This window comes from Lissotriton vulgaris, chromosome 12 (assembly GCF_964263255.1).
Source record: "Lissotriton vulgaris chromosome 12, aLisVul1.2, whole genome shotgun sequence".
In the NCBI taxonomy this organism is placed as follows: domain Eukaryota; kingdom Metazoa; phylum Chordata; class Amphibia; order Caudata; family Salamandridae; genus Lissotriton; species Lissotriton vulgaris.
This window is the reverse complement of record NC_141700.1, coordinates 523,446,099-523,734,456: the sequence shown is the minus strand read 5'-3', so window position 1 is coordinate 523,734,456 and position 288,358 is coordinate 523,446,099. Positions and strand designations below refer to the sequence as shown.

General features: G+C 45.8%; 1 protein-coding gene and 1 pseudogene across 1 annotated transcript; both read right to left on the bottom strand.

Moving 5' to 3' along the window:
- Nucleotides 1-102,857: 102,857 nt before the first annotated feature.
- On the bottom strand, nucleotides 102,858-255,325 carry CALB2 (calbindin 2). The gene is made up of 11 exons (XM_086945298.1): nucleotides 255,080-255,325; nucleotides 158,892-158,968; nucleotides 158,130-158,219; nucleotides 157,079-157,159; nucleotides 151,834-151,890; nucleotides 146,254-146,331; nucleotides 138,285-138,340; nucleotides 132,938-132,977; nucleotides 126,676-126,729; nucleotides 117,841-117,912; nucleotides 102,858-103,468 (listed from the first exon to the last, which is right to left on the bottom strand). The coding sequence occupies exons 1-11, from the start codon at nucleotides 255,174-255,176 to the stop codon at nucleotides 103,346-103,348; spliced, it is 825 nt and encodes a 274-aa protein (XP_086801424.1). The 5' UTR covers nucleotides 255,177-255,325; the 3' UTR covers nucleotides 102,858-103,345.
- On the bottom strand, nucleotides 218,340-219,061 carry LOC147677662 (small nuclear ribonucleoprotein-associated protein B' pseudogene; annotated as a pseudogene).
- Nucleotides 255,326-288,358: the final 33,033 nt, after the last annotated feature.

The following is a 288,358-nucleotide window of genomic DNA, read 5'->3' as shown; positions in this document are numbered from 1 at the left end:
CCCAGTCCTTCAGCACCACTACAACATTACTAAGCAGCACCACTGAACACCAGTCAGCACCACCACATTACCACTCAGTAACACTACATTATCACTCAGTACCACCACAGCAACACTCTGCACCACAACAGCATCATTCAGTACAACAACAGCACCACATAGCACCATCACAGCAACACTCAGCACTACCACAGCAACACTCAGTACCACCACAGCAACACCACAACACCACCACACTATCTGTCAACACCACCACTGCACCAACACAACACCACTCTGCACCAACACTGGACCACCTCAGCACCATCACAGTACTACCACAGTACCAACACAGCACCACCACAACACGACTAATCATCATTACAATACCACTCAGCACCACCACAGCACCACTCAGCACAACTACAACATCACTCAGCACCACAACATCATCACTAGTTCAAATATATTGCCTCAATGTTACAAAAAGCTACATTACAAATGCTATAAGTGTAACATTTGCCAAAATTATAACTATTGCAGTTGCAAATGACGAAGCTATTAACTTACCTATTTCTGAACAACAAAAACATAGATAGAAATATTGTTATTTACAAGACCAATAGCTCAAAACTTCCTAATGCGAGACCTATTGCATTGCAAATGCTTGGTATGTCTGCATATGGAATCACACCTTGGAGGGTAGCGGATTGATTTGCTGCCTGTAAATCTCCTGATAGGAGAGGGCCTAAATATTGGCCCATTTATCTGCGGGCCATGACGCTGCGGTTGCCATTCTTTCAAAGTTATTGAAGAAATAATCGGGATCCTCCCTACTCACGTATCGCTGTAACACTACAGAAGGTAGGGTTATGGGACCTCTTTGGTGTCCAAGAGCTTCACTGATTTTGTCCATTGCTGCCCCAAGCGTTTGACCCTGTCCAGTGAGTACTTGTTGTAGCTTGCCCCGGTCTTCTTCAACGACAGTGAGAAAGCGCTCCATCACCTTTCCCAGAGGCTCCTGGTTTTCGGCCATTTTCGCCAAAGGCAGCCTCCATTTTGCCTTTCAATCCCACTTCTGACACCACATGATGCACTGGGCCAGGGTCAGACTAATTTGCATATAGCCAAGTTCTGAGCTGGGATGGTGCAGTGAGCTGAAAAACTGTGATGGATCAAGCCCTGATCTTTGGACTGGGTAAGAGTGGTCTGCTTAATTCAGACACTCTGTTCATCACCACCCCCTTTTCTGAATAGTTTTTGTCCACCATAAGCGTGGAAGGGTATACTCAGATGTGAGTCCCTAGCTCATTGCACCATCAGGATTCAAGCAAGCCGGGCCGCAGATGGCTGAAATGCCAGAAACCGGTCCCTGGTAGCTTGTTTCCTTCCCAGTATAAGAATTGGCTTGGTAGTTTGGTCTGCCCTGTTCCCACGATGCACTGGGCCAGGGTCAGACTAATTTGCATATATCCAAGTTCTGAGCTGGGATGGTGCAGTGAGCTGAAAAACGGTGATGGATCAAGCCCTGATCTTTGGACTGGGTAAGAGTGGTCTGCTTAATTCAGACACTCTGTTCATCACCACCCCCTTTTCTGAATACCACTTGTGGGAGGGCAGGTTTGATAAACAGGCGAGGAGGCTGTATGTATTTTCGAAAAGGAAGATTTTTATTATCAGCAGTAGAGAGAGGGTGTTTCAGACAGTCTTTCCTCTTGGTCTTCTCCTTCTGAGCCTTGAGATGAACTTAAACTTGAGGGGGATCCTACAGGGGATGTTTCCGGTTCCTCTTCCTTGGTGGCAAGGGGGTCTCCCCGGAGGCTCATTATTCATAGGAGGAAAAGAGGAAACTGTCAGATAGGGATTTTATCATGGTTTGTTGGTTTTCTACCCGTCACCACACCCTTTGGTGTTGTAGAATACTCTTCTTCTGTGCACATATTTTCAGAGTAGGGGAGGGGTTTTTATTTAGTGCTTAGGGTAGTTACATGTAGTGAGGGAGGGATGTATTAAGTGCCTAGGGTAGTTTAATGCGGTGAGGGTGGGTTTCAATTTCACACACGTAATTATCGAGGTGGCAAGGAAAGAACCGCATTGACAAGGATTCCCTAATTAGCTTGGTTCTTACAGGGTCTCATCTCTTTTTCATGCCACAAGAAAAACAAACAGCAACAACAAAAACCACTAAGGAGACTGTTCCCCTACCCGTAGCCCACCCAGTTCACACCACCCGCTTTCCACCCCCCTCCTTTCAACTCCCTCGAGCCACTTTCACTCACCGGCTCCGCCGCAACTCTCCAGAGTTGTGGCTGGTCCCCAGCATCCTCCGGAGGACACCACCAGTCCTCACACCAGTCCTCTTCCAGCTCTCCGGATTCTCCAGAGGGTCTCGCCTCCTTGGTCTTGGGTCCCGCGTCTTCAGTCTCGGGTCCTGCTTCTTCAGTCTCAGGTCCCGCGTCTTCCACTGCGCCAGTTCCAAGGTGCTAACCTCAGTGCTGACCTCATGCTGGGAACACTATTCCAGCATGGGAGCAGCACTGGGATTGGTCTAAGGGCCCTGGTGTGGTTCTCAGGCAGTGCCTGGGAGCCTATGTTGGTTCTCCACCCGGCTGTACTACACAGCTCGGGAGAAGAAAGGCTAAGTGTGCATGATGGTTTGACCGGCCCCAGAGGGCCAGCCAAACAGTCATGCGCACTTAGCAGTGCCCACCTCTGCCCCATCCTCCCTGGTGCTGCAGCTACAGCATCAGTGTGGATGGCCCGGCCCCTCGCTTAGCTCGCAGTCTGCAGGAGGAAAATAAAATTATAATAAAATGCTTTATTATCATTTTATTTTTGTTGGTTGCCTCTGCTGGTTTTCAGCGCGGGAGGGTGAGGCTCCTCCACCATAAGAGGGGAGCCGCCCCTGCAGAGATGAAACCCTAATATACACAAGTGACTGTTATTTATGTATACATTTTATATGGCGCTAGCATAAAATAGGTTGGGACGTTATACTTTCCCCCATCTTTTATTATCTATTCATAATGTTGCTAAAAAGGGTTTGTTTGGCTTGATATACTTTCTTATTAGTAGATCCAACCTTTACCAGTGCTTTAAAACAAAATAAATGTATGTAAGAGAGGGGCTATGGAGAGATGAGGGGCACTTTTGTACGGTGGCAGTGAGGGAATCAGAGGATGAGGTCATAGGGGAGGGGGGGGGGGGCGCAAAAATGATTTTCGCACTGGGTGCCACCAGCGCTAAAGCTAGCCCTGTGTACGATTAAAATGTTCACATCGGTTGACTCAGCTGGATCACTTACCTAAGAGGAGCCGACTCCCTAGCAATAAGATACTCACCCTGGAAAACCTCCTCCAGGAGCCTTTAGGAATCACTGGACAAGAACTTGCCCCCTTTCGACCTACCTTAAATACTTTAACAGTTGAACGAACTATAAACCAATAAAATATATGCCACAGCCACTACACTGGCTGAAGCTGTCGGACCTACAGGGTATTCTCTCTCTCTCTCGGTACTTTTTCACACTTTCCTCTTCTTCCATACTATTTCTAGCCTACCATTACTGTATAACCAGCAAAGCGGTGCCATCCGAATAATATCTGCTATGTACCATGTACCTTGCACCGCACAGGATGGTTACCCATATAAAGATATCCCCGTGCACTGTATGTATATGTATAAATACCATCAATAAAAAATTTAAAACAATCTTCACATCTCAAAACCTTTGTGGACATTTGTCTAGATCAAGTTATAACTGCGTGCATGTTTATTTCATACCAGTAGGTGGCAGGATGACTCCAACTAAAAGTAGGAAAAAAATTATCTCCAAATTCAAATAATGAAAAAATGTAATCTTGTTTTCTTAAGAGATAGGGACGCACACATTTTCACTAATGTTTTGTTATGATACATTTTTGAGTGCCTTTTTGTATTTTAACACATCTAATGTTGTTATTGTGTAAAAAACTATATATATATATATATATATATATATATATATTCCAGCTCCGTTGCACCAGAGGTCTGGGTCACTCGCAGGCGGGTGCCTCTCGTGGTGGTGCCCCACGTCAAAATATCAGCTCTGTCTCTCTCCTTGATTTTCCGAATGAAAGAGAAACGGCACTCGCAGGGAAAGTGTTCAATAGGTTTTAATCAACACACTCGGCAGACAAACGCGTTTCGGTTCTCCTTCGTCAGTGTCTACCATTGACACGGAAGGAAGCAAGTTTTAAAGCTCTGCAGCGTCTTATTGTATCTGCATAGAAAGAGGACTGACGTTTACCACCGTGATAAACAATTACATTTAGTGCATTACTCTTCATTTTTACATTTAAAAAGAAAAACACATTCACGAAAGGCATTGTAAAATACATTTCAACCTATCATTCCAAATGTTTACATTTATGAAGGTAATCACATTTAATGTGAATTAAATTCCTCTTTCGTGTGTGGTATAAGTTATTCAGCCGTGGATCGGCATGGCTCACGGGGTGAACTTATTACAGAATTTAGGCTTTTCCTAAATGGGAAGCTAATTCTTCATTCCTGTTCAATCCCAGGGGGGCCTTAGTCTGGAGGTCAATTATGTAGCGGGATTCAAGTCTTCTTAATTTCCGCAACCTATCTCCACCCCTGGGGTCCACTGGTACTTGATCAAGCGCAAAAAATTGCAGCAGTTCCCTGTTGCTATTGTGTCTTGATGCAAAATGTTTTGCTACTGGATAGTTGAAATCCTTGTTCATAATGGCACGTTGGTGCTCTAATATGCGTAGCTTGACATTTTTCACTGTGCTGCCAATGTATTTCAAGCCGCATGGGCACATTAGGCAGTAGACAACATGGGTGGTATTACAAGTGAGAAACTTTGATATTTTCTTACTCTGTCCTGACCCTGGTATTTCGTATGTGGTTCTTTTCTTGCTTCTCTCACAGGCCTTGCATTTGCCGCAGGGGTAGAATCCTGGCATGTCTTTAATTCTGCCTGTCATTGTAATTCTGTCTGGCAGGTGGCTATGTACAATTTTATCCCTGATGGACCTGCCTTTTCTGAAGGTGATTAACGGAAAAGCTGGAATCTCTTTTCCAATGACCTGGTCCGTTTTCAGGATATGCCAACTTCTCTTTAAAGACAGAATTACAATGACAGGCAGAATTAAAGACATGCCAGGATTCTACCCCTGCGGCAAATGCAAGGCCTGTGAGAGAAGCAAGAAAAGAACCACATACGAAATACCAGGGTCAGGACAGAGTAAGAAAATATCAAAGTTTCTCACTTGTAATACCACCCATGTTGTCTACTGCCTAATGTGCCCATGCGGCTTGAAATACATTGGCAGCACAGTGAAAAATGTCAAGCTACGCATATTAGAGCACCAACGTGCCATTATGAACAAGGATTTCAACTATCCAGTAGCAAAACATTTTGCATCAAGACACAATAGCAACAGGGAACTGCTGCAATTTTTTGCGCTTGATCAAGTACCAGTGGACCCCAGGGGTGGAGATAGGTTGCGGAAATTAAGAAGACTTGAATCCCGCTACATAATTGACCTCCAGACTAAGGCCCCCCTGGGATTGAACAGGAATGAAGAATTAGCTTCCCATTTAGGAAAAGCCTAAATTCTGTAATAAGTTCACCCCGTGAGCCATGCCGATCCACGGCTGAATAACTTATACCACACACGAAAGAGGAATTTAATTCACATTAAATGTGATTACCTTCATAAATGTAAACATTTGGAATGATAGGTTGAAATGTATTTTACAATGCCTTTCGTGAATGTGTTTTTCTTTTTAAATGTAAAAATGAAGAGTAATGCACTAAATGTAATTGTTTATCACGGTGGTAAACGTCAGTCCTCTTTCTATGCAGATACAATAAGACGCTGCAGAGCTTTAAAACTTGCTTCCTTCCGTGTCAATGGTAGACACTGACGAAGGAGAACCGAAACGCGTTTGTCTGCCGAGTGTGTTGATTAAAACCTATTGAACACTTTCCCTGCGAGTGCCGTTTCTCTTTCATTCGGAAAATCAAGGAGAGAGACAGAGCTGATATATATATATATATATATATATATATATATATATATATATATATATATATATATATATATATATATATATATATATATATATATATATATATATATATTCTTAAATTGACTTTTTGGTTTGAGAACCCATGCAATTCACAAATGACAACACAAGAAGTGATGTCATGTCCTTGAAATAATCACTACTTAAAAGGTCAAAGGCCTATTTTACAGAAACAAGAAATAAACATAATCAAAAAAGATAATATAAGAAAAAATGTTGGTTTTACTTTTTACATATCACATGTATTCTTTCCATATAAAAAATGTTACAGAGCTCGGAAATGTCTGAAAGTGCCAATATGTTTCTGAACATACATGTAGAAACTTGTAAATGTTAAACTGCTTTTAGTGATTAAACAAAATGTGCTGAATATATTTTTCAAACATTAAACTTGGTGTTTATTCAAGTTAGTTTTCTGCTGCTGTTCGATATCCAGCTCCAAAGCCCAAAAGTGCTTTACATTTGCAGTTTGTTTAATAATAGAAGGTTTAATGCTGTCGGGTTCTATCTTCCTCAGATAAGAGCTTAAAACATAAACCCCTACTGGGCCTTTCCCACAAACGCTGGAGATGCTGCAGCTGGGATGTAGGTTTACAAACATCCCTAAACCAAATGATTCGCTTACAGTGTTTGCAAATACAAGCAGCTGCAGCGCTGGGGCACAAAGTGACATCTTTCAGCTTTGGGCTAAGGGGAACGGAGTTCCCTTTCTGAAAATAGTGGGGGAACTCTATCCACCCGCGTCCACCGCTGACTTGTGCACTGCTTGTAATGTCGTCCATGATACTTTGGCCTCATCTGGTAATGTTTGGTCTGGCCTTGAGTCAGGTAATGGTCTCTCGCAAGCCTCATGTTTTCCAGAAAAATCATAACAAAAATACGTAATCTATACATACATAAGGGGCTTTCAGTCAGCCCTCTTTATCCATGTGTTTGTTCAGGTATACAAATAGTGACTTTATAGAGACTGTTGGCTAATATAGCCTTTTCTCCACTATAACTAGTGAGCTTAATAAGACAAAAGCACTTCACTATGTTTTTATACGGTCAAGTAGTACTACGTAGGTAGTAGGTACTAAACCCGTGAACATGCCGGATGGCTGCCCGATAGGTGGGGCATTTAAATAAACGCACAAATCAAGTGTTATGCCAACTTTACGAGCTCATGTAAATAGCGTCAGCACATACCCGCCAGAATAGAACTGTGATACATACATTAAATAGCACGAGCGTGTTAAAAGGCATAGGGTATTAAGGGGGTGCTCATCACTTTGTGAGCTTATATTTAACAAATGATAACCTATATAGGGTTATTATCACAATCAATGTTGTAATGGGGCCATGCATTATAATTCTCATATCCAACGAATTCTATAAAGAAGAAATGGTAGGCTTACCAATGAGTCTTATCAACATTAATTAAAACCGATAGACTAATATGAAAGTTGGTAATTTATATATGAATTTTCTTGGCTACTTTTTGGCCTTTCTTGATAATAAAAGGCTACAGTAAAAAACCTCAAACATTTTCCAGTTCACAGATCGCCTTTAAAACGGAGGTCACCCCCGGAGTTTAAGAGTGCCGTGGAACACAGCATTACAGGCCCGGCCACTGCGATTCTTGACTATACAGGAAATAGGTGGTGAGTGCCATCATACCAGTCGAGGTAATTGGTAGAACTATAGGACACCAAAGTACTAAATGAATTGTGTGTGTTCTTTGTAGTTATCAAGCACCTGAATTAAGATCGGTGTCTCCCCCAGGCAGGGTGGATTTCTTTGAAAATTTGAACAGGTATTTTTGACATCTTTACAAGAAAGAGCCTCTGAGAACTTAGATAAATGCCAATCAGTAGCATTAATACCTGTGTTTATTCGTTTAGGAACTGCATGAATAGTACTACGTAGAAGTATTGGTACGAGTACTTTAGCAGTGTCGCAACGCCATATGAGGACGCGACTTTGGAAGTTGACTCTGAGTAATTCCAGAGCATTTTTTATTTAAGGTAAGACACGTAGCAACCTTTTGTTACTTTGTCTCTGTAAGGTATAGAAAGTAGGACTCACTGAGAACTCGATACATTTGATAACCACAAACAACCATAGCATTAATTAATAGGAGTGAGATACATTTCAGCTTTTTTAGATATGTGAAATGTGTAAATGTAATATCAGTTCATTGATCCCTTCATAAAGAAAGGATTTTTACAAAATGGAACAATGGACCACTAGTCTGACAGAACATTTTTAAGTTTGTTTTACTGTGAAAGTTTTGAATTGTTATGTTTTCTGTATGGTAATTATGTATCTCTTTGTAGAGAAACAGTCCTGAAGAAGGTGCCTATTATCAACACCGAAATGCTGCGTCGACATTTGTTCTCTTGAACAATTTAAAAATGTTGATGTGTAAAAAAAAATTCTTATGAATTTTATGATGTACTGATTTTGTATTGATATATGTAAATGTTTTTGTGTGTATATATATATATATATATATATATATATATATATATATATATATATACACACATATATATATATATATATATATATATATATATATATATATATATATATATATATATATATATATATATATATATATATATATATATATACTATGCAGAATAAACATGTATATGTTTTAACTATAAACTTGTCAAGCTAGTAACTTGTGGCACAGTTCATGTTCTGTCTAATTGTGTGGATATATTACCAAGACTATTGAATGAATGAATGGGAAGACCACCTTAAATTGCTAATTGTAATTAGCGATTCGCAAATTGAGATTGCAATTTCAAGGGTGCAGGGGTGTCCAAAGGACACCCTGTTGCACCCCTGAAATTGATGTGTGCACTTATGTTGCGCACACACATGCCCTTAGGGCATGTTTGTGCGTAACATGAAACTTTGAAAAATGCACTTTATGTATGTATGTATGTATTGCGATTTATATAGCGCACGTATCACCCGAAGGCATCAAGGCGCTTGCCTTGGGAACCCGTCCTGGTATTCCCCTGTGAGATAACCCCAGCAGGGTATCCACAAGGTGAATGCCAGGCATCCCGCCGCACTTTAGTGCATTTTTCAAAGTTTTTGCTATTTACCACATAGTTAGACTTCACGGTAAATAGCGGCCCCAGATTGCGAATTCGCAATTTTAAAATGGTTCATGAATTGCATTTAAGGAATCTCAAATTGAGATTCCTTAAATGCAATTAATCGCAATTTAGCGATTTCTAGAATTGCGATTTTTGAATTTGGGATGATGAATCCCAAATGCAAAAATAGCGCTCGCAAAGGGCCAGATTCTCAGAATCTGGTCCTTTGCGAGCCGATTTTAGTTTGATGAATCTGGCTGCTAGATACTACCTAAGTGTTTCTGTTCAGATGAAGTCAAATATAGACAGTTTTTGCACTTTTCCAAGCTGCAGATGTTCCTTCATTTTCTTTGTACCAAAAACATGTCAGAATTCTTTCTTTTTTCCACCTGATCTCTGTCCCTGGTTTCCTACATATATCACCTATGGTGAGGTGGTCAACACGTTGCCATAGCAACAGCCGGATATGGTCTAGGGGGCAAATGCACAAAGGATGTTGCGGTGTCCTTGTTTCTGGCTTTCATTTGGTCAGAATCGCCTGTCACACGGCTGACACTCCCAGTGTGCCTTGAATTGGTCCTTACACTGTGTATCCATTGATAGTTGTATGATGTCTTTCCTCCTGTGTGTCTCTTGCGCATGAATGGCCCTTGCTTTTCTGCCCATACATGAACACCGTTTCCTGATTGGCAGCTTCCTGACACAATTACTCTTTAAGGTTTGTGAGTCATATCCTGCAGCTTGCCTTGTTTTGTTGGTGTTGATAGAGACACGAAATTGATTGAGGAGAGGAAGGACTCTTCTTTTTGAGGATAAAGTGGCGATGGCCATGTTGGTAGAGGTTTACCAGCAGCTGGTACTGATGGTCCTTAGTGACGCTGGTGTGCGCCTTTTAGGTTGGTGAATGTGTAATCAAACCAGAGCTGGTGGCAGTGGCGACCCTAAACCAATGCCCTGAACTGCATGGTCATTCTGTGGTCCAGGCCAATTCATGCCTCTACCTCAGCAGCCTTGGTCTGTGATGTCAATAGACTACTCTGTCAATGAGCTACCTCAAACACTACACAATCCTAAGATTGTGTGTGCAAGGAGGCAGGCACAAATATGCTGGCAGTCATATGTGGCTTCAGGGGGGGGATCTGGAGTGGGCTGCCAGAGATGGGAATCCTAACATCATGTGTGCTTTCAAGGCTTGCTCATTCAAGAAGTGCCGGCCCTTTCTTTCAGCTTTCTGTAGAAACTCCTGTTTGCGAAGGTGGCGTAATTCTGAGTTGTGCGTTATAGACTACACCCCCTGAAAATGTAAACATTTACACTGGCGAAGTTTGGGGGCAGATCAGACCTGCTGAAATTTACCAAGGGACTAATTCTCAGTACGTCCTGACTCCTGCAAGTAATCCTTAATTTCACGAGTAACATCCGAACTGGAGGTATTTACCACACCTGGTTAATACGTCACCACTCGGTATCTGTATCTAGCAAGTGTTTTAAATCCCTCCCACTGACCCGGACCACATGTAACTGGCCTAAATGCCGTTGTCGACTAACAACAGTGGCTTCAACTCTGTTGCTAGACCCGTTGTGCGCACACATTCAGATGATCACAGGCGCCTCAAATAACTAAGCAATGCTACTGCAAAAGCACTCCAGTGTGAACCAAGGACATCCTCTGCATCTAAGTTCAGTTTAACACCAGGAGGCCGTAGGGACAAAACAGCATATGTTGCTCTTAAGACGTGTCCTCTGTGGACATGCAGAAAGGAGCAACCATCAATAATACATGTAAAAAAGAAATTAGTCTGCACTTCACGCCACTTTCATTAATAAATCAAGTGTAGTCATTTTGAACTACTGCCATAAAGGCCAGACTTCCACTATTATGATGCATCTTTACGCGTTAAAAGAGTCGCTTTTTTTGCATCTTCCACATATTTAAAGGGTGCACCAATATGAGTGCATCTATGGGCAATCGCCTATCAACTATTGTATGCATTTTTCCCTGATACGATAATTATCCCTGGTGACGCAGGGATAATATATATATATATTTATATTACCTACTGGCGGTCGCCAGTAGGTATATATAGTTAGGACCTAGTTACCATAGGAAATTCTGAACATTCTATTGGGAATAACGTTGGCGCCGATTGAGGGATCTGCCTGTAATTTTCCTTAAATTTGCCTCGCTGCACTCCACTCCTTCCCTGAAAGTTTGGGGGGGATTTGTCAAGCGGGGGCCGAGAAAAAAGGGGGGTCCCAAAACGGGTTTTCCCCATGTTAATTTCCATAGGGACATTCTGACAAGGCTACAGCTCGAACGGCTGAACGGAATTACGCCAGATTTGGCAAAATGCTAGGGACTGGTATGCAGCAGTGCCTTTTGTATGTTTGGTGTAAATCCCTCCAGAAGTTCTCGAGAAAATTGAATTTGAAATTTTTCAAATGGCATTTTCTATGGGACCTTTAGACACGGCTACAGCCCGAACGGCTGAACGGAATTACACTAAACTTGGCAAAATGGTAGGGACAGGTATGCAGTAGTGCCTTTTCTATATTTGGTGAAAATACCTCCAGTAGTTGTTGAGAAAATTGATTTGAGCAAATGATATATCTATATGCGCTCAACATTCTATTGGGAATAACTTTGGCGCTGATTGAGGAATCTGTGTGTAATTTTCCAGAATTTTGGCCAGCTCCACTGCGCTCCTTCCCTGAAAGTTTCGGGGGGATTTGTCAAGTGGGGGCCGAAAGGGGGGTCCAAAACGTGTTTTCCCCATGTTAATTTCCATAGGGACATTCTGACAAGGCTACAGCTCGAACGGCTGAACAGAATTACACCAGATTTGGCAAAATGGTAGGGATTGGTATGCAGCAGTGCCTTTTGTATGTTTGGTGTAAATCCCTCCAGTAGTTCTTGGGAAAATTGAATTTGAAAATTTTCAAATGGCATTTTCTATGGGACCTTTAGACACGGCTACAGCTTGAACGGCTGAACGGAATTACACCAAACTTGGCAAAATGGTAGGGACAGGTATGCAACAGTGCCTTTTCTATATTTGGTGAAAATCCCTCCAGTAGTTGTTGAGAAAATTGATTTGAGCAAATTATATATCTATATTAGGGGTGGGCGGAAAATCCGTTCCGCTCGCGGATTTTGCGGATTTTCGGGAAATCCGCAATCCGCGAGATTTGCGAATCTCCCGCAAAATCCGCAAATCCGCGAGCAGCGGATTTTGCTCGCACTGCTCGCAATGTTCGCGTGAGTTCGCGCCCCGCGAATAAGTGCAAAATTGCAGAAATACGATCTTAGCAAAACTGAAAGTAACTACTTACCAGGTTCAAAAGTTCAGGCTCATCATTAGTAGCCATTTCCTGTAGTGCTTCCTGAGGGGCCCCTCCAGAGTTCAGTTGCCAGTTGAAACTATTATGTGACCCTCCTCTGAACCTCAGAATAGTTACACATATGCCACAAAGGTCCTGAATTACAGCTAAGGGAGACAAGCAGGAGCCAGGCTGGAAGTTAAAATCCATTAATCAGCCCCTAATTCATTATTGTCAGTTGGGGCAGGGCAGGTGTTGTAACTAATTTTGCAACAATGAAAGCACTTAGCAAGTGCAAAAGATCACTAATCAGGGCGCACTAAGGAAGCAGGTGCCAGCTAAAAAAATATTCTGTGACACATTAATCAGCCCCAAATTAATTCAGGTCACTTGAGGCAGGGAAGGTGTGCTTTGCTTTGCCGAAAATAATGTACACTGGACAACCAGAGGGTGTGGTGATGAAACAGAGGGTGGCATGGGTGGGCCAGAGGGTGGCATGAGTAGTCAGAGAGTGGCAGTGGTGACAGAGAGTGGCAGTGATGAAGAAGAGTGTCCCAAACAGGCTGGACACGTAGAAACAACAAGTTCGCGAAACTTGCGACCCGACAGGTAAGTTCGCAATTTGCGAAAGTGTACAAAACCCTCGCGAACTGGCAGAAACACGGGCGAACACAAAAAAAAAAAAAATCCGCAAATTCGTGGGAATTCGCGGATTTTGCAGATTGCGAATCCGCAAATCCGCAAAATTCGCGAACGCGAGATCCGCAAAATTCGCTCATGCCTAATCTATATGCGCTCAACATTCTATTGGGAATAACTTTGGCGCTGATTGAGGAATCTGTGTGTAATTTTCCAGAATTTTGGCCAGCTCCACTCCGCTCCTTCCCTGAAAGTTTCGGGGGGATTCGTCAAGCGGGGGCCGAAAAGGGGGTCCCAAAACGTGTTTTCCCCATGTTAATTTCCATAGGGACCTTTAGACACGGCTACAGCCCGAACGCTGAATGGAATTACACCAAACTTGGCAAAATGGTAGGGCCTGGTATGCAGATGTGCCTTTCCTATGTTTGGTGAAAATCCCTCCAGTAGTTCTTGAGAAAATTGAATTTGAAATTTTTCAAATGGCATTTTCTATGGGACCTTTAGACACGGCTACAGCCCGAACGGCTGAACGGAATTACACCAAAATTGGCAAAATGGTAGGGACAGGTATGCAGTAGTGCCTTTTCTATATTTGGTGAAAATCCCTCCAGTAGTTGTTGAGAAAATTGAATTTGAGCAAATTATATATCTATATGCGCTCACCATACGCGCACCGTACGCGTACGTGCGCGTACCCTTACGTGCGCGAGCGAGTTTCTGATTGGCTGGCAGTCGACTGTCAACATTCCAAACTGTCCAAACCAGGAAGTGTTGGCCACCATCTTGTTTTTCAAGAGAACTGAGGCACAAGAGAGCCCAAAACAAGAGTGGAAAACACGAAAAGGGGGCAGGGTAAAGACCCCCCAACCCTCTAGCCCTTCTCACGGGGTCCCAAAAGGACCCCCAAGGGCAAAAAAAAAAAGATTTTTTTTTTTAAATCGCGGGGTATGCACACCGTAAGCGTACGGTGCGCGTACCGTGAGCGTACCCCGCAATTTTTTTTTTTTGCACTTGGTGGTCCTTCTGGGACCCCTGAGAAGGGCTAGGGGGTCAGTGGTCTCAACCCTGCCCCCTTTTCGCGTTTTCCACTCTTGTTTTGTGCTCTCTTGTGCCTCACTTCTCCTGAGAAACAAGATGGCTGCTCAGGTGGTCCCAGAAGGATAATAACATATATAAACGTTATCCGCTAATAGAATTAGCATTTACAAAACCTTTGAAATTTATTGAAAAAAAATATAGGTTTCATGCCTGATATAGTTAGGAATTAGCATTTAAAAAACCTTGCAAATTCACTGAAAGAACCATAGGTTTCAAGCCTTATATAGTTAGGAATTAGCATTTAAAAAACCTTGCAAATTCACTTAAAAAACCATAGGTTTCAGGCCTTATATAGTTAGGAATTAGCATTTAAAAAACCTTGCAAAGTCACTTAAAAAAACATAGGTTTCAGGCCTTATATAGCTAGAAATTAGCATTTTAAAAACCTTGCAAATTCACTTAAAAAAACATAGGTTTCAGGCCTTATATAGTTAGGAATTAGCATTTAAAAAACCATTGAAATTGCTCCTATATAGTTAGTTGTACTAACTATATTTCGCACACCCGCAATCCACTGCTGATGATGTCACATATTACATCATTCATGACATGGTCAGTGACATCACTGATGACATCACTGATGACATCTCAAATGACATCACTGATGACATCACTGATGACATCTCATTTGACATCACTGATCACATCACTGATGATATCATTCATGTGATAATACAATGCACCTCCTCACACTCTAATATAACCTTTGATACACCCAGTGTAAAATACAGATTACCATTCTTGAAACCATTGACACACCAATACCAGTTACTACATTTGCACTCACTGATTCCTAGGTCTACACACACATTCACTCATTCACCCATATAATCACTCATACATACAGTCACTCATCAATACAACACTATGATATGCACTCATACACCAATACAGACACTCACACACTGCCACTCATCCATGGAGTTACTCACACACCTAGTCAGTCATGCAAAGAATCAATCACACTTCCATTTCCTCAACTATACAGTTATACACACAACACCTTACTTATTCAAACATATACTAACACATACTTACTCTCTTATACAATCACTGGTACAAGTACACAATGATCCATACAGCCACTTGCACATTCACTGGCTCTCATGTATAGTCATTTATATATGCCAACTCTCACATGCACTTTGTTTTACATATGTACTTACTTGGACATGTAGCACTGAGATATCCATTCACTCACCAACATACCCATGCACACAGTCAACCGCCCATATAGCTGTTTCCACATGCACTCTTGAACTCATACACCTAGTGAATCAACTGCTCACACATCTATGCACAGAGTCACACACCTCCCAGCCACCCACACACACACTCAGTCTCTCATTCAAATACTTGGGCAACCAATCAATAACCCATATAGCCACTCATATAGCTACTGATCAACACATGCAGCAGCTTACATAACAACAGACATAATGATGCACACATTCAGACAGTTTAGTCACTAACCCATGCATTTAGTAAGACACATTTAATCACTCACTCATACAGTCAGTCACGCACCTACTAAATCCTTCATCCAGACAATTATACATCCACTCATTCTTCAATATGCTAAACATATTTAAACTTTACAGAAACACACAGTCACTGGATGATGTCATCAGTGATGTCAAATGAGATGTCATCAGTGATGTCATTTGAGATGTCATCAGTGATGTCACTGACCATGTCATGAATGATGTAATATGTGACATCATCAGCAGTGGATTGCGGGTGCGCGAAATATAGTTAGTACAACTAACTATATAGGAGCAATTTCAATCTTTTTTTAAATGCTAATTCCTAACTATATAAGGCCTGAAACCTATGGTTTTTTAAGTGAATTTGCAAGGTTTTTAAAGTACTAATTCCAAACTATATAAGGCCTGAAACCTATGGTTTTTTAAGTGAATTTACAAGGTTTTTTAAATGCCTATTCCTAACTATATAAGGTCTGAAACCTATGGTTTTTTAAGTGAATCTGCAAGGTTTTTTAAATGCTAATTCCTAACTTTAACTGGTGTGAAACCTATGGTTTTTTCAGTGAATTTCATAGTTTTTTGAAATGTTAATTCCTAACTATAACTGATGTGAAACCTATGGTTTTTTCAGTGAATTTCATAGGTTTTTTAATAGCAAATTTCTATAGCTATGAAATATAATATTTTTTTAATGAATCCTATATTGTATATTTATGTAATACTATTTTTTATATTTATATTCTTCATTTTATTTTTTTGCCCTGGAGCGCTCCCGGTGCGCGTCCCGGTGAGCGCACCAGTAAGCGCAGTCTTGCGGCCCAGGGCGCGTACCGGTGAGTGTCCCGTTAGCGCTATTGCCGCGAACAAAAACATCACTGTGACGTATTGCGTAGCCGCGTCCGCGTGATATGCACGGCGTAAGCGCACCTGGAAGCATCCATGCGCATACGAATGCGCTACGTAAGCGCGTCGGGTCATGTGACCTGAAAATAACACTTTTCATTGGTTCAGAACAGTTTTGGTTTCCAAATGATGAAAGCCCAGCTCATGTGACCTGAAAATAACACTTTTCATTGGTTCAGAACAGTTTTGTTTTCCAAATGATGAAAGCCCCCACCTTTTTTCCTCATTCTTACTTTATTCTTTGAGTGAGGAAGAACTGCTTCTATTGATAGAGAAATGGCTACAGTAGCAGCAGCAGATGGAGCATCTGCACCACCACCACCACCACCACAAGGACCACCACAATATCACATTGGTGGTGAAGAAGAAGAGGAGGAGGAGGAGGAGAGAAGGCAGTTCCTGCCTGAAGACAAACCCCCATATAAACCTAAGGAGCACTTTATATGGGAGTTTTTTAAAATCCCAAGGGGTTTCAAAAAAGTTAATGCTGCAAAGGTGACCTGTCTCATCTGTGGCACTGAACTTTCCAGGGGGAACCCTGCAAAAAAATATTCATTTGGGAATCACACAATGCTACGCCACCTGCAACGAAAGCACCCCAATAACTATTCTGCAGCAGAGGTCAGAGAACTGACCAGAAACCCTCCCCAATCTTCTCCGAGCACCTCTAAACAACTCACTCCATCGGGTCCTGAAACTAGAGAGATGGTCCCATGCATCCAACGCCAGTTTGGAGACTACAAGATTACTTGTATATTTTGTGGGACTACCATTTCTTATGGGGAGCAGAGCATCAAACTTATAAACCGTGCTGGAGACAACCACCGGTGCTGAAAGAAGCCTTAATTTTTTCCTGTTTTTCTTTGCTCCAGTTGAGCTGTTTACAATTCCCTGTTTTTTGTTTGTCCCCATAAAAAATTTAAAAAAATATAAAACTGTTCATAAAAGCCAAAAAAAGTATAAAATGTTCCAAAAAACAAAAAAATATATAAAACAACAAAAAGAAGAAAAAAAACAGTTCTTTTTAGAACTACCTCCAATTTATAAAAAAAGGCTACATTTTTTAAAAACTCTGTCATTCGTTTTTCCGCATGGTACGCTCCCCGGTACGCTCCCCGGTGTGCGTACCGGGCTCTACCCCCGCGCAAATCGAAAAAAAAAATCTTTTTTTTGCCCCGCTGGGCCCTTTTATGGCCCCCACATCAAACCTAGGTGGTCAGGGGGGTCTATCCTGCCCCCTTTTGGTCATTTGCCTCTCTGTTTTGCCACCTCTTGTGTCTCGATCCTACCGAGACACAAGATGGCGGCCGCTCCGAACTGTTTGGAATGTTTACAGACACCCGAGAGCCAATCAGCTTTCCGCGCGCGAACTCGCGTAGCGCGCTGGTTCACGCCCCGGTGCGCGTACCGGGGCGCGCTTATAGATATATATATTTTTTTGAACCTAAATTACTCAAAATCCACTGGAGCACATATCTTGAGACATAGCAAAGGCACATCGGGCTACCAGTCCCTACAATTTTGCCAAGTTTCGTTGAAATCCATTCAGCCGTTCGGGCTAAAAGTGAGGTCGATCGCCCTATGGAAATTAACATGGGAAAAAACACATTTTGGGACCCCCCTTTTTTCTCGGCCTCCGCTTGACGAATCCCCCCAAACTTTCAGGCAAGGATCGGAGCTCCGCAAGGCAAATTTGAGGAAATTTTCAGTCAGATTCCTCAACCGGCGCCAAAGTTATTCCCAATAGAATGTTGCGATTTCCCTATTGAAAATAATCCTAACTATAACTACCTACTGGCGACCGCCAGTAGGTAATATCTATACTACTATTATAAAGAGAGAACACAAACCTTTGAGCCAGGTAAACTCAAAAAGTACTGCACCAATCACTACACCCAATACACTATTTGAAAGGGGAGATGTAGCAGAAGGACATAGGCTATAGATGTGGACACCATATACATTAAAAAAGCCAAAATGCCAAAAGTGGCAAAGTAGTCCCTTGTGGGCGTTAGCGTGGGCGTGTCAAAGAAAAGATGTGGGCGTTTAGAGGGGCGTGTCAAACAAAAGATGTGGGTGTTTACAGGGGTATGGCCCAAAGTACAAACAATAAACATATGCCAAACGATTTCACTGATTTCACTGTGCAAGGCACACACTTCACCATACACTTCAATGTGCATCGCGCAAATGCGATTTCAATGATTTCACTGTGCAAGGCACACACCTAACTGTGCATTTGCAAAGGGCCACCTATCACTGGCCTCGACATTTACGCAATCGTCTGCGTTACCCTTCAATCATTAACGCCTTCGTGGAATGACATATTAAAAGGGGCGCGCCTTCCATATTAATACAGTGCCACAGGGGGCAGGCTTACAAAAAGGGCCGCCTATCATTCGCGTTGCTTCGCACAGCCCACCAATCACGAAACACAACGATTAACACACACACGAGAGTTGCGATACAAAAATATAACAAATGTTTAACCATTTGACAAACGACAACGTTGTCACAGGGGGAAGAACGTAAACAAAAGAGGCGCCCATTTCTTAGACAAGAAAGCCAATTGGCGGAACATGAACAAGACTTTACTCACAAGGCTCCGAATAATTACGTATGCTGCGGACAAAATTTAAAACTTACACAATCACTTCCGAATTTCAAACACTGCTTTATCAGTGGAACACTGCCAGTACTTGCGTCAATAAAAACAAAAGAACAGACATCAGTAAAGGGATCAAAAACGTAAACAAGGAAAGCCCCTTTCACAAACACAAACAAGCAATTTCAGGCAAAAACATCTGAGCGACCACTGTAACACTTGCTGCACTTGCGGTGCAAATTACAACATTTGGGAAACAACAACATTCGCACACAGGGGGAATACTCTCAACAAGGGCAGCAAAACAAAATTAGGTGTGGTTCAATGAAAACCTGCGGATGAATTAAACACACATTACTACGCAAACAAAAAGTAAAGGCAACACTGAACATCGGCCATCCCCGGACAACGTCGGGACGGGCTGCTAGTATATATATATTATATATATATATATATATATATTACCAAAACTTCCTTGCAGTGCGAAGAAGCAGAAGAGGCCACACGAGGATTCCTTCAGGGAGGCACTTTATTGACTAGCAGGTGTGGCATGATGCATTTCGGCGAACTCTCGCCTTCTTCAGATGCCGATGCTTTCCGTGCCTTGCATAAACACCGCCTTAAAGTTTATTCTTTGCACATCCCATTGGTGGAAATGCTCGCCTCCATCAGTATTGTGTCCGCCCACTGGATGCAGCATGGTAACAGACTGCATCTCCCAGAGTTCATTGTGCCGGGTAAGTGTTGCGTGGAGACATTTTACTCAAAATTGTGCCCATGTTGGCTTGAGCAGTGCACAGTTAGGCCCGGTGAATACAAGTGTCGGTGAGTATTGTCTCAGTGTCTCCTCTGCTCGACATTTACGCAATCGTCGGCGTTACCCTTCAATCATTAACGCCTTCGTGGAATGACATATTAAAAGGGGCGCGCCTTCCATAATAATACAGTGCCACAGGGGGCAGGCTTACAAAAAGGGCCGCCTATCATTCGCGTTGCTTCGCACAGCCCACCAATCACGAAACACAACGATTAACACATACACGAGAGTTGCGATACAAAAATATAACAAATGTTTAACCATTTGACAAACAACAACGTTGTCACAGGGGGAAGAACGTTAACAAAAGAGGCGTCCATTTCTTAGACAAGAAAGCCAATCGGCGGAACATGAACAAGACTTTACTCACAAGGCTCCGAATAATTACGTATGCTGCGGACAAAATTTAAAACTTACACAATCACTTCCGAATTTCAAACACTGCTTTATCAGTGGAACACTGCCAGTACTTGCGTCAATAAAAACAAAAAAAAAGACATCAGTAAAGGGATCGAAAACGTAAACAAGGAAAGCCCCTTTCACAAACACAAACAAGCAATTTCAGGCAAAAACATCTGAGCCACCACTGTAACACTTGCTGAACTTGCGGTGCAAATTACAACATTTGGGAAACAACAACATTCGTACACAGGGGGAACACTCTTAACAAGGGCAGCAAAACAAAATTAGGTGTGGTTCAATGAAAACCTGCGGATGAATTAAACACACATTACTACGCAAACAAAAAGTAAAGGCAACACTGAACATCGGCCATCCCCGGACAACGTCGGGATGGGCTGCTAGTATCCGCTACTGCATCCTCCTTCGTGTTGTCCTCCTCTGCTCTCCTGCTTTCACCTCCGTAGCATCCGAGTTCCCTTTTACAGTTCCGGGCCATCGGAATATAAAGTCCCTCCTCCCCCTTGCACCGGAAGTATTACACCGGCAACAGAGGAAGAGACCAGGAAGCAGGACTCCTTGGTGCCCACGGGGCTACCGCCACAAGCCCCCAAGGCCTTTTCCTTACAGTACTCCCCTACCAGGCTTGGCCGATCGGACCAAGAGTCCACTGGAGCGCGAGAGAGGAAGTCCACATTGGAGCGACTCAGAAGGTAATACTGAAAGGACTGGAGAGCCCATTTAATGGCAGAGGCGAGGCTGCAAAGTTTTGCCGCAGCCGACACAGCATAACCAGATTGGTCTCACCCCATGTGCTGGTGTCACCCCGTGCAGTCCGCACCCCCGGCACCCCCCGAGTGAAGGCCTTACCGAAAGTTTGTTTGTCGTCAGCTAGAAATTAGCTGGTAAAGTTGAGGCAAGAGTGACTGCACCGCAGCGCAACACAGATGCATCATTCATACAGTACGACAACACTAAAGGCAGTGACAACCAGGTACAGAGAAGTACTAGTTGCTGATATAGCAGAATTCAAGTAAACATTAAAAGCAGAAACATTTCTGACACCAAGAAACACTAAAAGCAGTGACAACCAAGACGAAAAGTGCAACGAGCGGTGTAGGAGAGTAGGGTCTGCTATCCTATGGTCACCCCAATTTTTGCTTTTTGCTTCACTGGTTTTCGACTTACTGAGGCTGTGGGCCTGCTAATCAGACCCACAGCCTGCTGTTCTCTCTCTAAATTCACATACATGTACTATAGGTACATAACCCAATTGGAACTGGACTCCTTGTCAGCCCCTGTACCATGCACTATAGGTGCTCAGGGCATAGGTGCCACCAAGGCCTACCAGGGGCTACAGCATAGCTTTTGCCACCCCTGGCTGGTTCTTAAATTGACACAACTGGCTGATCACTCAGCTGGGGCAAGTGGGTGTAATCACCCCTTGCTTAGATATAGTATACCTATATCTAAACCTATATCTGGACACATATAAACCTGTGAGTCACTCCTATGGAAGGCCTTATCAATCCTGGAGGCAGAGTGCGTGGTTTAATGTGAGATGGAGCTCTAGCATGAGCTGAGCCTGTCTGCAGCTGTCGGGAACAACTCCCTAAGCTGATCCGGGATAATGCCATACCATATACTATTAAGTGCATTATAATCCTCGCGGTTATATAGCAACTTTGGTTTGGCTTTATCAAAACATGTCGTGTAAGGTGTCATACAATTTGGAATACTATCCCCTCGACAGTCCTGTCGACGGGGATAGCATTCCACCCTTCTAGAGGGAGAAGACATGTTACTTTACTGAAACGCGGTTGATTTTTTAAAGAGCCTCAGATCCACAAAATGGATGCTTCTGCCACAGACACAAGTCTGACCTCCTGCTGCTGACCGAAACTCAGCCGAGGAGGCCTGGACAAAGGCTTTCCTGTCGCAGGGAGGTGTTACACCACCCCAGACAGGAGATAGTGGATTGTAGCAGGGAGGTTTGAAAGAAACCAGACACTGCCTGGGGAGCACAAGGCTTCCCCTTGCATAATCCGGCCAAACCGGTTCTGGGGCACACCAGCCCCAGTCCCAGCGTGGCCTGGACAAAGGGAAAGGGGTGTATCCACCCCCTTCCTGGGTTCCACCCATAGGAGGGGACCTAGCAGGTAATTCAGCCCCCTAGATTGGTATAAGAATGGGAGCAGTGCCAACGCACTCAGATTATCCTGATGAAACATTTGAAACAAAACTCTGGACCCTTCGACATCCTACTCGACACAGAAGACTGAAGAATCTCCCTTGTGGTCAAGGAGTGACCACTCTGTGCAAACAGGCACCATCCAGCACCTCGACGTCTGCTTTGTTGCAGTTCCTGCCGGAACTCGAGCGACGGAGATCGACAAGATCAAGCTTGCCTGCCTTCTACCAGCCCGATCCACAGTCCTTGCAGAGCTGAGACCCGTGGAGGCGACCGGAAGCGTGGGGCCTGCCATCTTGAAAAGACCATGAGACGCTGACCGTGCAGCCCACGAGTGACCCTCGAAGCTGTACACCGGAGTTTGAGAAGCCCCACCCCTGAGCCACTTTGGCACCGAAGCTCACCCCTCTACACTCACCGAGTGCTGCGTGGGGCCCTTCTGCTTCTTTTGGCTCAACGCGTTGGCCCGGTCACTTGCCTGCTGGCTTGTGGCCCCTGTGTCGACGAAACTTGAAATCCAATTTGTGATTCTGGTTGCTTCAGACTTGCACCCGCTCCTCTGAAAAGGAGCACCCGCTATGACCCTCCTGGTCCGAGTGAGAAGCAATCTTCCAGTCCTGTGTGGATTGCTCTTGCCAAGTGTTGTTTTCTCCAATCTTGAAGCCGACTGCGCCGACGGCGAGAGCCTTTGTGGGACAGGTCGTGACCTGCTCCTGGACGTCGCAGATGCCCTAGAGCCCACGTGGCAGCGGAGAGAAGCTCCTCGACAGCCACCTGATTGCGCCCGACATTGCCTGGTTCCGTCCTGGTTCCACCCTGGTCACTGCTGAGTGACCCAGACTCTGTCCCCTCTGCTTTCAGGTACTTTACGACTCTGATCCACCCTTGGATCACACCGGACACTTCTCCTTCACATCGCCTGCAGCATCTTCAGCTTCAAGCACCAACAACCTGCGTGACGAAACCCAACACAACTTCGACCCTATGCACCCGCTTCCTGTGGGTGAGGTAACTCAACAACGCCGGTGTTCCCACACTGGTACACACCTCTAGTGTATGTGTCTTAAATTTCGTCCTTCTAGGTTAAGCGGAAGTCTCCTTAAACAGTAACTTTATAACTTTTACGCACCATTGACTTTGCATTGGTGCATGCGTGTGCTTTAAGCGCTGCACCCGAATCCAGCGGGCTTTTCCCGACTTCAGCATTGCTAGTCCCGACTGCTCCCAGCGATTCCCTAGGCCCTATTCCTAACCACTGTTCGATTGGTATCTCTTATACCACTTTCTTAATATATGGTTTGAGTGGCCACCCGCCCTCATCCATAATTGTGCAACTTTTATATGTTTAACTGTGCTTTTGTTTTAACGCTTGTGCCCCTTTGCTCATAAAGAGTACTGGGGATTATTCTAGTAATAAATACATATATTTTTATAATATATACTTGTGTGGTGTCCTTTCATTTGATATTACAGGATTGTGATTGGTAAAACAGCTCGCTTAACACGACCTCTTGAGTTTAGCCTTTAAGGCTGCTTAGTCCATGCTACCACTAGGATAGCTTGTCTAATAAGGTTGACTTACAACCAGACACATAAGGGATTGTTTGGACTGGTACAAGGTGGTTCCAGAATTGGAAACATCACATATCAGGCCAACTTCTCACAAGCGGCAACAGCCAGGTGCAAGAGAACGCTTTGAGCAGAAGCAGGTAAACATAGAGGAACATTAGAGGTGGCGATAACCTATAGAGAATACAATCATGCTTTTTTTTTTCCGCAACAAGGGCATATAGAAGGGGCGAGAGTGGGCATCCCTGCCTGGTGCCTCTGCTGATGGGGAAGGAGTCAATGACCAGGTCGCCCATACGGAGCCGAGCTCGTGGCAGATTGTACAGTGCTCCTACCATCTATAGGAAGGGTTGTCCTAAGCCCATACGCTGCAGCACCAATCGCATAAAAGGCCACTCCACCGAATCAAAGGCCTTTTCCATGTCTAGGAAAACAGCCAGCGCCTTCCTGTCTTGCCGCACATGTTGTATCGTGCCCAGAACCTTCTGAATATTGTATACTAGGTTCCAACTGGGGATAAATCCAGCCTGTTCCGGGGCTACAAGCCGAGGGGCAAGGAGCGCCAGTCGGGTGGCTAATACTTTAGCCAATAGTTTAGCGTCATCGTTCAGCAGAGACAGAGGCCTGTAAGAGCTACACGCCTCGCAGGGTTTCCCTGGTTTCAATATGGTGACTAGAAGCGCCTCCCTCATAGAGTGGGGCATGCTGCCCTCCACGCAGATATCGTCAAAAAGAGCTGAAAGGTGGGGGATTAGTTGGTCCTTAAAAGCTTTGTAGAAGCCCGCCGTGAGTCCATCAGTTCCCGGCGCGCTTCCTGACTTCTTACTAGCTAAAGCTTTGAGGATTTCATTCTTTTCTATAGGGAGCATAAGGAATTCTCTGTGAACGTCAGTCAGTGTGGGAATGTCAATGTGGCTAAGATAGTCGTTTATGTCATCTTCTAAATTCCCACTCTTAGAAGTGTACAGTTCAGAATAGTAGGCTTTGAAGGCATTCGCTATGTCTTGCTCGTCAGTGAGCAACTCTCCATCTGCAGACTCCACCTCCGTAATATGCTGTTGCCCTCTCACCCCTCCCACCAGCCTGGCTAGTACTGCACTGGGTCGTTCACCTTCCCCGTACACCCTGGCTGTAGCGTATTTCCCCAAGTGCCTGATTTCCCTGTCAGCCTCATCATGGTATTCGGCGAGCAAGGTCTTAATTTCATCCCCCACCGTACTGTCCGCTAGTCTGCTCTGCCTGTCCTCCAGCACGGCGAGGTATTTCTTAAGGTCAGCTAGCCTCTGCCTAATGGACTTGAGAATGCCCAAATGCTTGGACATCGCTACTCCTCGTATATATACTTTGAATGCCTCCCATATAACCTGGAAACTATCCACAGAACCCACATTAGTTTCAAAGAATACATCTATTGCGTCATCACCTCTGAACACCGGGTCTAATAGGGAGTATGGTGGGAATCTCCACGTGAATGGCGGTATGGACTTTCCCGGGATGCGTATCTCCAGAAGCACAGGCGAGTGGTCTGACAAGGTTCTAGGCAGTACTCTGCAGTCTCTAATTTGTCCTAATCTAGCAGAGGGAGCAAGCCAGTAATCTAGTATAGTATGGATGTCAAGGTAAGCGGAGTAGTGTGTGTATCCACCCCGTTGTGGATTACGGGAGCGCCACACGTCTTCTAAACCCAAGCAAGTCATCGCACTCTGCAACTCCAAGGCAGCAGCCGGGGGCCTGCGATTAGGACCCACCGACCTATCCAGTGCAGGGTTCAGGATGAGGTTGAGATCTCCCCCCCCCACAGCAGACAATTCGGATCATATTGTTTGGCCCTGGCAGCAAGGGCCTGGTAAAATTCTGGTGAGTCAAAACTGGGGCCATATGTGTTGATAATGATGAATACCGGGCAGGGACCAGTACACTTGGATATCACAAATCTACCCTCAGCATCTGCAACTAGGGTTTGTAACTTTAGTTTAGATTTCGGATTTACCCAGGTTAAAACACCCTAGGCGTGTGAAGTAAAGACCGCAGCATTGACGTTTCCCTCGAGGCCCTTACAACGTAACATACTACTGTGCATGGGGCGATGAGTCTCCTGAAGTAGGGCTATGTCTATATGTTGGCGCTGCAAATAACTGATAACCTTCCTGACTTTTCGGTGGTCATTTAGGCCTCGGACATTCCATGTGAGGGCTTTGAGTCTGGGTACGTATGAGGTTTCGCGCTCAGAGTTCAAGTCAGCCATTCCAAAAGATCGCTGGGTGCCAACAGAGTGAGTCTACGCCAGAGTCTAATACATGTACAATGTCATATGTCAGATAGAACATCTTCCCGCAAGAGACAAAACATTCCCTCCCCAAAATATCCCGGCCCCCCCACCCACAGCAGACCAACCCCAATACGGCCTTGCATGGCTGAACCCTTATTCCCTCCTACCCAAACCCGTTAGTTAACAAGAAAAGCTCAGAGAGGGCAGAATGTGCATACAGCGCGGGGGACAAGGTTGCCAGGCAGTCAGTAACCAAACTGAGTACAGTATCTGCATGAGATCCGGCCCGTACGCCGCCGCCAGGCTTCCTAGCATCAGCTGAGAGGGTCAGTTCAACACCAAATAACCCACGCGGGGTGCAGATAGAGAGTGAGCAGTACAAGCATCCGCTCCTAACTGTGGTTATTGCACCAAACACAATATATACATACAAATTAACCCTAAACCCCTTAGGTCGGATACAGAAGTACATATGAATTGGAACAGTCTTACCCAGAAGCTGTGAGCACGGTAACCTGCACTCGGACCTCTTCATTCTGTCGATCATCAGAGCAGGAGTGCGAGGAGTGCCAGCTCCAACGCCAGTCACGTGCCTGGCACGACCCAGCTGGTCGAGGTAGGTAAGCCATCTTGGATCGCAACTAGTTCATTGTCAGCGTTCTTCAGTCCTGTTCGTCGAGTTGACGGCTGCCGTTATCTTTCCGATGTTCCTTGGACCACCCCTTCAGAGCTTGTTGCAAAGCTTTAGGGTCCGTGAAAATATGGGAGGGACCTTGCCGGTTGATTCTAAGCTTTGCAGGGTATAGCATGGCATAGTCCAGCCCAAGTTCCCGAAGCTGTTTCTTATAAGGCGCAAAGTGCCTGCGCTCCTCCTGGACCTTGGCCGTAAATTCTGGATATAGGGAGATTGCAGATCCCTCGTATTGCAGACTTTTCTTGTTGCGGGCTAGTCTGAGGGCCGTGTCTCAGTCTCTGTAATTTAAAAGTTTGGCAATAATGGGCCGTGGCGGGGCCCCTGGGCGTGGGCGAGGGCCTAGCGAGCGGTGCGCCCGCTCCACGATGAACATTGGTGAAAAGGCGTCATCTCCTAGAAGTGCGACCAAGAGTTTCTCAACAAACTTTTCCAGATTGCCTGTTGGTGTCGTCTCCGAAACTCCTGTGATTCGTATGTTAGACCGCCTCGAGCGGGCCTCTAAATCCTCAGTCTTATCCTGTATGACTTGCAGTAGCTTACCCATTGTCTGGCGGTCCTTATCAAGTTCCGTTTGGGCCTCCTCCACCTCTGTGAGTCGTCGCTCGGACATGTCTAGGCGCTCCGCATGTTTGTCCACACGCTCCGCCATGCGGTCCATACGGTAAGTGAGGGCGTCTATTTTAGTGCCTATAGAGGTCATACTGTCCTGCAGGCCCTTCTCCATAGATAACAGCATGGTTTTTATATCAGAGTAGCCCGAGCTCTCCGCGCCACTCACTGAGTGTGCCTGAGCCCCCTCCTGGGGTTTAGGGGCTTGGTTCGGCGGTTCTCGAAGGGAAGCTTACTTTGAGTTTTGTCACCTTTCCCCATGGCGGCGTCCAGGCTGGAGGAGTTCCTTAAACCAGTGCCCTAGGGAGAGGCGGGCATGCGTCTTCTAAAGGTTGGACAACTCACTGGTCACGTCGCGTCAGTCGTGTCCGTCTGCTGCACACTCCTGGCAGACTTCTGGAGTACCCCAGCTCTCAGGACCACAGTAGGGCCCGTGCTGGGCGTCAGGTGAACAAGAGCTCTCCGAAGTGCCAAGGGTGCACTTTTCTTCTCCGCAGACCTCAAGGGTCCTACAGCCAGGCAGACTCCCCTCACGCGCCAGTAAGCCCAGTCAGGGATAACCCACTGCCTCTTCTAGTGGCACACGGGAGACAAGGCCCAGATTTCACGCGCCATACGGAGTCTTCAATCCACATCCACCCACCATGGGCCAATATGCCGAATGGGCGCTGCCCAGCTTCAAAAGGTGGGGCACACAGGCTTTCCTAGGGCGCCTGGGGTCCTTGCCTGAGTGCAGTAGGCTCCACGGGTGAGTGGCATCTAGGTCAGGCGAGGTGTTGGTAAGGAAGGGCCTTCCACCCGATATCCTAGAGGTGCAGATGCACAGAGGCCTCGGATGATCTGCAGCCCCCACAGCGTGGCCCTGGATCGTGGGGGGGGGTGGGGGTGGAGAAGGAGGGAGGCTGCGGGAGAGACCCGGGTGTAGAGCACCTCACCTCCACCGAGATCGCGACCTTCGCCCCCCCGGGTGCTGAGGTTGCGGTGCCTGCCGGGCCTGAGCAGTCTCCTCTGGCCGCACGTCGCAGCATGTCCCCCGGCGTCTGGCACACGAAAGTCCGCGGTCCAGCGGCCTTGATCACGGTCTGGGTCGTTCTAGGCAGGAGCGGCGTGAAACAACCCTTGGGTCCGCAATCCAGTCTCCGCCGCTCCCCAGAGTGGAGTCGGCGCCTGTTGGTGATATAATGCTGTTAAAAGTCCAGCCGATGCAGGATAAATGTCGGATTAAACAGGCGGCGGCACGGAGCTCAGGGATTATGCGTCTGCCATCAGTGCCGGAAAGCTCAGCCCCCCAGAATACAATCATGCTTACTAGAACCTCAGTAAAGAGAGCCATCAGACTTCAGCACCAGGCGCCGCAATACAAGCAGGAGCACTGGCGTTGTACTTACAAGGTTGGTGAATCCTGTTGAACCGACTGAAAGGCCATGAGCACCAGTCAAAATAGGGAAATTTGACAATGGCTGCTTAAAAGGGTGCAAAATATGGCACTGCCAGCTTCTTGAAACCAATACCTCCCTTCGATACCCCCAAAAATCAAAATATTGGTGACAGATGGATTGCCTAGATTGAAACATTCAATGATTTCATTGATGCATTGGTCGAAGTAAATGACAAAAAGATCATGAAATATGCGAAGAATTTGGTGGGTGAAGAAGCAAAAGAAGGGATAAAGAAAATATATCCTGGTGATGAAGTGATGTACTATGAAATGAAAGAGGCGTTAAGCACCAAGTACAATCCAGTGCTGAATGTCACCTATGAAAGGTACATCTTCAGTCAGAAAAGGCAGAGAGCTGGTAAAACGATGGATGAATTTGTAGAAAGACTTGATTTGCTCATCAGGCATTGCAAGTTCAGTGAGTTCAATGATGAAGAGGCCTTGTGTCTCAAAGTAATAGATGGTTGCCTCTAAGATTCCTTCAGATGACACATGCTGAACGAGACACTAAGCTTGGAGTAAGTACTCATGACTGCCATGGGGGAAGAAAGAGCGGACAGACAAGCAGCTAACATGGAGGCCGAAACGCCCAAAATTGATTAACGCTGACTGTGAAAAGTAAGCCGAAATACAAGTTAGAAGGCCATAAAGTAATGTCTCCAAAGAAAAAAATTGTCTTTTTGATGTGGATTTTCCTTTCTATATGAAGGTAAATGTCCCGCCATTGAACAGATATTCAAAGGATGCAGGAAAGAACAACATTTTGTAATGGTTTGCAAAGTGAGGGAAAGATCAAGTGTGTCACGTCGACAAAACAAAATTGATGCCAGAAAGTTCCAGAGATGTTCCAACCCCACCCACAAGGCCAGCAGCAACATCACTTGAGGCAAGTAGAAAATGAGAGGCATCGATTCTCGTCAAATTCTTCGTTGCATGTTTGTCACAGTCATTGTCAAGTGAAAGTGAGGAAGATGGGTGTGCAATGTCAATGTTGACTGCTGGATGATGTGCACATGTAGGATTAGCTTCTTGCAAGGAAGAATGCCGGTCAAAGCTAGGTCGACAAGTGCAAGTGCAAAATTCCTTTGGATACTGTCCCAAAATGACACTAAAAGTGAATGGGTGTTCCATACTTTTTATCATAGAGAGTGGCGCATTGATAAACGTTATGCCAGCGGAAAAATACAATGAACTCCAGTGCCTGTTCAACCCCATAAAAACTGAAGTATATACGTGGGCTGCGTCAATGCCCCTGCAAAGTCAAGGTTCATTTATAGCAACTGTGAAGCATAAAAAGACGAAAGTACAAGCACCAATTCATATTCTGCAAGGCACTCCCTTGAATGTATGTTTACCCAATGTCAGTACTGCTGCTTACATGGGGCAGATTTCCATAAACTACTATATAAACACCTATCATGAGATAATGAATAACCAACTTATTCGAAGGCAACCACCACAAGGCACTGGCCGGTGTCAGATCAGTGGTGGGATTCTGGAAGAACCTCCCGCTGGTCACGATTGGCCGCGTGGCTATAGCCAAAATGATAATAGTCCCACGACTGCTGTGCTACTTTACGAATCTACCGATCATACTGCCCAAAGCATTTTTCAGAGACTTAGACTCTCTCCTTAGTGTACTAATATGGGGATCAGGCAGACGTCGGATAGCATTATCAAAGTTACAACTGCCCACCACACAAGGGGGACTAGGAGCTCCGTCATTCGAATTCTATTTCTTGGCCGCACAATTACAGTGGCTATCCTACTGGACGGCGGACAGACACACAGGGGAAATATGCACCACAACCGGCCGTGTGCCCACCCCAGAACTATGCGGCCTATTGCTACCAGGCACTATACCGAAGCACACATATCCCATACATGTGAAAGTGGCACACAAATTCATGCAAAGGATACACCGTATGGTGCCTGGGAGACCTCCGTACTCTCCTCTGCTACGGATGGTCGGCTGCCCCAAACATGAACACTACTACACCCCCAACTTGCTTCGAACATGGACAAATTGCAGCCTCACTGAAATGGAGTCCCTATTCGAGGACGGACAACTCAAACCGTTCCAACGGCTCATAGACGAATACGATCTCCCCTCCCCGGTCAGTTCCTACTTCACCGCCAACTCCTCGAGAGTTATCGTTTCTACCACGACCTTTCGACTGGGGGGCCTGTCACCCACCCGGTCATTCACACAACCCTCCATATGTGAATGGGGTGACATTTGACCACTTGTCTTTATAAAACAATTTGAGATCTTGCTAACAGACCCTTGGCAGCCCTACGGGCCACTTGGGAGGAAGAATTAGGACGCCCACTGCATGACAAAGAATGGAAGACGGCCCTTGAATACCCCAAGAAGGTGTCTAGAAATGCGCGGTTTAAAAATATACAATTCTATATCCTACACAGGGCATACTTAACACCGGCACGTCTCCAAAGATTTTACCCCGACACCCAGTTCCTCTGCCCTAGATGTAACTCACAGGCAGCGGATTTTTATCATGTTTTGGAGCTGCCCCACATTACAACCATATTGGCACGAAGTTCACAAATCGCTCCGAGATCTTACAGAGCTTACACTGCTGGGCACATGGGAGGCTTGTGCGCTAGGTATTTTCCGAAAAACGAAAACAACACAAAGTGCCAACCCCATTTGTCTCTCTAGCAATTCTGTTAGCCAAAAGGAGTATTGCTATGTACTGGCGATCCCCCACAGGCCCACCGATTGCGGCGTGGACGGGAGCAGTTCACAAATGGGCGATAGCAGAGGAAGAAACGCTAAGGGAGGAGGAGTTGAAGGGGACACGCAAACATTTCTATGGAGTGGGCTATGCTGCTGCACCAATTCAAACAGCCACATACCCACGACGACCGAGATGACCACCCTCACAGTCCAAGGAATACGTGCCCATAAGCCTAAAATCGTCAACGCACAAGCTAGAACCCCTCCTGCAATATATACGCAGAGTCCCCGCGATTCTTAACATGCACCACACGAAACCTGAAGGCCTGACACTGGAGCAGGGCCGACCTACATGCCCCCACACTCCCAGAGACAAACTGATACGCTACCTAGCGAGGCGCATTTGGCCCTGATACCCCACTAACCACTGATGCCCAGATTTCCATGAACACTCCCCCCAGTTCCACACCCAGTTCTTTGCAGGACTTGTTTGATATTTGACCTTAACAATAACTGGATGAATATTCATATATAGTAGAACTAGCAAAGCATAATGATATCCAACATGAAGAATGCAACTGATCCGATTGTGTCCTAACGTACCATGTCTGTTTTTTGTACACCACAAAAGCCAATAAAAATACGTTTAAAAAAATCATGAGATAATGAATCAGTTTCCGTCCTTGTTTCATGGACTAGGAAACCTTAAGACCATGAAAGTGCAACTTCACAAAAATACGGAAATCCGTCCAATTGCTCAACAACATTGTCAAACTGTATTTCATTTTCAAGATGCTGTTGAGAAAGAACTTAAGACACTATTAAAACACCACATAACTGAACAATCCACTGGTGCAACGCCATGGATATCACCCATAGTGGTAGTGCTGAAAAAGGGTAGTGGAGAAGCTATGCTCATCTGCATTGATATGCGCCAAGCAAATTGAAAGAGAATGACATCCAGGTCCACTCATTGCTGACGTGATTACGCAGCTGAATTTAGCTAAAGTCTTTTCCTGCCTTGAATTGAATGAATGGTACCACCAACTCAAACTGGAAACATATTGCAGGTACATTACTACCTTTTCAACTCATGTTGGTTTATTTAGATTTAAAAGGCTGAGGGGCATATTAACAAGGCGGCGAGAAATACATTATCGCTGCTTTAGCGTGAGTTTTCGGACACTAAGCGACGATAATTTTATCCCCGTATCAACAAGGTCACTTAGCGTTGGTTTTCAACACTTAGCGACCGGATTTATTATCGCCTAGCCTTGCATCGCTAATGAGATGCAAGGTTGGCGTGTGGCAGGCGTGTCTGGGAATACTTCAGGGAAATCTATCGCTGACCGGGCTTCGTGATATTAACAATGAGGCCCGTCAGCGTTGCGATTTATATCACTAACAGGGGCTTAACTCAGGAATTTAACGTCTGCTAAATTCTTGATTTAGGCATGTCTGTAATGGGGGGTGGATTATGTGGCTAAAACCACAGGCCCTATCAACAAGGTTATCGCCATTTTCAATGGAATATCGCTGGAAAACCAGCGATATTCCATTGAAAACGGCGATTATCACCGCTATCGCTGGGATTTTTATCTCAATGGCGTTAAGCGTTGTTAATACAACACTAACATGGAGATTATCGCCAGCGATAGCCGGTGATAGATTTCCTCACGCTAACAGCAGTCAGCGATAATTATCGCTGCCGCTTGTTAATATGCCCCTAAGTTTCGGAGTGTCATCAGCTGCAGAACTCTTTCAGGATGTCATTTGTCACATAATTAGAGCTCCCGGTTTTAGGTATTTATTTTTTTGACATCTCAGTCTGTATTTATCCGTATTGATTTTTTGCTAATTTTATCTGTATTTATCCATATTTATTTGGAGTTTTGTAAGAAAAACTAAGCTGAAATTGTTATATTTTGACATTTATTTAACTAATAAATATGCACTCCTGCTTGAATGCCTGCTAGGTTTCAGTGATGTGAACACTTGCAGAAGATGAATCAATGAACTTATATCAAAATAATCAAATTTCAGTTTCACCCTTGTGCATATCTACTGCTATTTAACCCTCTTTACTAAAATTCCTTTCTTTTAAACAAAATAATATTTTTATTAAGCATCAAGCCGACCAATGGACCCCAGCTAAGTTCGGAGCCCATATAGTTATCTCTAAAGATGTCTGCCAGGCGTTCCATGGAAAGAATCCTCCACAACTGGGCGTGCCACAATGAACCACTGGAGTTTCTGTTTCCTTCAAAGCAGCTGCTATAGTGAGTTTGGCCACCCAGGCAGGTCCACATGATCACCTTGTCGGCTTTGGTTTGGTGTTCTAAAGTTGGATCCCTTACACCCAAGACAGCAAAGTCTATGGTGGTATGAACGGGGTACCCCAGCATGTCTTTGATGTGAGATAGGATCTCATCCCAATTCCTTTCTATTTTAAGCCCTTTACCAATCAATCCACACAACTATTGGCCTGGCAGTCATTGCAGAGAGTATTTAGAACTACTCAATAAGCAACCTGATTTCCATTTTTATCCACGTTTAAAAATAAATACAGACAGACAAGAAAATAAATGGTTTTCTGTCTATTTATCTGTGAAAATAAGTAAAAACAGAAAACGGAGCCTTACGCATAATACAGCCAGTCACAAATGCTTTCAATTACAGTGAAGTGATTGTACACTAGTTTTTGGCCCACTCTAAAGGAACATGATAAAGATGTTACAGAAGTGTGTTGTATACTTGCCGATGCAGGCTTCACTTTAAATGAGGAAAAGTGTGGGATGCAAATAAAGTACAAGCCTTGTCATCCACTTCTCTCCCACAAAATGTAACTATTCTGTGATGCTTCCTTGGTATAGCCAGTTACTGTTCAAGGTATATATGTGACTTTGCCACTGTAAGTGCCCCACAGAGCTACTTAATGAAATAAATTGTGAACATCGATGGTCACATGAATGTGAACAAAGCTTCAATAAAATGAAGTATGCAATTGAGAACGCCTCTGAAATGGCATACTTTTATCTGAAATTGCAGACGGAGGTTATTGTTGATGCAAGCCCAGTGGGTTTGGGTGCCATACTTGCCTCACACTCTAGATATTCCAATGCCCCAAGACACATTGTGGCTTATGTAAGTTGAAGTTTGTCATCGATGGAAATGACTATTCACAACCTGAAAAAGAAGTCTCCCTGTGGTTTTGGCATGTGAGTATTTTCATGTGTTCCTACATAGAAAGCATTTCACAGTTGTCACCGACCACCAAGCATTGCTCACCATTTTTGGCAATCCTACAGTATGAGATGCTAGCTCTCTATATAGTGCACTAAAATTAAGTACATCGTGTAGAGAGTCTAGTGAGACGCAGATTGGTATACAGAGGCAAGAGTAGATAAAATTAATGCTCCATTTGTGGTAGTGTGGGCTAACAGTTAGACTTGCCAGAGGGTAGTGCTAAGCATTTGCTGTACTCAAAGAGGCAATAAATGAGACACACACTCAAAAATAAATCTGAGACCAATTTATGAAAATATTTTAATGTAATTTTTCAGACCAAGAACTTCATTCTACAGTAAGTACTTTTTACTATAGCAATTTTCAAAGTTTGCAAAATGAATTACCTTTGTGCGCCATTACGCACCATTGAAGTCATGGGGAGAAAATAGAAAAATGCATATAAACAATCACACAGTTGGATTTCAATGTTCGCCTTCAAGATTTAATTAAGTAGCAAGGCCAGGCCCAATGTTCCACCAGCAGATTCTCTGGAGCATCTCGGATTAGCCCGGGAGCAGGGTGCTGAGGTTGTTGGTAGCTGCTGCAGTACGATGAATGGGGCCACTTGAAAACACACAAAGGGACTTAAAAGTAAGTCTGAGGGATCCCGCTTGACGGAGCATGTTGCATGGTATCACAGCTTGATCGTCGTTAGCAAGGCTGGGAGGGCAGGGTGCAGAGCAGATTGGTCAACCGGGCGGCACGCATCAAGATGTCCTCGCAGGCTTTGGTGCCAATTTTCCGCAGCAGGGCTTCAGTCTTTGGGTCAACAGCTCTTTCTTGTCCTTTTCTTCTCTGTGTCCATTGAATCTAAGTTCAGAGTCCAGGGATGCCATCTAAATACTAAATTTAGGGATGTTAAAGGGGGTGACAAGTAGTAGCCAACGGGATACCTACCTTTAGGGTGTCTACACTCTCTAAGTGACCATTTCCGGTGGGAAGGGGCACTACCCTGACCCTAATTGGCTAATTCAATCATAAATAAAGATGGAGGGAAATGAAAAGTGGGCTCCACATCACCTGCCTCACCTTAGGGGTGGTGCTGGCTGAATGGGGACCCACCTCCTTATTTAACACATTTTCCCACCTGTCTTCCCAGCAAATGTGGTATCCACCACTATGTGGAACTGCCTGGGTCAGCTTCCTATCCTTGAAGGCCATCCTAAAGCACCTCCGCCCAGAGCAGGCTTTGTTCCTGGCCTCTGGGTGGTTGGCTCTCATCTAATGAGGTCAGAAACATGTCTGGTGGTGGCAGGCTGGCTAAGACTAGTCAGAGACCACCCCAGTGCTTGGTAAGTTTTCTGGGGACCTTCTAAGTTGTCTCCTGTGTGCATTTATTAATAAATCCAACACTGGAATCAGTGAGGATTTATTAAGACAAGATGTTTAATTCCAAACATCTTAGGGTACAATAAAGCCATCATCGAGCTAAGAAATCTATTGTAGGGTCATATCTTCTCATGCAGATAGGTCTACTCATGGGGTATAGTGCATCCTGCTTTAGGGCTGTAAGACCTGCAGTAGGGGTGAGTTACCTATACCTCATACACTGTCTATGGGCATGGCGCACAGGGCTGTGTGCCAAGTCGACTTCAGTTTTCTCTGCATCTAGACACGCAGGTGGCAATGTACATGGTCTTGGTGAGGGGTGCCTAGGGTGGTATAATTGGTGCTGCAGCCCTAGGGGGCCCTCTTCAGTCCCAATGCCCCAGGTACCAGGGGATATCATTTACAAGTGACGTATAGGGGTTGCTGATATTGTGCCAATTGTGGTACAGATTTAGTGAAAGAACACTCGTCTTGGGAACCTGGTTAGCAGGTTCAGGAAGCTAGCTCTTTATGTGATACTAGCAGCCTGTCCCGACGTTGTCCGGGTATGAATTGCTGCCGGCCAGTAGTATATTGTTTTGTAGGATTTTGTTTTGATAGCATTTCTTATCTGTGACAGGCCTGTGAAACGCTCCGATTCACAGTGCACTGCTGATGCACTTAAAGAGTGCGCGTTCAGTAGTGTGTACGTTATTTTTCCTTGCGATATTATATAGCGCGAACTCGACAATATGGCATGAGCACAATTTACATTACAGAAGATCACATTCATTTGTGGTAGGCACGGGGAGACAAAGCGATTTGCCTGGAATCACAGGATGTTGAGATGAGGCCGAGATTCGAACGTAGCTCCCCAGCTCTAAAGTTCGCAATTCTAGAACTTGTGGCAGGAGGTGTGTCTAAAAGTGTATGTCGGTGCTGGCCATCAATGAGAGAGACCTGTGCATTTTTCAAATCGGTGGTGAAAAAATATGAGTATGTTGCTGGAGATGTGGGCCGCCGTGCCACCAATGTACTTACCGGGGGAGGGTAAACACCCATTATTCCGTAACTTTCTTTTCGCATACCATCACTCCGCATACTTTCATTATGAAAGTACCATGACTCTGCAATGCCATTATAACGCATGGCATTACATTGTATATGCTTTTACCACGCATACAGGGGTATTTTTAGGGTTCAGGGCTAGGTTTGGGTTTTGGGGTATAGGGGTATTTTTAGGGTTCAGGGGTAGGTTTGGGTTTTGGGGTACAGGGGCATTTTAAGGGGTCAGGGCTAGGTTTGGGTTTTGGGGTACAGGGGTATTTTAGGGTTCAGGGGGTAGGTTTGGGTTTTGGGGTACAGGGTTATTTTTATGGTTCAGGGCTAGGTTTGGGTTTTGGGGTACAGGGGTATTTTTAGGGTTCAGGGGTAGGTTTGGGTTTTGAGGTACAGGGGTATTTATAGCGTTCAGGGCTAGGTTTGGGTTTTGGGGTGCAGGGGTATTTTTAGGGTTCAGGGGTAGGTTTGGGTTTTGGGGTACAGGGGTATTTTTAGGGTTCAGGGCTAGGTTTGGGTTTTGGGGTACAGGGGTATTTTTAGGGTTTTGGGGTAGGTTTGGGTTTTGAGGTACAGGGGTATTTATAGGGTTCAGGGCTAGGTTTGGGTTTTGGGGTACAGGGGTATTTTTAGGGTTTAGGGATAGGTTTGGGTTTTGGGGTACAGGGTTATTTTTAGGGTTCAGGGCTAGGTTTGGGTTTTGGGGTACAGGGGTATTTTTAGGGTTTTGGGGTAGGTTTGGGTTTTGAGGTACAGGGGTATTTATAGGGTTCAGGGCTAGGTTTGGGTTTTGGGGTACAGGGGTATTTTTAGGGTTTTGGGGTAGGTTTGGGTTTTGGGGTACAGGGGTATTTTTAGGGTTTTGGGGTAGGTTTGGGTTTTGAGGTACAGGGGTATTTATAGGGTTCAGGGCTAGGTTTGGGTTTTGGGGTACAGGGGTATTTTTAGGGTTTAGGGATAGGTTTGGGTTTTGGGGTACAGGGTATATTTATAGGGTTAAGATGGGTTAGTGTTTAAGGGTGTTGGGGTATTTTAAGGAGTAAGGGTGGGTTATGATTATGGGGTACAGGGGAGTGGTGTGGCTCACTGGTTAGAGGCAGCAGACCCGGAAGCAGAAGTCGGCCCGGGACCAGGGTTCAATTCCCGACGCGTCAGGTTGTGGACCAGGGTCAGCGGACTCGATAATTCTCTCCTCAGTGCCTACTCTAACCAGGGGTCCCACTCGGCAACTCTGGGCATTAGCTTGCCTAATCTCCACAACGGTCCCATCAACGCCGGGGATGCCTGGCTCCACCTTGGGGACTCCCAGCAGGGACCATCCCACAGGGAAAGCCAGGACGGGTTCCCCAGCGGTACACAGCGCCAGGACGCCGGCTGGCAACAGTGCGCTTTACAAGTAAAACATTACATTACATTTAAAGGGAGCAGGGTGGACACCCGGAGTTGGAATGTACAGAACCTGGGAAGAAAAAACAATGAAATATTGGGCACAACGCTCGCTTTTTTTTCCCGTAATCCCACGCCCCGCACACGCCCATCCCCCCAGCACACGATATGAAACATGGCATGAAGGCGGAAGGTACCACACTCCCCCAACATTTGTCACGCCCCCAGCACACGCCTACAGCACAACGCAGACACGCTCACAAGGGACTACTTTCCTGGCACAGTTCTTTTACCTTTTAAATGTATATGGTGGGCGTCTGCATAGCCTATGTCCTTCTGCTGCAACTGCCCTTTCCAACGCTGTATTGGGTGTTGTGATTGGTGCTATGGTTCCTGAGATTACCCGCCTCAAATGTTTGGGCTCTCTCTTTATTATATTAGTATGGATACCAATAATTGGTTATATTGTGTAAAGAGTACAGAGATTTCCCCAGAAGTATACAGGGCTTCAATGCAAACCCAAAGTAGTCAATTTGTGGTAGTGTGGTCGAGCAGCCTTAGGCCTAACACACAGGAGTGTAAGATATTTGTTATACATAGAGAGACAAATAAATGACACACGGCTCAAAAAGGAGAGCCATACCAATTTTAGAAAGATACGCTTCTTTTTAAGTTTATTTTCAGACCAAGATCTACATTCAAAGGTAAGAACGTGTTTTTTAAAGAAATACTTTTCATTTTAAAAAGTGGACACGGTGCAATTTTCAGTTCAGCAATGTTAACCTATGGCAAGAAGACAGGAATGCAGTTTTGTAGGTAAGTACATGACTTACAAATCCCGTACCTGGGGTTTCAGGTCAACACAAAGCAAGGTTCAACTTAGTACCACAATTGCACCACCAGCAGCACAGAGGTGGCTGGGTGCAGAGGTCCAATTCAGAGTTATGTGCCCAATGTTAACCAATGGAGACTGGGGGTAATCGAAGATGTGCTGTTTACCGGTAAATAAAAGCGGTGTCAGGGGTCAATCTCTGGTGGTTTAAGTAAGCACTGGAGTGGCAGCACCAAACATACAGCCTCAGCAGCACAGGGCGGCCGGGTGCAGAGTGCCAACACAGCTTTGGTGCCCAATGCAAAGCAATGGAGGAGATCGGTTTCATACAAAGGCTGCAGGCTCTGGCCAGGAGGTCGGGCAAATGAAACCACTAGCTGCCTAGGTAAGTACTGATCCTTGAAGACGTAGGGGAACCACAGGTCGAGCTCTCCAAAACCCAGGGGCTCCGGGTGCAGGGGTGTCTTTGGACATTGGGAAAGGCTTACAGGAGCAGGTTGAGGTTAGGGGGCCGTCGTGGAGAGGCTGCAGGCATCGATGGGGAGTCCGTCAGGTGTTGACGGGGAGTCCGGCAGGGGTCAACCCACGATAGACTCTTGCTCAGAATCACTGAGAGACCTTTGCAGGATCGGTGGGCCACTTGGACTTGGGCTGTAGGCATTGGGTGCAGGGGCGGGTCTGGTCAGAGGTTCCTTAGGACAGAGCTCTTCCTCAGGGCAGATGGTTTCTTGTGGACAGGCCCACTGTCCACAGGGGATTTGGAGTCCTTATTGAAGGCAGGCAGTCCTCCCAGGGTTTTGGAGGTCGCTGGCCCTGCAGGATGAGTCGACTTTTGTAGCAGGGGTGAAAGGCAGCAGACAGGCCGTCAGGGCTAGTGCTAAGTCAATTACTGGCCATTCATATTTCTTGCTGTTGTGGCTCTTTGGTGTCCAGGCTTTGTCGTTCATCAGGAATCTCACTTTCAGGCTCTATGGGGTGCCACCTAAATACATTTGAGGTGAGGAAATTTAGAGTGTCGCTGCTGTTGCGAGTGCGCTATACTGGAGCTGCTTTCCACCTAAACTTGAGAACTACCTAGAGTTCTCTGCTTCTTTTTTTTGCTTAATTTATGCATCACTATATGCCTGGGTGCTCCCTTGTGTCTGGACAAAGCTATACCTCTCTGAAGAGCTCTAATAAGAGCGAAACACGGGTCAGGGATTGCTTTTATTCATTTCAGGTTGGCTTGGATGGTATTGTACCAATCCAAAGCTGTACTACTGTGCCTGGAGTGGTAAAAGGCTTGGATAGCACTGTGCTAATCCTATGCTTGAAGACTTTGATTGCTCTGTTGTACTGGAGCTGCTTTCCACCTAAACTTGAGAACAACCCAGAGTTCTCTACTTCTTTTTTTTGTATATATATATATATATATATATATATATATATATATATATATATATATATATATATATATATATATATATTCACACTTTTCTAGAATTAAAGGTGTGACTTATATATATCTCCTGAATGAATGACGTTACAACGCATACTTTTACATCGCATACCTTTACAGCGCATTCTTTACAACGCAACATCCATTACAACGCATTCCATTACAACGCATGCCATTACAACAAATTTTTAAAAAGAACAATAGTTACTTACCTGTAATCTGTGGTTCTCCAGTATTGGTGTCTTTCATAGATTCACATGCCTGAATCATTCCCTGTCGTCGGAGTGGGAGTCCCACTGTACATAAAAAAACAATAATATGCCATAATAACATAGGAAAACTTAGTAATTCCCAACCAGGAAGTAAAGTAGCCCAAGCTACAGGAGAAAAAACCTCCACACTCGTGACTATCCTAGTCATTTTGTATAGCCCAAACTGCAGCCAATAAGGCGACAGCACCCACCAGAAGGTTCTCCCCAGAGGCTCAGGCTCTCAGATTTTCTCGCAAGGATTGATGGTAAACCAATGTAGCCTATGAGGCTCTGAGAGGAGGTGGGCGGTTGCATGTGAATCTATGAAAGACACCAATACTGGAGAACCACAGATTACAGGTAAGTAACTATTGTTCTTCTCCAGTATTAGGGTGTCTTTCATATATTCACATGCCCGAATCAGAGTAGATAGCAGTACACATCCGTGCTTGGAAGATGCTATTTGTAGCATAAGCTTGTAAATATGAGATGCACATAACCATGAAATATATAATCACATCTCTAAAGCATGATAAAATGCAGTTACTTGAGCATGTACATAATAATAGTAAGCATAACAAGCGTCTGACAGCAGGAAGAGGAAGAGGGAAACAGAGGCTCACCTTATTTGAAAAGATTACGCAGAACTGCTTGACCCACTGAAGCATCGGTCTCGCTGGCTGCATCCAAACAGTAGTGTTTGGTGAAAGTATGCTGACTGGCCCAGGTTGCCGCTCTGCAGATGTGCTGGAGAGGGACTCCAGAGAAGAGAGCAGTTGAGGAAGACACTGCCCTCGTAGAATGCGCTCTTGGAGCTGCTTGCAAAGGTCGTCCTGCTTGTGTATGGCAAAAGTCGATAGCTGCAGAGATCCACCTTGCAATTGTTTGCTTAGATACTACTTGGCCTGTATGAATCCTACCATAGGCGATAAACAGTTGATCAGATTTGCGTAACGTAGATGTTCTTTGTAAATAGAACTTCAAACATCTCTTAATGTCCAGTGTATGCAATGCCCTTTCCGCAGGGGATTGTGGGTTAGGAAATAATGTTTTCAAGATGACAGGCTCGTTCAGGTGGAAGTCCGAAGGCACCTTAGGCATGAATTTCGGATTCGTGCGGAGCACCACTGAGTCATGTGTGAACTGTAATAAAGGTGGATGAACTGTGAAGCCTGGATATCACTGACTCTTCTAGAGGAAGTCAAAGCCAATAAAAGTGACACCTTCCACGTAAGGAATTTCAAATCGACTCTGTGAATAGGTTCAAAAGGATGGCGCATGAGTTGCGCTAACACTACATTGAGATGCCCGGATGGTGGTGGACGATGTACAGGAGGGAACATTCTGAAAAGTCCTTTGAAGAATTGCTGTATTATTCTTGAAGAGTAAAGTGAAGTGGACCCATCCTGTCGATACCTTGAAATCGCTGCTAGGAAAACCCTTAGGGTTGCATGAGACAATCCCGATCTTGTCAGATGTAAGAAAAAAAGTAAAATTTGCTCTGGCTTAGCCAAAAAAGGATAAATTCCAGCCGAAAGACGCCAGATACAGAATCGTTTCCATTTGATTCTGTATGTCTTTATTGTAGCAGGTGTTCTTGCTTTGGCTAGTACCTCTTTAGAATCTGCAGGGATGTTCAGATGGGCGAATTCAAGGTACTCAGGCGCCAGGCCGCTAACTTCAGAGAGGTCGCGTCCGGATGGTAAATCTGAACATCCTGGATGGAGAGAAGGTCCGGAATTGGCCGCAACTGAATTGGTTCGCACTCCGATAGGAGAAGGAGCTCGGTAACCCAGTATTGGCGAGGCCATCTTGGGGCAATAAGAATCAGCCGACACGGTTCTTTCTTCATCTTCCGCAGAACTCTGGGAACCAACGGTATCGGAGGAAAAGCGTAAGCATATATTTGAGATGAGTTGATCGAAAACGCATTCCCCTGAGAGTCTTTGTGGGGATGCCAACTTGCAAAGAACTGGCATTTGCTGTTCTTCCTGGTCGCAAAGAGGTCTAGATCTGGATGACCCCACTGTCGAAAGATCCGATCCACTGTTTGCTGATGAAGTTCCCACTCATGAGTGGACACTGTTGTCCTGTTGAGAGTGTCCGCATGAATGTTGACCGTTCCCGGTACATGGACCGCCAGAAGATTGATTCTGTGTCGTATTGCCCATGCCCATAGCTCCTGGGCCTCCTGAGACAAAAGAGCCTATTTTGTCCCTCCCTGTTTGTTCACATAGTGCATACTTGTAGTATAGTCTGTGCAAACCAATACAGTGGCTCCCTGAACGATTGCGCGAAAGGATTTGAGGGCAAGGAAGATGGCTCTCAGCTCCAACAGATTGATGTGCCAACGTTTCTGCTGAGGGCTCCATTTGCCGCTGATTGTCAGTCCCTGAAGATGAGCTCCCAAGCCTTCTAGGGATGCGTCTGTGGTAATTGTAAAGTTTGGTGCATCCTGAAGGATCGTGCAACCCTGTTGTAGATTCCTTCTTTGTATCCACCAAAGAAGGGCACCCCGAATGCGAGGGGTGATCTGGATGAGGTTCTCGAAAGAACCGGAGACCTGCAGCCATTGCAGGCTGAGTTCTTCTTGAAGAGGCCTCATTCTGAGTCAGCAATTCGGTATCAAAGGAATGCAAGACAATACCATCCCCAGAAAGGATTTGAACTGTCGGACTGAAACTGACTTTTTTGAAAGTAGACTCCGAGCCATGTTCTGTATCCTTTTTTGTCTCTCGTCGGACACGAAAGCTTGGAAGCAGCTGAGTGTCTAAGGTCGCTCCCAAGAAAGCTCGTCTTTGGGATGGAACTAGCTGGGACTTGCTGACGTTGATGGAAAGACCCAGAGACTGAAAGAGAGCTAGACACTGCTGTAAATGATTGTCTGTGTCTGCGTAAGAACTGGCCTTGATAAGGCAGTCGTCCAAATAAGGAAATATTTGTATTCCCTCCAGCCGGAGGTGTGCTGCTACCGGAGCCAGGACCTTTATAAATACCCTGGGTGCCGAGCGCAGTCCAAAGGGAAGGTCCTTGAACTGATGATCCCTGCCAGCCACTCTGAATCGCAGGAACTTTCTGTGACGAGGTAAGATGGGGATGTGGAAATATACATCTTGGAGATCCAAGGTGGTCATGTAGTCTCCTGCTGATAGAAGATGCAGTATTTCTTGTAGTGACAGCATGTTGGGATTCACCACCTCACTTCGCCCAATACACTGCGGGAACGAGGATAAGCCCAGTCCCCTACCCCTACCCAAGTGACGCACACCGAAATAAAACAAGGTGCGAAACCACTAGGCACATGGAGGGGGTGGGAAAATCAAAAAACAGGACACCTTCTGCTCAAGGGATGTGCTCGTCTCACCTCACAATAGGACACCACCCAGCTACAGTGCCTAGAATAAAGGAGCACAATATTAGTCCACTCACATAGGGGTCCTAAATTAACAACCATGTAATGAGCCCATTTCCATGACCATGCACAACCAAAGGACTCACAACACAACCTCCTTACCTCATTAAATATTGCTAAAAGCCTAGGATGGTGTATCTTCCGTCAAGGGTCCCTTTTGAGCATGCAGATGTCCTTAGGCAAGTATCAGGACAAAAATCGGGGGGGAAAAGTCTTTGCAAACAACATTAAAAAAAACTAATTTGAGCATGAGCTAAATAATCAATAGGTAATGCTCCTAACGCGGACAGAAAGGCTGCCGTCCAAAACACAAACCGGGCTTCGTAAAAGCGCCCGAATTCCACACCACGAAGTGGATAGGACAAAAAAGAACCAGGAAGTACAGCGGAACCAAAACAACATGCAGCCGCGTGTAAATCACCAGAGGTTCCGACCGGGACGGCAGGGGGAAACAGGAGGACAGGGAGGAAAAGGGAAGGGAAAACAGTGCCTTTAACCCAGGAAGGCGAACAGTCACAATGGAAAAATGGGAATCCAAACAGGAAAACGAAAGGGGGAAGTAAGCGAGCTCCAATACACAAAATCTCAAGGCTCACGAGCTTGTGAGCCTCGGAAGAGCAGGAAAGCCCAGCACACCAGCACACTAGAAGCAGGAAACAGGACCAGGAATGAAACTCTGACATACGAAGAAACCAAGCAATGATTGGAGGCCATCACACTGCTTTTAGGGGGCTGCAAGGTCAAGGTAAGTCATGTGACCGTAAAATACATGGCCATGGAAAGAGGACGGGGCTGTTCCTATTTTCCAACAGTACCTCCCCCCAAAGGCCTTCCTACAGGACGAGGTTTCGTTGGATGATGTACATGGAACAAACGCATCAACCTAGGTGGATGGACCCCACCTGCTGGTTCCCAAGTCCGGTCCTCCGGGGTGTATCCCTTCCAATCCACTAAATAGAATAATTTGCCCCTCCTACGTCTTGAATCAAGTGTGCGTTAACCTCGAACTCCTCCTGACCATCAACCATAAGAGGGCGGCGGTGGCATTGCCTGCGTGGATCTCACATATGGTTTTAGCAAAGATGTATGAAACACAGGGTGAGCCTTATACTCCTCTGGCAACTCAAGCTTCATGGCTACAGGGTTGATAACCTTAATGATAGAAAAAGGACCCACATAGCGGGGCTGTAGCTTTCGAGACCCCTGAATCCTAAGGTTCTTCGTTGCCAGCCATACCAAATCCCCCACTACATACGATGGAGCTGGGGCCCGATGTTTATCGGCCTGCCCTTTCATGATGTTTTTGGCCTCTTGTAGCCTCTTTTGAGCAATGCCCCAAATGACACTCATCTGTTTACACATATCATCTATAGTTGGCACATGCCCTGTGGGCTGTATAGATATGGCCTTAGGATGATAACCCATTGAACAATAGAAAGGTGTCATTCCCAGGGCGGAATGCATACTGTTATTGTATGCAAATTCAGCGAGAGGAAGAGCAAAAACCCAATCACAGGACAGGGAAGACACTAGACATCTCAAGTATTGTTCCATGGTCTGATTAGTGCACTCAGTCTGCCCATCAGACTGCGGATGATAAGCTGAAGACATCCGTATCTCAATTTTCAATAGAGAACAGAGTTCCGTCCAAAAATGAGACACAAACTGGGTGCCCCGGTCTGTCACCACTGCAAATGGTAACCCGTATATCCTCACCACCGACCCAATAAACACAGTTGCCATTTCCTTTGCTGTTGGAATTTTAGGTAGAGGGATAAAGTGTGCCATTTTCGTGAATAAATTCACCACCACCAATATAGCGGTGAACCCAGAAACTGGAGGGAGATCAGTCACAAAGTCCATACTTATGGTATGCCACGGACCCGGTGGTACTACTAAGGGTCGTAATAAGCCAGAAGGCTTAGTGTGCAATGACTTACTAGTGACACAAACTGGGCACGACATAACAAATCCCTGAATATCCCGCGCCAGTGTATCCCACCAAAACCACCGTAAGCACAATTCCTTCGTTTTCTGCACACCCGCATGTGCCACCAATGCAGAGGAATGGCACCACTGCATAACTGATTCTCTTAATTCGGGGGGAATAAACAACCAACCGTCATGGTACAATAACCCATCTTTGACCAGAATATGCGGTTGGGTCAGCCAAGGATCCAAATCAATCTTGCTCAATCTATCCTTCACAGAAGATGTAAACTCATCTGCAGATGTAACTCCCAAGGCCCTTCCTGCCTCTATCATAGGTCGTATATCCTTTACAGGCCCATCCTCTCTAGGATCCACATGAATACGGGACAATGCTTCTGATTTCACCTGTTGGGCCGCAGGTCTATAGGTGGTAATAAAGTCATATTCATTAAAAAAAAAAAGCACCCACCGCATTTGACGAGGAGTCAAAGCCCTGGCTGACCGAAAAAACTCCAGGTTTTTATGGTCAGTATAGATAGTAACAGGATGCCTAGCCCCCCAGAGGTAGTGTCTCCATTCTTCAAATGACAACTTAATAGCAAGTAACTCCCTCTCAGCCACTGTATAATTGCGCTCAGCAGGCAACAATGTCTTTGAAAAGAATGCTATTGGGTGCATAAATCCAGTTTCTATGTCTCTCTGTGACAGTACCCCTCTTACTGCACATAATGAAGCATCCGTCTCAACATAGAAAGGAAGGGCAGGATCGGGATGCACCAATACCGGCGCAGATGTAAATTTCTCAATCAATAGCTGAAAAGCGGCTTGTGCTTCAGGTGACCAGACAAAAGGAGCCCCTTTCTTCAGCAAAGACGTCATGGGTGCCACTATGTCAGAGAAATGTGAAACAAACCGCGTATAAAAATTGGCAAATCCCAACAAGACCTGAATGTCCTTGACATTAGATGGTATTGGCCAAGTAACAATCGATTCCACCTTTTTTGGATCCATCCGAATTCCTCCCTCAGACATAATGAACCCCAAAAACTCCACCTTGGAGGCATGAAACTGGCGCTTCTCTAATCTTACAAACAATTGATGCTCTTTTACTCTTTGTAATACCTGAGTCACATTGGATTCATGCTCATCGATAGTTTCGGAGAATATCAAAATGTCATTGATATAAACAATAACATTGACATCCAAATATTCCCTTAAAACCTCATTAATGAAAAACTGAAAGGCTGCCGGAGCATTACACAAACCAAAAGGCATAACACAGTACTCAAACAAACCAAACTTAGTTTTAAAAGCAGTTTTCCATTCATCCCCAGTGCGGATTCGGATGAGATGATATGCTCCTCGCAGGTCCAACTTTGTGAATACCTTAGCTTTCTTTAGTTGGTCTAACATCACTGGAATTAACGGGAGAGGGTACTTATTCTTCACCGTTACTTTCTTCAGAGCACGGTAGTCCACACATGCCCGCAATGTACCCTCCTTTTTCGGTATAAAAAAGATGGCGGAAGACACTGGCGAGGAGGATGGACGGATGAACCCCTTAGCTAACATCTCTTTTATGTATTCCTTCAAGTGCAATTCCTCAGGCCCTGAAAGTGCATATATGCGGCTACATGGCAACATAGCACCAGGTAGAAGATCGATCTTAAAGTCATAAGGGCGATGGGGAGGAAGGCCCCTAGCATTGCCCTCATCAAATAACTCTCCAAAAGCCGCATAAGGGGAGGGCACACTCACAACGTCACCAACTGCGCAAGTTAATGGTGATACCCAATCGGTAGCATCCTGATAACAATGTTTAAGACAATGATCGGAATCAAGAGTTACCGTGCGCCTAACCCAATCAATCTTCGGATTGTGCATATGAAGCCACGGTACTCCTAAAACCACACCAAAGGACGGGGCATCAATCAAATCAAAACAGATGGACTCAGAGTGTCCATTATCACAAAGGAAACACAACGGTTTAGTTTGTCGTGTTATGGACCCGGACGTTAAGTCTGTTCCATCAATCACCCGAACGGGTTCAGGCTGTTCCTTGTAAACACAAGGTATGAGTAATTCCTCAGCCAAAGAGATATCAATGAAATTACCAGTCGCGCCTGAATCCAGTAATACAGACACTGATGCTCTATAGCTACCCAAAATCACCAAACAGGCGGAAATGAGGAAATGCCTTGAAATCCGTTCCACGGCACCTGACACTTCATAGGACATATGACACTCATCCACAATCGGGAATACCCATACCTGTTCAATGCAGGCCACCTCCTTCCTCCCACTAGCACTAGATGGTTTCATGGTACACTCACGAGCATAATGACCCCCTTGGCCGCAATACAAGCATAGGTTACCATCTCTCCTTCTTTTCTTTTCCTCATTAGACAAAAGTCCTCTTACCCCTCCTATCTCCATAGGTTCAGGAGCAGCCTTCGACTCCCTAGTATGTTTGACCTCTGGTTTGACATACCCTCCCCGAGATGACTGAAATCGATTCCGTTCACCACGTCGTTCGGACAACCTATGGTTCAACTTGACCACCAAATCGATAAATGCAGCACAATCTTTCGGGGGATCTACCACCTGCGACACTATATCCTTTAGGTCCTCACATAAACCTTGATAAAACAAAGAGGTTCTCTTTGCCATGGGCCACTGAGTTTTAGACACAAGCCGATTAAATGAGGAGATGTAAGAAAGTAAATCCTGTCTTCCCTGCCGTAGTTTCAGCAGCTCAGCATCGCTGGCCTGCATAAATGCATGCTTAGCAAACAATCCTCTCATTTGTTTTTTAAAAGCAGGATAATTATAAAGTACCCAATCATCATTGTCCACAAGGGGGACTGCCCACAGTGGAGCGGTGCCAGCCAAATATGATATTATAAAAGCGACCTTTGCAGAGGCGTCAGGGAAAGCATTAGGCCTACACATAAAATGTTAATGGCACTGGTTCATGAAAGTGCTATACTTCTCGCTGTCATCCGAGAACCTCTCAGGGGCTGCCAAAGGCACAGGAACTGGAGTCGTGACTGTAACCGCTATGGGTGCCCCAGCACTAGTAATCTGTCCAGCGCCTCTCTCATACTGAAAAGTTGCAGGCTGTACAACAGAACCCTGACCCCTAGCCTTTACTAAACTCAACTCCTGTCTTAACCCCAAATTCTCTTGTCTCAAATCCTGTACATGAGATTGTAGGGACGTAATGGCTCCAGTCAAATCCTGCAGAGTGAGGACACCAGGGGCCCCATCCGTGGGATTTAATGACTCATCCATCCTCGCCCGGGCAGTGCAATAATTTTCGTGGGCTTGGTTTTCTGTCGGGATTCACCACCTCACTTCGCCCAATACACTGCAGGAACGAGGATAAGCCCAGTCCACTACCCCTACCCAAGTGACGCACACTGAAATAAAACAAGGTGCGAAACCACTGGGCACAGGGAGGGGGTGGGAAAATCAAACAACAGGACACCTTCTGATCAAGGGATGTGCTCGTCTCAGCTCACAATAGGACACTACCCAGCTACAGTGCCTAGAATAAAGGAGCACAATATTAGTCCACTCACATAGGGGTCCTAAATTAACAACCATGTAATGAGCCCATTTCCATGACCATGCACAACCAAAGGACTCACAACACAACCTCCTTACCTCATTAAATATTACTAAAAGCCCAGGATGGTGTATCTTCCGTCAAGGGTCCCTTTTGAGCATGCAGATGTCCTTAGGCAAGTATCAGGACAAAAATCGGGGGGAAAAGTCTTTGCAAACGACATAAAAAAACCAGTTCGAGCACGAGCTAAACAATCAATAGGTAATGCTCCTAACGCGGACAGAAAGGCTGCCATCCAAAACACAAACCGGGCTTCGTAAAAGCGCCCGAATACCACACAACGAAGTGGATAGGACAAAAAAGAACTAGGAAGTACAGCGGAACCAAAACAACACGCAGCCGCGTGTAAATCACCAGAGGTTCCGACCTGGACGGCAGGGGAAAACAGGAGGACAGGGAGGAAAAGGGAAGGGCAAACAGCACCTTTAACCAAGGAAGGCGAACAGCCACAATGGAAAAACAGGAATCCAAACAGGAAAACGAAAGGGGGAAGTAAGCGAGCTCCAATACACGAAATCTCAAGGCTCACGAGCCTGTGAGCCTCGGAAGAGCAGGAAAGCCCAGCACACCAGCACACTAGAAGCAGGAAACAGGAACAGGAATAAAACTCCGACATATGAAGAAACCAAGCAATGATTGGAGGCCATCACACTGCTTTTAAAGGGCTGCAAGGTCAAGGTAAGTCATGTGACCGTAAAATACATGGCCATGGAAAGAGGACGGGCTGTTCCTATTTTCTAACACAGCATCCGGAACGTTAGCTTCTTCAAATATTTGTTTAGAGCACGGAGATCCAGAATTGGACTCCATTCTCCGGATTTCTTCTTTACCAGAAAGAATCTGGAGCAGAATCCTGTTCCTCTCAGAGTCTGAGGAACCTTCTCCATTGCTTCTTTCTTCAACATCAAATTGATTTGGGCAAACAGTTCTTTGAGATGAGCTGGAGGTGGGCCCCTTGGGGGAAAGTTTGGAGGAAACTGTTCGAATTCGAGGGCTTGGCCCTTGGCCACAATGTCCAGGACCCACCTGTCCGATGTTATCGATGACCATTTTGAGTAAAATGTTGATATTTGTCCTCCAATCTTGACGCAAGATTGGGCCATTAGAGGTGGCAGGTGATAAGGCTCATTATCGTTTATCCTTTCCGCGGTAGGCCGGCTTCATCTTGTTCTGGGAATAAGTGGTGTTGCGTTGGCCATAGGACTGGTAACGCTGGTTTTGGTAGCGTTGATTCCCCTGCCTGTAGGAGGACTGCTGAGAATATCGGCCTCTGCTAGAGGACGATCCACGTCCTCTCGCCCCTCGAAAGGGCGGCTTACGAAATTGTAGGGGGCCCAAGGATTTAGCTGTTTCTGTGTCCTTTTTTATTGTCTGCAGGGCTTCTTCCACTTGCGGACCAAACAGAAACTCCCCGTCATAAGGCATGTCCAATACCTTTGCTTGCACTTCCTGGCAGAACGAACTGGATCGTAGCCAACCTTGCCTGCGTAAGACAGCTCCTGCCAATTGCCTGAACCCAGTTGAAGCCACATCAACAGCTGAGTAAATCATCTACGCCGAGATCCTCTCACCTTCCTGCAGGATTTTTAGAGCTTCAGACTTGGAGGGTTCTGGAAGCAAGTTGATATATGGCGAGATATCCGACCACATTTGCCGGTCATATCTGCCCAGGATGGCCAATGAGTTGGCAGCTCTGACAGTGGTAGCTGCCATTGTTGACACACGCTTTCCAATGGCATCCAAGCGCATGCCGTCTCTATCCGGAGGGGCCGCAATTGGAGAAGAAGGGTTTCTAGATCCCTTTTGTGCAGCCTGAACGATGACCGAATCTAATTTTGGTTGTCCTATAAGGCAAGCAGGGGACTTCTCAAGAGCCTTATATTTTTTATCAATCCTTGGCAGAATCGGAGGTATGGAAGCCGGAGTAGACATAACTTTAATTCCCTCCTTCCAGATGAAATCTATGATTGGTATAGACTTGGCTTGCTTCCTTGGCTGGTCTTAAAAACATATAGAAAGCATTCCTGCTCTGAATGCTCCATGTCAATGTGGAAGCGCTTTATAGCCCGCTCCCTTAGAAGGTGGAATCCACCCACGTCTACTGCAGGTGAATCAGAGGCAGCCGGTGGTGAAGGAGAAGGACAAGGAGTTTGCACCTGATAATCATCCCACTCCGACATCAAGGAACTGTCATCGACTTCTCCTTCTTCTCCGTCAGAAGAATGTTGTTCGTCCGGCTGATTGGACGATGCAGGTGGAGGAGACCTTGGAGGTCTGAAATCAGATATAGGCGTTTGCACCACTGGTGTAGGAGGTACAGAGCCTGTTGACTCAGACGGCGGAAAGCGCCTGTAATAATCATCCAGCATGCATTGAAGGTTGGTAAGCAATGCTATTGGTACTTGAGCTGAGGGGACATTTGGCACAGGCGATGCCACTTGCTCAGGCGAATGCTGATCCTCTTGGTCGTCCTCCTGATATTTAATGTTCAATTCAGAAGGACTGGTGGCCGTTCCAAATCTTTCTTCAATCACAGAATCCTCCACACTATCTTCAGAATCCAGTAACTTGTCTGGAACCTGTAGGGGTACCTTTTGAGGTGAGATGCGTAGAGGAGATAAAGGTTCTAAGCTAGAACCGCGTCTTTGAAGTAAAGACGGTCTTGGTGTAGACATGAAAGCCGTAGACGGCGACCAAACTTGCAAGTGGGTACATGAAGTTAGTTGCGGCGTCGAAGGGGGCCCCACCAAAGGGCTCGTCAACCTGGGTTTGGTGGCAGATGTCGACGAGATCGTCGACGACAATAGAGTTATCTTCGTCGACAATGGTGGCTCCGTCGACAGTGGTGTCTCCGTCGACGATTGTGTCTTCGTCGACGATGGTGTCTTCATCGACGATGGTGTCTTCGTCGACGATGGTAGCTTGGTTGACGATGGTAGCTTCGTCGACGATGGTGTCTTCGTCGTTGGTGTGGTAGTCGTCGACGAGCTCGTCGACGGAAAAGCAAGCGTCAACGATGGCGTCGACGAAGGTATCTTCTTTAGCTTGGCCGTCGACGAGGTGCTGACGACGGCAAAAAAAGACTCTGCCGTCGACGAAATAGGTCTGACAGTTAAATAGACAATCATCAGCGATGAAGACGCTGTCGACGTTTTCATCTCAGGCTTAGGAGAGGTAAAAGTTACCGTAGACGTGGACGTAGCGTCAACGGAGATCTTCGTCGATGAAGGAGTCAACGAAGGCATCGTCGACGACAGGGTCTGTTTCTGAGGTAAAGACTTCTCAGAAGATGTTTGAGGTAATTTCTTGGTTGTTTTTCTCAGGGGCGTAGATGAACCACCTTTTTCCTTAGCAGGGGGAGTAGCCTTAAATGTGAAAGGCCTCACAGACCCCCTTAGAGGGTTGTTGCTTCCTTACAACCTTTGCCCCAGGAGAAGATAATACCTCATCAACAGCTCTCTTCCTAGAGGCTGAAGTAGACCCAGAGGCAATACTGCCTACCTCAGAAGCAGGATAGTCTGTGTCCTTGAGCTTTTGTAGCCACAAAAGCAGGCAGCCCTCTCTGTCCCTGAGGGTTTTCTGAGGGAAGGTCCTACATATCTTGCAGTCCTTCACTTGATGTTCAGGATACAGGCAGTAGATGCACTTCTTGTGGGAATCTTCTTTAAACAGCCGGAGCTTACCACAAGAGTCACAAGGTCTGAATAAAGATTTCTTAGAAGAAGACATCTTTAAAACTAGATTCCAGACACAGACAAACTCATGTGATGCATAGCACGGGCCACGGACACGGATTGCAGGAGGCATGGTTTTGAGAGTGAGCGCGAGACGTGGACACAGACGCACGCCTGTAGGAGGTGACGGTCGAGGGGCGGGGCTCAGAGCAGAGCAGTGCGGTGAGCGGTGAGCAGTTCGGAAGCTCGGAGGCGGTGCGGGACCGAGCTCAAAACTTGCAGGTGTGAGTCCCGCAGTAGGTCGGGACCGAGGTGCGGGGGTGCCGAGAGCTACCGCAGCATTAAGGTTGAGGAAGAAGTGGCGAGTGGCGAGTGGTGAGGACTCTGGCATCCACGGCACAGACAGTAAGGTGGGGTTCGATAAGTCTCTCTGCCCTTTAAGTAAGGAGGGAGTGGAGCGGAGGTGGCGTCCGCTTGTCTGTGCTGCACATTCGAGTGTACTTGGACTATAGTGAGCCCCAGGCAAGCTCCTCCTCCCTCTGTATACTCTGCCGCAAAAGATTGCCCAGCAGGTCCTGCATTGCTTGGTCCCTTCTCCTCCGATCGGTGCAGGTGCAGATACCCTTAAGGGGTTGCCCGTTACGCTCTATCAAAGTACCTGCACCTCGGGCCTCGTTTGGAGCCTGGTCCCTAGTGCCACTGCCTCCGGTCTATGCTATGTTCTGCCTGAGCCCCCCCCCACCAATCCCCCTCCCTCCTCTGTAGTCTGAACGCCTAGTGACTCCTCTCGCAAAAGCCTTCTTAAGTCTTGGTCCTGCTCCCCCCGCCCCTCCCCAAACACCCTCTGTCTGCTCCCATCACTGTTGGTGCCTGGGCCCGGTTGCAGCAGGTCCGTGACGGCTCTTTCCCCCATCGTGCGATCCCCCTGGTGGTGGGACTGCATCGGGGGGAGAGGAGCCCAGCGCGTCCTGCGGCAAGGTGGTAACAGACCATCAGATAGGTGCTTGCAAGCGGGGGAAAGGGAAGGAATTAAGTGTGTGGGGGGTGCCCCAAGCTCCAAGCTCATTTCCCGGCTCATTTCCCGCCTCGTATTCAACATGGTTGGTTAGGTCTGCGATAACATATTCCTAAGATAAGACAACCTATTATAGCCGCACAACCGCACAGGAGGCCGGCAGTCCACCAACTCAGCAGCCCAGCAGCCCAGCAGCCCAGCAGCTCGTCTTGAAGCAGCTCGTCTTGAAGCGACTCTTTAGAGCACTTCGATACAAGGAAATATTAAGCAAACATAACTGCAACCTAGTGATTATAATGAAGCAACCAAATATAACCAAACACTGCTAGTAACGTAGAAAGTGCTTAGAAGACATTGCCTCCTGACCAAACCTATATCTTTACTATTTTTATTATTGTTACTAACCAGAAACGCTTGTTGGACAGCCCCTCCACCACCAAGAGGATGAAATCAGGGAAAATAAGAAAACCCCCGTCTATAATAAAACAGAAGAAACTCAAATCTTCGGCAAACACGGCGGAGCAATCTTCTGCTGACCATGTGAGTCCACCGACAGTTAAGGCCACATTGAAGACCTCCAAACCTTCACAAAACGGATGGCAATATTCCTACAATACGAGCACGGTTCCCTCGTGTGGCCCATCCTCGAACGGCTCAAAAGCCCTCACCCTTTTAGATTACTTTAAAAAAGCACCGGGGGGGGGGTTAGCTCGAGTCCTCTTCATCATTCTTTAGAGATTAACAAGCCCTGCGAGTTTGAGTTTGAGCGAGCCGCAGCCCCAAATACGCATCCGCCTCAACCATCAACAACCAACAAGTCTGTTCCCGTCATGACCACCTATATTTTTTGCTCTCAGCCCGTCGATCAGAATATTGCCTCGAAGGCCCTGTCGCAGAGAGACTTCAAAAACTCATCTCCAAGTTCTCAATCAGATCCAAGTCACCCCACCCAAAATGATCTTCTCAATCAACACGCTTGCCTAAGCCAACCACCATCTCCGACTTGCACGGGAAAAGACTCACAAAATTTACAACCAAGTCACTACCCCGCTCCTTCTCAGCGTCTTTTTCATCCTGAACCCTGCAAGCAAGTGGTCTGCCCCAGTCAACTATTCCCTTTGTCTTTAATCCCTAACCAAAGCACCCAAACAAGGCAATCTCAGCAACCAAAGAAATTCCCCGCCTGTTTACCACAAACCCATGGAGTCCCTAGGGAGGGCCCCTTAGTGACTCACACTCAGCTAATTTTTCCACAAATACACGCACAAAAGGGTCCTGTATTTAATTCTGATTTACTCAGTTCCCCAATTTCACAGGCTTTAAGTCCATTAGAGGGAAGTGCACATTCGATAAATTCTCAATGCTTTTCTTGTGTATCACCAGCAGAAATAATAGTCCCTACAAAACCTTCCCAAAAAATAGACCCCAATGACCAACTGCTAGCGGACCTGTCATTGTTCTTTAAAGATTCCCAGAACCCGCCTAACTTCACACCAAAAATAGAGCCACAGTCAGAGGCCTCCACCAATTCGAGTATTTGGCCCCAATTATTACTCACCTTTCAATCAACAGTCACCGCTTTAAATTATCATTCGGATAAACTGGACACCCAGGTCGACCTGCTAAACACTCTAGCACTGTTCACAGCAGTGATCGACAACAAATTAGATAAATTAAATAATTTAATCACAGGAGCGCAATCATCCTCTAAATTAGTGCAATCTGTTTGCTTCTGCTCGCCCATCATTGACTCGCTGGCCTCGCTCCCGGCCTTTTTATCCACGGTCATAAGTGAGGTTAAGCTACTGAAGGGAGGTAACCGACCCGAATGTCTGCTTCAGCCAAATCAAAATCTTATAACTGTGATCCCAGAACCATCCAACTCTGTGAAAAGCCCAGTGATCAGGCCACACTTGAGCGGGGGGTCAGACCCCTTGGTAACCGAGATCACCAAGCGAGACGGGCATCATTGCCCCGAAGACCTCTTTACGGCAGCGGTGCCATGTGCGCCTCCAGCCACAAACATTGGCCCAGTAAATGGGGAGTCGCACTCTACTAACGACAAGAGGGAAATGGTGCCTGTGAGCGTAGCCACGGCGGCCATCATGGCTATCCCTATTTCAGACACACCTTTTGCCCCATCCCCGCATATTAGTAAGAGGGAGCGCAAACGCCAGCGCAAACAGAGAAATAAAATAAGATTAAACCCAATAAGTGACCCTCCCAAATTATTTCTATTATTTTTAAACGCTAGTAATAAAAAAAGATCTAAACACCTCTCAGACAACACCTATGACAGCAAACACCAGTCAAAGTATACTTAAGGACGATCCAGCCCCGAGTGTCTGTCAACAGACCCTGGGCTGTAGACAGGACCATATTATTACATCCTCAGAACCAGCAGCAACTGAGTGTCAATCCATAATAGAACCATTAAGGGTCAACCCTAGTGACCCTATCCAGCCAACGAGTACAGTCATGAGAAACCAACCTCAACCTACCCACATATCTAGTGCACCCCTGCAGGCTAATCGAACCATTGGTGACAGTTTTGTAAAAGTTGTACATAATAATAAACTAACTCAGGTAAATCCAACACCTGGACTTAATCATGTAAAATAAAATTCATATCAATAAATCTATTTCACCTCCTAATTGTGAGTCACTAGGCACAGGCCCATCAACTTCTCTTCAGTCTCGATCGGGCCCAGACGTAGGCTGTCTAATCGAAAGAATCCCTCATCCCAACGTAAGTCCTAGCAGTAAGGGTGTTAAAAGCAGCACAGAGGTTGCCAAAATACTCCTTGCCCCAGAATACACTTCCAAGGGTCGGCACGACTCCCTGAACAGGTCAAATATAATAAAACTAGCAAATGGGGTACCGGGATTTGAGACCCTTACATTTGAAGACATTGACTCTATTGAATTCCTTCCACCAAGAGGTTCACAACCATCAGAGGTAACCCTGGTGTCATTTAAATCATCAACCTGGGCGCTGGTTTTCATCGAGCAAAGGGCTATCTTCCGGGAATGGTGCATCAAAATGTATCTGCACAATCCCCCAGGTTACCCTTCACTACTGTTAAACCATCAGGACACCCAGCAAAAACTTGAAAGCACCGCACCAGGAATCAAAAGTAGGCCCTACTCCATTCTAAAAAACGCCTTAGACATCACAGAAGGGAATCCAACTCCCCTGAACAGAAATTCTTATCCGGACAATTTTCACGATTGGGGGTGGCTTCCAGCTGTCTTGGCCTGCAATAAAATGGCCTGACACCTGAAGCTTCATCCTCAACATCCAAATTGCAAGGCTTCTGTTCAAAAGGCATCTCAAGTACTTCCACCCGTGGAACTCTCAATTCTAGAACAAGCCCCTTCATTTACTTTGTGCTCATGGAACATTAGTGGTCTCCAAAATAAAATCACCAACTTGGATACACACTCTTTTATATTCGGGCACACCGTAATAGTACTACAAGAGACATGGCCACTCAAACCATCCCAGTGATCAGCTTTATTGAATTTCGGAAACCAGCAGTCAGAGACTGTCTCTAGGGCCACCCAAAAGAGGGCCTGTCGATTTATGTCTCTAGCAATCTAAATGGCCCGAATGTGCCACTAAACATCGACGAAGACTGGGTCCTGGGAGTCAAAATCAACTCATGGAGTAACCAATGCCCCCTTTTACTGCTTAACATTTACAGCAATCCCAGTACCCACACCAAACAGATACATCCTAACACGTTTAATGAAAATTGTGAGGGGCTTGGCCATGGACCAACAGTATGCCGATTGTATAATCACAGGGGATTTTAATACCAACCTCTTCCAGGACAATACGGAAGACCTTGAAGGGCTAACCCCACTTGCATCTGCAGAAGTCGAGGCGCAATCCAAACCTCCAAACCAAGCCTACTGCAGTTTGGGGGAACCCTGTGTGTTGCAACCACACAGTGCAGGATTTTTGGTAATAAATGGAAGGTCCACTAATGATACACCACCAAACTGGTCTTGGACGAATGGCCGCAAGTACTATTACTTAGAATTCACTATTTGCAATTTGGCTCTGCTGAAACATCTGGGCAACTTCAGTATTCACCGCGAACTGAAAGCGACCATCGTCCCCAGTTCTTAACCCTTAAAAGAAAGATAGAGTTCCATAAACCTGCTCCAATTACATTTACAGGAATGCACTGTGATAATTTGAAACGTCTAAGATGGAGTGACGAAATAATACCCCTTGTCATGGAGGCAAGCTTGGCCCTTATTCCAGCCGGCTCCGATCCGGGGCTTCTTCCAGCTGCTGCATGGTCGGCGTTTTGTTTAAAACTTATAACGCTATTTCCAACCAAACAGTACTCTCAGACAGATTCCGTTACCCGCCAGGGCGCAATTTCACGAGAGACAAGGGCACTGAAGACATTTAGAAACAGCGCCTTACAGTCACTGATGAAATCCCTAGGAGATAACGAGATTCTTAAGGCATACAAACTTGTTCAAAAATCGTTTAGGCAGGCAGTACAAAAAGAAAAGCAACTCCAACAAGATGAATTCTGGTGCAAACTAATATGGGAGAGCAAAAACCACAATGCAAGGAAATTCTGGGCCTTAATTAACCGTCAAAACTCCGGCAAGTCCAGCTCTGGGTCAGCAAATATACAAGAAGCCAGCTGGTCCGCTTTTTTGGTGGATCACTTTAAGTCCCCAGAAGGAACTGTGCCAATAGACGCACGTACGTCAAGGTTTGCGCCGACAAGTCCGAGCAAGAGTGGGAGCAAGTCTATTGGTAGCTTGGACTCCAGCACCGACGATCTTCAGACAACTCAAGAAAGGGTCACCAAAGTCCTGTTGAAAGCAAGAGCGGACGGAGCACCGGGTCCCAATGGACTACCTCAGAACTTGTTCAAATCTAATTTACCCCTCTGGTCGGGTCATCTAACCAACCTTTTTAATTACTCCCTTAGAACCTCGATTATACCGGATTCTTGGTGTGGAGCAATAATCCACCCAATCTACAAATCAGGTCTCCATTCATCACCAAACAACTACAGACTGATCGCTCTCTTGGATATTGAGGCCAAACACTATGCGAGCATTCTTCTGAACGAGCTGAGAGCGTGCGGAGGAGAAGAATCTGATACCAATGAACCAAACACGCTTCACTGCCAAATCCGGGACCATGACTAACTTATTGACATTAGTCATCATTGTTGATAAAGTTTGCTTAACATCTAGGTCTGTTTTTTGCTGCTTTGTTGATTTTAAAGCCGCTTTTGACAGGGTCCCCAGGGCAGCCATATGGGAAAAGCTAAGGAGATGGGGAATCCCTCGAAAACTTCTGGAGGCAATAATTCAGTTACATTCTGGTACATGGGTTCAGGTGAAGTTGGGGTCCGGCACACATCTCTCGGAAAATCATGAAAACTAGGGGTGTCAAACAGGGCTGTGTGCTGGCCCCACTTCTTTTTAATTTGTTTATTGCTGACCTGGCGACAACTTTAGATGAAACTAATAGTCACCCTCCAAAGATGGGTGGTGTTCCCATAAGTAACCTGCTTTACGCGGATGACTTAGTGCTTCTTAGTCTAACACGCATTGGTTTACAAAGGCTCCTGGTGAAACTATACAATTACACCGCTGCAAACCAGTTAGAGGTTAACCTAAAGAAAACTCAAGTGGTTACCTTTGGAAAAAAAAGAAAAGACGGGGAGGATGGTCATATAACAACATGACCATTGCAGTAGGAAGTGTATACAAATACCTAGGGGTCAACCTCGACTCAAGGGGCAATTTTGTGAAACAGCGTAAGGAGATATCTGCCAAAGCTGTGACCCTACAGGTGACCCTCTCCAAGCTCTCAAAAAAACTGTCTGGCCCAAGTTTAACTCCTCTACTAGAGGTCATGAGAGCAAAAATTGGTTCGACACTGTCATATGGTAATGAGATTTTCAGGGGTAAACTGAACACGAATTTAAACCAACACGTGACTAAAATTTATAAAAAAGTCCTTCGTTTGCCCAAAAATGCCTCTGCTGCCCAGATTAGGCTAAAATTTGGTCTATTAAACTATGAAGTCTCCAGCACCGGCACATTTCTAAATCTCTGCCACAAATTCAGACAAGCAGACACAGGCTCATTGGAGTCACTATTTTGGCAAGACATCTTTGTGAAAAACCCAGGGGGCACGTATGGTCGCCTTTTTAAGGAGTCCATTCAAGAACTCTCTGCAGGTGACCTATGGGACCTCAACCCCAGTACGACAGCATTTAAATCCATCATTAAGAAAAGCGTCCGAATAAGTTCCCTCATCATGGATAAAAATCACCTGGCCAAACATAGACACGCCTGGGCCATTATGAACTCGTACGGGCGTTTAGCTCCTGCAACCTATCTGTCCTGCACCTACTCCTTGCACCTAAAACTCAGCTTTATAGCCATCAGACTTGGTGACTGGCAATTTTTAAAAGATCTGCCAGGCTGGCGTCGCACGTCAGATGAAATACGGTGCAGAGGGTGTGGCATGACGGCTGAAACTCTGGAGCACGTGGTTTGTCTTTGCCCAGCACTCATGGCACAGAGCAGACGTAAACTGAAAGTAGAGTGGAATAGGTTGGGAATCCGGTCCTACAGACAGGCAATCATTGCGGCCTTATGCCCAGAAAACACAGCTTTAAATATCGGCCTTACATTGTTTATACGCCTTGCATACCACAACTTTTTGCATGCCCCCCTTGTGTTGGGAGCAGCCTAAACTAAATTGTATCATCTGTAACTTGATAAAAAAAAGTTTTTTAATTCACTTTTGCACTATCATGACTTGCTGCTATTGATCTGCTGTTGCTATTTTATCTGATCTCTTTTTTAACATTTGTAATTATTTATTAACGGTGGGTTGGCCTATAAGTTTATTACAGTAAATCACTGTATAACAACCTCCGTCTTTTTTTTCTTCTTTAATAAAATATATTTTTAAACGTTACCTGGATTGTTCAATAGGGAACTGCACAATGCAATGTGGGAATTTTGTATCCACTTAAAGCTGATCATTGATGTTAGTTTTGCTCTTACAATGTGTATTGCTGTTGGCGCTTCTTTTAAGGATGTTATTTTATATCCAAAATTAAGATTATTATTATTATGAGATTCCAGAAGGCAAAATAGATAAGTACTGAGCAGAGCTCAGGGAGACTCCCTTCACACGACGTGCAGTAGAAAATCTGAGAGCCTGAGCCTCTGGGGAGAACCTTCTGGTGGGTGCTGCAGTTTGGGCTATACAAAATGACTAGGATAGTCACGAGTGTGGAAGTTTTTTCTCCTGTAGCTTGGGCTACTTTACTTCCTGGTTGGGAATTACTACGTTTTCCTATGTTATTATGGCATATTATTGCTTTTTAATGTACCGTGGGACTCCCACTCCACGACGGGGAATGATTCAGGCACGTGAATCTATGAAAGACAACCTATTACTGGAGAACTACCTTTACAACGCATTCTACCTTTACAACACATACCATTACATTGCATGTATGGTAAGTATTGGATAGTGTAGGGGTAAACATTACTATTCTAGCCCCAGGGGGGTGCAACAGTAGGGTAAGTGTTGGATAGTGTAGGGGTAAAAATTACTATTCTAATTCCAGGGGGTGCAACAGTAGGATAAGTGTTGGATAGTGTAAGGGTACTATGCATTGTAATGGTATGTGTTGTAATGACTGCGTTGTAATGACATGTGTTGTAGTGGTATGCGTTGTAGTGTCATGCGTTGTAATGGTTGCATTGTAATGGCATGCGATGTAATGGATGTTGCGTTGTAAAAGTTTTGTCGTAATGGTAGTGCGTTGTAAAAGTTGCGTTGTAAAGGTTGTTTCCCTATCTCCTCAAACGCCACCCTCCCACAAGTCACACTTCTATTATTACGTGAACTTCTGTGGAACGTTGTTGCCTGTTTCCTTATCCAGAATCTTTATTTATGCTTGTTTTTTTCTGTCCGCTGCTTGTTTTTTACTGCTTGTCTACCTTGCTGTTTGTATCTATTGCTTGTTACCGTTATAGGCTCCGTATTCTGCCTGCTTTGATCAGACTCCACTACCTTAACTCTAGCTTTCTTCTTACAGTTGTCAGGTATCTTGCACTTCCTCTCTTATTTTCAGTCTCCTGTTCTTCCTTGTTGTCTTCTTCATCCCATGCTTGCATTCCTGTTCATTCTTCCTTCCCTGTGCTTGCTTAGATAAGAGCATTCTCTCCCCTGTCATTTTGTCTCGAGTTACATTGAGTCCTAAAAACCTTATCAATGTGTGATATTTCAATCTTCTTTCCAACTTGTATTGAGTTTCTGTCTGGAACAAGAGCGGTCCAGGGGAAATCCAGAGTCTTACTTGTGTATTCTCCTGATAGTAGCTAAGAGTGTTAGCCAATATTTGAATTATTCCCCTCTTTTGTACACATCATTGTTGCATTGCCTTATCTGTCCTGTTTTTCTGCTGCTTATTTAGCCTGTCATATACCTGCTTTCTCAAGGCATGTATGTCTAGGTCTGCTTCTCTGCATCCATACACAATCTCACTGTGTTTTAGTCTGTAATTTCTTGACCTTATAGGATGTTCCCCCACCTCTCGAGATCCATAACACAGTTTGATGATTCAGAACTGAAGGTTCTTTGATGGCTTAAGAGGTGGATGATGGTCCATTACGTAGATAGAAATTGGCTTGTGGGATATGAAATGACGAAAGAGATCTGGACATGATCCAGGTAATAATTGGGAGCCAATGTTAACTGCTGAGTACAGGAGTCCTTTGTTGGTTCTGTGGGGTGGATATTAGAGTATCTGTGTTGGAGATGGGAAAAAATCAAGTGCTATAGGAGCATGTGGTTGGAAAAGAAGGATACGACTTAACTGAACATTTTAAACAGAATAAAGCAGGAGCTTATCACTAGTTGTGGTGCAGTAAATAAGAAATTGTCCATTGTGGAGCTCAAGCTCATTGCTCTGGTAGGGGGTTTGTGGACAGAGTGGCCCATTGGATCGCCGGACAATATCAGCCTAATCTTCTGCCACACCATCTACTACTTTCCTCTTTATGTATCTGTATTTTTGTGTGTAGTATTTCTATAGCGCAAACCTGAAAAAAAGGCAGCAGAATGTCCTTTGGAGCTTTATCTTGGAGATGCACAATACGAACCAGAGCCTGTGTACCTGGTGCCATACTTCTTGCAAGCAGAATCTGCAGAGAGCTCCTTGCATTGTATTCTGTGCAGGAGCTGTTTTGTTGTTGGTATTGCGTGCCGGTTTCCCTGTGACCCTCTTCTACACCTATGAGAGAGGGTTCCACCCCCCTAGTCTTTTGTCAGTAATGTTATTGTCTATGTACCATCAGTACTCTCTCCCTTTCCTCTTTGATTATTTTCCCCTGCATCACCATGTCTCTTGCTGCTTCATGTTCTTATCATGGTCTCCAGCTGGCCTCATTATGCCATGCACCAGTCCACCATCATTCTGCTACCATATGACTGACCAGCACCACCTCAAGTGGATCACCACCACCACTCCCTTTGAAAAATATGTATAGTTGTATTCTTTTTTATTATTTTATAAGGAAATACTGGAAACAGATGAAGTACAGAAACAGCAGATAGCATAACAAATTCTTTTAGAGATCAGCCTATGAAGAAGGTGGCAACAGTATATTTCAAGTGAGGAATTCTCGAGTGGAGAAATGGCTCCTGCATAGTTGCCTGTGCAACAGAAGCCACCATGAGTAGGGTTTGGATATTCTCTGCATATTGTATTGTAATTGCATTTATATAGCGCTTACTACCCCTGACGAGGCGTCAAAGCGCTTTTTCGGTGGGTAACACGCTACTCCGGGACCCATAGAGGATTAGTGTTGAATTAGTATAGTGAAACATGCAAGTACATTTTAAGTGGTGGATAGGTTAGTCAGTTATTTGGATTTGGAATGACAGCAGAAGGATAGAGAAGGACAAAGGTTTGTATTTATTTATTGCTTGTTGACGCTCGCTATTCAGGAAGCCTATTAAGGATTAGTGGTGAATTAATATGGTGAAATATGAGGTAATTTCAGTGGTGGATATTAGTCTGTTACTTGGAGTGAGAAGGTTAGCGGAGAGATAAAAGGAGAAGAAAGATTTGCATTCATATAGCACTTTTTACCCCTGATGGGTGTTGAAGCGCATTTCTGGCGAGTAGCACGCCACTCCGGAAACCATAAAGCATTAGTGTTGAAAATTAGTATAGTATAAATATGAAGTAATTTGAGTAGTAGATATGTTATTCAGTTATTTGGGCAGTATATTAGTATAGTTCAATATGAAGTTTGAGAAGTGAACATGTTAGTCTGTTAATTTTGATTGAAAAGGATAGTGGAGGGATAAAAGAGTGAAGGATTTTTTTCTTGTTTAGGTCTTAGCAGTAGGAAGAGGCTTTTGGATGAGTAAAAAGGAGTTTTGGAGGGGAGGAATCAGAGGGCAGAGTTTAGTTTTAGGGGATCAGTGTAGTAAAAAGAGGTGTCAGATGATGCAAGGAGGGGTAGAGCAGGGGAGAGTCTAGAAAGGGTTATTTTGGCGATCATTGTAGTGGTATGGGGTTTGGGATAAATGAGAGAATGGATGTAGAGGATATATTGATAGATGTATAGGATGAGAGATAGGGTAGTGCACTGGAAGGAGTAGTAGAAACAAGTTTGAGATGAGTCAGAAGGTTGGGCTAGAAGATATATTGAGTGAAGTATATGCTGAGAAATAGGTTAGTGCATTGAAAATGCTAAATTAGAAGAAAGTGATAAATATATAAATCCATAAGTACATTGAAAGTATAAAGATACATAAAGGAAGGAAGTATATTTAGATTAAATATATTGATAGAGGCACAGGATGAGAAATAGGGTAGTGCATTGGATATGCTTTTTCAGGAGAAAAGTAACAGACACGCAGATCCAAGTACATGGAAGGTGCATAGATGCACAATGGAAGTATGTACATGTAGACCAAAGATGATTTTTATTTATTGATTAATATTATTATTATTATTTTTTCTTTTCTCTGAACAACAATTATTTTACATGTTTTATAAAGTAATACACAAAAATAGGGACATATCTATAGTGAAAACAAATGCTTAAATACAGAGGGATATGCTGTAAATTTCTGTTTCGTATGGTGCTTATGTGGGGAAGAGCCAAATCTTGAGTAGTTTTCTGAAGATAAGGTGGTTGTCGGTGGATCTTATGTTGGGGGGTAAAGAGTTCCATAGTTTGGCTGCTTGAACAGAGAAGGATATGCCACCCATGGTTTTTTTCTTGTATAGTGGGATTTTGAGGCGAGATGCTCCTTTAGAGGGGAGGTTCCTTTGTTGAATGTCTTTGGTGATTTTTTCCTGATGAAGAGTGGTCCTGTTCCATGTATTGCTTTGTGGGTAATACAAAGCAGCTCGAACGTGGATCTTCTGGCAACCGGTAACCAATGCAGGGCTTTCAAGGCAGGGGAGATGTGGTCTCGTGGTTTGATATGCAAGAGTAGTCTGGCAGCCGAGTTCTGAATCCGTTATAGTCTTTTCATGATCGTTAAAGGTGATCCGTGGTAGAGGCTATTGGCGTAATCGAGTTTGGATAGAACAAGGGAGATGGTCGCTTGGACCTTGTGTGGAAATCCCAAATGAGGGAAAAATCATCGCAGCGTTTTTATAGTAGCAAAGCTTGATCTTGCTAGTTTATCCACTTGGGCATTCATCAACAGCTTGGGGTCCATGGTCATTCCGAGGTTTCTTACTTCCTTTGATTCTTTAGGTAGTGATCCCAGTTCATCAGGCTATGCGGCAAGCGGGTTGTAATTTTTCCAATTGCCACACGCGAGTATTTCAGTTTTTAAAGCATTTAAAGATGCATCCAAGTCATCCACTGATCCACAGCTCTGAGACAGCTTAAAATTGGTGATTTTCCAATGTCTTTGGGGCATTCCAGATGAAGGAGTATTTGTGTGTCATCTGCATAGTTGTAGCAAGTCAGGTGAAATTTATTGATTAGTACTGGAAAAGACTTCATGTAGATGTTGAAAAGCATGGGCGAGATGATAAAACCTTGAGGGACCCCTGCTTTTGTGGAGTACGGTTTGGACGAGAAAGGTGGGGTATGGATGACATTAGTTCTGTTTCGAAGGTAGGACACGATCCAATCTAGAGCAGTTCCCTCTATGCCGGTTTCATAAAGTCTTTGTTTCAGAGTGTCATGGTCAATTGTGTCAAAGGCAGCTGAGAGGTCCAAGAGGAGTAGCGCAGCAACCCCGTTGCGGTCAACTGTATTCTTTAGGAGGGCATATTCAGTGCCTCTTCCCGGACAGAATCCTGTTTGGAAATCTGAAAGTATGTCATTCTCTTCAATGAATTGTGACATCTGGGCGAACGCTGCTCTTTCTATTAGTTTGCCCAGGAAAGGTCCATTTGTAATGGGTCTGTAGTTGTCAGGGTTCAGCGGGTCCAAGTTTGTTTTCTTCAGTAAAGGGCGTATGTATGACTTTTTGAGTTCTGAAAATATTCCAGTAGTTAAGGAATCATTGACGATTCTTCTTACTGGAATGGCAGCAGAGGTTGTTAAAAGAATTGTCTTGAAAGTTTGTGACGGACAGGGGTCAGAAGGGCTGCCGGCAGGCCTGCTTGCTTTGACCAGGTCCATAAATTCATCGTATGAGATGTGTTGGAAGGAACGGAGGGGCTTGATTAGAGCATTCTTGGATAGTTGTTTTGTACAAGGGTTAGTGCTGGTGCTTTGTTTCTGTTTTAAGTACGAGCCCAACGTGTCTGCTTTGTCCGTGTAATGATTTGCCAGTTTGTCTGTGAAATCTTGAGTAACAGGATGAGTTCCTTCTAGGCAATTTGGTTTTCGAAATTCATTGAGTATTTTGTAGAATTCTTTATTTGCACATTTAGCGTTTTGAATTCTGTCTGAATAGTACCTTTACTTAGCTTTTTTGATAGCCGACTTATATAATCTGATAATTTTCTGTTGGTGAAGTTTGTCTTATTTGGCGTTTTTTTTTAGCAAGGTATGTTGCAGCTTTCTAATTTGTTTTTTTTGTTGTCTTTTATTCTATGTTTCTCGAAGGTGCTTTTTTTCTTTTGCTCTAATGTGAGGTTTTGAGTGGTATCAGGATGTCAAAAGCTTCCTGTAGCCACTCATATAGATTCTGAACAGAATTTATGGTTTCCAGATTTATACTGGATGTTAGTTGTGTTTCCAAGTGTTCCAAATTGAGTTTGTTCCACGGCCGATAGGTGGATGGATGTAAGGTAGTTTTAGGTGAGTCGCTTAGTGTTGTTTTATGTTGGAAAGCAAGCAAGTGGTGCTCTGACCATGTGACTGGAGTTATAGTTTGAAAGGTAACTAGTTCAGTATTAGCAAAAATGACATCTAGGATATGTCCAGCGGTGTGTGTCGGATTGTGGACAATCTGATGCAGGTTCAATGCCTCTAGGCCGGTGATTATTGTTTTTGGATGGGTCATATTGGTTTTATCAAACCAAATGTTAAGGTCACCCAGAACGCATAGATTGGAGTGTATTTTTATCAGATTAGAAACTGTTTCTAGAAGTGCATCTGGGAATGTTGCCTTGCTAGGTGGAGGTCTGTAAAGGAGCAGGAAGTTACAGGTGGAAGACGGTGTAGGATTGCATCTTGTTAGAAGAGCCTCACAATTCTTTATGGAGATGTTGTCAACTTTAGTGATATGTATTGTTTGCCTGAATACAACAGCTAGACCACCTCCTTTTTTGGCTATACAATTTTGGGTGATTATTTGATAGCCCAGAGGAATGGCTTCATGCAGGACTGGAGCCATATCCTCTCCCAACCATGATTCGGTTATGAATAGTGTGTCTGGTTTTGCATCTGTGAAAAGGTCGTAGATGTGATGCTTGTTTTTAGAGAGGGATCGAGCATTTATTATTAGAGAGTGGCCTTTGGTGATAGTGGGACTTTGTTTTGTAGAAGAGTGATCAGTATTGTGTGGGTGTGTAGCAGGTGTGTGTTTAGTACTGGTATTAGCTGTATTAGGATAGCAATTGTGTAGCTGTTCTATATCATGTTCCTCATTCAGCATGCTAAGAAGACATTTTGATGGGTCTGCATGTGTATGTGTTAGAGATGGTGTTTGAGAGTAAGTTGGAGTGCTGTGTTGCTTTTGTGGTGTAACATTGTTGTGAGGTAGACTTGGGGAAGCAAAGTTGTGAGGTGTGGCATGTTGCTTATATTTTTTGCGTGTGTTTAAGGCGGAAGGTGTATGAGTCAGGGGAGGTGGTGCAGCATGTGGGTCATGTAGAAATGTTCTAAATTGCCCAATGGATGAGGCGGTTAGAAGAAAGGTGCTGCAATGCTATATTTGTGTTAGGTGTGGTGGAAGAGTGAAACCTTGGCATTGGAGTTTGCTCCTTTGTGTGGTTTGAAAGGCGGGTATATGTATGTATGTTATTATGGTAAGTATTATGAGGTGTTATGCTCTGAAGATCTTGTGCTGGTGTGTGTGATATGTTTTGCTTTTGAGGTGTAGTGAAAAGGGATGCTGATGTATATGTTTCATGCACTGGATTTGGTTGTGTAGTATTGTTTGTGAGAGGAGGTTGTGATGTAGAGGTGGTGGTGATGTGTTTATGAGTAGAGTGTATGTTGTGTGTAGGAGGGAATGAAGTAGAGGCGAGAGTGTTTATCTTAGACTGGTTTGTTCCAAGAGTTACAAAGTGTGGTGGTTCTGTAAGGAGGGAGAAGTGGTGAAAGTTTTGTATCAATCCTACAATCTTGCTCTTGTGGAGACAGCGTAGGAGATCTAGAAGTTCACTAAGTCGAATTAGGTTAACAAGTCAAAGATGTTCAGGGCAGAGCCAGCTCCACTCTCAACCGAAATCCAGAGGTCATCTACAACTAAACCCACTGGTGGGCCAGAATGCTTTCTGCAAGGAGGTGATCATGTTGCAGAGCTCAATACAGTGCTGCAATTGTGAAGTGGCAGCTCTTTCTAGAGACACACTTACTATAGAGAATTAAGCCATGAGTTGGAAATCTCAGAGTTAGGATCAGTCAAAGCAGTGTTTAATTTACAGGTAATTTGAGATGGTGTTATTGCATCATTTACTACCCCTAAGTTGGTCACTGAAGCACTTACCAACATGGGCAGCAAGCTTCGCCGTTTCGGGTGTTTGGTAGGAGGGGTGTTTTTTGTAATCCTATGTGGGAAGTGTTTCCATGCCATATGTGATGACCACTAAGGTGTCGTTATCATGTTATGGACTCAGTGCATAGCAGTGTAGTGGATGATGAGATGTGAAAGACAGATGCACAGTTTGTGGTTTCCAGATCACTGGCACCTCCGGGCAGCTCTGTGGGTCTCTATATAGTATACCTTATGATTATAGTTTGCTAAGTTGGTTACCTCACTGGGTTGTCCACGCTGAGTTTCTTTATAGTGTGGTCATGAGCTGACATGGTTAGAGGAAGAGAGAAGTAGAGAAAGTTATGTGTTTGAGCCTCAAGAGGATACGTTTGTGTTAAGCCATGGGTGGTTGTGCTTGCACTAATATTCAGGATTATGACAAAGGTCTAGGAGAAGTTCTTGGTAACCTGCTCTGCATGCACGTGGTGTTTAATTGCATGTGAAAGAGGAGAAGTCCTTGAGTTGAGCACATCCTGCAGTGAACAGCAGATGGGGAGAGTAAAGTGGGCCGAAGGAGTGCTTCCAGTGGTATATATCGAGGGGCCTATTTGCAAGCTGGTTTGTGTCACATTTGCACCATGCAACGTGTTACATGCGTGACGGAAAGATTAAGTAAGATTTATGAAGCCATGCAAGGCCACTCTGCATGGCCCTGAGTGAATCTATAAATTTGGAGTAAGGCAATGCAGCACAAATTGTGCGTTGGCTTACTCTGCCCAGGGAAGGTATTCCATGGGTGTTGCATGGGTGTTCCCATGCAATCTCCATGTTTATTACACATTCCCAGATTTAGCATAACAGATAGACCTGGGAATGTGTCAAAAAGATCCACCTTCCCAGGAGAGGCGTAATGAGGAGAAATATCTGTATTTCTCATTGTTACTTCCTCTTTCTATGTGTGCTGCATTCTGCAGCACACATAGAAAGATGAATGCACTCATAGAAAGAGGAATATGCCTCTCAGGATTGTTTTTGTGAAGGAAGGTATCCCATGCACCATGTGCAAGGTTCCTGTCATGCAGTGCAGGGTGGCAAGGTGACTTGCTGTGCTGCACTTCGTAACAAGTTCGGAAATAGGCTCCTCACTGCCTGGTTGAGACTGGGATAAGAACAGCCTTGGTGGTGGAGGTTGTAACAATCTCTCCTCGAAAAATCAAATCAAATCAAATCAGGTATATTTGTTGAGCGCACATATCACCTGAGGGTCTCATGGTGCTAGCGCACGACTCCAGATCCTGCTGAGAGAAAGATGGTAAGGTACTAGTGATCAAACAACCATGTTTCTATTTCTCTGCAAAATCGATTATGCTCTGTGATAGAGAGCAGATGGGATAGAAGTTTATTCCAGAGAGTGGGGGCAAGAAAGGAAAACGATCACCCGCCATTCTTTGCGGTGCACACTCTAAGTGAAGTAAGAAATTATTTAGTGCTAGATCTGAGCGTCCTCGTTGGCCTGTACCAGCTAATTTTTTTCGTCAAATAGCTGGGCCCTCTTCCGTGCATAGTTTTAAGTTCTAGACAAAGGATTTTTAAATGAGTACATTTCCTTATGGGGAGCCAATGGAGGTGCTTCAGGCTGGGGCTGATGGAGCCCTGGAAGGCAGATTCAATACCAGTCTGGCCGCTGTGTTCTGCAGGACTTGCAGCCTAGAAAAGAGTTCTTCATTAATTGAGGCCAGTAAGGCATTACCATAGTCAATACAACCTATGATCAAGCCTTGAATTAGTGGCTTCCTTGAGTCATTTGGGATCCAATGGAAGATTTTTCTTAACTTACGCAAAATTCTGTAGCAAGTACCTATTAGGTGATCTACGTGATTTTTCATTGATAGTTGGTTGTCAATCAACACACCCAGATTTCGCACTACTGTTTTTGGTGATGTACAGGGACCTAATTTGAGAGGCCATCAGTCCTCTGACCAAACTTCCTGCACCCAACCAAAGAGAATGACCTCAGTCTTGCTCCTATTTAGTTGTAGATGATTGGCGCTCTTCCAGTCATCTATATGGATCATGCAGTTTTTAAAGCGGCAATTAGTATCGATGGGTCGTCAGCGTATGACACTACATCAAAACCATAAGTTCTGACCACTTTAGCCAACAGTGCCACATAAAGATTAAAGAGCAGAGGGCTTAAGATAGAGCCCTACGGAACTCCCATCTTTACTGGTCAGCTATGAGAGACCATATTTCCGATCTGAACAGTAGTTGTCCGGTCTGGCAGGTAATCACAAAGCCACTTTAGAACCCTACCTCTGACACCCACCTCCCAGAGTTGTTGCTTTAAAATGCTGTGGGAGATGGTGTCAAAGGCGGCTGACAAGTCCTGCAAGATGAGCATGACTGACTGCCCGTTGTCCAGGGCTAGTCTGATGTTATCCATGACTTCAACCAGTGCTATTTCGGTGCTATGTGCAGCCTTAAAGCCGGACTGTGAGGGATCCAGTAGTCCATGCTTCTCTAGATGTATAGTGAGTTGCTTATTGATTAGTGACTCAAGCACATTTCTAAAGTAAGGAAGCAGCGATATGGGCCGGTAGTTACTTGGCATTTTGGGGTCAGCCGAAAAAGAGGCTAGATTAATAAACTCCGAATAATTATCCACAAGCATACATAGTACGTATTTTGTTATATAGGAATAAAGAATATAACCTTCTTTGTTAGAGTGATAAACATGATTGAATATAATTGTATGTCACTATATCTTGGTCAAAACATCGACCTACAAAAATATCCTATACAATATGTTGTCTGTCACTACATAGTCAATAGAAGTATATCTTTACTATTCTTAACTCGACATCCAGTTACCTAGCCTTGCCTTGTTCTATACTGGTATGGTCGATATAGCAGATGTGATATTTTTGCAGGTCAATATTTCGTCCACAATGTAGTGGTAGCACACCACTGGACATGTTTAGGCAACTGTTTGTTTATTGCCAAGCAGGTTGCTGTAAAAGAGAAATCTATAAGGCCTAAGTGATGATACCTGATCTGATCTGCAAATAATGGCAAAGAATCTGTAGTTCACTGGCTTTTGGGACCACTGTGGCTGGGTACAAGAAGGGGACCGGAGGCTGGAGCGTGATAGGTAAGGCTTTATTTTTATGTATGACCTCTTTTAAGTATTTGGCAGCCTTTCCCATGTAAAACAAGCTGGGTCCGTTGTGGCAGCAGGTACTGGGATCTTCTTTTAATGGACGCCTCGTGTTATATGCGCTCCGTAGTCGGCTGGGTTATAAGTTCTTCACCCTCTGATATACCATGGAAAAGAAAAGATAGGTGGCCATCAGGCACTCGTCCTCGTTATACAATGCCCCTATAGGAAGACCAGGGAGTGAGGGATCACCGCTGTTTGTGTATATATACAAAGGGTACGTTGGTGAGACACAGTGTAGGTAGTGAGGGGTAACAAGGGGAGGGGAAAGGAGGAAACCCGTGTAAGTGAGGGGAACTATATACACTCAGTGCCGCAGGAGCCGGTTCCTTCACCAGCAGTCTTACTTGAGGACATCTCCCCGTCCCCCCACCCAGTCTGTAACCCGCTGCCGTACCTGGCTTAGCCACACTCCTCCAGGAGTGGGTCTGGGCGAATCGTGGGGACGGTGGCCTCCTGGCTTCTCCGCTTCACTGGTTCTCTGGACGCTTTCTCCCGGTCCGTGTTTTCCGCTTCTCCGCGCTCGTCGCTCTTGCTTCCTTCTCCGTGACGTCACCCGCCAAGTCCGAGTCTTCCTCCTTGTCTGCCAATCCGCTTGGGCCGGCTTCTTCCGTGGGCGGGGCTTCCAGTGTCGAATAGGCGCAATTAAAGGAGCCGTCCTCCTCGTCCCCGTATTGCGATTTCCACAGGGGATCTGTGTCGGATGCCCAGTCGTTCTGCGTTGATTGGAGAGAGGGGAGAGGGGCAGAATCAACAACCCACCATTCCGTCATTGAATGGGTACTGTCTGTGGATGGCATCTCCTTGCTACAACCACAAAGACCCTTTTTCATTTGGGTTTCACCGATGGCATCTAATCTAAGACACAGCCCACACCACTTGGGTACTCACAGATTAGATGATCTCCTAGTTTTTCTATGTCCGGGCAAAAAATAAAATCATTTTACAAATGTATTCTTGCCTAATTCCTGATTACTGACGAATGTAGGTTTCATGTATTTTTTTACATCTAATTTATGAGGGGACAAATTTGCGATTATGTCGACTCTTAGGGTCATATGCATGAACACATTTTCCCATCGACACAGAATGGGCAAAACCCTTTGATGCATCTGGCCCCTAATCGGATGGACCTACAGGCTTCAAACACACCAACTGTCTTGCTTCCCTTGAATGTCTCATACCAGCCTGGGGTACCGCAATTTTATCTACTGGAAAACCTGAACGCAGTGGCACGGAAGAACATATTGTTTATGCGCCTTCCAGGCCTGTGCTCTACGGCCTCCTACAGATGGGCTCCTTCAAAGGAGGGGGGGGGGCCTGCAGACTGTGCTCATACCATAAAGAATCATGGCCGCACCTTCTGTGTTGTTGCCCTGCTATGGATGCCCCCAGAAGGCATTTATTAAAACCTTTATTTTTAAAATGGGGCACTAGGTCATGCTGGGAGGCGACGGCTCTGTGTTTTACCTCCACAGACATTCAAGCGCTTGCTAGGGTTGGAAAGTTTGTGAGACTCTTGGCTAATTTCTCTTCACCCTCCTTGGCTCCTACGCTTCCTGCCCCCCCCCCACCCCCCCCAAAAACCTATTACTGACTTTTTTCGTCCCCTGGTCTAGCACCTCTTGTCCTAATCTTTTCATTTTTGGACTTCAATAGTAACTTAACACTGGTAGTTTTAAGATTGTTTTTAATTGTATAGATTTTTTTTAAATGACAGTGTATTTCTTCAGTTTTGTTTCTTGATGCGATAATTGTGCTAATATGGATATTTCACAGCAATGGTTTTAATTAACTATGCTAAACAAATAAACTAAACTAAACTAATCTTTTTATGCAATCCCTTTCTCTGGATCTGAAGCTTGTTTGACTAAGACTTGCACTGCGACACTGTTACACATGTTTAACTCTGGTGAGCCTGGGCATTGTTCCTGAAATGCCCTTGTTTCAAATATTGTGCTGCACTGTAAACTCCTAACAGACTTCAGATACCACCGGGCAGGTAATATTATACTCTGGAGCAGATTCTGAGTAGGACAGCAGTGATCACGACCTTTAGGACAATCTCATAAAAGTACTGTGCTTCAGGGCTGCAAGTGTATTACATCACAGACCGTGTGGAGTAAAAAAAAACACACCCCAGTGGAAGAACATACCATTGCTCCATCCAGGGTCAAAAAGGAGCGTTGATATCATGCACTCATGTTGGGATTTCCATAGCGCATGATGCCTCTCAGAAGGTATTTGAAAGCGCTGCATGGTGCAGTTTCATTTTAAGGATTTTGGGGTCCCTGGCAGCCATATTTTGGGGCCCCTGGTTCGGATCAACTTTAAATGTTATTGCCCATTTTCTGCAAAATGAAGCCTACAAGATACAAACCAATATTGATGTATATGTTAAATTAACAGAAACAGGGCCTATGGCCCCAAAAATAATATTATGACACTGGGTGGAAGCAGACAGAAAAAGGGGAAGAGGGGGAGATGGAGAAATAGAGCTGATTTAGAGAGGACCAGTCACTTTCCCAGGGGAGAGCCTTGAAAAGGTGGTGGCCCTGGTCAGTGGCTAACTTTCCCCATGCTTTAAAAAGCCTCTAGAGATGGAATGAACACACAAGAGGGAGGACAGGAGGGCGATGGGAAAATGAAACATGATTTAATATTATGTTGGTCCGTTAAGAGGGCTTGATGAGCCCTCAGGCTGGTTTAATCCGGTGCTGGGACAGGAGAGGCGGGCAAAGGACTGAGAAGAAAAACACAACTCGAAAGTGTTGGACTTGGCCCTTATGGCAGGTTCACCCCTAATCTTTTTGTTTTTAATCTGTGATATGCGTGGATGATTTTCTGGTCTGTGCGCACTTTTTCTCTGTGTCCCAGAGTAAAGTGCGTGCATGTAGTGAGGCTGGCCTGCTCTCCCATAGGGATGCATGGGGAATGTCTGTGTCCCTAGTAATTCCTGATGTGTGGGGAGTGCATGCTCGAACTTGGTATGTGCGTGTTTGTGGGAATGAATGCTTCGCAATGATGTATGTTGCGTGAATGTGGCATGTGTAGAAATGCCATTTCTGGGACTTGGCATATTAATGGAAAATATGCCTGCAGTGTGATTGGCTGGAGCTGGCTGGTGAGCCTGGCTCCAGGAAGGCTGGATGGGTCTGCCCGGTGGTGAGTGTGGGATCAGCATGCTTGATGGCTTGGGAGGAGTGCACTTGGTCCCTGATGGGCCTGGACTTTCCCCGGACAATGCTGGCTCCACCCCCTGTAGTGCGACTGATGGCCCTAGCCCTGCCAGTGAATAGAGAGGGTGGTTGGGGTAAACAGAGTACTTCAGAACCAGCTGCAACTGGTTTTTCCCCCCACCCTGCACCCTGAGACAAAGGGGTTTTTCTGTATAAGAAGGGGCTGTGTCCCCATACAATTTGTCCTGTTCTTGGTTCTGCCTAGGATCCTGCCAGAGGGGGCTCTGCTGCTGCTGGGGCCAAGAGGACCGCCACTTGGCTGTCTCCCTGCTTGGAGACCCAGTGTGCTGGCTCTGGCCCTGCCTTGCCCCTCTGCCTGCCTCCAGACCCTGCTGGAGCTTTGCTGCGCCTGGAGGCGCCCTGACATTGATTTATAGCGCTAGGAGCGCTTTCCTTGTGCCCCAGCGACTTTGCCGATATTTCTAGCGCTAGGCGCGCTCTCTGGAGTCCCTAAGCGCTTGGGAGCGCTGTATTGTGCATTGCCGGTGCCCACCCGGCATTGGGACCCATTTCGCCGATTTTTGGCGTAGCGAGTGCCACCTCGCTTTATCTTTTTTTAAGGCCGGTGCCACCCGGCATTGCCCCGTTGTGCTGATTTTATTTCGAGCCGGTGCCCACCCGGCATTGCCCCGTGTTCACCGCCGCAGCCCGGGAGCCCTGAAAGCTGTTGCCGGGCCGCTGCCTAGAGCGACCCGGAAGTCCCGCCTCCTGACCCCCAGGGCCGCGCTGCCATTGGCGGCCCCGGCGGAAGTCAGGCGGAGGGAAAGGAGACGAGGCCAGGCGGAGCGCGAGAGGAGCAGCCGGCTCCCGTGTCCTGAGGCTCCCCGTGTGGAGAGGAGAGCCTCGCGCCGGCCGCCGAGGAGACGCCTCCAGCCCGAGAGACCCGGTGAGTGCTGAGGAGGGAGAGGGGCGTCGGGACACATTGCCGGTGTCCGCCCCTCCCCCATAGCGCGATCTTGCGCGCACTGCTGCGTGGAGCCTCGATAGGCTCCTGGGGGCATTACTTGTTTTTGAGTCCCCCGTGAGGGACTCCAACGACCCAGGGCACCTTGGTTCTTGAGCCCGAGAGGCTCCGCCCGCATTGGTCCTTTGTAAGCCCCGAGAGGCTCCAGAGGCCACAGTTGTTGACGAGCCCGGCGAGGCTCCTTGCCCTACCTGTGTTACGAGCCCCGAGGCTCGAGGGGGCATTTTATTGATTTAGAGCGCTGAGCTCTTCATTGCACATTTCTTCAGCGAGCCCTGAGAGGCTCTAGGGGGACACAGGCAGTCCGTTGGTTGTAGCCCCGAGGCTCCCACACTGTGTCTCCCCACCTTGCTCTTGAGCCCTCCTGGCTCCAACGTGGTGCATCTGTATTTTACAACTGTCCAGCACTTAGTGGACAGTTGCTACGTTTAGGTTTGTGTGCTGTGCTGCCTGCGCAGCTTCCCTGACACTGAGACTCAGGGCATTCCGCCCCTTTCGAGGCCCGTTGGCCTGAGGGACACCTTTTGAGTGTTGTGCTTGTGCACCCCGCGCATTGTAATTTCTGGGTATGTAATTCTTGCGCATGTGTTCTAACCTGTACCTTTTCTAAAAGTGACCTGATTAGGTATTCTGATGGTTATCCCCTTTGGCTAAATGCGACCTGCAGAGAGGATGGTTTATGTTTATCCATTATGCTAGATGTGACCTGCATAGTAGATTGTTGATGGTTTATGTTTAGGTTTCCTTCCCTTTGCTAAGAGTGAACTGCTTAGGTGTTGGTATTCCTTCCTTAGGTCCTAGTTACCTGCGTGATTTACCTACAGTGTGTTAGGGTTGCGTAGGAGGTCCTTACTGTTCCAGTGATTACTGGATGTGTGTTGCATTTGTAATTTTGGTGCTACTCATTCTATGTTTACGACATAAGTGTATATCTACCAGTATTATTATCTAACAAGTGCCTACCCCTGACAGTGGTCCATGTGGCCCTGTCCTGTACATAATTCCCCTTGTAAATTCTGCCCGTGCCTCTGGCACAGTGTACAGTTTGCGTGTGTTATCTAATGTGTTTTGTTTATTATAATACAAAGGCCATTTTTTATATAACCTTGTGTGGAGTCTTTTCTTTGTGGTGGGCCTTGGGTGTTGTTGCTGGGGTGCGTGCGCAAATACTTAACTCATACCGCCTCCAAGTTTAGCCTAGACTGCTCGCGCCACGCTACCTAGAGGGCGAGTGGGGGTTGCCTTGGTGTGTGACTCCCTTGCCCTGACTTTAGAAGTGGTGATCCCTGACTGACCTCGACGCGAGTCTTGGCCGGCCAGGGTCCCGTTTCTAACATTGGCGGCAAGCGGTGAGGATAAGAATTTGTGTTTGCGCTGTACCACAGTGGCGACAGGCCACACTTCAAAGCTCTGCATTTTTTAGATAACCGCATTTTGGGGATTATTGATTTTTAGGGAAGTTCAGTTTTGCTTCTCCTGAAAGGTGTCACTTTGTATTTTGTCCAGTACCTTGTTCCCCGCCCTGCTCCCAGAGTTTGGTACCTGGGTCGCTAGTGGTCAGGTTGAGAGAATCAGGGGTGGTAGAAACTGCCTTACCAGTCCGAGGGGAGGGTTGTGTGTGAATGAGTGTGTGTTACGCTGGACAGTGGAGTGCAAGTTCTGAGAGATAGGAATCTTGCTGAATTTTGTGATTGTGTTCTCCTGTTTAGCTCAGACCCCCAGGTTCCCTGTGTCAAACTTTTCCTGAGAACGTCCGCCAAAATGGAGCCAGTTTTTGATCTCTGTAGTCTGTTTAGGTACAGTAGATTAGAGCTGGTCAGATTCTGCGAAAAGGGAGGCATAGAGGTGAGTGAGTTGGTTACTCAGTCCCAGCTTAGGGACAGCCTGATCCAATGGCAAAAGGATCAGTGGGATCTTGAGCACAGAGAGAGAGATAGGGCCCAGGCCGCACGCCATGAGGGTGGTGAGTCTGTGGTGAGCCCTGATGAATGTGAGTTGGATGGTGATGACAGTGGATGGATGTCAGCAGAGAGTGAGGACCCCATAGATAGGGAGTCCCTTGCTGAGTCCAGTGTCAGTACCAGCGCCCCATCCCTTTCCCTGTCCCCAGAGGAGTGGTTGGATAGGAAGGAAGAGAGGGAGTATCAGCTAGCGTTGGAACAGCTCAGGTTGGAGCATGCCAAGCTAGAGGCTGAGAGGGCCTTGTTCAGGGAGAAGGTAGCCCAAGAGAGTAGGTTACCCCCTGAGTGCATGTGTAATTGTCTGGATTCCCCAGGGAGGGTGGAGTCCAGTGGTGGCAGCTTTTTAAGTGTTGGTGTTGACAGTCCCACTCCCAGTTCCCAGAGTATGGTTCCTGTTTCTCCAGAGGAGGAGAATAGGTTGAGGTTTAGGAACCTTAGGAAACCGTCTCACCTGTCTTGGGAAGATTTTGAAGATGACTGTTGTGGGGCACTGTCTGATTGGGTACTGGGTCCCACGAAATGTGATTGGGGCGGATTGTTCAGCATGTTTGTCAAAGAGCACCTGCTCAATTGTTGTTCAGTAGAGTTGCGTCAACACCTGTTGGGGTGTGGATTGTTTTCACCATGTGAACTTGCAGAGGAAGCAGACCGATGGGAGAGTGCAAGAGGTTCCTTAGCGCCGCTAGCGAGTGATTCCAGTAATAATGGGTCAGGTTTTCTCCAACCCAGCGTGGTGGAGGAGGGTGAGAGTAGCCCAGCTAGGTCTCAGTATAGTGAGGAGGGTGTAGGGGCTTGCTGTCTGTCTCAGTGGAGCGGAAGTAAGTGTGAGACCGAGAGTCCCCAGATGCCCGAAGCCCTGCCTCAGAGCCTGGATGGTTTCTTTAGGGAACACCAGGGTGGGGACCTATGCTTACCTGTTAGTCCACCGGAGGGGGTTCTCCTAGTGTGTGGGGGACTTGGAGCATCTGTGAGCGGAGCTTCTGTAGTTTTGGAGTCTGGCAGTACTGCTCCAGGAGGGAGAGTACAGAAGTCCAGAGAAAGGAGTGATTTGGGAGTGACCTGTGAGTCCTCAGAAGTCCTGGAGTGCCAGGCAGTGATTCCACCAAAGGTTCTAGACCGGAGGTTGGAGGTCCAGGTTCAGGGTTTGCCTGACCTGAAGGGTGGGAATACTGTAAGCAGTGTCCTAACCAGTTCTTTCTCCAGAGGTACCGCCCCGGTTGGGAGGGAGCAGGACTCTGGAAGGGGGTGCAGAGGGTGGGAAGGCCCACCTCTGACCCCGGTACCACCTGAGGGGTTAAACCCTAGGTTGGGAGAGTGGTGTTTAGAGGGTACCCCTCGCAGGAGGAGGAGGAACCCTAGGAGAAGAGGTAAGGGGAGGAGAGCCTTCCCTGAGACTCCTGGTCCACCTAAGGTTGTAGACCCTAGGCTGGAGAACCAGTGGCAGTCTAGCCCTGTCTTGCAGACAGGAAGAGTGGAGCATGGCTGTTATGTGCCAGGGGTTACTACCCCCCACTTGGTGAGTTGGCAGGATCCAGTGGCACCTGGGTGGCCTAGGGCCTGGTCCTGGCCGAGGGCAGCTGGAGAGTGATGAAATGAAATGAAATGAAATGAATGAGACTTATATAGCGCACGACTTACCCTGGGGCATCTCAGCGCTTGCTTAGGGAACCCGTCCTGGTATTCCCCTGTGAGATAACCCTGGCAGGGTATCCACAAGGTGAAAGTCAGGCATCCCACCGCGAGGGGCTGTTGTGGAGATTAAGCAAGCTATTGCCCAGAGTCGCAGAGTGTGAACCAGTGAGTCGAGAAGGCACCGGAGCGAGAATTAACGAGTCCGTGGTATTTTGAGCCCAAGACCCGCCGAGGCGGGGAATTGAACCCTGGTCCCGGGCCGAACTCAAGCTCCAGGTCTGCCGCCTCTAACCCCTGAGCCACACTTCTCCACATGTGGGGTACCAGTGGGGTAATCCAGTGAGTCCCTACAGTAGCTTTAGAAAGAACCCCAAAGGTTCACAGTGGCGTAAAACAGGAGGGTGTCCCTGCAGTTGCGGGTCCGCGTCCGTGTTTTATCGCCCCAAGCAGGTAAGTCCATCACGGTGGTGATTGGTCTGCCCTGCGTTTTGGCTGGTAGGGGGTTGTGTTGGACTTGGCCCTTATGGCAGGTTCACCCCTAATCTTTTTGTTTTTAATCTGTGATATGCGTGGATGATTTTCTGGTCTGTGCACACTTTTTCTCTGTGTCCCAGAGTAAAGTGCGTGCATGTAGTGAGGCTGGCCTGCTCTCCCATAGGGATGCATGGGGAATGTCTGTGTCCCTAGTAATTCCTGATGTGTGGGGAGTGCATGCTCGAATTTGGTATGTGCGTGTTCGTGGGAATGAATGCTTCGCAATGATGTATGTTGCGTGAATGTGGCATGTGTAGAAATGCCATTTCTGGGACTTGGCATATTAATGGAAAATATGCCTGCAGTGTGATTGGCTGGAGCTGGCTGGTGAGCCTGGCTCCAGGAAGGCTGGATGGGTCTGCCCGGTGGTGAGTGTGAGATCAGCATGCTTGATGGCTTGGGAGGAGTGTACTTGGTCCCTGATGGGCCTGGACTTTCCCCGGACAATGCTGGCTCCACCCCCTGTAGTGCGACTGATGGCCCTAGCCCTGCCAGTGAATAGAGAGGGTGGTTGGGGTAAACAGAGTACTTCAGAACCAGCTGCAACTGGTTTTTCCCCCCACCCTGCACCCTGAGACAAAGGGGTTTTTCTGTATAAGAAGGGGCTGTGTCCCCATACAATTTGTCCTGTTCTTGGTTCTGCCTAGGATCCTGCCAGAGGGGGCTCTGCTGCTGCTGGGGCCAAGAGGACCGCCACTTGGCTGTCTCCCTGCTTGGAGACCCAGTGTGCTGGCTCTGGCCCTGCCTTGCCCCTCTGCCTGCCTCCAGACCCTGCTGGAGCTTTGCTGCGCCTGGAGGCGCCCTGACATTGATTTATAGCGCTAGGAGCGCTTTCCTTGTGCCCCAGCGACTTTGCCGATATTTCTAGCGCTAGGCGCGCTCTCTGGAGTCCCTAAGCGCTTGGGAGCGCTGTATTGTGCATTGCCGGTGCCCACCCGGCATTGGGACCCATTTCGCCGATTTTTGGCGTAGCGAGTGCCACCTCGCTTTATCTTTATTTTTAAGGCCGGTGCCACCCGGCATTGCCCCGTTGTGCTGATTTTATTTCGAGCCGGTGCCCACCCGGCATTGCCCCGTGTTCACCGCCGCAGCCCGGGAGCCCTGAAAGCTGTTGCCGGGCCGCTGCCTAGAGTGACCCGGAAGTCCCGCCTCCTGACCCCCAGGGACGCGCTGCCATTGGCGGCCCCGGCAGAAGTCAGGCGGAGGGAAAGGAGACGAGGCCAGGCGGAGCGCGAGAGGAGCAGCCGGCTCCCGTGTCCTGAGGCTCCCCGTGTGGAGAGGAGAGCCTCGCGCCGGCCGCCGAGGAGACGCCTCCAGCCCGAGAGACCCGGTGAGTGCTGAGGAGGGAGAGGGGCGTCGGGACACATTGCCGGTGTCCGCCCCTCCCCCATAGCGCGATCTTGCGCGCACTGCTGCGTGGAGCCTCGATAGGCTCCTGGGGGCATTACTTGTTTTTGAGTCCCCCGTGAGGGACTCCAACGACCCAGGGCACCTTGGTTCTTGAGCCCGAGAGGCTCCGCCCGCATTGGTCCTTTGTAAGCCCCGAGAGGCTCCAGAGGCCACAGTTGTTGACGAGCCCGGCGAGGCTCCTTGCCCTACCTGTAGTTACGAGCCCTGAGGCTCGAGGGGGCATTTTATTGATTTAGAGCGCTGAGCTCTACATTGCACATTTCTTCAGCGAGCCCTGAGAGGCTCTAGGGGGACACAGGCAGTCCGTTGGTTGTAGCCCCGAGGCTCCCACACTGTGTCTCCCCACCTTGCTCTTGAGCCCTCCTGGCTCCAACGTGGTGCATCTGTATTTTACAACTGTCCAGCACTTAGTGGACAGTTGCTACGTTTAGGTTTGTGTGCTGTGCTGCCTGCGCAGCTTCCCTGACACTGAGACTCAGGGCATTCCGCCCCTTTCGAGGCCCGTTGGCCTGAGGGACACCTTTTGAGTGTTGTGCTTGTGCACCCCGCGCATTGTAATTTCTGGGTATGTAATTCTTGCGCATGTGTTCTAACCTGTACCTTTTCTAAAAGTGACCTGATTAGGTATTCTGATGGTTATCCCCTTTGGCTAAATGCGACCTGCAGAGAGGATGGTTTATGTTTATCCATTATGCTAGATGTGACCTGCATAGTAGATTGTTGATGGTTTATGTTTAGGTTTCCTTCCCTTTGCTAAGAGTGAACTGCTTAGGTGTTGGTATTCCTTCCTTAGGTCCTAGTTACCTGCGTGATTTACCTACAGTGTGTTAGGGTTGCGTAGGAGGTCCTTACTGTTCCAGTGATTACTGGATGTGTGTTGCATTTGTAATTTTGGTGCTACTCATTCTATGTTTACGACATAAGTGTATATCTACCAGTATTATTATCTAACAAGTGCCTACCCCTGACAGTGGTCCATGTGGCCCTGTCCTGTACATAATTCCCCTTGTAAATTCTGCCCGTGCCTCTGGCACAGTGTACAGTTTGCGTGTGTTATCTAATGTGTTTTGTTTATTATAATACAAAGGCTATTTTTTATATAACCTTGTGTGGAGTCTTTTCTTTGTGGTGGGCCTTGGGTGTTGTTGCTGGGGTGCGTGCGCAAATACTTAACTCATACCGCCTCCAAGTTTAGCCTAGACTGCTCGCGCCACGCTACCTAGAGGGCGAGTGGGGGTTGCCTTGGTGTGTGACTCCCTTGCCCTGACTTTAGAAGTGGTGATCCCTGACTGACCTCGACGCGAGTCTTGGCCGGCCAGGGTCCCGTTTCTAACAGAAAGAGAAAGTGTAGGCTGTGCATCAGTTCCTCTACCTGCAAGAACCAAGAGTGCTTAGAAACATACAAAATGCTAACATATAGCATTACATACAAACTCGGCACTTAAATGCCTCCTAGGCAGTGAGTGGTGTAACACAAAATGACGCCCCCCTTGCAGAATGTGGTGAGGGGCCCCTTAGCCACCCATCTCTCACAGATATTCATTGACCTTGGTCCGAATGAGGCTATCTTGAAGGACTGGGGGCCCCCTTTGAGGATTGTGTGTTGGCCTGCGGGGCAGGGGCTTGTGTTACACCCCTGAGGGCAGTAGCTTAGCCTGGGTGTCATTGACCCAAGTGCAAGGAATGAAATGGGCCCCATGGCTGCTGTTTCAATAACTACAACAATAATCAGGGTTTAATGGGCCCCTTAGGCCTGTGGACTGCAGCGCCACTGCACATGCTGCCCCAGTGGAAGCTACACCACTGTCCAAGGGCCTAAATGGTGCAGTTTCGCACAGGCTCCTTATGCAGTGCTGTTTCTCAGCAGATCACAAGAGTTAACACTGGAGTGTTGTGACGCCTCACATGCCACCGCGGGGCCTCACACACGCTCTGGTGGGGGAATAAGGACTGCACTGGGTAAGGTTGCCTGTGGTGGTGGAGCTCACTCGATAAGTATCCACTAACATACTTGTTATCTTCTTGTGTCCACAAAGAGGTAGGATTTTTCAGGTTTAAAAAATGACTAAATAGCATAACAATGATGTTACCGGAAAAGACGTCATGTGACCTTTGCCCCTGTGATGCCGTTCGAGAAAATAAAAGGAGCTATCTCACCTGAAATTCCAGTTCATGTAGTAGGACACAGAAGCAGGTTATGGATTCATTTCTGGCAACAAAAGCACAGAGTCCTACCACTAACACACGTGGCCAGCACGCAGTCACCTGCCTATGATCACACCCAACCCAGGGGGTCACCTGGACATTTGCAGCCTGTCCTCAATGTAGGGTCTCACGCAACATTGGAACACTGTCCCATTTCTGCCAAAGTGCCAATTTTCCAAGGCACACTATGAACCCAGACTCTCTGTCTTTTCCCCATCCTCCCCTCCGGTTTCTAGTGTGTCACATACTTTACCCATCTCCCTCTTCTTTATGATTTGCCTGTCTCCATCCTCGCTGCTCTTTCCTGTCTTCTCCCTCATTGCCCCCCAGACCAACAAGGAGATCAGTGGGTGTTTCTGCAGTCATATTTTTAGGTCGAGAGGAGGCAGCACACATGCGCTGTCTGCAAGACCTGCTGTAATAAACAAAACAACGTTGTCCTCGCCTGCTCCTTACCATAGGTTCACTCCAGTGCTGGTCTTCTTTGCTACCTCCTAACTAGTTTGTGCAGCTGATATCTCACTTCCGTTGAAGGCTGAGGAGCACCGGCCAAGTACAGTTTCATTAAGCTTGCATTCGTTATCTGTTGTTTTGGGAGAACTTTTTAATTGTTGCTTTCCACCCGTAGCTGCTTCTTTTATTTGGTTTCTGCCCATGTTTTCTAAACTACTAATTAACTTACTCGTATATGCACCTCCACCCCGCCTGCACTGGAACCCGCTGAGTGTATGGCAAAGAGAGTTAGTCACTGTTGCACCACAAGATGTTGCAGAACATCTCAGTGAAAGCACAGGATCGGGATATCATGTTTTTGCGAATTAGTCACACAATACTTAAAGAAGGGAGACACTGCACTCTATGTGCAGCCTAGACGCAAGGGCTACTTTTTAAGCAGTACCCCTTCATTGAGTATGCGTATGCTAACTATCAGCATGCAAGCCCACCCGAAATACCGGAAGAAATACTGTAGCGAAGGGGCACACACACCGTTTAAAAAACATACTATAGCAAATAATTCATTTGCTTTCAGCCATGAAACGCAAATTGATAAACATTTTATCCACTCATTTTTAGGGCTCGTCCCTTTTCTATTTCGCAGAAATAGAACAGGGGGAGCCCTTATGTCGCTGATCTGCTTCTTTCCCCAAAGGCTCTCTTCAGGCAGCTGATTGGCTGTCCTCAAGGAGGATTCCCAACAGTTCACGAGCTCGTGGACGAGCTTGCCCGATCTTTCCCCCTGCCAGTAGCATTTGGCACATCAAAGGCTTCGCTGTCCCGCCCCCCGCCGTCACTTATTCACGGCCGCAGGCCGTGCCTCCCTGTGTGTTCGTGTGCGGGAAAAACTGGCTTGGGCACTTGGCACATCAAAGGCTTCGCTGCCCCGCCCCCCGCCGTCACTTATTCACGGCCGCAGACCGTGCCTCCCTGTGTGTTCGTGTGCGGGAAAAACTGGCTTGGGCGGGCGCCCACAATCACACACACACACTCTCAAAGCGCATCGCACTTCGCACACAGTCACTAACTCACATGAGCAGAAGGCAGCCATAAAGCAAAGTCTGGCATCCATCAATGGCCTGGCTCGAAGAGACACGGGGCCCGCATTTCAAAAGGTAGGCAAACTGAGGCCGACACCAGCCTCTGCCTAAGGCCATGCCAGGCCCAGCCGGCCCATGCGTATTTATTTTATTGTATTTTATTAAGGACGCCCCCCGCCGTCACTTATTCACGGCCGCAGGCCGTGCCTCCCTGTGTGTTCATGTGTGGGAAAAACTGGCTTGGGCGGGCGCCCACAATCACACACTCACACTCTCAAAGCGCATCGCGCTTCGCACACAGTCACTAACTCACATGAGCAGAAGGCAGCCATAAAGCAAGGTCTGGCACCCATCAATGGCCTGGCTCGAAGAGACACGGGGCCCGCATTTCAAAAGGTAGGCAAACTGAGGCCGACACCAGAACCTGCCTCAGGCCATGCCAGGCCCAACCGGCCCATGCGTATTTATTTTATTGTATTTTATTTATGCCTGTTTATATAAATTCCCAGCCGGCCCATGCGTATTTATTGTATTGTAATTTATTTATGCCTGTTTATATAAATTCACACAGTTCACGCTCCCTCGTATTTTTCTTTATTTATGCGATGTTATATAGCGTGGACTTTACCCGAAGGTGTCAGAGAAAAGTAACGTCAAGAGAAAGCCTCAAGTCTCCGCTGCCAGAGATTTAATAGGTTGAGAAATGTGCTTTGTCTCCGCTTTGACTCCAGTTAAACAAAGTAAAAGCAGAAAACCGCTAGCAGCACCGCCCGCCATAGAGGAGAGAATGACACTCCTTCTAATCATACAACCTGTTCTTTACATCAGGCTTTTACCACAGCGCGCTCAAAAGAACATTTCTGTAGCCGTTTGTTGTCGCCCATTTGAGCCTGTGCTCATTTCATGGATGTTTTAGGATGAAAGGCTCACCTAGATATTCAAGAAAAAGAAGGGAGATACCCTATGTGCCAATATGGGACAGGGTGAGATAATCTAAAACACAAGAAAGTCCCTAGTTGTCGGAAAATACCCTCTGTCAAGGCCCCTTGTACCCAGAGGATATAGCTCTGCCTGAACAACACTATTATAAATCTGGCCCAGTCTTTAATTTCAACCGGACCACCGCTAATATACAGACAAAAAACAATTCAGTTGGATACTCAAGGTCCAAGAAGTAAAATTAAAATTAAAATATAAGTCTTGTGGCATTCAAAAAAATGTCTTATATTTGTATGTCTTAAAAACAAGTAATTTATTAAAAATCATCACATTACAGTACATCACATAGCATATTACATAATCATACAAAACAATGTCATAAAAACCAAAGAGTCGACGCAGCGTTTCGGTGTCTTGACGAGTGAGTCACACCTTCTTCAGGACGGTTTTTAAAATCACTAAAAAGAGAATGCCACAATTACACATTGTTTAAGACTTATGACAGCAAGACCTCGAGTAATAGCAACCAATTAATTACCGTTTTTACACATTTAATTAAAGAAAAAACGATCCTATACTTCCTTGTTGACTTTTCTCATTAGAGCGATTCCATAATTTCACTTTTATCAGATGCATTTCCTGTTATCCTTACTGTCACATTTCAGATTTTATACTGACGGACATTGTTTAATCAACATTTTAATATTTACGTGAAACATTGGTATTCGACGATCTGAAACCTTTAAATCTATTCACATTATCACAGCATTTTTTGGATATTAAATGTCTTCTCTATTGTTCTCACAGTGTGAAAAGTATACGTGTCTAATGTACGTCGACCCTAGGGTTTCCTTTGTTCACACTCTAGATGTTTACATACCTTGAGCATCAAGTGAGACAGATACTGATAAACAATCTGTATTTAACCTCTATTTCTTAATCCATTAGAGGTATGTTTTCCGTATCATAAAGTATTTCCACCTACAAAGATAAAATTATTTTCACGTAACAATCCTCTCCTAATCATTTAACAGCAATGATCTAATCCTGTTATTTGGTTTACATGCCATCATACCTTAATCCAGATGCTTATGTGCTGGAAAGGTTTGCTGCACCAGGGATGACCACCGTTTGGATAGATTGGTTATGTACACTTCAACTAGAGGTAGACAGAAATACACACAATGCCAATTTGTTGATAGGGTTAGTCTTCTAATTACGGTCAAAAGAGCAATGTTTATTATATATACATATTATGATACCTTTTGTTTTGAAGCTTAGAGTCACCTCATGGGGTCTAGGAGGAGCTATGATTACTTCCTCCCGCTTCCGACTTAATGTGTCAGCTTTGTTCTTCTTATTTTCTCTCTTTTATATTCAGATTGTCTATTAAACAAAAAAATACCATGGTCGTGGTTATTGATTTGATTTGATTTGTCTATTTCTAAAGCGCACGAATGCCCGTAGGTGTCTTGGCGCTGTGAATTGTCCAGTTTCCGGTGCAGGTCTGGAGTTAGTAGATATTTATGCGGTGAAAAGCCAGGTCTTGATTCTCTTTCTGAAAATCTCCAGAGTTGAGCTGTTTTTTACATCAAGTGGAAGTGAGTTCCATGTCCGTGCCGCATGCACGAAGAAGCTTCTTCCTCCCCAGTTTGATCGTTTGAACTTGGGTATCACTATCAGTTTTTTTTTACCTGATCTAAGAAGCCTTGATAACTGTAAAGATATTCTAAAAGGTGCTGAAATCAAGATAGGAGACAAGACACACAAAGTCCATGAGTTCTTAAATTGTAGATCTAAAAATTTGATTTATTTAATAAAATGCCCCTGCAATTCTATATATATAGGGGAAACATCTAGGGAAATCAGGACGAGACTAAACGAGCACAGATCAGCGATCAGAACGCAGAAAACCACGGCACCATTGGTGGAACATTGGATCACGGCAAAACACAACCAACAAGATCTTAAATGGTGTGTTTTGGAAACCGTGAAAATGAACATGAGAGGAGGAGATACTGTAACTAAACGTAAAAGAAGAGAACAATTTTATATGTCAAAGTTCAACTCAGTACGTAATGGCTTAAACAGTAAGGAAGACTGGGAGAGAATAATTTAGGCATCCGATTAGGTGTTGTGACTGGAGAGAACAATGGCAATAGTGGCTAATAGTTTCCCTATATACTGACAGCTTCCAGAAACCACTAGGGAGAGACAGCTCTAAATAAATAGCACAATATGGTTACCTAACCCTCCATAATAAAGAGATAAATACAGATAACCTGAGGGGCAGTCGCGGAGGGAGAGTATGGGTAATCGAGAATATTTTTCTTCTAAAAGGCATAAATACAGTGATGGAATCCTGTTCAATCCTAGCAATAATTGGCCTCCAAATAGCTCAATTATACAAGTAAGGAAGAAGGTATTCTAATATAGGAAGAAGCTATACTGAATTCATTATCATTAGTACTGCCAATCCTACAAATATTAAAATGATGTCCAACTTTGAAAATAGGGTAATTACGCTACATAATCTCTAGCAGTAATAATGTACTGCAGTCCCCATCCCAAAATGTCCATAGTGACCAGAATCATAACCAACTAGTGTGGTGCATTTCCCATTCGGAAATGGACGCTTAATTTTTGTACTGTAATAATGTACTGCAGTCCCCATCCCAAAATGTCCATAGTGACCAGAATCATAACCAACTAGTGTGGTGCATTTCCCATTCGGAAATGGACGCTTAATTTTTATGTGATCAGAAACGGGTCGGGAAGCAAATGGTGCAGTTTATTTTCGATTTCCAAATGGACCGTTCAGTTTCACGTGAATAAAAACGTTGCCAAAAATAATTTTTCTCAAAAAATTCTTTTGCTTTAACAATACCAGAGAGCTTTCGAATATACATAAGATATATAATACTAAATAAAGCAAATGATTAGAAACGTGTAATACAATCATGAAAACGAAGGCAGTCAATTTCCCATCTGAAAATGGCCGACCCGTACCACGCGTATCACGTGATCGGAACAACCATCACCTCTGACCCGGATATGGTAAATAAAAACAGACCGCGAGTATCCTCTATCGATATCCCGTATGCTGCACCAGGAGGAAGATGACAGGGAGGCCGCTGGTCGTTATCCAGGTAAGCCGACAGGCTGCGCATTGGTCGCTTTAGTTATAATTGCCATTTGTAAGACTTTGGTCGTTAACAATCAGCTACCAACTAGTGATAAGGCTAACGGTTCTAACCGCATTCGATAGGTTTAAACGTTAATGGCACAAATCATTTTGCGGTTACGAGATCAGGGAGAAGCCTGTATAATATACCAAAAAAAAACCCGTTAAACGTTTCAATCCCATAACGCTAAACATATAGACACTAGGAGCCGACATAGCGGTCTTCTGGTATGGTAAGCGACGGAGTTTAAAGTAAGGGTGATCACACACATAAACCCCCTATCTTGGTATTGACTTGAATACCGTATAGAATGGATAATAGATCATGAACAGAGCGAGTAATCTCGCTTTAAACAGAAATCTGGCAAAGCGTGTTCGGAAAAACAGATAGGGTGATGATACACATACACCACCCATTGTGGTATGTATTTTAACCGTATATAATGCGTAACAGATCAGGAATGGAGCGTGCATTCTCGCTTTAAACTGAAATGTGACCCAACATGTAGGGGAAGTAATGCAAAAAAAAAACCCACGTCATCTATTAAGAAATAAATAACAAAAATCAAGAATAGACACTAGCAGGCACAGTGAGCTAACGGTAACCATAACCACGACCATGGTATTTTTTTGTTTAATAGACAATCTGAATATAAAAGAGAGAAAATAAGAAGAACAAAGCTGACACATTAAGTCGGAAGCGGGAGGAAGTAATCATAGCTCCTCCAGACCCCATGAGGTGACTCTAAGCTTCAAAACAAAAGGTATCATAATATGTATATATAATAAACATTGCTCTTTTGACCGTAATTAGAAGACTAACCCTATCAACAAATTGGCATTGTGTGTATTTCTGTCTACCTCTAGTTGAAGTGTACATAACCAATCTATCCAAACGGTGGTCATCCCTGGTGCAGCAAACCTTTCCAGCACATAAGCATCTGGATTAAGGTATGATGGCATGTAAACCAAATAACAGGATTAGATCATTGCTGTTAAATGATTAGGAGAGGATTGTTACGTGAAAATAATTTTATCTTTGTAGGTGGAAATACTTTATGATACGGAAAACATACCTCTAATGGATTAGGAAATAGAGGTTAAATACAGATTGTTTATCAGTATCTGTCTCACTTGATGCTCAAGGTATGTAAACATCTAGAGTGTGAACAAAGGAAACCCTAGGGTCGACGTACATTAGACACGTATACTTTTCACACTGTGAGAACAATAGAGAAGACATTTAATATCCAAAAAATGCTGTGATAATGTGAATAGATTTAAAGGTTTCAGATCGTCGAATACCAATGTTTCACGTAAATAATAAAATGTTGATTAAACAATGTCCGTCAGTATAAAATCTGAAATGTGACAGTAAGGATAACAGGAAATGCATCTGATAAAAGTGAAATTATGGAATCGCTCTAATGAGAAAAGTCAACAAGGAAGTATAGGATCGTTTTTTCTTTAATTAAATGTTTAAAAACGGTAATTAATTGGTTGCTATTACTCGAGGTCTTGCTGTCATAAGTCTTAAACAATGTGTAATTGTGGCATTCTCTTTTTAGTGATTTTAAAAACCGTCCTGAAGAAGGTGTGACTCACTCGTCAAGACACCGAAACGCCGCGTCGACTCTTTGGTTTTTATGACATTGTTTTGTATGATTATGTAATATGCTATGTGATGTACTGTAATGTGATGATTTTTAATAAATTACTTGTTTTTAAGACATACAAATATAAGAAATTTTTTTGAATGCCACAAGACTTATATTTTAATTTTAATTTTACTTCTTGGACCTTGAGTATCCAACTGAATTGTTTTTTGTCTGTATATTAGCGGTGGTCCGGTTGAAATTAAGGATTGGGCCAGATTTATAATAGTGTTGTTCAGGCCGAGCTATGTCCTCTGGGTACAAGGGGCCTTGACAGAGGGTATTTTCCGACAACTAGGGACTTTCACCTAGATATTCAGCAGTGCAATGTGTAGGCAAAAAGCGCTCAACCCACTGAGTTTTAATAGCGCATTTATGAAGGGTTTCAATGCTCAGATCTCGCAAACAAGAGACCTGAATAAAAAGGTATTTGAGTTGTATAAACACAATCATCTACGTGGTCAGACTTGCATAAACATAAAACTCGACGTTCTCAGCGTGAAAAATAGTCCCGCTCGCTTTACTTCCTGTGGCGCTCGTGGGCACTCTACAGCCGTTCGTATGTCTTTAGGACGGGCGCCCTGCTGCAGAGTGTCTTTCCCGGCACAGGTCTGTCTCAGCAGCGGCGTTCCACACTCACTGACTGGGCTGAGCAAAGGCAGTGTGTACACTGGGGGTCAAGGGTCACAGTTTCATCATTCTGAGATTAGTGCTATACAGACTAATCATTTGGGAAATTAGAAAACCTGATATTAAGCATTAGGAAACCGCTTAGCTTAAAGTGTGCAGGATGTAAATGGTAAACACTGAAGCATTATTCACCGTGGAGCCCGTCATTAAAGATTATTGCCCTTCTCTCGATTTATGAGTCGAAAATGCACAGTAGGCCAGTGATGGAAATGAAACTATTGACTGACTCAATGGTCAGTAATACTGCTAGATTATGACTGTGGCAGTGTTGTCGCCCTCTTTTATTCTCCGTCCCTCTCCTCAGTTGGACTTTGTGTCAGGAGTGCTTCTGCTGAGGGCGTGTCCCAATTGTTGTACACCACAGTGGGATCACCTTGATGGCTGTCACGCTCCCAACATTACAGTAAATGCTTTGATTAAGCGTTGTTGCTTTCTGCTGCAGGCTCATCATTTACGACTATTGAGTGCCAACGCTTAATTAGGGGCCTTAACTAACGATTAGAGCATGCAGTGAGGAAAGTGGAATGAGCAGGTATTGGAGCGCTTCACATGAGCACCAGTTATGTTACACAAGGACACTTTCATTGTATGGTAGGCGCAGGGAGATAAAGTGATTTGATCAGAATCACAGGATGCTAAGCCCACGCCGAGGCTCCAACTCGGTTCCCCAGCAGCATTTGGCACATCAAAGGCTTTGCTGCCCCGCCCCCGCCGTCACTTATTCACGGCCGCAGGCCTTCCCTCCTCTTGCTGTCTGTAGTTCCTTTCACCCCCGCGGTCGTCCTGCTGTCCGTGGTAACTCTCACTCATTGCTTCTGTTGCATATGTTTAAACTTGCTGTTATATCGGCCCTTGTGTAGCACAAGCAACGGATTACAAATGTTATAGGTGTCACATTTCCACAAGTTAACACTATTAGCATTGTAAATGACAAAGTTATTAATTTCCAAAATTTCAAAACAAAAACATAAATAATAAATTTGTCATTTACAATACTAATCCCTCAAACTTTACTAATGCGAGCCCTATTGCATTGCAAATGCTTGTTATTTATCATGGCAATCTCGTAGTACATAGATTGTTGAACATCCACCTTATTTGCAAGAAGGCCGGCGTCATCGTTTGACTTTCACCCTGAGTAGGAAATGGCTGCGATAAACCTCCTGTTCCAGTGGAACTCGTGGGATACCTCAGAAGCTTCTTGCCCTAGTGACTGGCAGAGGTAGATGGCGGTTGACAGCCAGTGAATTTTGCCGCCTGTCAACTTGCCAGTTGGTCTCCTTCCTGTAAGATGTGACCGGATGGCACCCCTGCTCCCGGTTTCTGCTGCTGCGCAGTGGAGCAGAGAGAGGTGGACTCAGGTGAGCCCATGGATTCAGCAGAGCTGGAAGACATAGGGAGCAAAGGTAGCTAGGTGGATTAGAGAGCAGCAGAAAGATACAACCGAGTTGAAATTTCTAACAACCCATCCGCTGATGAAATTGACGTTTGTGCTCAACAACATATTGCAGTTCTAAGGTATTTGTTTTGATATCATTAGAAGTCTGTTGAGGTTGGACCGAAAGTATACTTCCTAATAGTGCAAAAATCTCTCAGAATTTCACCTCTGATCCAAAGTTTGGTTACCAAATGACTTCAGATCACTGAGATGACTAGTTTTCGTTTGACATCCTAATGGAATGTTCTTAACACATTTCCATTCCATCTGCCTGTATCTCTCCCTCTGTTCCGGTCTGTTCTTTGCCTGTTCGCACTCTGACTGTCTATAAGCCCATTGCTATCAGCATGTGTGTGTGCCTCTCTTTAACTTTAAGCCTGTCTCTCTTTGCTCTTCTATGACCTCATGCCTCTCTCCAAACCCTCCCTCCCGCTCCCTCTCAACCTGTATGTGCACTTCTCTCCATCCCTATCTATCACAGCTATGCGTAACAGTGTTCACCCTCTGCCTCCCACGAGGATGCCCTTCCCTTTCTCCTTTTCTTTACTGTCTCGCTTCCTCACTATGTCTGACGTCCACCACCACACCCAATTGAGGGCGTCCATCACACCACTATGTGTGTTTGCTTTTTCCAGGATGCTATATTTTTTCAGGCAGCATATTACTCTTGTTTTCCTCCCTCATAACCTATTTCCCACTTTCTAGTTCTCCAGCTCCGCGAGGTCATACTAATGGCAATAGCGCTATGCAAATAAAAAAACGAAAGTGAAAAACATTGTCATTTTCAACGCCAGGAGCTCTAACTTTCACTAATGCAAGACCGATTGTATTACAAATGCTTGTTGATATCTGAAAGCTCAGGCTTGCAGACTTCAAGTTTTTGACACTTCCAGCCAGCACTGTTTCTTTAGCCAGCAGCATCTTGCATTCTGGGACTAATAGTTGTGCCGTTAGAACTGTAAGTGTATGTTAAAGCTTCTAGCGTTATCAAACTGCTTTAAACTAAAAAGTCACTGGCTGATGGTGTCAGTTTCCAATGACAGTGGGCTACTTGGCAATCACAGGGGCATTAACCCAAACTGAGCAGGGCCTTATCCAAGGTAAGCAAATTAGAACTGTGCACCCATTCCAGGGCATAGCTTAAATAACTTCAGAACAGCAGCTTCTTACTGATGGTCTGAGTTATGGGAGACATTTAGTGTTTGCTTATTCAAACCATCAATGCATCTTTCTGCCAAAAGTTCCTCTACTCACCACCAACTGCTGGCACCATCTATGGCAGCCTCCTGGGCATGAGAGACGAGTCTAAGCTTAAAAAAACACATGCCCCGTAACATCTGAAAGAATCATTACAATCAATCAGTATTTGTCTAACGCAGCACTGTCGCTCCTAGGGGTATCTGGGCGCTGAGGATGCATGTCTCTGTCGAGCAGCCAGGTCTTGAGTCTCTTTCTGAAGTCCACAAGGGAGGGTGCTGTTCAGAGGTGTAAGGGAAGGTGGTTTCAGTCCTTGGCGGCTATGAAGGAGAAAGAGTGTCCCCCCGCAATGGCTGCAACGGATGCAGGGAGTGTGAACGCGTCGATGTAGGATGGCCCTTAATTGTGGAGAGCTTGGAAGGCATGTGTGAGGATCTTGAACTGGCATCTCTTCTGGATGGGGAGTCAGTGGAGGTTGCTGAGGTGGAGGATGGTGTGTGACTGTTTGGGGAAGTCAGGGATGAGTCTGACAGATGACTGTATGGTCTGGAGTCTTCTCAGGAGCAGGGATGAGATGCCGGCGTAGATAGCTTTGCCGTAGTCGAGGAGGCTAATGATGAGGGCCTGAGTGACGATCTTTCTGGTGTTAATCGGAATACATCTGAAGACAGCATTGACTTGTCGCCTCAAGGTCAGTTGGCTGTCAAGGATGATCCCTAGGTTGCTTGCATGGTATGTTGGTGTTGGTCTGAGTTCAGCTGGCCACAAACTATGGTCCCGGACGGAGGTGTTGTTCCCGAAGATCAGTACTTCTGTCTTGTTGGAGTTGAGTCTAAGGCAGTTAGCTCTCATTCAGTTGGCTACGTTGATCATGGCGTTGGTTTTGCCTTTAGGGGTAATCCACAGTGAGCAAGAAGATAAGTTTAGTGTTGTCTGTATCGGAGATTATAGACTATGTAGAGGCCATGGGATCTGATGATGTCTGTGAGGGGAGTCCTGTAGGTGTTGAATAAGGTGGGGCTAAGGGATAATCCTTAGGGTACACTCCATATGATGTTCTTGGGTGCAGAGGTGAAGAGAGGTAGCGGATACTCTGTGTGCGTCATGTAAGGAAGGAGGTGATCCATTTAGGGGTGTCTTGCTGGATCCAGGCGCCCAGGATCTTTTTGTGATTATACTTCTTAGAAGCAATCAGAGGCAGTTATAGGCAGTAGCATAGCTAATGACCCCCCCCCCTTAGTGACTTTTCATCTTGATTGACACTTCTAGTTTCTCTTCCCAGAGAGGCTTTCTGGATTTAAATGCAAGTTGTCAGAACTGGGAATTATTTGTATTTTTATTTATTGTAAAGGACAGTTGATTGCTGCACTCTGCTCTGGCCTGAAACAAAGCCATATGATCACCTGCTTCAATTCATAGGCCTTCGGGCTGCTAGAAATGCAGTAGCCTACCAACGAAGTCATCAGGGTTGCCAAGTATGCGCTAATGACCTAATTTTTTTGTTGTTGCAGATTTATATAGCACAAACTCGACCCAGAGGTATTGGAGCGCTTTACATGAGCACCAGTTACGTTACACAAGGATACGTTCATTTATTTTTAATTTTTTGGTAGGCAGGGGAGATTAAGTGATTTGCCCGGAATCACAGGATGTAGAGTCAACCATGAGGCTCGAACCTTGGCTTCCCAGCTCCAATGTCGACAGTCTAGCCGTGAGATCACATCCTCTCCCTGATTGTGTACACAGGTTAGCTGGAAGGGACTGAGAACACTCTGATAGGTATGGGTCACAATTTGTTCTCCTAAAAGCCAAGTACTGAACCTATGTCCTTGCCAGCTTGGGGTGGGTGGGTCCTGCTATTGTCTTTAAGACCCTGTGTGTATTGCAGTTGTGCAAAAGCATGAGGTGGGTTATGAGGAGGCATTTAGAAGAATGTTAGCATGATAGCACTGTCCAAACGAAGATAGGTTTTAATTTGTTCAACATACAGTCGGCAGTTAGTAGACCTCATAGTCCCGACAGTTAACTGACGGTGCCTCAGCATGCAAGTCTGTGGTTTCCATGACAGACTGGAGTCTGTGTCAAATTTGATATGTTCTGGTCCATCTATGGTTGGGTAGCGCTGTTGTGTGCAATTAATTGTGAAAGTGTGATTGTAGTGTGCAATAGGTCAGCCGGAGGGCATCCCCCAGGCTAAAAATTTCCATTTTGAGCTTGGCCTTGCTCCCCAAATCCCACTTATGCTTTTGAAAGAGGACGAGCTCCAGAAAACATGGAAACCATTTTCCCATCCCACTGCAACAAGCACAGAAATCACACATTCCAAGAGAGATCTGCCTCCTTATCGTACAGGGTCTTTTAACCGCATGGAATGAGACTGGAAGTACCACCCATCCCAGGGAAACTTTTTTGTTTCTATAGAGCCAATAAAGGTCACTGAAACATGACTTGGGCTACTATAGACTTAGAACCATGGACACTGATTAACCAAATCACCAGTGGAATCAAAAACAACATCATGAACCCTTTGATCTTTGATGACATCACCCCTTGTCCCACCATTATCTGCTCAGTGTCCTAGTCGTTGATGAGGAGGCTACGGAAATGCAAGGAATGAAAATTACAGAACGTTAGCACAGCTTTTTTTTGTTGCTGTCATCATGACCCCAAATTCAGTAATAGCAAGGGTAGTGCGAAGGGTAGCAAATAGAACAAAATGGGTAGACGCTGGTATCACAAGCATTCTCTAATTGACATTGATGGTAAGAGATCAATTCTTGTGCCCTGTGAGTTGTGACAAAAGCCAACTCAAATGTTCCTGACATCGACGCCCGCCGATGCACTGGCGCTTCTGGGAGCATGATGGGGCCTGCAAGAGTTTCATTTTATGCCTGATCTCTATCACATGGAAGTCTGGGAGACACAAAAGGGTTGGTTACAAATGTCTAACGTGTCTTTATGGACTTCGGTGCATTCACTCAGAGGATCCTCCCCAAAGTGAGGCTGGTGGTTGACATCCAGGGCCATATGTTCTTTCTCGCCAACCAGATGACTAGAGCGCTGAGTGTGAATCACATCTCCTGCTTACATATATTTATTGCACGCATTACAGAGTGAAGTTATTCATTAGTTATTCATTATATGGATTGAGTTTATGCTTTTTAAATCTTTATTCACAAAGCCATTTGTAAATCAGCGCCCATTTATGAATTAATTATTTTTTAAATGACTACTGGATTGCAAACAATTCTGTATTCCATGTCTTCAAGGAACAGATGTAATTCATTATTCATTTTTATCATTAAATATACTGTGACTTCTGTTTGAAAATCACGCTTCACAACCTTCAGCTCTCGCATGGAGGCATCAAGATGAGGCTGTAGGGATGTCTCCTCTCCCAGGATGTGTGTGTCAGTAGTCTCCAAGTACCCTGCTATACCGTTAAAAGCTGGCAGGATAAAAAGGCCAGTGCTGACTTATGTAGTCAGCTCATTCTTTTTCAATTTTGATTTTTAGCTGATGGTCTTTAACCCTTAGACACAACCAGGTGTAGGTATTACATGCTTCCTAGCTTCCGTTTAAGCTATAACAAGCCTTGGGGATACTCAAGTTGTATCTCTGCCTAATCTCACCTGTGTCTCTCCCTAATCTCAAGCGGGGCTTTTTTCTTGCCTGGCTATGAGTATATTGCTGGGCTGGTTCTAGTCTATCATTAGATGGGACTTCTAATAGGTTTTTGACCTTAGATGGGTTTTTCTTTACACCTGGAGATTATGTCTGCTGACCTCCAGTTCTGTAAAATCCCTGTATCCCCCAAAATGAGTCTTCCTCCCACCCATATATACGTGGTAACAACAATCTAATAAATGGCAACCTTTTAGTGGGAGGGCCTCATTGCCCTCTCCAAAAGGTTACAGACCTCTAATGACTTCCAAGAACTGCAGTCCAGCCAGACTCACATTGGGCATGACTGTGGCTCCAATAGTAACCCTCACCCGTTGACTGCCAAAAGGAAACCAGTAGTGGTAATTGAAACTTAAGCTCTTTAAACATGGGTGCTTCACAACCATTAAGGGCTAAGTGTTTCTGAGGCCTAAAAGTGCACGCCTGTAAATCAGCGTCATCCCATTGATAGGAGTTGGGGTGCTTCCATTTGGATTAGGTTTTGTTTTTCTACAAGAAAACAGTCCGGTCTTGTAACACTTGAAGCATAAGGGATAGAGAGGCTTCTACTTTATCAATAAAAACAAGTTTTTTCAAAGTAACAGCTTTTAGTGGACATTGCCCTTTATTGGGTGTAATAATATCTTCTACTGTATATGTTATCAACCTTCATACCATCTCCTTTGAGTAAGGCTCGACTGCTCTGTCACAATTACCAATGGCGAGTCAAAGAGGCTTGTTGAATCTTGGATGGCCGGGGCAGGCCTAGAACCCAGTGTTTTTATCCAGTAGGGAGAAAATGCTGTTGATCCCTGACATTATGTGCTTCTCAAAAACGAAAGAATCTGGAGAAAACGCCTGACAAGCTCGTTGAAGCCCTAGCTCATGGTTCGAGGCGCTCCACATGTAGAGATAGTCCTCCACTCCCCACGACCTAAGCGCGTGGTAGAACACCCTTACTGAGGGTAACTTTATTATTAACTGTGCGATTACTTAAAATCTTTACAGTATAAAACACATAAACAACACCCCCTCCCAAGTACCCTTCCCCCAGTAAAAACCCAACATTCAGCTTTAAAATAGCACTGTGGCTACGCAGCTTCTATTTACTATTTTGTGCACATTTAAAACTTCAATTAAAGGATTTTTTTTTAGGTTAAAATATTGGGTTAGCACCGTTTCGCATCTTTGCACCTCTAAGGATCAATGGTTATATAAGAGTCCAACAGGGTCGTTCTCTTCATAATACTAATTGTCATTAAGATAAATTCTTAACGAGCCCCCTGTCTGGCCCAAAGTTTGATTTCTGGTTCCAGTGGCCTTGCAAGAAAGCCCTGAATTAGGTGACGACTAACAGGGTTAGGGCACCAGATAATTTTCATTGCAGAATGACAGGACCCCTGAGTTCTGTGGCCTTTTGATGGAAATCAAGTGCAATTCTAATTTGATTGATAAACTTGCCAACCCTGGCAAGTAAACAAGTTGTGGTTTCTGAGAAGCACCAGTCTGAGGCCTCTCTGCAGGTTCTGAAGCCCAAGTCCCTTAGGGCAGGGCGCAGCAAACGATGACGATCGCTGGCTGAAGGAAGATGGGGGTTGGGCTTAGAACCAGTGTATGACACTGCCCCAGCCCTACTTGCCTTTCTTCAGGAATGCACCCTTTCTCCTTCATGTCAGGTCCGACTGTGGCCTCAACCAGGCTTGGGTGTATGCCCTCGGCCAGGCTCAGCACCTGTCGTGTGTGTTTGGATTCAGAGCAGGCGTTACAATGACGTCCAGGCTTCCCTTCTGAATACCAGTCAGCTCGCGCTGTGTTCCTGGAGTTTGTTTTCCTGAGGCCTTCGGAATTACAGGCAGGTGTGTCTGTATTGCTCTCATCCTCCTTGCACGAGACATGCAAATTCTGCGTCCCTGCGACAATTCACGCCGGGAGCGCAGCCTATCAGGACAGAGCAGCGCAGAATGAATTTCCATACGCGCGGCGTGCTGCGGTATTTGCTGCCTGCTGGTCTCTTTTTGAATAGGAAATCTGTTGGCTGCTAAAAATACACAGATTTGCTGCGATTCGTTGCAGAGTAAATACAGGATGGTGCGGGCGAGAGTGAGATGTGTCAAAGAGAGAGGAGTGGGTAAACATTTTTGAAGGAATCTGGCTTTTATAGGCAGGCTTTATCACATATTGTACTGAAGGCGGGCGGAGGGATTAGCCGAGTTCCTAAACGGAGGAAGCCATTTTTACATTACGGCGGGTGTAAATCTTTCATTTGGGATTGATCGACAGGCAGTCCACAACATAACCATCGACGAGAGACGCACCCAGCTAACACGCTTTTGTCCCATTTCCCTACAACCCCCTACCGCAGTTCTCGACAAGCCACAGTGAGTATTCTATCAACTCCTCACCAAGGAGTTTGTTCCCAGGCCAATGGCTCCCTCCCATGCTTCCTGGCCCCAATGGCTTACTTCCCCTGGTGGGTGTGGCCTTGTTCACTGGCCCCATAGTGTGTCCGCTCTGCTGCACTCATACCTCTCTGGCTAAGTTGCTCCTCCCTCATTGGCATGTTCTCTCCCCCACAGTATTTTGCCACTGACTCCTTTTTCGTGCGTCCTTTCTTGGTGCCCATGCTGCACTTCCAAATCCCTTCAGTAGTCGAGGCACGCACCCTACTCCACCGTTTGGCGTGCACCCTACTCCACCGTTTGGCGTGCACCCTACTCCACCGTTTGGTCCTGCACCCTACTCCACTGTTTCGCGTGCACCCTACTATACCGCTCTCAGAACCAGAAGTAGGTGTTCCGCTTAAGTATTCACCCCCATGGCTTTGTACTCCAAGAGCACATCCTCTTGCCTAGAGTGGGTGCCCCGAGACCTGCGTTTTCCTCTCTGCTCATGGGCTACTCCATGATAACTCTTGACCTGAAGGGTTTGACACCCCACCTACTCTAACTGCGCGTCTGCGCCCTCACCGTCTGGCACTGTGGTATATTCCTACAGGCATGCTCTGGCCCACTACTTCTTTTCTCTAAAAGTGTTTGCTGTGTCAAGCTCCTCTGCACCACCCTTGACCAATGGCCTACACACATAGCCAAGACTTCTGTTAGCAGTCAACCTCAGTTTTATTCGTACACTGCTCTTTGGTGAAAAAGGACACAAACGTATGGAAGAGATAAATAAAGAAAAAAAAGAGCAGTCCTTTCACTCCAGAGCAAAGAATACACAAAACCCCAAAATAAACAACACCAAGGAGGCACAGCAAGTCCCAAAAATAATCCAACCCCCCTCCCAACAAAAAGAATGCGTCAAACAAACCACTTTTACCCTAGGAGATTCAGGCCCAACCCCTGGTCGGTCTCCAATCTGCTGCTAGTAGAAATGTGACTTACAACGTACATAGCTCCTGCTACTCCCCCTTTCAGTGACCACCTTCTCCATGACCTCCGACCCCACCCAGGCCCACAGTAGCTTGGTGGCACCTGCTGCAGGGTGGAGGCAGCTAGTGCATGCCCTCCTCTCTCTTAATGTCCTTTTCTACTAGTTGTGTTGAAGGTGGGTGGGAAGGGGGTGGATATGAGAGGAGTGGTTACATGGGGGAACGGGCATCGTTGCACAGCGCCAGCTCCAGCTCCTTGCGATAGAGCTTTCCTCCGTCGGAGAGGGACATGATGCTTTTCCTGTAGTTGGTCAGGCTTTGGATGTTGATCTCCTGTAGGGGACAAGAAATAGACAAACAGGCTATGTCAGACTTTCTTCAAGGTGTGTCACCGAATTAGATACATGTTTACATACCTTTCATAATGGGAAAGACCCACTTTCTAATTTTTTTATTGAGTTTCATAACAACATAACACAAAAGACATTAACAGTACAGCTCGTAGGGCTGACAGGAAGAGGAGTGGTAAGGGCTGTGACGTCTTCGTCCGTCCAGATTCCTGTCAGGCTACTGTTCAAAAGAGATGGAGGTTACGCCAATTGATCCTGTCTTTTCAGGCTAAAGGGGGGCAGGCCTTCCTGGTGAACCCTGCTAAGCTAAAAGTAATATATAAGGAGAAGACTCCGTTTTTTGTGTCAGAAATATTAGCAGAGGAATTTTTGAAGGCAATGTGATGATAACATGTAACTAAGTTTGGTATAGGATCTCTATTATTGCAGCTATTTGATCTAACATGTTTGTTTTTGCGGGTGTGGGAGGGTTAAGGGAGGTGCAAGGGTACGTTTTCAATCCACTATCCATCATTGAGGACTCTGTCCTTAGGCCTCATTTGGGTGGGAGAGGGTTGGGGAAAGGGCAGTGGCAGGGGGATGTGGGTGGTGAGAGGGGGGAGGCACAGAGGTTTGGTGGTGGTTGTTGTTTGTGCGCAGAATGGTTATGGTATCCATGTGTTTGAGGCCGGTTATATTGTTTTTGAGATTTAGCTTGGGGGGAGGAAAGGGCAGACAAGACAAGACTGCTCTATTGATTTTGTTGATTTAATCTGATAAGGAAAATGGGTCAATTTTCTATTTGTTCATGGAATATATGTGGGCTAAATGATAAAAGGAAAAGGGGGGTAATGGCTCAATGCAGCGATATGATCTGTTATGTGCCCAAGAAACCCATATAGCATGGAATAATCGAAAATGGTTTAATGATCTAGGCATGGAAATTTTAAGATGTACTGAACAGAGCTTTAATACTAGAGGTGAAGCGATTTTTATGAGACATGGGTATGTGGTACGCAGGCGGGTTAAAGAGGATGCCTTGGGGTGCTGGGTAATTGTTGAATTGGCTATCAAGGGTTCTCCATTGACAGTTCGTTCAATATACGGATCTAATTTGGATGATCCGGAGGTGCTACATTATCTGAGTATCGAATTGACAGCATGGCCGGCCCCCTTAATCTTTTGTGGGGATTTTAATCTGACATCACGAGTGATAGTCCATATATGGGAAAAAAGGTTAACGTTTTTTAAGCTATCAAAGGTTTAGTTAAAGATTTAGGTCTGGTTGATGTATGGTTTTCTCAGAAGAGAAGTGCTCCCGGTAATACTTTTTACTCCGCTCCCCATAAGAAGCATGCTCGCCTAGATTATTTTTTTATTTCTGCTGATGTGGTGGGAAATGCAAAGATAGAGATTATACCAAGGATAATTTCAGACCACAATCCGTTGGTACTGGACCTTGATATAAGAGCAAGAGCACAAGCAAAGGTATGGACCTTTGAACGCAATCTCTTGTTAGATCCCGAATATTGTAAATATATGTGTGAGTGGATCTCAGAAGTCTTTAAAATTAATTGGGAAACTGCTTCAGACCCTATTGTGTGGGATACATTTGAGGCTGGTGTGCGGGGAGCGACATTGAGTTATTCGATAGCCAAACAACGTAGACTACTTATGGAAATTAAGGAGGGGATGAAGTAGCTTAGGCTTTTGGAAATTCAGTTTATGGGAGAGCTGATACATCAGCAAAATACGGACGAAACCTTAAAGGCCATTGCTATCTTGAAAATGAAAATTCATCTACATTTTGCAACAGTGATCACAACAAAGCTGGCCACATATAGGGCCCAGGTTTATGAAGCAGGGGAAGATTCTGGGAGAATTTTTAGCAAAGAGATTGCAGCAAAGGGAAATTTCAAATCGAATATGTAGGATACAGGACCATCATGATATGATACAGGATTCACTGGCCGAAGTTTTGAATGTGTTTCGCAGATTTTATACCAATCTTTATACAGAGGCTGTAATAACTAATGAAGGAGGGCAAATGAAAGAATTTAGTGGCAATATTGAAACCAATAAAGTTTTACAAGACCAAAATGCGGTATTAACATCAGATGTAACCTGGGAAGAGGTGGAGGTAGCAATACTATCACTAGCTAGGGGCAAAGCAGTCGGCCCCAACGGTATTCCGTTGGAATTTTACAGAACTTTTCGGCAGGTGCTAAAACCATAGCTCATGCCATTATTTCTTGATGCCCAACGTGGTATAGCACCAGACTCATGGCAAAAAAACACGATTATTGTTTTTTTTTAAAAAGGGTAAGCCTTAGCTCACTCCATCCTCGTACAGCCGATCTCGCTGATCAATTCGGACAGCAAGATGTTCTCTAAAACTATTGCTTTACGTTTAGGGGCAGTTATCACTCCTCTTGTTTCCAATGTTCAGCATGGGTTTATCCCAGGGAGGGATACTGCTGACCATGTAAGAAGGGTTATTGCTCTTCTGGATTGGACTCACGCAACTGACTCAGCACTGGGGGTGATCCTGTTGGACGCCGAAAAGGCGTTCGACAGGGTCTCCTGGCAATATATGTAGGAGGTCATGCGTTGGAAGGGTTTCTGTGTGGAGTTCATACTAGCAGTTAAGACATTATATATATGTCCGGTGGCTACAATACAGATATCAGGGCTAGAATCTGATGTATTTTAACATTAGCAGGGGCACAAGGCAGGGGTGCCCGTGCTCCCCCTTTTATTTGCTTTATATATTGATTTAGTTTTGAATAAGCTAAATTGCCATACTGGAATCAAATCAATCAGCTTCAGGGGTGTAGAGTATAGAGCACTTGCCTATGCCGACGATATAATCGTAGTATTTAGTGATATTGTAACAGCTTTTGCTGTAATACATTTATTAGCTGCACAGTTTGGTCACTTTTCGGGGTATAAACTTAATATAGAAAAAACTCAGAAACTTTACTCCGGAAAGGATCCTCCGGTGGATGTGGTAGTAACGTCTGAGGCAACATATTTGGGAATAATAATTACGCCTATCGTGGATAGAATCCCTGCACAGAACATTCTTCCCGTTATTGAGAAGGTAAATACCACTTTGGAACGCCTGGATCATCTCCATCTATCCCTCCATGGTAGATGTAATGTTTTAAATATGCTGGTTCTCCCTAAATTCTTATATATATTTAGAACAATTCATTTAGAGTTTTCTAATTCATGTTTTTTAAAATTGGAAAGTATGTGTTCTAGATTTTTGTGGGGGTACTGAAGAACAAGAAGGGCCTATAAGAAAATGGTTCTACCGAGATATCGGGGGGCTGGGGTATTCCACACTTTATAATGTATTATTGGGTGGCCATGATGCAGATCATGGGGCCGTTGGTTGTGGGGAGTAAAGCCCTGATCTCTCTAAGTCATAGACCATCAATCTATGAATTTGGGCTGGGAAGCAAAGCCAATGGCTGTTTAGTAACCATTTTAGATCGAGCTATTATAAAAAAAAATGGTTTAAGATCCTGAAGGCAGCTTACAGAGTCTGGCTACAAGTTAAACGGCTATATCATATTCCAAAACTGAACTTTCATACTCCTTTTATGGCCTCTGGGTTATTGCCGATATACTTTCGGGATCACGTTGCATTTAAATGGGGCCTAAAAGGTATATGTTGTTTAAGGGATTTGTTGGATCAAGGGGATCTGTTAGCATTTTCAGACCTTAGAGAGAAGTTTGGGTTAGACAAGCAAGATTTTTTCAAATATTTGCAAATTCGGAGTTTCGTGGGTAAATTTGGTGCAAATATCGGCAAACAATTTGGGAAAATCGTGCTAATTGAGAACATGCAGAGGAAGATACGGATAGGGCTGTATTATCAACAGTTGGTTGAAGTCCTTCAGATGATCTGGAGGAACGTCAAATGAAATGGGAATGCAAATTTGGCGTGGAGGAACTTAATATAAGTAAATCATTGGAGCTCGCTAATAGTGTTTTGATGACAGGAAGATCACGCAGACAGCATTATATGGCCTTGTACGATTTATATTACTCCCCTAGGAAGGTTTCTCGGTGGGGTGCCACAGTGGGGTTAAGTGTAATTGTTGTGGATTGATTGCGGCTGATTCAGTCCATATGTTTTTCTCTTGCCCCAGATTGGGGGTTTCTTTCAAGAATTGAAGGGATTTTTAATTATCATATTTGGAACCCCCATAGAGATTACGGGAGACTTAGCGATCATTGGGGTAGGCTCGGATTCAATGGCTAATGCAAGAAATTATGCTTCAACCGCACTTTGAGTGGATCAGTTCCGATTCTCCCACTTTTTTGAACTGGAGAGCTAGATTGTTAGCTATGTATAATTTTGAATCGTCAATTTATAAAACTAAAGGGAGAAAGAAGAGAAGATTGGGGGCCAAAATCTGGTCTCCCATACTGGAATGAATTTCTTAAAGGTAGGGGGAACAGAGCGGGGTGACCAAAATAACCGAAATTCAAGGGTTTAATGTTGGGCAGTCAGGGAGGGCTTATAAGAGATATAATAATTTGTTATATGCTATTGTTTACTGTTTTTATTTTTTGTTTGGATTGTACCATAATCATGCTGAATAATGTGTGTGCTTCCTAATGTGCCTGGGAGAAAATGGGATTAAAAACTCAATAAAAATGTTTAAAAAAAACAAAAAACGGTACAGCTCGCAAAACCTTCTGCTATTTGGCGGAACCTGCCTCCCTTCAGCTACCACCTCCATTTTGCTACAGTCTGTTGCAGTCCCTCATTGCTTTCTACCCACCTCTTTTCCAGCCCCCCCCCCTCTTATTTTCCGTAATGTTCAGGAAACTCTCTATTGCCCTTTTATACCTCCTGTCTGTCCGAGACATCCTCTGTCCCTTTCCATGGGGCCCACACGTCTTAAAAGTATGCGGGCACCCCCTGGCGCGGTACACCAACCCCCTCGTGCACCAGTTCAAGTTTGATGACCATTCTACCACTGTGGGGACTTGAACCCGCCCAATTACCGGGCTGAGTCTCTCCTGCCCACCATTAGCGCCACGTTGCAGAACAGGACCTGGTAGAAGAAGCCCTCCCTCGGTCCTGAATGTTCCAAAAACTACAGACCTATCTCCCTGTTGCCGTTCCCAGCTAAGATCGTGGAAAGAGCTGTTAGTCGGACTCTCTCCTCCTATCTTGAACACCATAGTTTGTAGGAAGAGGTTCAGTTTGGCTTTCGGCTGGCTCATGGGACCGAGACAGCCTTGCTGACCGTTATGGACGAACTTCAGAGGCGGGCAGACAGGGGTCAGGCAGCAGCATTAATTCTGCTGGACCTGCCTGCCGCCTTTGATACGGTCAACCATGAGAACCTGCTGAGAAGGCTGAGCGAGTGTGGGGTGAGGGGTTCCGCCTTGCAGTGGTTCCGCTCCTTTTTGCGGGACAGGCAGCAGGCCGTATCCCTCCACCCTTTCAATCCGCCTTCTCCAATGTGCTGCATGGGGTGCCCCAGGGATCAGCTATCAGCCCTATTCTCTTTAATGTGTACTTAAAACCTTTGATTGCTGTTATTAAGGCCTATGATATTGACATCATAAACTATGCGGACGACACTCAGTTAATCATTTCATTTGAGGGTGAGGAATCGATTTCAGTAGAAGCTTTTCATAATTGTCTGCAGGACACGGCTCGCTGGCTGCAGGAGAACTCACTACAATTCAACACAGGAAAGACTGAGGTGATCTTCTGCTCGGCAAACAGGATTTCTCCTCGTCTTCCTAGCAGCTTCTGGCCTTCGGGCACTGGGTCCACTGTTCAGCCCGTTGCCAGTGTCCGCAACCTGGGCATCTTATTCGAAGACAAGCTCACTCTGGAAAGTCAGGTCACGAAAACTACTGCTTCCTGTTTTGCGATCATCAGATCCCTCCAAAATTTTCCCGCTACTTCCTTCTCAAGTGCGCGCACAAGTGGCCAGATGCACTATTCTGGACTCCCCTAACTTCATGTTGGATAGATTGCAGAGAATCCAGTCAGCAGCCGCCAAACTCGTACTAGGCTTGCCTAGAAGCTCTTCGGCTTCTGCAGCTTTAGCTGAACTTCACTGGTTCCCGGTGAAAGAGAGTTCTTTTTAAGTCTCTCTGCCTTCTTTTCAAAGCCCTCCAAGGGCTTGCACAAAAAATTCACTTGGTACATCCCGAGAAGAACACTGCGCTCCTCGTCGGCAAGATTAGTGATGGTTCCTAGGTTTCATAAGGTCAGATCGGGGGGCAGTTCTTTTGGGGTAGCAGCTGCTAAATTATGGAACAGCCTCCCCTGGGATATCAGGCAACTCAGAGAGCTCCTTCCATTTAGAAAAATGGTAAAAACCTGGCTGTTTCCCTGGACGTAGTGGCCGGCCCCTGTTCTTTTAACTCGCTCCCCCTTGAGCCACGTCTCCCAGCGCCAGGATGCCTGCTAGGTGACAGCGCGCTTTATAAATTGAATAAGTAAATAAATAAATAAATAAATCTGTTATACATCTGCTCCCCCTAAATACCCAACACCACCAATTGTGGGGTTGAGAGCGAGGGGACGGCCCAGAATCGAAGAGATCCTCCCCCTCATCTTCTCCTAGTAACCCGTATTTTTGGGCACTCCCACAGGGTGTGGATTAAAATCCCTTTATGCCCACATCCCCTTTGAAAGTGATCATTATCTACCTTCCACATCAGGTAGAGGCGTGTTAACTTGTAATATGCCCTATGGGGTAGCATCAGCAAAAAGCCTGCCCGGATGGCTACCACTTGGGGACACCTGCAGGCCTCCACCCAGGCATTGTCTCCTATTCTCCCCAAGTCAATTTCCCATTTACTTTGCAGGGCGTCTAGTGGGGTCAGGGTGTGCGTCAGCAGGGAGGCATATGCTTGAGAAACAGTGTGTTTGTGAAGTGGGCCCCCAACACTCTCCATTCAAGGGGCGTGTCCTCTGCCAACTCCCAAAGAAGGTCACTGTATTGTATTGTTGTATTGTAACGGTATTTGTTGAGCGCGATTGCTGCCCATGGGCGTCCAAGCGCTGAGATGACCAGAAAGTGACGGAAGGGGTGCTAGGGTACAGAGGATTTGACAAACAGCCATGTTTTTACGGAATGAGAGAAGATCTGAGTTGGACCGGAGTGAAAGGGGAAGGTCATTCCCCTTTCACTCCGGTCCCTTTCAGCCCTGCAGGATATGTTTGAACTGTTAGTAGTGTAAATACTCTCCCCCATCAGTTCAAATTGTACTTGGAGTACAGTGAATAGAATCATCCCTAGAGATGTCCCCCACCTTCGATATTCCCAGTACATCCCACTTCCTGTGATCTTCCAAACAATTCAGGTGCGCTAGCAATGCTGATTCCTAGAGTGGGGTTTCCAGCGTCACACGTACCCTCCAACCCAGTGCTCTTGTCACTTGCCACCATACTCCAACCACCTGGGAAGCTGGGTCTAGCAAAGAGTTCCACCTACCTGTCTTGTAAAGCTAGCCAAGGTAGCCCCCCCGGTCCATTGCCCGCCTGTTTGCATAGAGTGATGGTTCCTGCTGCATCACAAATTCCCAGTCAATGATTATTTGCAATTGGGCTGCCCAGTAATATAACTTCAAATTTGGGAGGGCTACCCACTACCCAACCCCCATTCTCTGATTTCTGTGTCAATACAGATAGGGCAATCCTTGGCAGACCCTCATACCAAATCAGCTGCCTGGTCAGCACCTCAACCTCACAAAAAATTTGCCCGGGACCCTAAACAGTGTATTCTGCAATGTATATATATATACCTAGGGAGGAATATCATTTTGTATGGTGTTCGCTCGGCCTATTTCAGTGATCAGAAGACTTCTCCTGTGAGACACCGCCCTTTATAGTCATGCCAAATATTCTCCAGATTTTCTTGGAAAAAGATGTCCAGCTGTGTCGTAACAGAGACACCCAAATACCTGAATCCCGTCCTCCCCCTTCTCAAGGGGCAACCTTATCCTTTAGATGGGATTCCTTCCATCAGGGAAAATGCTATCAATTTGTTCCAATTACTGCGGATTCCAGTGTATGCGCAAACACCTCCAGGAAATGCAGAATGCAAGAGAATCAAGCATTCCGCGTCGGTTATGTACAATAGAATATCGTCTGTGTAAAGCGATATTACATCTTCTGAGTTTAGGTCCCATTTTAGGCACCTGAGTTGAGCGTGCCCCCGGTTTAAGTTGCCAGAAGCACTACCGCAAGTGCAAACAAAAGCAGTGATAGGGGACACCCCTGTCAGGTGCCCCTACCAAGCTAAAATTCCCTTGACCTTGCTCCATTCACGCAGACCCGGGCAAGGGCCAGTGGTTCTTGGCATAACAGCCCAACCAATTTCAAAAACATTGGTCCAAAGGCAAAACTGGCATCAGGTACAGCCATTTCACAGAATCAAATGTTTTTTGGGCATCTAGTGATAGTAGTATTGAATGCTCACAAATCCTGTCCCTCCGCACCAGACAACCAAACAAAATTACAAAGGTTATGTCTGCTTGCCCTGATAAAGCCTGACAGGTCTGGGGCTATTATTGTGTTAGTCACCTTCATGTCCCTCAGATGCTAAGAACCTTGGCCAGAATTCTGGTTTCTATGTTCAGTAGGAAGATCGTCCTGTAGGAGGCCTCTTCTCTATGTGTCCCTTCCTTGTGGATGAGGATTATGTCTGCTTGTCTCAAATCCATGGGAAGGCTGTCTTCCTGCAATGCTTCCTCAAACATTACTTTCATGGGGGCCACTATGTGTAATGTCACCCCCTTGAAAAACTCGTCTGGGAACCCGTTAGGGCCTTGGGCCTTTCGGCTCAAGCTGGGACACCATTGCAGAGACTTCTTCCTCGGTTATTCCATTCTCTATTGACCTATTCACCCCCTCCTGAAGTAGAGGAACTGGAAGGTCCCTAACGAGTTGCCCATGTTGGACAGGTTCCCCTCCAATTTTGAGCAGCACACTCCACTCAAGTGCTCCGCGAATGCCTGTGCTATAGCGACTGGAGTCTCCACTCTGGATCCTCCTGGGGTGGACCCCCTGTGTACCCCTCTTTGGCCCTCCTCATTTTTGGCCAGCCAGGCCTTCGGCTTCCCAGCTTTATTTCCCATTTCATACACTCGGCCCTGTTTGTTTCTGAAGAGCTGCCTTGCCTCCTGTTGGGCCATATTCATCCCTCAGCACCTCCAATCCCCATGCCTGCTCTGTTGTAGGGTGAGACCCATATTCAGCCTCCCTGCGTACCAGCGCACCCTCATCTTCTGCGCATGCCTACTCTCTTTCCCGCTTTTTTCCTGGACATGGTCTCCCCCCCCCCCCCCCCCCCCCCCAGAACCATTTTGTACTCTTCCCAAACTATCTCACTAGAGCTCACCGTCCCCACATTGTTCGTAAATTAATGTAAAGTAAGTATGCTGCACTGCATAGGAGCCTACACTAACCACCGCTGGCCTTCCCAGCCCCACATAGACAAACTCTTGTCCCTTTTTCAGCGTACACTTCGGATTCCCCCTCAGAATATCTCATCTGATGTCATTGTTGTCATGCTGGGGAGCGGCGGCACACCCTACGAGTCCACCTCCAGGGCCTCCCACCGGTTGACCTCCTCCAGGGTTTGGCTCTGCTGCAAAGCTGCCACCGCTCTAGCCCTTTCCGTTTCTGCCTGTTCCTTCAAAGGGGCCAACAAGGGGTGTCCACGCACTCTATGGCGCCGATGGGATTCCCACCAGCCCCCTGTTTAGGCCTCCTTTCCCCTGTCTGGCTTCGGGTATCCCCAGTGGTGTAACAACGGCCCCCCACACCCTCTGCAGTGCGGGGGTATGAGCTCCAGGGGGCCCCTCAGCGCGGTACCCTGGCCTGAAGGCTTCCGAATAAGTCTGGTAGGGGGTCCCTCCAGTAACTTTGCATGGGACCCCCCCAAGTTTCGTTACACCTTTGGCATTCAGTCAGGCCTAGCCCTCCTCTGCCTTCATGAGAAAGTGGAGGCTCCACGGTCAACAATCCTGACATTTGCCAGAAAGAAGAGGGCATACTGAATGTTCAGAAGGCGAAGGTGCTTTTTGACTCCCAGAAAGGATTCCCGTTGTCTCTGCACTGTTGTTGTGTTTGTAGTCTGGGTATATATTCACACTCCCTCCTCCAGTGACCATGAACCGTGTGAACTTGCAACTTGCAGGATATTGTCCCAGTCACGAAAATTCAGCAGCTGGGCCACCGTTGCCCTTTGCGATACACCAGGTATTGGGGGGTGACCAGGGAGTCTGTGCGCCCTCTCCACTGTAAACCACTTGAGCTATTTACCCTCAAGCACCAACGAGGATAGCCAGTCCTCCAGGAACCGCTCCATGAAGGGGCCCTCTGCCTTCTCTTGGACCCCACAAGTTGCACGTTGTTGCTTTGAGAGAACCCTTTTGCATCATCCAATTTGTTTTCTAGGGCTGACAGTCTTTTCCAGCATCTCAAAATGTGCTTACTCTGCTGACATGGCTGGTTTCAAGTGGGTGAGTGTGAATTCCGTCCCCTCCACACACTGTTGCTACTGGCCGTGGATTCTCCGGACTGTCTGCTCACTGGCCCATTAATGGCTGTTGAGGGATCAATGGGGCCGCCACCCCCTGGTGCCGTTGCCTCATTGTCTCCACGCCGTTATGGCTCCCTGCTGCCACACCCCATCTCACGAACACCCCACTTCCCCCGGACCACCCAGACCTCACCTCAAGCCTCCTCATCACCTACAGTGCAAACCAATGGGGAGAGACTGGGGTCCACTGTCAACCTGGGTTCTTTGTCTTCAATTGTCCCCAGGCACCAGGCACTCTCAAGGGGGTCACAGACCTCTCACCAAGCCACCAGTGCTGCCCCTGGGTCTCTGGTCCTGTAATGAGCTTTTTTGCGATGTGCAGGACTTGGCCTTTTTATGCACTTTTAGGTGCTTTTGCCCCTCACCTCATCTTCATCCCTTGTACCAAGAAAGGGGAATGCTGACCGGCCTTGCTGCACTCCCCTGAGTGAGGGCGACTGCTGGAAATCCCTCGCCGTTCTACACCCATACCGGGCCGTGAGAGCACTACTGGGGCCTCCATGTTGCAGCCAGTAGCAGCTGCTACCGGATCCGGGTGGAGGATGAAGAAAGAAAAACAACCACACTACCTCGCTAATGCCGGCTGCCGCCTCTCCTCCCGTCCTCTTCTTCCTGTCTCCGGTCCCAGCAGCAGGAAGTACTCAGGCTCCCATTTGGGATTGATCTGAGGACCATGGTTTGGCGCTCAGATGGGGCATGGGAGGCTGGGCATTACAGCCTGGTGGGGAAGATGTAAAGTGCCCATGACTGTTCAAGCAATCATGCACACTTGGGGAGTGCAAACCACTCCTCCCCCTGCTCTGGCCAGCCCCGCCCCACCTGAGAGCCACTGACTGCATTAGGAAAACTAATAACAATACGTTATTGTCATTTTATTTTTCCTCTTGTGCACTGGGGCGACGCTCCACCGCCTTAGCGGAGGAGCCCTCACTGGTTGCAGCCAGCTTAGGCTGACCTCGATTCCAGCCACACCGCTCCCTGCTGTCAACTCCTCTCAAAAAGGGGGCCACACTTCCTGCTGTGCTTGACATCGCTCACCGTGGGTGATTCATCTCTGGATGCCACGCTTCTGCACCGGGCCAAGCTAGTCACCGCAGGCCCAGAATTGCACCCGCCATTTTTGGTTTTCACCTTGGGCTGGCCCCGGCTGTTCTTGTCATCCATTCCACATAGGGGAGCCTCCTTCCACTGTCCGAGTGAGCCAGGCTTTCCCCCAGATCCTCCCAGACACTGGGGGTCCGATGCCCATGGGGGAGGAAGGAAGGATAATTTCCCCACAGGTCGCACGGCACCAGAGTTCGTCACCTATGTGACCGCGGCCATGAGTGCGTAAGTCATGCCACCAAAGGCCCACATTCTACAGTGAGGCTATGTTAGGGTGCGTTAACAATTTTCCTGGTTAACCACAAGGTCCCATGTTTGCATCTGCACTACAGTAAAAATATTGTATTTGTGTAATATTGTGTAACTTTCACAAACAGGAACCTAAGCTTATTTGATTGTATGATGTATAAGCAATATTGTTTGTAATGCGACAACCACCGCTTCAGATCTTTTGTCTACCACAGGTTTGACACACACAGCAATATCAAAATTGGTAGTAGTCCTTTACTTATCGAGGTACTGTGAACAGTAAAACTGACACTGTAATGGTACTTCACAATCTTTGGAGACTAGGATTTACAGACTTGAAAATGGACAGAGCTTTATCTTGCCTGAGTATGGACCTGGCTTTACCTGACTGAGAACGGACTGGGTATTTCTGGCCTGAGAATGGGCCAGTATTTTCCTGAACTGCGATGGGCTCAGCTTCATATTGCCTGAGAATGGATGGAGCTTTATATGACCCAAAAATGGACTGTGCTTAATATGGCCTGAGAATGGATGAAGCTACTTTGGGTCTGAGCAGAGACTGAGCAGTATCTGTTCTGAGGTTGGACTGGGACGTTTATGGCCTCAGAATGGATGGGGTTTTATATGAACCAAGAATGCGTGAAATGGAAAAATAGAAGTTTAGGTACTCTGTAACAGAGTACCTGTATCTGAGAAGTGCCTGTACTCTCCAATTAAAAGTATTACGTTACTCTTGAGAAGTGCAGGTACTGTCCCTCTCAAAATAAAAAAGTGCTGGTAATCAGTACCAGACAGTATCGACCCATTTAAAACATTGATAACCAAGAATAGATGGGACTTTATGTAACCGAGAACAGACTAGACTTTCCTCTTTATTGTCAGATCGGATAAGGAAATCCATCAACAAGATGCAGCATAACAAACAGTCATAAACTCATACAAATGCAGTTGATAAGAGGATAAAAGACTGTTACTAAAATTCTAAAACACATGATAAAAACACTTCGTAAAAACAAAAAAAACAGCAGATGCCTGTTATACATTCAAATATTGGCATTACCCAGTGTTTTAGGTGTTATCAGTCATGCTGTGTACAGAAATGTAGAACCACAAACACTGTGTTCATTCCGGAGTCAGGTTTTCATATTCTTAGCACATTTATGAGGTCGATAGGCCCATAAACTGACATACTGCATTGACCCATTTAGCCCTAGGTCTAGAATAGGCGGCGCATAAAAACAGTAAATGCTCCTCTTATTGACATAGACAACATAGTTTGGATCTAATGGGGTCTGGTGACTAGTTAAATATAAATTTAGCTAATGGCAAAACACCCCATTTAGATTTTAAATACAACGATCTTAATAGGGGTGGGTTGATATGATTTGAGATTTCCTCGCTCTTAAAGACAGTTTTATGGTCCAAAAATGCTTGCGCTAAGGTGCTATAAATGATTCCTGCTTCACCATAAGTGATTCCCAATACATGGCTTTTGGTCTGGTACCTGCAGATGGACGAGTAGAGGATGGGTTATACCAATTGTCTCTCCGGCCAAGATCTAGTAGAGACCTCTTAATATAGCTTAGGTCGGAATCTTCATTGCTCATGGTTGAGTAATATCATGAAGCGCATCCCTAAATGGTCTTAACTCATCAACAGACCAAATACGAAGCCAATACAGTATAGGCCTCAGTTTGGTAAGCTCTGCAATGGGCTTCAGTGCGAGATCTCACCCTAAGGGTTTTAAGGGGTCTTCTGGCCAAGGTATGTTAAGGACTTTATAAAGTTGTTCTCTTCGACCCCAAGGTTTGTCAAATCACAATGCCCCCAGAGCTCTGCACCATAGAGCGTAGCATTAATTACTTGGTGTAAAGAAGTGCATTTAGAAAACCACAGGACAGGCATAGCCCTGTTTTTATGAGGGGGAGCTTTTAGAAGTCCATGAATTAGTTAGTCTGATTCCCAGTTAATTAAATTCAAAATCTCTCAAGAGGCTTTTCAGAATGGACGGAGTTTTATAAGGCCTACCAAAGGACCAATCATTGTCCCTTCTGAGAATGGACCGGGCTCTTTCTGGTCTAAGAATGGGTGGGGTTTTGTATGACCCAAGAATGGGCGTGGCTTTATGAAACAGAGAGCAGACCGGGCTGTATCAGACTCAGGACGGACGAGGCCTTATCTGGTCTAACAAAGGACAAATCATTATCTCTTCAGAGAATGGTCTGGACTTTATCTATCATGAGGATAGACTGGAAAAGCCAGGGCTTTAATAAACCATAGCTGCCCCCAGTTCAAGGCCCCTATTGCCACATCTCCTGTGCCCTTGAGAACTCAAACGTTGTCTTCTTGCCTCCTTGGACCGACAGACTAGATAGTACAGGAAGCATGCCAAGCCTGTCCCCAGCACACGAGCCCATCTCACCTTCTTGTTCTTCTCAAAGAAGTCTTTCAGGAGGGCATCCAGCTCGTTCTCATCAATGAATCCATTACCGTCCTAGGGGTTGAGGCGGAGGAGAGATCGACAGAGTAAAACAAGCTTTATTTGGGAACGTCATGGGCACTCACACAAACAAATAAGGCTTTAAATCAACTGAAAACAATGGCTAGAAATATAATTTACCCTCATTAACACTTACAGAACGGAGCCATCCCAGATCAGCCTGACCCAGGCTAGAACAACTCGGCCAGCACAACAAACTAAAACAAATGGCTATGTCTGACTGCCCTTAGCACAGTCTTCCTATAACAAACTAGACTCTGCCCTGCTACTTAGTTATAAACTTCTTAAAGGGCAAGTACATTCAGCCATCTGAGTCCTTAACATCTATTTAGATCTCAACATGTCTAGACACAACAAATCTTTCGGCTTTCTGTCGGAAAATGCCCTTTTGGGGTGCAGTGTGCTATATAAAATATAAACAATTACATTCTTGAATATGTCTACTCCCTCTTTCTCAAGCCCCTGCTTTCTGTCTCTCGCTAGCATGATCCAACCTCTCTAGATCTCATTGGATGTGTCTCTTATACTTGCTGCGCTCATACTAGGGTTTGATCACCATGTTCAAAGTTAGGGTGATGAAATTATGATGTTGTGCCTCAAACAAGGATGGTAAACACGGTCGTGGGGTGCTGTGGTATTTCAGCACCCATTGGTTCTGCTCCAGTAACTGATGCTGATTCTGTAACAGTCCTAAGAGACTGCTGGCTTCCACTCCATGTGGAACATCTGGCACTAAATATTTCTTTAGTGTAGTCCTGAAGACCTATTTTTCCTCTCTCTCCCCGAAAATGGAGTCTCCCTCCATGTACTGGATGTACTATACTAAGTCTGGTTTCATCACAGTTCCAAGTCTCTGCTGGTTTCCTTTATGTGTCCTATAGTTTCCCTCTGTCTCCTCGATGTACTATACACTGTCCGGTCTCGTCAAAGCCCTCAGACTTTGCTGGCTTCCATTTATGTCCCTGAGACTCCCTCTGTGTACTGGATGCACTGAGTCTGGTTCTATCATAGTCCACACACTCTAATGGCTTCCTTGATGCTCCCTGAGTCTCCCTCTGTGTACTGATTGTACTATACCGGGTCTGGTGCCGTCATAATCTCCACGCCTGCTGGCTTCCTTTATACATCCCTGAGTTTCCCTAGGTGCACTGGATGAACTGAATCTGGTTCCATCGTGGTCCCATGCAAAATTTGATTCCATCATAGTCCGCAGACTCTATTGGCTCCCTTTATATGTACTGAGTATCCCTCTGTGTTCTTGATGCAACAAGTCTGGTTCCATCATAGTCCCATGCTGAGTCTGGTTCCGTCATAGTCCCATGGTGTGTCTGGTTCCGCCATTGTCCCATGCTGAGTCTGGTTCCGTCATAGTCCCATGCTGAGTCTGGTTCCGTCATAGTCCCATGGTGTGTCTGGTTCCGCCATTGTCCCATGCTGAGTCTGGTTCCGTCATAGTCCCATGCTGTGTCTGGTTCCGCCATTGTCCCATGCTGAGTCTGGTTCCGCCATTGTCCCTTGCTGAGTCTGGTTCCGTCATAGTCCCATGCTGTGTCTGGTTCCGTCATAGTCCCATGCTGAGTCTGGTTCCGTCATAGTCCCATGCCGAGTATGGTACCGTCATAGTCCCATGCTGAGTCTGGTTCTGTCATAGGCCCATGCTGAGCCTGGTTCCGTCATAGTCCCATGCTGAGTCTGGTACCGTCATAGTCCCATGCTGAGTCTGGTACCGTCATAGTCCCATGCTGAGTCTGGTTCCGTCATAGTCCCATGCTGTGTCTGGTTCCCTCATAGTCCCATGCTGAGTCTGGTACCGTCATAGTCCCATGCTGAGTCCGGTTCCGTCATAGTCCCATGCTGTGTCTGGTTCCACCATTGTCCCATGCTGAGTCTGGTTCCGTCATAGTCCCATGCTGAGTCTGGTACCGTCATAGTCCCATGCTGAGTCTGGTTCCGTCATAGTCCCATGCTGTGTCTGGTTCCGTCATAGTCCCATGCTGAGACTGGTTCCGTCATAGTCCCATGCTGAGTCTGGTTCCGTCATAGTCCCAAGCTGAGTCTGGTTCCGTCATAGTCCCATGCTGTGTCTGGTTCTGTCATAGTCCCATGCTGAGTCTGGTTCCGTCATAGTCCAATGCAGAGTCTGGTTCCGTCATAGTTCCCATGCTGTGTCTGGTTCCGTCACAGTCCCATGCTGAGTCTGGTTCCGCCATAGTCCCATGCTGAGTCTGGTTCCGCCATTGTCCCATGCTGAGTCTGGTTCCGCCATTGTCCCATGCTGAGTCTGGTTCCGCCATTGTCCCACGCTGAGTCTGGGTCCGCCATTGTCCCATGCGGAGTCTGGTTCTGCCATTGCCCCATGCTGAGTCTGGTTCTGCCATTGCCCCATGCTGAGTCTGGTTCTGTCATAGGCCCATGCTGAGTCTGGTTCCATCATAGTCCCAAGCTGAGTCTGGTTCCGCCATTGTCCCATGCTGTGAGACTGGTTCCGTCATAGTACCATGCTGAGTCTGGTTCCGCCATTGTACCATGCTATGTCTGGTTCCATCATATTCCCATGCTGATTCTGGTTCCGTCATAGTCCCATGCTGAGTATGGTTCCGCCATAGTCCCATGCTGAGTATAGTTCCGTCATAGTCCCCAGCCTTTCCTGGCTTTATGCATCCCTGAGTCTTCCTTTGTGTGCTGGGTGTACTACACTTCGTCTGGTTCCATCATAGTTCCAAGACTCTGCTGGCTTCCTTACTGCATCCCAGAGTCGCCCTCTCTGCACTCGATGTACTATATGGAGTGTGGTCCTATATAATCCCCAGACTCTACTGCTTCCTTTATACGCCCTCAGTCTTTATCGATGTACTGGATGCGCTGTGTCTGGCTCCATCACGGTTCCCAGGTCCTGTTGGATTTCTTTACCTGTCCCTGAGTCTCCCTCTGTGCACTCGATGTACTATACTGAGTCTGGTTCTCTCATAGTACCCAGACTCTGTTGGGTTCCTTTATGCATCCCAGAGTCCCCCTCTGTGTACTGGGTACTATACTGAGTCTGGTTCCATCACAGTTCCCAGGCTCTGCTGGTTTCCTTTATACGTCCCTGAGTCTCCCTCTTTGTACTTAATGTGTACTAATGTTAGTTTGGCTCTAATTTAGGAGATATATATTCCTGAGTGCAGTTCTGGGACTGGAAATATAGAACTATAGGTACTCACTATCCCAGAGTGCCTGTCTGCAACCGACGATGGCCAGAACTCTAACTATTAAACGTTTAGCATCACTGCTTAGAAATGCTGGTGTTCTCCTTTTTCAGATTAAGGAAGTGAAAGTACTTATTACCTGCCCATTTAAAGCACTTTTTGAGTGTCCCTCTCTGCTCTGTACGCATGCTAGCTCAGTACCCATAGTCGGTCTCTCTATCTCCGAGTCTCCCTCTAGCGATTGTGGGTCTCTTCAATCCTGGGGCTCAGTATCTCCGGTCTCCCTTTCTGTCCGTACTGCTGCGGGTCCTGTTACAGTGCTGGGGTTGGGAATTTTTAAATACCCATCTATGTCTGCAGTGATGCCGGTCCTGTTACAGTGCTGGGGTTGTGCATTTTTCGCCCCCATCTATGTCTGCAGTGATGCCGGTCCTGTTACAGTGCTGGAGTTGGGCATTTTGAAATACCTGCCTATGTCTGCAGTGATGCCGGTCCTGTTACAGGGCTGGGGTTGGGCATTTTTAAATACCAATCTGCAGTGATGCCGGTCCTGTTACAATGCTGGGGTTGGGCATTTTAAATACCCATCAATGTCTGCAGTGATGCCGGTCCTGTTACAGTGCTGTTGTTGGGCATTTTTGAATACCCACCTATGTCTGCAGTGATGCCGGTCCTGTTACAGTGCTGGGGTTGGGCATTTTTAAATACCTATCTATGTCTGCAGTGGTGCCGGTCCTGTTACAGTGCTGGGGTTGGGCATTTTTTTTTTTAAACAGATTTTATTTGATAGATTGCACACATAGCGCAGCACCCCGCACTCCGGAGTTAACTGCCAATCATATTCATATCATCAATGAATTAGCAATCATTACATCATTTTGTATCCGGCAATAGTATCAAACTGAACAATGCTAGCCCCCCACCCCACCCGAACCCCCCAACTCTCCCCCCCCGGATCCCGCCCCACCCGGTCACACGACACCGTCTCCTCTATCCTGCAAATCAGTTCTTGATCTAGAATAAACCTACACCTTCCATTGTGGCTCTTTATACAATCTCCAGAGTAGCCTCCCTCTCCACCGGGGGCTTCAGCCACAGGCCCCGATAGGGGTTGGGTATTTTTAAATACCTATCTATGTCTGCAGTGATGCCGGTCCTTTTACAGTGCTGGTGTTGGGCATTTTCTAGCCCCCATCTATGCATGCAGTGATGCTGGTCCTGTTACAGTTCTGGAGTTAGGCATTTTTTAGTCCCCGTCTATGTAGGCAGTGATGCTGGTCTATTACAGTCCTGGGGTTGTGTATTTTTAGTCACCATCTATGCATGCAGTGATTCTCGTTTTATGCCGTTCTGGACTTGTGTATTTTTAGCCCCCATCTAGGCATGCAGAGATGCTGGTCTGTTAGAGTCCTAGGGTTGTGTATTTTTAGTTCCTCATCTATGCATGCAGTTATGCTGGTCTGTTACAGTTCCGGGGTGGTGTATTTTTAGTCCCCATCTATGCACGCAGTGATGCTGGTCCTGTTACAGTCCTGGGGTTGTGCATTTTTCGCCCCCATCTATGTCTGCAGTGATGCTCGTCTGTTACAGTCCTGGCGTTGTGTATTTTTTTATACCACCTATGTCTGCAGTGATGCCGGTCCTGTTACTGTGCTGGGGTTGGGCATTTTTAAATACCTATCTATGTCTGCAGTGAGGCTCGTCTGTTACAGTCCTGGTGTTGTGTATTTTTAAATACCTATCTATGTCTGCAGTGATGCCGGTCCTGTTACAGTGCTGGGGTTGGGCATTTCCTAGCCCCCATCTATGCATGCAGTGATGCTGGTCCTGTTACAGTGCTGGGGTTGGGCATTTTTAAATACCTATCTATGTATGCAGTGATGTTGGTGTGGTACAGTCCTGGTGTTGTGTATTTTTAAATACCTATCTATATCTGCTGTGATGGCAGTCCTGTTACAGTGCTGGGGTTGGGCATTTCCGAGCCCCTATCTATGCATGCAGTGATGCTGGTCCTGTTACAGTGCCTGGGTTAGGCAATTTTTAGTCCCCATCTATGTCTGCAGTGATGCTCGTCTGTTACAGTCCTGGTGTTGTGTATTTTTAAATACCTATCTATGTCTGCAGTGATGCCGGTCCTGTTACAGTGCTGGGGTTGGGCATTTCCTAGCCCCCATCTATGCATGCAGTGATGCTCGTCTGTTACAGTCCTGGTGTTGTGTATTTTTAAATACCTACCAATTTCTGCAGTGACGCCGGTCCTGTTACAGTCCTGGGGTTGTGTATTTTTAAATACCTATCTATGTCTGCAGTGATGCTGGTCCTGTTACAGTGCTTGGGTTGGGCATTTCCGAGCCCCATCTATGCATGCAGTGATGCTGGTCCTGTTACAGTGCTGGGGTTAGGCAATTTTTAGTCCCCATCTATGTCTGCTGTGATACTCGTCTGTTACAGTCCTGGTGTTGTGTATTTTTAAATACTTATCTATGTCTTTAGTGATGCCGGTCCTGTTACAGTGCTGGGGTTGGGTATTTTTAAATACCTATCTATGTCTGCAGTGATGCCGGTCCTGTTACAGTCCTGGGGTTGGGCATTTCCTAACCCCCGTCTATGCAAGCAGTGATGATGGTCCTGTTACAGTGCTGGGGTTAGGCAATTTTTAGTCCCCATCTATGTAGGCAGTGATGCTGGTCTATTACAGTCCTGGGGTTGTGTATTTTTAGTCCCCACCTATGCATGCAGTGATACTCGTTTTATGCCGTTCTGGACTTGTGTATTTTTAGCCCCCATCTATGCATGCAGAGATGCTGGTCTGTTAGAGTCCTAGGGTTGTGTATTTTAGTTCCTCATCTATGCATGCAGTTATGCTGATCTGTTACAGTTCCGGGGTTGTGTATTTTTAGTCCCCATCTCTGCACGCAGTGATGCCGGTCCTGTTACAGTCCTGGGGTTGTGCATTTTTCGCCCCCATCTATGTCTGCAGTGATGCTCGTCTGTTACAGTCCTGGTGTTGTGTATTTTTTTATACCACCTATGTCTGCAGTGATGCCGGTCCTGCTACTGTGCTGGGGTTGGGCATTTTTAAATACCTATCTATGTCTGCAGTGAAGCTCGTCTGTTACAGTCCTGGTGTTGTGTATTTTTAAATACCTATCTATATCTGCAGTGATGCCGGTCCTGTTACAGTGCTGGGGTTGGGCATTTCCTAGCCCCCATATATGCATGCAGGGATGCTGGTCCTGTTACAGTGCTGGGGTTGGGCATTTCCGGGCCCCATCTATGCATGCAGTGATGCTGGTCCTGTTACAGTCCTGGGGTTGTGCATTTTTCGCCCCCATCTATGTCTGCAGTGATGCTCGTCTGTTACAGTCCTGGTGTTGTGTATTTTTAAATACCTATCTATGTCTGCAGTGATGCCGGTCCTGTTACAGTGCTGGGGTTGGGCATTTCCTAGCCCCCATCTATGCATGCAGGGATGCTGGTCCTGTTACAGTGCTGGGGTTGGGCATTTCCGGGCCCCATCTATGCATGCAGTGATGCTGGTCCTGTTACAGTGCAGGGGTTAGGCAATTTTTAGTCCCCATCTATGTCTGCAGTGATGCTCGTCTGTTACAGTCCTGGTGTTGTGTATTTTTAAATACTTGTCTATGTCTGCAGTGATGCCGGCCCTGTTACAGTGCTGGGGTTGGGTATTTTTAAATACCTATCTATGTCTGCAGTGATGCCGGTCCTGTTACAGTCCTGGGGTTGGGCATTTCCTAACCCCCATCTATGCACGCAGTGATGATGGTCCTGTTACAGTGCTGGGGTTAGGCAATTTTTAGTCCCCATCTATGTAGGCAGTGATGCTGGTCTATTACAGTCCTGGGGTTGTGTAGTTTTAGTCCCCACCTATGCATGCAGTGATACTCGTCTTATGCAGTTCTGGACTTGCGTATTTTTAGCCCCCATCTATGTATGCAGTGAAGCTGGTCTGTTAAAGCTCCTGGGTTGTGTATTTTCCATCCCCGTCTATGTCTGCAGTGATGCTCATCTGTTACAGTCCTGGAGTTGTGTGCATTTTTAGTACCCATCCATGCATGCAGAGATGCTGGTCTGTTAGAGTCCTAGGGTTGTGTATTTTTTGTCCCAATCTATGTCTGCAGTGATGCTCATCTGTTACAGTCTTGGGGTTGCGTGGTTTTAGGCCCCAACTATGTCTGCAGTATTGCTCGTCTGTTACAGTCCTGGTGTTGTGTAGTTTTTAGTCCCCGTCTATGCATGCAGCGATGATGGTCTATTACAGTCCTGCGGTTGTGTTTTTTTGTTTCCATCCATGTCTGCATTGATGCTGCTCTGTTACAGTTCTGGGGTTGTGCTTTTTTAGTCTCCATGAATGTCTGCAGTGATGCTGGTCCTGTTACAGTCATGGGGTTTGTATTTTTAGTCCCCTGCTATGCATACAGTGATGCTCGTCTGTTACAGTCTTGGTGTTGTGAATTTTTAGTCCCCATCTATGTAGGCAGTGATGCTGGTCCTGTTACAGTCCGGGGGTTGTGTATTTTTAGTCCTCAGCTATGCATACAGTGATGCTCGTCTGTTACAGTCTTGGGGTTGTGAATTTTTAGTCTCCATGAATGTCTGCAGTGATGCTGCTCTGTTACAGTTCTGAGGTTGTGCATTTTTTAGTCCCCATCTATGCATGCAGTGATGCTGGTCTATTTGTTACAGTCCTAGGGTTGTGTATTTTTTTAGCCCCATCTATGCATGCAGTGATGCTGGTCTGTTAGTATCCAAGGTTTGTGTATTTTTTCGTCCCCATCTATGATGCAGGGATGCTGGTGCTGTTTCAGTCCCAGGGTTGTGTATTTGTAAGCCCCCATCTATGTTTGCGGTGATTGTGGTCCTGTTGCAGGCCTGGAGTTGTGTATTTTTCAGTCCCCATCTAAGTCTGCAGTGATGCTGGTCTGTTACAATCCTTGGGCTTAGTACTTTTGAGACTTTCACAGTCCTTAGGTTGCTCTGTTGCAGTCTTGATGTGCTGTATCTCCGGGTCTCCCACCCCCTCCCCACTAACGCTGGTTGAGTTACAGTCTTAGCTTGGGGGTGTATTTTGCAGTCACCCTCCTTTATAATGAATTCTTTTGTTCTACAGTGCCGGGGCTCTGCATTTTTCATCTCCCTCCTCTGTCCTCAGTGATTCTGCTACAGTCCTGGCTTGGGTCACTGTATGTCCGATAATACCTCCTGCGTGATGACGCTGTCCTTTTTCAAGTCCTCTGGCTCTGTGCTTCTGAGTTGTAATCTTTGTTCTGTGCTGAAGCCTGTTAAGACCAGTCTTCGGGATCTGTATTTTTGAGTCTCCCTCCCTTTTTGTTTGCCTGCTCTGTATTGTTGTTGGTGCAATTGCAGTCATTTGGCTCTGTAGCTTCAAGTCTTCTTCTCTGTTCTCCCGCCATGCAGGTGTGTCCCAGTCATGGGACTTTGTGTCTCTGAGTCCTGCCCCCCTCCACAGACCCCATAACCCCCAGTGCAGGCATATTACCGACTCTTCACTACCAGCGAGTGGCTGAATTCTTTTTACATTACTCACTTTGTCATAAAACGCAAAGATGGAATTGAATTCCTCCGAGCTCAGCTTCATTCCCTGAAAGAACAAGAAACGAGAACGACGTATAATTAAAAGTGAGATTTGCTTCGGGTGTCGAGGTAAGGTGAGGTGAGGCCGGCTGCTGGGGGCGGGAGCAGTGAGCTGTGAAGTGCGCGCGCCTCGGAGACGGAACCAGCCTTAAATGTCACCTCCTGCCTTCAGGAATGATCTACAGCCGCCACTTTCTGAGGAGGCGCGTGGTTCTGAGCGCACCGCCCCCAGGTGTGCACCGGGTATTCTCTGCATGAGATGGAAAGGTGTTGTGCGACAGAGCATTACAGGTGTATGGCAGAGTTTATGAGAGAAAACAAAAGGGGTGTATGATATATCGTGATACGTGTTTGAATGAACAATATAGGAATTTGACCGAGCAGTGCAGGCAGGGCACAAGTCCTAAAAACAGAAGTAGGGGGACGCTGACGTCGCAACAGGAAGTGACCTCCCGAAAGGTGGCTTGCACCATCAGACTCATCGCCTCCCTTCACTCTCCCCTTAGATGTGATTGCATCAGAGAAGCCAGCGCGTGAGCAGGGTTCTGAATTAGCTCCGATCTTGCCCCAGAGAGGCCAAAGAGTGAATGTGTGGCTCCATTTGCGCCATTGATCGAGCTCCCGTTAAAATAATTGGGAGACGCTGTCCACCCGTGTGGTACCCCGACTCGAGCCCTGAGTGCAGGTTTATGTTCAGACCTATGAGTATGGTGGGGTGCTATAGAAATATGTCAGAGCGCTGAAAGTGTACTTTAGCCTTTTCGCCGCGGCGCGAATTCCGCCGCGGCACAGGCGTAGTTAGGGGGTGGGTGTGGCGCTCTCGTACTTATGACGGCTCCACGCCGTCATGAGTCACGGGCGGCGTGTGCTCATGGTGGTGTGGAGCCGTCATGACCCCGCCCACTAACTAATTCACCCGCACAGGCGGGGAATTAGTGCCGCGTGGGCGGAGCGGCAGTTGCATGACGGCTCCACGCCGTCATGAGCACACGCCACCCGTGACTCATGACGGCGTGGAGCCGTCATGAGCACGGAAAGAGCTAGATAACCCTCGTAGCCTCATGTATGGAGTTTTGGGGTACGGCTGTGCAGCAAGTCACCTTTCTGTGCTGCCCTACATCAAAGTGAAAGGACAGGAATGCACTGTATTTATCCAATGTGGTGCATTCCTGTCCTTTCCCCAGCGCTAGTGTTGTTTCGGCAGCCTGACGCCAACGTAGGCACCCTTGCACCAGGTTGTTGACAGGATTGTTTTTGTGCAGGAAGGGACACCTTCCTGCACAAAAACCATCTTGGAAGACTTTTTCCTCTTACTATGTGTTTAGAATTCAGCACACATGGAAAGAGGAAAAACTGGGGAGAAATACAAGTAATTTCTCTCAGTTGTGCCTCGCCTGGAAAGGCGCATGGTATTGGCTCATCCCAGGTTTACATGGTTTTGTAAATCTGGAGAAGCGTAGGGATGTTTTAAAGACAGAGAGAGAAAGTGATAGAGAGAGAGAGAGACAGAGAGAGAGAGAAAGGGGATTATACTTGTTTCTCATAGGCAGGGCCACTGTAATCATGCGAAGGGTATGATCAAAGTAATACAGGAGGTTTAACCTAAGTTATGCAGCAAGAAAACACAAATAACACAGAGTGATGCAACACATATTGTGACAGTCTTACTGCATTATTTTGCCTTTTATACATGTTAACACTGTCTTGGAGAAAGGCTCTATCTCATCGGTAGCAGTTTAACACTCAAGTTCAGCAACAGGCAAAAAGAAAGATGACCAGTCGACTTTTATTATTGGCCTTCAACTGCGCAACACATGTCGACACATTTTTGGTAACGTTTGATCTGTTTGAGCTAGAAGCAACATTTTATATATACACTGCAAATTGTACAGCAGTTGATTAATTATGTGGTAAATGTGTAAAATCCATAATTATACTGGACATTTTCCAGGCAACAGAATCACATAATTCACTATGAGATACTTGAGTATACAACAGAGCAGTACAGTTGTATGTAAGAGCACAATAGGCGTTTTACAGAGCAGGACAGTGTAAGGCAGAGAGCACTAGAAGTTACAGCATAGGTGTGTCTAAGCCCGCTAGGTAGATGACGGAGCACTAAATGTGTGGGATTGAGCACTAATAGTGTAAAATGCAGAATTGTACCTGATGGAGCAGAATAGATTTGCCTGACAGTCACATAGGTGTGTACTACAGCTTCATCAGTGTAAGTTTGAAAATTGTATGTCTGTGAATGAACACTGTGGATGTATGTTAGAACACTATATGTGTGATGCAGTACAATAAGCATAAGAGTTACAACACTATGGGGCCTACTGACAAAGGTAAATTTGGTCATAAACATATTTTAACAGCTTAATTTGCAATATTTGCCAATCACAAAAGCATTCCTGGCAGGCATAAGCCAATTTATGTGTGTGCATATCTCACCCACAAATAGTATTCTCTGTACCTCTCAAGAGGTGCGACATCAAGCCTTCCAAGATGTGGTTGGCCTTGGACATTGGTCTGCATCCACAAGCATGGATGTTTGCAGAGATTCGCAAACTCCTATATTTAATTTCCCCTTCCTCCCCAGGAAAGGGATGAATTTTTCCTCCAGCCAAGGCTTGGCATACAAATCTTTCTAGAATGGGAAGCAGGATGGATCACCCCCTGATTGGATGGAGTGTAGAAAAAGGACTTTCACCACCAGATAAAATATTTTCCCCACAGAAAAAGTGTTCTTTAAAAGGGAATCTAATCCCCCCTGTGCGGAGATATCCACTATGGAGAACTCTGCACAGAAGGAAAAGGATCCTGCGGGGAGGTCACATGATCTTCGAGGAAGTACATTTGTAATCCTTTAGCTGGGAGAGGTTTCTTGGCGTATTCCTAGGAAAATTTGTTGAATTTGAAAATATACAAAAAGTATGAGCAGGCAAAGTTCTCTGCCTCTACGTTTCGTACTTTCTTTGTGAATTGGCCCCTACTTTTGTATTCTACGTTGCTGTACCTGTATGACCGACCTCCATGGGTTTACACTATAAGACTAGTGGAATATGTTTGAAGACTATAGTAGTGTGAATGAGTTTTATAAGGTCACAACAAAGCACAGTTGGTTTACGATAGGGCACTACAGATGTGTCGGGGATTGCAATAGAGCGCTATTTATCTATAGTAGGTCACTAATGGAGTATGGTAGAGCACTATAGGTATGGGTTAATACAGTGTAGACGTAAGCTGAACCACCATAGGTGTACAATAGGGTACTTCAAATATACAATAAAGAATGTAATTTTCTTAGTCCCTACTTGTGTATTGTAGAACTCTATAGTTATATCATAGAATACTACTATCAGACTACAATTGTGTAAGACTACACACTGGTGCGCTGTAGTTGCGCCACAGCACGATATATGTATGAAAAAGAAATGCAGAAGTATGAGCAGAAATTACAGATGTCTGATAGAACGCAATAACTGTATGATTGAACACTACCACTATTTTATAGATCCCTATAAGTGTATATCAGATCACAGGTATATGACAGCGCTATAAGGTTTTAATAGGGGATTATGGGTCTATAACAAAAGGGTATTAATGCGTGATGAGCGCTTAAAGTTTCTGATAAATTGCCACAGGTGTATATCTGAACACTACATATGCATACTAAACACTCGAGGTATGATAGAGCACTATGGGTCTATGCAGGTGCACTATAGATGTGTCATAGCTCACTATAGATATTTAGCGGACCACTGTATGATGAAGCGCTTTACTTGCGCGATACATCATTATGGGTGCTAGACAGCACACAAGATATTTGTTCGAGGGAGAATTTGTCTATAAGTGAACAGTGATGGAGTATGACCGAACAACATTTTCAAGAGAGCGCATCAGGCGTGAAATAGAGTCCTATGGGCCTTATGTTCATACAATGCAATCTGTAAAAATAATCGCAATCTGCGCCCGACTCTCACAGAAAGCATTGGTCTTTTGAGAACCAACATATGTTCACACTGGTTGGTTCACAAAATTCCACTTCGTAGGGGAGGGGGAAGGTGTCACACTTTGACCCTCCCTCATTATGGTTCTTAAATTGTGACCTACTACAAATTGCTGCCATCACAGGGATGGTGGCCTGCTGGGGTGATTGCTTTTATATAAATATGTTTTTTTTAAATGCAGCCTGTTTTCCTTAAAGAAAAATTGGATGCGTTTAAAAAAAAACATTTCAAGAACTATTATTTCACAAGTGCGTGGCAGTGCCATAGACCATTACCTACTCCCAAAAAATGTTTTTCACAATATTCACAAAGGGAAAGGGGTCCCTAAGAGCCCCCTTCCTGTTTGCGAATAAGTTACTACCTCCTTTCATATGTCCGTAACCTATCAATGATTGCAACCGCAATTGCGGTCGCAAACCATTGTAACATACCACAAAAAAACTCAAATTGGAAGGGACGCCTTAAATACGCCCCTTTCAATTTGAAACTCAGTATCTAATTGCAAACTTATTTTGTGTTTCGGTTAACAAGTTACCAAATCACAATTTTGGTTTTGAACATACCCAAAAGCTATTTTGCACTCGTAAAGTCTCCAGTTTTATGAATCGGAGAGCATTTGCGACCGTAAAATAGCTTTGAACATAATGCCCTTAATGCGTATAAAAGAACAAAGTAGTTCAGTCCAGCAATATGTCTGACCAAACTTTTCAGAAATGCAATAGAATTCTATATGTGTGTAATAGAACACTATGGATCCGATTCACAAAGGTTAATGGTCTGAACTTAGACCAAACGTGTACGTTTACACCTTTGTGAATTAACAAAGGGCAATCACGCGTACTATCTTTATGTCAGCACTCGGCGGATCTCTGCCCCGAGTGCGAACATAAATATGGTACTCAAAAATGCTCATATCGAATTCCCAAAGTCGTAAACGTAGATGTTTTGTCCTTCTAAGTTTACCTTTATAAATTGGGCCCTATACGAGTAAGGCAGAGTCCTACATGAGATATAATTGTACAGGTGGGTGATAGGGCACTAGCTGTTTGTGATAAAGTACTATATATGAATGATGAACTGTTGAATTGTGCATTTTCTGTAGCCATATAATAGACATTGTAAGGAAAGTTGTCCCTTCATTAAAACAAGGATCTTAATATGAGAGTTTCTTCAGAAGCACTGCTAGATTTTTATGGTATTTGCTAATAGCTAATGTCCCAAAACAAGCCAATGTATCATAGTGAAGGAGAGCACAAACAAAGAGGAAATGCTGGACGAAGAATAAAGATTTCCATTTATTTATGATGCTTCCCAGCAGCACTTAGCCTGTCTCTAAGTGCTCTCAGTTATGGCAGATATGGAAACTGAATCATCAGGAGATTAAGGGCCTGATTTATAGTTTGGCGGATAGGGTACTCTGTTGTGTTTAACTCATTTAGGGATGTATGGATCATAAGGTTTCCGTTGATGGAGCCCACGTTGGCTGCCCTTGGCTCCCTAGATGAAAAGCTTCCACTGATGATGATGGCACATCCGCTGCATTTAGAGTGGATGGTGTAATGTCCCCTTTCCTGTATGTCACCACCATAAAAAAACCTGACGGTGAGGGACAGAAAACCAATAATGACCCTCACACCCTGGGATCAAACTCCTACTACGGGAGTTGTTTTTGTAATACATAAAATGTTTAAATGTTTGGTAGATGTCCTTTAAAACCAATGGTGGACATCCACCAAATGTTTTGTACCTTGAAGGGAATCACAATGATGACAGTTCCCTTCAATGTAAAGAAATGACTGTTGGGATGGCGGTCATCTCTAAATTTTACGTATGGTAGTCCATCAGGAAGGCGGAGGTAACGTCCTCCTCCACTCTGACGGACAGAGTACTACCTGTCAAACATAATATCAGGTCCTAAGTTGTTTATTGTACACAAAATGTGTATGTGATGGAGCATTTTTTACATCTGTTGTCCTTACTTCTGGTCCTTTATATGCAGTTAATAACCTACGATGATATGTGCATCTCGCTGGCCAACCAGATTGTGAGGTTCTCAACAGATCAGGCAAGCTCAAAAACACCAGGACCCTATGTCCTTATGCCAGGAGTATTGTGAGAGGCTGATATATGCCAGAGGTGACGGAAGTGCAGATAACACTTGAATATTGTTTTGGGACATAAAGACAGAGTGCAGGAAGACCGTACCTGAAACTTCAGTAGAAAGTTCTCCTGAACGGGCATCAACCTGTGGAGAGAAAGAGAGAACACAGCCTGCTAATGAGAGCTGTTGAATTACATCTACCCCAGGGACCCTAAGATCACAACACGCCTTAATCCCTGGAGATGGCCAGGCTTGAAATTACCAGCCTCTCACCCCAGGGGAACCGAGGAGGCCCCAAGGCACTAAGAGGTCTGTTCTATATCAAAATAACAACATACCATGGAGTAATGCTGGTAGCATAAAATAACATCAAGTAACATAAATAGGATGACATAGCATGAAATGATGTAACAAAATGCACATTAAGACAGTGCAGTCCATCATAACCCAACCCATATCGACCTAACCCAACACAGCTTTTTGAATGTCTCTTTTGCAGTCTATAACTTTCAGATATTCTGCATTTTCACAGTGAACTCCTGGACTACCTCCTCTTTGGTCCCTTGATTCCTACTCCATACCAAACTTTACTACCTCTCTTCTCCAGGACATCACCAGATGCCACTTTGTTCTATTTCTGGGGTTCTGCTTGCTCTTAGCACAGAACTGTTCTCTTATTTACATTGAATACCACCCTCCTTTAACTAGGACACTCATCTGACCGTTTAAAGTCCCTCCTTTTTGTTTCCACTTCTCATGTCAAATGCATTAGATCACATATCTTGGTACACTTTTTCCACAGGCAGATTTCACATTCATACTCCTGTGCTAGGACACCAATAGTTGCCACAATGTCCGCTACAGTAAGAGCAACAACATCACTCATCAAAATCTATGTGACCCCATCACTAGCACTCTTTCTCCTCCATTTAAAATTATTTACTACCTTGGATTACAATTCAACCACCCATCTCCTAGAGCTATCTCTTTGTTAACGAGTCTTTCATAACAAATGGTTTTCAAGGCTGCACTGAAACTGAAGTAAACCACAGCCAATTCTCTCTAATGATCCAAATTTTCCATTGCCCAAATACAAGGCTTGGTAAGATGAGTTGGGGCAAACAAACAAGTAACTCAGCTTTAGTGACACTCTTTCCTGTGGATACTACACCTAACCGCAGATTTCTCACCTTAGAATACTCGCAAGGCACCAGCCTGGATGCACAAATTACTTACCTTCGGTAACGAAATATCTGTAAGAAACAGTAGTTAGTATTAGATTCCTTACCTTAGAATATCCCCAGGCGTCAGACTGGATCCGGAAACTTTTGCGTAGCAGTACCCTTGCGCGTCGGTAGGCGTCGTCTGCGGCGCCGCGTCGGTCGTTGGCGTCGTTGGCGCCGTGATGACGTCAGAGTACTTAGACGCCGCCCTCGCACGCTGACGTCAGTTCTTCTTTTTTCCGCGCCAGCAAGCGCCGACCCGGAAAAAGTGGTACCCGTTGTCAATTTTTGACTAAACTTTTTTGATCCTTTTTCGAAGTACTGACGACTCCGACGGTGCCGGTAGGGATGCCCGGGTTCAAACTCTGCGCCGACTGCGACCGACTGATGTTGGTTACCGACCCCCATCGCCGGAGTCTTTATTGCCTGGGCCTCGACCACGACGACAAGGCCTGCTCCGACTGCCGGGCCATGACGTCCAAAGCTAGACGGGAGCGGTCCCGCAAGCGACTCTAGCTCCGGCAGTCGGCCCGCGCCGCTCGAGGTCCCGGACCGCGAGGAGGTCGAGGGACCGGTCACGGGGTCGGGTCCCGGACCGCGAGGAGGTCGAGGGACCGGTCACGGGGTCGGAGCCACCATAGCTCCGGGAGTCGTCCTCGGTCTTCGGGCTCGAAGTCCTCAGGTAAGCACAAGAAGTCGAAGAGACGTCATCGCTCTTCCGACTCCCCCCGACGCTCTCGCGGGCCAGGGGTTCGGGCGACCCCGCCCTCGCGGCTCCGCCGGAGCCGCAGGCGTCGCTGCCTGCTTCAGACCCGTCGGTCCCTGGGCAGAACGCGACGCCGGAGGAGATCGAGGCCTTCCTTACGGCCACCACTTGCGGGACCGCTCCCGTCTAGCTTTGGACGTCAGGGCCCGGCAGTCGGGGCAGGCCTTGTCGTCGTGGTCGAGGCCCAGGCAATGAAGACACCGGCGATGGGGGTCGGTAACCAACATCAGTCGGTCGCATTCGGCGCATGGTTTGAACCCAGGCATCCCTACCGGCACCATCGGAGTCGTCAGTACTTCGAAAAAGGATAAAAAATTATCAAAAAAGTTTAGTCAAAAATTGACTACGGGTACCACTTTTTCCAGAAAGGCGCTTGCTGGCGCGGAAAAAAGAAGAACTGAGGTCAGCGCGCAAGGGCGACGTCTAAGTACTCCGACATCATCACAGCGCCAATGACGGACGCGGAGCCGCAGACGACGCCTACCGACGCGCAAGGGTACTGCTACGCAAAAGTTTCCGGATCCAGTCTGACGCCTGGCGACATTCTAAGGTAAGGAATCTAATACTAACCTGTTTCTTTCAGATCTGGAAACTTTTCTACAGCAATGCTGCAGCGCATCACTAGATGGTGTCATGTGGCTTCTTGCTGGCTCTGTACTGTCCAGGAAGTGATGGAGCAGAGTGGCATATTAGTACCAGCCATGTGCGCTGATGTCACTTTATTGTTTATCTCTTTCTGCACCCTCTGATGCGGAGTGTGAATAAGAAACTAGCAAGAGTAACAATCTTCTCTTCTTTCCCATTCCTTTACCATCTGAATAGCAACTTTAGACAGCAACACTCACATCTCTTGGGAATGGACAAGTGCTCACCTGAGTTTTGCTGTGTTGAAGGGGAATATTTGAAAGGGCAAATAGAAAAGGCGGGCATAGCCATGTTGAAAGATTTGAAAGACATATCTGTCGGACATCATGGATCGCCCAATGGGAGGAAAGGATTGATCCTCCTCCTCACTGGATGGGCGTGTGCCACTAAGGGAAACCTAACATGGTTTGATGCTGTTTCAGCAGTGGAAGAGGAAAGAGAGGGTTAATGATCCTTGCTGTCCCACTCTTGGGTCCACGGCCTCGACGGGACTGGGGTGACTGCTGTACTGGTTGGGGAGACTGCATTTACCTATACTCCAGCCCACTGGAGTAGCCTCTGAACTTTCTGAACTAATGAAGGAACTTCTTGGCAGGGGTCAACAGACGCAAGAGTGTGTGCCACGGCTCTACTAGCTTCAAAGTGCTCCAAGGCAGAATCTGCCTTTTCACTGAAAAAGTTGTGTGCCACCAAAGGCATATATTAATCTCCGGAGAATCCTGTGGAATTTAGCCATGCTTGTAGGTGGAACACAACATGGGTGCCAACTCTCCTCCCCAAGCAATCAGTAGTATTTAGGCCAGTACATATCACATATTTGGTTGTATCCTATGGATTGTCTGAGTTAGGAGAGGCCCAAGGGTCTTACGTGTCATCTGGCAAGAGCTCAATAGCCTTGTCCTTTAAAACACATATGTAGCAACCAATACACATGCAACATTTACAGATCCCAATGCGAAGCTTGCAGAGGAGAACATATATTTGCCTAATGTCTCAATCGTCTTGGACTCATTATCTGGAGAACTCATGCAGAAAGATTTGGGATTTTCCTTATTGGTTGAAGCTTCAACCACAAGGCTTTTCAAGGAAGTATGTTTAGTAAGAAAATCAGGGTCAACACGATCTGGTCTTTGATGCCTGGCCACCTGCCTGTTCCAGACGGGCAAGAACAAGGATTTAACCAAGTGCCCATTAAGGTCTTGGTGAGGACCCCCTTAAAGGAGAGCAAGGGCTCAGATGTGGCTTACTCTGACTGCAGAATTTACATAAGGACATTCATTTTGGTCGTGTCTGAAGGCAGAAGTAAATATAGAACCTCAGCTGCCTGCCGTACCAGTATTGCACATGATACAGTCTCTTCCATTGGGGCGGTATGAAACCCATCGGCCTCCTGTAGATCCATGTAAAAGCTGTCATCTGTGTAGTAAGGTGGGAGAAAACTATCCTCCTCCCCACTATCACCAAGTGTCCTTTGTTTAGAAGAAGAGCCAAAAAGAGAATGGAGTCTCTGTTGGAGTGTAGTGTCCACCCTGTTAGAGGCACTGGGTTAGACTTAGGCTGCATGCCGTCTGATTGTGCTTTTGTAATCTTGTAGCACATCACTCAAGATCCGGCCTAAGTCAGTTCAGTGTTAGTTTGGTGCCTGATATTGGGATCAGCACCGGATCCTCTTCTGGCACCAGTGGTTTCTGTACTGTCATTGACATGGAAGGGCCAGCACAGGTCGTGAAGCTGGAATGGAATACTGTACTGGAATCAATATATGGCCTAAAGCAGGTTTCATGGGGTCAGAAGACGGCGGCTGAGTATGTGTCCAAAGGCAGTACCCGACTGTAGGCTCTGCAGTTCCTTGCGGCCCGAAAACACTAGAGGGAGCCGAAATAGCACAACAAATCTGCAACATGACCTCCATCATGGCCTTTATCTGCTGTGGTGTCGCCGTTGGCCGGGGACAAATAAGGATCATTCAGGGAATCAGCTCCATGACTGGGTTATAGAGAGATACAGACTGACATCATAATGCCCTTGTACCTTCTCTTTCGATACAGACTGACAAAATGGAGTTGAATCCCACATTGCTTTTTTATGTTTGTGGTTGGACTTTGATTTCAACTCATAAGAGAACTTCACAAAGTTGATTGCTCACGGTTAATGGCCCTAAGAGTGGGACCATAACTGCACTGGTGAATTGGAGCAGGAATGTGACTAAAGCAAGGGCCACTATATACAATACAATATGTTCGCCAATGCACAGCTTCACTCACCTTTAGGTGCATAAGTGCACATTTATCACATGACTTTGAGCAGTGGCCTGAACCCAGGCATGACAGACACATCTTGTGCGGATTGTGACTGAGATCTGTTCTCTACAGTAACAGCATGGCTTAGAACCTGTCGTTTTAGAAGGGAATTTCATTCTTTAGCGCACTAGATTTTGTGTAGAAGTTATTGGAAGGCCGATGAAACAGGGTGTGGAACTCTAGTTCTCCATCAGAATGAACAGAAAAAAAGCAATTGATATCAGAGCGCAGGGGTGGTGCTTAAATCTGTCACTTCCAGGGCATTATGGAGTCAGTGCGGAACCGCATGGCACCATCTAGTAGCACACATGAGCATTTCTGGAGAAAAGTTGGGGATCCAGTCTGGTGCCTGGAGAGTGTTCTAAGGTCAGGTATCTGCAATTAGAAGACAGAATTGCATTTTGTATCCTATTAATTTCAACACATACACTTTTTTTTCTGTTAGAGGAAGTACCAATATTGTGTTCAGTACAATACATGGTGGATGGTCTTAGTTCTACAGTCTAGGGCCTCTTACCTGGACATCTCTGATAGACACAGCTTCCCGTCGCCATTCATGTCAAACATTCGCAGCTGCAGAGAGAGAAGCACATCTTGATAATCGGTACCTTTCTCTTCTTCCCAATAGGAACACAAAATACAATCAGAGGCCACTAAATCACTTCCTGATGGAAATATGCACCGAAATCAGCAGGTTCTACATTTCATTCCTCATAAAAACACAATGATCAGCAACTCTACATTTCTTTCCTGATAGAAAGAGGCATCTCAGAAAGGGGATCTTAAACCTTCTACCAAATAGAAACATACTGTGCACAGCTTCTCCTAGATCTCTTCTGTGATAGAAACACTCATTTTGATGAGCAGATCCTTCACCTCCACCCTGATAAAAGAAAAAGTAACGTTTGTGTTGTAACTATATGTCTGGTGCTTATATATTCTTCCTAGAGATTCGTTACCTTAAGAATTGTCCCTCACAGGGTTCAAACTGGTCCAGAAGACGTTTTCCCCAGCAATAGTTCTCCACCACCACCATGTGGTGCCACGTGGCTGCAGATAAGACTCTTTCCCCAAACATGATGGCTCTAGAGTATGTTTGGTGCCAGCTGGTTACCAGCTGGTGATCTGGCATCAGTTCCTGAGTTTCTTCCGCATCCGTTTAAGAAGCGCAGAGAGAAACTAAGAGAGCAACGACAGCAACAATGACAGCACATAAAATGTTTACATACCTTGGGATCTTATTAGTCACGCCACTAACTCCTCAGGGAAGTGGGGAGGATAGTGAGAAAACTTCAGGAATATTATGTAACCATCAGAAATATTATTACCGAAAATGAGTAACTTTTTTTCTGATAAATGCATTTACCTGAAAATTCCTCACCCTAAGAATGAGTCTCTGGGAGGTTGGACAGTAGAGCCGGTTAACCAAGGATGTTATGCTACACAACTTGCACAAAGAATCCTTCACTGTGTACCTGAGACATGAGTCAGTAGTGCTTGGCAAAGTATGCAACGATGCCCATATAGGTGCCTGAAAGATGTCAGCAATCAAAATGCCTCCAAAATGGACTATAAAAGCAGAGACCGATCTGGTGGAGTGGTCATAAAGTCCCTCAGGAAGGTCTTTTTTGGCCAGGGCATAGCAAATCTTCATACAGAGGATGACCCAGAATTAAGTGGTTCGGGGCTCAAAGGGCTTTAGCCGCCCCCTTCGTGTTTGTCAGCCCGGGCTGAGACAGCTTCCTTGGCACACACACAGCCGCACCTGAGTACTTCACAGGTCTTTAAAAGACCATTTAGTTGTTTACGAGGCTTTGTTGGGTTTTCACACCTTCTTAGAGCCCCTGCACCTCCCCTCTGCCTATTGTTGGAAAACTTAGGAATTTTGTATCAGCCCCTCCCGAAATTTTACTCTAGATGCGCCTCTGCTCATCACCTTGCCCTTCTTAGCTTTGGAAGAGCACACAGACAACTAATCATCCACTTTGTCCTGACCTGGGTGGGCTGCACATTTGGGGTCAAGTCTATGCGCTCGTCCCATCGCTCCTTGCTGGATGTGGAGGAGGGAAGTAAAAGGAAAGTGTAACAGACTAGGTGATATAGAATGCAGAAACCAACCACTCTGAGTAACATGGTTGAGCAGGTGCGAAGAACCACGATTAAAGGTGAATTAACTGATAGGGCCTGAAGTTCCGCAACTCCATGAGTTGGAATTACTACCACCAACGGAACTGTCTTCAAGGTAAAAATTTGAATCAAGCAACTGTACATCACACCGAATGGGGATGCCATGAAGAAAGTCAAAAAGAGATTCAAAATTCCATGAGGAGCAATAAACAGAGTGGGAGAAAACAAGGAAAGAAAACCTTCTATAAAATGTGCTACTAATGGCGATCGAAAGAGAAAAGACAAATGAAGGCAGACAAGTGTAGCCACCAACAGATCCAACTGTATAAGGGACAACACAAATTACAAGATGTTAGAAAGCAAGAGGCTGATGCCTTTCCAATAGCACTACTGAACAAACTTGTTACAGCGAACTCCACAGATTGATTTAGTAGCAGGATTGTCAGAATGCGTACAGCAACCCCTGAGACCTGTTGAACTTGGAGGCACCCCTCATTGAGAGGAAAATGTAAGACAACTCAGTCTGGTCAATGACAAAGAGATTCACAGATGGAAACCACAATCTGGAGCAGATTACCTCTGTCACTTTGGGGTGCAGCGTCCACTCATGGTCCTTTAGTGAGATGTGACGGAGTTCGAGCATCCGCCCTCACACTGAGACAGCCTGCTTGGTGTGCCGCTGCCAAGAAGATTCTCTGTTGCTGTGCCCACTTTCACAGACAAAAAGCCTCACAACATTGGATCCACTACCCCACATCACACTATCTGTTGATATAATGGGCAGTGATGGTACTGGTCATACAATCTGAATGTACTCCCCAGAATAGAAGGGACAAACACTTTCCCTGTAAGATGGACAACCTGCAGCTCAAGCAGACTTCTATGCAGGTGCTTCTCCAACATTGATCTATGGCTCTGTGGCCCTGCACAGTGAGATGGCATCTACGACAATGGTAGCCAGAGTTTGAGGGTTGAAAGTATGGCTCACCGAAAGGCTTGAGGGGCCCCTCCACTAGTGCTGATTTGGATGAACAGGGTGAAAGGGCTGCGCCTGGACAATGGGGGTCTCCTGATGGTGGATTCACTGCAACCTCAGGCACCACTGAAGAACACTCATGCACTATCTGGCTTTTGACACTAAAGGCTGCACAGGGCCATTAAGATAAGCAAACCTGAAGTTGCAGAGCCTGAGCCTCAGTTAAAAATCTCAGAATTATCTCCCAAATAGCTGTGATCGTCTGAAGAGGAGGAAGGGCGTTCAGGCCGGGTGTGTCCAGTACCATCTCTGGGAAGGTTCAGCCTCCGCACAGGAAAGAGGTGGGACTTTTGGACGTTTATGGTAAAACCTAGGTTGTGAAGGAGAGTCATCCTCTGCTGAGAACTGTGGTCTCCATGTGCACTGGCCAGTCATCCAAATGTATAAATACATGGACTGTGAACTGGAAGTGCCAAGATCTCAACACAAACCTCCCTCCACGTTCAGGGCTAGTATGACTTGACTCAGTGACATCATCTTGAACATGTCCTGTCACTGTTCAGAACGTGCAGATCACTCGACAGCCAATTTGTTCAACAGGACAAGGACTTCCACCTCAAACATGGAGGTGTGTGGTAAAAAGAAGGGCCTTTTGAATGAAGGATGGTCTGGAGGGAGGGATGGGAAGAGCTAGGCATAGCCTCTGTGGATCAGCTGGATGAACAATTTGTCTGAATTGATTGCCTTCCATTTCGTGGAAAAAAGGGAGTCCCTTTCTCCAATGAAAGAGGGTGATGTGAAAGGGCAGTAGAAATCTTTTTAGGTGGCAGAGCTGGCAGAGGATTGTGGAGACTACATCTGCTGCTGCAGTCGATATATCCCCCTAGAATCACCCCTGCCCCAAAACAATGGTCCAACTGTTGTGGTTTATGGACATGCTAGGAAGCTTGTGTTTTTGACGGTACTGCACCGTCCTGGGGTAGCCACAAATACAACCTACATTAGTGATAAAACAGTCACACTAGGAGGCTAAACTCTATTCGTGAGCTGTGGTGTTTTTAAAGCACTCCAGGGAGGAGTCGGCTTTCGGTTGGAACAGCTGCTTGCCATCAAAGGTGATGTCCACGAGTGTGGCTTGGACATCTCCGGAAAATTCAATGGAACACATCCAAGCATATTGACGCAGAGTGACAGCTGTGTCCACTGATGAATCGATCAAAATACTTTATTCGGTTTCCAAATTCAGACAAAACCATAAAAGTTCATAAAAATACAATAATCAAAATGTAAAATTATAAAACATGATAAAAATATGAGGCTAAAAAGAGTATAAAATACTGTTAAAATTCCCAATTCATCAGTATTCTTAACAAAAGAAACCCAGCTTCCAATTCCCATTTAACTAATTGTTAAATACTATTGATCAATCAACTGTGTGCACAGAATCCAGGCCACACTTCAAAATCTTTTTTTTATGGTTGCATCTAAGCCTTTATTGGTCAAGTCTTTAATCTGCTTGTTCATGTGATCTGGCAAGCTGATCCCTGTAAGTTTTGCCAATTTCCAAAGGCCTCAAAATTTAAACCCAGAAGGCAGATTGCATTAGCAATAAAAAAAGGGCCAAGCTACCCGATCATTTTTGCGCCCCTAGAGGCCAGTTTTTTTGCCTGTCAATCAGAAGACAGAGTTGAAAAGACATTTGGGTTCTGCTTCGAGGAGGAACACATTTCCTGGTGACTGGTAAGAGGACAAAAAGAATGGGTCACCCGGAGCAGACCTGTGGCATCGGACAATATGCGTGTGGACTGCTGGGCCAAAAAGCGCTTCTGTTTTGCAGAAAAGACACAGTCCAAGAGCGCTTCACTGATTGGAAGCAAGGGGGTCCACCACAGAGTAAAGGGGTTGTAAGATCTCAGTTGGAATGTTAGTCTTTGTGTCCATGCAGGGCATGGCCATTTCTCAGGCTTCAGCGACTTTATGCACCACAGTCATAAACGAAACTTCCTCTGATGGAGTGCCAAAGAGGGTATTTATGTGCCATACGGGAGTGGTGCCTAGGCCATGCACATTTTATAAGTAAAGCTGCAAACCAGCGTACACGTTATAACTGTGAAGGATCTTATCAGCCTCTGAATCAGCATCATCATCCTTTATTTGAACATAATTATTATCAGTCAATGCAAGGGCCTCTGGCTTGCAGTTGAAAATGTCCTACATCTAGGCAAATCTCGGAGTACTAGTGTGGTGATTTGCCAAAGAAACATTAAAGTTCACCTTAATGTTTTCCTTTGCCATATGGATACTGTCTTCTGATGTTGAGGGCTTTAGCAGCAGTGTTGCACTTGGCTCTATGGGTGGTGTCAGCGTCATCACCGAAGGTGGGGGACAACACCTTGGCAGAGTTTGACTTTGCATCATCGGGAGGCATTGGTGTCAGAGCTGTGTGAGTCGTAAAGCCTGCAGCAATGTGCTGCACTTTAGGGAGTGGCCTAGCCGCCCAGAGAATGGAGAAGCCGCCTTGCACAGATCCAGCAAAGCGTGCCAAAAGCTCTTGACAACTTTGGAGTGGACCGATGGACATAGAAGCCCAGGTCTCACCCTCATAGTTGGGATCATCTCAAACAATAAGGAGGAGTTTGGCATCCGAGACAGGTATTGAGCTCCGAATGGTCCCGGGAGCAGGACTGTTTCCTCAAGGAAGAAGAAGGCATCTTCTTTTTTAAACGGACTTTATTAAGTTTTCATAGTGTGCTCAAACATTTCTCGTACCTATTCATACACAATACATTGGCCTTGGAACATTTGTCTCATAGTTGAGCCCATACCATGACTTTGCCTCGCCTCGGCTAGACTTGTTTAGTCCGTCAGTCTGTTCCACATAGGGGGTGAGGCCTTTCCTGTGGCAAGAGGCATATCCTAGTTAACCTAAGGTACAGTCCTACAGGGCTAAATCACGCTGCTCCTTGCTTGTGCCAGCACTGTCCGCCTCCATGCATCATAGCAGAAAACAAAGAACATCTCCCCCTCAACTCCACACCCCCCAAGCACCCCTCCCCTCCTAACCCTACCTCCCCCCTCCCCTCAGACATGTCGCTTCCCTAACAGCGCAGTTATTGCTCATTATGTGTTCCGCACACTCCATTTGAGTCCAATGACAGTAGCCCACCTTCACAATCAACCCCCCCATTCTCTCACCTCGCTACCTGTTGTTGCGATCACATGAAGTAAAGAGGACACTCATAGCTAGGGAGATCAGTCATCATCGTCAGTCGGGTAAGAGGGCATCTTCTTTTTATAGCACTTTTTGTGTAAAGATCTTTAAGGAGATTGTTCCCTTATAGGTGCTTACCTGTGTGTGAAGGAGAGCATTTGAGCATGTTTGTGTGGGCTTTAGCTAGAAACTCAAGAATCACATGCAGCGCCATTGTGCTCCGACCCAAGCTGCTGCATGCATTTGTCACATGGATCCTAAAGGGAGCTTTTGTGGTATATGCAGCAAGGCTTAAAACCTGAACATTTTGGAGGAGATATTTGATTTAGCCAGTGTCTAATGCTCTGGATTTTTTCCAGTAAGCCACCAAGAAAGAGCTTTGAACCATGTTAATGCGATATAGAAAATCGAAACTGACACCAGAGCGCCAGTTGAAACCTTAAATACTTTGGTCTCATCATGTCTGGAGGTGGAAATGTGACTGACCCTTCATGGTGCCACTGTACAGCTATTGCTGGGGAAAAGCATTTTTGTTCTGGTCTGAAGCTTGGAACAGATAATTTCTAATGTGAGGAATCTGCAAGAAGAATAATCTGTTGGAAACACTCACTTGTATGGGGGGGGGGCTTAAACTCCTCCTTAGTACTGAACACTCTACGTTCAGCAGATCTTAGATCTCCCTCACAAGAGAAAAACACGCCCTTGTATCATGATCTCATCCATGGCCTTCTATATGCATCTGAAATAAACCCCTCATTATAGAGGTCCTATAACCTACTCCAAACTTAACTCTTTCAGAAGATCCTGTGGTTTCCTAAAACCCCTCACTCGTTCAACACTATTCACTCCTTAAATATGCGTTACACCCAGAGGTTGTTTTATATCTTGCAAGGAAACCCCTTTAGTGTTGAGAGAGCATCCATACCGAAAGCGCTCACCTCATTCTGGAGATCATATATGGAGCGTCTGGGAAAAACATAAATGACCATAAATCCAACACAGGGCTGAGCAAATGAATTCAGCCAACCTGGGCAAGAAGGAAGAGCTTTGCTTCTCTGTGGAGATGTGTTATGCTATCTACTTGAAGATCAATTTACTATAATACAGCACTTGACAGGCCAGCAAAGGAAGTAAGAGCTAGGACATCCTGGATCCAGAGCGGAGCAAGTAGAGAGAATTAACGTGGATTGATGTATTGAGAGCGACAAGGGGTTTCATTCCCAAGAAGAGCAGAGGTGCCCGGTTTAAATGACCCAATGTGGACACATTTTCGTAGATTTAGGGCAGCATCTTCATCAGGATTTCACTATGCCGCTTTCCAAACGCACATTCCTCTCACCAGTAATACAAAAATCGTCCAGAGAAGGTTATGATTCACAAATGTTCAGCCAGCTCTAGTACCGGCCACAGAAAGAAGAATAAAGCTCATAAGAAATTACAAGACATTTCAACCGACTCCACAGAAAAAGATACCAAGACTCCCCTGTCTTGCAAGCTCATCCCTCTTCTTAGAGCATTATGAGATTAGGTAGACCTCTGCAGTGCAGTCAGATTTGATTTGCATCTAGTTACTATCCTCAAGTAATCTTTCAACGCTTTTCATTTTCGCCTACTATACCATTGATGTGAGGGTGCTGTGATACAACTTTAGGGCTTGGTAAATATTACAAAGCCAAAGAGGCTCTGTTCAACCTATCCTCTTCTTTATTGATATATTCAATTTTCTTTTAATCTACCTGAAGAGAACAAAAATGAACACATTGTCCACTGTGTGTGCAGTGTTTATATACTGAAGTTACCACACCGGTGCTAGGAGGCAACAAATGCTCAGTAGTGAAGCCTCACTTCATTTACCTCTTACTAAAGGGAATGTTATTGAATATCGAGACGTCACTTTTAACATAAATAGAACCTTTTAAATATCAAAGATGCAGGTTTGCTAGGGGATGATGACAGCTGGTAAATGTTTGATTGTAGTCATTTTCAAATGTTGGGATTTTATGATCAGTTTGGAAGCTCCTGCATCACACTCCCCTAGACACACCGCTCATTGGTGGGATCTGATAGCCTACCCTGAGCCTATATCTCATTCAGGGATCTCTCTGAAACACATTTCGGTCAGAGGGGCCTTTACCTCCCTTAAAGAGGAGATTTTGTCTATTTCATACTTACTATGGTCTGTGTGTACTCCTGCAGCTTTTTGTCATCAAATGGGCGATTGGCTTTCTTCAGCAGGTCTGACAAGAAGCCCTGTGAACAAAGATCACATAATTTCACACAGGGAAAACAACTATTTGCACTTGCTAGCCAGACCCCCATTCTCTTTGCACGTTGCATCAGTATGGCCTGTCACTGTTTCTGCAGTGAGCTATCCTATTTTCTGCTGTTGTGCTGCATCTTGGCAGCTTTGTGTGTCATAGATGGATGTATGACGGTACAACGCGTACCGTCACAACGCATCCCTTTACACCGCATCCCTTACAACGCAAGCCGTGGTAACGACTTGCGTTGGGGGCGCCGATTTCGAATAGTATAATTTACTATTCTAACAACAGTCCCCGTGGACCCTAGGGAAGGTGTTGGGATAGTAAATTTACTATTTTTAATCCTTTAGCGCCCTCCAGCGCAAGTCGTGGGAACGACTTGCGTTGTAACGGCCGCGTGGTAAAGGTACCGCGTGGTAAAAACTTTGTGGTAAAGGATGTATACCGTCATGGATAGCCGCCACACATATGAAGTGGTAGTCAAGAATCTGGGTGAGAACTGGGCTGAAGCTCAGAGAACGCTCCTCGACAGAGAAAGGACATCTGCCTTGTTTAGGATTCTTTAGGTTCCCAAGTCACTCAGCAAAGATGGCATGTAGAGTAACATTTGTTTGGATAAGGATGGAGTCAAACTGGGAACCTGAGTTGGGGCAGGTTGGGAAGAGGTGCTTGAATGAGGTCGTGGTTATGTGTTGGGTGAGGTTAGGACATGTGCTTGAGGAAGGATATGGATTTGCATTTGGGTGAGATATGATTTGGACATGAGCTTGGGTGAGTTTGAGAACACCAGTTTAAATGATACTAGGAAAGGAAATTAGGTGAAGTGGAGACATATCGTGTTTGAGCTTAGGGACATGGCTTGGGTAAGGCTGGAAACATTGGTCCGGGGTTCGCTGGGAACACAAGTTTGTATGGGTTTTGAGAAATGAACCAGTGTGAGTTTGGGAACATTGAGTGGAGGTGCATGTGGAGAAATGGCCTTGATTGCATTTGAGACTGAGGCTCGTTGACTTATGGTCATGGGTTTAGGACAGGATGTATACATGGACTTGATTAATGCTGGAGACATTCGCTTGGGTCAGGTTGGGGTCGGTCCTGTGATTGGGTCAGGTTGGAGACATAAGCCTGGTCGAGGCTAGAGATATGTGAGTGGACGAATCTGGAGTCATTACTTCAGATAAAAGTGGATATAGGAGCTTCGGCAAGGCTAGGGAATGAACTTGGGTAAGGTTGGAGATGTTAGCGAGTGAGCCTTAGTGATTTGTGACTTGATGAAGTTCTACATGTGAGTGTTTTTGAGTCACTTGAGCTTTTGTGAGACCAGGGCCATGCTTGGGTGAGGCTTGAAGGATGAACATCTTGTACTGTATAAAACAGCTGTCCCACCCTGTGCTGTCATCTCTGCTTGAGGTGAGAGGTTTGTAGTATTGTGCTCCCCACAAGATGGATAGCTGGTGACCAAGAATTTTTAAGAAGTCTGGCATTGGATTTGGATTCATGTTCCTTGTGGTGATCACTGTTGTTCCTAACATATCCAGGAAAAAGCCAGTGGAAATGCTCTTTTTCCAGAATAACTATCCACCTATAATTGTAGAAATGCTCCATTGTGATTGGTAGCATGATTCTTTTCTGAAGTAGGAAAGTACGGTTCCCCTGCAGCTAGTACTTTAAAGAGTAACACTAGGGTGCATCTTTGGACCCAAAGAGTACTTCCCAAATGATGAGTAATGCACAATTTGTCTCCCTCCAGTTGATGCCAAAGATGGGCAAGGTTTTTCTTTTTGACCATGATGTGAACTGCCTGCCAGTCTGAGGTGCTTACATGTGGACTAGAAGCATCAGTCATTTACAAGAGACCATGAGGATTATCCCAGGACCAGCCTGCTGGCCTACTGAGATTGCAGAGCTGCCCAATGAATAGGCATCAGCTATGCCCCAATAGAGAACCCAGGGGCCTCTCCATAATGACTACATCTTCAGCATCCTTAGCAGCAACCCTTCATGATGGGCACACTTATCCTGCATTATCCTGCACAAAAACCCTGTAAATACCCTCAGCTGCCTCCAGAAGACATCTCTACCGAACCAAGGCATGGGACATGCAAAATGTGCTGCGAATGTGTTGCGGCACACTTTGCGTTCCGTTTGACCTCTGCTTGGTGGTGTTGACGTTAGCTTTCAGTTGCCCTTGTACTGAATCAAATATCCTCAAACAGCAGATCTCTTGCTTTGTCAGCTTCATGATCCCCTGCTCTCTGCACCCACTTTCTTAGGTGCAAGAAAAACCTGTTTGTGAGTGACCAGCGCTGAGATACAGTCATCAAGGGGCGTCTAATGCTGATGCCAAGGAGCACAGACCATGGGGTGGGTGATCTTAATGCTCTGCATAAGGAGAAAGCCTACAACGCCTAGTAGTACCAAATAGTTCAAGTTCAAGTTCAAGTTCAATTAGTCTTTATTTCGAATAAAAAAATTCATAAAAGACAACAAATATCTTTAAAAAGCATTTTCAGTATACAGCATTGTACATTGGATCCCCCAGTACATAAAAGATAGTGTACAGCCATACGTAAACATTAAAACTAATAAAAAAGCGATTTACAGTTTCTTTACACGGATAAGCCACAGCCAACCCAAAAATTTTGCAACACAAATCACTGATTTAGCAGTGCGTAGTACCAAATATAAACCTGTCTAGGTTATGTGACACTCCTACTACTGTCTGCAAGGTACCAGGCAAGTAACAGCTCCCCCTGGGGCACCAAACCTTCCAACCAACATAAATATATTGAGCCCTCCCCTCCACAACCAGGGTAACATTTCACAGCACTTTTGTTTCAGTGACTGTAACTTTGTGTCTCTTAATTATAACATTGCCACTTTAATGGATTTCTGTGAAGACCTGGGCCTAGTACTTTACTAACACTGACCAGGAATTACAGCAAAGAAGGTAGCAAGGAATTGAATATGGTTCTGAGCCTCATGAAAACAGTCCATAGCTTAAAACTTCTTCCACTCACTTAATAGGCCACCATTTTTGCAGCACTACAATCTGTTGTAAAACTATTTGCAATCATATTTGTGAACTATAGATCTAAATCTATATAAATAAAAATGTAACTGTTCGTTTGTTCAAAATCTCAAATCTTCGAAAGTTCTTCAACGATTGCTTTCAAATTTTGACACAACGTTGCATTCGAATACGCGAGTGTTTTTATATACACAACGTTGGATTCGAATACACGCGTGTCGAATATGCGCGTGTTTTTAATCTAAAGCACAAACAGACACATAAAAATGTCAATTTGCGATTGATAAAAATCTTAAATCTAGGAAAGTTCTTCACCGATTGATTTGAAATTTTGACACAACGTTGCAATCGAATACGCAAGTGTTTTTATGTACACAACGTTGGATTCGAATACGCGCATGTCGAATACGCGCATGTTTTTAATCGAAAGCACAGACACATAAAAATGTCAATGTGCGTTTGATAAAAATCTACGAAAGTTCTTCAACGATTGATTTGAAATTTTGACACAACGTTGAATTAGAATAAGCGCGTGTTTATATATACCCGACATTGGATTAGAATACGCGCGTGTCAAATACACACTTGTTTTTAATCTAAAGGACGAACAGACCCTATCGACTGGGTTGCTGCGCAACAACTACAATAGACGCATAGAGACAATAGTCTACATATATTAGGATGGACAGTTGGTGTCAGGATGGCAGACCGGGAAGTGGGTGGAGGGAGGGGGGAGGAGTTGGTTCACTTGGCAACATTAAGAAAGGACGCATAGAGACAATAGTCTACATATATTAGGATGGACAGTTTGTGGCAGGGTGGCAGACCAGGAAGTGGGTGGAGGGAGGGGGGAGGAGTTGGTTTACTTGGCAATATAAGCGCGTCAGACCGGAAAGAGTGCGGAGGGAGGGGGGAGGAGTTGGTTCACTTGGAAACATTAAGTAAGGACGCATAGAGACAATAGTCCAATAGTCTACATATATTAGGATGGACAGTTGGTGTCAGGATGGCAGACCGGGAAGCGGGTGGAGGGAGGGGGAGGAGTTGGTTCACTTTGCAACATTAGCATGTATTTATATATACACAACAATGGATTCGAATACGCTGTGAAACAAATACAAGGGACGCATATAGACAATAGTCTACATATATTAGGATGGACAGTTGATGTCAGGATGGCAGGCCGGGAAGTGGGTGGAGGGAGGGGGGAAGAGTTGGTTCACTTTGCAACCCGAACAGACCCTATCGATTTGGTTGCTGCGCAACTAATACAAGGGACGCATATAGACAATAGTCTACATATATTAGGATGGACAAAAACATATTGAATACCCACAAGCATTGTGAAATTAAACATATTAGAAACGTGCGCTTACTCTTTTCTTTCTCTTCCATTTAACCAGACTGAACCACAGCAACGCGTGGCCGGGTACAACTAGTATATAATAAAAACACATTGCTTTTACACATAACATCTCTCTCTGGATACTGCCCAGGACTGCTCGTGATAATTTGCGCTACACTGTAGTTGGATTCATCTAGTGCTTAATTTGAGCCGGTGGTTACCAGTGGAGGCCACCAGTACTCATTTTTAGCAACCAGTACTCATGTTTCATCCTCAGATATTTACAGAGAGCAAGGGAGGTAAAATCAAACCAATCTGAAAGAGGGAGGAAGAGATAGACTGACATGACATGCTGTCACACAGGGAGAAGGCTGGAGCTTGCGAGAGTGAGATACATGGGCAACGGGTGTCAGGTAGTGGGTAAGAAGCATGGGGTGCATTTAGGACAGCGCAGCCATGGTATTCGGCGCACTGACATTTAATTGCACCAGCTGCAGGCTTGAGAGCTGAGAGCCCTGGGCACCGGAACTTATTCCAGTCCAAAACAAGTACTCGAGCCATCCTACAGGTGACTTCCTATGAGTAACCCTTGACCTCTCGACATCAGGTCCAACTGGAGAGTAAATGAAACAAAGGGAGCTTTGGCTGACCCTTGCACTCCAAGTACCAGGTTCTTAGGAAAGGAGGGAGAGCGTGCGGTTTCAGAGGTGACACTCCCAAGTGCTCCCTACACCCACAAGTTCCGGAGACATAACCCGACCCCTTGATTATACGCTGGGTGAGGATGGGAATGCCCTTGTGCAAAGCCGAATTATGTTGACCTCTGGTGAGGCTCTGTATGTTTTTGGTGAGGCTGGGCCAGGCTTTGCCATTGGATGGTGAACACCAAATATGAATAAAAGCTTATTGGGTGACACAAGCTGAGAGTGGAATAAGATGGTATTTGGCTGCTCCTGTCCCCAAACATAGGAGGAAATGAGGAGCTCTATGAAAGGAATTTGATACTGCTAATTTAAGAACTTTTCAAGGAATATTCTGTGTAGTCGGCATGGCAGCAGCAGAAGAACCCAAGTCACACCCTGTCCCCACCCCCTCTCTTTTTGTGGCGGTACCTTCAGTTCATTAGACTCGATGTATCCGCTGCGGTCAGTGTCGTACTTCCGCCAGGCCTGCAATAAGAAGCGTAAATTACATTAATGATACTCTTACCAATCCTGGAAGACAAGCATGCTGCAGATGGATGGAGGTAGGAGGATAAGAGGACCTCCTCTTGAACGCCCCTGAGATACATATATCATTACTTACTTTTGGGGATTCTCAAAGATGACTGATTTAGCAACAGCTAGGGTACTCCTATCAACACTAACACTACCACTGTGAATTATTTGAAGAGCGTAAATTCTACTTACATAGTGCCTGATTACCAAATGACACAGAGTGTTTGGAGATGACTGTCGCACACAATAAAATCGGATATTCCTCGGTTCAGTATTTATCGGGCGCAATAATTAGTGCCCATTATGAGTTCAGCCATTCAAAATGGAGCACAGCAAGTGAATTTTGTGCTTGTGGGTGCAAAATCTGCATGGCCTTGTTTTTAGAGGTAAATTTCTCCCCAGTAAATTACAGCAAGTTTGACCTACCACAATGTACCTAGGAAAAATGTTGGGGTCTGGAAAACACGTACTTCTCATATGTGCAGTAAAAGGAGTTACCACAAACATCAGAATTATTGGGACACTAATGAATAATGCCATTGCGTGTGCAATGGTAGATTAATTTTATTTTCCCTATTTAATCAACATGGAAAAGTGTTTTCAGGGGTCTCTAGGGTGCTTTCGTAGACTTACTGCCTGACTGATGCCTTTTTAAAATAAGTGCAATTTTTTCACATGTTTGTGAACACCCACAATGTCATGATATTGTTGGTGTTCGCCACATTTGTAATGCCTCATCCTGTGGAAATTCCATGGAAGAATCCAGTTCTCCGCCCCTCATTCATTGTGACAAAATATGGTCATTTGGCAGATTATCCTCTGTAGTAACTGCCATCTGCACCTGCACAACATTTGCAGAAACTGACTGTCAATCAAACTGTCATGGATGGGCAGTGAAGCAATCCTTCCTGCATGTAAATTTCACTTTGTGTATAATGCTTTTCAAGGAACAGCCTCTTAGATGCTTTTAGGCATTGAACTGAAGATTTTACAAACCCGGAAGAGGATGCCAGGAGTTTTGATTGCTAGTAATAGCAGTGGCGGCTGGCATGTCCCGAGGGTGGTGAGGTGGGAGGGGCACGTAAAAAAAGAAAAATTAAAAGGCGCTAACCTTTTATACGAACCTGTCGTCCTCTTAGATCCTTCTCTCATCGAGGCAGGCAGGCTCCCGACTCCCAAGCCAATCCTGGCTCTGCACTTGTGCAGCATGACAGCAGTGCTAGGATTGGCGGGAGCGGCCTCTATCAGTGCTCACAAGAGCACTGGAGGCCTTTTTCTAACCCAGCTGTCTTAAGAAACCTGGGCTAGAGAGGTTTAAAATACGCACGCCTGTGTGGCCGTCGCAAGTCGGGCAGCCAAAGAAACATGCGCATTATAAAACTCAAGAGCACAAAGCTCCCTGCTGCCACTAGAGGCAATGGCCACGCCCCATCTTGATGCTCAGTTTGGGACGGGTCGGTTGCTGAAAAATAAAATGGTAATAAATAAACTTTATTACTGTTTTATTTTCAGCTCTGGCCTGGGGCTTTCATTTGTGGGGCGATGCTCCTCCGCTCAAACGGAGGAGCCGCCCCTGGCTAATAGAGAAGCATGCTCAATGTTTAGCAATAAACACAATTTACCTGTTCTTTAGAAAGAACTGACATTTTTTTATCTTTAACTACCAGGAGCTGGTTTAGCTGTTTTCAACATCAGAACCTGAAACATTTAAAACCGTTCCATCCAAAGTCAAAGGAATATTAGTCACAGATCAGGGCCACATTTATGAAGCCGTTATGTTGTCCATGTGTTACACAAGGTGATACAAGGACAATGCAAAGGCTTTAGTAATATTTACAAAGCCATGCAAGGCCTGATTTGTGCGGCCTACTTTGCAAGGAAATGAAACGCAAGGCAGCGGCTTGCGCTGCGTCATGTTACATTTCAACTTGGGAGGTGTTCCATGGGTGGAGCATGGGCGTTTCCATGCATCCACCCATAGATTATGTCGCATTCCCAGATTTACAAAGACTTGTAAAACTGATATGCCCTCCCACGTGTGGCGTAACAAGGAGAAATATGTTTATTTTTCCTCATTATTTCCTCTTCCCATTTGTGCTGCATTCTGCAGCACACAGAGAAAGAGGAAAATGCCATTAAGGATTATTTTTGTGCAGGAAGGTGTCCCTTAATCCTGCTTGTAATGCACGCACCCTTGCACTATGGTGCAATTGTGCCTACACTGGCTCTAGACTGCAGGCAGTACGCCTGCACAAGCAGAGAGCAGAAATGCTCCACATCTTTGTAAATACGGAGCCTTTCTGCTTTCTCCTTTTCATGCAACGCAGTGTAGTAACTTTGCTTGCTGCCCTGTGCGACGTGAACGTTTAGTAAATGTGCCCCCAGATCTTTGACAACTCTTTGGAGTATGAGGCATTAGCTACAACTGAATTATTGGGTTTGAGGACTGCAGATCTCCTTTAGCAACAATGATTGTGCCATGTTTGAGTAAGTAAAGAGATCCAATCTTACCAGAAGCTTGTGAATGGGATGCGAGCTAAGGATTACAGGCTGTCAAGAAGGTAGTGCATGGATTTTCTGATATGCTGTGACAATTTAATGAAGCATGGTCATATGCAACAAGTTACTTGGATACAAAATGTGTTGTCCATGCGTTGTGTACTTACTACCCAGCTAATAAACCGTTACATATTTTTTCTGATTACAAACTATATTTTTTCAAATATTGAAAGTCCTTACAAAACCCCTATTGAATTGTTGATGGATTCAAGGAGATGTTTAACTCCAATGCAGGGGAGTAGTACGAAAAGTGTCTGCAACCTAAGGTTATGTAAAAGCTGCAAATTGTGCCTACAGTGTAATGTATGCGTTTACAGTCATGGTGTGAGAAGGGCACATGTAATGCAATCAGTGTAGCTGCAATACATCCATGTACGTGCAAGTGAAATTTACCTACAACAGTATTAAGTATTATGTAATGCATCTCTTCTGCTATTATAGTGTACTAGCAGTCCGTCCCGACGTTGTCCAGGTATGAATTGTTGCCAGCCAGTAGTATATTGTTTTGTAGGATGTCGTTTTGATAGCATTTCTTATCTGTGACAGGCCTGTGAAACGCTCCGATTCACAGTGCACTGCTGATGCACTTAAGAGTGCGTGTTCAGTAGCGTGTGAACTCGAGTTTCCCTACTTTATTTTTCCTTGCAATATTATATAGCGCAAATTCGACAACATGGCATGAGCACAATTTAAATTACAGAAGAACACATTCATTTGTGGTAGGCACGGGGAGACAAAGCGATTTGCCTGGAAACACAGGATGTTGAGCTGATGCTGAGATTCGAACGTAGCTCCCCAGCTCTAAAGTTCGCAATTCTAGAACTTGTGGCGGGAGGTGTGTCTAAAAGTGTATGTCGGTGCTGGCCATCAATGAGAGAGACCTGAGCATTTTTCAAATCGGTGGTGAAAAAATATGAGTATGTTGCTGGAGATGTGGGCCGCCGTGCCACCAATGTACTTACCGGGGGAGGGTAAACACCCATTATTCCGCAACTTTCTTTCCGCATACCATCACTCCGCATACTTTCATTACGAAAGTACCATGACTCCGCAATGCCATTATAACGCATGGCATTACATTTTATATGCTTTTACCACGCATACATTTACAACAAAATTCGTTGTAAATGCATGAATGGTAAAAGCATGTTTTTTTAAATGTTTGGATAAGGTAAATATGGGTATAGGGCTATATGTTTTGGGGTACTGAGGTATATGTTTTGGGGTGTTTGGGTATTTTAAGGGTTCAGATATAGTTTTGGGTTATGGGGTACAGGGGTAGTTTTAGGGTTTAGGGATAGGTATGGGTTTTGGGGTACAAGGGTATTTTTAGGGTTCAGGGCTAGGTTTGGGTTTTGGGGTATTTTTAGGGTTCAGGGGTAGGTTAGGGTTTTGGGGTACAGGGGTATTTTAAGGGTTCAGGGCTAGGTTTGGGGTACAGGGGTATTTTTAGGGTTCAGGGCTAGGTTTGGGTTTTGGGGTACAGGGGTATTTTAGGGTTCAGGGGTAGGTTTGGGTTTTGGGGTACAGGGGTTTTTTTATGGTTCAGGGCTAGGTTTGGGTTTTGGGGTACAGGGGTATTTTTAGGGTTCCGGGGTAGGTTTCGGTTTGGGGTACAGTGGTATTTTAAGGATCAGTGGTAGGTTTGGGTTTTAGTGTACAGGGGTATTTTTAGGGTTCAGGGGTAGGTTTGGGTTTTGAGGTACAGGGGTATTTATAGGGTTCAGGGCTAGGTTTGGGGTACAGGGGTATTTTTAGGGTTTCGGGATAGGTTTGGGTTTTGGGGTACAGGGTATATTTATAGGGTTAAGATGGGTTAGTGTTTAAGGGTTTTGGGGTATTTTAAGGAGTAAGGGTGGGTTATGATTATGGGGTGCAGGGGTATTTAAAGCGAGCAGGATGGACACCCGAAGCTGGAATGTACAGAACCTGGGAAGAAAAAAACAATGAAATATTGGGCACAACGCTCGCTTTTTTTTCCCCGTAATCCAGCGCCCCGCACACTCCCACCCCCCCAGCACACGCCCACAGTTCACGATATGAGACATGGCATGAAGGGCGGAACGTACCACACGCCCCCAGCACACACCCACAGCACAACGCAGACACGCCTGCAAGGGACTACTTTGCTGGCACGGTTCTTTTACCTTTTAAATGTATATGGTGGGAGTCTGCATAGCCTATGTCCTTCTGCTGCAACTGCCCTTTCCAACGCTGTATTGGGTGTTGTGATTGGTGCTGTGGTTCCTGAGATTACCCGCATCAAATGTTTGGGCTCTCTCTTTATTATATTAGTATGGCTGGATATGGATATCCAGTATAATGAGTAACAATGTAAACCACTCCAGCGAAGTTACATGGCGCTTCTTGTGTAGGCAGTTCATCTCCAGTGTTGTTTTGGGACATTTAACTGGGGTAACACAATACCTAAATTGGGCCCCTCCACTTTACTTACGGCGTAACTTACACAGAATGGTCTACCTCTATTCTACTGTAATCATTGCTCAACGCCGAACACTGTGCTTGGAATTCATAGATGTATAAAGGAAGCATGAAAGACTTGTAAAAGTCCCCTACTCACCTCCATAAATTCAGCGCTGGACCCAGCATGCTGCCGGAAACAGAGCAGGAAGTTTTCATCAGTGGGGAGAATTTGGGCCAGCTGTGAGGAAACAACACAAACGGCAAAACAAAGTTGTTAAAGTGAAAGTTAGAGACAATTTTATGCAAAACAATGGTATTAAAATGTCCATTAATACAAAAATTGTATGTCGGATAAGATGCATGCGAAGCTCCCAAGCACAGTCATCAAGTTGGAGGCACCTTGGCAAGACAAGGCCATGGCAAGATCTGCACTCTGAAGGTGGATGAGACGATGAGTGTTACCAACAAGTTGTTTCAGTGTTAGGAGAGTGCTGTGGAAGTAACTTCCACAAAGGAGAAACTATATGTAAAAGTAGTGTCTGAATATCATAACTGAGTCGGTGTATTTCATGGAGGAAAACCTTCAGGGCAAGAAAGAATGTGGTCAGGTTAATATGTATCTGGCAGCAAGTGAGGTTATGAATGCTACAGAGGGATTGTTTTGGGGTTCTGTTGTGCCGTGTTTGCAGGACCGGTCTTCCCTCTTGTCACTTGCATGCAAAGGTTGTGCGGGGGAAGTTGGCATTTGAATTCCTATATTTAAAAGCCCTGCAACACGCCTGAGAAGAAGGTGACTTGTCAGAAAAACTTGAGCTGTCCCAGTGCCATTGGCGACAAGACAAGGCAAGCCTTGGTGCAACTAGGCAGCATGAACAATGGGTCACCAAGTGAGCAAATCCGGGATAGTATGTTTTTCTGTCAGTATGAGGCGGACATGGACTAAGAACCTTATTTAAATTCATGACAAATATCACTTGGTCATGAGGTGAATTGTACTATGCGTTCAAGATCTCCTCCCAGCTGGCATTCCTGAAAAATCCATCATTTTGCCATCACAGTTCACCCTCGCCCTGTGGGCATAAACATGCAATAATAGCACCCGCTAGTGGTTACGGAGCCTAGCAATGGGTGTCCTGAGCATGCTGCTATACTCACCCTCTCTCCTGAGTGGTGCCACGCCAAAATCAACAAAGAAGAGTACAACCCACCTCAGCCATTTCGATTCTCCCATCTGAGTTTTTATCATACTTCTTCATGTACTCCTTCATCTTCTCTCCAAAATTCACACTTGCCACGTCCTGCAAAGAAGAAAAGGTAGAGTGCTTGATCCACGCCATGGCTAGCTCTAGAGCAAGTAGTGGAAGATCTCTCCCGCATCCCTGCTAGCTAATCTTTTTGCCTTCTATAACAAGCCAAAGTCTGACATTGGTGGCCTAGCTGATGTACCGACGTTCTAATCACACTACAACCCTACCCTCAGTCTCTGCTATGTAGTTGCCACACCCTTCAAGTTCCTCCCCTTCTGACACTTCCACACCATTGTTAACTCCAGGATGCTCTACCATGCAGGACTCAAGCTTCCATGGGTCAAGTTCACTAGCCACAGTTTAAAACACATTGAATGATTGATGAAGCAGTTGATTACTAAAGCTGCTCTTCTTTTCCCAGCAAAGACTATGTCCTATATTGGTGACTATGACTGTCATGTTCACTCCCTCCCAAAGGAGAGGAAGGGGACAAGGCATAACAGGGTGCAAACTGGTTGACAGAATTTGGAAATTTTCCCTTAGAACCCAGGTCACTGAATAGCTGGACAGGCAGTACCAGGGAGAGTACTGCCTATTTCAGCCACAGAAATTACACATGGTGACTTTGCCCTGACCTACCGACTATACAAAAGTAAAAGTCTCCTTTGGAGTTTCCCGCAGACCATTCCTTTTCTGGAAAGTTAGCGGATTTAGCATTCTTACCACTCCAGCTCCTTTTCGTGCTGCTTCCAATTCTTGGAAAAAATTCTCCAGCTCTTTCCCTTCAATGTAGCCATTTCCTGCAACATAAGAACAAGTTCACAGAGATTTTAGTTAAATGTAAATGTAAATGTATTGCAATTTATATAGCGCACGTATCAAATGACTAGTGTCTATATCACAGCAAAGGTTTGTGATACAAAATGCTAATGTGCTGGCAGAATTAGAGCTCAAGGGCAAATGGAAACTGCAAGATTGATCAGTACCACTGAAGATTTGTTCAGGCGATTACAACATCTGACAGCAGGGCATTGGTCCATGTGTCTTAGACGTGGAAGTGGGGTGGCTGTGAGAACAAGCAACTCTAGAACTGACTCTAGACTAACCCATCCAAAGGACAACAAAGTCAACAAGATTGGTGGGATGAAGACCCCGTAGGAGAACGTGGACTCATAAGAAGCCAAAGTATGTCCTGTTATTTCCTGACCAAAAGTTCAGTATTTCAGGATACTTGTGACCTCAGGGGTAGACAGTAATATAGTTGTTGTTTTACAAGAGAGTTCAGATGTGATTTATTAAAGTTTTTACGTAAGCAATAATGTCGTGCCTTTATCTATATCTATACTACTATTATAAAGAGAGAACTGTGTCCTTTGAGCCAGGTAAACTCAAAAAGTACACCACCAATCGCAACACCCAATACAGCGTTGGAAAGGGGAGGTCCAGTAGATGGACATAGGCTATATAAAAAAATATATATACGTTATTTAAAAAATTTACAATAAAAAAAGTAGTCCCTTCGAAGTAGCGCCGGCTGTGTGCACTAACCACGTACGTGCTGACATCATCGGAGGACGGGAGCGTGAGGAGGAGCAGCGGACAGGACCGCGGGGAGGAGCGGCGGACAACAGCGCGGGGAAGAGCGGAGAACTTAGCCACACTGGGGCGGCCTGAGGTACGTGAACCGCGGGGAGGAGCGGTGAAGTAGGGAGGACTGGACTGCAGCGGCGGCGGACAACAGCGCGGGGAGGAGCGGAGAACTTAGCCACACTGGAGCAGCCTGAGGTACGTGAACCACGGGGAGGAGCGGTGAAGTAAGGCGGACTGGAGCGGGATGACAGGTAAACTTTAGCGCTGCAGCGGGGCGTGTATACTGGCTTTGTTAGTTTGCAGCGTCGGATGCGTGAACACAGTGTTAGGGAGCAGGGCGTGTGCAGATGATTGGGGGCACTGAAGGTGGCAGTGAACTTGGGCTGAGGAGGTGGTTGGGGGCCTGGGTTTCGGCGACTGGGAGCAAGCCTGATTGCCCCCGGACAACGTGGGAATGGAAGTGAGCCTAGGGTTAAGCAGAGTTAACAATAAGTACCAGTGCCCAAAACTCTGCTTAAAAGTACGGCACCAGTGCAATTACATGTCGGCGGGTGGAATACCAGCAAGCCTGAATGCCCCCGGACAACGTCGGGGCGGGCTGCTAGTACTTTATAAAGGTCCTCAAGCAAAGTGCAAAACTGCACTACGCCCACACAAACATGAGCAAATCTACCCCCAAGTTATTGTGGTGATGTGAGGTGACCAGGTATTCTTGCAACCACATGAAAAATAAGATATTAAAAGCTAGAATTTACCTCAGAATTCTGTGTCCTTAAAAATCTTGGTTCTTGGCATTTTTATTCTATTGCTTGATGCCTCACAAAATCCTTATAAGACACACATATATCATCAGAGATTAATGCACTGCAGGCAGATAATGGCTATAATTGACAGGTTCTGCGTACTCAGTGCTCAAGGGCCGGCAGGGAGTATCTCTCCTCTTTCAACAGGACTGATTATGCTATGCACACAAAGCTCCTAGGGCTAAGGTCCACTGGACTACTCTACCTCAATTATGCAAGCAGGTTAGGCAGGAATAACCTCTGCCCATCATTTCGTTTTTGGTCACAGTAAAAACAATATGGTCATCCGTGGTTGAGTGTGTGTGTGTATATATATAAATATAAATATATATATATATATATATATATACATGAATACATACATTTATATATATTTCACCAAAAAAAACAAAGGTTACATGGACGTTATAGTTAGGCTGAAATTTCACTCATACAAAACAAGAGAAATTCAGCAGTTATACTTACCTGAGCTAACCATAACATACGCCCCCACAATGCACTGCTTATGACCTCACATATTATTACTCATGACTTGCTCAGTGACGTCACTCTCTGGGAGGTGGCGGTCCTCAGGGCTGAGAATGGCCCAGGAGGGGTGCATTGTGGCCCCCTCCCACTTTAAAAAAATAGAATTTATCCTTGGGGAGGTGACGGTCCTGTGGGCACGGGGTCCGTGAGACCCTTCCCTTTTGTTTAGAACATTAATGGCCGAATACCCCCTGGACCTAGCCCACCCAGGGGCTTAATAATAGGGAAGCTTTTTAGGGGGTCAGGGTATTCCTACGATGACCCGTTCTCTTTTTTAAACTTTTTTTGTGGGACTCAGCTCAAGCCAAGTCCCAAGATGACTGCCAACACTTTGTGGTTTGAAGTTTTGGCAGCCAATCAGATTTGAGCATGGGACTGTTGAATCCTTGGAGGATCCGTGCCCCTATATATACAAATTTGAATTTCCTTTAATGAATACCTCCAAAACCACTGAACAGATTTACACAAATTTACAGAAGGGTGCTTTCTGGACCAACACCCACCATTCAGCCAAATTTGTTGTGTCCTATAGGAATTAACATAGTAAATGCACGTTTTTCAAACCTCCCCCCCCCCCCACACTTTTCTTGGCCCTTGCTTGATGACTCATCCATGTGCAACAAGAATCACCGGGGATCTTTTGGGGAAAGCCGTCACAGAACCAAAATGTATAAGAACAAGTTTTGTGACAATGCAAGAGTAAATGACTGCTCAGGCTCGAAACCTGAATGTACATATATCATGAATATTCATTATATCATGTGAAAGTCTGGCGCGAAAAGTCAAAATTGTAAATATGTATATATAACCTGTGTAAACTACATATCCCAGAATGCCACCTAAAGGCAGAATGGGATTTAAAAGAAACACAAATGATGGCTCACTTACCGTGAAAAAAGCAAAGGTTTGGCTGAAACGCGTTGGTCCGAGCATTGAAATAAAATCAAGTTGGTAAATCCAAGCCTTGAGTGTTGCGTCCTTGGTGAAAAATTGTTGATTTTGGGTCATGATCCGACCCCTACACAGAGCACCGGTAGCAGAGCGCGCAGGGTCTAAGGATCACTTTGTGATAGATATATATAGACAGATATATAGATAGATATATAGATATACATACATACATACACAGACACACATATATATATATATATATACATATATCATGAAGAAACAAAGGTTAAAGGGACATTATAGTTACATGAAAATGTCAGTTAAAATTTACCATTTTAAACAAACAAAACCACTGAAACTCATAAACTATATTTTTCTCAACTAACTATAACTCATACCCTTAAGTAATTATATCTCAAGACCCTGCAATGCACAGTGTTTGCCATCAATGATGTAATTTCAGATATTGCAGTGATCAACGATTTTATCGAATATATCATGAGTGCTGTAATATAGGTGGTATTTAGAAGTGCCTGGTGAAAGCGCAAGTTATAATGACCTTAGTGTACGATTTGTAGTTATTTGAGATAACTATAACTGGTAAATTTCAGTGGTTTTGTTGGTGTAAAACAGTATGTTTTAACTGGCATTTTCGCCTAACTAAAACATACCTTTAACCTTCGGATTTTGTAGTGATTATTTAAAGTTTTTTTAACTGTAAAGTAAGATACAATTCCCAACTATAACCAGGGCCACTAGAATTATGTGGCAGGGAGGCCAAATTAAGTGGCAGGGTTAATTAAATTATGTGTCAAGAAAGGGCAAATTATGCAGCATAAATATTACTTCAATATTTTGTAATTTTTACACTTGTTAATACTGTCTGAACATTGGTTGCGCCTCGGTATTACCAGTTTAATACCCAAATATACAAATAAGAAATAGAAAAGCGACCAATCAACCTTTGCAAATGGCCTTCCACTGCGTGGGAACACATGTTGCTTTGATTTTAGTAACTTTTAAAAGTTTGAGCTAGAAACACATTTTTTTGTTAGAATCTGCAGATTATGCAGTATATGACTGATTATGTGGCAAATGCAGCAGATCTATAATTCTGCTAAAAACGCTGCGGTTGCACGATCGCATAATTCCTGTGACCCTGACTATAACGTCACTTTAACCTTTGATTTTTTTCAGTGAATTTATGTGATTTTTTTTACATAAAGTAAATTGTCCATAGACTTGCACGGCGTGGGGTTGAGTGTCCAATCCCATGCTGCCTAAGGCCGGCCCTGCACCCTACCCCCTCGCAGGGCCTCTCCTGTGGCATTGTGCCAACCACCCACTGCTGCACATGGCTTACTATGTAATGTAACAATATAAATGGTGTTATTTTAGTAATGCAGACCTATTGGCTTTGTTAAAGAGTAAAAATACAAAAAGCAGTAGGCCTATTGGGTTTATAAAGTGATCAGCACATCAACATATATAAAGCAGACCTTTTGACTTTGTCAAAAAGGTAACAACTATAATCAAATGTGTATAGCATACATTCACACCTTGCAGTGTTAATAGTGATTGTCTCAAATTATTTTAAGTAAATCATTTTTAATTAAAAACATTTGTGTTCAAGGCTTTTTAAAAAATGTTCAAGCCACTAAATGCAGCCATAGAACCAACCACAAGAGGTCATTGTGCTCCAGCTGAAGAGCATCCAGCTCTTTGAAAATATGGTAAGCTCTCCTGTGGTCATGCATTCAATGACCCAGGGGACTTAGTTTCTGTGTTTTTTTTTATGTTGCTGGAGAGTTGATGTAATTCCTGCAGACCCCCACAACATAAAAAAAGGTCGGTAGTGCTCCTGCCCCTTCTAGGGGCACCACCAGGAACAAAACAAAATATTGAAAAATACCCTAGGGCATTATGGGGCGCCCCTACAATGAAGCACCGAATAATAAACGAGCGACGCCTGTCGCAAATTTATTTTTATTTTTTCCCTTTTCCATTTTTTTTACAAGTGGGTGCCCCGATGCCTACCCAGGGCACTAACATCACCCAAACTGTAAGGCCTGAGCGGGAGCCCTGCAGCCCCTGTTTGCTCCCCAGCCAGCACAGACAGTGAAAATCTACATGGGTTGATATTCTGTAAACTATATTTAGAACATAATATTTATATAAGAAAATATTTCTGTATTGAATATTTTTATATGTATAGAATATTTTAATAAGGAACCCTGTAGACTCCCATGGTTTGTCCTTTTTAGGTCGAGCAGACCTTACTCTCAATGCGTGAGCATTGAGAGTGTCTGCTTCAGACCTTTTGCCGCCCGTATGGTGAATGAGTTGGGAATGAGGACACCAATCTGTTACGAGCTGCGTTTTTCCTCGCGGGAGCGCGCGTCTGATACCTGCGCATGCGCGGTGCAAGCCCTGGCTCTCACACAGACACAGGCAGCCCCCACCCCTCTGCATGCACGCACGCACACACACAGGCGCAAGCCCTCGCTCACACACAGACACAGGCAGCCCCCACCCCTCTGCATGCACGCACACACACACAGGCGCGCGCATGCACACGCAGGCACACTATCCCCTGCCTCGCATTCTCTCAATCACACACAGTCACGCATGCGCACACACATGCACACACACACACGCACGCACACACGCATACACACAGGCCTTCACATTAGCCCTGGACCCCCTCCCCTCCCACTCACCGGGCTCTTTCGGCGTGTTTCGTGTCTCCTCTGCAGCGCTGGTCGGAGTCGGCCGGCTTCACTGCTTCCTCGGCGGCGGCGGGCGGAACTTCCTGCTGGATTGCAGGCCCCGCCCCCGTCTCGGCCAAAAGTGCCTGACTTCCGGTTTACACGGAGCAGGGCTGCGGCGGTGATTTCGAATGCTCATTAAGTTATTGAATCTTTTTTTTTTACTGCTTTTAACATAAAAATGCGGGCCAAGCCAATAAAATATAGTCTTGTGACTACCCTGCGCTTGTTTCTGTTTGTATTTCAAAACTAATATATGCGAGAAACTGTGATATTCAACAAAGAAGACATGTAAAGTTATAGCAGAAATGAAGTCAGTTGGTTTCGCAGTGTCTATATTTCTTTTACATTTGCTAGATTAAACAGCTCTTTTTCTTGGGCATCACTCAGTGGTAACATCGTGTCTCAGCTCACTTCATAACCCCTGGAAAGATTTATGTCAGATGGGAGCGAAGTCCCCATGTTGCAGCCGGAGACAGATTGTGTAGAACTTCCCAGTGCTTGCCTATAGTGGTGCCCTTAGCCCTTATCAGAAAGCAACAGAAAATGTGTGGAGGAAGCGGAGCCTGGCTGCTTGTTATAGCGGACACAGACATCTGGAAGATACCTGTGATGGCTTCAGATCTCTGATCCCTGCCTCTACCCTGGACACCACCTGTTACTGTATTTGACGGAAGGATACATGTGCTGTGCCATCTTCTGTGTGTGTGTGCGCCAGAAGCTTGCACCACACCGTGTTAAAAAAGAGAATCATGCAATTAAATGGAAAATAAAAACTAGCTGCAATTTCATTACAAAGCAAAGTGGATTGCCTGAGTGAGAAGCGGTCAGGCTGTACAAGATCCTACAAGGGGAGAAAAACGGGAGTCCTCTTTATTGCTTTATGATTGATTTTTCTGTGTGACTTGCATGTATAAACCCAGGTTAAGCAGCGTTTCCGAATCCCCGAAGGAGCACAAATGAAAGGGGCGGGCGATAGGAGGGTATCTGAAACCTCCAAAGAGGGCGTGCACAGCTCTTTGCATATAGGTAAGGAGAATTGTTCGAATGTAGGAATAGATAAAAAAGTAATATGTTGAGAGCAAATATGCGGCTACATAAATTTGTATTCAAGTTTGTGTGTCTCTAATGTCAGCCATGCATAGTGATCAATTTGCGACTGTTTACTTCTCATCCTAACATTAATAGTTTTTTAATCATGAACCTTGTATTAAGAGTTGGCCTATGTTCGAATGTGAAGGCAATTTGACAGGGGTTGGGATCGGGCACATGGGTCAGTGGCAACAGGAAACAGAGGAGTGAAAACATAAGCACTCATGAAAGCAGGGCTGATGTCCAGCCTCGTGAATCTCGTGCTTAACTTCCCTCTCAGTAAACTCGGGGAGTACCTCACTAAGGCTACTCCACGGGAAACCTCTGTCTCTCCGTGTTTTAGGGGGGGGTGGGTGAGGACGTGTAACTTGTTTCCTTCAAAGGAAGGGTCTCAGGGCCGACAGATACTTGGATGTAAATCTCTTCAGTTATATCTTTTACTTTCTCTCCATGCCCTATCTCTTTCCCGCACTCTCTTTTACGCTTTTTCATTGTCTTATACAATCTTTCTTTTATGACCTAAGAAGATGTTCTCTGACTCTCGCTGTATCTATTATACTCTCCCTTTGCCTTGTGTTTCTCCCATTCTCTAGTATTTTTCTCTTTCTCTCACTCCTCCTCTTTTCCTTCTAAGTCTCTCTCATTCTTTGCCTTTGTTATCTCCCCCTCTCTCCATTCATCCTTTCTTTTTCACTCATTTTCTTTGCCCCTCATTCTCTATCAATCAATCTTACGTGTTCACCCTCTCTGTCCCTCTTCAGCATTCCCTCTCTCTCTGTTCTCTCTCGCTTTCTTCTGTTTCTAACTCATCTTCTGTTTTTCCGTCCCTCTTTATTACACGTTTTCTCTTCCTCTGTCCTTCCCAAGCTCTCAGTCACTGTATGAACTCTCTCTTACACTGTCCATTCATCCATCCATCATCCATCCAGCCAGCCAGCCACGCCACACAATTTCACTCTACCGAATACAACACACACTCCACACAATACCACTCAGTGCCACATAATTACACACCACATAATTAAACTGCACTCAATGCAACATTCTCTCCAAATACAACTCAGTACCACATAATTACACTCCACATAATTACACTGCACTCAATGAAACATACACTCCAAATCCCACTCAGTGCCACATAATTACACGCCACATAATTACACAGCACTCAATGCAACATACATTCCAAATTCCACTCAGTGCCACATAATTACACACCACATAATTACACTGCACTCAATGCCACATACACTCCAAATACCACTCTGTGCCACATAATTACACGCCATATCATTACACTGCAATCAATGCAACATACATTCCAAATACCACTCAGTGTCACATAAATACACGCCACATAATTACACTGCATTCAATGCAACATACACTCCAAATACCACTCAGTGCCACATAATTACACGCCACATAATTTCACTGCACTCAATGCAACCTACACTCCAAATACCACTCAGTGCCACATAATTACATGCCACATAATTACATAGCATGCAATTCAACACACACTCCAAATACCACTCAGTGCCACATAATTACACACCACATAATTACACTGCACTCAATGCAACATACACTCCAAATATCACTCAGTGTCACATAGTTATATGCAACATAATGACACTGCACTCAATGCACATACACTCCAAATACCACTCAGTGCCACATAATTACACACTACATAATTACACTCTACTGAATGCAACACACACTCCACACAATATTAGTCAGTGTCTCATAATTATATGCTACATAATTACACTGCACTCAATGCAACATACACTCCGAACAATACCACTCAGTGCCACATAATTACACGCCACACTATTACACTCTACTAAATACAACATGCACTCCTCATAATACCAGTCAGTGCCACATAACTACATGCAACATAATTACACTCTACTCAATGCAACATAAATACACTCCGTATAATACCACACAGTGCCACATAATTATATGCTACATACTAACACTGCACTCAATGCAACATACACTCCAAATACCACTCAGTGCCACATAATTACACTGCACAAAATTACACTCTACTGAATACAACATACACTCCCCAGATTACCACTCAGTGCCACATAATTACACGCCACATAACTACACTCTTCTCAATGCAACGTAAATACACTCCACATAATACCACTCAGTGCCATATAATTTCACACCTCATACTTACACTCTACTCAATGCAACATAAATAACGTTATCTGTCTATCTATCGCCATCACTCTATCTATCTGTCTATCTATCTAATGCCCTCCCTCTATCGATCGCCCTCCCTCTATCTATCACCCTCCCTCTATCTAGCGCATCACCATAGCATCACTCAGCACCACCACAGCATCACTCAGGGGCACCACAACCTCACTATGCGCTACCACAGCATCACTGAACGCCACAGCATCACTCGTCGCCACCACAACATCACTCTGCGCCACCACAGCATCAATCTGTGCAACTATTCAACAACAACTGGTTCAAATATGTCCTCTCAATGTTTCAAGCTTTATTACAAATGTCACAAAAAAATGTTAATATTTCACTTCTGTTCTTGGATTTTCGTCACAATAAAATACAATGAACATAATCTTCAGAAAAGTCATTTACAAAAGCTATTGCCATTATAAATTACAATAACATTTAGTTAAGTATTAAAAAAATAAAAGCCATTTTTATTTGTAATATCAATACATCTAAGTCACGTAAATACAACACATATTGCATTACAAATGCTATAGGTTTCACATTTGCGAAAGTTAAAACTATTGGCATTGTAAATAGCAAAGCTATTAATTTCGCTATTTTCAAAACCAACAAGTAAATAAATAATTTGTCATTTACAATACCAATAGCTCAAACTTTCCTAATGCGAGACCTATTGCATTGCAAATGCTTGTTTATTTTTTGTGAATTCTTTTTATTGAGTTTTAAACAATACAGAGGTTACGGTAGACAGTTACCATCCATTACAAAAGTGACAGCGATCCAATTTTGCATTACAGGAAAGGAGATATTGTCCACAATTGTCCACTGCATGAGATGAAGAACAAAGGGAGGGAAAACAGGGGATGAAGAAGAAGAAGACATCCACCAAACAAGTCATATATCAGCATTCAGAATAAAGGTGGCAATTTCGGTAATGCCCATATCAGGCAGTGAATCACAAAGACATGATAATGTTGGGCTGTTTCGAGACAGGTTGCATTCAGGGCTGGACTGTGAAACAAAACTGGCCCTAGCAAAGAGCTCGACAGGCCTCCCTGGGAGCAGCCGAGCTGTTTGCCGGGGCCAGTTTCGGTCGATTTTGTTACAGGGCCGTTTTTGCAGCTATGCTGCAAAAACGTCCCTGTAACAAAAACAGCCCCCAGGGACCCAAAATCAGCCCCACCCAAGCGGCCCACCGGGAAAACGCCCGGTGCCCGCTACGGCCAGTCCGGCCCTGGTTGCATTCACGTACCATCTAGTTGGCCCGATGGACCAGCCTCTACAGCAGCCCCCTCGGTCTCGGCTCTGTCCATGCAGGCATGCAGTAACACCTCCGGGGGAGCCAAATGTCTTTAGGATGGGAGCATATATAGAATGACCACAAAAACAATATGTACTTCCTATTTCTTTAAATGCATTCCTCCCCAGGCATGTCAGAACAAACGCAGGCTTGCCACAGGCTATCTTTACAAAACGGCAGGGATTCCAACCCAGTGTTAAAGCCTATGGTCAACTGGCTGTGGCCAAAGCCATGACAGACCCTTGCAGAATTTGAAGTGCCGTGAAGAAAGACTTTTTCTGGCATTTATACAAACCAGCCTCTAGCCATGGTCCATTCTAGGTTTAGCCCGCACCTGGAAACTCGTTGGAGAGGAGCTGGCAATAATATAAGTATTAAACTGAAAGGGAACTTTAGCCCGGAGATGATTCTGACTCCAATGCCATTAGGACCCCGTTTACTAGCCTAATCCTTACATTTGTCTTTATTGGTAGCGTGAATATTGTTTTTTTCTGGGAAGCTCTCTCTAATTTTATTCAAGACTTTACAAACTGAAATTGATTGTTGCTCTCAACGCTTGGTTTTTGTCCTGATGATGGCCTAATGAATTACCATGTCGAAACGCTGTTGACGCCTTCCTTTGGCAAATTAAGAAGAAGCATATATTGTATTTTGTTTCAGTCACTTGCCAAACTTATTTTTATGTTAACTTTTCCTCTGCCATTGTCCTTTTTTTACACTATAGTCTGCATTTTCCATTTGTGTATGTCTTGTGCAACCGTGTGAGCACCAGTTGATTATTGTAATTTTCTTGAGTATTTTTCAATAACAAACGTCTTTCACATAACTGTTGTGGGTACTTTATTTCATCCTTTGCAATTTTTCTTTGATTAATAGCCCTTTATCAGTTACATGTTTTGTGCTAAAAAGTTTTTTTTTTTTAATTATTCCCTGAAACATTGTTGCTTTAACATAACTAGGTATCAGCACATAAGCAAGGGACTCATTAGTAAATTTGACAGCTGTGCCAACCCAATTCAGAGCCAGCGTCTTTAGACTTATCACTCTACTATTTCACAAATAGGAATCAAGCATCCGGTCACACGGCCAGGGCTCATCATTGCTTCTGATGTGGACAGTAAGTCCATGGGCACAAGAACAGCCATCTGAACCAATAAAGCACACAGATTATGCCTGTAGACCTGCCTCCTAAGGGTAAGACTTTGCTCATCATGTCTCACCACTGATGAGGTGATGGTGGAAACAACGAGAGATAAATTCCAGTGTATGTGTGGAGCTCTTCATAAGAACCTGAGGCCAGCGGCTAGAAGCATGTCATTGAGACTGGATGTTATAGAAGCTCCCTACAGCACCTACGTAGAAACGCCTAAGTAGAAGAAGGACGTCAGCTGTTTATGATGGAAAGTTCGAAAGGGAATGGAGGCATCCACATTAACCTATGGACCATTGTATACTGAGATATACCCAGGGCTCGAGTTGGGGGTAGACGCAGGTACACGGCGTCCCCCCACTCTTTTCACAGGGTGGACACCAGCTAGGCCGAAGTTAAGGGGCCACCCGGCCTCCTTTTGTTTGTATATGCTGACTGGGGGCCGCCTGGAACCTTACATTTAAATGTAAATGCTACACAGGGAAACAAAGGCACACAGCTTGCCTTCTCTTCACAGGTACTTAAGAGAGGCATGCTTTTGCCTTTGTTCTGTCCCTGTATATAAATGCAGACACTGTAAGCCTGTCAGATAGGTTAGTCTGTCCCAGTATTTGCACAAATAATTTAAGTAGCACTATTTTATTTATTTCATAGAGCTATGTGTCATTTTCATATTGTCTTACTTGGTCAGTCCCCCCACTTCTTTATATAGGACTTGTGCCCTGGATATACTGTGAGATCTTTGGTGAGCTACAAGTGTCCTTTCTTGTGTAGATAGAAGCATCTTTAGTAGCTATGGTGGACCAATGCTCATTTAGTGACAGGCATACATGGTTGATTGATTGGGCTCTGAAGGCTGCAGTAGGCGCAGTGCCAATGCAGAGCAGCCAGTCTAGCTCCTCTCCAGATTCTCTGCTGTCAGGTGCCCTCCACGCGACCCAGGTTCAGGGCAGGCAAGGGGATCACTGTCCATTGAACAGTGGACAAGGTATACGAGTGGCACCAGGGGCACAGAGGGCACCCACTTTGGACTCTTCAGGCCTATCGGCTTAAATTTCACTCCTAATCCTGCAGCTTCATTGTCAAAGACAGGTTATTTCAACAACAAAATTGATAATTGTGAGCAACACAATGATGGAGGTCAAATTCCCACCCACGACTGGTCCGGTTACACTCGCGTGGACGGACAAAGGGCGGGCGAGTCATCGGAGCTGGCAGCTTGAAAAGAACTTCTGGCCATGGCAGACGGGGTTGGGGGGTGAGTCAGAGGGGGGCATCGGAGGAGGGATGGAAAAATACCTGCAGTTACAGGTGCGGGTTCTCTGGCCCAAAGACAGAGGCCCATAAAAGACCAACAGAGCCCAGCGAATATGGCTCAGGGTATGAGTCACTACCAGCCTGTTGCACCCGTAGAAGCAGAACCGGCACAGTATGTGGCATACAGACAGGCTACAGCAAAGGCAGAAATAATGCTAGCTTCTTACCCGCTCTCTTACTACAGCAAAGGTAGATGTCTTACAAGCTTGCTTCACTCTCTTACTACAGCAAAAGTAGATGTCTTACAAGCTTGCTTCATACTCTTACCACAGCATAAGTAGATGTACCTCAAGCTTGCTTCACACTCTTACTACAGCAAAAGTAGATTTACTAGCTTGCTTCACACTTACTACAGCAAAGGTATATGTATTACAAGCTTGCTTCACTCTCTTACTACAGCAAAAAGTAGATGGATTACAAGCTTGCTTCATTCTCTTACTACAGCAAAAGTAGATGGATTACAAGCTTGCTTCATTCTCTTACTACAGCAAAAGTAGATGGATTACAAGCTTGCTTCATTCTCTTACTACAGCAAAAGTAGATGCATTACAAGCTTGCTTCACTCTCTTACTACAGAAAAAAAGTAGATGTATTACAAGCTTGCTTCACTCTTACTACAACAAAAGTAGATGGATTACAAGCTTGCTTCATTCTCTTACTACAGCAAAAGTAGATGGATTACAAGCTTGCTTCATTCTCTTACTACAGCAAAAGTAGATGCATTACAAGCTTGCTTCACTCTTTTACTACAGAAAAAAGTAGATGTATTACAAGCTTGCTTCACTCTCTTACTACAGCAAAAAGTAGATGGATTACAAGCTTGCTTCATTCTTTTACTACAGCAAAAGTAGATGTATTACAAGCTTGCTTCATTCTCTTACTACAGCAAAAGTAGATGGATTACAAGCTTGCTTCATTCTATTACTACAGCAAAAGTAGATGCATTTACAAGCTTGCTTCACTCTCTTACTAGAGAAAAACGTAGATGTATTACAAGCTTGCTTCACTCTCTTACTACAGCAAAAGTAGATGTATTACAAGCTTGCTTCATACTCTTACTACAGCAAAAGTAGATTTACTAGCTTGCTTCACACTCTTACTACAGCAAAGGTAGATGTATTACAAGCTTGCTTCACTCTCTTACTACAGCAAAAGTAGATTCATTACAAGCTTGCTTCACTCTCTTACTACAGCAAAGCAGATGTATTACAAGCTTGCTTCATACTCTTACTACAGCAAAAGTAGATTTACTAGCTTGCTTCACACTCTTACTACAGCAAAGGTAGATGTATTACAAGCTTGCTTCATTCTCTTACTACAGCAAAAGTAGATGGATTACAAGCTTGCTTCATGCTCTTACTACAGCAAAGGCAGATGTATTGCAAGCTTGCTTCATACTCCCACTACAGCAAAAGTAGATTTACTAGCTTGCCTCACACTCTTACTACAGCAAAGGTAGATGTATTACAAGCTTGCTTCATACTCTTACCACAGCAAAAGTAGATGTACCTCAACCTTGCTTCACTCTCTTACTACAGCAAAGGCAGATGTATTACAAGCTTGCTTCATACTCTTACTACAGCAAAAGTAGATTTACTAGCTTGCTTCACACTCTTACTATAGCAAAGGTAGATGTATTACAAGCTTGCTTCACTCTCTTACTACAGCAAAAAGTAGATGGATTACAAGCTTGCTTCATACTCTTACCACAGCAAAAGTAGATGCATTACAAGCTTGCTTCACTCTCTTACTACAGCAAAGGCAGATGTATTACAAGCTTGCTTCATACTCTTACTACAGCAAAGGCAGATGTATTACAAGCTTGCTTCATACTCTTACTACAGCAAAAGTAGATTTACTAGCTTGCTTCACACTCTTACTACAGCAAAGGTAGATGTATTACAAGCTTGCTTCATTCTCTTACTACAGCAAAAGTAGATGATTACAAGCTTGCTTCATGCTCTTACTACAGCAAAAAGTAGATGGATTACAAGCTTGCTTCATTCTCTTACTACAGCAAAAGTAGATGTATTACAAGCTTGCTTCGTACTCTTACTACAGCAAAAGTAGATTTACTAGCTTGCTTCACTCTCTCACTACAGCAAAGGCAGATGGATTACAAGCTTGCTTCATTCTCTTACTACAGCAAAAGTAAATGTATAACAAGCTTGCTTCATACTCTTACTACAGCAAAAGCAGATGTATTACAAGCTTTTCTCTCACTCTTACTACAGCAAACGTAGATGTATTACAAGCTTGCTTCATACTCTTACTGCAGCAAAAGTAGATGTAGTACAAGGGTGCCTCACATTCTCAGTACAGGCTGGCAGCTATTAGCAGGTGTGTGTGTGTGTGTGTGTTATGCGTGTGCGTTTTATATTGTCTCCCATTGTTTATATAACTACCTCTCTTTACTTTTATGTACATCTTTTATTTTTTGAACAAAGTTTTATAAGTGATTACAATCGTAGTGCTCAAGTCTTTTATAACTTAGCTCATTATTTCTGTGCCTCTGACTGAACATATGGTTTGCTCTTTGAGGTTGCATTTATGTTCAGTAAAAATATATATTTTAAAAGAAATATTTTAAAAAAGAAAACACAACATTTACGTGGTGTCATTTTGTGAGGCATGCAGTGTTTTTCTCCACACCGACTAAAGGTAAGTATAGTGTCTCTTGGAAGCCTAAAGTAATTGACATTTTCTTCCGCTGCACTATTTTTGCAGCATATTGTAAGAATCTGCTCCAAAACCTTATTCCCAGGTCATCGAAATTGTGCTCTTAAAGTCCACTGTCACAATTTGGCATGCTGCCACGAAATCTATCAAATAAGGCCACATGGATTTTTACATGTCGCCAACTTGTGAAAATCTAGCACGACAGTTCCATAACATTATCTTCTATCGCAGGTGCGCGAACCCAGTCAGATAACTTGGTAAAAGACCTGCATTCACTTTTCATTCATGCCTCCAGTTCTTCTCAGAGAACACATACATGTTTATTTCAACCTCCAAAAGGTCAATTATTCATTTGTGCAGATGGTTGGCACAGCACTCATTTTTGTGGAGTGGAAAGTGAAGACAGACTTGGGCTGCACAGCAAAGGAGCAAATGGGGGAACCCCTCAGTCACTGAAAGCCGACAGCAGCAGAGACATTGCTCACGTTGTTTCTTTGATAATGACACCACTACCCTAAATATGGGAAACCAATAAGGAAGCTTGTTGAGAAGAACTCGTAGTGGGACGCTTTAAAATTAACCGTGAGAAAGAAGAAATCATTGGCGCATTTGGAGGGCGCTTAATTAACCTGCCCGAGGGAGCGCGCGTGACCACAGGACCTTCCTCAGGCAGATTAATTAAGCACCCTCCAAATGCGCCAATGACTGAGGCAGGCTCCAGGTTAATTAGCTGGGGCCAGGTGTGGACTAGACAGGTTTCTGGAACATTACCTATGGAGCCTTAAGCAAGCAGAAGGTAGTTCGTAGTACAAAAGGGAGTGATAAAAAAGAACGACTCATTTGATATTTTTAAATAATATTGCCCTTTGGTTTTCCACCTACTCCTGAGTAGGGCTGCCACCTTTCCCAGAGAAAAATACCGGCCATCTGTTCACGTTTTAAGATTCTGCAAAAGCTTGGACATGATTCTCATGCATAACTTTATATGAAATTGTCCACATTCATTTCTAACATGCCCTTTCTTTCTTTTTTGCCTTTGTCTAATTATCAGTCAGGGTTTATCAGCACAGCTGTAACACACATTTTAAATTGTTTTCTCTAATTACGTTTACTGTTTAGAGTATGTACTTATAAGGGGGAAAATACCGGTTTTATGTGCTTTTTCAAATGTTTGTACCAGCCGGGATATTAAACTGCAGGTCATGCTGTAATAAAAATCGCCAACCATCTAAACGGCATAACACTAGCGAGCAAAACCAACACGCCATCCTGTGTGCAACCTATTTAATGCACACAGGCCACCAATGGGATCGCTGTGGCCTCTCAGAGCTCCGCCCTCCTCTGCCTAGTGTTCCAACGCCTTCAGGGGCGTAGGTCGGTCAGTAAGATTGGGGGGAGTGTGAGCATCAGATTTCATAGCAATCATGCTGACACTTCTTGCTAACATACATTATCTAACAAACATTGGAAATGCAATAGGTCTCGCAGCATTAGAGTTAGTGCTTTTAGAATTGTTTATGGGTTTTTTTGTAAATCTTTAGCATTTTTGTTTCCTGTAGCCAATGCTAAAGAATTAAAAAAAAAAGCCATAAACATTTCTAAAAGCTCTAACTCAAATGCTCCGAGACCTATTGCACTGTGTGAGGGTGAGGGGTTGAGGGTGAGTGAGGGTGAGTGAGGGTGAGGGTGAGTGAGGGTGAGTGAGGGGTTGTGAGAGTGAGGGTGAGTGAGAGTGAGGGTGAGTGAGAGTGAGGGTGAGTGAGAGTGAGGGTGAGGGTGAGGGGTTGAGGGTGAGTGAGGGTGAGGGGTTGAGGGTGAGGGTGAGTGAGGGTGAGGGGTTGAGGGTGAGTGAGGGTGAGGGGGTGAGGGTGAGGGTGAGTGAGGGTGAGGGGTTGAGGGTGAGTGAGGGTGAGGGGTTGAGGGTGAGTGAGGGTGAGGGTGAGTGAGAGTGAGGGTGAGTGAGGGTGAGTGAGAGTGAGGGTGAGTGAGAGTGAGGGTGAGTGAGGGGTTGAGGGTGAGTGAGGGTGAGGGTGAGGGGTTGAGGGTGAGTGAGGGTGAGGGGTTGAGGGTGAGGGTGGGTGAGGGTGAGTGAGGGTGAGTGAGGGTGAGGGGGTGAGGGTGAGTGAGGGTGAGGGTGAGGGTGAGGGTGAGTGAGGGTGAGGGGTTGAGGGTGAGTGAGGGTGAGTGAGGGTGAGTGAGGGGTTGAGGGTGAGTGAGGGTGAGTGAGAGTGAGGGTGAGTGAGAGTGAGGGTGAGTGAGAGTGAGGGTGAGGGTGAGTGAGGGTGAGGGGTTGAGGGTGAGGGTGAGTGAGGGTGAGGGGTTGAGGGTGAGTGAGGGTGAGGGGGTGAGGGTGAGGGTGAGTGAGGGTGAGGGGTTGAGGGTGAGTGAGGGTGAGGGGTTGAGGGTGAGGGTGAGTGAGGGTGAGGGGTTGAGGGTGAGTGAGGGTGAGGGGGTGAGGGTGAGGGTGAGTGAGGGTGAGGGGTTGAGGGTGAGTGAGGGTGAGGGGTTGAGGGTGAGGGGTTGAGGGTGAGTGAGGGTGAGGGTGAGTGAGAGTGAGGGTGAGTGAGAGTGAGGGTGAGTGAGGGGTTGAGGGTGAGTGAGGGTGAGGGTGAGGGGTTGAGGGTGAGTGAGGGTGAGGGGTTGAGGGTGAGGGTGGGTGAGGGTGAGTGAGGGTGAGTGAGGGTGAGGGGGTGAGGGTGAGTGAGGGTGAGGGTGAGTGAGGGTGAGGGGTTGAGGGTGAGTGAGAGTGAGGGTGAGTGAGGGGGTGAGGGGTTGAGGGTGAGTGAGGGTGAGGGTGAGGGGTTGAGGGTGAGTGAGGGTGAGGGGTTGAGGGTGAGGGTGGGTGAGGGTGAGTGAGGGTGAGGGGTTGAGGGTGAGTGAGGGTGAGGGGTTGAGGGTGAGTGAGGGTGAGGGTGAGTGAGGGTGAGGGTGAGGGGTTGAGGGTGAGGGGTTGAGGGTGAGTGAGGGTGAGTGAGGGTGAGGGGTTGAGGGTGAGTGAGGGTGAGGGGTTGAGGGTGAGTGAGGGTGAGGGTACATGCTTTTCACTTTCTTCAAAGGTTGTCCGTGCATCAAGGGTAGTTGACTGAACTTTAAGTATAATAATTGTACGTACTCTTCGGTGGCATTGAGCTCACACCCTCGAATGGTCTTCGGTAGTATTGTTTCCTGTAGAATTCTATTTCCTGCTTATAAAGCGCATGTCTCGGTCAGTATCAGCAAAGTGGTATGTGCATGTGAAAGTCGGAGAGTTGGAGGCGGTTAAGGAAATGCAGAACATTCAGCAAAAGTAATGGGAAACCATTTTTATCTTGAAACTGTTTTTAACCGACAGTCTTTTATTCCTAATCATAGATGAGTGGGAGTAATACAGGGACTGGAGCAGCAGCGCCTCAGTTTGGATTGGTGTGGCAGGCAGGAGAAAGTCAGGAGAGGGAGGAGGGGGAACTGCTTGCGAAATGAAATTAAAAGCGGCCGGGCGGGAAATGCTCTCGGTAGCATTTGTGTGAAGCAGGGGGCGGGAGCAGCCTTTGATGTGCGGATAATTAGGGGAGGAGTAGCCAGGAGATCCAAGCTGGGGAACAGATGGCTGGCGCGATGAGACTGACACAGTAAAGACATTACGGTGAGCCCGGGAGGACCTGAGAAACAGAGCCAAACTAGAGGTCATATATGTGGCTTCTATACCAGTGGCGCATAACCCACATATCCCCCCAATGAAAGACAAGGGGAGTGTGATGCAAGCTCGGGGGCTAGAATTAAACATTTGCTGATGTATATCCTGAGAACAACTTTTGCCCCTCTCCAGCAGAGCAAAAGGGGCTTACGCGCACCTTATCAGAGATATTCTTATACCATTGAATAAAAGGGCATGTCGACAGGTACATACTACTTTCCCCAGGCTCCCACCCATGTTACACGCACTTGAACATATGCTGTCTGGCCCATCACTGAGCAAACTCATTACACGATTGTATAGTACCATGCAGAACACGGCCCGGTGCTGATCTCCAAAGCATTAATGGATTGGAACCCCGAAATCAACCCTCCAATCTCGGAAGAGCAGTGTAGGTTTTGTTGTGCCCAATTACGGATGCGCTCTACCAACTAGAAGTTAAAACTCATACACAGATACATCGAGTCATAGGCTAACTCAGTTCTGGATTCTCGAGTGAAAATAGAATATGTCTTCTTTAAGCTAGCAAAGATACAGAGCACCGGCCTCCATACGGACGGGAGGGTAAAATAAAACAGACCCGACTTTAAATGGACCTTGCTCGATATTTTTTAGAAGAACAGATAATAGCTATAGCAGGTCCCGGGAGGCCAAGGGTGAACGGAAGGCTTACCTCGAGGATGCCGATTTTAAGTTTCCCACACTACCATGAACGCGGGTTCAGCTGTTAAACCAGCGTAGGCCGAATTCATAAAATTTAAAGGGAGGACAACGCCCACTGCCCTGATTAAGGTTAACGTGTGGGAGAAATGAGGGGAGGGGAAACCCCGGAGTAAATTATTCCTCTGCTGCCCGTTTTCCGAGAGGAACTCAAATCCCTAAGGAGGGGTCCGAGGGGAGACCTGGAATGGTAGGAGGTTTGGGAAAAAGAAAGGAGAAGGGACTGGAGAGGTCCCGTGGGCTAGGTGAGGTGAATGTAAGGAGGCTGTCACAAGAAAGAGCGGCGGGCAATGACCAAGCGGGTAGTTGCAGGGAGAGGAAGGTTGAAAGGATCGGAGACACGGCGGGTAAAATAAACAAAAAAAGAAGCCGGAGGGAAGAGAGGGGAGGGGGGAGGAGAAATGCGACACGGCGGGAAGGGGAGGGGGCGGAGCGGGTCAAATAAAGAAACAAGCCGGAGGGAAGAGAGGGGAGGGGAGAGGAGAAATGCGACACGGCGGGAAGGGGAGGGGGCGGAGCGGGTAAACAAAGACGGACGTGCACGCGCTTTTAAGCTCAATGCGCATGCGCATTGAGCTTAAAAGTCACGGGCACTGCAAGGAATCGCCACGATTCCTTGCAGTGTGGATAAAGAGCGGATAAGTCCCAATACTCTCGCCTTGCTCGATGCGCATGCGCATCGACAGGCGAGACCTAAAAAGCTGAACATGAGGGGGGACTTACGGGGCAGTGGAAAGAGAGTGCTGTGAGGACCGTTAGCAGTACTTAAAAACTAAGGGGCATATTATTAAGAGCCATGTCACCGCTTTTGCTGCACTTTTTGCTGAAAAAGCGGCGATATTTTTATCGCCCTATTATCAAGCATGCGTTAGCGCAAGCTTTCACGCGTTAGCTGTCTCTTTTCCTTTCGCCTTGCATGTCAGCGATATTTTTCGCTAATGAGATGCAAGGTAGGCGTTCCCAACCAAAATAACACGTAAAAAGTTGCTAACAGAACTTCGCTGTATTACCAATGTTGTCCCCCAATAAGAACATTTGCGCTAAACCACGATGAATGCAGGGTTTTAACCCTGACTTAGCCATCTCGTCAATGGGAGGTGGATTGTCAGGATAAGTCCACTATGGCTTATTAGCAACGATTTCCCTATTGCTGCTTTTTTATCGCTGGGTTTCCAGCGATATTCAGGCATTTCACCGCTATCACAGGATTTTTTATCGCTTTGGAGTTAAGCGTTGATGATAACGCGCTAATTCGGCGATGTAATCCAGCGATAGCTGGCGATATTTAAAATCACGCTAAGCGCGCTTAGCGGTAATTGTCGCTGCGTGTGGATAATATGCCCCTAAATATTTTGTAAAATAACCAACATTTTTTAAGAACTTCAAAACAGAGAGGAGAGGAGATGTAAAAATCCTAGGTGAAATCTGACAGACACCTCACCATACCTGACTGAAAGCACGTATTTCCAACTATTTACTACAGATTACGTCTATTAGGGGAGTATATACCCCAAACACCCGCCAAAGCTATGCTCCTGAATGCCTTGTGTTACACTCTCAGAACAAGGACGGACTTTGAGCCAGGTGTTGAGCAGGCTCATTGCTTGCGTGGTGCTTAGTCACACTGTCGAGACGTTTCTGCTTTCAACGTACTTTTAGGATAACATGGAATTTGATCTATGCACTTCGGTAATAGTACACTTGCTTGATATCAATAACACGTTTTAATGGACCAAGCGTATTTTTTCAGACTGGCATGAATACAAACAGAGTATTTAGCACGAGTGCACTTCACTACTGCTGTTAAATGGCTGCTTGCACCACCAGCGACCACAGTCAAATCTAAAATCTCTGGGCCAAAGCAATAGGAGACACAGTGCTTCTGTGATGCAAATAATCGCTAGGTGTAGACACAGAGTATGCAAAGACCTCTGATGCATACGCATACCGGTTGTATGCTCACCTGCTCGCTGCCACCACAAGACCCGGTTGGCTTTTAGTGCTGTTTTAAATTTTAAATGTCTTCTTGAGCTGTGGAGCTACAATACATAGTGTTTAAAGGAACTGGCGTATGGGAGCAGGTATTGGTTAATTGGCCTTGGTCACGCTTGCGCTATAATTGACAAGGAGCTTATCGCTCTGCAGTGGATACCATAACCAGTACCTTACATGCCAATAGACCCGATTCAGGCGGGAGACTCATGATTTTATAAGCCAAAAATAGCTATATTTTGTCTACATCCCACCTAAAATTGCCTCTCTTTCAAGAGAAGTCAACAGGGAAAATACATTCTCCCAATTTATTTATTTTAATTTGCTCACTTTCCTCTTCTAAAATGTGGGCATGTATGCTGTACATTTACCGGGTAAGAGGGACACATCTCCTTCCCTGAGTTCAAAGTAGTGCACTGTTTTTCTTATTTCTTTCTGCTATACATAACACGAATTGCACAGGCACCAACTATACCCAAAGCAGCTCTTCAGGCGAGATGGTGCAACGGACTACAGAGCCTCCAACAAAAGTGTAAGAAGCCAATTTATAATGGCAGGTCCATAGGCTAATAACTAATGCAAAGCATCCTAACACCCTTATTCTTCCAAGCTCCTCACTTCAGTGTCTGGGCAGCCGTCTTCCAGCCACAGGAATGCAGGCAATACACTTCCACTGTCTGAGAAGCAAACCTCACCCCCTTGTGTGCAGTGCTAAATCAGGGGGTATATAAAGGAATATTGCTTTACTCTTCTAATTAATACTGGGAGTCACCTTACCTTACATTGAAAGGATGAACATCAGAAGGCATTAGCTACAGTATTTGTAGAATGTTCTTTTCGGTGGTTACATTATTTACCCTGTATGTTCTCTAAAGTTGCTTTACTCATGATGTTACTGCTTGCGACAAACGCAGTCTAGAACTCTTGATATTTCCCTGTATATGTGTTTAGCAATTCGTTTACTCTTCCAGCCCCTGAAGTAATTAGCTCTCCTCGCTGAAGTGGTTGACTAGCGGTAGTCTAGCAGAGGCTAGACTATGTGTGTGATTCTAGTGCCTATCAAAGTATCTAATATAGCACTATCTCACATACAAATCACGTTGTTTCTTTCTGATGTTTTTCATCCGTATATTGCATGCTATCCCAAAAAGCCTTCTACGTATTCCAAAAATCTGCATGAAAAACTCACCTTGACTTACAACTTCCAAGTGCCTCCTCTCTGTTTCGAATCACCATCTCCTTCCTTTTCATCTTCTGCGTGCCTCCTCTATGAGCCCAGCCTATTCTGCCCTAATCTTTAATATTGTATTTCTGCAAATTACCCTCATTTCATTAAAAAATACAAAAACAACCCATCCTGTGCTCCTTTAAACGTCATACCTGCAGCCTAACAATACCAAATAAAAACTAGATCAACCACCAACCTTAGGTTCCGATGTAAATCGCTTCAATACCTCATCCGAAGTAGGAAGCTCTACATAAATGCAATTACAATACAATACAATCCACCCACTGCCTCCCAACATTCCCAAGAAACAAAGTACCATCAACATTCATACACCACAACTCATCCAAAATGCTCCACATACTTTCACATTTTTCCTGTCTTGCTCCCCGTTGCCATGCCCTTCACCGTGGCCAACTTCCCTCAAATTACTGCCAGCCAAAACATATTTCTCCTCTTCTATACCAACCCCCAAGCTGGATACACCTGCCCGGCACACTCCAACACTCTTCCAACTAGTGCATCATCATCATCACCGTCACCTCCACCTGCCCTGGTCTGTACTAAAGTACCAACAACAAAGAACAGCCCACTAACCTGAAAACCGCAACAAAGTGGCCAGAGCTTAAAACAAAGCGCTAAAAGGAATGGTGCCCACCATAAAGCTAGCAGCGCAAAACTAAAAGAAAAAAGATTACCCACTGTACAACTCTAGCAAAATAAGCCCCACTCAGAACTAAACCCCACATCCATACAGGTCCAGTGGGCAGGAGGGTGGCTGCAGCAGACTAAACACCCCACTGGTCAAAGGGTGAGTTGGAAAGAGGCAGACGCTGACATAGCCCCATCCCCTAATCCCTGGGACCTATTCCTTGCTGGGTCTGCTCAGGCCACGCCACTCACCCGAAAACCCCAGGTCAAAGGTCATTCTGGCCCACCCCGACTACTCATTCTCACCTGGGTACCCCGTTGCTTTACTCAGTTGAAGTCATATAGGAGGAAGTATCTCTTAGAGCTTGAAGTAACTCACAGCTTGCATCACGCACATACACAAGATTGCACATACATATGCAAGATTATCCGCAGGGATCACCTCAGTCCATCCTATGCGCATACGACAAGGACAACCCTATGTGCCCACAGGACAGGAGTCAATATACAACCATCTGAAGAAAGCGTCCCGTGGGGCTCATTGGTTAGGGGACTCTACCACCTAATTAAAGACATTATTTACATACATACAGACCGGATCTCTCTGCAGCTTAAGTCACAGACCCCAGAGTAGCGCACTATGCGTCTGTGGAGAGCTTCAGCGCCTCCACCGGGGCTAGTGGGCACTATTTCAATACTACACCAATACTATTCCATAAGATCCTACCCATTGTCATTCTGTCACACTTACTGCCTTCTATGCCCTACTAAATTGTAATTACACTGCCGTGTCATAAGGGGAGGGGGCTCGGATGCGTCCTGTCTCAAGACATGTTAACTTAAGATGAGACATGTACTGTTTGTGAAGCTGTTCTTAGGCGCTAATGATTCGTGAATGGCTCCCCAAATGTTGCCATTTAAAAACAACATACATATTCATTCATGCCTGAAAACATATCTGGTCCTAATTTTGAAAGCAGTGAGCAGAGCACTCCTCTGTCCTAGATTCAGCCGAGCCACTGAATGTTTTATTAGGAAGTATTGCGTGATCTGTTTACGCAACAGTGGTTATATAGCACAACATTGTCATCGAGGTGGCCTCTTGGCGCTCAGAGTCACGTGGTCATGCATGAGCATTGCTGAGATCTTGGTTTAGGGTAGGGGTCTCCAACCTTTTTCTGCTACAAGAGTTACTTATGTTCAATGAAAATCATTCTGAGCTACTAATGCCTGGGACGCTTTCGGGCAGCCATGCGCTTTATAAATTAAATTTCATTTAATTTAATTTCATTTCAGTGTTGTAGTAGTGATCACGTCAGACGAGATTAGTGGCCTCCACATACAAGATTATCTGCAGGGATCACCTCAGTCCATCCTATGCGCATACGACAAGGACAACCCTATGTGCCCACGGGACAGGAGTCAATATACACCCATCTGAAGAAAGCGTCACGTGGGGTTCCTTCATAAGGAGAGACCTCGTCTCTTGGTTAGGGGGCTCTACCGCCTATTTAAAGACATTATTTACATACAATTAAATTTAGCAGAAAAAACGATTCCAAAGCAACAACACAGGACAAAGAAACATTTCCGTCATATATGTATTGAATCCATACATATCCAGTGTAATGTGATAAAGATGAATATAGTGCAGACGACGCAGTGCTCAAATGGTGATTACATTTACAACATCTGATACAAAGGACACTGTACAATCCCCAATGGTTGTATTCGTACATTCAAAACAAAGACATAAAGAGAAGTATGAACAAATTCACGATCCTTTCTTCTTAACTGTAAATACCAATCAATTGGGAGGGGTTGGATGACGTTTCGACCCTGAATTAGTTAAGGGCTCTAATCAGGACATAGATATCCGACTACCAAACCACCATCGTGTGGGTGTAGGTTACACCGCAAGTACATCTCAAAATTATTGCATCAATGGTCTTTAAATGTAAACTAGATATGGTAAGTGTTCTCGCAAAGTCGCAGTCTCAATCTATCACGGCTCGTAAAATGCTAAATATTTCCGTGCCAGTGCGGAATAATACTGTACTCCTCACTAGGACATCATTCGCCTTCTGCCAACAAGGAAGCTTCAGTGCATCAGGCACAATTACCGCAAGCCATGTAATAAAAAAAAAAGGCATTGTCAATGTGGAATGCCTCCATTTGTGCAAGTGGAAGGTTGTAGAGGGGTCAATGGTGGGAGAATGGGTCAACCCTGTCATGTCTTTGGTGGTCCAATGGTGCATAATGCCAACTCTGCTGCCCATGGCATCTGGGTGAACGGAAGTTCGTGGCAGGGCTTGGCATAAGACCTTACAATCAATCCTGCTTGCCACTAGCAGTCAGTGCAGTCCCCCTAGGAGCCAGTATCAGCGGTCAGGGGTTCCAAATACCAAGGCTGCCTATTTTTGATTCAACCGCTCTTTCACCACTCTGACTTTATGGTTTCTTTATCTCTCTCGTGGAGGTACTTGTCTCACACTGTGCTTTCCCTTTGTGATCAATTTCCTATTTTTATTTCTCGCTTTTTTTGCCCTTTTCTCTCTTTTGCTCTTGGTCAAAATCTGGAGACGAAAATTAACATCGGATTCCGAATATAGAGATACAGTGCCCACCACCTGCGACCACAGTGCAAATTAAGCACTGCCCACGCTGTAATCTTCATTGTAGAACAGGCAAAATCCAAGTATTTTCATTTCCCGTTGACTTGGAGCCATCTGGGTGACCAGATAGCACCATGTCCAATGCACCACATTACCGGAAAACCACTTTTGCATTCCCGGTCTTTGATTTTACATATCAGTGCATTTTGGGAATTGTAGTTTTGTTAATTTTAATTCCAATTAGACCAATGCACCTGATAACATTGATATGCAAAAGCAAAGTCCAGAAATGGAAAAGTAGTGTCCTGCTGACATGGAGCCATTTGGTCATCCAACCCGTCCATGCCTGCGAAATATCTAGCAAAACATTACTCAATTTTGCTCCCACCCCCCTCATCAGCAGCCTCTTTTCTATTGAAATAAAAGGGGAAATGGTAGAAAATATACTCTAGCCGAGGGATGGTGTGGCTCCTTTTACAAGATGGGAAGGGGAACAGATAACCCAGATATTTGGTGGCAGACTGATCTTAAATCTATGCTATGTGGATTTACAGAGAGAGCGAGAACAGCATCGCAGGGGACAAGGCACATCCCATTATCAGTAATACTCCTGGAAACCTGTATCTTTTCAGGCGTTCTACTGGGAATGCTTGTAAACTGGAAAAACAATCTGAAAATATGTTCAGGCGGAGCTGTCAATCTCTGCTTGCACTTTTTCCTTTTTTTTCCCTGAAGCAGGTACCGAATAACTAAGACAAAAGTGGTTTTATGTTTTCTCAAAAATGGTAACATTTTGTAATTAATACAGGAGCAACTTTATTATCATAAATATGGAAAGTCACGAGGCCTTCTGTTAAAGGAATATAAATAGGGCCCCACAGGATTCTCCGAGGTGCGGAGGAGTGCAGTATGCATGCACAGGTGCGGTGTGGGGCGCAGCCTGCATGCTTTAACCCCCTCAGCTCTCACTGAGACAAGGGACCATATGGCCAAGTGTTATGAAAGGCACAATTTGATATTCACACTTTGCAGAAATGCCAGCCGTTGTTTTTTCTAACCGTGGGCTTCCAACTAGCTCTTCGAGTAATATGATGGAGTTCTCCAAGGGTGCCAGGGCGAGGGAAACGCCAGCCCTTCAAGACTGCCCACTTCCAGTCCCATGCTTTTCAGATGTGGCAAATTCCAAATGTCCAGGGGGGGGTTTATTTGTTGGAAGTGAAGTCACATGAAGTAGCATCACGGGGAGCGTTCACAGGAAGTGACATCAAAGGAAGTGGAATTACATCATATGTGACTCTATCAGGAAGGCATTGGGTAGACAGAATCGAGAGTGAGGGTAAATGCTTAGTGCAGTACGGAAATATGTATAAAGGCCAGCAACATCCTTCCAACCACACACCCTACACTTGTAGTGTGCTACCCATGTAGACAAACGCTTCAGTGCCCCACGTAGGGGTAGTAAGCGCTATATAAATGCTGCATTACAATGAGGGTTCCTGGTTTTATGGTATTTCTTTTTTAACATTTCCTTCTGTATTCATCCATATTCATTTTTTGACCATCTCATTGGTATTAATCCATGTTTATTTTGTGTTTTGACAATAAATAGTCATAAAACGGTATATTTCCACATTTATTTAACTGATAAACATGCACTCATACTTTGCTACTTTTCACTTTTAGCATATTAAGCAGCCAAATATAGGGAAACATGACACCAAAAGGTAAATATTCGCATTATAACATTCACATATGTTAACAGATGCCTGTATTAGGGAAATAAGAACTTGTTTTTTAACTTCCCATTCTGTGTACATGCTCAGCTGTTGTCCTGGAAAGCACAAACGAAGGCATGGAGAGTCACCCACAAGAAAAATACTTCTCTGTATTTTTCAGCTTTTAAAAATAAATACAGGCAGGAAACACCTTAGTTTCTGTCTGTATTTACCTGTAAAAATCAGTAACAAGCATTTACAATGCAATGGTCTCGGCATTATTAAAGGTAGAGCTATTGGCATTACTCATGACATTTTTTTTTTTTTTTTTTTAAACAAATAAATTGTATTGTCATTTACAATAGCAATAGGTGAGCATTAGAGGGTAGTAGAGAGTATTCGCGGACACAGAGCCACACACACATACACAGACAGGGCCACGCACACACACACACACAGACAGAGCCACGCACACACACACACAGACAGAGCCACGCACACACACACAGAGCCACGCACACACACACAGACAGAGCCGTCTGTCTGTGTGTGTGTGGCTCTGTCTGTGTGTGTGTGTGTGGCTCTATGTCAGGGAATATTCTCTACTACTGTCTAATGCTCACCTATTGCCATTGTAAATGAAAATACCATTTATGTATGTTTTAAAAGAAAATGAAAAAAAATGTTATGAGCAATGCCAATAGCTCTACCTTTAATAATGCCGAGACCATTGCATTGTAAATGCTTGTTTACAAATGAGCACTGGTCTGGGGTCCATTGTACAGAGCTCGGGCCAGTATGTTTCTCCTTTACATACTTCCTATATTATTCCCCTCATGCTCATGCCATTTCACAGAGCACCCAATGGAGCTCAGAGCAAGTTAGGCCTTCACTGTCAGCGCATCCTCCCGCGCGGGCCGCTGAGGCATGCGCTGGGGTTCGTCGAGCAAAGCGAATTGGAAACGCCAAATTCAATTAACGCGCAAAGTAAATGAAAACGGAGTATATATACACATTCGTGGCGAGAAGAAAGGTGTCGAAATATCGTGCCATGATGTAACACAGACCACCATAAAAACCTATCTATCCAACTACTGTGACACATAGTGGTGAAAACGGAAATCCATATTTGAACTGAATACGTTCCCGGAAGCATTGACAGGATCTTAGAACTCATCCTATATACATCCTTTGGCTTTCTTTAGAATAGTGTAATGCATGTAATTATGCATGTCTGATTTGTTGCTTTTTGACGTACCATCAAGAAATACAATTATGCTTGCACTTTCCCTGGCTGCCCTGCGCCTTGTACCCCTGCTGCACTCTCAGCTAATTGTGTCTAGACGTGGCTCTAGGATGCAAATGTTTCTAGAAGTTTTCTCCTCCTGATTGCATAGTGCTCTGAAAGCTTTTTATCTCATTGATAATTTGACTCATTGTGACTTCCTGGCCTCGTTGCACACATATCTTGCATTGCTGTCCAGCCCTACAAACAGCCCTACAAACATTGTAAGCACCCTGAACCCCGTTGTGGGTGGCAACTGCTCTATGCAAGATAATATAAACAAAACACAAGCACTCCATGCCTGGAATGGGCTTCCATTGGAAGAAATAGTGGCCTTCAAACGCTTACCAAGTATACAAGGGGCCCCAGGGCCAGTTACCTACTACCTTACGATGCTGTTCATCCTGTTGGCCTGTTAATACCAGACCTAAGGTTTGGTAGTCAAACGCTTCATGTTCTGGGCTCCTCCCTGCAGAACTCCTTACCTCCACATCTGAGGCGTTAGGATGACTTTACTAACCTCAGAAGGTCTTTGAAGAGTCACTCCTTCTCCCTGACATCTGATGAATGCTATTTTTTTCCTTTTGTGATACCCCAGTTGGCCCTTTCGGTCCTGCATGGTCAGACTCTGGGGTCTGCGCAAGCTCTCCCTTATAGCTTTCAGGGCCTTGTTCTTTAAATGCTTTGCCATCTTTTTGTGGGTATACTGGACGGTGGGCATTCCTGGTGTGTCACTCCCCTGCTGGTGGACTACCTGGTTCTTCAACACCCGGTACCCCATCCTTGAGTTGTACAAAATACCACCCTGCAGCCCAGAAACTTGTATATGTACTCATCCCAAAGTGCTTCGAGGCCACCATTGATAGTAGCCTTAAAGTAAATTTACAATACAAAAAATGGATTAGACTAAAAATATGGCCTCTGAAACGTGATGAGGATGGATTCCATCTAAGAAGAGAAAGGCCAGGAAATGGATAGCTTGATGGACGGAATGGTGCTATGACTGGATCTTGACTGTACTCAAGTCCAAACACATGTGCACAGTACATATGCAGCCAGACTATGCACAAAATCACTCGATAAGCAACTGGACGTCAATGGAGTCTCTCTTAGAGCAATGACAGACTGAGTAAGGCTGCTCTGCAGAGCACACAAGCATCTCTGCTGAAGGTGCATTCACCCACTGACCTCTAGTGCACTCACAATACCCACATACATTTGGCGAGAATTGAGTCAGAGATTGTTGACAAAGGGCCCTGTGCACTCCCTCGCGCTCCAAAAAACAAAAACAGAGCGTCCGTTTTACTCCCAGCACTCGTTGAAAGAAAAGACTGCTAAAAATGTCTGAAGGGGAATGTTTTTCATGCCTGCTTTCTGATTATTTCACAACTATGCAGTGCCTTTGCACAGCGCAAGGAGGCCTTTTTGCGCAACCTGCACACCGTGACGGGAATGTATGCATTGTTTGGCCCCCAAATGAGCATGTTCATATCACAGAGTTATAATGGATGCTTCCAAAATTAGCCGGGAGAGGACACCCCGTGCCGCAGGGTGTCGCGGCGCACGAGGCCTCGGGAAACAGCAGCAGCACAGCATGAGAGCATACTGTACGAACAGACACCGAGATTATAAATCGGGAACAGACCCAGCCGCTCCAGGTGGAGGAATACAGAGCTTCGCGCTCTGATAGCCGCAGCGCCTACACCCCTCGCGAGAGCCTCTCGGCGCCTCCAGCCCCTCTGTCTGCTCTGAAAACGAGAGGGAGCGCTGAGGGCCTGAGATCAGAGGCCGCGCCCGGTCTTCAACGAAACGCGAATGAAAGAGGGGTCGAAATAGTGGGGTGGACTGAGGAGAACTGGAGGGAAGTGATGGAAATAGTCGAGAGCAGACAGAGCAATAACTGAGAGGAGAGTTGGCGGAAAGGCGACGGGTTGCACAGCGCAAGGAGGCCTTTTTGTGCAAACTGCACTCCGTGACGGGAATGTATGCATTGTTTGGCCCCCAAATGAGCGTGTTCATATCACAGAGTTATAATGGATGCTTCCAAAATTAGCCGGGAGTGGACACCCCGTGCCGCAGGGTGTTGCGGCGCACGAGGCCTCGGGAAACAGCAGCAGCACAGCATAAGAACATACAGTACGAACAGACACCGAGATTATAGATCGGGAACGGACACAGCCGCTCCAGGTGGAGGAATACAGAGCTTCGCGCTCTGAGAGCCGCAGCGCCTACACCCCTCGCGAGAGCCTCTTGGCGCCTCCAGCACCTCTGTCTGCTCTGAAAACGAGAGGGAGTGCGGAGGGCCTAAGATCAGACGCCGCGCCCGGTCTTCAACAAAACTCGAATGAAAGAGGGGTCGAAATAGCGGGGTGGACTGAGGAGAACTGGAGGGAAGGGGGACAAACAGCACACAGGACACATCGGACGGGACAAACAGCTCACAGGACACAGGGAAACATAGAAAGCAAACACAAAAAGAGAAAATGTAAGCAAAAAAAACAATATGGCTTACCTGCCGGTCCTTGCATCACGGAGAAAGCGAGACGATCCTCATGGGAAGACAAAACAAATAATGGCGGACACAACGTTCCAAATTTTTCGGATTGGGGGCGTGTTCGGTGGTGTTCTCAGAATGGGCGTGGCCTAAAAGTGGAAAGAAGAACACCGAACACACCTCCAAATCCGAAAAGGACGGAGCCTATTCGGAGGGACAGCACTCTCCTCCAATGGCTGGCCTCCGTTTAGGAAGCCAGCCAATGGGAGAGAGGCAAAAACAGAGGCGGGACAAATAGTCCACACTAAGAAACATTAAATCTCGGTACTTCCGGTTCTGCCTTCGGCAGACCGGATATTACCTGGACCTAAAAATGGAGAACACAAGAGCCTTAACTACAATAAAATAATTCAAGGCTAGAGCTGAGGCAGGTGGGATAGGCGTAGGTTGGTAATGGAGCTGGCACAGGTGAGACTAGTAATGCTGGATAACTAGTCGGGCGGTAGAAATTATGGCGACCAGTTAAGAGGAACTGAAACCTGGGGCAGGGAACGCACGTATTTTGTACCAGCCCAGGCACTTTGGAGGTGGAGATGTACAGTCTAGTACCGGAAGGCATGTATGAGGGGCCTGAGGCTGCTAGCGGGGTCTAAGCATTGGAGGTTACGCTGGCAATCGAACATTGGTCCTAGGGGTGGTTGCGATTTTGGGATACTCGAGAAGGTGCGGTCTATATGGAGGTAGGAACTGAATCTTTAAGGGGCAGATGTATCAAAGGGTTTTGCCCATTCTGTGTCTATGGGCAGGGGCGGCTCTAGGCTCATGGTGGCCCTGGGCAGGGAGCGTAGGTAGGGGACCCCGGAAGAGGGGGTCCAGGCGGGGCGGAGCGCGGAGGCCAGTGAAGTGGGGGGGTCAGGGTGTTTGGAAGTGGAACAGAGCCGGAGGCCGCCAAATCTCCGCCAGGGGCCGCCACGCAAATATGTATCCATCCTCAGAGGATTATTATATTAAGGGTATATATTGGCGTGGTGGCCCCTGGGGTATGGTGGCCCTGTGCAGGTGCACAGCTTGCACATGCCTAAGGCCGCCCCTGCAGTATGGGAATTTGTGTTTGCACATTTGGCCCTTAGTTCTTTGTAAATTAAAGGAATTAAGGCTCATCTTTGGTTTCTTTGCACTTGATCTCTCCTTTCTCTTTCTTGAGTCTCTGTGCCCTTCCCTCCTCCTTCCCACCTGCACATCTCTACCTCCCTTTCCTGTTATGCCTCTGCCTCTAATCCTCAATCCTTATCCCTTCCGTCCCTGCCTCTCTCTCACCTACCCTCTGCCATCTATTTTCACCCATTCATTTTCCTCTGCTTGCTGTTTCTCCCGCTCCCTCCTGGTCTCCCAATTACCTCAGAAACGTCAACACGACAGGAAATGCAAAAACGAAAAAAGCGAGAATGCAAAGATCAAAGCTGGACTACAGAAGCTCCTCAGACGTCAGGTGGCACAACTTCAGATCAATGCTCCCGCCTCTTTCTCTCTACTTCACCTCCCTCTCGATACCTTTCAGCGCTTCCCCGGGACTTCATTCCCATTCAGTCCGACCCGCACCTCTCCCGCCTCCTTTCTGCTTCTTCTCTATGCCTGCTTTCCCTCTCTCACTGCACTTTATTCTTCATGTCATTCAGTCCTCCCACCACCTTTCTGTTTCTTCATATGCTTCCCTTTCCTTTCCATTCCTTTCCCTCTCACACTGCACTTTATTTCTCTCCGTGCCATTCAGTCCTCCCACCTCCTTTCTGCTTCTTCTCTATGCTTCCCTTTCCTTTGCCTCTCACACTGCACTTTATTTCTCTTCATGTCATTCAGTCCTCCCACCTCCTTTCTGCTTCTTCTCTATGCTTCCCTTTCCTTTCCCTCTCACACGGCACTTTATTTCTCTCCGTGTCATTCAGTCCTCCCACCTCCTTTCTGTTTCTTCTCTATGCTTCCCTTCCCTTTCCTTTCCTTCTCACAATGCACTTTATTTCTCTCCGTGCTATTCAGTCCTCCCACCTCCTTTCTGCTTCTTCTCTATGCCTCCCTTTCGTTTCTCTCTGACATTGCACTTTATTTCCCTCCGTGTTGCTCAAACCTCCCACTTCCTTTCCACCCCTCTAGTTTCCCAATTCCTTCTTTGTAAGATTTCCTCTTCGTCTCATTCCCACCCTCCTTTAATTTCCTCTCTTTGGTGCTCCATGAAATCGCACCTCTTCCTGCAGAGATTTTAAGTTGGCTCAAGTCAGGTGTTAGTACGTAGATTATCTGCTCCATTTGTTTGTCAGTTCAAAACTACAACTGAAAGAATGCAGTGGAGCTAGGGTAAGAGAGCTAATCACACCTGCCTTGGGAGACGCAAAGCTCTTCACCGCCCCACCTGCCAACCGTATCCTCACACTTCATCTTTCTTCCCCCTCCGTTTTTTCCCTGGACCCCTCCAGCCCTTTTCCTTTTTCTCTCCGTTGACTCTACCTCCAACGCCCCTCTCTTTTCTCATCCCCTCCTTTCTAATTTTTCCCACTGCTTTCTATTTTCCCTGATCATCTTTCCTCTACTCCTAATGTCCCTTCCTCTTTATTTCTTTTACCTCTGAACCGATTATTTCCTCTCACTTCTCCCCTTCCTTCTCTCAATTCTCACATCCCCCATTCCCTGAGCAGCCCTCAGATTCTAGAGAGTGAGGGCTGCTGCTGACATTGTAAGTGATGCTTCACAGCGCACTCATGGTGCACAGTTGGGTGCCCCTGGCTTTGAGATGCCCTGGCTTTCCTACCTCGGTGCCCTTGTCCAGGCTGCCCCTGGCTGGAGCCCTCACTCCCTTTACAGCAGGTGTTGTACCCTCACCTGTCTGCTCTGTGCCACTTAATTAGGCCTTTACTTGTTGTAACCTAGAGGTGCATGGGTGGGGAAAGTGAGAGGGGAAGACTGTGGTATATATCAAGTAATCAAACAGGACTTATAAAGCGCGGGTAATCACCCTCGATAGGGTATCCAGGCGCTTACAGGCCCAGAGGCTTATTCGAATAGGCAGGTTTTGAGGGCCATTCGGAATTCTGTAAGTAAGGTGATGGTCCGGAGATGCGTGGGAGGCTGTTCCAGGTGTTTGCTGCGACGTGGGAAAAGTAGCGTCCTCCACTTTTGCTTCGGTAGATGCGGGGCGTATGGGCAAGTGAAAGGGAGGAGGAACGTAGTCTTCTCGATGGTTGATGGAAGTTCAGGGGGTGGTTAATGTAGGCGTGTCCTTGGTTGTGTAGAGCCTTGCGTGTGTGGGCCAGTAGCTTCAACTGGCATCTCTTCTGTATGGGCAGCCAGTGGAGTTGCCTGAGGTGGAGTTTGATGTGGGTTCATTGGGGCAGGTTGAGGATGAGTCTGGATTTGGCATTCTGTATGGTTTGAAGTCTCTGTAGAAGGTGTGCAGCGATTCCTAAGTAGAGGGCATTGCCGTAGTCCAGTCTGCTGGTAATGAGGGCTTGTATCACAGTGCGTCTCGTGTAGGGGTAGCCATATATATGCTAGTAAAGAGAGGCAGAGGCGTGAGATTTAAGGGAGAGTTTATGGAAGTTGGGATGGTAATGTCCCCTGCATGGCTCTGGAGAGTGTGCACCCATGCCCTCTCTTCACCTCTTTGTAAGGGCATGCTTTGGTCTTCAGGGTTTTGATTTTTGCTCCTGTGAACATGACTTTCACACATTTCTAATGCGGTTTTGCATTGTAAATGAACTGAGGGTCCATGCCATAGCTCTGTGTCAGGAGGGGCACTGATAGTGTAGCCCTCCTTTTGAGAGTGCCTACTGTCCTCTTGCCGGGCTAAGATAGATTGGAACTGGTGGCAGCATTAATTTCAAGTGGAAGGAACAAGTTCTTTTACCGGTCCCCTTCAGGGGAGACATGCCTACTGGACGTTCATATTAAAAAGTCTCCTATATTCCGGGGCTGTCCCCAGAAGGAGAAAATATGGTCTCGCTGGGCGTCTTACTGGGGCATAGATCTACCCCCTAACATCCACAGATCCACAGACCTCATTAGACCGCTCTTATATACATGACTGGCTACCAAACAGCCTAGGCGATGAAAGGCTGCCGTGCGAATCTACACACATTCAGATTTATTGTATTTCGTGGGGTCTAGAACTACCTGTGCCATGTTTGTGTTGTTTTGCCTGCGGGTTTTTCAGGCGTTACAGTTTCATGTATTCATTGATACTCCTGATATATTATGCCATCAAAATGTATACAGCGGGCCATGGCCCATTATGTACCATGAAAATTCAATAAAATGTGTTATTAAAAAAAAAGTCTGCTATATTGACCCAACCTGATCCTTCACTCCATCAATATGTGAGTAGGATGGAAAGTGCATGTGTGAGGTAAGGAAAGTGGAGCTTGTGTGTGCGTTTGAGCCTTAATAACTTGGCACAGGAATCCATCTTTGAGTTCCTTGGTGTGGATAGATACACAAATTAGATGGCAGCTTAGGCAAAGCTTAGGAGCAGGCTTAGAACTTTCATGAACCTTTCCACAGTGATGTTTCCATAGCTGGGCTCTAAGAGCTGGTGGGTAGAGGTGACATTATTTGTGTAGCCTCAGTTGGGAGTGAGCTCTAGAATCTTCCTGCTCCTTCCCACAACTTTGTCACTGTGGTCAGGTGTCAGGAGCTGGTGGATGCGGATGCCTTTCCCTTCCTTTTAAAGCACAGCCTTCTGTTCCCTGTCAGAGCATGGTCAGATCCACCCGCTCTTTGATGCATCACCTTAACAAAGGTTGTGGCTTGATAAGTCTAGGTCCAATACACAAAGTACAGGATCTACCTGAAACCACAATTTCAAGTGTGCATGTAGCAGGCCCCACTAGCATGACCTGATCATGTAGGTGTCCTGATGGCTCAGATTGGTGGAGTCTCCTAAAATGAAGGGTGCACACTGCAGATTTTTCAGCCTGGGAATATTCTATCACGATGCTCTTCTGTGTCTCTGAATTCTCTTGACCGGGGATAGGGTTGCATTGCAGAGTGACCGAGGAGACAGGCTGCCAGGGCCAGAATCTTTGATTGTTGGCTTCCCTCCAGGTTGAAGCCATATCCGGACAATACCCCTGCAAGAAGAACTGTAGACTGCATGGAGAATATGAACTGCAGACTGAGGACAGGATACTGTTGGGCTGCATACCCGAGAAGGAGAGCCCATCTGCATGGGAACTAGGAGAAAGGGACTGACTGTGCTGGTAGTGCTACTTAGCTTTGGCTTAAAGGAACAATACAACTTGCTGCAAGAGGGGTGGTGGGTTAGGGGGGTGCTGAAAGCGTGCTGTTGCAGAAGGACGCTTTCCAGAAAGGACGTCCTCAGCTATGCAGAATGGGCAAATACCTAACACCAATGATGGTCCTAGGGGGGAATCACCTGTGCAAAGGGAGTGTTGAGCCCCCCCCCCTCAGTCCCTGACCCCCAGTGTGTGCACCTGGTAGTCCCCAACATGATCCTGAGATTGCTCAGTATTCACTTCTGGCCGGAAGGTGGTCAGAAGAGTTGCTAGGTGGGGCAAGCGGGAAAAGAAACTCATAGCTGCCCTGAGGGAAGTTCATTAGTAAGATGTAGCAAATGTAATTGAAGCAGCTGCTCCATCTTTCACAGTGCAGGCGGCACTTGAACTGCACTTCAAAGGAGCTTCAGAGATCCCCTTGCAGGCAGATGCAATGAGTGACTGCATGTGCCTGCAGGGGATATCTGGCTGGATCCTTGGGACCCCCTTTCTCCACTTTCACAGGGAGCCCTTGGGAGGAGAACTGACTCTACACCACCTCTTTGTGGTGTACAGTCAGTGAGTCCACTGAAGGCCTCTTCGCCGCTGTGCCTGCATCCCTATTAATGAAGTATACACATCCATAAAACAGGGTGGGGATAGGAGCAAAGTGCTTCCCCCATTTCAATGGGGCTATGCCCCAGGCAAATGATGAAACTCCAGCAGTAAAGTAAGAAAGTGGCTGTAGCCCCTTCTGTAATACCAAAGTGCCTTTGGGGCACAGAAAGCGGGCACAATGCGCATTGAGTCCTGGTGTCACTTTGAGTAATACAGCCATAGGTGTGCTTCTGAATGTTCATCAGCCAGACACAGCTAAGATGTGCCAGGTGACTCACGAGATGCCAGTCAGTGCCCATCTGTGAGAAAGAAAGATAATGGTCAGGCGAGTTAGGCTAGATGACTCTTTGAGACAAACACTCTGTTGTAGTGATCCGCAGGTCATGAGTTGAAATCTGAGCATGGCCGTCACATGTTTCAATTTCTTTTTTTTTAGTTCTGTAAATTGAATGCTATTATTTTTTGTCCTAGTAATGCCTGTTCCCTGTAAATGTTCTTCCAAGTGCTGGTGGTAAGCAGCTATCCTGGTAATCATGGATTACGGTACCAGGTATCTGCTGAAAGTTGCCGAGAGTTCTATGACAGGTGTGGAGACACAGAGAAGATGAAGTAAGTGTCCAGCAAGATGGCCTTCCAAGCAGTGTTCTGGGTGGTGTCAATGTGTGTGTTGCGCAAAGCTGGTGCGATGACACCAGATATACTCCCTACAGATAACTACCCGAGGATAATTAAAATATGCAAATATTCTTGGTATGGATGCAGACTTACAGACACGGTTGCTGTGGGAACAGGGCCTCTCTTTCTATCCATTGAATCTGCTTACAATTATTTCAGTTTGCTTCTTGGACTCGCTTACCCATGCCCACCCCATTTCCATCATCCCCCTCCCCTGTAAGAGTGGCTCTTCAGCAACTTCATCCTGAGGAGCATAATACAGTCAGGTAAGGAATGACAGCAAATCTACCTAGGGACACACTCATTGTAATAGAGACTCACTCATTCTCTAGCATAAACCCAGCAGCAGTGTATGGGACCTGCCAGCAGCATTCACCTCCCATCCAAACATCTATTGTTTTTTGTTGCAGTTTTTATATAGCGCGTACTCGACCCGAAGGTATGAGAGCACTTTACATGAGCACCAGTTACATTACAGACAGACACATTCATTTTGGTTAGGCATGGGGCAATTAAGTGATTTGCCAGAATCACAGGATTGACCGTCCCTGCCGAGTCTCAAACCCGGTTCCCCCGCTTCCAGGTCGAACACTCTAGCCGTTAGGCCACATCCTTGTATCAGCAGAACCCATCTTCTATTCCAGCTTTCATCTACTGTACCATCCCTCCCATATGCAGTTTCTAATGTGCAGTAACCATCTCCTACCCCCAGATCTATGTCCTCTACAACAAGCACTCAACCCATGTCAGTTCCCCTCTGCGACAGCCATCAGTCCCACAACCTGCCAAAGTACCATATTCTGTTCAAACACCCTTCTACTCTACCATCAACACACATCATGTATGCCAAAACTTTTATGTGGCACCTATCTATTGTATCATTAACACCGGTTACATATTCCTACCCTTGTCTGTGGCATTCACCTGCACTTATCTCCTATCCAGACACTCTACTTCTTTACCAGGAGCAGCCATCCCAATGTCAACTCCTTTCTATGGTCCTTGTCAGCAACCACCTTTTAGTCCAACACCCAGGTAATTTACCATCAGCACCCATATGCTGCCAATGCAGTCTTCTTCACCTAGAGTACCCAACTCCAGTTCCAGCAGCTACTCACTGTCTAATTTGAACTCATTGCCTTTCCCAGCACCTATGTTATTGCTGTTATTTGCCACTTATGTAGCAAACTATAATGTGTTTGTATTAAATTGCAACACATTTATAGTCATGAACATTTCAATCAGAGCCTTTCTAATAACCAAACACTCACTCGTATTTATTTTTATTTATTTATTTATTTGGTGTTTTATATAGCGCGAACATGACGCTGAGTAGGGTATCAGAGCGCTTTACATTTACATATCAAGAAACAGTTATGTTACAAGTCATCCGTATTTGTACATTGTTTTTAAGAAAAACATTAAGGCTTAATATACATATATACTACCCACAGCGGGGTTAATGTTCTATGAGAGTTAGCATGTGTATGAACATGGAGGATCAATGATAATGGAGAGTCTGCTGAGAATATGGGAGATATTTACTCATATAGAAATATTTGGCTTCATTTTTTAAAGTGAAGATGGACGAAATTATTCTACTGTTCGGGGGGAGAGCGTTCCAAATTGTTGGGGCTGCACCGGAGAAAGCTCGGTCATAAGTTCTTTTCTTACGGAAACGGGCCAGTTTCAGTAGTAGTTTTCCCTGACTCCAGGAGACCCTGCATCCTCCTGATAGTGTGATTTTATGGGCTAGGTACAGTGGTGTATTGTAGTGTATCGCTTTGTGAGTGATACATGCTATTTTTAGATTTATTCTTGCTTTGTAAGGCAGCCAGTTAAGCGCTTTCAGATGTGGGTGATGTGGTCGAATTTTCTGGAGCCAGTTATAAGTCTTGTGGCCGCATTGAGACAGGCTTTCAGGGGGGCTGTGACTTTAGCACCTTGCATCTGGAACAGCACCCACCTTCTTTTCCAGAATTCTTCTACTGAGCCCTCAGCATCAATGCCCTACCCTGTTTATCTACTGCACCATTGGCACCAGTCAACTATACCATATTTATCTGCTGTTTCATCTTCACTAATCAAATTTATTCCACCATCAACACCCATCTCATATCACAGCATCATCTTCTGTACCAAAAGCACCCAATGCCATCCCAGATCCATCTGCTGTACCATCAATACCCATCCTTGTCACGGCACACATGAAATGTGCCATCAACACGCTTCAGTTTCATTAATAACTATATACAGACTCAACTCATAAATCCACTTTGAACTCCCACACAAAGTATTCAAGGAACTGGATGCACTCCTGGTCTTATTGTTATGGCATGGGAAGAGATGCCGGGTGAGTCTGGAGATTATGAAGCGTAGGTAGGGAAAGGGGGGCCTAGAGGTCCTAGATTTGGAACTTTACTACTTTGCAGCCCAATTGCAGCATGTCATAGCATGGCTGGAGCCGGACCGCTCCTGGGAGAGATCACTATTAGAGGGTACTTATGGGGATCGACAGCTAGGGGCACTTTAATGGCGGGTGGGGGGGGGGGGGCGGCGGGAGCAGAGCTTTCCACTGGTGAGACTTGGGGCAGCTTTGTGGAGTCGGGTGATGCGACGCCTGATTGGGGGTCGACCGTTTGCCCCAGAGGCGGACTTCTGGCTTATGCCATCCTTTGGCCAGGTGATGTCCACGGACAAGTGGAAAGATGGGGGCTGTCGGATGCTCTCTGACCTTTATCCGGATAATAAGTTCATCACCTATCACGAGGCGGTGAGTAATTTTGAGCTGGGGTCGGGGCAGTTCCTGCAGTATGCTAAGATAGCAGCGATGGCGCAATCGTTTGGCCCACGTTCCCAGAAGCCCCGGAGCACTCGCACACCCTAGTCACGATGCTCGCCATGGATGGGGGTCGGAAGTTTGTGGCTCACCTCTATGGGGCGCTTTGAGAAGATAAGAAGAATGGCCCCTTCAAAATAGAAAATAATTGTCAGCAGGTGTGTTTGCAGGAGATTACGCCTCGTGACTGGGAAAAGATACATGAAGGGGTCTGGAAGGTATCGGTATGCAACCGCTTTAAACAAATCCAATATAACATGATACATATGACTTATCTCTCATCCAAGCAGCTTCATGCCATTGAGGCACCCAGGGATTCACACTGCCCCAGATGTCATAGTGTTCTGGCGGATTTTCCGCACATGGTGTGGTTGTGCCCAACAATTAAGGACTACGGGCGGCTGGTCATAGAAGACCTGGCCAGGATAACAGGATGGGTAATTGATAAGGACCCACGCATTTGCATATTGGGCTTGATTCCACGAGATCCTAAGCGCAAAACAAGAAGAATGTTCCAGGTCCTGGGACTAGTTATAGCCAAACGGCGAATCGTGATTCATTGACTAACTCAGCAGGGGCCAACAGTGGCAATGTGGAGAACAGATTTGAGGGAGTGGGCACTGGTTGAAGAAGTGCATATGCGTAACACCAGGAGGGATCATAAACTACTGGAAGTGCTGCTGGCATGGAGAACAATGATGTAAGAGGTAACAGGGCACACCACACAATCCACACAAGCCAATGAGGAGCTGATGACTTCCACAGGGGGGACGGCCCGAGACACAGTGGGCAGATGCAAAGGGATCCAGTATAGATCATACGAAGTATAGACCTCAGGAGCCCAGACCTGGCGGGGAGAGGGGGCTAGGGGGAAGGGAGTAGGGGGGTGGTTAGTTGGTTATGTTTTTGAAAATGTTTATAAAATATGCAGGAATGTGAAATAAGTGTCTCCTCCGCTGGCTACATCAGTGGCCTAAATCTTAATTGTACTGATATAAAACTGTGGTCCACCTCGGCTGAGGTGACAAACACTAATGCTGATACTTGTATGTAATCTGTTGATATGGAGGAACACCTAATAAAGAAATAAACCTTTTTTTTAAACAACTCAGAAATCCATGTGGTGAGTCTACAAAGAGCATCCAATTGAAATGAACTAATAGGTTTCTGTTGTAAACCATCCTCTGTCATCTCCACCTCCACCCATTACTTGACTCTTCTCATAATGAACTGTTACAAACAAATGAAGGAGTACCACCCGATTCGGGTGGTACTCCTTCATTTGTTTGTAACAGTTCCTTGATCAGGGGATCAGGAGTATTCCCCGTCCAGCCACTTTGGACGAAAACCCTTACTCTCTACTTTGGTAACCTATATCTTCTCATAATGAACCAGAAAACACTCTGAGGTGGTACCCATCCTTGGCTGTACATTTCTATTCTGAATCAGTTCACACAACTCTTGAACAGACGGTTCACAAGAACTTTATATAATCTTCCCCATTGCGCGCAACTAGGAAAAACAAAAGCACAGTGATCAAAATGTAATAATACATCATTCTCCTTGCCTAGTAGTTATGTAGTTCCACTTTTGCTTAGTTATTGCTTTGTCAATTTTGCTACAAAGTCTGGCTTGTTTGTTGTGCTTGACCACTTATTCCATATTCCAAACCCTTCCATCATCTGTGCTTGTAGGATGAGTTGCTAATTCAACAACTCTAATCCGTTTAGACAATCCAGGCACTAATTTGCTCACCCTCTCATGCAATTTAAATGTTACCTGTTGCTGTACTTTAAAGTTTCACATACCATAAAACATTTATCTTATCATAATCTGTATGGGCATTGGTGTGTGTGTGTGTGTGTGTACACAAGCGTGCACACACACACTTTCTTTTAACTCTACTGCAGACTGGATGCATATGGTAGGTTTATTTGTCCTCAATAACATAAACACAACTCATCCAACACTAGAGTATAGCAAGTGCTTGCCTACATGCCTTGATCATCCTTAGTAATTATTTTTTCCAGATTTTATCCAAACCTCACCACCTTTGTATAATATCACCAAATTAAGCCTCTTGAATATCCCAGACACAACTCCACACACACAACCCCCCCACACACACATACAACACACCACAGACACAACCCCACACACACAACCCCCCACACACACCCACACCACAAACCCCCAACACACACACACCCCACACACACACCCACATAACCCCACACACACGCAACCCCCCACACACACAACCCCCCCACACACAACCCCCCCCCACACACAACCCCACACACACAGCTCCACACACCCCCACCCACACTCCACACACACACCCACACAACCCCACACACACACAACCCCACCCACACAACCCCCCCACACACAACCCCCCACACACCCACACCCCACACACACCCCCACCCCACACATACCCCCACCCACACATACCCCCCCCACACAACCCCCCCACAAACAACCCCACACACAACCCCCTCACACACACAACCCCCCACACACACAACCCAATACACACACAACCCAACACACACACAACCCCACCCCCCAAACACACAACCCCCCCCCACACACACACAACTACAAACACACACCCACACACATACACACAACCACAGACAAACTCACACACAACCACACACACACAAACACAACCACAAGCACACACACAACCACACACAACCACACTCAACCACACAACCACACACACAACCCCACAACCACACACAACCCCACACAGATACAACCCCCCACACACAAACTACACACACACACCAAAACCACACTCAACCCCACAACCACACACACAACCCCACAACCACAACCCCCCACACACACCCCCCCACACACACAACCCCCCCCCCACACACACAACCCCCCACACACAACCCCCACACACACAACCCCACACACACAACCCCCACACAACCCCCCACACACACAACCCCACACACACAACCCCACACACACACAACCCCCCCACACACAACTACACACACACAACCACAAGCACACACACAACCACACACAACCCCACAACCACACACAACCCCACACAGATACAACCCTCCACACACACAACTACACACACAACTACACACACACCACAACCACACTCAACTACACACACACACCCCAACCAACCACACACAACCACACTCAACCACACACAACCCCACAACCACACACAACCCCAAACACACACAACCCCCCCACACACAACCCCACACACACAACCCCACACACACACACAAACCCCACAAACACAACCCCACACACACAACTACATGCACAAAACCACACACACACAACCACAAGCACACAACCACACACATAACCAATACACAACCACAATCAACCACACACACAACCCCACACATAACCCCAAACACACACAACCCCACACAGATACAACTCCACACACACAACCCCCACACACAAACTACACACATACAACCACACACACACACCCACAAAACCACAAGCACACACACAACCACACTCAACCACACAACCCCAAACACAACACACATAACCCCACACACACAACCACACACAAAAAACAACCACACACACAACCACAACCACAACCATCTATCTATCTATCACACTCACTGTATCTATCGCACTCACTCTATCTATCTATCGCCCTCACTCTATCTATCTATCCTATCTATCTATCGCCCTCACTCTATCTATCTATCCTATCTATCTATTGCCCTCACTCTATCTATCTATCTATCGCCCTCACTCTATCTTTCGCCCTCACTCTATCTCTCTATCTATCTATCTATCGCCCTCACTCTATCTCTCTATCTATCTATCACCCTCACTCTATCTATCGCCCTCTATCTATCTATTGCCCTCACTCTATCTATCGCCCTTACTCTATCTATCTATCTATCTATCTATCTGACTCTATCTATTGCCCTCACTCTATCTATCACCCTCACTCTATCTATCGCCCTCACTCACTCACTCTATCTATCTATCTATCTATCTATCTATCTATCTATCTATCTATCTATCTATCGCCCTCACTCTATCTATCTATCGCCCTCACTCTATCGCCCTCACTCTATCGACCTCACTCTATCGCCCTCACTCTATCTATCGCCCTCTATCTATCTATCGCCTCACTCTATCTATCGCCCTCACTCTGTCTATCTATCGCACTCACTATCTATCACCATCGCCTATCTATCTATCTATCTATCTATCTATCTATCTATCTATCTATCTATCTATCTATCTATCCATCCATCGCCCTCACTCTATCTATCTATCTATTGCCCTCTGTCTATCTATTGCCCTCACTCTATCTATCTATTGCCCTCACTCTATCTATCGCCCTCACTCTATCTATCGCCCTCACACTATCTATCCATCTATCTATCCATCGCCCTCACTCTATCTATCGCCCTCACTATATCTATCACCCCTCACTCTATCAATCTATCTATCTATCGCCCTCACTCTATTGCCCCTCACTCTATCAATCTATCTATCGCCCTCACTCTATCTATCTATCGCCCTCACTCTATCGCCCTCACTCTATCGCCCTCACTCTATCGCCCTCACTCTATCTATCGCCCTCTATCTATCGCCTCACTCTATCTATCGCCCTCACTCTGTCTATCTATCGCACTCACTATCTATCACCATCGCCCTATCTATCTATCTATCTATCTATCTATCTATCTATCTATCTATCTATCTATCTATCTATCTATCTATCTATCTATCTATCTATCTATCACCCTATCTATCTATCTATCTATCACCCTATCTATCTATCTATCTATCTATCTATCTATCTATCGCCCTAACTCTATCTATCGCCCTCAATCTATCTATCTATCTATCTATCTAATCTATCAATCTATCTATCGCCCTCACTCTATCTATCGCCCTCGCTCTATCTATCTATCGCCCTCACTCTATCGCACTTACTCTATCTATCGCATCACCACAGCATCACTCAGCAACACCACAGCATCACTCAGGGGCACCACAACATCACTATGCGCTACCACAGCATCACTGAACACCACAGCATCACTTGTCGCCACCACAACATCACTCAGCGCCACCACAACATCAATCTGTGTAACCATTCAACAACAACTGGTTCAAATATGTTCTCTTAATGTTTCAAGCTTTATTACAGATGTCACAAAAAGATGTTAATATTTCACTTCTGTTCTTGGATTTTTGTCACAATAAAATGCACTGAACATAATCTTCACAAAAGTTATTTACAAACGTTTAAGCTATTGCCATTATATATTACAATAACTTTTATTTAAGAATTAATAATTAAAAAAGAATTAAAGCCATTGTTATGTGTAATAGCAATACATCTAAGTAACGTAAATACATCACATATTGCATTACAAATGCTATAGGTGTCACATTAGCGAAAGTTATAACTATTGGCATTGTAAATGACAAAGCAATAAATTTAGCTATTTTCAAAACCAACACATAAATAAAAAAATTGTCATTTACAATACCAATAGCTCAAACTTTCTTAATGCGAGACCTATTGCATTGCAACTGCTTGTTTATATAGTGGAGCAGAGTGTGTCATTGTAATAGCTTGAGATTTCTTTAGGGTTGGCTGGTAGGAAATACGAAGCTGTGGAGTAACCAAGAAAGAAGGACAGCATGTGGAAACAGACTAAAAAAATAGGGCCTGATTCAGAGTTTGGTGGACAGGGGTCTCCGTCGCACACGTGACGGAGTAGCCCACCTGCCAAACTCTCGCACCTCCCGCTTCAAGTAGGGATGCGGTACAAAAGGGGGTGGTGATGGACGGAGCATCTGAACCAATCAAACACTCACACCCAGTCAACAGATCTGGGTTTAATCCATCACCGTTCTTTAGCCCACTTTGCCACCCCAGTTCAGACATGGCCATATGCAAATCAGTCTGATCCTGTGCCTCATGGGAACAGTCCAGCCCGAACTGCCAAGCCATGCCTTCCCTGGACCGGAAACAAGCTTTCTAGGACCGGTTACTGGCATTACAGCCGTCTTCAGCCAGGCTTGCGGATCTGTTGACTGGGTGCGAGTGTTTGATTGGTTCAGATGCTCCGTCCATCACCACCCCCTTTTGTACCACTTTGTTCGCCATAAATTGGCAGGGTATGCTCAGACGGGAGTCCCTTTCTCACTTTGCCACTGGATTCAAGCAAGCCTGGCTGAAGACGGCTGTAATGCCAGAACCCGGTCCTAGGAAGCTTGTTTCCGGTCCAGGGAAGGCATTGCTTGGCAGTTCGGGCTGGACTGTTCCCATGAGGCACAGGGTCAGACTGATTTGCATATGGCCATGTCTGAACTGGGGTGGCAGAGTGGGCTAAGGAACGGTGATGGATTAAACCCAGATCTGTTGACTGGGTGTGAGTGTTTGATTGCTTCAGATGCTCCGTCCATCACCACCCCCTTTTGTACCGCTTTGTTCACCATAAGTTGGCAGGGTATGCTCAGACGTGAGTCCCTTGCTGACTTTGCCACTGGATTCAAGCAAGCCTGGCTGAAGACGGCTGTAATGCCAGAGACCGGTCCTAGGAAGCTTGTTTCCGGTCCAGGGAAGGCATGGCTGGGCAGTTCGGGCTGGACTGTTCCCATGAGGCACAGGGTCAGACTGATTTGCATATGGCCATGTCTGAACTGGGGTGGCAGAGTGGGTTAAAGAACGGTGATGGATTAAACCCAGATCTGTTGACTGGGTGTGAGTGTTTGATTGGTTCAGATGCTCTGTTCATCACCACCCCCTTTTGTACCGCTTTGTTCGCCAAAAGTTGGCAGGGTATGCTCAGACGTGAGTCCCTTGCTCACTTTGCCACTGGATTCAAGCAAGCCTGGCTGAAGACGGCTGTAATGCCAAAAACCGGTCCTAGGGAAGCTTGTTTCCGGTCCAGGGAAGGCATGGCTTGGCAGTTCGGGCTGGATTGTTCCCATGAGGCACAGGGTCAGACTGATTTGCATATGGCCATGTCTGAACTGGGGTGGCAGAGTGGGCTAACGAACGGTGATGGATTAAACTCAGATCTGTTGACTGGGTGTGAGTGTTTGATTGGTTCAAATGCTCCACCCATCACCACCCCCTTTTGTACCGTCAAGTAGGGATGGGCAGCCCATACGCTTTCCGTCGATGGAGGCCCGTTTGGCGCTATTGATGCAAAACTCCTTTTGTGGGAGAACGTAGTTTTTGAAAAACATAAAATTTAAAAAGTTTAAAGGACACTAATCTAAATTAATGGCAACCACCCGCCAAACTTTTGATACATTGAAGGGAATCGTTGTCATGTTGGTTCCTTTCAACATACTGAGATGACTGCTGGGCAGTCAGTCATCTGTAAATACGGCAGACAGTGGTCCGACAGGGTGGCAGAGGTAATGTCCTTCGCCATCCGGACTTACAGTACTCCATATGTCAAACTATATACATCAGGCTCATAGGCTCAAAAATGTTGACTGACAAAATACCAAATGTAAATAAATACCTACCAACGTAAAATTCTCACTTGCATCTACACCACACTAAACTCTACATAGGCAAATATTTGAATTAGAATACTAAATCTGCCCAATTCTCAAGAATTCAAAATAACACTGGAAAGTCACAATTTGCAGATTGAGTGACGGGGATATTTATATCCTATCTTAAATTTTTATAACTTATATCATTTGTTACCCCCCCCCCCACTGCCCCCCAGTGGTGGCTCCTCTGCTAAGGCGGAGGAGGGTTGCCCCACTACTCAGCGAGCAGTGCAAAAAATAAAAATAAAAGGACTTGAGCCAGGTCAGGTTGGGCGGGTATGGGAGGGGCTTGTGCCGTCAGAGCAGAGTGAGGACAGGCTTGCACTCCTTAAGTGCGCATGATGGTTTGGCCGCCCCGTTTGGGCCGGCCAACCGCCATGCGCACTTAGCATGTTTTCCACCGGGCTGTGTTGCACAGCCCAGTCGAGAACATTCCCAGGCTCCCCGCCAATGCCCAGCAGCCTGTCTGGCCGCTCAGACCAATCATGACGCTGCTCATGCGGCGTTGTGATTGGCTGGGAGAGACCAGAAGCCTGGGTGCTTTCGTTTCTGCAGACGGAGAGGCGGCAGTGGCGGCTGCTGCAACGGCGACAGATACATTTATTTATTTTCCATCCCCCGCCACACCACCCCTGTTTCGAGGCAGCCGCACTGCCCCCCATCTAACCTTGAAAATGGATACTAAATGCCTGTCTGGTCATCTAACCAGTTATGGCTTTAGTAAAACGTGTTAACATCTCTATTCTCAACCACCTATCACAATTAACAGATATTCTAACTGTTATTATGTCTAAACTAAATTAAACATCCCACCCACGTTGATCTATGTACCATCATTGATGTCACATGTTTTTGATCGAAATGTTGCGGTGTGCAATAAATAAATAAATATACAAATAAATAAGTAGGTGAGAAGTGAGCTTGCCTTCATTTAGGAGTTTAAATTAGATTTCATTTTTTGTAAGGAGATGTCATTGGTTGATCGTTTGCCACTCTATGCTTTTGAAGTTATGTTTTGCAGTCTGTGTTTTTTCAGCCTATGCGCCAAGCTGGAACCAAAGAAGGCAACATATGAATAGAAGAAAAAAGAGAGAGAATCATACCAGAGGAAAAGTATTAAGGGCACAAGATGAAGGAAATGAAATGTGAAAGTTAGACCAAAAAATGTGATGAGACTGGGGAAAGGGAAAGATTAAGAAAGCAAAAGTCAATGAGAAACAAAACAGTAAGAAAAAATGGCTGATTCCGGGCGAAAAAGGATTGAGATGGAAGAGATACAGAGAAGGAAGTAGCAGCGGTGGTGCTGGAACAATTTTCGGGGGAGAGAGTGCTGTGATCATCTCTGAAGTCAAATGGAGTATGAAAAATCCAAGCATCTCACAAAGAATAAGTATAGAAAATAAGCCACCTCCATTCTGCAGGAGAGTGGTCTGGGTGAGGTATGTAGTCAGTGGTGCCATTTGGAGCACACTGTTGCAAATGTATTACATTTACAGACAGCACATTTTCCATTGAAATGGGTACAAAATGTGTACGGCCATGCAGTTGTACTAATAAAACCATAGATTACAAATAATACTGTATGAAAATCGGGTTTCAGCAAATATTTGTTTGCACAGCCCCGAGTAAAATGCCTTGATTTGTTAATACAATCTTTGTTTTACTCACTCTTCAGAATTACTAAAAAAGTCATTAGTTTTTTTCCCTAACTGCTGATACTTTTTAAATATTTGTACAGTTCATTTAGAGGTATTTAAAATTGTATGGGTTTGAGAAAAATGACATACTTCAGCCTTTCCTTTCACACTCCTGGTATCCCCGTGTTAAAAGAATAAGCATCAATTTGTCAGAAGACATGGCCTGATATTTAACTTCTATATTTGACCGCACTAAGAATGTATCGAGTTACAAATAAAATGTAAAGGTGGCATTACTGCTCATTCCCCTTCTAAACGCCAGCATCGTCGTGTTGGAGGTGCTGAACCACCTAGGCTCCCCTATTTTAACCACCTAAGGGCATCATTTATACAGAGATGGCAAGGATAATGCCTGGACCCCTGTCGGGGTCTGGGGCGCAGAACAGGGCAGCCTGCCTGATTTAGTCTCCTCCTGTCGCAAGTGCCATGGGAGGTGAAGTCAGACCTGTTGGTACCAGCGTCCTCTGGGGCAGCTCTAGAAGCCCGCGCCTGGGGCTGCACATTAGACAGCGGTAAACATGCCTTCCCGGCACCTGGGTCCCAGCTGCTACTCTCCCAGCCAACAAGCTATGTCTGGCTCTGTTTATTTAAAAAAAAGCCCCCCTCCCTCCGCAAACACCACCTGTAGTTCGGTGACACTTCTCTGCATCGCAGACCACCAGTAAACAGGGCGTGCAGCCTTACTTCACCCCGGGAAGGGATGACGTGCAGTGGGCACGCGGGTTGACGTACGGTGGGCGCGCGGGTCAAGAGAGGGGCGCGCGGGCTCCGTACGCGCCAGTTAACATTTCACAGAAAAATCACCGCGAGCCGCTGCAGAGCGGCTTCAAGGCAATTTAATTGTGTGTATCCGAGGAAACCCTAGGACTGGACAACGTGGTTTCTTCGGCAGCACACAATTAAATTGCCTTCAAGCAGCTCCGGAGCGGCTCGCTGTTTTCTTGTTTATTATTTTCGATAGCGGGAAGGCGGCGGGCGCTCGAGACGCGGCCCGTTAGTTGGGAGTCCTGCGTCTCCGACTTCTTTCGGCTGCCAGTTAATACTAATAAGTAATTCCAGTGGGGAAATATCATTTCTGTCTAAATGCCCCGTGTTTGCTGATGCCGCAATGTTGGCATACGCGACCGGCAGAAACAAGTATTGGCAAAAGCCAATCGGTGTTGGTGTTAGCTGCTAGTATGGATTGATGGGATTTGCCAATGCTTTTTGCCGATGCTGTGAAAAATAAGGAAAGGGCCGATGACTCGTATGCGTCACGACACTACTATCATATTTGTTTTACCATTGCAATAGCGCGGGCATCAATCTTGAAGTGGTAAATAAAATAATAGTAAGTTAAAAGGGCAAGAAAGCACTTTCTGAGAAAAGAGCCCCCACCCAGTAGAACGTTGCAGGTTGCAGACCCTCCTAAAATAAAAAATAAAAAAGGTCAAAAATACACAAACGTAGATGGGTGGGGGAGCAACATTGAAGCGGGTGGGCAGGCTTAAATGTTGGGCGGTGACAGCTGGGGTCAGGGGACAGAGAACAGATGCTGTCGCACAGAGAACAACTGTGAGCAGAAGTGCAACAAGAAGCTTGGGGTGATGATGTTTTAAAAAATAAAGCTCCGATTGAGAGGGGGGAAGCAACAGATAAGCTGGGGGCGAAAGTTCTATGGAAAGATGTGATTACAGGGATTTGATGAGGAAGCAGCACTTGAGGGAGAGAGCAAGAACCACATGCACCTGCACGGAGTGCTGACATGAAAACAAACATTTAGTGCCCAGAATTTTAGCAGCGGAAGGACAAAAGTCAACCAATTAAAAAGCTGTCAAAGAAACTTATGTTCCAGGGGAGGTACAAACACAGAAGTGGACGCAATGCCATTGAATGAGAAGCAAGAAAATCACAGTGACAAGAAAGGCAACCAGCGGTAAGCAATGGGCTGACCCAAAGCTCACCATAAGTTTTTATTTGGGTCTACAGAAGGCCTTTCATAACAGCTGTCTGTTGGCTAGACCTAAAAATGTGGGCGTTAATGCACAGCTCTGGGCTGAGGTGTGTCAGCTCCCAGTACATTAAGGGCGTGGTCTGCAAGTCAGGAGTGAATCGCCGATGGCAATGCCACATGTCTCCTTGTCCTTGGAGACAAGCCTCTAGGAAGATTCCACCAGAAACATGCTCAGAGAGGCTGAAAGGAAAGGCAGGAAATGCTGGGTTAGAGTCAGTCACACACAATGCTGGTATGACTGAATGGCGAGTAGGACTAAAACAGAAATGGTTGCCTTTAAGGCTGGAACCTGGTTAGCCATGCAGTGGGCATGTCTAGTTGTATTAGTCCTCTAAAGGTATCCCAGAGTTGACCTAAAGCCAGTCACGTGGTAGGCATCACAAATGCCAAAGCTGTGTCAAAGATCATTTACATATCAGGAGGGGGAAACTTGATGACTGGTCGACCTGTGGCAAAGCCAGTCACATGTGAGGTCTCCTAAAGGGGGTAGTTCCTGGGACAGATAATCACGCATCAGGATACTTGAAGTTTGGGACGGCCGAAAGAGCCAGTCCCTTGTGAGGCTTTTTGAAAGCTACTAGGATTAACGAGAAGGCAGCCGCATTTTCGGTCCAGTTTCCTCCCACTGCTTGGCAGTTACTGGCTTTCGCTCGAGTTATGCAGTGACATTGTGGTGGAGAACACGTTATGGAAGCAAAAATGGTGACGCGCTTACTCGCCGCTAGAACTATTACTTTGCAATTGCGGCCCAGCTCTGCTCGTGTTACAGAAAACCATTAAAAGAAATCAATACAGCCCTGCCTCTCTCGAGGGCATCATTTAAAGGTCGCCGGGAGATGCAACTGGGTACAGTTATTGCAGGTCGCAGACCTTGCAAGCTGCTTTGCACATTTGGTTTAACCAATCTGACCAATAGTATTTTAGCATTAGGTGTGCCTTCAAGGCACTCTTAACAGCATTATAGGTCCCTGGGCAAAGCAGTGCACTGGGCCCAGCCTACACAAGCACCCACAGGAATAAAAACGTTTAACTGAAAATGAGTGTTACATCTGATCTGCATGGGGCCCCTATGCTTGTGGGGGCCCATACATATCAACGATTTTATATCCAGCTCTACCTTATATATTGTGTCAGGGCTTTCTGCAGAATCTTAAAATGGCGGGCATTTTTCTGCGGGAAAGGTGGCAACCCTAGTTGAGGATTTATTTTAGGAAGACAGCGGTTTAGCTGTTTCAGGTTTTCTATAGTGCGGATCAGTCAAGCTGATGTCAGAACGCTGTACGCGGACACGTCACTTCCATCTACAATCTCGTGCTGGCTCGGTGCTCGAAATCCTCATTCTCAGTTGCAAAACGGCCAGCGGAGGAAATGCTCCCAAGATCAGACTGAGGGTCAGCAGGGGCAGGGATTAAGCCAATTGTGGAGAGACTACATGTGGGGGAGGGTGGAAATGCAGCCAGGCATGGCCTGAAAAACTATCCTGCTTCCTCCTGGCTGAGCACATCCTAGACCTTCTGAATTACATATCTTCCGATAAAACCATGCTTGTGTTAGGATTAAGAGAACAGAATCCCCAACCCCCCGGATTATCCTGCCCATGGCAGAGGGCACTCTACGCGATTGAAGGCCATTTAAGGTTTAAACAGACCTCAAACATCTGGACACATCATGATGTGGGGGTGGGCGAAGCAGTTGATGCCCCTGGGCTTTAGATGGCCGTAGAAGCGAGGGAAGGGGTGGGCGTGGTTAGGGGGATGGGTGGATTTATGGCTGCCATGTCGGGTTTGTGGCAGTCACACTGAACTGAAATGACTACTTCCCCCGTAGACCAGCGCCTGGCAGGTTAGCCTGTCTCCATCTTTGCTACGTTATCTGTGTCCAGATGCCGGGTCCAGTGCCCTACTTTTGAGCTCAGCCTTTCATCCCAGGGAAAGGAATGCAATGAATAGCAACCCTGAGCTCTCCTATGAACATATCCTAATTAATTAGTGTAAAATAAGCAGTGACAAAACCAATAGGTCTGACATGTAGTTTAACTTCTGACATAAGCATAAGAAAGCTTGCTACAATGAAAAAAACAAAAAACAAATGATAGCGTTCTGTATAAAATGCAACTATCCGATAAATAATAGGATTATTCAGCGTCCTTTTGAGAAATAGAATGCAAGGCAAGCAGTCCATAGCAGGCGTAATAATACACCCAACAACCAATAGCATGTGGTGAGAGAGCAATACTCCTCTAGGCGGAGTCAAGGCCCATTTCATGTGTGTGGTCAAAAAAATGGTAGCAATAGAAGCTGCAGACTTCTGCACTGTCAAACAGAACCCAGAAAATAGTAAGTGCCTGAACCGAAAGCCTTCCTTAGGAGGTACCCACTGGTACATAAACACACAGACATTTGGGATCCTTAAACAATTCACATTATCGCAATCAATCGACCTCTACCTATGTGCTTGGACGGTTATCTCAATACACGAGCCTCTGCATACTGACTTGAATAACTGGATATATTAAAAGGTACACCTCTGCCTACAGCCTTAGTTAGAGATTTGACTGATTCTTGATGGGGGAGGCCACATGGATGTGAGGCAGTCCCCGATGAGAGACTAAAATTGCTCAGTGGTGCCCAAACACCACGAAACCAAGGACTAACGTTGAACATGGGATTCACATCAAAATTTTGATGCTTCTGAACATGTCGAAAGCAGTTAATATCTTCAGAAGCTGCCCCACTTCAAAAGGCGACATCTACTAAACTTCTGAACACAGTTGAGGTTTCTTTGAATGCAGCACGCTTTTGGGGGCCTTATCCCAAAAGCTGTTGAAGGCTAAAATCTTCCCTTTGCTGGGGCCAGAGTTGCAGGGACCACGGGCAAGCACTTAAGGGTACCCACGAAGCATGACTATTGACTTAGCTTGGCAGCATCTAGTAAACCCAGCTGGTCTTGTCAGGCCAAAAAAGCAGCGGTTAATTGTAAAGAAATGAGTGTCGGGCTCTCCTCAGGAGGCAGCTTGCACCAGCCCATTTCTCCTTTTAGCTCTGACTAAAACAGCACCTACTTATAACCATGGAAGTGGGGAGAGGATGTGTCAGAGCTGCAGACTTCAGAGCTGGGGAACCAGGTCTTGAGTTTTGGCGGCAGCTCAACATCCTGTGATTCTGGGCAAATCACTTAATCTCCCCTTAAATGAGTGTGTCCTTAATTGTTGCTCATGAAAAGTGCAGATGTTGATGATTAAGTGCCAGTGCTGTATTTAACAACAAGGGGTGGTGATGGACAGAGTTTCTGAATTAAGCAGAATACTCTCACCCAGTCAAGAGATCAGGGCTAGATCCAACACCGTTTTTTAGCTCACTGCACCATCCCAGCTCAGAACCTGGCTATATGCAAATTAGTCTGTTCCTGTCCCAGTGCATGATGGGAACAGGGCAAACCAAACTACCAAGCCAATTCTTACACTGGGAAAGAAACAAGCTTCCGGGGACCGGTTTCTGGCATTTCAGCCGTCGTCGGCCCGGCTTGCTTGAATCCTGATGGTGCAATGAGCAAGGGACTCACATCTGAGTATACCCTTCCACGCTTAGGGTGGACAAAATATTTAACAACAAGGGGTGGTGATGGACAGAGTTTCTGAATTAAGTAGAATACTCTCACCCAGTCAAGAGATCAGGGCTAGATCCAACACCGTTTTTTAGCTCACTGCCCCATCCCAGCTCAGAACCTGGCTATATGCAAATTAGTCTGTTCCTGTCCCAGTGCATGATGGGAACAGGGCAAACCAAACTACCAAGCCAATTCTTACACTGGGAAGGAAACAAGCTTCCGGGGACCGGTTTCTGGCATTTCAGCCGTCGTCGGCCCGGCTTGCTTGAATCCTGATGGTGCAATGAGCAAGGGACTCACATCTGAGTATACCCTTCCACGCTTAGGGTGGACAAAATATTTAACAACAAGGGGTGGTGATGGACAGAGTTTCTGAATTAAGCAGAATACTCTCACCCAGTCAAGAGATCAGGGCTAGATCCAACACCGTTTTTTAGCTCACTGCACCATCCCAGCTCAGAACCTGGCTATATGCAAATTAGTCTGTTCCTGTCCCAGTGCATGATGGGAACAGGGCAAACCAAACTACCAAGCCAATTCTTACACTGGGAAGGAAACAAGCTTCCGGGGACCGGTTTCTGGCATTTCAGCCGTCGTCGGCCCGGCTTGCTTGAATCCTGATGGTGCAATGAGCAAGGGACTCACATCTGAGTATACCCTTCCACGCTTAGGGTGGACAAAATATTTAACAACAAGGGGTGGTGATGGACAGAGTTTCTGAATTAAGCAGAATACTCTCACCCAGTCAAGAGATCAGGGCTAGATCCAACACCGTTTTTTAGCTCACTGCACCATCCCAGCTCAGAACCTGGCTATATGCAAATTAGTCTGTTCCTGTCCCAGTGCATGATGGGAACAGGGCAAACCAAACTACCAAGCCAATTCTTACACTGGGAAGGAAACAAGCTTCCGGGGACCGGTTTCTGGCATTTCAGCCGTCGTCGGCCCGGCTTGCTTGAATCCTGATGGTGCAATGAGCAAGGGACTCACATCTGAGTATACCCTTCCACGCTTAGGGTGGACAAAATATTTAACAACAAGGGGTGGTGATGGACAGAGTTTCTGAATTAAGCAGAATACTCTCACCCAGTCAAGAGATCAGGGCTAGATCCAACACCGTTTTTTAGCTCACTGCACCATCCCAGCTCAGAACCTGGCTATATGCAAATTAGTCTGTTCCTGTCCCAGTGCATGATGGGAACAGGGCAAACCAAACTACCAAGCCAATTCTTACACTGGGAAGGAAACAAGCTTCCGGGGACCGGTTTCTGGCATTTCAGCCGTCGTCGGCCCGGCTTGCTTGAATCCTGATGGTGCAATGAGCAAGGGACTCACATCTGAGTATACCCTTCCACGCTTAGGGTGGACAAAATATTTAACAACAAGAGGTGGTGATGGACAGAGTTTCTGAATTAAGCAGAATACTCTCACCCAGTCAAGAGATCAGGGCTAGATCCAACACCGTTTTTTAGCTCACTGCACCATCCCAGCTCAGAACCTGGCTATATGCAAATTAGTCTGTTCCTGTCCCAGTGCATGATGGGAACAGGGCAAACCAAACTACCAAGCCAATTCTTACACTGGGAAGGAAACAAGCTTCCGGGGACCGGTTTCTGGCATTTCAGCCGTCGTCGGCCCGGCTTGCTTGAATCCTGATGGTGCAATGAGCAAGGGACTCACATCTGAGTATACCCTTCCACGCTTAGGGTGGACAAAATATTTAACAACAAGGGGTGGTGATGGACAGAGTTTCTGAATTAAGCAGAATACTCTCACCCAGTCAAGAGATCAGGGCTAGATCCAACACCGTTTTTTAGCTCACTGCACCATCCCAGCTCAGAACCTGGCTATATGCAAATTAGTCTGTTCCTGTCCCAGTGCATGATGGGAACAGGGCAAACCAAACTACCAAGCCAATTCTTACACTGGGAAGGAAACAAGCTTCCGGGGACCGGTTTCTGGCATTTCAGCCGTCGTCGGCCCGGCTTGCTTGAATCCTGATGGTGCAATGAGCAAGGGACTCACATCTGAGTATACCCTTCCACGCTTAGGGTGGACAAAATATTTAACAACAAGGGGTGGTGATGGACAGAGTTTCTGAATTAAGCAGAATACTCTCACCCAGTCAAGAGATCAGGGCTAGACCCAACACCGTTTTTTGGCTCACTGCACCATCCCAGCTCAGAACCTGGCTATATGCAAATTAGTCTGTTCCTGTCCCAGTGCATGATGGGAACAGGGCAAACCAAACTACCAAGCCAATTCTTTCACTGGGAAGGAAACAAGCTTCCGGGGACCGGTTTCTGGCATTTCAGCCGTCGTCGGCCCGGCTGAGCACCAGAAACCACTGGCTCAAATTAAGCTGTGCAACTAAGCAAGCTACAGATTCTACTGGGAGCTTCAAAGTGTTTGGGAGTCAGTGTCTGTGTAGAGCGGATGTTTACCCTGGGCCACATGCAGCATTGATCACAGTCCTTTGTCCTTGCTCAGGCTTGGTTGCCTCTTCTAGACAGAGGCCCACTTCCATCACCCGTTACTTGGCTCATTCTTCAAGGGACTTGATGTAGCACTTCCCGGAGGATCAGAACCCAAGACCCTGACACAGTTCCTGTTCACCAGCAGCTGGGCTGATGGCTCCACAAGTCAGGCTCCTCTCTGGGGGCTGCTGTCCAGCAATCCCCTTACTTCAGCAGCCAACACTTCTGTACCAGGCAGGCTATAGCCCTCCTTGGTTGAGTCTTATTTCAAGTACTTTTTCAATCTGAAAAGGAAGCCAGCAATCAAGGACTTGGCTCTGGCACGCAGTTGTCTTCTCAGTTATAGTGCTATGTAACACCTATCCCAGGTCCTGCGAATCACGCTAGCACCCAGAGCAGAGCAACAGCTCAGTATTTATTCTCCATTTGGCCAATTGGTTCCCAATAATGTTCAAATGTTCAATTACATCTGGCAGATGTGGAAATGTTTTTTTTAACTTTTCAGAAGTTTATTTAAACAGTAACATTTACAAGTAAATTAGAAAAATGTACACAAACAGGACCTTCTGACAGTTTTCCTCGAGACTGAGACACTTTCCACGGCACTAGGATCCCAGCAACAAGAAAGTGTTAAGACTAGACATCCATTCACCATATGTGGCACTCCACAATGAAACTTTCAATCCACGAACAAGCCAACATCACTAGACTTACGGCATGGGTGGCCGCAGACCAGATTGTGGACCTCTCATTCCAGGGGGTGGGGGCCTCATCCATTGAAGCACCTCTGCCGGGCGGCATGCCCATAGGTGGACCCATTGAGGGCCACATTCCAGGAGGTGGTCCTATCATGCCTGGAGGTGGTGCGCCTCCCATCGGATGGAGTGGTCCACCCCTGTCACCTATCTGGTAGGGTGTTGGTGCTCCAGCGATACTGGCACCAAGGGGGCCTCCTCTGCCCTGTGGAGTCATCACCTGTTGGGACGGTCCACCAACACCTCGGACTGGACCGGCCAAACCGGCAGGTGCCTGTGGCATTGGGGCACCTGCTGGCACTCCTCTACCGGCAGCACGGCCAACGCCAGGGCCTCCTGCAGCTCCAACTAACAGAAAACGGGCAATACCAGTATCTTTTGGGGGTGGTCCCTCTACAGTCATGGACACCAAGTTTTCCCCTCGGAGAAGCACCAACCCCAGGACTCTCTTCTCTTCACGTTCTGGTTGTTTAGAATTCTTGGGCTTGATCTTTCTGAACTCATCGCATTTGCACAAAATGAGGTTCACATGCTTGTCGAAGGCTTTGAAAGTTCCAATGAAGATGCGACCATCTTGCAAGATACAGCGCATCCTGAAGTCAATGTGCTGAAGCATCTTGGTGCTCTTACCCACAGTCAGGGTTGCGGTTTGGATGCCACCGATCGTCGACGGATTCTACTCAGGATAAAAAATTCCACCATGGACGCGACGTACCGCTAGAGCTAGTTTCAGGCAGTGCCTACATTTTTAGGTCTTGACTGGACTGCACATGCGCTGTCTCCAAGAGATGTGATGTGTTCTATCTATGGGCTTACAGGCCACCCATCTTCTACTATTGGTAAACTATAGCGTCGCTCTCATTTACTTTGATGCTATTCATTATGGCATGCAGGGGTCATGTCCTGTATTTGGCCCTCCCAAAGCGCATGGAACAAGTATATGTCTCCTTACACTGCTTCTGGTGTGCGGAGCTATTTATTTTTTTGTTTTGAAGCACTCGAAATGAGAACTTGTGTTTTCAGGCCATCTCCCTTGCACACATACCACTAAAATGCATGCAAGAGTACATAAACAAATGCATTTCTTAAAAATTTGTTCAAATATGAACAACTCTTGTTTATTTTTTGTGTGCATAATTGATGTCCTCTGTCTTGCCATAGCGCTAACACAAGCTGATGGTATTGGTGGGCTTCCTCTTACCCTCTCCCGTCGTTGCTTGATCATCTCCCCATCCCCTCCTGCTTCCATGCTTGACCCATCCCCCACTACCTCCCTCGTCACTGCTGCTTTTTTTTGCATGATCCAATGGTATTGGAGCACTTGTTTCATCCTTCATCTTGCCATAGTGCTAACACCAACCGATGATATTGGAGCACTTTAAGTACTTACCAGTTACATTACACAATGAGACATTCATTGTCATAGGCAGGGGGAAGCGTAAGTAATATTGCCAGAATCACAAATTGTTCAGCCTACCCAGAGATTCGAAGCTGGTTCCTCAGTTCCCCTGTCAGCAGCTCTTGCTGTAAGCCACATCCTTGTTTCACTTCAAAGCTTCTCAACTCTTTCTCATTATCACTTCCACATTTGTTAAGAAAGACCTGGTGAACACCAAACAAACATTGGCAAAGCCAATAGATCTCGGCAATGCCTGAGCTTTTGGTCTTGTTGATTTGAATGTCTTTTGGCCATGTTATCTAGCAGCACATCTGAAATTCAGCATGGCTAAAAGTCACTGAGAAAAGCACTATAATGCGGCCAGCACAGGCCATGTCATAGTGCATTTTTGTGTTGGGAGGCACAGGACAAGACAATAAACTCAGCATGAGGGGGCGAAGAGATTCTGCATCAGTTCAACATCCTGTGATTCTGGGCTTTCAGTAACGTTCAGCCATGCTGAACAGCCGATGTTCTGCTAAACAACATGCTAAAAGATAGTGACAAGGCCAATAGCTTGGGCATTGCTGGGACCTATTGGCTTTGCCAATGCTTGTTGGTTATTGGGTCCTGACTGGTCCAGCCAAGGACTTTCTTCTGGTGATGTAACACGAAGTACAGGTGGAGCTGAAAGTGCCCTGACAGGGAACAGGAGGTTATAGTTCGAAGGGAAAAGGACACTCCCACCAACAAGCTACTGAAACCTGCCACTGAAACCTGCCTACAGTGAGAGTCCTGGCGATAGAGTAGCGAGATACCAGGACTCGCTCAGTGGGAGGAAGACTTAGGAAAGGATATGTCAGTCTTGCCTACCACCCACAGCAATACATATAGGGTAAGAATAAGTAAAGTTCCATTCCTGCTCTCAGGTTGATCAAAAGGACATGGGGGTCTCACTTAGGCAACATTTTCTGTAGCCATCCACACAAAGGAATCCCAAAATGGATTCCATTGCCCAGGGTGTAAAGCGCAGATTCCATGCTGACCTATGACACTTGTATGAAAGATAACACACACTTGCCACCCTCATCCCACCTGGATGAATCGAAGATTCATTGATGGTAGACTGGCAGTCCCTTTAACCAAAAAGACTAATAGGCATCTCTCCCTGAAGGTGACATGTAAAAAGGGCCTGTCTCTTACATTAAAAATGAATGGTGGATATTACTGTTTTCGGAAATTAAAACTGGTTTCGTAACCACCACCCCCCTCCCCCAAGATTTTCTAGTAGGCTTTAAAGGTGGTGCTTATGGGAAAAGTTATGTCTCATGTAAGGCCAGTATAGTAGCTCTTAAAACTAAGGTTCTGGAGTAACTGGCCCTAACATCCAAGGAGATCCCACTCCTAAGGCAACTAGCTAATGCACTACCACAGCTGAGGGGACTAGACCTGGACATGGCCTGATAACTCTGGATGGCCTCCCAGAGCTGAGTATACATCTCTGGGGGCAAATCCGAAAAACTCCTTTATTGGTTAGCCATCCAAGAAATGTTGACTCGAATAATCCCCAGTATACCCATGATGAATTGAGACTCTGGGGCATATTTGCAAGGGCTTATTGCCCCTAGAATGTCACTTCTTTTGACGTTCTGGTGACAATACCCCTTCACCTTATTTACAAGGGGGCATTAAGCTACTTAACGTGGCTTAACGCCACCTTGTAAATAATGCCCCTTTCACACAGCACTTAGCGTGAATGGGGCAGGCAATGGGTGTTGCTGTGGGCATTACCCGCAACACCCACTGCTTTTTGAAGCTGCCCCCTATTTACAAAGCTGGCGTAAATATGGGGCAGCGCCAAACATAGGACCAGGGAAACCCTAGTCTTAAACTGGTCCAAACAGGAGAAATGATTAAGTTCTCCCCGATTTTGCTGTAGCACACCTAGAATGAGAAAAATTGCCATTAGTGATTGTTCATGTAGAGAAAGGTGTCCCTTCCTGCATATAAACAATCACTAAATAATGAGGAGTTGTTACTTCTTTATGTGCTGCATTCTGCAGAACACACAGAAGTTACAAATCACCATTAGTGATTGTTTATGTGCAGAAAGGGATACCTATCAGCACGCAGGGAATGATTGGTGCAAGGATGTCTGTGTTGGCGCTAGGCAGCTAACTTTAGCACCAGCACTAGAGGAAACACAGGGGTGAGTTGTGTTATTGTAAATAGTGAGCACCCCTGTTTTTTGAGAATGTCGGAGATTGGCATTCCCAATTGTGGCGTATCACCACGCTCCGCCATTCTGATGTAAATATGCCCCTCTGTGCTCACAGCGAAGTACATAGCCAATACCTTTGTTAATTATTATAGCACATTGTATGCCTCACACCCACTACCAGAGGTTGAATGGCTTCAAACATTGATCACTGATGCTCCAATCAGGCTACTACACTCGACTGATCGTATGGTAGACAAAGTGACTGAGGTGATCAAGGGGATGCAATGCGACAAAACGCCTGGCCCCAACAGCTTCTTGATGGAATTCTATCAAAAATGAGCTTCTCCTACCGCTCATCAACCCGTGGCATTGTTTAATGATGCAATACACCAACGCTCTTTTGGAACATCCATGTGAGGCAGTAGTTATCCCGAAGCTATATTGCTCTCCTGAACTTCTGTCCTCCTGTAGAGCAATACCACTAAGAAACCAAGATCCTAGTTTAAATTCTAGCCAATCGATTGGCTAAAGTTATCTCACAATTTGTACATCATGACCAAAACGTCTTTAAGCAGGGTTGGGGGACTAGGCATAACCTTAGGCACTTACCCCTAGCACTCTTTAGATACAGGGAACTTGACCAGCTGTGTGCATTGGGTCATATTGACTTTGAGAAAGCCTTCAGCATGGTTAGGTGGGATATGTGGTTAGGTGGGATTTCTTATTCCAAGTATTTCACAAAATAGGCTCCAGCCCAAATGTATTAAACATTACACACAGCCACATGGGCTGGTGTAAAAATAGATGTAGCCTTTTTGGATCACTTTGCCGTCCAAAGTGGGACGAGACAAAGATGACTACTCTAACCACTGCTCTTCGCCTAATTGGTAAGGGTACTAGCAGAATAGACACAGAGACCGCATATTGTTGTACGCAGACGATGTACGTATGTTCATGCAAGACATTCCTATAACTTGCAGCCAGCTGATTAAGATCCTGAGACTGTACTGTGAAGTGTCAGGCTTGTCAATTGATCGAGAGAAATCTGCAGTGGTGGTGCTAAGAACATAAGCGAATTGGACAGCTAAAATTCAAACGAGGGACATTTTAAATACATGAAAATTTCTGAGTACCCCTCTCCTTGAGAGAGTTGGCAACTAAACCTTCACCCCTTAATTGACAAATCCACAGGAGATTTGTGCCGCTGGTCCAACTTTCTATTGTCACTAATATAGCCTTATAGCCCGCCATAGTGGGCTATACCGGCTATTAAAGGCCCGCTCCACGTTAAAGGCCCGAGCCGAAGGCGAGGGCCTTTAACAAGGGAGCAGGACTGTAATAGCCGGTATAGCCCAGCTACGAAGGGCTATAAGGCTATTAAAACATTCTGCCACTAGAGGGCAGAATGTTCAAACAAATAAACAAAGGCTTCAGGGAGCCCGAGGGGATTGAAATCCCCTCAGGCTCCCTGAAGCCTTTGTTGACAGCCACAGCTGTGAACAAAGAAACATTGGAATGTTGGAGCTCCGGGCTTATACCAGCCATTATAAGCCCGGAGCTACTCCATTGTTTTAATGGAGCTCCCAACATTCCAATGTTCTAATGGGTAATAATGCTCGTTTAAAAATGGCAGCTCTGACTAGTCTTGTAAGTACTGTCAAACTACTCACACAGTCTACACCCAGACGGCGGTTTAGCAGAGTGGGTGGGGCTGCGTCGGCCAACTGACGTGTGCAGCACTACGGAGGTAGTGCTTGCGGCGGCCGTTGGCCGACAAACGCATGAAAGGTTTTAAGAGCCTTAGATCCGACCATAGGAATTTACCATGAGCCAGGAAACAACCCAGGGTCTTGAAGTCCTCAACGAAAAATTTGATCTTCCCATTTCTCCACCTGCGACACGCACTTGAGCAATACAGTATCGAGATGGGTTGAATGGTCTCCTCAAATTCTTACACAGAATTTACCCCACCCCAGAAAGGCTATAGAAGAGGGGAACCAGAACACTACGCACATTCACTAGGTGCCCAGTCATAGGTACATTCCTCCATGTGGCGTGGGACTGTCCACATGTTCAGCCATTCTGGAGATGTGTATGGGAATCCCTGTCAGCAGCAACAAAACGATAGGTCACCCGACACCCATGACAGTGCTGCTAGGAATACTGAAGGAGGTACTGGGCTTGTATGTTGGTGGGCGTTGGGTGCCTCCCCCACCTCAGCATGAACATGTCCAGGAGGTGCATCGGTGCGCGCTTCAGGGAAAGAGGTTTATAAATCCACACAAACAGATTTATAAATGCAGTCGTTAAAAACACTCCAAAATATGGGGTGACTAGAGTAATCACATGGAATACAATAGGTAGGACATACACCACTGAAGGAGCTAGTAAAATTGACACCATACGTAGACTACCCAATCACAGGAATCTGCCTTATGAACGAATCCAAACTAGATGGCTGTAGCCCACACACATTAAAAAGAGAATCTATCTTTTATGCTTCAAATGTATCCTGTGCATTTGTGTTCACTTCTCAATAGCTCAGAGATAACAACTTGCAAAGTTGTGTCCAACTGTTTGCCTTCCAACATCAACGTTCAGTTTTTCCTCTGTATGAAGTTGATTTTTTTAAAATAAATCTTTAATAAATTTTCCATTAGCAGTGTAAAAATGGAAAAATATGCTTTGCGCAAAAGTTCCAACACTTTCCAAGCAGACAATGCAATTTGTCTATCGCATCGTTGGCAGATAAGATAGCTATAGGTGTATCACAAGGTGACGAGAGTGAGAACCGCGTTGGGTAGTGTCCCTCAAGACCTCCTTAAGTTTATTCCATCTGGTTGCGACATCGCTTTTATCAGTGCCTGTATGGGCCACTTCCTTCTAATATTTCCCGAATGTTGCTTCATGGACATGCACGTACTTCACACAGTTTCCTACGCCTGCACACACACCAGCCCATGCTGGTCATCCAGAGATCCAGCCACGGGGCAGTGGTGTTTCCCCACAGCCGGACAAGATCTCTCCTGGTGACCAACAGAGCATCCACCTTGTATTCTTGGGTAGCGTCTGATCCCCACAAATCCCTGATGTCGCTAAGGGAAGATGGAGGACTAGGCTTTCCCCTGTAATCACAGAGCTCCATTGGCCCACCTAAGTCCTAGACTAGTGGACAGCTCAACAGGGGGCGGAGCAGCGCCCCAGACTGACCACATCCTCTCAGACAGCTATCACTGTCCATTTTCCCCATAGATAAGAGCCTAGACGTAGTAAAATATGCACAATGCAAAATCTGAAGTGCACCAGGTGGACCCTGCCCTAATGATGATATCTGTTGGACACAGGCATGCTTCACCCCAGTTTTCATCCTCCTGGGCCCCAGGTCCAGCTCCCAATCCCACTGATCCTCAGTACGCCTACGGAGGACTGACCATTGCTTAGGAGTCTGCTATATAATTGCGATATTGCATGTTTGTGCAGGTGGGCATAAGATGGAAAATTTGATAAAATGTGAATGAATGCTGCCATCTTTGTCAGTTTAGCTCAGCCAGTCAGGAGATAGAAGTCATGCTCCGAAGTAGGGGTGAACTTAGTATGTGACCCATGCTCTGGGGTCTCAATCCATTTACAGGCGAGGCCTTCGGAGATCATGCACTATCGTCTTGTTCTCTGAGGAAACAAAGACCTGCTAAGACATACCATAGCCTCATCAGTAGTTAACATTGGGCAGTGGCCACAGTTTCCAGAGCCTTGGAGGGGACATTTCCGTCCATCCCAAGACCAAGCCCTCTATTTAAAGGGACAGTGTCAGGACTTCTCAGGAGTAATGCTATATTTTATCACACTAGGACTAGCACTTGTCAGCTGCTATAATTTGTTGTGATGGTACTCTTAAAGCAACTGTAGCGGTGCTTTCAAATAAGGCTCCTGTGCTTCTATGGTGCAATAGTGGCATTTCTCAGCAGGACTGCAAAATTCTATTGGGATAGTAGCGCGGTTTCGCGTCAGGAATCCTGTGCTGTAAATGGGAAGTGCAAATTTTTTTTTTAATGTAGGCAATTTCATATATCGCTAACTAGACCCAAAGGTATTGGAGCATGTTAGTTGAGCACCAGTTACCTTACACAAGGGCACTTTCCTTTTTAGGTCTCGGCCTGCGTAGGCTACGCTTGCGCAGTCTCGCCGGCGAGATCTTATGTTTCTTAGTGTAAATGTAAATGTAAGGTGTTTTGTAGCGCGCTCAATTACTACCGGAGTATCCTGGCGCGAATGACCGCTGGGGAACCTGTCCTGGCTTTCCCTGTGAGATGGTCCCATGCTGGGTATCTCCAAGGTGAAGCCAGGCATCCCCGGCGTCTGTGGGGGGCCGTTGTAGAGATGAGGCAAGCTTAATGCCCAGAGTTACCGAGTGTGATCACTGCCCAAAGTGGGCACCGAGGCGAGAATTATCAGTCCGCTGACCCTGGTCCTCGACCCTGCCGCGTCGGGAATCGAACCCTGGTCCCGGGCCGTTCTCAGCCTCCGGGTCTGCCGCCAGTGTGGGGCTTGAACCCGCCCCTCTTCTCCATTGGCTGCCTTCCTAAACGGAGGCCAGCCATTGGAGAAGACGGGCGTCTGTCCATTTAAGCCCCCTCTTTTTCGGATTGAGGGACGTGTTTTTTTAGGTTCTTTCTCTCCTCTTCCCATTGCCAATGGGAAGAGGAGAGAAAGAAAAACAGGCCCCCCCAGTCCGAAAATGACGGGGCGTTTCTCCGAGGCATTTCTGCTTGACCTCGGAGAAACATGGTTGTGTGGCGCGCTCCTCTCTTGTTGAAATGTGTGCCTAAAAAAACAAACACATGAAGAAATCACCTAAAAAGTGTCTCACTTCTGTTTAATTATTTCTGAATGGGTATTAAAGCAAACGGAGGGATAATTGTCATGTTACAAAAACAAATGATCGTTTTAGACACATTCTATTTTAAACAAATGGGTGGAGCTCTTTAGGAATTGGCTCTTATGGGAGAATGCTAGCTAGCGGTCAGCCTGTTTGACCCCCAATGTGTGTCTGGCACTAGAGGGTAGGAAGGTCCGAGGAAAAGGTGTGTGCTGCTCCGGTTAAACAGTTTTCGTTCGGCTGGCACCGGTGGATGAGGCGTGAAGCCTGGGATGATGACGGGCTGGGTAGACCTGGGTGTGTGCGCTGTTACCATTTTCGTTCGGCTGGCACCGGTGGATGAGGCGTGAAGCCTGGGATGATGACAGGCTGGGTAGACCTGGGTGTGTGCGCTGTTACCAAAGGGCGACGTTTGAAGATTATGAATATGTGGATGTCAGCTTGGCAGGCCGAGATGGGGTCTGATACCCAGGGCGCAGCTGGCATACGTCTGTGGCTTACACTCGATTATTGTGCCCCCTTGCCATGCTCTCTCCTCCCTCTTCCGCCACGCTCTCTACTTCCCTGGCAGACTATATCAGCCAGGGCCATGCCTCGTTGTCTTTTGGGAGTGATTGGCGTTCTCTTGCAGGTGTGTCCCCCGGTGGCTGCTTGCTGAACTGCCTTCTGTCGAGTTCAGGCAGAACCTGCCATTCCCTGTTCTGCCAAAGCCCGGTGCCAGATCCGGCACCTGTATCCGCGTCCATCGCCCCGAGGCCTGGGTCGAGGCGGTGCCGCCTCCGGTGGAGCCTCATACCAGAGGAGTCAGACCCAGACCGGCCGCCCTCCGAGCCCAGATTCCTTCAGAAGGCAACTTCCGGTCGGGCGAAGTTTGTTGTGATGGAGCGGAGCAGCCAGGTGTTGTAGTTACACAGTGAATGTTTGTCTGTCGGAGGCGTCCTGATCCCGGATATGCAGGGCGTAGAGCTTGCCCCCACGCGGAGTCTGTGCTGGGTGAGGGCGAGGTTTAGTCGAACGGCTGGGATGAACCTGAATCTCTCAGCCCTGGTATGGTACTGAGCACCCTTCACTCAGCCCTACACCCTTTATTCACTGCTGCACTAGACATTGGCATCACCACCCACCTCAGGACCTCTGCAGTAATCACTCACAGTTACACCGTGGCTGGCTCCCATCACTAAACACTGGATCTGAACACCCGCCACTCACCCCTAGATCTGAGCACCCGCCACTTACCCCTAGATCTGAGCACCCTCCACTCACCCCTGGATCTGAGCACCCGCCACTCACCCCTGGATCTGAGCACCCACGACTCACCCCTGGACTAGAGCACCCCCCACTCACCCCTAGACATGAGCACCCGCCACTCACACCTGGACTAGAGCACCCCCCACTCACCCCTGGACCTGAGCATCCGCCACTCACCCGTGGACCTGAGCACCCGCCACTCACCCCTGGACCTGAGCTCCCGCCACTCACCCCTAGATCTGAGCTCCCGCCACTCACCCCTGGACTAGAGCACCCCCCACTCACCCCTAGATCTGAACTTTAAGTATAATGGTAACATTGCATTTTATAAGTTAACTATCAATATTCTTGGTGTATATGTTGCAATGAGCTGCATGCTATTAAGGTAAAGTGTTTTCTGTCTCGTATAGTAGCGGATTGTCAGTTGTCTCTATGTTGAAGGACTTCATGAAGTAAACCCAAATGAGGTACCAGCAGTAGTTTCCGCATCTTGGAGCGCTGTCAAGTTAGCGTCGCTCATGGCGTGTTGTGGGTTAGGTTAATGTCATTCGCCATACAGTCGGATCTTCGGATTGTTATGCATTGTGACCAGTTGCGTGGTCTGGACAGGTGGATCATTGGAAATTTAGTTTTGGCCTCAACATGTTAACATTCAGGGGTGATAGACTTGCTCGTTGGGAAGAGGAACAGTTTGGCCTCTGTATACGTACTTCTGGCACAGCTGACTCGTGCTACCCGAATAGTTAATGAGTGGGCACATTCTATGTATCAGATGGTTACACTCGTCAAAAGAGCTTGTGTGTGTGGCTCTGTGTGTATGTGGCTCTGTGTGTGTGTGGCTCTGTGTGTGTGTGGCTCTGTGTGTGTGTGGCTCTGTGTGTGTGTGGCTGTGTGTGTGTGTGGCTGTGTGTGTGTGTGGCTGTGTGTGTGTGTGTGGGGCTCTGTGTGTGTGTGGGGCTCTGTGTGTGTGTGTGTGTCTGTGGGGCTCTGTGTGTGTGTGTTTGTGGGGCTCTGTGTGTGTGTGTGTGTGTGTGCGTCTGTGTGGGTCTATGTGTTTGTGTGTGGCATTTGCGAGAGATTACGCTATTGGCATTGTAAATGACAATGCCATTTATTTATCTGTTTTCAAAACCAACACATAAATCAATAAAAATGTGTCATTTACAATGCCAATAGCTCTAACTTTTGCCAAGGCGAGACCGTTGCATTGTAAAGGCTTGTTATGTAAGGGAAGACTCAGTGATTTGCCCAGAATCACAGGATGTTGAGACGACGCGAAGACTCGAGCCTGGTTCCCCAGTTCCAGAGTCAGAAGCGCTGGCCACATTCTCTCCGGTGGTTGGTATTCTTGTTATGGGAGTGTACCAGCAGTCCAAGTATGGCAGCAGTACATTGACTGGCACAGTACTGTCACTCCTCAGTACATCTGAGTGGTTTCCTACACCAGGCCCTGGTCCCCTTTGCAGTGCTTTGACAGGCTCCAGATGCTAGTGCTCACACGTGCTCTACATTGCTTTTGAAGCCAAGGTGTTGGACGGTTGCCTCTGATCTCACATTGGGAGTCCCACCATGGGGGTGGCATCAATAGTGCACTGTGGGTCACTTGATATCAGCTCTCTTTACATGTTCACCAAATGAAAAGCCAATATCACGCAGTGAAAGTCGAAGTGACTTAGAGGTTTCAGCAGAGACTGGGTTCCCAGTTTGTGTGCGGACGCTCTGCAAGGCTGAGGTCCAGCAGCAGTGTTGCGCCTCTCCAGGATTGGGGTTTAGCATCAGTTGCTTTGTTTTTGGAGGCAGATAGGGGTGGCTCACACAGCAAACATATTTTAAAGGTTGACAGGTCTGAGGAGGGGCCCTGCACATGGGGCAAAACATTGGCCAGGGCCTGAAAGCAAAAATTGGGCCCCCATAAACGAACCAGCAGAGGCGGCCTTAGGCATGTGCAAGCTGTGCACCTGCACAGGGCCACCAAACCCCAGGGGACACCACGACAATATATATCCTTAATATAATAATCTTCTGAGGATGGATACATATAGGCAGGGATTTGGCGGCCTCTGGCTCTGTTCCACTTCCAAACACCCTGACCCCCCACCCTCTTCACTGGCCTCCCACTCCGCCCCGCCGGGACCCCCTCTTTCGGGGGCCCCTACCTACGCTACCTGCCCAGGGCCACCATGAGCCTAGAGCCGCCCCTGGAACCAGGGGCCGTATTACGCATGACTGCGCCGGCGCTAGTTGTCGATGTTCGCCAGAGTATGTTTGTGTTTATGTGCGTTTGCGTCTGTTCACTAATACAATATGCGCACAGACACAAACGCACATAAACACAGAGCTGAAAGTCTGCACCAGCATCACAGTGCATTACAAACCGATCCTCAGTAATGCGATCGGGCGCATACGCTGGCACATCGACAACTAGCGATGGAGCAGTCCTGTGTAATATGCCCCAGATAGCAAAAGAAGCGGCCCGCATTTGCAAATCAGGCCAGTTTTGAACTTCAAAAGACATGCTGTGTGGGGATTTTGCAAGGTATGGGAGACTACATGCATTTATCTTTGCTGCAGGCAATGTTTGTGGTAATATGAGGGAAAACCGCAGTGAAAGCCAGCCCACCTGCCCATAAAACCGGCCCACCTGCCCATAAAAGCAGCCCACCTGCCCATAAAAGCAGCCCACCTTGCCACAAAACAGGCCCACAAACTGCTAACAAATGGGCCCACACACTGGCCAGTTAGTCCAGTCAGACACTGCCTGCACCCAATCCTGGCTGCTTTCCTGACCTCACCCGTGGGCCTCGGGATCTTTTGCTTGCTGGCATTAGGGCCCGTGCCACCCTTGCCCACGCGCTGAGCTCTGCTCCATGGGGCCCTCAGCGCGGTCCCGAGACGGGGAGCTGAGAAGCAGACAGTGATTTCCTTGATTGGCTTCGTCTTTTATGACTTCGGGACACGAATCCCCATTCCGAGGCCGAGGCCGGGGTTTAGCTTAACGTCTCCGTCCTTCTGCCCGGTTCTGTTAGCCTCACTCAGCCAGTGATGGACGAGCGATGACGCGGACTGCCGGAAACCCGCAGCCCCCCCCCCCCCGCGAGCCGCCCAGAACTCCGCTGCTGAGCACTTATTAGTGATGTATTCATTGCACGAGTGCTTCACATGAGATAAAACCAGAACTTAGCACGAGAAAGCATTTTTCAGCATCAGTTGTTTGATAATGTGTTTTTTTGTCCTGGCAGCGTCGAGTCTCGAGCACAGCGCCTCAGCCACTCGGCAAGAGGCTTCTTGGCTCCACATAACGGATGTTTATGGCTCCTTGGTCAATAGGACTCGTTTCACCGGCCTCAGGGGGGGTGTGAGCCAGAGTGGATTCACTGGGATACGGACTGTGCCCAGGAGTCAAACACGGGTCATTAAACCACTGACCAATCAGAGCACGCGCAAGAGACGCACATTCAGTGGCATGTATAAGACTCTTCTTGTGAATGCACTGGGTCATTATTACGATTACACACTTGATAAAGGGCTAATTAACCCAAGAGTGCCCGCTTTAGGCCTTTGAGGAGTGGATACAGCCACATTTTCAGAAAGGCCATTATGCAAATTAGTGCCATTTACATTACTGCGTTAAAATGTATTTGATATGCATAACCTGAGAAATCTGACGTGAACCCTCTATGCTGTTCCCTGTCCAGGCACTGGGCTGAAATGCACTGCGCACAGTCTGACGTCGAGGAGAGTGGACACAGCTGGCGGTAGCTGCTTCCTCCATGACCTCAAGCCACCCTAAATATCCTCGCCCGCCTCCGTGAATCCGCCGATCCCGAGGGCTTTGCACTCCGCCGCCTGCTTGCTGCGCGCTCAAACCCTGGACGAGATGAGGGGGCGCCTATCGCACAGAGAACTGTATGCAAAGGCCACTTTAAGGAGACAGGTGCACAGGGCTTTAAGTGGGCCGGGTCTCACCGGGACAGAGCACCGTCAGTTTTTACGGGGGACCTCGAAACGGGTCTCTATCGGGCTCTCTTTTGTGCCCTGGCACAGGCGGACTGCAGTGACAGCAGGCACATCTATGTGCGTGTGCTCACACTGCTCACATCCCACTAGTGGAGAAGTTACGGCATGACGTCATGCCAGGTGAGCGTTGTGGGGGAAGGGAAATCCTTTGAAGAGTCATTTTCTCTCTGGATTTCCCTTCTCTTTTTGAAACTCTGGAGCAGAGCAGCAACCTTGTCGTAGTGTCACCAGGTCATTAAGTGGAAGCGTTTTCAATATTATATACAAGCCATAGTTGCTGCCTATTTATCTTATGCAACTAACAACCACTGACAAAGCCAATAGTCCTGACTTGTTGTAGGTATGATGTAACTTGGTGTATCATATATCTGGATGCAATGACCGAAACAGCATAATACAAGTCTGGACTGCACACTATGCTAAGCACAGATTTCTATCTTTGGTGGGTTTAAGCCACACCCTTAATTACATTGGCCACGCCCCTCTGAGAGACAGCCCAGTTTTTTCATCCCACTTAAAGCCCTGCAGTTGCACATCTCATAATGATGCCCTGGAAAACGCCAGCCGTCCTTAAGTTCAAAGCCTCGCTAATACGTAGTTTTGCCTGTCCGTCAGCCTGTCCCTATCCCTTCTCCTAAACCAAATCCTCTTTTTGATTTCAACACACCCACTCAACCAAACCCTTCTCCCTTCTGCCCATTACTCAATTGTTAAATTGTAAACAGCTCTGACCTGTAGGAATCACCCTCACACACCTCATCTCATCTGACCATACCAACCAACCTATGTTATCTTATTGTTCTTACCTAGTGTGTCAACCCTGCCTCGCACCTGCTCAATAGGCGACAGTAACCCTCCAATGAACATTACTCTTACAACAAAACACACCTGTGCCACTCCAGCCAGTTCCCTCCCCCACAGGCAAAACGTAATATCAACTCAGAGTCCTTATTACAGGATGGTTGGTTACATGTAATTCCACTCAGAGTCCTTATTACAGGATGGTTGGTTACATGTAATATCCACTCAGAGTCCTTATTACAGGATGCTTGGTTATTTGTAATATCCAGAGACCTTATTACAGGATGGTTGGTCACATGTAATATCCACTCAGAGTCCTTATTACAGGATGCTTGGTTATTTGTAATATCCAGAGACCTTATTACAGGATGGTTGGTTACATGTAATATTTACTCAGAGTCCTTATTACAGAATGGTTGGTTATAAGTAATATTCACTCAGAGTCCTTATTACAGGATGCTTGGTTATTTGTAATATCCAGAGACCTTATTACAGGATGGTTGGTTACATGTAATATTTACTCAGAGTCCTTATTACAGGATGGTTGGTTATAAGTAATATTCACTCAGAGTCCTTATTACAGGATGCTTGGTTATTTGTAATATCCAGAGACCTTATTACAGGATGGTTGGTTACATGTAATATTCACCCAGAGTCCTTATTACAGGATGCTTGGTTATTTGTAATATCCAGAGACCTTATTACAGGAGGGTTGGTTACATGTAATATCCACTCAGAGTCCTTATTACAGGATGCTTGGTTATTTGTAATATCCAGAGACCTTGTTACAGGATGGTTGGTTATATGTAATATCCACTCAGAGTCCTTATTACAGGATGCTTGGTTATTTGTAATATCCAGAGACCTTATTACAGGATGGTTGGTTACATGTAATATCCACTCAGAGTCCTTATTACAGGATGCTTGGTTATTTGTAATATCCGCAGACCTTATTACAGGATGGTTGGTTATATGTAATATCCACTCAGAGTCCTTATTACAGGATGCTTGGTTATTTGTAATATCCAGAGACCTTATTACAGGATGGTTGGTTATATGTAATATCCACTCAGAGTCCTTATTACAGGATGGTTGGTTATATGTAATATCCACTCAGAGTCCTTATTACAGGATGCTTGGTTATTTGTTATATCCGCAGACCTTATTACAGGATGGTTGGTTATATGTAATATCCACTCAGAGTCCTTATTACAGGATGCTTGGTTATTTGTAATATCCAGAGACCTTATTACAGAATGGTTGGTTACATGTAATATTTACTCAGAGTCCTTATTACAGGATGGTTGGTTATAAGTAATATTCACTCAGAGTCCTTATTACAGGATGCTTGGTTACTTGTAATATCCAGAGACCTTATTACAGGAGGGTTGGTTACATGTAATATCCACTCAGAGTCCTTATTACAGGATGCTTGGTTATTTGTAATATCCAGAGACCTTATTACAGGATGGTTGGTTATATGTAATATCCACTCAGAGTCCTTATTACAGGATGCTTGGTTATTTGTAATAACCAGAGACCTTATTACAGGATGGTTGGTTATATGTAATATCCACTCAGAGTCCTTATTACAGGATGCTTGGTTATTTGTAATATCCAGAGACCTTATTACAGGATGGTTGGTTACATGTAATATTTACTCAGAGTCCTTATTACAGGATGGTTGGTTATAAGTAATATTCACTCAGAGTCCTTATTACAGGATGCTTGGTTATTTGTAATATCCAGAGACCTTATTACAGGATGGTTGGTTATATGTAATACCCACTCAGAGTCCTTATTACAGGATGCTTGGTTATTTGTAATATCCAGAGACCTTATTACAGGATGGTTGGTTACATGTAATATTTACTCAGAGTCCTTATTACAGGATGGTTGGTTATAAGTAACATTCACTCAGAGTCCTTATTACAGGATGCTTGGTTATTTGTAATATCCAGAGACCTTATTACAGGATGGTTGGTTATATGTAATATCCACTCAGAGTCCTTATTACAGGATGCTTGGTTATTTGTAATATCCAGAGACCTTATTACAGGATGGTTGGTTACATGTAATATTTACTCAGAGTCCTTATTACAGGATGGTTGGTTATAAGTAATATTCACTCAGAGTCCTTATTACAGGATGCTTGGTTATTTGTAATATCCAGAGACCTTATTACAGGAGGGTTGGTTACATGTAATATCCACTCAGAGTCCTTATTACAGGATGCTTGGTTATTTGTAATATCCAGAGACCTTATTACAGGATGGTTGGTTACATGTAATATCCACTCAGAGTCCTTATTACAGGATGCTTGGTTATTTGTAATATCCAGAGACCTTATTACAGGATGGTTGGTTACATGTAATATTTACTCAGAGTCCTTATTACAGAATGGTTGGTTATACGTAATATTCACTCAGAGTCCTTATTACAGGATGCTTGGTTATTTGTAATATCCAGAGACCTCATTACAGGATGGTTGGTTACATGTAATATTTACTCAGAGTCCTTATTACAGGATGGTTGGTTATAAGTAATATTCACTCAGAGTCCTTATTACAGGATGCTTGGTTGTTTGTAATATCCAGAGACCTTATTACAGGATGGTTGATTACATGTAATATTCACTCAGAGTCCTTATTACAGGATGCTTGGTTATTTGTAATATCCAGAGACCTTATTACAGGAGGGTTGGTTACATGTAATATCCACTCAGAGTCCTTATCACAGGATGCTTGGTTATTTGTAATATCCAGAGACCTTATTACAGGATGGTTGGTTATATGTAATATCCACTCAGAGTCCTTATTACAGGATGCTTGGTTATTTGTAATATCCGCAGACCTTATTACAGGATGGTTGGTTATATGTAATATCCACTCAGAGTCCTTATTACAGGATGCTTGGTTATTTGTAATATCCAGAGACCTTATTACAGGATGGTTGGTTATATGTAATATCCACTCAGAGTCCTTATTACAGGATGGTTGGTTATATGTAATATCCACTCAGAGTCCTTATTACAGGATGCTTGGTTATTTGTTATATCCGCAGACCTTATTACAGGATGGTTGGTTATATGTAATATCCACTCAGAGTCCTTATTACAGGATGCTTGGTTATTTGTAATATCCAGAGACCTTATTACAGGATGGTTGGTTACATGTAATATTTACTCAGAGTCCTTATTACAGGATGGTTGGTTATAAGTAATATTCACTCAGAGTCCTTATTACAGGATGCTTGGTTATTTGTAATATCCAGAGACCTTATTACAGGAGGGTTGGTTACATGTAATATCCACTCAGAGTCCTTATTACAGGATGCTTGGTTATTTGTAATATCCAGAGACCTTATTACAGGATGGTTGGTTATATGTAATATCCACTCAGAGTCCTTATTACAGGATGCTTGGTTATTTGTAATAACCAGAGACCTTATTACAGGATGGTTGGTTATATGTAATATCCACTCAGAGTCCTTATTACAGGATGCTTGGTTATTTGTAATATCCAGAGACCTTATTACAGGATGGTTGGTTACATGTAATATTTACTCAGAGTCCTTATTACAGGATGGTTGGGTATAAGTAATATTCACTCAGAGTCCTTATTACAGGATGCTTGGTTATTTGTAATATCCAGAGACCTTATTACAGGATGGTTGGTTATATGTAATATCCACTCAGAGTCCTTATTACAGGATGCTTGGTTATTTGTAATATCCAGAGACCTTATTACAGGATGGTTGGTTACATGTAATATTTACTCAGAGTCCTTATTACAGGATGGTTGGTTATAAGTAACATTCACTCAGAGTCCTTATTACAGGATGCTTGGTTATTTGTAATATCCAGAGACCTTATTACAGGATGGTTGGTTATATGTAATATCCACTCAGAGTCCTTATTACAGGATGCTTGGTTATTTGTAATATCTAGAGACCTTATTACAGGATGGTTGGTTACATGTAATATTTACTCAGAGTCCTTATTACAGGATGGTTGGTTATAAGTAATATTCACTCAGAGTCCTTATTACAGGATGCTTGGTTATTTGTAATATCCAGAGACCTTATTACAGGAGGGTTGGTTACATGTAATATCCACTCAGAGTCCTTATTACAGGATGCTTGGTTATTTGTAATATCCAGAGACCTTATTACAGGATGGTTGGTTATATGTAATATCCACTCAGAGTCCTTATTACAGGATGCTTGGTTATTTGTAATAACCAGAGACCTTATTACAGGATGGTTGGTTATATGTAATATCCACTCAGAGTCCTTATTACAGGATGCTTGGTTATTTGTAATATCCAGAGACCTTATTACAGGATGGTTGGTTACATGTAATATTTACTCAGAGTCCTTATTACAGGATGGTTGGTTATAAGTAATATTCACTCAGAGTCCTTATTACAGGATGCTTGGTTATTTGTAATATCCAGAGACCTTATTACAGGATGGTTGGTTATATGTAATATCCACTCAGAGTCCCTATTACAGGATGCTTGGTTATTTGTAATATCCAGAGACCTTATTACAGGATGGTTGGTTACATGTAATATTTACTCAGAGTCCTTATTACAGGATGGTTGGTTATAAGTAACATTCACTCAGAGTCCTTATTACAGGATGCTTGGTTATTTGTAATATCCAGAGACCTTATTACAGGATGGTTGGTTATATGTAATATCCACTCAGAGTCCTTATTACAGGATGCTTGGTTATTTGTAATATCCAGAGACCTTATTACAGGATGGTTGGTTACATGTAATATTTACTCAGAGTCCTTATTACAGGATGGTTGGTTATAAGTAATATTCACTCAGAGTCCTTATTACAGGATGCTTGGTTATTTGTAATATCCAGAGACCTTATTACAGGAGGGTTGGTTACATGTAATATCCACTCAGAGTCCTTATTACAGGATGCTTGGTTATTTGTAATATCCAGAGACCTTATTACAGGATGGTTGGTTATATGTAATATCCACTCAGAGTCCTTATTACAGGATGCTTGGTTATTTATAATAACCAGAGACCTTATTACAGGATGGTTGGTTATATGTAATATTTACTCAGAGTCCTTATTACAGGATGGTTGGTTATAAGTAACATTCACTCAGAGTCCTTATTACAGGATGCTTGGTTATTTGTAATATCCAGAGACCTTATTACAGGATGGTTGGTTATATGTAATATCCACTCAGAGTCCTTATTACAGGATGCTTGGTTATTTGTAATATCCAGAGTCCTTATTACAGGATGGTTGGTTATATGTAATATCCACTCAGAGTCCTTATTACAGGATGCTTGGTTATTTGTAATATCCAGAGTCCTTATTACAGGATGGTTGGGTATATGTAATATCCACTCAGAGTCCTTATTACAGGATGCTTGGTTATTTGTTATATCCACAGACCTTATTACAGGATGGTTGGTTATATGTAATATCCACTCAGAGTCCTCATTACAGGATGCTTGGTTATTTGTTATATCCACAGACCTTATTACAGGATGTTTGGTTATATGTAATATCCACTCAGAGTCCTTATTACAGGATGCTTGGTTATTTGTAATATCCAGAGACCTTATCACAGGATGTTTGGTTATATGTAATATCCACTCAGAGTCCTCATTGCAGGATGCTTGGTAATATGTTATATCCAGAGTCCTTATTACAGGATGGTTGGTTATATGTAATATCCACTCAGAGTCCTTATTACAGGATGCTTGGTTATTTGTAATATCCAGAGTCCTTATTACAGGATGGTTGGGTATATGTAATATCCACTCAGAGTCCTTATTACAGGATGCTTGGTTATTTGTTATATCCACATACCTTATTACAGGATGGTTGGTTATATGTAATATCCACTCAGAGTCCTCATTACAGGATGCTTGGTTATTTGTTATATCCACAGACCTTATTACAGGATGTTTGGTTATATGTAATATCCACTCAGAGTCCTTATTACAGGATGCTTGGTTATTTGTAATATCCAGAGACCTTATCACAGGATGTTTGGTTATATGTAATATCCACTCAGAGTCCTCATTACAGGATGCTTGGTAATATGTTATATCCAGAGTCCTTATTACAGGGTGCCTGGTTATATGTAAAATCCACTCAGAGTCCTTATTACAGGGTGGGCCAAAATATCTCACCCTTGCTCCCTCCATTCCTCGTGGCTGTCAAGCACCTTCCCCGAAGCAACCTAACCATGGCTTCCCTAACTACTTACCCACTCGTAACCCGACTCCTCGTCCATCTTGCCAATCCTGTGCCTAGCAAGCCCTGGCCTGCTCCTCTCTCTCTAAAACCCTGAGGGATGGGTGGGGCGAGGTTCCTGAGTCACCTGCCGTCCCAGACCCGTCATTGAGTGTCACATTCCCCAAGCAATGGGGGATGAACTCATCTATTAACGGGCTTCTGTTGGGCGGAACTTCTCCATGGACCTTGAATGCGCCACCATGCCTCCATCTTGTGCACTTTGTCTGACCTGGTGTGTTTCCTGCGAAGCGGAATCGAATCTCGAGCCATCTGAGGGTCTCCACATACCTTCAGTTGTTGCTTCCGCTGGCTGATTTATAAATCCTACTAGAATAGGACCACGTTTAGTTCAAGGAGATGAGGTGGACTTCCGTGTGCTGAGAAGATCTGCCCCCCCCCCCCCCCCCCCCCCCCCAATGCACAAGAGGAGTGCCTCGCTTGCCAGAGAAGTACTGTGCGCTTAACCTGGACAAGAAAGGCCTGTCCCAGAACTTAGGATGATTTCTCTACCTGTGAAGTGGAAAAACCAAGAAACAATGACATCCTGGGCAAAACCAGCAGGGGAATTCAAGTTGGTGAAGCTTGCTTGGTGATCCAGCTGGCATGTTTCATCCACTTACATGCCCACATGCCATTTGGCAAGCTGGGCTTGTGTCTAAAGGGTCTGTAACAGTGGGCCACTCTCCTGGAAGAGCAGAAGCATTTAGACTTCCCTGGGCCTCCGCCACTCTGGTCTATGAGCCCAAGAGTAACACCAGGGCAAACCCCTTGGCACATGGGCATCTCGCTGTCTTGTACACTGTGTGCGCCACGTGCTGCTGTTTTCAGGATCCCTCGTTTACTCTTTCTAGCCTCAATGGCGCCCCAGATATTGCGGTTAAACCTTTCGAGGGTCATACTTCTAAATCCCAGTGCAGAGCAGTAAGTGGCTGAAAGAGGACCCATTGGTAGAGCTGGGATCAATAACATCTTGACCAATAAAAGGTCCATTTTGGAGTAAGGACGACTAAGGTTTGCAGATTCTGAAATAAGACTATTTTATCAGGAATTTTTATTGTACCTATATTCATGCAGCTTATAGTAACACAACTGAACTCGGCCCCCTTGATTCTCTTTGTGATGGTGAATTTGTTGGGTGGATTTAGGTGTCTGCAAACACCAGACCCTTTTCAGCACTGACCCAAGCTGCTGAGCAGAGTAATGTGACCACCATAGTCACAAAGAGACACCATTATTGCGGTATCAGTGGAATGGAATACTGCTGAAGTTTATATATAGCGACATACATGTGATCGGAAACTTTTAGTGAGACTTCTTTGCCCCCAAGTGAACCGAGAGTGTCTATAAGCTGCGAGCAAGTTCCCCTACGCTAAGGAATTCAGAGAGAACACTGACAGTGATTACCGTAAACGTAGTCACTATGCCAAAGTGACCCCTGGCAAATGAAACATGGAGAAAGAGTCCTCAAAGTTCTGGGTCCCTTCCTTTGGAACAAATTGGAAAGACACTGAACAAGTCAAACAAGCCATCACAAGTTTAGGAAAGATTTGTGGGCCTCGATTCGAACAGGTTCTTGGCTTGGCTCCTGCGTTACCAGTCGATGGGGCTAGCCTCAAATATTGCAGGTTAGATGGCTTGCTTCCTGTATATCCTATGGACAAAGCTCGCCTCAAGTGTGACCAGGCGGTGTGACTCCCCTCCAGTTTGATTCGTGGGTGGGAGTAGCCTCAAGTTAGATATTTGACGCGCCCGATCTATAACCAATAGATTTGGCATTCTTCTGATATGACTTCCACACTTCTATGATCTTAGTGGTTACGGTCGAATAAAGTTAATTGAATTGAATTGATATGACACTGTGGTTGGGCTGCCTCTGAGGTAGCCAGATGTGGGCTCGCCTCCCTGTCCGGCTAACACTACTCGAGCTCCGCATCCATTGGCAATGGGTGGTATTTCCATGAGGGGGGCACTGGTGAAGAGGCTTGGAGGAGGTTTTCAATCACACCAGCATGGGCACCTACAAGAAATGATGCTCCACTGCCCCAGCACAACTCTTATAAAATACACCTGCAGGATTTATGTGATTTTTTTTTAAGTAGGAATGAATTTAATTTGAAACTATAAGAATGAACAGCAAAAGGATAGAAGTCTTTTGAACGAAACTTGCCCTACTGTGGAGATAATTGTAATTTTTCGATTAGTTATGTTATCTTATGTTATAGATATTTGCATAGTGCTTACTTTCACCCGAACGGGTACCCTGGCGCTGAGGGATTTTGGTAAGCTTCTAGATGTCGCGATCTGAAAATGTTAGAAGACAGATTTAAAGCAAGGGTCAGAAGTTCTAGTGATAGTGCCAAGACTGAGAATAAGAGACTCTTGTGGGCTTTTCTAAAAGACAGGCGATTTCGATTCAAGCGAGAGATAATTTTGAGCCAAAATGAACCATATGTATAGCTTTGAAAGTGATTTGCGCAGGTAACCAGTGTAATGACTTAAAGTCAAGTCAAGTATAACTTTATTCGGTTAGATTAAAACCATCAAAGTGCACATCCAAAAACATTTTAAAACAATCAGTTTGTTATTACAAAAGATGTTGTTTCAAAAATTCATACTACTACACAAAATATTAAAAAACCATCATATGCAGTGCGATCCTAACCAACACAATAAGTCCTAAGTCAGTAAATATGTAATATTAAAACTACGATTGTCAAATACATCTCATGTTTACATAATATACTGTTATAAAACACTGATATTAAATAAATAAATTCATTTCAAGACAAAGTCCCATTTATGCTATCATCAGCCTATTCCTGCACCTAATGGCGCCTGTTATATAGCTGGCAACCCCACAGCACTCCATAGGTGATGCCAGCATTTGTAAGTATACCAGCGCTGGTCTGACTTTTCCAAAATGTAGGCCTTTTAAGAGGGGGATGATGAATTTCCTACGTAACGAGACGTAAAACTCACAGAAAAATATCATGTGAAGAATGTTTTGATCTGAGAAGTTGTCACAAGGACAGGGTCTTAACGATCCCTCTTTAAAAAACCCTTTCGGGAAGCCCAGTAGTCAGGGAACCATATTATGCTTGAATCTAACTAAGACAACCAGGTGATAAGGCCTATTTATATATGTTAGATATGGTTGCAGCTGGCTACCTATGCTCAATATGACAAAACTTCTCACTGTGGGTTTAACTAACTCCCTTTCCCCCCTGAACAGCATAGATATATTCAGAAACTGCTGTTTCAAGTCTCTGATCACTATTTTACCCAGAGCTCTAGGGCTTGAAAATAGCTCAGGGCATCCAACAATAGTCATTTGAGACTTGATATAGAGAACCCAGGGTATATCTATTCCCTTGTCTAACGAGATGCAGTCCTTGATGATCAGCTGGTTTAGGTTGGGGAACGGTTGGGCCCAAATTCTCAGCCAGCACATAATGGGGGCAATCGCAATCTGATCTGAGATTAAGCCAGCGCCAAGGTCCTCATGGATATTAAAAACAGAAGTGGAGGCCGGGACAGACAGTAATTTGCGAAAAAAAACATTTTCAACCGCCTGAATTTCGCTCGACTCTTGATAGCCCCATAGATCACTCCCATACGTCACCATTGGAAGACACTTGGCATTATACATTTTTGAAGAGCGCGGGTAGAGGTTTTGAGCCAATTCTTTTTGCGAATTCCACGATGGCCCCCGAGGCTCGGGCTAAGGTGTTCCTTTTATGCATACGCTGCATAACCCACGAGCGTCGGTCGTCAAAGAGAACCCCAAAATACGGGAAGGCAGAAACCTTGGTTAATTCCATATTCTTACAGTAGAATTTAGCCTTCCTTGCTCTAACAGGGACATAGAATAGGACTTTTTAAAATTCGTGACCAGGTCTAGGGAGTCCATAAAATCAATTAAACAATTTGAAAGAGTTTGAAGCCCTCTTGAAGTCCTTGCCAGCAAGACCGCATCATCTGCGTAAAGCTTTGAAAGTGATTTGCGCAGGTAACCAGTGTAATGACTTAATGTATGGCAAAATCTGCACGTTTCGGAAGAGTGAAAATTGTCTGTAAGTCCATCACATGCTCTAAAAACACTAGGTTAGTACACCTCCGTGCAATAAAATGATTACTATAGGCGAAGTAATAAAGAAACACCTATCATTCTAAGGGTAACGTAGTTTTTTCATTTGTATAAAATATTTTGACCATTAACTTTTAACAAAAAATCTCAGAAATCAAACAAAATTAGGTGTGAAATAAAACTGCTCACTAATTTACTGTCATTAAAATGAACATGTTTACAAATGCGGTGTACTACTCTATATACATAAAAATTCCCGATTTGAAACAAATGTAAGAAAAAACGTGTTGGTGCTTTAAGAGTGGGTGGAGCTATAAAATGGTTTCAGTGTTTTCACATGTTTTTAGGCCTTGCCCAGAGCCAGCTTTAGCTGCTTGTTGCAAAAAGATCTTTTGAGTACAAAAGCAATACTTTTCGTGGGTTTGGCTGGGGAAAAAACCTTTACAACGCAGTCATTACATCTCACTACATTTGCAACACAGTCATTACATCGCAACATCCTTTACAATGCATGTCACTACCAGACACCCATTACATTGCATGTCACTGCAACGCATGACACTACAACGCATGTCACTACAATGCAGGAATTACATCGCATGTCATTACAACGCATACCATTACAACGCATAGTACCCCTACACTATCCAACACTTACCCAACTGTTGCACCCCCTGGAGTTAGAATAGTAATTATTACCCGTACACTATCCAACACTTACCCTACTGTTGCACCCCCTGGAGTTAGAATAGTAATTGTTACCCCTACACTATCCAACACTTACCCTACTGTTGCACCCCCTGGAGTTAGAATAGTAATTTTTACACCTACACTATCCAACACTTACCCTACTGTTGCACCCCCTGGAGTTAGAATAGTATTTTTTACCCCTACACTATCCAACACTTACCTTAAATGCAATGTAATGGTATGCGTTGTAATAGTATGCGTTGTAAAGGTATAATGGGATGTAATGGAATGCATTGTAAATGTTGTTTTGAAAAATGTGTTGTAATGGCATGCAATTTAAATGTGTGCGTTGTAAAGGATGTTGTGATGTAAAATCTGTGTTGTAAAGGCATGCGTTGTGAATGTATGCGTTGTAACGTCATACATTTGTTTGGCTGGCCAATTGCTTGTCAGTAGTTGGTTTTCTTGTCACTATCGTTTGTTTGCTTCTAACTTTTTGTCTCCTTGTGTTTTCCCTCGCGTGGAGCCACTCCAGTAAACTCAACCACAAATGTGTGTCCTGGCCCCAATATTTCTAAGTTCTTCCAAACCAGAGCAACAGGTCTCACTCCGATTGCAGGCCTTGCACCTACCGTGGGATCTAGGCCCAAGCACAGTGCTTAAAAAAATACGTGCCAGGGTTCTCGTCAGGATGCCACTGCAGCGTGCACCACCCATTAATCCTGCTATGCTGCCAATGATAGTAACAACACAACCACTAACCACTACTCTCCTTCAAGTGTGACAATTCAGACTATTCCAGGCCCCCAATGTTATAAGAATGGCTTGGGTGGAAGGTAATCGCCATTTTTAGCGTATAATGAATGAATAATTAAATGTTATTGTAGTCATCTCTGAATTAGCCAGACAGCGCCACCTGGTGGCAGACTGTCACAAACGCCAGTGTTGACAATTAAGTGATCAGACAGAGCACCAGAAACCATCGGCTCAAATTAAGCACTGCCCAAGCATCTATCAACGGCACTGTAACATGAGAGTGCCACGTCTAAGCACTGTCACCGCTGGGGAGTCTGTCTTCTGAAAGTGAGACAGTGGCCCCTTGGAGTGCAGGACTGCAGATATTTGGTATCATTCTTAGTTCATAACCTGAGAACTGGATCGGACAACAGGATCCCTTTGTACTTTGCGTACCCTCAAACAGTATCCCTCTACCCCTGAATTGCCTGAGTTATGACTATGAGTGTTTTGGGGACAGAAGATAAGGGTGTGTGCAGTGGGGCAGTTTCGACAGGCTTACTTAGTGTTTCTGCCTCTGTTTCTGCTCTGGCTGATCTGTACAGACTTGTATTATGAATGTGCACTTGGATCCCTGTTATAATAGATGTGTTCACCTCAAGAATATTATTATTGTTAGTTGTATTAGTATATCAAGTAGGTGATGTAACCTTTTCTATTTAGCATGCAGAGTGTGTGCAGTCAATTCACGACAGTACGAATTTCGGAGTGGACTGGGAGTATGATCCTTGGTCTTAAAGAAAGGCTATGGGAATTGGCTTGAAATATGTACCTAGAGAAAGGAGGGCATATTGCAGCCGATACCTTTCTATCTCTCCCCAGTGTTTTAACCATACCATATAGGGGACGGATTAAAACTTTTACCCACTAGGCACGTATTTTTTTAACCTCACACTACAAATCCCTCAACTCCTATTCCTTATCATATAGGTGAATACACCACTTAAGTGCTCCTGCGTCTCTCGTAGATCGCAGCACACCTTGTTCTGCAACGGAACGGGATGGACTCTATGATGAAGCATGCAACCAAGGGGCAACCCTGGTGGGTGAGGGTTTTATAAAGAAAACCTAAAGTTTTCTATCCATTCAGTGGACGGTAGCTTGTGCAGAACAGATGTTTTTTCTTTGTGTCTCCATAATCACGCCCCTTCGCACTTCCGCAAACCCGCCTTTACATTTTCCTCCTCTGTAGCCCCACTCCTCTCCCCAAAATTCAATCTGTTGCATCAGTTCCTCCTGCCCTTGCATTCCCATGGTATTTCTTCTCAGCAATTCCTGTTCTTCATATTTTCCACCCACTTACATCTCAACAGGCTGCTGGGAGACCGAGAAGCTGGGGGAAATGGGGAACAGGGTGGTGAAGGGTAGAGAGTGTGGCAGCCAAGAGAGATAAGCCTACATCCAAGAAAAGGGCTGGCGAAGAGCCAAAGGCCATGGAAGTAGAACATGAGCCACAGGGAAAGTGATGATCTTAGTTGAAGCAAAGTAACTGAGTGTTTGAAGTTAGTGTGTGGGTAGCAGGCAAGGGTGATGGGCAAGGAATTGATGGGATGGTGCTTCGGTGAATGTGAGTAGTTGGAATAGAACCATGAGGAGGAGGATTTGGACCAAGGTGAGATAGCAAAGAGGGCTGAAAGTTGGGTGTGAAAGCACCGGAAGTTATAAAAGTAGATGGTGGTTAAGGAAACGTAATTGGGGGCTGTTTAAACTAACGGAGGTTAGAGCATTGGGATGTACGTCGTTACAAAGCATGCTTTTACAACGCATGCCTTTATGACGCAACTTTTACAACGCAAGTCGTTACAACGACTTGCGTTAGGGGGCGCTGGATAGTGAATAGTTTAATTTACTATTCCAACTCCAGTCCCCGTGGATAGTAGGGAAGGTGTTGGATAGTAAATTAAAACTATTCCCTATCCTAGTGCGCCCCCCAGCGCAAGTCGTTGTAATGACTTGCGTTGTAATGGTTGCGTCGTAAAGGTACTGCGTTGTAAAAGTTGCGTTGTAAACGCTGTTCCCCGAGCATTGATGTCTTAGAGTCAACACATGGCGAAGATGAGAGGATAGTGAAACAGGAGGCTGCGCAAGATTGACCAAAGTGTAAAGACGGGATCGAAATGTGTGGACAAAGGAGTCCCTGAGAGGCCCTATGTCACAATGGAGGCCATGTTGGAAATGGGTTGGAGGGAAAAGGGGCCACTGATAAAGTCTGCTTCTGATCTTTAGCAGCGTGGGTGGGGTGGGGTGAGGTGGTGGTGGTGGTGCGGTGCCCCAAGGAAAACAAAGGAGGTAAAGGTAAGAAGGGTGTGTTGAAAAGGCAGTGGGCATGTATGGTGAAGGTTCGTAAACAAGGAAGGCGGATGAAAAGTTGACCCAAACACCGGCGCCAGGGTTGGGGGTGAAGGACATTGCTAAGAAGATTGAGAAGCAGCCAGTAAATACAGGCAGGAAAACTGGTAGGTCAGTGAGAAGGTGGATGGCGATAAAAATAGAGTAAGGACCATGGGGAAAAACGACGGTATATCGAAGTAGCCATGTCTTGTGGGCTAACCTGGCATTATTTACCAAAGAGAATGTGTGGAAGGAGAGTTTATAGATGTGTTTCAGTAGTTGCAGAAAGAAATTAAGGCTATACGGAAGAGGAGTGGGAGTTGGCCAGCTGACCCGAGTGACTACTAACTGATATATGGTCTTCGACATTGCTGATTGATGCCAGTGTATACTGCGAGACACACCATAAAGATATGTGGCCCTGTTTAAATATCTGGAAGTTATTCATAAAGCGCAGTTGGAGTTCACAGGCCAAACACGGTTAAAGAATGATAAGGAGTTTAGAGGATGTATGGGGGTGTATCCGGATAAACTTAGGGAGGAGGTAGCTAGTGCGCTGTGGCTATAGTGGATGGGCGTAAAGGCCTGCTCCAGGATCACATGGGTAAGCAGGATGCCGGTGCCTCATTGGCTTTTACCAGAATGTCCTATCTAAGGCCGCGTGGGTAGCCGGGGCAGAGGACAGGGAGTTGTAGCCAGGCCAGGTTGGGATTTTGGAAGGTTACACTAGAATGAAGAACTTGAACAGGTCACCTGGCAGATATTGGGCCAGTAAGGAGAAGATGTGTGTGCCAGGCCTTGAAATTATTCTGTTCAAGTTGCGCTTGGTTTGGTAGCTCCAGGGAGAGTTTAGGGCTTCAGCATTGTACAAGAACAAGACATGGCATGCGGTACAAATAACTTTTGCTGAGGAGCACAGAACTGTGGTTGTGGCTGAGACAATCAAACATAGAGCAGGAAGGTAAGGCATGGTGCATGAATCGTGTAAGGGAAGGCTGCAGGTAGCCCGCCAGGTCCGTTAGCTGCGTGACGGCGGTAAGGTTTTTTCCAGGTTTGCCATGAAGGAGTGAGGCTGAAGGGTGGGTCCTGATTGACAGCTTTTCAGTTATTAGGTGTGATGTGAAAGTTTCTGCATGCGTTGGGTATGGAGGCTGAGCAGTCTGGCACACATTGCATTTTGGTTTGCGGCAGTCACAGAATTGGAGAGTTTGCTTTCCCAGGGCAGCGATTAAGAGGTCTAGTTGTTGGGGTTAGAATTGTGATGAGATATTTGTTAGGCTTAATTGTCTAGTCTAGGTATTCTGGTTGATGTTTTGCTACGTTGATCTTGTCCTGAGACCTGTATCACTATCTACCATTGTAACCATCTGAATTATTGATCATTGTTTAGTGCCATGGCAGCTAAACAGTTGGGGTTCTGGCCTTACGGCAAATGCTTAAGCCTCAGATCTAAGATGTATGCTTGCTGTGCCCCAGTGGGATAAGAGTGGCATGTGTAACGGGCAATTGTTATTGTGGTTGGCTGAGAGGTTATGGGTAGTCCTTGCCCAGATTTGTTGGCAGTACATCTAGGTGTGCATGATTTAGTGCAGTTGTTTGGTTTGGCTGTGTTAAAGAAATGATGGCATATTTTCTACAGATGAAAAGTTTGTGGGCAAGGACACCTATAGAGTGGGCAGAGCTTGGGCATTGTAGGTTTGGGCCAGGGGCTTTCAAGAGCAATGCTGTTGAGAGAGCGCGCAAGAAGGTAAACCGAAATGTGGGTGCGAATAACAAGTTGCGAGGTTGTGGTAGAATTTCTCATGGGAATATTGTACAGGATGACTTTAATTTGTTTTGGTAATGAATACTTTATATTGGAACTTAAGGAGTTTATGGCAAGGACTTTGAGGTATAATTTTGGTGCACACATTTCTCATTTAACCGACTGCTGGAATGGCAATTTGCTTAGCACTGAACACATACATGCTACATCTTCAAGATTATTAATACGTTTTTCGGGATAAAAAAAACTTTGAGGATTGGAGTTTGATGGTGAAAATCACGCCGTTGGCAGAGTGTGCCATCTTGTCGGATGAAGCAGGGAGAGCGCCACCTGCTGAGGCGAGAAAGGTGCAGGCGGGAGCTGTGGAGGACACATTTACACATGGGTGTAAAACATGACTGCCAGGAACCACCAACAAGTGTGTAGAGCGTCTACTCTTTGGATGTGCACCAAATCCGCCCCCTTAGGAAAAGTCATCAGTTTACAGTGCACAGGGCATACTGGGCACCGAAAAGACTTGCGATGCTGGGAGGTTGAGAGCTGAGGTAGGGCCTTAAGTGCGACGTGGAAAAGGCAGATGATGTTCGCATGTTCTGCCAGTGCTCCTTCAACCAGGTTTTTTGGTAAGAAGAGGGTAAGGTGCTGTCTGCGGTAATGGGACCGGAAGTTAAGGTAAGCCTGGCACTGGTGATTTTTGGGGTCACAGTTGGGGTGGGGCCGCTTCTAAACCTGCGCAAGAAGCAATCATCTTTACTTTTTGTGCTAACATTGCGGCACAAAGGGAGATCTGTTTGAATTGGGTGCGCCTAACTCTCCTGTTATTTGGGATTGGCCAGCATCTACTCAATGGGTGAATAGTCTAGACCAGTGATACTCAAAGTACGGCCCGGGAGACGCTTGCAGCCCTCTTGACCTTTAAATGCGACCCCCTTGGTGAACAGCAGCCCCAGCTGCTGTTTATTTGCGCGCACTAATATTTGGAAAAAGAAGTAAAATAAATTGGGAAAGCATTGATGAATCTGCAAATAAATGCTTGCCTGTTAATTTAACATGTTTTTGAACCGCCTTACACAATGCATGACCCACCCAGACCCCCACCCGCCACCCTGCTGGCATCCGTGCGGCCCTCGGGCACACCTCAAACCGTACTTTGTGACCCCTGGGCAAAAGTTTGTGAGTACCCATGGTCTAGACTGTAGCAACTGCTTAACTCAGAGAGTGATATTTTGGGAGGCATGGGAACACCGGGATAAGGCTTGGTATAACATGTCTGCTTATTAGTCTTGCTCAAAGAAAATGTCCAGTGATTTTGCATCTAACCAAAAACCTTGTGAGGGGAAGTCGTACCAGGGCCATCTAAGAATTCTTCAATCTAATAAGGATGATTTTTGAGGCTCCTGAGCCCGATGGAGGCGAATCATCAGCTAGATTCATCAAAGAAAAATGGGCTCGCAAAGGGGCAGATTCTGAGAATCTGCCCCTTTGCGAGCGCAATTTTTGCATTTGGGATTCATCATCCCAAATGCAGAAATCGCTAATTGCGAAATCGCTAAATTGCGAGGAATTGCATTTAAGGAATCTCTATTTGAGATTCTTTAAATGCAATTCATTAACCATTTTTAAATTGCGAATTCGCTATTTTTGGCCGCTATTTACCGCGAAGTCAGACTTCGTGGTAAATAGCGAAAACTTAGAAAAATGCACTTTAGTGCATTTTTCTAAGTTGGATGTTACACACACACATGTCCTTTGGACATGTGTGTGCGCAACATCAGCCTACATTGACATTTCAGGGGTGCTACAGGGTGTCTTTGGACACCCCTGGCACCCTTGAAATTGCATCCTTATTTGCGATTAGCAAATTGCTAATCGCAAATAAGGAATAACTCCCCATTCATTCCTATGGGCCTTTAGGCGACTAGCAAATTGCTAATCGCAAATAAGGAATTACTCCCCATTCATTCCTATGGGCCTTTAGGCGATTAGCAAATTGCTAATCGCAAATAAGGAATAACTCCCCATTCATTCCTATGGGCCTTTAGGCCCATAGGAATGAATGGGGAGTCATTCCTTATTTGCGATTAGCAATTTGCTAATCGCAAATAAGGAGGCTGTAGGAATCGCAATTTATTTTGCGAATTCTACATGAATCCCGATTTGCAAGTCCTTAATAGCGATTCCTTAATAATCGCTATTAAGGACTCGCAAATCGGGACATTGATTAATCTGGCCGCATGTCTTCTGTTCCATTCTCACTTCGTAGTGAGAGGTGGGTAACGTCTGCCATTGTTTTCTCTTGTCTGAGCTCTTTTCCCCTTTTATGGTAAAAAAAAAAAAAGTGTGTAGAGCAGGGCTGCTGAGGAGAGAATGTGCTTCATTTTAAATAAATAAACACATATTGATTCCACCTCATGCCTCATTTCCCCCCTTCATACACTGCCTTCGTTTTCATCACGTGTGGGGATTCTTGTAGGTGTGGATTGAGAGCACAGCTACCAATTACTTATCGTACATCTAAAGTGGACTATAGTGTGTCCAGCAATATTATACCCTTCTCACTGCATGCTATTGGCTGTTTGGTCTTTCACCCGGCCCTTCCATGGAGTCCTTGCAGCAGAAAACGGAGTACTTTGCATCTCCAAAGTATACTGAATCATCACACATTAACTATTTTTTTAAACGTTTTAGTCAGGCTTCAAAATGAAGGCAGGCTTATTGGCTTTGGCAATCAATGCACATTTCTGCTTTCTCTCCTTGTCACCGTTTCATAGCCTTCTAGTCCTCCTTCTTTCTCCCTTTCCTACCTTGTTTCATGGGCGGCTTTAGGCATGTGCAAGCTGTGCACCTGCACAGGGCCACCAAACCCCAGGGGCCACCACACCAATATATATCCTTAATACAATAATCCCCTGACCCCCCTTCTTCACTGGCCTCCGCGCTCCGCCCTGACCGGACCTCCTTTCCGGGGCCCCCTACCTACACTCCCTGCCCAGGGCCACCATGAGCCTAGAGCCGCCCCTGCTTGTTTTCTGTTGCTTTGGGTAACGGTCTAAACATGAAGAGTAAGTTAGGTCACCAAAAACGAGTTTCCCTGCCCACTACTTGCACGTGGAGGAGTTGCGGCCTAAACTATTGGGTCTACAGACTTTGGAGCCAGGTTCGAGTCCTGGCTTCCCCTCAATAACATCCTGTGATTCTGGACAAATCGTGTAATCTCCATATGCCTAAGAAACAAGTGTGGTGTCGGTGCTCATGAAAAGCGCTCCGATGCCCCTGGGTCAAGTTTGCGCTATTTAAAATTGCAAAAACGGGAGCAAATGCAGCAATCTCGAGCTGAGGGGCAAGGGGCGTCCGCGTGCCTGAGAAAGCGAAGCAGGCTGGGAATGCGGGGAGGGCGGGAACTTCTGAGGAGAGAGGGGCGGGAAGACCAGGAAAACCCGAGGGAAGAAGGCGTCAGAAAAGTAAATAATAATAATAAAGCACGATGTGTTGGAAGCTGCTGCTCTGGAAGGGAGGGAGGGGAGGAAAGGGAGGGAAAGCAGGCTCGACTGGGGGGAGAGACGCCCGAGTAGGTTTGAGGGATAAGCTCATTAGAAGAACTACTCGCCATGAGGAAAGATGCGTAAAGCCAGGACAGAAACGAGTGCCTTTTAATTCACTGCGCACTGAATTCACCCCGAGCCCCTCGAAGCCGACTGCACCCCCCCCCCCCCCCCCCCCGACACGGGACACACTCTGTCGGAGGCGTGCACGATAAGGGTTTCCTGCCCGGGCGAGGTGGAGCCGTGCCAAGAATAGGGCACTAAATAAGAGCGGAATCAAAAAAGAAAAATCAAAACAACTGGGATTGGACGGGGAATGCCTCGAAAATGTGCAGGTTTAGGAGGAAAATATCTTGGAGCAGGGGCGTAGCTTCCTTTGGTGCAGCAGGTGCAGTGGCACCGGGGCCCTTCCCAGAGCGGGCACTGAACCCCGATTTTTGCTGTATTTCATAATTCAAACAGCATCCGGGATTGCATTATTGTCCTTGCATTGGGATCCATGACACACTGGCTCGGCTACTGAGTGGAGTCTACCCTTTTACATTAGGTGGGCACGCGCTCTTCGTTTTGTTCACAGGTGGGAGATTTTGTTTCCACACATTTGCACTTTTCACCAGACACCTGTCCGTGGTTAACGTTTAACAATATATATAGCTTGCTTCTTTATTTCACGTGCTAGAGAACATGCTTATGGCTCCGTGGCACCATGAGCAACGGTTATGACTACTGCCCAAATCACTGAGCCTATCCCTGGTGAGGATGAAAGGCTGAGCCGAGCTCACCATGGCTAATATCTGTGACCTCCACTCGGCAGCCGGCACGCCAACCCACCGCGCTGCCTCATTTCTCTAGTCTAGACGGTCAATACGGGGTTCTCCAATGATCACAGGCCACCTGCAGCGTCGCTTTTGTTCCGTTTGTCTAATACGGGGCATCACTGGGGGAAAAATGGTAAGGACAATTTACCACTGGTTTCAGCTGCAGCATCTATATGTACATTTGACCATATATGCCTGTGCTGCTCGAATTAAAACCCTGACAGACACCACCATGTGCCACAAACAAACTCCAAGGTACAACTGGGACTCCTCCATAGTAGTGGAGCGCTTGCCCCAAGCACCCTAAAGCCAGGAAGCAACTGGGTCCTATGGAATCCATATGTAACTGGTCGACTAGAAGTTTTTGGGGGAGTTTTTATGTAGCGCAAACTCGATCCGAAGGTATTGTAGCTCTTTACATGAGCACCAGTTACGTTACAAATGGGATGGGGCGATTAAGTGAGCTGCCCAGGATCACAGGATGTGGAGCCGACGCCGAGACTCGAACTTGGTTCCCCAGGTTCAAAGTGGCAGCTCTGGTCGTTATGCCACATCCTCCTATTTCCACCCAAAAGGGCACCCGAGATATCAAGCATTGGAATGTCCCCATTTCCCGTGGTGGTCTGATTCTAGGGGGCTTGGAAGACAACGCCGAGTGCCACTAGACCAGAAGGCACCAATTCGGGTAATCAAGACGTGCCTCTTTCACTACCCACGACCCCCCCATGTCTGCCGAAAGCGCCTAGAGGCGGCCCAAGGCTAGTGGTTTATGAATCAATAATTCCACGACCATACGGTTCGACGTGGCAACGCATTAAAGCTCTCTTTTAGCTGGTCGGGCGCAAGTTGGTGTCGAAATGCACTGTTCAAATTTTGATTTTTTTCCACGATTTAAGGGACCTTGCAACACTCCACTAGTCTTAAAATATATGCGTTTTGTGTTGTTGAAATACGAACAGGTCCTGAAATGTATTTTTTGGGAGACCATCTATGTACTTGTCAAACCCGTGAAAAGCTTCCCCTCTCTCCTTTCCACCCAAAACGCGTCAACGGCCGCACTGTGTGTGTGCTTGTCTTGCGCTCGCCTCGAGCGCGCTCCAGCAGGTGCATTAACCCACCGAGCCGCCGAGTTTGTTCTGTTGGTATGAAAGGAGTGGTCGGCCAGCTTTTGCACATTTCCACATAAAACGTATCGCTCCCTGCACCCAGCGACTGCTTCGTTACCTACATTTATTTAGTATCCCAAAGCGCCCAAAAGGTGCAGTCACAACGCATGTGGGCGCTTTACATAAACTACATACATCAACGAATAAACATGCGAATCTCTATAGTGACTGGGTCAACGCATTGGGCCAAGTAGTTGCTTTATTGGCCCGACACAAGCTGTCTGGAAAGTTGATGCAGCTACAATCTCTTCAGGTTTACTCAGTTTCAAAAGACGCCTTCACGACGCTAGGTTTGTATCCAAATACGTGCGCGTGTTTTTCTGTACCTTCAGCTGTTGGCTCAAATGGTATATTGGAGCGTACTGGAATAAAAGGTACCCACCAGCTGTGTACAGCAAACCTCATTTTTTTACCTCAAATGTGCCTTTGAAAGTACCTTGTGACTTTGCTCTTGAACATAAGCGCCTACAATGTTTCAAGGCGCACCCAAGCTGACGTACGAGACGTTTTGGCACTGAAGACAGAATGACTTAAATTTTTCAAACTTTGCAACAATCACAGTAAAGCACCGTGATGTACCGGAGTGCGACAGGTGCACTGCACTTCTATTGAGTGTCTAGTGACAGGTGCCCAGAACAAACTCCCTTCGCCTAGAGCCTGGAGTATAGCGCTTACCGTCAGAATCATAGTGCTTCCAGATGTCTAAGAACTGGGAGGCTGTGAGCTCGGCCAGGTGCAGGTAGGGGGGCTGCGACTTCTGCTTCAGGGCCATGGCCAGGCAGGGTTCCTCGGGGGTCTCTGGTCCTCGGGGCGGTGGTACCCAGGGGGTAGCTCCTCAGGGAGGCTCGAGTGATGATGCCCAGGTGATGCTCAGACACTCCCGACTGCGCCCCCTCGCTCCACTCTTCTCCGCAGACTCCTGGCCCCGCTCCACGGCTCGCCCTTTATATACCGCCCCTGGGGGAGGCGGGCCGTTCCTGCAGGAGCCGCAAGAGGGCGCTGGCGCTCTGGAAACCCGAGGCTGGGAGGGAGCCCAGATGTGCGAGGGCGGGTCTGAGACCTCTGCGTGGGGTCGTGGCGAGGAGAAGGGAGGGGGCAGGGGCCGAGACGTGGGCCAGGATGCGGGAGGGTCACTCAGTGAGGGGGAAATGAGACCATGATAGAGGGGGCCGAGGGCTACGGGCAATGCCCAGGCACACAAGACACCTGCTGGGAAGAGAGACACCCAATCAGGAAAGTGCAGCAAAGCGGGTTAGGTGCAAGGTGAATAGGGGTGAGGGGGCAGAGGGCATTATATCACATTCATGAGAAGGGGCGAGGGCGCCCCTTTACTTGTGCAGCAGTGGCACCGGGGCCCAGGGGGGGGGGGGGGCTTGAGAGGGCCCCGCTTCACTCCAGCTGGGGGAGGCGGGACATTTCACGTCCTTGCACCCTTGCTGGATGGGTAGGGGGCGGCTGATGGGTGAGCCCGGTCAGAAATAGAAATTAATCTATACCGCGAGAGCCAACGGTCAACGGGGAGAGGCAATTAAAGAAGCAACTTGTTGGGTGAAAGGGACGGGCAGTTCAAAGAGAGAGCACGGCCCAACGAGGGAAGAAGGTGCTGTGACGGGAAAAAGGGGGAGCCGGGACTGGCGAGAATGGGGTATAGAAAGGCGAGCAGAGACTAGTAAGAGGGGGCGCCGATATAGAGGAAGGAGGGTAGGGACTGGTAAGGGAGAGGGCGCAGGCGGCTGAAAAGATAAGCAGATCATAGTGAGGGGGAGGGAGGCGAATGAGTATGAGAGAGAGAGAAGAGACGAGTGCGCGGCGAGAGGACAGGCTGCCGAAAGCAAAGCGCGACCCAGCGAGAGGAGCAGGAGACAGATGGGCGAAAAAAGAGAGAGCGGGGACTAACGAGGGAGAGGGGACCAGCTGAGGATGAAGAGAGGAGGGACAAACGAGGGACGGAGTTTAAGGACTGATGTGAAGGAGTGCAGGCACTGGTGAGCGCGAGGGAGCGAGGACAGACGGACAAAACGGACAGGAGGGTCGAATTTGGGGGTAGGACGGCGAGAGCAGACTGGCGAATGGAGAACTACAAGTAGAGATGGGAGAGAGGCCCTGATGAAAAGCGGAGCCCGGACTAGTGGGGAGAGGCGGGTGAAAAGGTGAGCAGAGGACCAGTGAGTGGAGCGGGGACGGCCTGCTGAAAGAAGGGCAGGAGGCAGTGGGAGCGGGGGCAAACGGGTGAAATGCAGAGCGGATACCAACGAGTGAGAGGCAGGACAGAGGGATGCTAGTGAAAGCAGGGGGTCGGGGGCGTCGAATGGCGAATTGATACAAAATACCAGCGCGGGGAGAGTGGCGGACGGTTCACGGGAGCTAGTGAGCAGGACAGGACGGGGTGAAGAGGAGAGCGGGGAGAGTAGATAGGCGGATGAAAGGGGGAGCGAACAGGGACCACTCACTAGAGAGTAGACTGACCGGGGACAGACTGGTTAAGAGAGCAGGGGCTAGTGAGGGACAGGCGGGAGGCAGAGGGGGGGGGGGGTGCGCGGAGAGTGGTCGGCTGGTGAAAGGAGAGGACGAAGGAGCAGGGCAGTTGAGTGAAAGAGATCACGGACTAATAAGAGGGAGAGGGCAGAAGGATAAAAGGAGAGCAGAGACGAATGAGCAAGAGATACATTTTGGACTGATAAAAAGGACAGCAGGACGAGATAAGGGAGTGAGAATACGGGTGAAATGGGGAGCAGATACCATTGAGGGAGAGGGGACAGGTGTAAAGGGCAACAGGGGCTAGTGAGGAGAGAATGAGGACAGGGAGAGCGTGAACGCATGAGAAAAGAAAGGTGAGAGATGTGTGGGAGTAGAAACTGTGGTGATGCTCAGCTCCAGCTATGGCCCACACGGGATGCGGGTGTAACGCAGGCCCCGGCTGCCCCAACGACGCGATGGAGGAAGGGGGGCAACCACTGAGAGGACCCCTACGCTCCAGGGGCCCTCCAACCAGCACGAGGCCAATCAATATGTGTGCGGTATGGGAGACTCAAGGCCTTCTTCACATTTGGGGGGTCATCATTTTGCAGTCCGCCGCTAACGGACCCCCCTCATTAATGGGGCTTCTCCGACCCTCCTAGGAAGCATACATGGCCGAGTCGGCCTTTCACAAACTTCAGGTTACTCCGATCTCTGAGAGAAATGCATTGACCCCCTGAGCTATTTAGAGTGCGACATAGGGTGCTTTGAGGGACGCCGTTTTAGGAGGCGGCTGGGAGGACAGGGGAAGACTGAGGAGAGGCCTTAGAAGCGCGGAGAGGTAAACCAGGCCCTAGAAGTCCCTGCGGGCTGAGGCAAGGTACGATGGGGTGGGTGGGGTGGGGGATAGGGTTTCTGCAGGGGGTCTCCAAACCACAGGGGGCACGTTCAGCCCAATGCCACTGAACATTTGTGAGATACGGGGATACAGGGGCATCATTTAACTTTACGCCGCTGGAGGGAGCGGTGACGCAGGAGGAGGACGGAAGGGCTGGCGAGGTTAAAAGAGCGCAGTGAGAAGAGGCGATGTGGAGAGGGGGGGGGGGCACGATGGGATGATAGGAGGGGCTGACAGGGCGGTGATGTGATAAGAGGCGTCTGTGAGGAGCGGGCCGGTGTTATAAGTGGGGCCTGTAAGGGCGGTGGCGTTATAGGAGGGGTCTCTAACAGGCGGTTATTTTAAGTGGGGCATGTAAGGGCAGTGGCGTTATAGGAGGGGTCTCTAACAGGCGGTTATTTTAAGTGGGGCATGTAAGGGCAGTGGCGTTATAGGAGGGGTCTCTCACAGGCGGGTATTATAATAGTGGCCTGTAAGGGCAGTGGCGTTATAGGAGGGGTCTCTCACAGGCGGTTATTATAATTGTGGCCTGTAAGGGCAGGGGCGTTATAGGAGGGGTCTCTAACAGGCGATTATTATAAGTGGGGCATGTAAGGGCAGTGGCGTTATAGGAGGGGTCTCTAAAAGGCGGTTATTATAAGTGGGGCATGAAAGGGCAGTGGCGTTATAGGAGGGGTCTCTAACAGGCGGTTATTATAAGTGTGGCCTGTAAGGGCGGTGGCGTTATAGGAGGGGTCTCTAACAGGTGGTTGTTATAAGTGGGGCCTGTAAGGGCAGTGGCGTTGTAGATGTGGGCTCTAACAGGCGGTTATTATAAGTGGGGCATGTAAGGGCAGTGGCTTTTTAGGATGGGTCTCTAACAGGCGGTTATTATAAGTGGGGCCAGTAGGGACAGTGGCGTTATAGGAGGGGTCTCTGACAGGCGGTTATTATAATTGTGGCATGTAAGGGCAGTGGTGTTATAGGAGGGGTCTCTAACAGGCCGTTATTATAAGTGGGGCCAGTAGGGGCAGTGGCGTTATAGGAGGGGTCTCTGACAGGCGGTTATTATAATTGTGGCCTGTAAGGGCAGTGGCGTTATAGGAGGGGTCTCTAACAGGCAATTATTATAAGTGGGGCATGTAAGGGCAGTGGCGTTATAGGAGGGGTCTCTAACAGGCGGTTATTATAAGTGTGGCCTGTAAGGGCGGTGGCGTTATAGGAGTGGGCTCTAACAGGTGGTTGTTATAAGTGGGGCCTGTAAGGGCAGTGGCGTTATAGGAGTGGTCTCTAACAGGCGGTTATTATAAGTGTGGCCTGTAAGGGCGGTGGCGTTATAGGAGTGGGCTCTAACAGGCGGTTATTATAAGTGGGGCATGTAAGGGCAGTGGCTTTTTAGGATGGGTTTCTAACAGGCGGTTATTATAAGTGGGGCCAGTAGGGGCAGTGGCGTTATAGGAAGGGTCTCTAACAGGCCGTTATTATAAGTGTGGCCAGTAAGGGCAGTGGCGTTATAGGAGGGGTCTCTAACAGGCCGTTATTATAAGTGTGGCCTGTAAGGGCAGTGGCGTTATAGGAGGGGTCTCTAACAGGTGGTTGTTATAAGTGGGGCCTGTAAGGGCAGTGGCGTTATAGAAGGGTTCTCTAACAGGCGGTTATTATAAGTGTGGCCTGTAAGGGCAGTGACGTTATAGATGTGGGCTCTAACAGGCGATTATTATAAGTGTGGCCTGTAAGGGCAGTGGCGTTATAGATGTGGGCTCTAACAGGCGATTATTATAAGTGGGGCATGAAAGGGCAGTGGCGTTATAGGAGGGGTCTCTAACAGGCGATTATTATAAGTGTGGCATGTAAGGGCAGTGGTGTTATAGGAGGGGTCTCTAACAGGTGGTTGTTATAAGTGGGGCCTGTAAGGGCAGTGGCGTTATAGGAGGGGTCTCTAACAGGCGGTTATTATAAGTGTGGCATGTAAGGGCAGTGGCGTTATAGGAGGGGTCTCTAACAGGCGATTATTATAAGTGTGGCATGTAAGGGCAGTGGTGTTATAGGAGGGGTCTCTAACAGGTGGTTGTTATAAGTGGGGCCTGTAAGGGCAGTGGCGTTATAGGAGGGGTCTCTAACAGGCGGTTATTATAAGTGTGGCATGTAAGGGCAGTGGCGTTATAGGAGGGGTCTCTAACAGGCCTTTGTTATAAGTGGGGACTGTAAGGACGGTGTTATAGAAGGATCACTGAAACAATATCGAGGTTAAGAATATCGAGTTACAAAAATATTGAGGTAAAAATATAGAATACCAAAATATTGACCTCCTATCTCCAAACACGTAAGTACAAAAATATCGAATCAAAAATATCGATGTAAAAAATATGGTTAGTCAAAATATCAAATTTTTTAAAATGCTTTAAATTAATAAAAAAATAATGAAATAATAAATATAATTAACTTAAACATACTTAAAATACTTAAATAACCTTAAAATTAATAAATAATTGATGTAAGTAAAAAAAAAAAATAATACAAATTGACTTGTTAATATATATATATATATATATATATATATATATATATATATATATATATATATTCACAGAAAAAACCATAGGTTATAGACCATATATAGTTAGGAATTTGCATTTACAAAACCTTGAAAATTCACTGAAAAAACCATAGGTTATAGACCATATATAGTTAGGGATTAGCATTTAAAAAACCTTATTTTATTTGCACAAAACCATTGAAATTCCATATATAGTTAGTTGCACTAACTATATATCGCGGACCCGCAATCCACTGCTAATGATGTCACATATTACATCATTCATGACATGGTCAGTGACATCACTGATGACATCACTGATGACATCTCAAATGACATCACTGATGACATCACTGATGACATCACTGATGACAACACCCAGTGACTGTATGTTTCTGTAAAGTTAAAATATGTCTTACATATTGAAGAATGAGTGGATGTATAAGTGTCTGGATGAAGGATTTAGTAGGTGCATGACTGACTGTATGAGAGAATGATTAAATGTCTCTCACTGAGTGTATGGGTTAGTGATTAAAGTGTCTTAATTTGGCAATCATTATTTATGTTGTTCTGTAAACTGCTGCATGTTTAAATCAGTAGCTATATCAGTAACTATATGGGTTATTGAATGGTTGCCCAAGTATTTGTATGGGAGACTGAGTATGTGTGTGGGTGGCTGGGAGGTGTATAACTCTGTGCATAGATGTGTGAGCAGTTGATTCCCTAGGTGTATGGGTTCAAAAGTGCATGTAGAAACAGCTGTATGGACAGTTGACTGTGTGCATGAGTATATTGGTGAGTGAATGGATATCTCAGTGCTACATGTCAAAGTAAGTACATATGTAAAACACACTCCATGTGAGAGTTGACATATATAAATTACTGAACATAAGAGCCAGTGAATGTGTGAGTGGCTGTCTGAATCATTGTGAACTTGTATCAAGGATTGTATAAAAGAGTAAATATGTGTTACTATATGTTTGAATAAGTAAGGTGTGTATAACTGTATAGTTGAGGAAATGGAGATGTGATTGATTCTTTGCATGACTGACTAGGTGTGTGAGTAACTCCATGGATGTGTGACAGTCTGTGAGTGCCTGTTTACACTGAGTGTATCTAAGGTTATATTAGAGTCTGAAGATGTATTATCACATAAATGATATCATCAGTGATGTAATCAGTAATGTCAAATGAGATGTCCGTGATGTCATCAGTGATGTCATTTGAGATGTCATCAGTGATGTCATCAGTGATGTCATTTGAGATGTCATCAGTGATGTCATCAGTGATGTCACTGACCATGTCATGAATGATGTAATATGTGACATCATTAGCAGTGGATTGCGGGTCCGCGATATATAGTTAGTGCAACTAACTATATATGGAATTTCAATGGTTTTGTGCAAATAAAATAAGGTTTTTTAAATGCTAATCCCTAACTATATATGGTCTATAACCTATGGTTTTTTCAGTGAATTTTCAAGGTTTTGTAAATGCAAATTCCTAACTATATATGGTCTATAACCTATGGTTTTTTCTGTGAATTTCATTGGTTTTTTAAAAGCTAATATCTATAGCTGTAAAATATATTCTTTATTAAGTGACGTATCACGTAGCCCGTGAGACGCCTCATGATGCATCGCATAACCGTGACGTATCGTCTCTGCAGCGCAAACTAAACCCAAAACGTAAGCGCGCCAGAACACGCTTAAAGATATATATATATTTTTTTAACCTTAATTAGACAAAATCCACACGTGCACATATCACAAACGTTCAAAAAACACAATATGTCGGACTCCCGTTACGCTGCCGGTTAGCTGCCCGGTTAACGTACCAGGAAGCACCTTTACCGCGAAAAATCGCAATTTTTTTTTCTTTTGCCCCGCAGGGAACTTTAATAGCCCCCTCATCAATCCTAGGGGTTCAGGAGGGGTCTGCCTTACCCCTTTCATTCATTTACACTTTTTTTTTTCCACCTCTTGTCTCTCGATCCTACCGAGAGACAAGATGGCGGCCGCTCCGGACTGTTTACAATGTTGACAGCCAATCAGCTACTCCTCAGACTCCCGTTACACTGCCGGTTAGCTTCCCGGTTAGCTGTCCGGTTAGCTGCCCGGTTCGCGTACCAAGACGCGTCTCTACGGCGAAAAAATCGGATTTTTTTTTTTTTTTTTGGCCCCGCGTGGCTTTATAATATCCCCCTCATCAATCCTATGGGGTCAGAAGGGGTCTACCTTGCCCTCTTTCCTTCATTTCCCCCTTTGTTTTGGTCTCCTCTTGTCTCTCGATCCTACCGAGAGACAAGATGGCGGCCGCTCCGGACTGTTTACAATGTTGACAGCCAATCAGCTACTCCTCAGACTCCCGTTACACTGCCAGTTAGCTTCCCGGTTAGCTGCCCGGTTCGCTTACCAAGACGTGTCTCTACGGCGAAAAAATCGGATTTTTTTTTTGGGGGCCCCGCGTGGCTCTATAATATCCCCCTCATCAATCCTAGGGGTCAGAAGGGGTCTACCTTGCCCCCTTTCCTTCATTTCCCCCTTTGTTTTGGCCTCCTCTTGTCTCTCGATCCTACCGAGAGACAAGATGGCGGCCGCTCCGGACTGTTTAGAATGTTGACAGACACCGAAGAGCCAATCAGCTACGCTTCGCAAAGTTCCGATACGCGAAAAGTTCGCTAACCGGATCGCTGCCCGGAGCGCTGTTACAGATATATATCTTGATTTAAACGTTAATTTCTCAAAATCCACTGAAGCACATATATTGAGACCTAGCAAAGGCACATCGGGCTAACAGTCCCTACAATTTTGCCAAGTTTCGTGAAAATCCATTCAGCCGTTCGGGCTAAAAGTGAGTCCAACCGCCCTATGGAAATGAACATGGGAAAAACGCGTTTTGGGACCCCCCTTTTTTCTCGGCCCCCCCCTTGACGACCCCCCCCAAATTTCCAGGAGCTGCTCAGAAACAAAATGTGCCATTTTCCTGAAAATTTCAGCCAATTCCGTCCACAAACGCCAAAGTTATTAGGCATAGAATTTTCAAAAAATCCCATAGGGAAAAAATCCTAACTATATATACCTACTGGCGACCGCCAGTAGGTAATATATATATATATATATATATATATATATATATATATATATATATATATATATATATATATATATATATATATATATATATAAATGTAATATTAATAACAAATTTACAATATTTTTACCGTAGGATAGCGGAAAAGGTAAAATTTACTATAACCCCTCCAGTGAGTGCAACAGTAGGGAAAGCGTTGGATAGCGGAAGGGTAATAATCACTATTCCCACTCCAGAGAGTGCAACAGTAGGGAAAGCGTTGGATAGCGTAGGGGTAAACATTACTATACTAACTCCAGAGAGTGTAACAGTAGGGAAAACGTTGGATAGCAGCAGGGTAAAATTAACTATTCCCACTCCAAAGAGTGCAACAGTAGGGAAAGCGTTGGCTAGTGTAGGGGTAAAAATTACTATTCCCACTCCAGAGAGTGCAACAGTAGAGAAAGCGTTGAATAGCGTAGGGGTAAAAATTACTATTCCCACTCCAGTGAGTGCAACAATAGGGATAGCGTTGGATTGCGAAGGGGTAAAAATTACTTTTCCCACTCCACAGAGTGCAACAGTAGGGAAAGCGTTGGATAGCATAGGGGTAAAAGTTACTATTCCCACTCCAGAGAGTGCAACAGTAGAGAAAGTGTTGGATAGCGTAGGGGTAAACATTACTATACCAACTCCAGAGAGTGCAACAGTAGGGAAAACGTTGGATAGCAGCAGGGTAAAATTAACTATTTCCACTCCAAAGAGTGCAACAGTAGGGAAAGCGTTGGATAGTGTAGGGGTAAAAATTACTATTCCCACTCCAAAGAGTGCAACAGTAGGGAAAGTGTTGGATAGCATAGGAGTAAAAATTACTATTCCCACTCCAGAGAGTGCAACAGTAGGGAAAGCGTTTGATAGCGTAGGGGTAAAAATTACTATTCGCACTCCAAAGAGTGCAACAGTAGGGAACGTGTTGGATAGCGTAGGGGTAAAAAATAATATTCCCACTCCAAAGAGTGCAACAGTAGGGAAAGCATTAGATAGCGTAGGGTAAAAATTACTATTCCCACTCCAGTGAGTGCAACAGTAGGGAAAGCGTTGGATAGCGTAGGGGTAACATTTACTATTCACACTCCAGAGAGTGCAACAGTAGGGAAAGTAAATACTTCATATATGAATACAAATACATTAAATATTAATACCAAATACAAATTAATTAAAAGTAATTAACAATTTTATATAATATAATAATTAATCAATTAAAAATACAAAAAAATAAATTATTAAAAATACTTACCTAATACAAATTATTTACCAATTACAATTAATTAATTAACAATTAAAAAATTATTAAAAATTACAACAAAACAAAACCAATAAACAAATAACAATATTTAATTATTTACAATTAAATTACTTCCCACCCTATTCCCCTATAAACCCACAACCCGCTACAGACAATAAATTATTCAAATTAACATAATTATCAATTAATTAAAATTAATTACCAAATATATTTTAATTAATTATCAATAAAAAATTTATATATCAATTAATTCCAAATAAATACCAATAAATAAATTAAAAAAATGTAATTAATTATAATTAAATTACTTCCCAGCCTATTCCCCTATAAACCCACAACCCGCTAAAGAAAATACATTAATAACATTTACATAATTATCAATTCATCAATTAATTAAAATGAATTACCAGTTATATTTTAATTAATTACCAATTAAAAATTTAAATATCAATTAATTCAAAATAAATACGAATAAATACATTTAAAATGTAAATAATTATATTTAAATTACTTCCCACCCTATTCCCCTATAAACCCACAACCCGCTACAGGAAATACATTAATAAAATTAACATAATTATCAATTAATCAATTATTTAAAATAATTAACAATTATATTTTGATTAATTACCAAATAATTATTAATTAACAATTATTTCAAGATAAATAAAAATAAGTAAATTAACATATTTAATTCATTATAATTAAATTACTTCCCACCTTATTACCCTATAAACCCACAACCCGCTCAAGAATTATATTACGCAAAAATTAAATACCATAAAATTAATTAATTAAAATAAATTATAAAATAAATATACACTTTTCACACATATACTAACATAAAAAATACTTAAAAAAATTAATATTAACTTACTTACCTCAAATCCTATATTTTTGTTGTCTATATTCTGTCCATTCTATATTTTTGTTGTCTATATTCTGTCATTCTATATTTTTGCTGTCTATATTCTGTCCATTCAATATTTTGTCCATTCTATATTTTTGATTCAATATTAATGCTATTCTATTTGATATTTTTGTAGTCTATATTCTGTCCATTCGATATTGTGTCCATTCTATATTTTTAACTCGATATTAATGTAACTCGATAATAAAAACTCAATATTTTGAGTGTATACCGTTATAGAAGGGGCCTCTTACAGGCGCTTGTTATAAGTGGGGCCTGTAAGGGCAGTGGCGTTATAGGTTTGGCCTCTAACAGATGGTTGTTATAAGTGGGGCCTGTAAGAGCAGTGGCGTTATAGGTTGGGGCTCTAACAGGTGGTTGTTATAAGTGGGGTCTGTAAGGGCAGTGGCGTTATAGGAGGGGTCTCTAATAGGCTGTTATTATAAGTGGGGCCTATAAGGGCAGTTGCGTTATAGGAGGGGTCTCTAACAGGCGGTTGTTATAAGTGGGGCCTGTAAAGGCGGTGGCGTTATAGGTGGGGGCTCTAACAGGCGGTTGTTATAAGTGGGGCCTGTAAGGGCAGTGGCGTTATAGGTGTGGGCTCTAACAGAAAGTTGTTATAAGAGGGACCTGAAAGGGCAGTGGGGTTATAGGTTTGGGCTCTAACAGGCGGTTGTTATAAGAGGGGCCTCTAAGGGCGGTGGTGTTATAGGAGGGGCCTCTAACAGGCGGTTGTTATAAGTGGGGCCTGTAAGTGCGGTGGTTTTGGAGGAGGGGCATCTAATAGGCAGCTCTGTAATAAATGGGGCCTATAAGGGCAGTGGTGTTATAGAAGTGGCCTCTAACAGGCGGTTTTTATAAGAGGGGTCTGCAAGGGCAGTGGCATTATAGGTTTGGGCTTTAACAGGCGGTTGTTATAAGAGGGGCTTGTAAGGGCGGTGGCGTTATAGGAGTGGGCTCTAAGAGGCAGTTGTTATAAGTCGGGCCTGTAAGGGCGGTGGCGTTATATGAGGGGTCTCTAACAGGCGGTTATTACAAGTGGGGCCTGTAAGGGCAGTGGCCTTATAGGTGTGGGCTCAAACAGGCAGTTGTTATAAGTGGGGCCTGTAAGGGCAGTGGCGTTATAGCAGTGGGCTCTAACAGGCGGTTGTTAAAAGTGTGGCCTGTAAGGGCAGTGGTGTTATATAAGGCGTCTCTAACAGGCGGTTATTACAAGTTGGGCCTGTAAGGGCAGTGTGTTATAGGAGGGGTGCTAATAGGCGGTTGTTGTAAGTGGGGCCTGTAAGTGCGGTGGTGTTAGAGGAGTGGCATCTAATAGGCAGCTCTGTAATAAGTGGGGCTGTAAGGGCGGTGGCGTTATAGACGCGCCTCCAACATGCGGGTGTTATAAGAGGGGCCTGCTAGGACGGTGGCGTTATAGGTGCGGGTTCTAACAGGCGGCTGTTATAAGTGGGGCCTGTAAGGGCAGTGGTGTTATAGGAGGGGTCTCTAACAGGTGGTTGTTTTAAGTGGGGCCTGTAAGGGCAGTGGCGTTGTAGATGTGGGCTCTAACAGGTGGTTATTATAAGTGGGGCATGTAAGGGCAGTGGCGTTATAGAAGGGTTCTCTAACAGGCGGTTATTAGAAGTGTGGCCTGTAAGGGCAGTGGCGTTATAGATGTGGGCTCTAACAGGCGATTATTATAAGTAGGGCATGAAAGGGCAGTGGCGTTATAGGAGGGGTCTCTAACAGGCGGTTATTATACGTGTGGCCTGTAAGGGCAGTGGCGTTATAGGAGGGGTCTCTAACAGGCGATTATTATAAGAGTGGCATGTAAGGGCAGTGGTGTTATAGGAGGGGTCTCTAACAGGTGGTTGTTATAAGTGGTGCCTGTAAGGGCAGTGGCGTTATAGGAGGGGTCTCTAACAGGCGGTTATTATAAGTGTGGCATGTAAGGGCAGTGGCGTTATAGGAGTGGGCTCTAACAGGCAGTTGTTATAAGTCGGGCCTGTAAGGGCGGTGGCGTTATATGAGGGGTCTCTAACAGGCGGTTATTACAAGTGGGGCCTGTAAGGGCAGTGGCCTTATAGGTGTGGGCTCAAACAGGCAGTTGTTATAAGTGGGGCCTGTAAGGGCAGTGGCGTTATAGCAGTGGGCTCTAACAGGCGGTTGTTAAAAGTGTGGCCTGTAAGGGCGGTGGTGTTATATGAGGCGTCTCTAACAGGCGGTTATTACAAGTTGGGCCTGTAAGGGCAGTGCGTTATAGGAGGGGTGCTAATAGGCGGTTGTTGTAAGTGGGGCCTGTAAGTGCGGTGGTGTTAGAGGAGTGGCATCTAATAGGCAGCTCTGTAATAAGTGGGGCTGTAAGGGCGTTGGCGTTATAGATGCGCCTCCAACATGCGGGTGTTATAAGAGGGGCCTGCTAGGACGGTGGCGTTATAGGTGCGGGTTCTAACAGGCGGCTGTTATAAGTGGGGCCTGTAAGGGCGGTGGTGTTATAGGAGGGGACTCTGACAGGCGTTGTTATAAGAGGGGCCTGTTAGGGCGAGGGAGTTATAGGTGTGGGCTTTAACAGGCGGTTGTTATAAGAGTGGCCTGTAAGGGCGGTGGTGTTATAGGAGGGGTCTCTAACAGACAGTTGTTATAAGTGGGGCCTGTAAGGGCAATGGCGGTATAGGTGTGGGCTCTTACAGGCGGTTTTTATAAGAGGGGCCTGTAAGGGCGGAGGGGTTATAGGTTTGGGCTCTAACAGGTGGTTGTTATAAGTGGGGCCAGTAAGTCAGTGGCGTTATAGGTGTGGGCTCTAACAGGCGGTTGTTATATGTGGGGCCTGTAAGTGCGGTGCTGCTATAGGTGTAGGCTCTAACAGGCGGTTGTTATATGTGGAGCCTGTAAGGGCGGTGGTGTTATAGGTGTGGGCTCTAACAGGTGGTTGTTATAAGTGTGGCCTGTAAGGGTGGTGGTGTTATATGAGGGATCTCTAACAGGCGGTTATTATAAGTGGGGCCTGTAAGGGAAGTGGTGTTATAGGAGTGGTCTCTAACAGGCGTTTTTTTTTAGTGGGGCCTGTAAGGACAGTGGTGTTATAGGAGGGGCATCTAACAGGCGGTTGTTATAAGTGGGGCCTGTAAGTGCGGTGGTGTTGGAGGAGGGGCATCTAATAGGCAGCTCTGTAATAAGTGGGGCCTATAAGGGCAGTGGTGATATAGAAGTGGCCTCTAACAGGCGGTTTTTATAAGAGGGGTCTGTAAGGACGGTGGCGTGATAGGAGTGGGCTCTAACAGGCGGTTGTTGTAAGTGGGTCCTGTAAGGGCAGTGGTGTTATAGTTGTGGGCTCTAACAGGCGGTTGTTATAAGTGTGGCCTGTAAGGGCGGTGGTGTTATATGAGAGGTCTCTAACAGGCGGGTATTATAAGTGGGGCCTGTAAGGGCAGTGGTGTTGTAGGAGGGGTCTCTAACAGGCGGTTGTTATAAGTTGGGACTGTAAGGGCGGTGGTGTTATAGACGGGCCTCTAACAGGCGGTTGTTATATGAGGGGCCTGCTAGGACAATGGCGTTATAGGTGCAGGCTCTAACAGGCGGTTGTTATAAGTGGGGCTTGTAAGGGCGGTGGTGTTATAGGAGTTGTCTCTAACAGACGGTTGTTATAAGTGGGGTCTGTAAGGGCAGTGGCGTTATAGGTGTGGGCTCTAACAGGCGGTTGTTATAAGCGGGGCCTGTAAGGGCGGTGGTGTTATAGGAGGGGCATCTAACAGGCGTTGTTATAAGAGATGCCTGTTAGGGTGGTGGAGTTATAGGAGGGGTCTCTACCAGGCGGCTGTTATAAGAGTGGCCTGTAAGGGCGGTGGTGTTATAGGAGGGGTCTCTAACAGGCGGTTGTTATAAGTGGGGCCTGTAAAGGCAGTGGCATTATAGGAGGGTTCTCTAACAGGCGGTTGTTAATAGAGGGGCCTGTAAGGGCGGTGTTATAGGAGGGGCATCTAACAGGCGGTTGTTATAAGAGGGGCCTTTAAGGGCAGTGGTGTTAAAGGAGGGGTCTCTAACAGGCGGTTGTTATAAGTGGGGCCTGTAAGGGCAGTGGTGTTATAGGAGGGGCATCTAACAGGCGGTTGTTATAAGAGGGGCCTGTAAGGGCAGTGGTGTTATAGGAGGGGTCTCCAACAGGCGTTTGTTATAAAAGAGGCCTGTAAGGGAGGTGTTATAGGAGGGGCGTCTAACAGGTGTTGTTATAAGAGGGGCCTGTTAGAGCTGTGGTGTTATAGGAGGAGCCTCTAAGCCGGGTCTTTGATTTAAAAAAGTCTAAGAGGGATGGTGTCGTTTTAGAGTGGGAATGGGAGGGATGTGGAGCATTACAGGGGGGCAGTGAGAAGGGTGATGTTCTAAGAGAGGGGTGAAAGTGTTGGAGCTTGAGGTGAAGCCAGAAAAAATGGTGTGATATAATAAAGGGGACTCAAAAGTGTGGTGGTTTTATTGGAGGGGCTAACAGGGTAGGGTAGTTTTAGGACAGTAATGGTAGGGATGCAGAAGCTAGAGGTTGACAGTAAGTGGAGGGGATGTCATATTAGGGGGCGGTACTAAGAGGGGTGATCTTGTAGGAAAGGAGTGAGAGCTGAGGTGTTATAAGAGGGCTGTGTAGAGGGCAGCGGTGTTCTATGAAGTGTCTAAGAATGGTAGTGATATTACTGGAGGGGACAGATAGGGACAATGGTGCTACAGGGGGAGATAGAGAGGGTCGCCCAAGAGGGGTGGTGGGGATAGTCCTATGGAAGGGGACAGAGGGGGAAAATGTTATAAAGGGACAGTAAGCGGTGATGGTGCTATTAATCAGGACTGTAAAGGATGGTGGTGGTTTAGGAGGGGCATGGATTGTGTGGTGGTGTTTCAGGAGGGAGCAGAGGGAATGATGTATCAGGGAGAAGGGGCTGGGACTGATATTATTATACAGTAGTCCGAAAGGTGGTGCTATAGAGGCGTGCTGAGTGAGTGGTGCCACAGGGGTAGGCAGAGAGAGATGGCTTTATGAAAGGGGGCTGGTATTAAAGGAGCTGTGGGGGGCGTGCTGTAGGAGGGGAAAGATTGGGCCTCATCTATGAGCCCTTGCGTCACTTTTACGCCGCCGGTGCATCACTCTTTGTGACGCACCAGTGGCGTAAAAAATGCGCCTTGTTGTGCATTATTTACAAAGTGATGCATCTAGGTAGATGCATCACTTTGTAAACCCCTGCGCCACATTATACCTGCGCCAGGTATAATGTATGCAAGGGGGGCGTTTTGAAGCAAGAAAGGGTCGTAGAAGAGACGCAGTGAAATCTATGAGATTTCACTGTGTCACTTCTAGGATGCCGTTGCGTCAAAATCTTGCGCCTGCCTCACAGCAGGCGTAAGACTGACGCAGTCCCTTTCACATGGGGCTTGCCCCATGTGAAAGGACGTATTGCTAGAGTTGCGTCACTTTTGTGACACACTCCAGCTATGCAAAAACAACAAGTGATGGACCGAATGTGGATCAATGTCACACATTCCCCCAGTCAAAAGATCTGGGCCCAAATCCATCGTTTTGTTGCACTCCACACCACCCTGGGTTAGACAATGGCGATATGCAAATCAGCTCTGACCCTGTTGCCCCATGGGAACAGTCCAGTCCGAACTACAAAAGCCATGTCCTTCCCAGAACGGAATCAAGCATCCGAGGACCGGACCGGTTTCGAGGTAACACCTCTCATCAGCCCGGCTAGCTTGACTCCAAGTGGTGTGGAGTGCCTGGGACCCACGTCTGGGCATCCCCAGCGCACTTAGGGCGGCAATTGCAAAAACAACAAGTGATGGACCGAATGTGGATCAATGTCACACATTCCCCCAGTCAAAAGATCTGGGCCCAAATCCATCGTTTTTTTGCACTCCACACCACCCTGAGTTAGACAATGGCGATATGCAAATCAGCTCTGACCCTGTTGCCCCATGGGAACAGTCCAGTCCGAACTACAAAAGCCATGTCCTTCCCAGAACGGAATCAAGCATCCGAGGACCGGACCGGTTTCGAGGTAACACCTCTCATCAGCCCGGCTAGCTTGACTCCAAGTGGTGTGGAGTGCCTGGGACCCACGTCTGGGCATCCCCAGTGCACTTAGGGCGGCAATTGCAAAAACAACAAGCTATGCGTCACTTTTGCGCTTACAGATACGTCAGAAATACTGACGTATCTGTAACTCCTTGCGCAATTATGCATCATAATGTAAATATGACGCATCATTGGTGTCGCAAGGAGGGCGCAATGAAAAGTGAGGCATCGCTGTTTTCACGCAACGATGCGTGACTTTTCATAAATGAGGCCTATTGAGTGAGCAGTGTTACAGGGGAACCGTAGCCACACCCTACCGAGGAAGCAAGGAAGGCGGGGGGGGGGGAGAGGGGGAACAGGGAAAGAAAAAGGGGGCGAGGGGGGGAGAGAGGGGGGAAGGAGGAGGGGGAAGGAACACAGCTATGTACAACCATAATCACATATACTGTTAGATTCCCATTGCGTGTATATACGACTTGTAGTAACCTGGGACATCATGCACAGCATTTAACGTTCCCCCGATCACAATATTTCCCCATCACTCCCTGGATCAGAAGGAGTCATTCCGATAGCATTACCTGTTTCAAAATCCAACAGTGCATGCCATTCCATAGAGATGGGGGTTTTTCGCAGGCCCCTACGCTCCTCACGCTGTAATTCCATGCCCTCAGCCCTTCCCCACCTCAGTACCTCCCCCCGCCAAAGGTCGGGGTCCGGCGGTCTGGCTGATTTCCATCACATCGTTATTGTTCTCTTAGCTAGCAGTAAGGCTAGATCAGCAAATCGGGACGCTACGCTCCTCCCCTCTCAGATGACCCCAATCCTAATAGACAGTACTCAATATTTGCATAAGGCTTCGCTGGTGCCACCCTGGCTAGGCCGTCCTGAATTGTGGTCCAGTAGTACCCCAGCTTTGGGCAGTTCCACAGCATGTGTATCAGCCCTGCATCAGCAGCCCCACATCTAGGGCACGTATCCACCCCTTCAGGGAACATGGCGTGAATCCGGTGCGAAGTGAGGTATGCCCTATGAATGGTCATGAGTTGAATAAATTTAAAATTGGGGTTCCTTGATACTTTTTTAGGAAATTCCAATATCCTATCCCATTCCCTATCTCTAAACTCTCTACCTACATCCCCCTCCCATTTGGTCCTGAGAGGTAAAAGTGTGATGGCCTTGCCCGTTCTAATACGATGTGTTATCCATTTTGTTAAATGTCCGCCATCTCCCATCAAATACTGCATAGGGATGAGTGAGTTCACAGGAGTTTCTACTCCCAGCGGCGCCCACGTTGAGGTGACATAATGTTTGACCTTGGCATACAGGAGAAACAACCTCTCAGGGGTTCCATGCAATCTATGAAAGTCTGTGAATGTCATCATAGCGCCGTCGTGAAATAGATCACCCACCTGCCGGACGCCTGTGTCAAGCCAGTCATTTAGCGCATGCTCCGTCAGTGTACCCGTCGCAAGAGGAAGCCTTAATAGCGGTATCGTAGGGGCATAGGAAGTCATCACACTCGTGTAGCGCACTGCCTTCTTCCAACAGCCTATGGCCAGTTTAAGCAGGAGCGGCGCTGCACTCAGTATTTTAGTTTGCGGTAGCAATAACTTATGGATGGCGCCATGTGCCCTGTCCTCATTGGTCATATTGATCTCATGGGGATTGCGACCTGCCAGCCAGTAGGTCAGCCATTGCAGCTGACAGGCGTATCCATACGCCCTCAGATCCGGAACACCCATTCCCCCTCGGTTGGTTGGCAGTTGCATCTTAGCTAGGCTGATACGTCTCCTACCCGGGCCCCATACCAGATGCCCAAGGGTGGATAAGTGGACAGGGGGACTGGTCAGATGGACCAAATATGAAAGTGCAAGCTTCTACAAGAGGCAAAGAGAGGTAGAGGTCCTCTTGAAACTGCACAAGCATGGGAGGGACTATTGGAGGAGACGAGAGCAGACGAGTACTTCTCATTGACCGACCCCCCCCCCCCCACCAAGTGTAGGCGGCTAACACACAGTGGCATGGTAACCACAGGGCTTTTGGGAAATATTACAGCTATACCAGTTGAGCTGTCAGATATGAGCTTAATTCAGGGATTACCTCTCTATTCCTTACCCGGCTAAAATGTAATTATTATGTAAAGCTCAGTACACAATAGCGGTATTGAATAACAAAAGAGGTGCAGAAGGATCAGGGAAGGAGGTGGGGATAGGTCTGAGAAGTCTGATTTACATGTTGTTCTACTAAACTAAATTGGAGGGGTGGCATCTGAGATTGAAGAGTAGTAACTATGGAGCATGCCGTGCTGGTTGAATTTACCTGCATCACCGAACTGTTGCATGGAAGCAGTCGGCTCCTAAGGCCACGACCAATGTTCATGCAATCATTATAGATATAGCACCAGAAAGGCTTGTATGTGTTCTGTTTACTGTGCAAATACCAATGAAATATCTTTAACACCTTGACTGCTAAGGCAATTCCCGCTGGGTGCTGAGCTTATATGAATACTATTGTTTCATGACGAGCTCATCTCGTCATGAGCACACAACCAGTGTACTGCATGATGAGCTGAGCTCGTCATGAGCAGCGAAGGGGTTAAAAGAAGTCAAGACATTGAAGGCTTCTACTTATTTGTAGATATAAGAAAACACCCAGTTGAGTGCAGCGCCTTGATGAATGTCAAGAGAGGGTGGCGTTGCCCAGTGGGTCTATTTTCTCTTTGTTCGGCTTCCCCTTTCTCCAGATCTACTGCCAATCAAGTTTTTTTTATTTCTAATTACAGAACTCCGAAGAGGTCCACATAAAATTACAAAACAAATGAGTAGTACATAGAAGGTAAAAATCGCCACATATAAGAAAAATACTCTATCAGCCTCTACAACCTACATAGTAATAATACACCTTAAATTAATGAAAAAAACACCTAAAAATTCTATAATAAAATATTTCATTAGGAGGAACATAAAGTGATTGTACTACGGCTGAGAGAATAGATAACTGTACAGATATTGGCCTCAGCCATTTCCGCCGACATAATAACAAAGCAGGACAAATGAATAATACATGGTTAATATCTTGCAGACCATTTCTGCACAGATTACAAACCACTGATGAGCCATACCATTTAGGCAGGAGGGGATTTAATGGAAACACTGTCAATCAATATATTATTCAGTGTATTGTAGGGAGTGGAATCAGAGCAGCGTGGAAACATACACTGCTCCCGCTGAATTCGGACTTCAAGCTTTGTGGTTTATGGCAGTAGGCACCGCATGTCAGAGAAGGATGCCTAATTTTTGTATTGTGAACTATGAGGTCTCAAACGTATTTGAATCGCTGGGATACAAGTGCACACTATTAATCTGCAAAGAGACATAAGTGAATTCCAAAGAGTGACGCTGCTGATGACGAGCTCAGCTCGTCATCAGCCACGGTGGTCGTGTGCGGATGACGAGCTGAGCTCGTCATGTAAAGCTGCTTTTCATAATTTGCCGCACACAGCGGGAAAAGCCGCCGCAGCGATGCGGTTAAAATGATCAATTTGTCCACTGTTGTAAGGGATAAAGTATTACCATGGCAAGGGATTTGTGTCAGCTTATCATCTGAAGTAAAACCCAACATCGCCATAGCAGTGTATGGGGCACAGCATATACCCAGCACATCACCTACTCCACCTGCTGCCCCCACACACACACTCAAAAAAATGTTACCTGGCTGGAGCCATCCTCATCTCCTCTTTCATAAAGATCACAGTCAGTTGGTGCGAGAAATTGGCTTGTTGGTTGAGTGGGGGGGGTGAAATCCTAATCAAGCAACAGCCACAATCCTTGTCATGGTAAACCACTAAAAGACACTAGATTAACATGTGCTTAACTTTCTGGAGTTAGGCTTAACTGCAGTCACACGAGACCAGGGAAAAGTCGAAAGTTATAGCAGACTCGGATGTAGCGCAGGTTGGACACACAAAGTGGATTGAGTCCGGTCTCCACGTACCTTTGGACTCAGAAAGGAATTTTGAAGGAAAATATCTGAGAAGGTAACGTTTTGACGTTCTGAAGGTAAAGTTCAGCGAAGCAAGCCAGTGGGCGGTGTTCGAGGAGAAGGCATTGTCATTGAGCCGCTGGAGGAAGTTGGGGGTACAGAGTTCTACATTCAGACTCAGTCTCTTTTATGGAAGTCCAACATCTCCAGAAGGATGAAGGTGCAGGCTGTAGTAGACGGGGGCCCCATGAGGCTGGATACCCCTTCTGTGAGGAACTGCTGAACAGGATTTGCTGTTGCAGAGAAGAACATAGCAGGAGCTGCTGTGAAGTCAGGCTGACTGGCGATGCACCTTCGGTGGAGGGCCGAGCAAGTAGGTACCAGTCTCCTCCCAGTTCTCAGAGCACTTTTTAACAGAACATTTTCTAAGTCACAAGTTTTGGATTTGGGCTATCTGGGCACCTTTATCATCACTTTAGAGTGTCTGGGACTGGAAGGGCACAACTTGGAGGGCGGGGACTCTTTCAGGCTGGGTCCAGGTGCAGGTTCAAGATGGTTGAAGCCTTTTCTGTCCCTGAGGCTCTTCTCAGGAGGCCAACCAACTAGCCCTTGGAGTAATTCTGGAAGTTCTGCGTTGAGCAGGAAAGCAGGCCTCTAGCAGCAGGGCGTTCCTCTGAAGTATACAGCAGGCACAGCAGAAGGGAAGTCCAGTAGGAGACCCTTCCCCAGGTCCAGAAGTGTGTCTGAGAGCACTATTTTTATACTTGATGCCCCTTTGAAGTGAAAGAAACTTCAGGAGTTTCTTCCTGTTCCCGAACAAAAGTCACCACTTATTAAATGTAATAAGGGGAACCCAATGTTATCTTATGGGAGAGATTGGCCTCACAGTAATGAAAAACAAATTTGTGAGTTTTTCACTACCAGGATATGTAAAATGTAAAAGCGCATGTTCAAGCTTGTATTTACATTGCATCCTGTCCTATCGGCGGTCTGGGCATATAATAGGAGTGACATATGTAATAAAAGGGGAGTTTTCGTGTTGGCACTGGGATTATTTTGCCACATTGAATCAGCAGTTTAAGACTGCATGCAGGCTGCAGTGGCTAGTCTAAGGCATGTTTCAAGGGACTACTTAAGTGGGTTACATAATAGGTGCTGCAGGCCCACTAGTAGACCGCTACAAATTAGCAACCATGTATGAAAACTTCAATCCCCAGCTCTCTGATCTCCTCAGCATCCCATTGACCACCACAGCCGACCACCTGCTCAGCGCATGGGAACAAGCCAGCACACCGAACACAACCACTCTTATGAAGCCCGTCCACTCAGGAGCACCCACCAACCTCTGCCCCCACCAGCTTTTCAACCTTGGAAGAGAAAAGATCAGCCACCAGCTCACCACCATCCTCAACACTTCAATAACCACAGCCACCTTTCCTGATGCCTGAAAACACATGGAGGTCGGACCCCTCCTCAAGAAACACTCTGCAGACCTCAGCGAGCTCTAGAACTACCGTCCCATCTCACTACTTCTCTTCCCAGCCAAAGTCTTGGAGAACGCCATCAACTTCCAGCTCACCGAACACCTAGAGAGAAACAACCAACTGGACCCTTCCCAATCAGGCTTCAGAGCCAACCACAGCACTGAGACAACTCTGGTTGCCGCAACAGAGGACACCTGCACCCTACTCGACAGAGGATAATCAGCTGCCCTGATCCTGCTTGACCTCTCCACATCCGTCAACACCATCTCCCACCACACACTCATCGATTGCCCACGCCAGACTGGAACCACAGACGATGCCCTCAGATAGACGGCATCCTTTCTCACAGGCGCACCCAGAGAGTCCACCTCCCTCCCTTGACCTCGCAAGCCAAGCACACCATCTGCGGCATCCCCCAAGGCTCATCCCTCAGCCCAACCCTCTTCAACGTCTACATGACACCGCTCAAAGACAACGTATCCTACGCTGATGACACACAGTGGTGGTGCCTACATAGTTGGTGTAGTTCAGTCGGCTGGTGGAGGGCCTGCGTCACCGTCTTCCTGGTGCTGATGGGGAGCCACTTGAAAACTTTGCAGAGCAAGTGGAAGCAGACTGAGGATTCAACGCTGACCTGATGTTTTATGACATTTTATGAACTCCATCCACTCTGGAGGACCCACTGGCTTTTCAACTTCAGAAGAGACAAGATCAGTCGCCAGCTCAGCACCATCCTCAACACCTCAATAACCACAGCCACCTTTACCGATGCCTGGAAATACGTGGAGGTCCAACCCCGCCGTAAGAAACCCTCTGCAGACCCCAGTGAGCTCGAGAACTACCGTCCCAACTCACTGCTCCCCTTCCCAGTCGCGTTCTACAAGTACGACTTGATTGATTGATTGAGTAGCATTTAATGTACCAGCCCTGGGTATAGGGTATACCACTTTACTAGAGGCATATAAGTGAATACAATATGCCACTCAGGTGTAAGCCAGTATTACCATGTTTTAGGGAGTGAGAACCAGCACTTTAGCAAGCGTTAGCAGCGCTAAAGTGCACAGAGTTCTAAGGCCAACAAATACGAATTCAGCAAAACAGGAGGGGAGAAGACAAAACATTTGGAAGTGACCCTTCAGAGAGGGCAAAGTCTAACAGTAGGTGACAAGACAGCTCCTCACCTCTCCTTGTATACCACTGAAGGCCAAGCATTTGCCTGTTCATTCAGTGCCTTGTGTCTTACTGAAAGGGCGCCTGAAAATGCAGGAGCAGAGGGGCTGGTTTACTGAAGGAAAGAAAAGGAAGGAGGAACTGGTTTAAGAGACATTGTGGGTCTGGAAATCAGCTCCAAGCTAGTGACTTTGCCTTCAAAGGGACTTTTCATTGGCGGGATTAGCAGCTAGTTGTGAAGGCAGGGCCCTGGTCTGACTGTCATAAGACAGCACAAGTATGTGCAGATTGCAGCTATAATAGAAAGAGAAATACACATAAAAGACATAATAATAAAATAACGACACTGCCATTATTATTAGTAGAGTAATAATTATTATAATGATAACACTAATAATTGTAACAGTGGTCAGAGTGACACTACTACCACTAATAATAATAATAAAATAAATAGTATCACCAATAAAGGCAATGATAATAACTACTTTTAATCATAATAGCAATAATAATAGCAATAAATATGATGGGTGTCGATAATATTGAAGATAATGATACTACTGATAAAAAAAGTTGATTTTAGCGATAATAATAACGTTGATGACGATAATAGTAATGACAATGCCATTAGCGGTCCAGTTCCGGGTCAGTGTACTGTAAGTTGCCGAGGCGGAAGAAGGAATGTTCCCCAATATAGAAAGCCTGTGTCCGTCTCTCTGCTCTTGTACAAGACAATTGAAGAATTAATTTTCAGCAGTGGAAAGAGGTGGACTGCCCCTCAGTACCTAGATTTCAACAGAGAATTTATACTCAGGCCGGTGAGGAAGACACGCATCCACCTAGTGTGGAAGTGGACTCGGTCATAGCACCTTTGACCCCTCAAGTGCAAGGATGAGATGGGCTTGTACTCAGCACCATTGGGATTGGCTGAGCTGAGGACGAGGCCATCTCGTCCATAGCACTTAAGAGGTTAATAGGTAGAACCTTTTGAATAATAATGACTGCGCCCCCTTCAGATGGAGTAGACAGTAAAATTGACACAGCTTAAGGGAATCCTAAACCACAATAAATGTAACTCTAAGAGCCTCAACCCAATACTTTGAGACTCTGTCCAGCGCAATTCAAGAAGACGTGGACGTACCCTATATTCTCTGGCACCAAGCTAAATATTTAGCGGATGTTTAATCGAATATCATTAGATCAATAGATTTGGTATCTGCTGCATTTGTGCTAGCCCAACACAATTATAAAGATCGGAAAACAGAAGTTTGCATTCCTGAAGCTACTCTTTGAGGGCAATAAACTGTTTGGGGATCAGTTTGATTCGATTATTGAAGTTCGACAAAGACAGGAAACATACTCTACCATATAACAACAAATATTCAAAAAGGGTTTTCCAGAACGTAGTCAAGAACTTATCTTTCGAGTAGATTCGCTCTGAATGCAACTAAGGATCCAGACCGAGCACTTGTAGGATATTAGCGAAGTTCAATCGTGATGAGAGTGGTTTGCATGTGATAATCGGGAGGGCCACGGAAGGCACAAGACATGAACACACAGGATAGGGGCGCTTAATGCAAGAAAAACGTGCTTGGAAATACCGAGCACATTGAGATGCCAGCGGGGTTCAATCAAGATTAAGTAGTGCTAAAGAAACTCAAGTCCTTGAGGCGTGGGCGACCAAAATCAATGTATCACTACCTGCAAAAACGTAACAGACACTCTGGCTCTCGAACAAACACACATCCTACCAGTGCTCGGTATTTCCAAACACGGTTGTCTTGCATGAAGCGCCTCAATCCTGTGAGTTCATGTCTTGTGATACAAAAGGGGATGATGGACGGAGCGTTTGAGCAAATCAAACACTCACCCCCAGTCAACTGATCTGGGTCCAATCCATCACCATTCTTTAGCTCACTCTGCCACCCCAGTTCAGACATGGCCATATGCAAATCAGTCTGACCCTGTGCCTCATGGGAACAGTCCAGCCCGAACTGCCAAGCCATGTCTTCCCTGGAAGTGTCACTGCACTTTTTACTAGCTGCCACATCGTAACACACTGGCCATCCTGGTTGACAATTGACGCAGGATCACGCCGGCGCGGCACCTTCTCCACTAGGCCCCACTGTCGCCGTGATCACATCTGAGCACAATTGTTGGGACTAATCCTAGTTGGCTATTAGCCTCCAATTGACCAGCATGCCCACAGCTTACTGACGCGTAATTGTGTATACGTCAGTTTGTATGCCAATATAAGTTACCGCATTTCTACACGAATATGCTGCCACACTGCTGGCTGATGCTTTTACTTTCACTTGTTTTATTTTCCTTGGTTGTACCTCCCCTTCTTCTCTCCTTTTCCCACAGGTCTTCAGTACTCCCCAGTACAAGTCTACTAGGGTACTCCTTACCGTATCTGGTAATTTAACGCACAGAACCCCAATACCAGATGGTAGTGCACCTTTCACATTTAGTTTTCACGGTCCTGACGAAGTGCCAATTGACCCGTTAGGGGCAAACTGGTCACGAAACATGTTGACCAATTGAACCTTGACAACCCTTTAGGAACATTATTTCCACACAGGGGCACTCACACTGTTTTTAAACAGGCTAGAGATACCTAAAAACATTAAAACTTGACCTAAGTAGGACTGCTCGGTATTTCCAAACACGGTTGTCTTGCATGAAGTGCCTCAATCCTGTGAGTTCATGTCTTGTGCCTTCCCTCACTATCTGGAACATCGCATGCCAACCACTCGCAATATGAAACCATTTCGGATCGCCATGTATCCGTGTGCGCTTGTTGCAATTATGCCTTCACCTTGCCACACACTTCCCTCACCCAAATGCTGCTTCAATGACGATCGTTTTTCTATGGTCCACGTAATTTCAACCTGGAGACGCTTTCTACTAGCGATCCGCGGCGATCCCTCCTTCAAATCGTCTGAGCATGAGTATCCACGCAACCATGCCCTTGATTTTACCAAATGCTGTTACCCTTATATCCACTCACATGCCAGGCTCAAGAGTCACTGCACTTTTTACTAGCTGCCACATCGTAACACACTGGCCATCCTGGTTGACAATTGACGCAGGATCACGCCGGCGCGGCACCTTCTCCACTAGGCCTTACTGTCGCCGTGATCACATCTGAGCACAATTGTTGGGACTAATCCTAGTTGGCTATTAGCCTCCAATTGACCAGCATGTCCACAGCTTCCTGACGCGTAATTGTGTATACGTCAGTTTGTCTGCCAATATAAGTTACCATATTTCTACATGAATATGCTGCCACACTGCTGGCTGATGCTTTTACTTTCACTATTTCCTTGGTTGTACCTCCCCTTCTTCTCCCCTTCTCCCACAGGTCTACAGTACTCCCCAGTACAAGTCGATTAGGGTACTCCCTACCGTATCTGGTAATTTAACGCACAGAATCTCAATACCAGACGGTAGTGCACCTTTCACATTTAGTTTTCTCGGTCCTGATGAGGTGCCAATTGATCCGTTAGGGGCAAACTGGGCACAAAGAATGTTGACCAATTGCACCTTGACAGCCCTTTAGGAGCATTATTTCCACATAGGGGCACTCACACCGTTTTTAACCAGGCTAGAGCTACCTAGAAACATTAAAACTTGACCTAAGTAGGACTGCTCCAGACCTAGGTTTACTTTTCACACTCCTCCGTGCATTACCCAGCCCTCACACCCGCACGCACCCAATGGCTTCTTCAAAAAGATCCCTGATAAAGAGCTCCGTTTACGGGAGCCCGTCAGGCATTGCAGCCCCGGCCTGACGAGGGGCAAACGCCCTATGATGAAGCATGCCATCCTTCGGGGTGTGTGAGGGCATCACGAAGAAAGACATGTCCTTCCCCCACGTCCAGCCAGGAACTGCACACTCCCTCTTGACAGATCTCGTTGGCCATTTGGTAGAACCAATTGATTTTACAAGGGGGGAGATAAGCTCTGTGCAAAAAATAAAAACTGAATAATTTGAATCTGGCATTTCTAGATAATGCAAAGGTATTTGCAAGAATCGTGTCTCACTCCTGGTCCGTGATTTGGAGTGCTACGCCCCCTTCCCATTTCTCTTACAAATCTACTAATGGCGTAATAATATCAGCCCATAGGCAGCACTTATGAGTAGGGGGTTCAGTGGTACCAGCCCTCCAATGACCTTGAAGCATTGCAACCACCGCCCGATGCAACAAGAATTGGCTCACCGGTATCTCAAATACTGCATACAGACCTTCAAACAGAAGATGTTCTCCGTCTCTGCAGAGATCCCCCACATAGGCCACCCCATAGCAGCCCACTCCATGAGCCCCTCTCAAGGCACCATCCCAAGACACTAGCTCCAGCCACTGCAATGGCATATCCAGAAAATGAGAGACACAAGTATGCGTTCGCTGTCCACAGCACCAAACAACCAGTAAGTCCTGGGAACCCTCCCAAAGGTATTGTCTGGGATTCAAAAGGACCTGAAACAGGGTTTGAGAGCTTAGCACAGAGCAGAGGGCTTCTTCCCCAGGCCTCATCTGGGAATGGATCCATTAGTAGCACCACTGTAGCTAAGCCACTAGATAATTGTATTTATATATCGCTTACTACCGCATACGAGGCATCAAAACATCTTTTCGGCGAGTAGTAGTAAAAAAGATTGGTAGTGAAATATGAAAGTAATTTTCAGCTGTGGACATGTTAGTCTGTTATTTGGATTAAAAAGGATAGAGGAGGTATGGAAGAGGAAAGGTTTTGTATTTATACAGTACTTGCTACCCCTGATGAGGTGTTGAAGCACTATTCAGCGAGTAGCCTCCAGGTCTGGCGCCGTCAGACCCTCCTCCGTCACTGGATGCTGTAACTTGGACATTGCTACTCTACGTCTGCCTGTCCCCTATAAAAGCTCAATCATCAGTGATTCGAAATCCCGGAAGATGTTTGTACGGAGAGCTCTAAGGGCTGTGCCAATATTACCGCCCAGGTGGGCTTAAGGTTCTTGATAGATATTAAGACCCAGGTATTTCAGGCAGGTCCCTTCCCATGTGAGTTACATGGGTCTTGGGGTTGAGGCACGACGTTACAAAGTGGAAATAAACAGGACTTCTGCCAATAAATACAAAAGTCCTACACCCTCCCAAAGTTCTCCAGGAGAGCTATCTCTCCCGGTAAGTCTATGCCAACATCTCTTAAGAGCAAGAGCATAAAGTTGTCATATAAGGCGCTATAGAGTGAGATGCCCCGGATTTCCAACCCTCGATAGGACACGCCAGAGCGCACACTACTAGCCAATGGCTTTACCGCAATAGCAAACAGCAATGGGGAAAGTGGGCATCCCTGTCTGATTCCCTGCCTCACCACATAAGAGTTTGAGATCGAGCTATCGGTTCGTAACTGGCTGTAGGTCCGAAGTAGAGGAGGTTAGTCCACTGGACAAATCCTGGCCCTAGTCTCATCTTTGACATCACCCGATAAAGAAAATCCCATTGCAAACTGTCAAAGGCTTTTTCAATATCTATCGCCATGACTACCGCCCTATACTTGTCTAAAAAATCAGCATCTGGGAGTGAGAAAAGTTTACGAATGTTAAGTGCGGTATTGCAGCCTGGTGTAAACCCAGCTTGGTCAACATGAACAATTTAGGCATGTGAGGTAAAAGGCGAATGGCCAACATCTGACTTAGTAATTTGTAGACTATTTTAAGCATGGACAGGGGGTAGTATGCCCTAATATCGTGGGCGGTGGCCAGGCTTCAATAGCGGGATTACCAGGGCTTCGCAAGTGAATTCTGGTAAGTGTCTCACAGATTGAGCCACAGCATATAGCTCAACCAGTTTATGCGCCCATTCCTCCGCATATGGTGTTAATAGTCTACTGGTAGGCCATACGCGCCAGGGACTTTGCCTCGTGCTATAGCCCTAATTGTAGCTCACACCTCTTAGAGTGTGATGTTGTCAATAAGTCTCCTCATGCGTAAGCATCGGTAGGGCCACATGGTCTAAAAATTCACCAATGATATGGGGGTTGAAGAGAGGCGGGGGTATAGAGGAATGTGTAATACTCCCCCAAACAACCATTAATGCTGTTCTGATTATAGAGGTGCTCACCATGTCCAATTCCACCTCCAGGATTAAAGAGCTCCTGAAAGTTGTACTAGTAGCTATGCCAGCAGCATTCTTGTCTTTACATGCTCTGCATGGACACAGACCATGAATTTGCGATAATTGAAGCAGCATTGCTTCTCAATTTGAACTGCCAGCAGTTCATTAGCATCTAGTAGAAGCTACTTTCATCTTGCCTTCCCAGGCCTGGCTATTTGAGGGTCCTGATGTACTTACTCTTGGGCCTCAACTGCACCCACTAGCGTGTGACCCCCACAAACTCAGCAATACAGAGCCCCCTAACGACTTCTTTACAAGCATCCCACTCAATCAGGGGTGAAGCAGTAGCAGGCGTATTATCCACAAAGTAGTTTTGTATAGCTGCACCGATATTGTGCGGAAACACAGGGTCTTCTAATGCTTTAACATGCAGTCGCTAGTCAAGGACACAGGGCCCTCCCTGTTCCAACCTAGGGAAAGCAACAATGGGTTGTGATCAGAGACCGTCTAACAGAGATAGTCTACATTGCGTACTGCTTTATGTAACTCGGAAGAGTATAGAAAAGTATCATGTTGGACATGGAGCTCATGCATACCATAGTAGAATAAATAATCCCTTATCTGAGGGTGCAGTCGCCTCCAAGAATCTGCCAACCCCCATTGCTGTTGCCAGTCCAAGAATATATGAGCTAAACGCAGACTCAGGGAATCGCCCAGTGGTGGATGGAATTGATCAAGGACCGGGTCGGCAACACTGTAAAAGTCTCTAGCCAACAGTATAGCCTGCATCATATACAGGGCCAGGTCCTGGATAACTCAGCAAAGAACTCTCCCTGAACTGTATTAGGAGCATAGATCACAACAACGGCCAAATCTTGCCCTACCAATCGCCCCGGAACTACTACCTACATCAAGTCATGGTCTATCAGTCCACTAGTCTTTTGAAAGGACACCCCCAGTCGTAAACATAGCAGCACACCTCTGGCATAGGCCGAATATGTTGTAGCATATATCTGACTCTGTGATCTTTTGCGTGGAGCTTCACTCTCAATCATAGTGAGATGGGTCTCCTGCAGGAGGGCAATATGTGCTTCTTTCTTCTTGAGGTAAGAGTACAACTTAAATCTCTTGATCATGTTGTTAAGACCCAGAACATTCCAGCTAAAAAAAATATACATCATGGTGGACGCAATAATGGGGAACAATAGTAACACTCCCGCTCCCAAGGAATAAGATCTAGGGCCAGATGTAGGTGGCTAAATACCGGTCGGTAACGCCGAAATTCGGTAAATTTCAGCGTTACCGGAGGTTATTTAGCCATTCCTAATGTAGGTAAAGAATCGGTAAATAAGGAATCGGTAATACCGATTCCTTAAATGCAATGTAGGAAGCACATTAAAGAGTGCTCCTGAGCCTTAAGAAATCGGTAATTACCACCAACTTCAAGTTGGTGGCAATTACTGATTTCCTTTAAAAAAAGCACCTTTTTGCTTTTTTAAAAGTGCCATGTGGCACACATCTATGCCCTTAGGGCATGTATGTGTGCCACATGTGCACACATGCACATTTCAGGGGTTCAACAGGGTGTCCTTTGGACACCCTGGCACCCTTGAAATACCTCCCGGTATTACCGATTCGGTAACACCAAATCGCTAATACTGAATGTCTTCACATTCATTCCTATGGGCCTCCAAGCCCATAGAAATGAATGGGTAGGTATTCCATATTACCGAATCTCAATTACCGATTCGGTAATAAGGAATATTAAGGATTCAGTATTTTTTTACTGAATCTTTACCTACATAGGAAATACCGATTTCTTAATAGCGAATCGGTAAAATCCGCTATTAAGAAATCAGTATTTCTGATTTACCTACATCTGGACCTGAATCCCTGCCTCAGATGAAAGGCCCAGGAGCCACAGTAGCAAATCCAGGAAGAGCAGGCAGAGGCAACCCCCCAAAAAACCTAAAACAATAATTACTGAGCCAACTCCCCAGGGAAAGAAGAAAACGACTCCACATCCAAACCAATGTAAGAACATCCAAAACACGTGCAATCTTCACACACATAACTCAATATGGGGGGTGGGTGTGCAAGCCAAGACGCCCCCTAGCTTTAAATCACACCATCCTAAAGAGGCAAACTCGATATATGAACCCACATTTAACTCAGTAGCCGGATAATGGAAGAATTAGCACTGTCCCCATACACAGGTGTGCCCCAAACAGAGCATTGTTGTACACAGCTAACACTGGCTTAGTCAAATAATCTTGTCTGAGGTGCTGGGGAAAACCTGGGGTAGTGAGACATCTGAGTTATGCGGGGATACTGAAGCTTGCTCAGAGTCAGTGTCCCTCTCCTCATAATTGCCAATTACAGAATGGGGGTTAGAGCATGTTCCACTCCTAGCCGCCACCACCTCCACCGCTCGGTGACGTATATGTAGTGCCTGGGATCGAGACAGGACCATGCCAGTCCCAACCCTCGCTTTCTTCCTTTGAGGTATCCGGGCTGCCCGCCAATCTCCAACAGCAGCATCATCCCTCGCTCGTGGGAGATGATCTATCTAGCCAACAGCAACTGAGGTGATGTAAAAAACTGCACATCATCCCCCGCAGTCTATCACAACCTGACAGGGACTAAAAGGCATAAGAAAGTCCTAGTTGTCCGAGGTACTTCTAGGCATCCCTACAAGAGGCTCTCTGTTGCTGGACGTCTCTAGTAAAGTCTGGAAAGATCATTACCTTATGGTTTGCAATCATTATGTCCCCTCTGAATGCGATACTGATCTTTGTAATGCAAGAGTTTGGCCACCACAGATCTGGTGGTCACGCAGGGACACAGTGCAGATGTTCCAGTGCACAGAAGGGGGAGGGTCCTTCAGGGGCCACTTCTTCTCAAAGCAGTGGTTCCAGAAAGCCAGGCATATTTGTGTTGGGGACCTCTAGGCGCTACGGCAGTCCTATAATCCTATGATTATTCCTCCTGGCCTTATTTTTGGCATCCTCAGTTCTAGTTTCCAAGATCTTAACCCTGCCTTCCATGTGCAACATCCATTCGCGCATGGATGCCATTTCTTGGGTAATGTCTTCTGAGGAGTGTTCACTTCTAGTGACTCTTTCTGCTAGCCTCCGTTGGTCATCGCACAAAAGCCTCATGTCTGTCACCGTAGTGTATTCAATTCAAGTGTTTCTCGGGAGACGGCGATGGCTTGCAGTATAGTATCTAACATCGCTCCATGGGGCTCACCGATTGGAGGTCCAGTGTTCAGGGCCACCTTCTCCATGTCTGAAGATCCAGATGCTTGGAAAGGGCAAGAGTCAATTGCCTCCTTTTTCTTGGAATGTTTACCCATAGTAGCCCAATGGTCCTGGTCCCAGGGAGGGGAGCGTCTAGGTGTAGCAGGTAAGTTCCTTTTCCCACTAAGCAGAACCTCAAAGGCTCCAGTTTGGGTTCAGGGGTGCAACTAGTGCTGCAGATATGAGTCACCTCCTGTAATAAAAGGCCCTCAGGGGAGCCAGCATGGGCAATACAGTCAGTAGCATCTGCAATAGCGTCACCAGACAGACCACAAATCCAAGAGTTTGCTGGCAGCAGTAGGGCTCCATCAGCTGAAGCGTTTCGGGTTCCTGAGTAAGGTGCCGCTTTGGTATCGCTTCACACTTCCTCAGCAGTGAGTAATCAGAACCCTCACCGGGGCCATGTTCTACATCGCCTGAGGCTCTCACGGCCCACAGGATTCTAGAGGGGGAGTGGATGGGGAGAAAGACCCTCAGCACCAATCCGCTTACGGAGGGGAAGGTAGGAGTACCCCACAGAGTTTTCAGCCACACTATTCAGGTCAGAGACCGATCAGTTACTCAGGCCAGGGCTGTACTGTTAGGCCAAGGAGCAGGTCATGTGTCCCAACTACTCTGCATTTAGTAACTGATCCACTGGGTCTCCCAGTTGCAGCACAGCTCACAAGTCAGTAGCAGAAAGGGGGGGGGGGGGTTGCAGGATATCTCAACCCCCGTGCAC

Bases quoted from the DNA above. Each gene is read 5' to 3' on its own strand.
- CALB2 (XM_086945298.1), bottom strand. From the start codon at position 255,176: ATGGCCCTGAAGCAGAAGTCGCAGCCCCCCTACCTGCACCTGGCCGAG. The intron at 158,220-158,891 runs GTAAGAATGCTA...TCTTCTTTGCAG, and splicing joins CACGAAAAGGAGCTGGAGTG to GACGTGGCAAGTGTGAATTT. The intron at 146,332-151,833 runs GTACCGCCACAA...CTTTGTTCACAG, and splicing joins TCGAGTCTAATGAACTGAAG to GGCTTCTTGTCAGACCTGCT.